The 288,358-nt window shown below is 42.8% G+C and overlaps 2 protein-coding genes across 24 annotated transcripts; one reads left to right on the top strand and one right to left on the bottom strand.

The window, feature by feature from the left end:
* The first annotated feature begins 146,088 nt into the window (after nt 1-146,088).
* Nucleotides 146,089-150,139, top strand: SMLR1 (small leucine rich protein 1). The gene is made up of 2 exons (XM_077353062.1): nt 146,089-146,327; nt 149,578-150,139. Exons 1-2 carry the CDS (start codon nt 146,201-146,203, stop codon nt 149,691-149,693), a joined length of 243 nt encoding a protein of 80 aa, XP_077209177.1. The 5' UTR covers nt 146,089-146,200; the 3' UTR covers nt 149,694-150,139.
* Nucleotides 150,140-152,340: 2,201 nt separating this feature from the next.
* EPB41L2 (erythrocyte membrane protein band 4.1 like 2) lies at nt 152,341-267,003 on the bottom strand. 23 transcript variants are annotated; one of them, XM_077353050.1, is made up of 24 exons: nt 266,842-267,003; nt 234,658-235,106; nt 230,800-231,003; nt 217,083-217,187; nt 204,224-204,266; nt 197,823-197,898; nt 196,828-197,046; nt 194,821-194,908; nt 193,091-193,243; nt 184,674-184,771; nt 182,419-182,591; nt 180,365-180,504; nt 178,402-178,455; nt 177,302-177,334; nt 177,035-177,097; nt 173,839-173,985; nt 167,350-167,517; nt 164,376-164,429; nt 163,634-164,179; nt 162,005-162,127; nt 161,590-161,682; nt 157,455-157,535; nt 155,754-155,859; nt 152,341-153,545 (listed from the first exon to the last, which is right to left on the bottom strand). In XM_077353050.1, exons 2-23 carry the CDS (start codon nt 235,090-235,092, stop codon nt 155,755-155,757), a joined length of 3,201 nt encoding a protein of 1,066 aa, XP_077209165.1. In that variant the 5' UTR covers nt 235,093-235,106; nt 266,842-267,003; the 3' UTR covers nt 152,341-153,545; nt 155,754. The 23 variants fall into 23 exon arrangements, with proteins under 23 accessions (XP_077209165.1, XP_077208993.1, XP_077209002.1 ...); XM_077352878.1 differs by lacking the exon at nt 177,035-177,097; XM_077352887.1 differs by lacking the exons at nt 177,035-177,097; nt 266,842-267,003 and adding an exon at nt 241,173-241,193.
* Nucleotides 267,004-288,358: the final 21,355 nt, after the last annotated feature.

Below are 288,358 nucleotides of genomic sequence, written 5' to 3'. Positions count from 1 at the left end.
ATAAAATATTCAACCATAATATATTATAAAATACACATAAGCATTAAAATAGCACTAACTAAAAATACAATTGTGATAAAAATTCATAAGACATCAATATAACAGCAACACATTCCTAAGAAATAATCCAGTCAACAATTACCCAATATAGGCAGTGGGCAATTCCCCCAAATTAGCCAAAGTCTGACAACACAGAGCAACCTTACACACCCATACACATCAAGCCATGATGACTAGAGCAGTTTTATCATTCTGCGAACTCCAACCTCTGTCTCTGAAATGAGTAAAAGTCCATCTGGCCCTTTATAGTTTATGCAAAAAGCTGAGTGGGCAGAGGGAATGATAAATGTTTATAAAATTATGAATACGGTAGTGTGAACAGAGAGACATTTTTCTCTCTTCCTCATAACATTCATTACATCATCTAATGAAACTTCCTGGCAGCCGATTCAGGACTAATTAGTGAAAGTATTTATTCACTGAAGCCTATGAAATTTACTACTGTATAAGATGTAATGATGGCCTCTAAATCTGATGGTTTTAGGAAAAGATGAGAGATAATGTATGAAAGATAGTAATTAGCTATTAATCATGGTAGTTAAATGACACCTCCATTTTTAGAAGTAGCATTTTTCTGAATATCAGGTGTTGAAGATAGAAAACAGGGTCAACACAGAGCTAAGTTAATGCACAAACTTAAGAGTATAGGTCCTCAGGTTACAAAAGGTTTGATACAAAAAGCACCTTTTTCTCTGGTTTAATATGAAGAACAAACTTTCTTAAAACTGCTAATTTATCACTTGTTTGGTTCTGCTGTAGTGCCTCTTGACATAATATAGATCTTCAATATGCAATAATGTGCCCCCCAATCACCACCTCCATGCCTTCCTTTTGACTGGCTTTGGTTTGCAAGAAAATGCTGGCATAGAATATGTGACTAAGCGTGATGCTAAGGAAGGTGGTTATTATGGTTCATATGCGCTGCTGTTTCATTGCCTTCACAGGGTAGCCAACCTCCATCTGGCATCTGCACAATGTCCCAAATTAAAGCTGTTCTCCAGGCAACAGAGGTCATTTTCATGGAGAAAATAGCTGCTTTGAAGGGTGGTCTCTGTGGCATTAAACCCCAATGAGGTGCCTTTCCTCCTCACACCCCTCCCTCCAAAGGCTCCACCCACAAAATATCCAGGTATTTTTGAACCCAGAGTTGGCAATTGTATTGCTCATGGATCTGCCCAATTGATGGTTATCATTTTTATGGACTGATATTCTTCCCTCAAAATGAGGCCTCTTATTTGTCTGGTGGTCTCTTCCTTTCAGCCAGGAAGCAAGAGATATACTTTCAGCAGGGAGACATGAACATATGCACCAAGGGAAGAAAATAACAGGCTTGCATAGGGCAGAAGCACAAATGTCTTGTCAACAGCCACTTGTCATTCTGTGCATAAACGATGGATGAGCCTCTCTGTCTCATTTCAATACTATTTCATAGTTCTGAATTTGCTAATGACTTGGAAGTGGATAGTTTTTACAACCTCCTGCTTTTACAATCATTCTTATTCGGTCTGGCAACCTTCTTAGTAAAGTTCTGCAGAGAAAGAAAAATTGCATTGACCCAGAGTCACTGATTTTCAATAGAAATGCTTTCTTGCCACTGAATTCTATTATCAGCTTTAACAACTCACTTAAAATGCAAATGCTGATTCAGCATCACAAGAACATGAAGCACATCAAAGGCAGATCATTTCCCAGGTCTGAGATTGACATGAGATAGTGTTTCATGGTAATTTCCCCACAAAGTACCAACTATCTTACCATTCACAAGCCAATGTCAATATTTCAAGGGGGGAGGGGTTACAAGGCCATCTTTTATTCCCTTTTAGCATTTTTTTCTCTTTAAAAAGAGAACCACGCTCACCGAATCATCAAAATAAGCAACGAAAATGTGGTGAGCTGGAATCAGTGACCACATACAAAATAGAAAAGGAGCCCAAATGGTTACATTGGCTTGGACACTGTTCCTTTTTATTTAAAAAGAGAAAAAGGCGGATCCTGCATTGAGCAGGGGGATAGACTAGATGACCTTCCAACTCTATGATTCCATGAAAATCAAAGCATTTTTCAGTGTTATCCTGGTATCCATCACAAATAATTGGCAGAAAACAAAACAATGCTCCTTATTTACTTAATTTATATCCCACTTTTCTCCCTAATGGGGACTCAAACCAGCTTCCAATATCATTCTCCCTCTCTCCATTTTAGCCTCACATTGATACACTGTGTTTTATTATTTTGTTGTAAACCACCATGAGCCAGACTGGCTTCTGGGAGTGGCAGGGATAAATCAAAATATAAATAAATATATAAATAAATAAACATAACAGCCCTATGAGGCAGGTTAGACATGTGTAGGTATGGTTGGCCCAAGATCATCCAGGAAGCTTCCATGGCAGAGTCGGGATACTTAAACACTCTGACCACTGCACCACACTAACTGAATCATCAAGGTAAGCAATGAAAATGTGATGAGCTGAAATCAGTGACCACATACAAAATAGAGAAGGAGCACAAATGGCTAAATTGGCTTGGACAATGTTCCTTTTTCTATTTTTCTAGCAAAGAAAATTCATTTCATGACCCAAATACAGTTTCTCAGTAAAAGGGTAGTGCTAACTTGTCCACAAAGCAACAGCCCATAGCACCGCTGGAACTAATTGGCAGCCTTGTGGAAGCTACAGTGAGAGATCAAAAGCTAAGCTGACAATTGAAACACTTACATGTCCCCAGAGGGGGCTTTCTGCAGGGCAGAAGACACTATTTGTCACAGCAATTGGGGGCTGTTTTCACTTCAGCACAGTGGCTAATTGGGAAATGGGTGAAACCCAGAATAGTTATTCAGGATCCTTCCAAAGATTCTAAGGCCATATTGTTAAAATGCTTAGCAATAGTGAGCCTTCGAACAAACTGGGATGTTGTACATTGCTGGAGTACCATGATTTGAGAGGTCTGCAGCTATATTTTCCAGACATGCAAGAACTAACTTCCTCCAGCCAGTGTGGTTTAGCAATGAAGAGTGGCAGCTTCCAATCTGGCAAGCTGGATTTGATTCCCCACTCATCAAAATGTAACCAGCTGGGTGACTTTGAGTTTGTCACAGTCCTGATAAAGCTGTTTGGACCAAGTAGTAATATCAGGGCTCTCTCAGCCTCACTTCCTTCCCAGGGTGTCTGTTGTGAGGAAAAGAAAGGGAAGGCAATTGAAAGCTGCTTTGAGACTCCTTCAGACAGTGAAAAGCAGGGTACAAAAACTAACTCTTCTTCATTGTTCTAATAGTAATTCTCTCTTGGAATGATTACAGTGTTACTGTTGAAGAAATTTTGTCATTAGCTGTAGGGAGGGAACATGATCTTATTGCCCACGTGAGCACTTCTATAAGTAGGATGGATTTTGGGAAAGTCACAGGAATATCAGAAGGATATCCACATCTGCTTTATTGACTACAAGAAAGCTTTTGATTGTGTGAATCACAACAAATTGTGGGAAGCCCTGCAAAAATTGGGGGTGCCAGTGCATTTGATCTAACTGATGCAGTTGCTGTATGAAAACCAAGAAACCATTATACATACACCATTTGTTGATACTGATGGGTTCAAAGTAGAGAAAGAGTGTGCCAAGGTTGTATTCTTTCTCCCTTCCTGTTTAACTTGCATGCTGAGATCATTATGAGAGAGGTTAAACTCAAAGAATCAAACAAGGGGTATGTTGGTCCTGTTGAGTTACCCCTATTGGGGCATGTGTATCAGTATATTCAAGCCGGGTAAACCTAGTGACCCAAATTTCATAAGTAATGGGATTTAATCTCTTGGAATGTTGGGAATATTTTGGAGTTCAGGGAGGCTAGGAGCACAGAGACTGAAAGGGAAAAAGACAAAGCTATTGGTCCGAGGTGAACAGGTGTTTCTGGTTTGGCAATGAAATAATGAAGTATCATTTGATATCTGAATTCTTCTCTTAACCCACACCCCCCACTATTATCATACCTGTATTCATCTCTGACAATATTGGACCTAAAGACTACACAGTGACTAAGGATAATTGCCTTCCCAAACAGTTACAGATGTCATGTTAAGCAATTACAGCATGAATCCCAATAATCTGAATCTACTGTTAGAATCAAATGTACACTAATGACACAAGACAAAGATACCAATTTCATTTATTTCCAGTTCCTAGTTTTGTTGATTTTTCTCTTCGACAGTACCTGTTGGACATTAATAAACAGCAGAGAAATATAGGTTAATGGCCATACATAAATTGAGAAAGCCATGAATTATTTTAGACATGTATATGAATACCCTCTAGATTGGGGTACCCAACTTTTTTGAGCCTATGGGCATCTCTGGAATTCTGCCACAGGGAAAATGACTGTCACAGGAAAGACTCAACCACAAAATGTCAGGGAGTGAGATCACACGTAACAAATAATAACTCTTTAACATTTCAGAAGTTCTGGTTAACAGAATGCTTTTCAAAATGAATATATTGTCTAAGAGTTTTCTTGTATACACACAGCTTGCCTTTAGGCACATATCCTTGTGCTGTGGTGGCTACTGCTGCCAAAGCAGTATATTAAAATACAAATGTAAAATATTGCATGGTCAATCAGATCTCCAGTTCAGCCATCTATTGATACTATTGACTACAAGTGATCATACATTCCAACTTATTAGAAAATTTATATGTTGGGAGAGGTAGTTCTTAATACGATCTAGAAGAGGCAGAAAATCTTGTACAACTTCTTTGAGTAAAGATCAGAATAAAAGATCGAGAAACCAACTGGAGTAATATTTTTCCCTCACATAGAGTTGTACTTGAATACTTTTTGCCCAAGTCTCTCTTTTTCCATTTCTCCCAGAATAAATTCCTTTGGTTTTCATCCGCGCACTCTCTTCACACAGGCTTTCATGTTGAACCCCCTATGGAGACTAAATGCAGTAGATCCTTCTTTCAGAAGCAGAGATTTATTTGCTAGAACTTTGTTCTTTTCAAAGATCTGTTCCCGCTGAGACTTGGAAGGAAAGCAGACGTTATGTCATGGCTGATGCTGACAGAGATGGAGAAACTCACTTAGTGGAGATGCCATACCAAGTGGTTAGTGTTTCTAAATATTCCAGGAAAGAAAGAGAGTTCACTATGAAGAGTCTGGGTTTGACAACATTACTATTCCTCCTGCATTTAGTCTCGTTACTAGATCCGGTCAGCATATTCAAAGCAAAACAACAACAATATCCCAGTTGAACCTATAAGCCACAGGCCTAAGATAGGAGGTCATATGACTTGTAGTGCTGGCCTAAGAAAAGTAACTTCCTCCTACGCCCACTGAAGTTAATGAGCTTAGAAGAGTGTGACTCTGCTTGGGGCAGTGGCATACCAAGGCTACTTGGCGCCCAGGGAAAATAATTTTTAACACTTCCCCTCTCTCTTTCTCTCTCTCTCTCACTTGCTATTAAGTCAAAGCTAACTTAGGGCAATCCCGTTGGCCTTTCAAGGCAAAAGATATTCAGAGGTGGTTTGTCATCACTTGCCGCCATGTCAGTCCTGCTTAACTTTGGGAGGGGTGGGGAGACACAGAAAAATTAGGTGAAGGAAGACAGAAATGAATGAGAACTGGTGAAACAAGTGAGAGAAATTAAGAGATGGAAAGTTCTTTTATCTTGTTGCAAGACCCTAACTACTACTTTTCAAGATCTGGCTGAGCAGGATGCAAGGAAAGGGAAAAAGAAAGGCTGGACCAGAGGGATTAAACTCCTTTTTTATGTGGGCTGGATCTGAAAGAAATGTCACTTGGTTAGGCCAGGCCATATGTGCCACAACACATGATAAAGGTGATTTCAGATACTAAACAGCAATAGCAGGTGAATGACAATAGGCGACCCAAGTCTCAAATCTGTTCCAGAAGGATTCAGTCCAGGAGGATGCAAAGAATAAATGGATATGATAGTATAATAATTAGAAATCAGAACATTTAGGGGATTTCCGCACCCTTTAAATGTAGCACCATGCCAGTCAGATGCAAGTTGAATATTCTGGCCCCTTCACATGACATCACTTACATCCAGTGTCCAGCCCACTGACTGCTCGCTACATCCTCCATTTAAAAGTGCTTCTCTGGGAACCCCAAAAAGTGGATTCACCACCCTAAAAAGTTCTAGCTTATGGAGAGCAACTAGCAGGCAACCAGCAGAAGGAAGGTATAGAGGCTCAAATGTGCTAAATTCATCTGCAGCAGCCTGCCCTTGTTCCTGCATCACTCTCTCATTTTCCCAGAGACGAGAATTACTTTTTAAAAAATTGTGAACTTCCTGGAGCAACAAATAGGTGGACTTGCATATAGGTGATGCCAGAAATAAAAGAATATTTCATTCAACAAGGCATGCTTCTCAGAAGTTTCCCCCCCCCCACCAATCAGGGACAATATTATCAAAGGAATCAGCTGCTTCGGCTTTGGCGCCCATGGAAGTGAATGGTGCCATAAACTATAATGGGAATGTTGGCATTTCCACTTTTCCCAGGGCCTGGGGGGGTCGGGTTTGAGGTACAGCCTCCAAACTTTCAGGGGAGCTCCAGGTGACTCTTCCTGGACTCCCCTCCAAATTTCAAAATGACTGGTCCAAGGGGTCCATATCTAGGGGCTCTCGAAGAGGGTTCCCCTTCCCTCCATTATATCCAATGGAGAGTTGTCTACCCTGAAAGTTTGGAAGCTGTACCTCAAACCCCCACCCTCCCAGGCTCTAGGAAACACGGCAATGCCAACATCCCCAATAGGGTCTATGTAGCCCTTGACTTTCCTGGGCACTGAAGCCAAGGCAGCCAAATCGGGCCTTCCGTGCACAAGCCTACTCATGATCCCATAAGAGGTGGCATTCAAAAGCACTATGAATGTATGATTGTATGCATAGGCATTGCAATGGAGAAGTATGATTTTTTTAGCAGCCATCATGGGACCTTTACACTGCATCAGAATATGGAGGAAGGGGATTAGTTGTCTGAATTGATTGACAGGTGGAAGTACAACACGTATAAGGTACACTACTCTCTTCCACCTCTTCCAGCAGCAGGGAAGGAGGGTAAGATGTGGAAAAAAAAAGTCAGACAAAAGCGACACAGCAAAAAGGTGAGGAGGGCCAGGGGGGCATGATATAATGTCATGCTTTGCGATTCCATGGGTGTTTACTAGTGTGCGGAAATGCCCTTAAAAACCAGTGGGAAACATTTTAACTTTCCAGGACATTCTGTTGCTGACCTAGGAGTAGCAGTTCTCTTACCCAGGAATCTCAAAGGGAGATTAGAAAGAGAGACTGCTAAATTGAAACTGATAATGAAGCTCAAGACAATACAGCTGAAGAGCTGTACTGAGGGACGAAGCACAGCACTGAACTCTGCTCTACCACCCTTTGCTGCCCTTGCCTGAGCGCCAGTTGCCTTTCCCCCACTGGCCGCAGTGGCAGCCAAGGCAGCAGTCTCCAGGAGGAGACAGTAGAACAAGCTGGCAGGAGGCACATTCCAATACTTGGCCACACTCACCCGGACAGGAGGATATTTGCAGCTCCCACATTTGAGTCTGCCTCCCTGTCCCAGGTGACCCTCCATGAAGTGGGGAGGGAAGGGGGAGATGTTCTCCTTGTTTCCATTGCATTAGGATGTGATTGCATTATTGTGCATGCTCAGAACAAAAAAAGTGGGGGGAGGATGGGAGATGGGATTGCCCACTCTCCTGACAGAAGTGCAAAGCACAAGCTATAAATGGAGTCCTGACCAGTGACAGAGAAAACCACAAATGCAGAATGGCAGGAGCAAATTCAGAGTCTGCATTCAGAATTCAACGCAGTGAGAATGCGCCAACAAATCACAACCGTGGAAACTGTTTGCACTTACACTAATAAAGATTGTAAGCTGTGCCGTTAAGTTTAAACACAAATAATGTGTTAATTTTGGACCAGGCAAAATCCTTTCCATGCTAGTGATGATAAGGAAACAATTAAAAAAACAAAGGGGGGGGGGAGGTTACTATAAGGAAAAGCAGCCAGCAAGCTGAGAGGGGAGAGAAGGAAACATGTTGAATTGAAACATATGGAATCCTAAATGTATTTTAAAACAGTGGTCCCCAACCCCCGGTCCAGGGATCGGGACCGGTCCGTAGATCAGTCGGTACCGGGCCGCAGCTTCTCCTTGTCCTCCTCCCTGGCTGCTGCCTCAGGGGCTGCCTTGCCACTCTGCCACCAGCTCACCTTTGGTGCTCTCTGGCGGCCATCATGGCTGGCGCTCCCCGTCGGCATGGCACTGCGCAGCTGCTGCTGGTGGCGCCCCCCAGCGGGCAGTGGGAAGTCAGGGGCACTGGTGGGAAAGCAAGCGGAGCAGGGGCTCAGGCGGCGGTGATGTCCTTTGGCAAAAGACTAGCCCCCCCCCCGGGCCTCAGTAAAATTGTCCAGCATTGACCAGTCCCCGGTGATAAAAAGGTTGGTGACCACTGTTTTAAAATACTTAGCCATCTACTTCCAGCCATTAAACAATGGAATCCAATCCAAGTGTTGTAATTCCTAATCAGAGTCTTTCAGAAAGAAAATAAAATTCCAGATAGATCTTTTCAGAATAAGACAAAATAATTTCCTTTTAATTCTCCTTTCCTGTACCCCTTTCCTTTTTTTAATATGAGTGTGTGTCTTTGATCGGGTCTCAAAATAAACAGGAGAGCAGGACGATCTCAATGTAAATTATGCTTGTCAGAAGAATTCTTCCTCTCTCTGAAGATATGTGTGTCCGTATAAAAGCTTATACCTTGAATAAAACAATGTTGGTCTTAAAGGTGATAATGGACTTGAACTTTCCCCTCTCTCTGGCAATTACTGTAGCAACTAACAGCACAATCAATTAAGGAAGTCTGCTTGAGTCTTGGAGAAAATGAACCTTAGTTGACCCGAGAGCTTTTTTGTCATACTCAGATTTCCCTGCACCCTAGTGGCTGCAGCCAGAATTGCACCTTTAAAAGGAGATGTTTGGATGAAGACAGCAGGATGACACTGGCCTTAAGGTCCCACTTCAAAGGCCTTCCTTAAGCTGTACCCAGGGTGGACTTCATCATCCCCACACCCCTTGGTACGCCACTGGTTTAGAGTATAGGGTTACCACAATCAAAGTAATTCAGCAGTGGAATAGGCTACCTAAGGGGGTAGGTGAGCTCTCCTTCACTTGCAGTCCTTAAGCATCAGCTGGACAGATACTTATAATGGATGCTTTAGGCCGATCCTGCAGGGGGTTGGACTAAATGGACTGTATGGCCCCTTCCAACTCTATGGGGCTTTTCGCACGCCTTCAAAATCGCACAATGGTTGCCAATTGAAAACGCTATTGATTTGCCGTTATGCACAACGTCGTTGACAATCTGCCACACACCTGAAACCGATCCGCAAAAAGCGCTTCCTTGTAGCGCTTTCAGGGAAATCCCCAAAAGTGGATTCACCCTCCGGAAAGCGATACACTCCTGCAACCAATCTGCAACACTAGCGAAAAAGACCTGTGCGTTAACATTGTTGCGGTTTCTACACAGTCCCTCCCCCTGGCTCTCTCCTCTGATCTTCCGGCGAAGCGATCGCCATTTTTTTTTTCTCCGAGCGAGCGGGGATAAACGCACCAGCGAGCCTCTTTCTGTTTAGAGGCTTCCCCGGCTTCAGTCCCTCCCCAGAGTCACTAAGCACAAACAACACTTTGGACACAAACAACAGAGAAGCCCGTTTGCTGATGTATTTTCCCTTTATTTTTTAAACTGTTTTCGGCCGAAAATCGGGCCCGTGAGAGGGGGGGGGATTTTTTTTTTTCACTCAGAGGGAGCGTGGCAACGATCAAACGACAGCTCAAACACACCGGGCACCTGGATGGGTCTCTCCGTTGCAACGAATCAACACAGATTCGTTGCAATGGGTGTGTTTTTTTTTTTTAAATCTTAAAGGGAAAGGGGCTGTTTGGGAGCATGCTAACGGCTGCCCATTGGCTGCTTGACGGCCAGGGGCGGGACGAGCTCGGCAAGAGCGCTTCCTTTCTAGCGATTTTTGCCGAGACCGGAAGCCTGTGGGAAATGCTACAAAACGCAACTGGATTCCACTACAAAGGCAGGTATGCATAACGACGAATTCCACTATTTTAAATGGCGATTTTTCATTCAGCAACCAATTTGCTACAAAGATCCCAGTGCGGAAAGCCCCTGAGATTCCATGATTCATCATCTAAATGGGGCCTAGAGAACTCCCAGAATTAAAACAAATTCCCACACTACAGAGATCAATTCCCTTGAAGAAGATGGAAGCTTTGGAGGATTAACTCGATGTCAATCTTAATATGTTGTATATTGCCCTGAGCCCCATAGGGAGGGTCAATTTAATCATCTTTGATTATTATTGTGATTACTATTGTTGTTGTTACCTTCCCTGCCCACTTCTTTAGCCTCCAAATCTTCAGGAATATCCCAAGACAAGCTGGGGACCCTGTGAATGAGATGTCACAGGTGGTTTTTTAGGTGCAGCCATGCAGGGACATTTCGTTGCACAAGTGATAGGTATTGCACTAGCTAGATAAATAGGAGACAGTATGTCCTCTCCCCTGGACATTTTCCTTCCTTACCTTAGTGAAAGCTGAGTGTCCAGCACCCAATCTTGTTTCTGTTATCCCCGTTTCCAAAAATGAAAGTCATCCAATACCTTTTCTTAAGACCAACTAAAATAACTATAAATATTCACAAAAATAATACAAACTATTGTACAAACATTCATGCTCTCCAGGATGCAAGTACTTTGGAATCTTTTTAAAAAGTTTTACCTGCAATCGCCCCCTTTTTCCAAGTAAACAAATGACTGTTTTAGTTATCCGAGTCTGGTTTTAATAAGATTTCAAAAGATAGAGCTCTTTAACTTTCACCCACCATCATTCACTGTTTATGAGACAAACTCTGAAGTCTTTGCCTTTTTATGAAGATGTAGGAATTCTCCTTTGTACCAAATGGCTTTCTCGGCCTAGCCACCCCCATGAGAAGAGCAGTCTGGTGGAATCCTCCGCTTGTGCAGATGGATGGGATCTGTGCCCAGAATAAACAAAAATCAGAGTTGCGCATGTATTAGCCAGCACTGAGGTTTCTTAGAAACAAAATCAGCAACAACAGGCTGTTGCAGTCATAAAGCTGAGAAGTGCTATTTTTAACTGGCTAAGGAAAACAGAAGATGGTACCCACCACTTTAACAGTTCCCACACATCAGCTATGCTTCCTACTGTTACACTAAGTGCTCCCTATATCCCCAGTGAGTAGTGCTAAAGGCGTTTGTTCCCTCTGGATACTTATTGTATCTTTGTAATATCTGTTTTATTTACAGACTCCCAGGATGAGCAGCAGTGTTGCTAATCCTGCTTCAGATCTTCCCTCCAAAGCAGCCATATGGGGAACTCCACATTCCCGTTTAAACTCCACCTCAATCATGCCTAGCTCTTAGTCTGATTCTGGATTGCCACTTAATTCAAACTCCTTCCAGCTTGCTCTCTGTTCCTCCTGCTACACTTACTGTGTCTCAGAGTGGATTTGTGTGATTAGAAAAATAAAAACATATTTATTAGGCAGAAGAAAACCCATATAAACTTTGGAGTGAGGTTTAATGGGAGAGGTGTGATCTGAATAGGCAGATGAATGTATCTATGGTGTAAACTTTCATCCAGGGAGCCAGCATTTTCTGTCAGGAAGTATGCAGCTCATCTGGGTATTCAGGGCCGAGCACTAGCCTCGTCCAACAAGGATCCTGGAGGACTGTTTCCCCTTTTATGAACCATATATTCTTAGTTGCTGTTGTTAACTGTTGTCATCTATTTAGCAGGTGTGGAGTGGACATTTTCAGCTATGCTGTGATCCCTTTCTGTCAAGGTTGCGATCCCTTTCTGGAATGGCCTATTGGAGAAGGTCTGGAGAACAGACATTTACAGAATTAGATAATTTGTCTTGTAAATATTATTCAATGGTTTTCTTTCTTTCCCCTTTATTAGCATTCCAAAATATTACAAAATATATATGGCGGAAAGTGAGAGCAGGAGAAAATATGTTGTTGTTGTTATGTGCGAAGTCGTGTCCGACCCATCGCGACCCCATGGACAATGATCCTCCAGGCCTTCCTGTCCTCTACCATTCCCCGGAGTCCATTTAAGTTTGCACCTACTGCTTCAGTGACTCCATCCATCCACCTCATTCTCTGTCGTCCCCTTCTTCTTTTGCCCTCGATCTCTCCCAGCATTAGGCTCTTCTCCAGGGAGTCCTTCCTTCTCATGAGGTGGCCAAAATATTTGAGTTTCATCTTCAGGATCTGGCCTTCTAAGGAGCAGTCAGGGCTGATCTCCTCTAGGACTGACTGGTTTGTTCGCCTTGCAGTCCAAGGGACTCGCAAGAGTCTTCTCCAGCACCAGAGTTCAAAAGCCTCAATTCTTTGACGCTCGGCCTTCCTTATGGTCCAACTTTCGCAGCCATACATTGCAACTGGGAAGACCATAGCCTTGACTAAACGCACTTTTGTTGGCAGGGTGATGTCTCTGCTTTTTAGGATGCTGTCTAGATTTGCCATAGCTTTCCTCCCCAGGAGCAAGCGTCTTTTAATTTCTTTGCTGCAGTCCCCATCTGCAGTGATCTTGGAGCCCAGGAAAATAAAATCTGTCACTATCTCCATTTCTTCCCCTTCTATTTGCCAGGAATTGAGAGGGCCGGATGCCATGATCTTTGTTTTCTTGATTATTCAGATGGTTTTCTTTCTTTCCCCTTTATTAGCATTCCAAAATATTACAAAATATATATGGCGGAAAGTGAGAGCAGGAGAAAATATAGATAGCAGCAAAATATTAAAATAAAGATACGCTAAAAAAAAACCTTTTCTCACTTTAAGTACTTCAACTAAAATGTTAGCGACAGTGTCTATAATCTCAGTATCTCTGTAATAGATACTGAATTGTACTTTCCTTACTAGCAAGTGCTTTAGAATATAATAGAAGGGAAAGAAGTTCTTTATGGGGAACCTCATGAAGCTGGCACCTGTTGAGTTAAATCAAGTGAGTTTACAGAACATAAACATAACCTCTCCTGAAATGAAACCCACTGACATCCCTTGGCTAACACCTTTGACTGGAGAATATTCATCCTGACCATCATAAAAGCACTGTGATGAAAAGGGTTACCCTGATTATGGAAATAGTGAGCCAACCTTCCAGGTTGAATTTATAAACCAGATTTAGTGGGAGAATACCATATATATTCATGTATAAGCCGAGTTTTTCAGCACAGTATCCACACTGAAAAAGTGCTCCTCGGCTTACACACGGGTATATATGGTATAATTTAACAGCCTGCTCCCATCCAGCCAATCGTTACCTTGCTTCTGCAAGTGTCCTGCAAGCTGAAGCTTGCTTGCTATGGCTGCTTGGCAGGTATGAGGCCAGAGCAGCAGAAATAAGATGCGACTCAAACATTCTTTGGATTAAACATAGGCCACATCATTTATTTCAAAACACACACACCCCTTGCTGGAGGGTTGGCGCAGCATTGGAAGGGCCGAAACTAAGCAGCCCGCCAGCTGCCCCATTTATTCCCATAATGAAGGAACACGTCAGGATCCCTAGATCCTAGACTTCCATATTTGACCTCTCAAAAGCCCATCAGCTTTGCAATATCTAGTTACCTATTAGTCCACATCATACTTTAACCTGTCATGTTTCTTTGTATGGTGCTCTCTTTTTCTCAGGAAATTCTGTGAATAATCTAATGAATCAAATTCCAGTACTTGCTTCTTTCTATTATCAGACACCATGTGATTTAGAGAATGAAGAATTATCCTCACCAAGGTCTATATATAAACTTGGAAATGGACTTTGATTCATAGGACTCTGAGATTCAGGAAAGTATGTATTCTGACTACCTATGGAGAACTTTGTGTTAATAGAATCTTTTGTTTTTAGTCATTGAACTGTTGCCTCTGGATTTAAAGCTTCTCCACATACGTTTAGGTGGAGAGCTGTCTTGCTCAGGTCTCTGAAGAGGTAGCATATAAACATTTTAAATAAATAATGTATGTGCACTTAAAACTCTGTTGTGCTACATGGTATTATTAAATAAATTGTTAGAATTTTTTTTATTTGTTTTTCTTGTTATTCTTATGAGGAACACAGCATGAAAGATATGTTGTTGTTGTTGTCAGCCATTCAGTTGTGTCCAACTCTTGGCAACCCCATGGCACAGCTGTCACCATGAACCTCGATCCCACACTGCCTCCCTCAGCAATGCAATGTTCTGGTCAGTGTTCAACCACTGTGTCCTTTGATGGCCTGGTTTCCTTTTTCCACTGGCCAATCCTAGCATAATCGCTTTCTCCATTGAGTTGGATTGCATGATATGGTCAAAGTAAGTGAGCCAGAGTTTCATGATTTTGCCTACCAATGATATATCAGGCTTATTCACCGTAGTCTTTCCTTGTTTGTGACTTTTGCTGTCTATGGAACCTGTAGAAGCCTTCTCCAACACCAGAGCTCAAATTTTTTCATTGTCTAACTTTCACAGCCATTAGTGACTATTGGAAATATGATAGATCTAACTAATCTACATTTGGCAGTCAGGCTTCTGTCCTTGATTTTTGATATTCAGTTCAAGCTCATCATTGCTGAGTGACCCAGAACAATTCAACGTTTTATTTCCATACCACAATCACCACTCACATCAATTTGTGATTCAAGAAAAATGAATTCTTGAAAGCATTAAATCTCTTCACCATCAATTGTTATTGTATCTTCCTACAAATATAGTGTCCTCTTGTTTATTTTCATAAACACCTTCAATTTAGACCAAGGGAGAGTAACTCTGTCCAGTCCTGCTGGGGAGCTTCATGATGGCTGGATATTTGAATGTGGGTTTCTCTGCTCTAAGGACAACACTGTTGCCTGTATACTACCCTGACTGTTGTTTAATTTTATAAAAGACTTGTATTCACCACTGCATTCACCATTGACTATTTGGGGTCCCTGTAGCTATTTTTGTGATTAATTTGAATAGGGAACTAGATGTCTCAGGCTACAAAATGAGGGTATTTTTGACAACACTGCTTGCCCCATAACACCTCATGGGGGTTGGGGCACCTTCTATAAGAAGATCATAAAAAAATGGGGCTAGTAAGACAACCAGGAAGGACTTATGACTGCCACCCTCTATTTTACACCTGGAGATCTCCCATTATTACAGTGGATCTATGGACAACCAAGATCAGTTCCCCTGGAGAAAATGGACTATATAATATTATACCCTGTTGTGGTCCCTCCCCAAACTCTCTCCAATCCACCCCCCCCCCCCATTCTCCAGGGATTTCCCAAAACTGGAAGCCCTAGAAGAACATTATAGACATTTATAAGATTTATAACAGTTTATTCTCTCCATGCTGTTCATTAACTGGAGTTAAGTTATTGCCTCTCAAACCACTGGATACTAGGCTTAATCAATGAATTGCTAAGTGTAGGTTTTATTGAAAAAGCAACTACTTTTTCATGTCAGGCATTCTTAGCTTTTGCCATAAGATAATATGCATTGGCATGGATTATCTGAGCCTCAAATACCATGGTCATCAAATCTTGCCTATGACTTTCTTAGGAGGCTTCATTAGAGATAGAATGCTGAATTAGATGGACATTTGGCACCATCTAACAAAGCCCTCTTAGATTCTAGTCTTTTCAAACAGCAGATGATTTGTTATGCTGGAATCTTTCCATGTACCAAACATGTATGATGATGATAAAATCAATTAGATATTTTATAACTGCCCTTCCTGCCTAATCCTCTTTCCAAGAGCTTTTTGCAGTCTTGCACTAATGGAATATAACCAGTCCCTGCTTTTTTTCCTGTGAGTCATGCATTCCAATAACATATTTGTACTTTAAGGGCTTTTGCCACTGTTACATCTTTAATGGCTCTTTTTGAAAGCTGTCTCCAATCCACTAATTGCATTCCCATGTTTGTGTTCTCTCCTGGGACCGAAAATTTATTTACCAAGGACACTGTTGTAGAAATAATGAACAATAATCCCTCAGATTTTTTTTATAGATTTTAATAGGAACCCAATTATTTGTATATTAAATCCTGAAATGCTGAGTTATATTTAAAATATTATTACTGAATTTTCTTTTGATTAAGCAAATGTTACTGAAAATTAATTTCAGAGCATGATGTTTGGCAATGCAATTGTTATCAATGCCAGCATACAACTAGAAAGGTTATTTGGCAAGATAAGCAGGGTGATTTAGTATAGTACTTTGGATAGTGAAAAATATTGACTTGTCATTCACTACATTAAGTTTCAATGTTTTTTTTAGTATTGAAGAAATTATTTCTTTTCATTTTTATCTTGTTTTAGCCTAACACAAGAATGCTAAAACATAAGGGAAAAATAGTCAGCTCATAATATAAAATTAAAAACTCAGCTGCTTATAAACCAAACATAATTTACTGCAACCAAACAAATAACAGAATAGAAACATGAGCTGAAAGTTTTCTAAAGGTCAAGTGAGGATCAGCCAGGCAATTTTACCTAGACTGTGGGTGCCATGTCTGAGAAACCCCTAGATGTCCCCTCCCCTTCTCCGAGGAGAAGGGGACAAAAACTTAATTGCCCATCAGATTATAAGGGTTGGGGAAGAATACAAGTAAGGAGATATTTCTTCATGTAATTTGGTCCATCCAAAGGTCAGTGCTCAATATCAGTACTTTGAATTGAGCCCAGGTACAAATTAGCAATGATTGTAGTTCCTTTAAGATAATCATTATACAATTCCAATAACCAACCCTGGACAGAAATTGAATTCTGTGCCAGTTGTATTTTCAAAACATTCTTCAGAGTAGCTCTACAGACACCACATTATCATAAGGTCTGTTTCCTAACAAATAATGCAGCTGGCATATAAATCAAAACTGGAAGATAAAAAAATTCAGCAGCAGATGCAGGTCAAAGCATATCCTTCATATGGTAAATCTGTAGAAAGAATGAGAGCCCATCAAGAATACACTGAAAACCAATTTCTAGAAGAATTTGGTGACACACCATCCAATATATCTGGACTTAGTTTCCATTATTACTTTCACCCAGCCCATCATCACGCTAAGACAATTGTTCAGTAATTCTATGATCAGTCCTCTCTAATTCCCTGTCCCAACCTCAGTTTCAGTGAGAAACCAGAGCTCCAGCTAACTTAGTTTACAAATCCTTCAGGCATTCTGAAATCCAGTACTTCCATCAATTTCAGTGCCCTCCTTGGATGTTTGCAGGAGTTCTGAGGTACAGGAATCACCAGTCCTGCCAGCAAATGGTCAATTCACGACAATCATGATAGAGGGACATTTAAGGAAATGATTACAACATTGGTGAACTGGTTCGGAGCGCTGGCAAACTGGGTTGGATTCTGCGCTCCCCCAAATGCAACCAGCTGGGTAACCTTGGGCTTGCCACAGTGCTGATAAAGTTGTTCTGACCGAGCAGTAATATCAGAGCTCTCTTAGCCTCACCTACCTCAAAGGGTGTCTGTTGTGGGGAGAGGAAAGGGAAGGCGACACTAAGCTGCTTTGAGACTCCTTCGGGTAGAGAAAAGTGGCATATAAGAACCAACTTTTCTTATTATTATTATTGATTGAACACCTATGGGAAAAGTATCTATGAGATTGCAGGTTGGATCATTGAAAGGAGGAGAGCCTGTCTCTGCCTGCTATTTCTCACAAATTACTCAGAGGGTTCAGAGATAATGAAGGATGTATATGTTAAGATTGGGTCAAACTAATTTTGCCTCCTCTGCATCAAGGTCCAAGATAAAGGAAAGTACTTTCTGTTCTTTCAATGAGCCTGCTGTCCAGCACTATACCAGCAGAAGCAATAGCTCTTGGGGAGGGCTTGGGGAGGGGTTCCTAGAGATGACTCTCAAAGATTGACATTATGGAATTGCCTTAGACCTCTGGACCAGTCCTACAAGGTAGGCATGATGTGGATGTACGGAGGTTGTGTCTGTCACCATAAAAGAAGACATGCTCAATGGATTCAGGTTGTTTAGCTGAGCAAGTGCACATTTTCTCTAAGGGACTTTTAGATTTATTTGTTTGTTTGTTTATAATTGAACTTTCATACTGCCACTCCTGGTCCAGCCAGATCATGGTGGTTCACAATCTGTAAACCGCTAAGGGAGCGGTATAAATAATTCGCTAAGGGGGGGGCAAGTCTGGGATACGAAACAGGGGCCAATTGGAAGGCGCACATCATGCGCCTTCTGATTGGCCCCTTGGCCCCAGACTGACAACAGAGGGGTCAATTGGAAGCCGCAAAGTGCCTTCCAATTGGCCACTCACCCAGACTGACAAGAATTCTGGCCAGATGGATGAGGGGCCAATCGGAAGGTGCAAAACACCTTCTGGTTGACCCATTACCTGACTGCCTGGAGTTCCCTGCGCCCAGCGACTCGGCAAGTAGGCGGCCGGCCAGGGGAGGCTTGCCTGCGGGCCTCGGAGCAGGCCCGCCGCATCCCCCAATGTGGCGGCCCTGCTCTGAGGCCCACTGGGAACACAGGGAATTGCCGGGGAAGGGGGCACCTGGGGGAGGCTTCCTTGCTGCCTTGGAGCAGGCCCAGCTTATGGAAAGGTTTTGAAGCCTAGTATAATAATAAAACCATAGAAATCCATAAGATGACAAATCCTTTCAGCTTGCCAATGACTAAAAAATACAATACAACAATAACACAGCACAACATAGATGGTAGCAATAACTAGTCTTATAGACCCCACTCCTCAACTTATATATTTCCAGTTGTGCTAATAGATATAAATCAAGGGAGGCAATGGTCAGTCCCTGGGGGTACAGATTTCACAAGGAAGGGGAAGGACCCGTTCTTATTAACCCAGGTATTAGCCCATCCTCAACCAAAAGCCTGGCAGAAGAGCTCCATCTTGCAGGCCCCATGGAACCCAGAGAACTCCAACAGGGCTTACAGAGAAACTTAATATTCAGAAGGGAACGCAGCAAGGTTGCCCACTTTCACCTTTACTTTTTATTATAGCCCTAGCAGTCCTTAATCAAGATATAAGAAAAGACAAAAATATTACAGGTCTGAAAATTAAATTTCTAAATTAAGGACGTATGCAGGTGATTTAGTATTGATTCTGGTGGATCCTTTATATTGCATAAATGTTGCATTGGGAAAGCTGAATGACTTGGAAGAGGTAGCTGTTTTAAAAAATAAATAAAAACAAAAAATAATTGTGAAAAATATGGATAAGGAGAGTCACAAGGGAAAACAGGCTTTCAATTAGTCAAAACATATAAATATTTAGTTATTAAAGTTGCTAGTACAAATGAGTTTATTTCAGGATAATTATGAGAAACTTTGGATAGAGGTTAAAAAGATTTCTAAAAATGGAATTTATCTTTTATGTGTAGAATATCTGCCATAAAGATGAACATATTGCCAAAATTTTTGTATTTGTTTCCAAACATTCCAATTATTAAATCAGATAAGCCATTTAGAAGTTGGCAGAGGAATTTGTCAAATTTTGTTTGGAGAGGGAGAAACATGAAAATTCTTTGTGATGCTCAAAAGAGGAAAGGACAATCACTACCAAATTTCAGGATGCATTTTGATGCAAGTAGTCTGGGTTGGATAAAGGAATGGATAACTTAGAGGGATCAGTGATTATTGACATCAGAAGGTCCAGGTGTGAGGTTTGGCTGTCACACATACTTATGGTATGAAAAGGAAAAAGCAAATAAACAATTTTTACATCATGTTTTAAGATTTGCTTTAAGAAACTATCTTCTAAAATTCCTCTATAGTTATCCCCACAGGAAGCCCTGTTTAGAGGGAAAGCAGCAATATAACATTATTGGTTAAATTATGGGGATATAAGAGACATTCACACAAGAAGGGATAATACAGTTTGAATCGAATTTTATGAGAGTGCAATAATGTAAGTGTTTGGATTGGTGGTTATATAGACAGATTAGATAGATTTGAAATTGATAGGAAGGTATGTGAATTTGAACTGAAAATATCACAGAGAGTTATATTTAGGTAAAGATTACAATAATTTAATCAAGAAGATGTTTGGATTATGTTAATTATTGTATACTGAGGATGAGGTGGTCAAAGATTTTATAATTGTTTGGGCAAGGAATCGTGGATATAACATTTCACTGGAAACCTGGCAAAAAATGTGGAGTAAAGATTTGAAATTTACGAAAAACTATTATATTAAGAAAAACTATTATAAACTGCGTTATTGTTGGCACATGACTCCAAATAAATGATCAAACATTAACAAAGCCTTCTCAGATAGATGTTGGAAATGCAGGGAAGTGAGAGTGACAATGTTTTACATGTGGTGGACCTGCAAACAAGTAAGACAATTCTGCCAGGATATGCATAAAGGAATATCAAAAATCCTTATGGACAATGCAAACAAGTCCAGAGCAAAACGCACGGGTGGATTTTTGGGAGGGAAAGAGCAGGGGCCCTGTCGATGTTGCTAGTTACCTGGTCTCAACAAAATTCCTGATGGAAGAGCTCCCTTTTGCAGACCCTGTGGAGCGGTTTTAGCTCCATCAGGGCCCTGATCTCCTCCGGGAGCTCATTCCACCAGGTGGGGGGGGGGCAGGCCGGAGAAGGCTCTGGCCCTGGTTGAGGCCAGGCACACTTCTTTAAGGCCAGGGATCATTAGCCAGTTGGTGGTGGCATAGTGTAAAGCTTTTTATAGAGAGCCAGTTTGGTTTAGTGGTTAAGAGATTGGACTTCTAATCTGGCATGCCGGGTTCGATTCTGCACTCCCACACATGCAGCCAGCTGGGTGACACTGAAAAAACTGTTCTGACCGAGCAGTGATATCAGGGCTCTCTCAGCCTCATCTACCCCACAGGGTGTCTGTTGTGGGGAGAGGATAGGGAAGGTGATTATAAGCTGCTTTGAGCCTCCTTTGGGTAGAGAAAAGCAGCATATAAGAACCAACTCTTCTTCTTCTTCTTTGAGGGGCATAGGCAGGGAGGTAGCCCCTTAGGCAAGCTGGGTCCTGACCACGTATGGCCTTAAAGGTGATTACCAGAACCTTTAGCCTGATTCCGGAATTCAAATGGCAACCACTGTAGTTAGTGGAGAATGGGCCGAATGTGGGTCCTCCATGGTGTTCCTGTGAGGACCCTGGCTGCTGCATTTTGGACCAGCTGTAGTTATGGTTTATAGTCTATAAGGGGAAATGAGACTGGACTTAGAAATTTTGAGTAGATTTAATAGCCTTTTCCTATATGTTCTTCAACAAATACAGTTTGATGGTGTCGTTTGTGGCCTAGTCCAACTAAGAATTCCAGTCCCAGGAAATGCACTTGTGAGGACCCCAGGACTCCTCCCTGTGCACAAGGTGGAGTTTGCATTTGAACTTCCCTTTTTAATAATATTTCTGGTACACCTTAGCAAAGTATAGCTGGACCAGGAAGCTTACTCAGATGTGTTTGTTTGTTAGAAATAGAACAAGCTTGTTTGAGTGAGTTGCTATATCTGTCTAGAAGGATCTTGGCTATCACACAGTAACCTAATTAATTGCACAAGAGACCCTGGACTGCCTCAACAAAGTAGTCTGCAAACTTGGGCAGTTTGTTAATTCCCTCAGATATCCCTTAGTGCTATCCCAATACTTGGAGTTATTCTTGCCATGCACACACCTTGTGATGAGCTGCCAGTGGGCACTCCAGAGGCTGTAGTCAACCCAGGTGCTTTGCCTGGGCCAAACATACTCCCCATGCCACCTGCAGACCCTGCTGGGGAGGACAGCATTAAGCATCGGGGCCAGCCCAATCCTCGAGATGATGAGCAGCCTGGTCCCAGACAGGCTCCTATCCAGCCCTCCAGCCAGTGCCCACAAGGCCCAGAGGGAAAGGCCCATCTAGCCCAGAGGAGTTGCTAGAGAAGCAGTGAAGGTGATGGCATGCATATCTCACAGCTGTCAGAAGATCAGCTCAGCTGTCAACATGCTGTCAACATAGATGGGGTCCAGCTGCAGCTCTTTCTGCAGATGTAGATTACACCCAGCTGCAAGCCCTCTGGCTAAATCCTACCCCACCCAACCTTGGGGTACTTTAGAAGAACTTTGAGGCAAGGTTCTCTGTGGGTGCAGTAGGTGCATTCTCTGCCCATCTTCCTTGATGCTCAGTGTTCTGGTTTGTTGTGGTGAAGCTCTGCTCAACTGACTCCTTGTCTCTGACTGGTTTTGGCTTTGGCTTTGGTTTCTGACTTCATTCCCAGTTCCTGACTCTGGCTTGTCTTGGACTTCATCCCTGGCTCCTGACCTTGGCTTGCTCCTTCACTCCACTCATGGCTCTTGAATCTGGTCTGGCTTTTGACTCTCTTCCTGGGCAAACAATCCCAGCCTGTCTTTGACTCAGCTCTCCTCCCTGTCCTCCTTGGTGAACTGTCTCCCTTGGCTAGACTTGTTGGACTGGACTTTGACTCTGAGCTTGCCTATCAATTTGTTTTCGGCTTCTTCAGCAAAAGTTGTATTTACCTGGTAACTAGGTTCAGCCTGGCAGGGCAGCACAATTCTTTTCCTAATTTCTTCCCTGATTAAGTTATCTACGCCAGCCATTTCCTCATCTACATTCACCAGATCATCAAGCTTATTTTAGCAACGTGGCTTTGCCATACCCAAACACCTATTCAGATAAATACAAATGCTGCAGAAATTCACTTTTTGAATTACCTCACTCTGGAGGTTTCCCTTTAACTCAATCAAAGTTTCTTCATCATGAAGTTTCTTCATCACAGATTTGCTAGGATCATTATTTTACACCAGTAATTCCACCCAAACCTGGCCTTAGGACATGTTTTGGGGTACTTAAATTCGACATCAAACACAGACTTGTATGCGCTGTTCCTGGATCTACAACATGTACCCGGCTTTCACATTTGTTCATTATGTTGATATTCTTTTCATAGCCTTCTCTGCATTGTGGGAGGTAGCTATTAATCTTTTTCTGACCCCTTTACTTTCTTCTTGTATGCTTGCTTAGTTTAAACACTGTGTAACACTTACACAGTGTGTAGCAACTTTTATTTTATGTTCAATAAAATCCATTTTTGTTAAGTTCAAAGTCTGCCTCTGCCTGAAATTTCTGGTTAGGATACTTCCCTTTTTTACAAAGGTGGAAATATCATTTGTTGCCCCTAAGTCAGCATGTCTCCTGAAATTGCTAATTCCCTCATCATGTATTCAGGAGGCAAGTCTATTTTAGGTAACACCCTGCCCCCAAATGATCTGAACAGAGGTGTAAAAATATCAGAATGGGATGGGGATTTCTCACTTGAGCCAGAATTGCTACCTAACAAGACCTGCAAGTGAACTGAATTATTGCAAACTAGTAAAAGAGCCCATTGCATTCCAAATACAATGGGCCCTAGCAGGGGGGTGGAGAGCGAGGGACTGGCGAGGGCAGGGTGAGGAAAGGTAGCTTACCGGTGAGAGGGCTGTAGCGACGTCGGGCAGCTCCTTCGCGGCGGGCAGCTCCTTGGGTGGCTTCTTCTCGGCGGGCAGCTCCTTCGGCGGGCGGCTCCCTGGCGCGGTCTTCTTGCCGGCGGCCATCTTCGTGTGCCGGCGATGCGTTTTTAGAGGCCGGGGGCTCCCTGGGCGGCGGCGGGCGCGGCCCGCGGGCGCGGCCGGCGGGCGCGGCCCGATCAGCGGGCGCGGCCGGCGGTGCGGCCCGATCAGCGGGCGCGGCCGGCGGGCGCGGCCCGATCCGCGGGCGCGGCTGGCGGGCGCGGCCCGATCCGCGGGCGCGGCTGGCGGGCGCGGCCCAATCCGTGGGCGCGGCAGGCGGGCGCGGCCCGATCCGCGGGCGCGGCCGGCGGGCGCGGCCCGATCCGCGGGCGCGGCCGGCGGGCGCGGCCCGATCCGCGGGCGCGGCCGGCGGGCGCGGCCCGATCCGCGGGCGCGGCCGGCGGGCGCGGCCCGATCCGCGGGCGCGGCCGGCGGGCGCGGCCCGATCCGCGGGCGCGGCCGGCGGGCGCGGCCCGATCCGCGGGCGCGGCCGGCGGGCGCGGCCCGATCCGCGGGCGCGGCCCGATCCGCGGGCGCGGCCCGCGGGCGCGGCCCGATCTGCGGGCGCGGCTCGCGGGCTTAGAGGTTAGAGGTTTAGAGCTTAGAGGTTCTTAGAGGTTCTTAGAGGCCGGCTGGCTTGGAGCAACTGCGAGCTGCGCTACGCGCGGCTCGCAGTTGCTCCGGCAAGGAATCGGAGGGACCAATCGGCAGGCGCTTCGCGCCTGCCGATTGGTCCCTCCGATAGTCTGTCATGAGGAAGGGGCCAATCGGCACCCTTCCTCATCCCGGACACAGCCCGCCTTCCAAGGGCTTACTGTTTTATTTAGTCCGTGGCGCCCGCGGCGCCACGGGCGGTGTAAAGATGGTAATGACTAAAGCAGAGGAAGGTGATGAAATTTGATGGAACTTTGCTCTTATCCATGCACTTTTCTTCTGCTTGGGTTATCTTAAAAAATGTAATATTTACACATTCTCATTTATTTCAGATACATAATAGTTTGTATGGCTTACAGTGTCATCTCATGGACAATATGGTGCTTTCCCCAGTGAGACAAAGTTAGACATTTGTCTGTGTATGGGTCAATTCACACTCAACTTTCTTTTTCTTGACTGTGTTTTAGTAAATAGTGGTGAAAAAAGGAGAGAGAAGTGAGGAAACAGCTTGCTCTAACAGGATCTTAGAGAGCCTCACTTCCTCCCAACTGCAAATAGACGCTTTCCTAGTAATGGAGCACAGGAAGGGAAAAAACATCCTGGAGTTGAAAGACTGATGGTAGGAAGAAACGACAAGAAATAAAGCTCACAGAATCATTTCCTTATCAAAAGCATCAGCTCTGCAGGAACCAGAAAACAGCCTCTAAACTATCATCAAAGACAAGGACATAGTCAGACATTGACAGAGGGATTATTGGAGACTGAGAAAATAAGGGCATGGCAAGAGGGGAGAATGACAAGGAAGGGGAAAAAACAGTGCAGAGAGGAGGCAGCTTCACTAACACAATGGCAAGAATTTAAAAGGGGGGGACACTGAGAGCTCAGGGGAGAAAACTTCAAAGAGACAGAACTGCAGGTAGAAAAGGAATGAGACTGGTGCAAGTTCCTCAGTAATTAAGACTATAAAAGACTAAAAGGGTGTTTTTCTGTGAAGGACCAGGAGACCTTCTAGTAAGAGTGGACTAATGCTTTTGTAGATCTTACATGGGGAGAAAGAGAAGCAAATCATCTGAACCTTACTGAGACCAATCGCAGAGTCATTTCTTCCCAGGATAAACAATAAAGGTTATTGTTAAGGCATTTGGGGGTATTTGTGCCCATATATAACTCTGCTGTACCTAAGAACCCTCACAATGGAGCAACTGCACAAGCAGGATTTCAATTCACTAAAATGAAGTAATAGTCAGCTGAAGTCCCCTAACAGAAAAGAGGAGGCCTATTCACACAGGAACTCAATGTACAAATCACAGCCTACACGCCCACAAGCAATTTCCAGACAGCCTGACCATGTTCACTCTTTATCAAGATGACCTGTGCATCATCTTTAACAACCTACATATCTGGCGACTTTTCATATAGAACACCTGCTGCTAATTTGAATCTAGATTATGGTAGCTGCATTAAAGACAGTTTAGATTTGCATATGAAAGATTTTATCAGCCACGTGTGAACATTCTTGGTTGTTTTTTTTCCAACTATGGATGTGTTAAGGCCAGCATAGAACTTGTTCATTACAACATGAACTTCTAACAAAATTAGAAGATTGAGAAGCAGAGAGTGGGGAAAGGAAACCATCAAATAAATCATACATTCACATTTACAAAGAAAATGGAAGAAAAGCACTCTTTGTGAACTTTATTTTTAGAACAGGATTTCATGCCGTGCCTTTTTTTTTTACTTTATAAAGGTGCTTTACCTTTTTGTTTATGAACAGAGTCAAATGTCAAAGCAAGCCACCAGATTAAAGTTATTTTATTACAAAAATGGTCCTTAATAATTCCATCACTATGAATACTCAGGGCATTTCCGCACATTGAAAAAAATAATGTTACACTTGTGAAATGGCGTAGTGCTAAAAGTTATCGCGCCTCTGGCCATTCCTCACTTTCTGGCTCTCACATTAATCTGCCGCCTTCTTACACTTCTTACACTTTGCAAATGCTATTTGAAATGGCGGAAGAGAGCAACGTGCTTAACACATGATTCTCTTCTGCCTGTCAATCAAACCAAGCAACCAATCCCCTTTCACATTTTTTAAAAGGCCCACGATGCCCATTAATTTTTTAAAAGTAAAATTGAATCCATTGAAATGCCTATGCATCTAATCATAGATGCATAGTGCTTTTTATAATGCCACCCCTTATATATTCACAAGTCTGGAATCTTAAAAAAATTAATCACGTTCCTAATTTTTTTTGGTGGGGGGGAAAGGCAAGACAGACAGACAGACAGACAGACAGACAGACAGACAGAAAGAAAGAAAGAACCTGACCCCAGGAGAAGGGAAAGGGAGGTGGATGCAAGGGCGGGACATTGGGGGCAGAGATAGTGTTTCTTCACCTCCATACATTTCTTTAGCGTGTTGCCAGCTAGTTGCTCTCCTGTATCTCATGCTTTTTAGATTGGAGAATCAACTTTATGCAATTTCCCAACTAGCACTTTAAAATGGTGGATGTTGCTTGAGGTTTGCCGGATGGACAAGGAAGGTTGGCAATGTCATGCAAAATACCCAAAATATGGCATCTTCATAAGGTAAGTATTTCACTATATTTATCAGGTGTGGAACTGCCCTCATTTTAGTACTCCAACTTCCAGGATATTAAATAAAACAAAACATGAACCCATTTGTTGTGATGATGATGATTGAAGAAATCAGAAATGTGTAAACTAGGACATAAGTGGCATGAACAAAAGTGGCATGAACAAAATCTCAGACCAAATAGGTCATGCTCAGTTAACTGGTCTTTGAAATGTAAGGTTGGGGGAATAACCAAATTATTTATCTCCCCTCCATACACACAATAGTTCAAAGGTCTCAGCTTGTTTATAAATGGCATATGCATTGCTTAGGGTTGCCAGACCTAGGTTAGGAAATACCAGGGAACTTGGGGAACTGAGCCGGGAATGGGTAGGAGTTGGGGCAGGGGGAGACCTCAGTGGAGTATAATGCTATGGAGTCCATCCTCCAAAGCAGCCATTATCTCTAGGGGAACTGATCTCTGTCAGCTGGAGATGAGCTATAATTCCAGGGGATCTGTAGGTACCACCGGGGGACTAACATTTATTTGTTTGTTTATTTATTTATTATATTTATATACCTCCCTCCCCGAAGGCTCAGCATTTTACACAGAACTTAGAAACTATACAAGACTTAAAGTCTGAAATAATTGTTTTTAGTTGTTGTTGCTGGTGTTGTTGTTGTTGTTAGGTGCGAAGTCGTGTCAAACCCATCGCGACCCCATGGACAATGATCCTCCAGGCCTTCCTGTCCTCTACCAGTCCCCGAAGTCCATTTAAGTTCACACCGACTGCTTCAGTGACTCCATCCAGGCACCTCATTCTCTGCCGTCCCCTTCTCCTTTTGCCCTCAATCGCTTCCTTCTCATGAGGTGGCCAAAGTATTTAAGTTTCATCTTCAGGATCTGGCCCTCTATGGGGCAGTCAGGGCTGATCTCTAGAGACTGTGTTGAACGCTGCTGAGAGGTCTAGTAGCATCAGCAGCATCGACCCCCCATGGTCCAACCGGTGATGGAGGTCATTCATCAGGGCAACTAGTGCTGTCTCTAACCCATGGCCAGGCTGGAAGCCCAATTGGGATGGGTCTAGGACTGAAGCTTTTTCCAGGAATGCCGTTAATTGTTTTGCGACAACCCTTTCTACCATCTTCCTCAGAAACACTAGATGCGAGACGGTAGTTGTCAGGCTCTTGTGTGTCTAAAGATGGTTTTTTCAGCAACAGACATACCTCTGCCTCTTTCAGTCCCTCCAGGAATTCTCCTGTTGTGAGAGATAAGTTGATTATCTCCTGGAGGGGGCCCTTAGCTGTTTTTAGAAGCCACAATGGGTAGGGGTCTAATGGGCATGTGGTTGGCCTCGCTGCTGCTAGCATCCTGTCCACTTCGGTCAGTGTGAGTCATCTGAAGTTACTCAGTGTTTTCTCCAAAGATGGCCAAGCCTGAGTGGTTCCATCTTGTATCAATGTGTGTCTGTTTTTCTGACTCTGTAAACCCCTGACCTGTTTGTGAAGTGATTTAGTTTTCGCACCAAGAATGTTAGACTGTTATCTCTGAGATGGGTAGCTGTATAACACCCAAGGCCAAGGCAGCCTAGCTATCACCTTTGGCTGTGAGCCCAGGATGGCACTTGCAGGACGGGGCCTGTGCTCTCTGGGAAAATGTATGGGCAGGAAAAGAACTAGTAAAAGTGATTGCATTCTGTGTATTGATCAGATTCGACTATGAAAGTCGAGGTGTCTTGATCTGCTTAGCAATAAAGCTTTCTATTAATCCAGAAGTCTCATTGCTATTCTGTCAGCCCTGACAACAGCTGATATCCAACTGGCTACTGTTTTGTTGCCCCTCTACTAGAGCAGTGAGAGATCGAACTATCCTAAACAACTGAGCCATGTGTGAGTCTGCAGATGCGATGGTAGCCGAGTAAAAAATGCATTTTACTGATGTCACTGACATCTCATACGGCTTCATCTGCATTCTACAAAATGTTCTCGAGGCTTCGTTGTGAATCTCCCTCCAAACTCACTAGCTGACTCAGTTCCTGCTTCTTATTGCGAAGCTCCTTAGTGTACCAGGGGGCTCACTTGAGATCTGGTATTTTCATATGACTGCTCTAAAGCAAACTAGGCTTCAGTGTCCATGTAATACTGTTTATTAGGACTAAACAAAAATTACTCAAAACTACAAAGCTTTTAAAAAACATTTTGCTTAAGTCTTAAAGATTCAAAGAGGGATCAAATGAAACATCCATATCTGGCCACATCTCACCCTCCCCACCACCACCACCACCACCACAAAACCCCCTATTAGAAACTTCCTTCTATCATGAAGTGCAATGTTCCAACTTCCTGCCTCCTGCCACCAGCAACCAGCCATATGGAGAAGGGGTGGAGAAATACAGAATATTGTGACATTGTTAACATAAAAGTTAAGGCAGGGGAGTATGACCTAGAATGTAAGCTGCTGTGTTCAGCAACAGATTTACTGCTGAGTTTATCCTTTAATTTCTGAGTAAATTCTAGAAAGATTTCAGTTTTCATCTTTTAAGCAGGTCCCTGCTTTTTAAAAATGTAATCAAAGCCCAGCATAATGAAATGGCCTGTGAAGTTATTGAATCCATGATTTAAACATCTTAAAAAATCTAATGATTTTGCATGTTCATAATTTCTAATCACAATGCTAAGAATAATATAATATAATATAATATAATATAATATAATATAATATAATATAATATAATATAATATAATATAATATAATATAATATAATATAATATAATATAATATAATATAATATAATATAATATATTTAACCGCTCCTGCGGGTAAATAAAGCCCTAAGGGCTATTGGGGAGGAGTTAGGGTAGGCTCTGTCTGTGATAAAAACTCGGAGGGGCGAATCAGGAGCCACGAAGCGGCTCCTGATTCACCCCTCCAAGTGCCACTCAAGAGCTAAGCAGCCAATGGGGAGGTGCACGGAGCGCCTTCCCATTGGCCCCTCACCAGGACAGACCAAAATTCCATTCACCCAGTCCAGTCTGGCTGCCAGTCTGCTCCTGACCACCGCAGGGAGAGGAGGTCAGTAGGGCTACCAAGGGGGATGAGAACAGAGGCTTGGACAGGCTGTGCCAGCCCTTTTTGTCCCAAGGCTGTCTAACTGTCATGCCCAACTGCAAATTGTCTCAGAACCCTGACAGAGCTGGCAGGAGGCTGGAGAATGTGCTCCCTCCCCCTCCCTCCCTTCAGGCCTGCTGCGAAGGAGCCTCTGACAGGCCCTGACTGAGGGGAGGGAGGCATTTTCCTTCAGAGAGCAACGCAGGGGAGCCTGAGGGCCTTCCTTTTGAGGGGGGGGACTTTCCCCTTCTGCCAAACAGTTGCCTGACAGGGAGGCCACAGAAAAGCCCCTTCTCACTTAAAATACTGCTCTTCCCAGAGGTTAGACACAGCCAAGCCATGTGTCTTTTTTCTTTTCAACTCTCTGCAGATTTGAGGTCACTGCACAGCATTATTCTGCAGAAGAAACTGGCTCTTTTGTCTCCTGTTTCATCTGCACAACAACCCTGTGCAGTAGGCCTCAAGTCTTTCAATTCAACAACAACCTGTGTGGGAGGCCTTAAATGTTTCTTCTCTACCACAACCCTGTCCAAAGGAGCCCTTTCTGCCTGGGGAGCTGATCTGCAGGCGAGCTGTAATTCCAGGAGCTCTCCAGGCCCCACCTGGAGGTTGGCTACCCCTGGGATGGAAATATTCCTGGAGGTTTGGAGGTGGGACTTCAAAATCATGCAATGCCTAAAGAGTCCAGCCTTTAAAGGAGCCATTTTTGCCAGCAGTTGGTAGGGAGTGGTGCAGGGGTGTCCCTCCTGGCCTATGGATTATGGCCAGCCCTTACCAGCAACTGTTTGTATTCTGGGGCGCAGACAGGCAGACAAGCATCAGTCTGAGTCTGGAAAGTGCAGGAAGATCTAAATAAATATTTACAGCCTGAAACTGTAAATAGTGAACAAGTAAATGTCTGGAGACACATATTGGCCTGGCAAATAACCTTGGCCTGGCAAATAAAAAAAAAACAGTATAAAAAACCTTACTAAGGTCAAGATTGCTGTGCACAGAGAGTCTTCCTCTTAGGGTTGCCAACTTCCCTGTGAGGCTCGTTACCCGACCTCCCTCATGTGGAGTCTGCTATGGGGAGAGAAAGGGAAGACGATTGGAAAATGCTTTGAGACACCTGAGGCCTGCTGGGTCATTGCGGCCCATTCCCAGTTCTCTCAGATCTCTCACAACCCCACATACCTCACAGGTTGACTATTGTGGAGAGACAAATGGAAAAGGTGTTTGTAAACCGCTTTGAGACTCCTTTGGGTAGTAAACAATAGGGTACAAAAATCTGTTCTACTAAGGAGCAACCATGAGGGAAGCATGTGGGCACATAACATTTTACCAACAGTGAAAACATGGGAGACAGAAGGAACAGGGTGGACACCTGTGTACTGTGACTACCCTATGTGTATTAGGGCAGAGGGGCATTTCGGTGAATGTGGCCTCATTCACACAAGAAGGGAAATGACGCAGAACTGGGAGGAATTGGTTGCCATGTAATCTTCCCCTAAGAAGAGTCTCCAGTCTGATTTTCCCTTCACATATCTGAGGACATGGCTCTGGAAAGCTCATCTGTAACCACTATGTCAGTCCTCTCCCACACTCAACGAACATTCCACACCACAGGTTCTTGACACCCATATCTCCACACCCATACCCTCATTTGCCACCATGCCACCACAACCTCCCGCACAACACACACATTCAACCCCAGGCCCTTACAGACTGGACAACTCCTCCCCTTCCTCTTCCCACTGCCAAGCTCTAGCGCCCGTTGTATTCTTGGATACAACGGGCTTTGCCCCTAGTATATAATATAATATCGTATCGTATCGTATCGTATCATATCATCATAGAATCATAGAGTTGGAAGGGGCCATACAGGCCATCTAGTCCAACCCCCTGCTCAATGCAGGATCAGCAGGGGGTTTGGACTAGATGGCCTCTATAATCCTAAATCTAAATCTAAATCTTATTTTATCTTATCTTATCTTAATAAATATATAATGTAATAAATATAATAATAAATAAATAAAGGCAAACATTCAAATTATATGCTCATATATGTATGGCTTAAATTATAAACACACCATTTGTGATTTTTTTACCACAAAAGAGTCATGAATTTTCTAACCATGTTCTTGAAATTATAACACAGTAACTATCTGGGGAACATTAACCCATAAGAACTTTGGAATCCCTCATTACTAGTAGCTGTGGCTATATCTGATAGGTAACTGTTATTTTTCTTATATCAGATTAATAACTGGTTATGCCCGAAAGCAAGCAACTATTCTAAATGTTAAAAGTGATGTTAACAGTGCGCAATCTATTTTAATAAGGGCCGAATCCATGTCTTGCAAGCAACAAACAAGATGTGCTGTTGCCATAGAAACAAGGTGGTACTATTAAAAAGGAATAAGCTATCCAGTAGTTGCTTCTCTTTAGGGAGTCTCATTTGCAGCCTGTTTCTGGCAAAGTATGCATGTGCCATCTATTGTTAAAGGTCATTAGCTATACCTGTTTAAAGCATTACTAACTGATGTTTATGATAAAACACAGAAGCTGGGGGGGAGGGGCATGGAGTGTAACAATTACTCTTAAGATACAACCTGGAAATTAAAACCAAATCCTGTTTCAAAGTCATGTATTATCTTTTTAAAATGTAGGGCAACATCTACTCATAAGGCAAATTGCTCCTTTGGATTATTGAACAGGTTTCACCAGATAAAACAACAAAATGCCAGCTCTGTTAACTATTTTCTGTTCTTCTAGTACAGACTGTAAGAGAGATTACACATCAATATTAACAGAATTTGTGGAAGTAAGAAACTGTTTAGTTGTAGATCAAGAAACCGTTTGATCTCATCCTTCTGTTGTGGAAATTACAACATATAGGTGTATGTGTGTCAGATCTTCATATCTGCTATCCAGCAGAAATAACTCATACACAAGAAAAACTAGGTCATATCTCCAGATATTCTATAAACTTGAGTTGAGCTGTGCAGTTTTCCTCATGTTATTTTTATAGTTATATGAAGCCATATGGTAAACCCACTTTAACTTCTATTTCTGTGACTCTGGAGACTCATATTGCTGGCAGAGACTCTATTACGCAGCCGTTATTAATAACGGTTAACACCTTTAAATTGTGCACTAATCCAATTACTCAGTGAACTATGATGCTTCTGCCAAATCCAGTTCTTGTTTCATAAATGTACATGCAGCAATCCTGGCTATTGCTGTGGTAAGAGCCAAAATCTATTAATCTGTTTGTGCAGGACAGTTTTGTTTTTTTAATTGCTTTCCCCTCTTAACTGGCTTTGTGAATTCCCATATAACTGTAAGCCCATTTTCAAAGTCTCTATCACAATTAATATGGTAAACTCAATATGCACAAGGCAGTCTGTACTTAACTAAACCAAAGTTATTTTCTACTACTATGTTCTTGAAGGTTATACATATTGGCATTGTCATATTAGCACACTGGCTTTGTTGGACTAGTTTCCTATTTTCATAAAGCTTCAGAAATGTTTGCCTGGTGTGATGAAATATTGAATGTGAAGCATCTGTTGCCCATGAATATTGTTTTTGATTACTTGTACATCATTACGCTTTTGAAATTCCACCTCATTAAATGTATTGCAACCTACTATAGGTTTGAATAACTTCATTTTCTACTAATGCAGAGCCTGCCAATTGTAAAAGTTACTGATCTGAAATGTGCTTAAAAGACTTATGCATATTAGTTTATGACAATGAAATACTGGGACAAGTTCTAGGCAACATAATTGATTTTACACTTATGTTTTGTGTCTTTAATCCATAGTATCATATGACACCATCTGTTTTAGGGACTATGCCAGTTTTTATATCTTCCCTCATTACAACCATTAGCCAGAAGCCTAAATCTACTTTCATGGCATGTTAGTAAGGATTTAGTTTTTTTGGACTCCACATGATTAAAGGCATCCTGCCTTCTTAGTTTATGCCAGTCCTCCATTGTCTCTAGTCAAAAGGGGGATTCCCACCTTAACGTTTCTTCAGGAACATTACCATCCATCCAGTGGGGACAGGAGATCCCCTACTTCCAGCTCCTATTTCCCTGCACTGCTTGAAGCAGCTGCAGGAGAAAAATAAAAAATGGCTGTCTGGCTGATTGCATGATGTCACTCCCAGGAAAACAGGGAAGTGATGTCAGTACTCTCTAGGAATCACTATGATCTTACTACAGTGTTTCTGGCAATCCCAAGAGAGGCATGATATCACTTCTTGTACACATGTTCCCACCCCTCCCCAGTCTCCCACTGGTTGTCAAACCAGGTTCAGACTGTAAAAGTATCCTGGTTCAGGAACTGACCAAACCTCATATCCTATTCCAATTCAAATGAAAACTCATCCTGCTTTTCCTCTCCCTTCTCCTGAAGACAGCTCTTCATCTTGATCTCCACCCTGTTTACTACTTGTCTCTTATCTCCCTGGCCTTAGATTGTGTCTACTTTTCTTCTCATTCTATCTTTTCCCATGACAGCATGGGACACAGCACTGTCCACTGCTACATCATACTGTCCCCTGGTTCATTGCCTAAGACCTGGCAACCTGCCAGCCTCCATGGGAATGCACATTATGTTCCCTGAGGGATGAACAAGTATGCTCTCTTGGCTTCCCGCAGATGTTTCTAATAATGCCTGCCATCCTGAAGTCTCCTCCAATGTGGGGATATTTAAGGGACTTCAAGAGCAGTGCAGTTAAGGCATTCATCCTTTCAGGCTCCAATCCTGGCTAAAGTACTTAAATTTTTAAATGCCACCACAGTAATGTATTCACACTTAAATATAGTGCTATAATAAATATAAATAAAAAATAGTTAATCCCACTTTTCTCCAAAGCAACACTTTGAAGTGTTCTTGTGGTATAGAAAGGACCCTTTATGAAGCTTCCCTGTTTCAATGAGGAGAGGAAGACTCAAGTTCAAATCGATCTGAATTCAACAGGATTGACAATGGAATAAACAAAGTAAGTGCAGACTCTGCCCTTGTTAGAAAGGATGAATCACTGCCACAAGAAGCTGAAAGTCTCAATCACACATTTTCCCATCAACCATCAAGAATTAACCCATACTTTAAATATGTACTTTTTCAAATGGATAAACATTGGGTATCTGAGGGGCTGTTTTTTTGAGGTAGTGGCACCAAATTTGTCTGTCCTTTACCTCACCCCCTAATTCCAAATAGATTGGACCAGAGGCCCGCATAGAAGGTGCCCCGTCCTCCATTGGTTCAATGGAGGGAAGAAAGGTGTTTAAAGGGATGATAGTCTCTTTAAATGCCTTCTCCAAGCCACAAGTGAATTCCAAAGGTATTTAGTAGGCTTGCAGTCCCCTTACACACCTTCTCCAACTAGTGAGTTCACCCAAAATGTGTTTAAAGGGACTGCAATCTCTTTAGACAGCCTTTAACTTTAGCTATCTAGCAATTCCAAAAATCCTTAATATTTTTGGGATTTTCAGGGCTTGGCTATTTTGGATAGCTGGGAAAAAAAACAAATTATGTCTGGCTGAAAGAATAGCTGGAAAATATCAGTAAGGTTTTTTGGGATATTTTTTCAGCTTAACTGAAAAACTCAAATATAACTGCATGTACACCCTGTGTGTGAGAGAGAGAGTGTGTGAGTGAGTGAATTACTTGGAAATCTTCACTCTCATTTTCCTCATGAAAATGATATATGGAAACAAGATGAAAGGTAAAGTGGCTGCAATCAGAAATGTTGTATATAAATGTAGCTCTGGTTCTTACTACTATTCCCTTTTTTGTTCCATGCCCAACTGTAAGGATCATTAGTAGGGGGTTGCTTGTGGGCTCTTGCACAATAGATGGATGTGTTCAGAACAACATCCATTTACTAACGAAATAGAGGAAAAAGAGCAATTGGTTTCAGGATAAGGGCGTTCATACAATCTACAATTCTAACTAACAGAAGTGAAGAGCAGGGGGTTCCACCCTATGCGACTAAATCAATGCATACAACTGTCAGAGTGGAGAACAGACTGTTCCACTGTATACAAGAAATACACTCCAACTACTGGCTATTAAAATCTTAAATACATTGTTGCAATAGCTATTATTTTGCTAGCAGCCCTAAATCTATGGAGACAAAAAAAATTGATGCTGAATCTGAATACAATAACCATTATTTGGATTGGGGAATATCAGAAAATACCACATTTTTTTCAGGTTCAATATACCCAAACAATACACTTCTGCATTGCTATGAGGAAACACCACAACATCCAAACATTTTTTTTAAATAGCTTACACATCCGCATTGCCATGAGATCATGCCACAACAATGAAACATTCCCTTAGGTATCTTTTTGGGATTCTTATAATGGTCTCTCTTTATTTTTGGGTACATGTGATAAACTCACCATGGTAACTGGACTCTGATGATTGTGTGTTCACAGTAAAGATTTAAAACAGAGCATGGATAACAACCTACTAGAGACAGGGTTGCTTCATCACATGCCCCCCCCTTTCTTCATTAATACTCTACCACCAGGAAACACAAACAGAAATGTGATTTGGGTGCCTGATCCCAAAATTACTGAGCACAATGAGGTGAACATTTTATTTTTATCGAGGGCATGTAGCTTTGCAGTCCCACAGCAACGCAAAGCATGTCATTAAAAAAAAATTCTCAATCCGGAACGGAGAGGGGAGGGCAGGTACGAGGGTGGACAAAAAGCTACCGAGACTGTCACACTTTCCCCCCTCCACACAAGCTTGCCCCTGTTTACACCCCAGATTGCCACACAGCAAGATGAGGAAAATTGGGGGAGGTGGCCGGGCGGATAAATCCACGAGCCAGATTCTTATCCAAAATTCAAAGCGGAGTTCTTTTACCTCAGCATTTCCCACCCAATTCCCTTCTCATGGTAATAACCAAAACAGAAAGTAATGCCAGGTGCTCTCTGGGCCCACATCCAATAATGATAACATGTTCAGCTCTGGCCTTGGCCTTCTTCCAAGATAGCACTAGTTACAAACTACTTCATGGCAGACAGGTCAAGGGTAGAATACAGAAAGGCAAAATGGCTACAGACAGGCTAAGCAATAACTCAGGACAAAAGAAATGGTTACACTGATCAGCAGATTTTGGCAGTAGGGCCCAAGCTGCCTAAAGCTTGAAAGGTCAAAAATAATACCTTGAACCTGATCCAGACAATGAAGCCCCTTGCTTCAGAGCCTCTTCGCTCCATTCACCCACAATGCTCTCCCATATTATAGGTCCAGATGTGATTGGGTCAGTGTCATCATACTGTCATCACATCACATTTATCTCATTTTTATCCTATTTTGTCTCTGAGGATCTCAGGACAACATACAAAGCTTCCTACTCCATTTTAGACTCTGAATACTATGAAGTAGTTTAAGATGAATGATAGTGATTATCCCAAGGTCACCTCCTGAGCTTAATGGCTGAGGTGGAAAGATCTGACCATGGTCCTCCTAATCATTCTCAAGCAAAAGGGCCCAGAAGCAGCAGCAGCTAGAGAAAACAATGGTAGTGAAATCAGAACAGCTTTGGAAAAGATGAGCATTCATATAAATGAGTGGTTTCTCTTGAAATATATCCATCTCCTTGAAACGCTACTTTCCATATGAAAATTGAAATGTGTATTGAAATGTGTATACATCTAGTATAGTTCTGGAAAATATTGTTTGTATATCCTGTTGCAGCCACTGATAGAGATCTGCAGCCTGGAAAAAAACTCACTATTTTCCAGATCCAAATATCAGGGAGCTACAAAATACCAGCATTCCTGGTTTTCCAAGTATTTCCAATACTGGCTTGGTATTCCGTCCCAGGATTTTTGTTGTTACTGTTGTTTTGGACTCTGATATTACTTGGCTGCATTATTTCCCATGGGAAATCTTTGCAGAGAGCTGGAGGTCTGGGTTTTTCACCAAATTGAATAAAAGCTGCAGCAGCGCTACTGATGCTTGTCTTTTAAATACCCCCCCCCCATTTTTGGTCCAGTTCTTGGTCCAGTTTTATAAGCCTCTTAACAAGATACTCCATTGCTTGTGGGTGGTGATGGTGATATCATTCTATGCTTTCTCTGGGGCAAAGTATAGCCTGAGACAATAAGAGCAAGCAAAGCAGCCCCTGGCCAAAAACTTCTCAAAACAGACAAAACCAACAAGCCCAAAGAACCAAAGCAGAACCAGTGAATCCCAACACAACAATGGGACAATGCAGAAAGTTTACTACAACAAATGTACAAATCAAGAATTCAATACAATGTCAAACCAGAGAATCATCCAAGCCAAACCAGATAGGGAAACTGCTGCAAGCCTAACAATTGTAAAATCAGAGAATCTACAACCTGACAATCAAAGGAAATGTTGAACTCAGTAATCCATCATAAACTGCAAACCCAACACAAACCAACTTGGGCAACAAATGCAACATTAAAAGACCAACAAAACCAATTTAAAAGGACAGAATCAAAGCAAAGCCAATACAGCAAGCCAATACCAACCCCAGGAAGACATTAACACATTTTTGGGGAAGGGAAGACATTCCTGAGAGCCAGAAGTATTGACTTCTGATATTCACAGCTAACCTCAAATATTTCTGGGATTTTTATGATATCCTGGACAATCCCAGATATTATCTCGACACCTAAACTTATCTGTAAAATACTGATATGGTATGTCTCTGATACATATTCAGACCCAAGATATTCAAATGCACATCCCGAGTCATTGAATATTTATTTCTGCCTTCCTAAAATGCCTGCTGATTAAAATTTCTGCAATGGTTTGGGAGTCTCAACTGGTTCAAAATGCACAAGCAATCCTGATGACTGGCATCTCCTATAGGAACAATACTGTGATGCCCCTTGTCTATCCTCTGCAACCTCTCTGATTCAGGTTATACATAGGTTACACTTGATACTCCTGTATCTTTACAAATCTACAGAGAGTCACGACCATCCTACACCTCAAGTTCTCTCTCTCATTCACTCCCAAAGACATCCTCAGACAGGGTAGTCCAGCTCCCTTTAATAATTAGCCCTTGCTTACCCAGAGTTATTGGGGTTGGGGCTCAACCAATGTTCCCTTCACTCACTGCCACCAATCAACATTGGTGTATAGAACGAGATGTGTGCGTGCTTATTCCTCTTAGACACAGTGCTACTTAAAATAAGACATTTTTATTCATAAGTACAAAACACTAAGGAAATTCAAGTCTAAGAAACAATGTTCCACCTCCATCAAAATTTAAGTCTGAGGACCTATACCTACAACTGGGAGCGTATAGTTACAGTTTGACTATTGTCATTCCCTTCTGAGCAACTGTTCCATACAGTTCTCTTCATCTCATCCCTTAAGCAGCCAGCTTCTCCACTACTAATCTCTACTGTCATTTTTCCACTGCCGTTTTTCAAGTCCCCTTCTTTGAAGATTCCGTCAGCTCTCGTGGGCTGCTTTTAGAGACAGGCAGAACTCAACCTCTGTCATGCATACCTTTGCCAGTTCTGAGCAAGCTGCATTAAATTGTATTCAGATCTTTTTCAGTTCTATAATGGAGACAGGAAGCCATGAGTAGCTAATTAATAAGCATATAAAGTACACAATCCAGTTGCTGAGCTAAGCAGTCTCAGGAGGGTCTGCAAAATCTGGAGTCTACATAGATCTTGTCCTTCCTCATGAGAAAATAAATCTAATAATCTCTGGTCCTGGAACATCTAATAAATGTTCTGGCTCCTACCCTAAAAACCCATACAGCACATGAGAACTAATGCACCAAAACAAATCAATGATTTTTCAAACCTTTTCATTCTCTTGATTCATCTCATATTTATTTATTCAGATCTTAAGGGAAACAGAAGAGGTAACCTTTTTGTCTGAAATCTATATTACGCCTTTGGAGATTAGACCATAATTTTTTACATGATATGTCAAATGCAGCCTGAAAATTAATGAGGGCCAATTTTATAACACAACTCACAGAATCACAGAATCATAGAGTTGGAAGGGGCCATACAGGCCATCTAGTCCAACCCCCTGCTCAATGCAGGATCAGCCCAAAGCATCCTAAAGCATCCAAGAAAAGTGTGTATCCAATCTTTGCTTGAAGACTGCCAGTGAGGGGGAGCTCACCACCTCCTTAGGCAGCCTATTCCACTGCTGAACTACTCTGACTGTGAAATTCCTGATATCTAGCCTATATCGTTGTACTTATAGTTTAAATCCATTACTGCGTGTCCTTTCCTCTGCAGCCAACGGAAACAGCATCCTGCCCTCCTCCAAGTGACAACCTTTCAAATACTTAAAGAGGGCTATCATGTCCCCTCTCAACCTCCTTTTCTCCAGGCTGAACATTCCCAAGTCAATTCCCAAGGCTTGGTCCCTTGGCCCCAGATCATCCTCGTCGCTCTCCTCTGTACCCTTTCAATCTTATCTACGTCCTTCTTGAAGTGAGGCCTCCAGAACTGCACACAGTACTCCAGGTGTGGTCTGACCAGTGCCGTATACACTGGGACTATGACATCTTGTGATTTTGATGTGATGCCCCTGTTGATACAGCCCAAAATGGCATTTGCCTTTTTTACCGCTGCATCACACTGCCTGCTCATGTTTAGTTTACAATCCACAAGTACCCCAAGGTCTCGTTCACACACAGTGTTACCTAGAAGCGTATCCCCCATCCAAAAGGCATGCTTTTCATTTTTCTGACCCAGATGCAGAACTTTACACTTATCTTTATTAAATTGCATCTTGTTCTCATTTGCCCATTTTTCCATTGTGTTGAACTCCAGATCTCGTTGAACTCTGTCTCTATCTTCTGGAGTATTTGCCAGTCCTCCCAATTTAGTGTCATCTGCAAACTTGATGAGTAGTCCCTCCACCCCCTCATCTAGATCATTAATAAATATGTTAAAAAGTACCGGACCGAGCCCTGAGGTACCCCGCTACTCACCTCCCTCTAGTCTGATGAAACACCATTGACAACAACTCTTTGAGTGTGGTTCTCTAACCAATTCCCTATCCACCTAACTATCTGAAAATCCAGATTGCAGTCCTTCAATTTATCCATCCGAACATCATGAGGAACCTTATCAAAAGCTTTACTAAAATCCAAGTAAACAACATCAACCGAATTTCCACGATCCAGCAAACCTGTTACTTGGTCAAAAAAGGAAACCAGGTTGGTCTGACAGGACCTGTTGGAGACAAATCCATGCTGACTTCCTTGGATCACCAAATTGTCCTCCAGATGTTTGCAGATCGCTCCCTTTAATATCTGCTCCATTATCTTCCCCACAGAGGTCAGACTCACTGGTCTGTAATTTCCCGGGTCATCCTTCCTCCCTTTTTTGAAGATTGGAATAACATTGCTCTCTTCTAGTCCACTTATTATCAACTAGAAGTAAAGCCTGGTGCATTCACGAATGCACTGGGCCCTAGGCAGGGGCTTGAGGGAGAAGGATTTAAAGGGAGCGGGCAAAGAGAGGCATCTCTCTGAAGATGGAAGGGGGTTAAAGAGCCTGGCAGGCCACTCAGCACTGGGAGAGGCAGAGGCCGGCTCCTTGACCCTGGCACCACCCTGCAGGCCAGAGAGAGTCTTCTGTCTGTACCCCAGGGGGGGAGTGGGATTTGAAGACTCAAGCAGTGCCTCTCCCCATCTTCCAGCGCTACCCTGCAGGGTGCAGAGAGCCTTGTCTCTGCACCATGGGGTGGGGTGGGGGATGAAAGAGCCAGATAGCTTCTCTCTCCATTAGGAGAGGTGCTGGCCAGCTCCCTCCCTTGAAACTGCCCACGCCCCTATCTATGCACAGTGAGGTGGGGTAAGGGCTTAAAGAGCCCATTGGCCGGCTCCCTGGCCCCGGTGTCACTGCCATGGAATGCAGGGAGTAGACAACAACAAAAAATCCAGACTGCTTTGTATTAGGAAGAATCTGCTAATTAAAAATTAGACCATTAAAAAGCTGTCTGAAACAGCTGCTGCCTATCTGGCTTCAGCCTAAGTGTTTTGGACATCTCCATCTTCCATTATAAAAAATGAATTTTATGATGGCTCCACTCTCCTTTTTGGTCTTAACTAGGATTGATTCCTAGTTAACTTCCAAAGTAATTTGTTGTGGAAAACAACTTGTTATTTATATAACCTAACTTGGTCAATTTTATATTTTTCTTTCACCTATTTAGTGGTTGACAGTTCCAAAAAAATGATTTTGGCTTTATCAGTATTTATATAGGTATTTCATTTTCAGAATACCTAATAATGCCCACAAGACTCTCCTTAGTTCCATCTTCATTAATGAAATAATGATACGGTCTGTGTACAGCAATGTAGAAATTCTTTCAGTGACCAGTTTAGGAGCATGTACATTCCCTGCCTGAAATATGTTAGTTATGTCACTTAAATGCAAGTTAAATAACAAGGGAGCCAACACACAACCCTGTCACACCCCTTATACCCCAATACATCTGAAGATAACCAAAACACAAAGTACTTGCATTGCTGTAGTACAATGAATGACTTGTCTGAGATCTGTATTATAAATTTTATCCTTTGTATACAATATGAAAAGACAGTACAGCTCTAACTGCCTTCACCTTCCCAACACGCATGTCCATCAGCACTGTATCAAAGGACTAGGCAATTTTTTAAAAAGTTTCCTTTGGAACATTTGTTATACTAGAAGTCCAAGTTGAGTACTAAACTGGCCTACTCAAAATCTTACCAAAGTCTATTCTAAAGAAGAAGAAGAAGAAGAAGAAGAGTTGATTCTTATATGCTGCTTTTATTTACCCGAAGGAGGCTCGAAGCCTTCCCTTTCCTCTCCCCACAACAGACACCCTGTGGGGTAGATGAGGCTGAGAGAGCCCTGATATCACTGCTCGGTCAGAACAGTTTTCTCAGTGCTGTGGTGAGCCCAGGGTCACCCAGCTGGCAGCATGTGGGAAGTGCAGAATCGAACCCACCATGCCAGATTAGAAGTCCGCACTCCTAACCGCTACACCAAACTGGCTCTCTAGAACTTAGAGCATTTCCATAGATCATTAAAAATAGTGTTATGCCAGCTGAATGACATAGCACTAAATATTATAGTACCTCCCAGCTACTCTGCACCTTTTTGCAGTCTCACTCCAGTCTGCCACCTTTTTGCGCTTCTTACCTTCCACAAGTGTTGCTGGAAATGACAGAGGAGAGCAGCACGGTTTATATGCAACTCTCTAACACCTGTCAACCAAGCCAGGCAGCCAGTCCCCATTCTCCATGTTTTAAAGGTCCTGCAATACCCGCTAATTTTTTAAATTTATACTTCTCTGTTTAAATGCCTATGCCTAGTGCTTTCTGAGGCACTATGATGCATAGTGCTTTTTGAACACCACTCCTTATGGAATCACGAGTCTTGAAACTTAAGAGAATTAATCTTGTTCCTAATTTGGGGGGCGGATTTTAGAGAGGCATGCTTTGTGTTACAACTTTGGGAGAAAATTATTTCTGGCATCGCTTGCATGCTTGTCCACCTATTCATTGCATTTCCCGTCGCCTGGAAAAAGGGAGAGCGAGGCAGGTGTGAAGGTGGGACATTGGGGGCGGAGGTAGCGCTTCTTCACCTTTTTTGGCTGGTGGCTTGCTGGTTGCTCTCCCTTAGCTAGTGCTAAATAGGATGGGGAATCCACTTTATGTGATTCCCCAACAAGCACTTTAAAACGCTGGGCTACTGCCGGGCATTACACCAGGGCACCATGTACTCATGGGGGAGGGAATCCCCTGGAGTATTTGGCTGCCCCAGCGTAATGCAGGCATGCAAAACACTGAAGCTGGAAAGCCTGGGACGCTGCCTGGAGGTAGCAGCAGTGGGGGGGCAAGCAGGTGGGGTGGGGGGACTCCCCAGACAGCTCCATGGCTCCACGGAGCTGGCAGAGGTGTGCAGTGTCCCTACAGGGACACTGTAGGTTGGAGAAAAGCCTGGACCAAAAGGCTTTGGTCTCTACTGATTATGCACGGCACTGGCTCGACCTAGTCCCCACTGGCGCCTGTGGCATCCCAGGAAACTTGGAAAATTCCATGTTCCCTTGCCGTGGGTCTTCCGGGGCGCTGTGCCAGACCAGGGCTGGGATGGCGGCAGCGTCATGCACAATCGGTGCTACTCTGCTGCCACCATCCCAGATTTCCTGCCAAGGTGTGACGCTAAATTTATGGTGTGCTGAAATGCCCTTAGTGTTTTTTTTAGTATTGCACAGTGGATATCAGCATTTAAACTAATTGTATTATGAAACCAAGCAAATTGTTTTGCACGGTTTTAGTGGCAAACCTAATTCCATCTATAGTTCTCCCCCCCCCTCCCGCAGCTGAGATTTAACTGTGAGGAGCCATACTTCTCACTCCCGAGATCCTATACCTCTCACTGCCTCACTGCTGTTTCAGTAAGTGTCTCCCAGCATGGCTGGCTTGCAATTTCAGAGATAACTTTTGATAACAGAACACAGTGAGATAAATTGTAAAGGGTAGAACCACAATGTTTCCTTCATGAGAATGCATTAACTTTGTTTTAAAATGGACACATGTACACAAACACACACAGCACTTTACTTGTTGGTCTTTCGTGGCTACAGGGCTTTTTCAATGCCATGAAGGGATCTGAGAAAATCTCAATTCCAGATCAGCTATTTTGTCCCACTGGCACTGGGATTTTCCTTCATTGCTATTCTTTTCATCCCCAACATGCACCCTATCCACTTGTGTTTTTGAATCACTCCCCAGTGCCCTCAGCACCCAATAAATCATACATAGTTGTAGCAAACAAAAATGCATGCAGTTATAATGCAGCACAATTTTCCTTGGGGCTATTAAGAGGTCAATTTATTTTGCTTTCAAGGTAATCAATGTTATTTTTTAAATTTGTTTTTAAAAGCCTTTGAGCGGCATTGCTTGGATCTTTGCACAGCATAGCCTAACTAATCTCTGACAAAAGTCACCCAATATTAACAATAACATGAGAGGCTGGAGGGAAAATCGTGTTGACCTTTTAAAAGCGTTAATCAGCTCTGCTTTGGAACAATGCCTGCTGCTGGAAGATGCTTTTTAAAAAGAAAACTGTGAAATCTGCCAAAGGTTCTTCACAGGAAGGAAACTGTGCAGGATAACATGACTCTTGAGTGAAACTATAGCTGCATTTCTTTGTTCTTCTGGGGATATCCATATTATTTCCAAAACAAAAACGATCATTAGGGGACACTTCAGATATTGCTTAAAAGAAAGAAATATATTGTAATGCTTCATACTTCATTCATTATCTGGTGCTTCATGCTTTAGGATGCCATAAATTAAACTTAACTTCTGCAAATACAAAGTGTTTTTTGGCGTAGCAAGAAAAGTAAAACAAAAATAAGTACAGTCACAAAACAATTACCAATAAACATGGGTGGTTACAAACAGTCATAGCATTCATCCATTCCAAGTTAACAGCTAAAATCTGGACTAAAATCAATGCAATCGCACAAATCTTAACAGGTTCCTTCTCATTCAATAACATCCAAAAACAGTGTTTCCCATCCAGATGGGGTTACATTTGCCTTGCAAAGGGAAACCGACCAAGCTAGATGACAACTCTCAAAATGTGGACAATCTAAGATTAAATTCTCTAGTGTATCTGGAGTAGGGCACCCATGCAGGCACAGGCTTTGGGAAACAGGGATCTTATTATGTTAGATTAGAAGGAAAGATGTTCATTCTGATTAGCAAAAAAGCTCTAAGCACAAGTCCAACACAAAGAGATAGGGATGTATTTCTCTTTAAGCTGTTGATGTTCCCTAATATATTGGAGAATATGAACTAACTGCCTCAGAACGAAAAAATTGAATTTCCATATCCTCCAGTCTTTGAATAACTTGCTACAATATTGACTTCTCATCATGTCTGTCAGGGTCCATCTCAGCCTCCACGCTTCTTTGCTCTATAACCTTGTGTATGATCGGTTGGGGTGAGCACCCAGGGTTGAGAATGGTATTTTCTGAACCTGTGGGGTTTCAGATATGATTATCTGGCTTTCCCGGTGCTCTAGACCCGGGGTACTTCTTTGCACTACTCTCTGGGCCCCGCCTCCTCCTTAATACCTCCTCGCCTCCAAATATAACTTTACCCACACCCAGTGCCCACCCCTGAGCCCAAAGGGCTAGATGCCATCCACTTTTATGACCTATTTCCTGTGCTCTATCCAACTGTTGTTATAAGAGAAAGTTATACCCACATATTAAAATAAGGCAGTGGTCCCCAACCTTTTTATCACCGGGGACCACTCAACGCCGGGGACCACTCACCGGGGACCACTCAACGCCTTTTACTGTGGCCCGGTGAGGGGGGGTAGTTTACTCCTCTACTCTCAGCTACTGCCCTAACGCTCTCTGATCGCTATGGTAATGTTTAAACATCCCTTCAAAATAAGATACAGACACGCCACAACAATGAAGTGTGTTGTAGAGGGCTGGGGGGGGATGAAGTAAAGGGCTGGGGGGGAGAAGGCGTCCTTCGGGGCCCACCTCCAATTAGTCAAAGGTCCGCATGTGGTCCGCAGCCCACAGGTTGGGGATCACTGAAATAAGGGGTTTCTGAATCTCATTTGACCCTATTTTCCACCTACATTTATACCTCCTAGAGGAAAAAAAGAATATTTCAGATTGATCATAACTTATTTGCAGGAAGTTGCTCTGGCAATAGTTAATATAGGAACAAAGAACTCTCATTCTTGATAGGATTACCTATCAGCATAGAGCAGTAGTGTTATTGGCCTTTTCCTTAAAATTGGAGGTTGTCCAATAACCTCAGCTAGACCCTTTGGAAGGTCACTTAGAAAGTGATTGAAAAGCTGTGGGACCAAGATACATCCCTGTTTTGCCCAGGGATGGTAAAACAGGGATTGTTTGTATGCAATCCTTCTGCTGTATATTTGATCTGGCACATGTTTCCTGTATGGAGTGATTTAATCAAAAAGAGGAGTCTGTTTTTAGAGATTCAAGCTTTTCCTACAGACATTCATTGTGAATAAGATCAAAAGCTGATTTTAAATCAATAAATGCTGCAAAATGTTTCCCTTTTGCAGGTCTCATATATTTTTCTCTTAGGAAGGGAAGCACTGAAAAAATGATCTAAAATTGAGTTTCTTTTTCTGAAGCAAATCTGTTCGGGTCTCAGTATGTCAGGTGATCAATTTTTAAGTCAAAAATCGGGCATATAGTTTACCTATTATTGCCAGTGAGCTAGTAGGATGGTAATTCCCCAAAACATCAGGGAAAATAGGGTCAAATGTAGGTAGAAAATAGGATCAAATGAGATTCAGAAAGAGGGGCAATTGTGGCATACAGCCAGGCATCTTGAATTAAATTAGACTCATGTATTATTGAGGTTGGCAAGGGGGCAGCCCACCACTCAGGAAATTGTATTAATAATTATGGAGGGATCCCATTTGAGCCTGGAGATTTTTGTAACTTCAAGGATTTTTTCAGCTCTAAAATTTCATCTAAGATGACCTTCAGCCAATCAGGTATATTAGGAAGTTGGATTGTCAAAAACTTTTTAGTGAGTTAAAAGGGAAATACCAAGCGGTGCAATTAATGATTTTGGGAGATTGCCCCACTGTAGTGTTGAGTGGGACATAAAAGCATTTGTTTTTCTAATTACAAGGTGACTTTTGTAGATAAAGAAACTAATAATGTGAGACCCCTGTTCATGGACCTCTGTGTATGCTTAGATCTAAACATTCTGAATGCTCCCAGATATTTTGTTAAGGCAAGTCAAATACTCACCTATCAGAAAAGGGGAAGGTGTGATCAATTTCATGTGTGCATCATTTGAGCTTCTTAAGGAAATACTGCAGTTTGAAGTGGTAAGGCCAGGTACAGCACTAGTAGCTTAGCTAGACACAAGTGGAAAAATGCTAGCCGAGCTACTCTTGTGACCTGTTGCATCAAGAGGCTCCCAGGGACCTGTCTGAATCTATGCAGACCCTCACATACTCACATCCCTGCCTCTTCTTTCTCAGCCTCCAGTGGGTGTGGCATGTGGGTTGGCACGGGGATGCCCTCAACAGTGTCTGATGGCACAGCGGCCAGTGAGTGGGGGTACCAACATATCTACGTTCTTCTATATCATGGCCCTCAGGGGCCCTGTGTGCTCTGTGGCCCACTCCTCTCTGACTCCTACCAGTGACAGATGCTTGGCTCAGCCCACTCAATCCTGGACTGCCATTGTCCTGTCTGCCCTGCCCTGTCTCAGCAACAACGCCAGGATGGAATGTGGTGGCAGAAATGCCATGGACTCCACCACAGCAGCAACTGGCAACACTGACCAGGCACCTTGTTTTCCATTTGGCTGCTGCATAATTTCCCAGTTAGGGAGGTGATTAATGATGCCACAGTTGCTCTGCAGCTGGCTGCCATAGAACCAGTACAATACAGTTTTGCTCTTTAAAAAATTCTATCAAATGTGCATATGTTACAGAGTATTCTCTCACTTCCCATTTTTTCAGGTATTCAGTACATCATTGTAGATTTTTGCTAAAAGATCTGTCATTTGGTCATATTTGATACGGCTTTGGATTTTACATTCATCAGAATGCCTATTTTCACCATCATTTATTTTAAGGCAAACAGAGGAAAATACTAAATTAGCAATACTGATGCATGCCTAGATGGATTAATATACAGAGCTTTAGTTCATTAAATATACAATGAAGTTAGTGTTGATGTCTTTCTCCGTGGTATTTAATGCTTCTACATATGTTTGGTACATGTTTTATAAGTTTTCTCTATATAAACTTTTATAAGTGTTCATATTCTTCCATCTGGAGGTTTGGATTATGGCTCAACCAATTTAATTTTGAAAAGATACTACGTTCACCATTGTCTCTTGTAATAAAAAAATTAATGCTAGATAAGCCTACTTATATTGAAAATGGTAATACTTGACAATAATAAAGAGGAGGAAAAGGTCAGTTCACATCTCAAGAGTAAGTGCTTGTGGCTACAGCAGACAGCAAAGAAAATATATTTCAGAAACCAGAAATTTGTTCATTCATTTACTCTGAAAGAGTGCTAAAAGTTATTCTGGTCTACTTTTAGCAACAAGGAAAAATAGTACAGAAATATAAAGAAATGTACAAAGAAAACCTGAATGACAACATGTTAGCCATTTGGGGATTTGGGGTCTATTGACCCCATTTTGAGGACTTGAGCATTAGCCTTCCTATTTACACTTCTTTGGTGTAATACATAGTTAACAGTGATCAAATCTACAATTTAAATTAACCTGTATACTTTTAAGATCCCTGTATACTTTTAAGAAAATACAGATGCCTCATCTAGTTCTCCTGATAGCCCTTTAATAGTTTCTCCTGTTTTATGAGGTTGCCACCATATTTGCTGCCTCACCTTCTGTATCTTTACATGTAAATTTAGTGGGTGAAATTCTTCCTGATGTAAAAGATGAGTACTAGAAGAGCCTTCATCTGCTTAACCATCTTATATCATCTGGCTGCTAAAGGCATAAGAGCTGAGCTGGTATTAAAGCCTAACAGTCCTATGTAGGAATCTACTACAAGTGTAGTTTTGTGTTGGGTAAGGTCTCACCTTTAAGCACATTTTCTCCACGGCAGACTAACATGTCAGCAGAAGTAATCAAAGAAGAAGACAGGGATAAAAGAAGAAAATAAGATAAGAATGAAAATTCTGGCTTAAAATGCCATGATCAATCACACCCACCAAAACATTACACAAGAAACACAGTTATTCATTGTCAGTCCTTGCAAACATCTTGAAGAAATGTGTTCAGGATAAATGAGAGTGCCAATCAATAGCGAAACAATCACAGAGACGCCTTAAAGGTTGGGAGTGAACGAGCAGAGAGAAAACAAACATTTCAGGCTGGGTCGAATCAGATAGAGGGCAAGATCTGACCTTCAAGAAAGGTTTCCCTGCTGTACCAGGGAAAGCAAATTAAACTTTCTTGGCTTTCCTGTATAGTAGAACAAGAGGAGACAGTGGTGAATGCACCCAAACTTGCAGCTTTGGAACTTCCCAATCACAGTTGCCTTGGTTCTCAACATTAGCAGGAAGACCTGAGAACTGAGATTCCTCAGACTAACAAGATGACTCAGGAGATGTTAGGTTTGGAAAAAAATTAACATAAAATCATATATCTAAGGAGACACTTGCTTATATCAAAAATAGTTTTGAAGAATATGTTTCCACAGGATGAAACCAAAATGTATTAGTAAAGGGGGGGCATAAGAATAGAAAAGTAACAATGCTGGATCACACCACTGGTCCATCTAGGCCAGCATCCTGTTTCATACAGGGGGCAATCAGATGCTCCCCCCAAAAAAGCCTAAAAGCAGGGCATGCTTCAGCTGTCGCTTTCAAAAGGGTTCTGCTTCTGAAGACAGATCTTCCATTTACATCATCAAGGCTACTAACTATTGATGGGAGAATCCTCCATGAATTTGTCTTCTCCCTTCTAAAATGGCCATCGCTACATGCTTGGCAATGAACACCAGCATTTTCTTTGAGTGAAGAGTGCCCCCCCTTCCCTATTCTGAATCTACTGTGCCTCAACATCATTGGGTGCCTGCCTCACAGGAGGGGGTGGGAGGGGGGTAGTTCTCTCAAACTACTTTCTGCACTCCATAAATAATTCTATAATGGTCACTGTGGCATCTTTTTATATCTAAAAATCCTCTTAGGCTTTCCTCATATGATCATTTTGGTTGACTCTCCCTGTACCTTTTACAAAGCAACAATATGCTTTTTGAGAGTCAGCAACCAGATCTGTACACTGTCTTCCAAATGCAGTGGCATGATGATCCTATTTTGTTTTCATTCTCTTTCCTAATAATTGCTAGCATAAGGTTTTCCTTTTTGTTGCGAATGCATACTAAGTAGACATTTTCATCAAGCTATCTACGACCCTCTTTCCTAGGCAGTCATTGGCTGACAGTTCAAACCTCATTAGCATACATTTAATGTTAGGAATTTCTGTGCCAGTGCTCATCACTTACACTGAACCTAATTTGCCACTTTGACACCTACTCATTCATTTTGGAGATCCTTTTAAAACTCTTCGCAATCTGCTTTCATTCCCAGCATTATGAATAAACTGCTGTCATCTGCAAAGTTATAACCTAACATTATAATGATGTTTATAGTTTTCATGATTCAGCTATGAAGGAATGGAATTCCACGGCTCTTAATTAAAAATCTGCCGGTTCTGGTTATCTACCAATTCATGAACTATTATGGTTCTAGATGTTTTATGCATGCATGATTTCTTTGTGGTTGCACAGCATAATGGATTTTGTAATTCTAGACAGATAGGTCAAATATATTATCTAAATATTTATATGTAAATATTTATATCCCATAATTCAACTTTGTAAAAGCTCCCTGACATCTAAAAACAATAAATTAAAGTAAGCAATCCTCATGATCCTTGCTCCTGCACTGCCTCCCTCAGCCATGCAATGTTCTGTCTGGTGTCCATTCCAATCATGTCCAACTACCCTGCCCTTTGTCGGCCTGGTTTCCTTTTTCCACTGACCAATCCTAGCATAATTGTGTTCTCCATTGAGTTACATTGCATGATATAGCCAAAGTAAGTGATTTTATTTTATTTATTTTATTTTTGAATTTATACCCCGCCTCTCTTGACAAAGTTGCCTCAAGGCGACTTACAAAATAAAACCATAAAACAACATCAAAACATAATACATTTTGCCTACCAATGATATATCAGACTTTGTGCACTATAGTATTTCCTTGTTTGCGACTTTTGCTGTCCATGGAACCTGCAGAAGCCTTCTCCAACACCAGAATTCAAATGAATGGAGTCTTCTCTTGTCCAATTTTTCATTATCCAGCTTTCACAGCCATAAGTGATCACTGGAAATATGATAGATCTAACGAATCTATGCTTGGTAGTCAGGCTTATGTCCTTGCTTTTCCATGTTTGGTTCAAGCTCATCATTGCTGAGTGACCCAGAGAAATTAGACATTTTATTTCCATACTGCAGTCGTCATTCACATCAATTTGTGATCCAAGAAAAACAAATTATTGAATGCATTTGATCTCTTCACCATCAATTGTTTTTGTGACATGTCTGTTTTTTGCAGTGGTCATTGTTTTTGTCTTTTTAGTCATAATGATCTCAGGATGCAAGTTAAACAGGAAGGGAGAAAGAATTCAACCTTGGTGCACTCCTTTCTCTATCTTGAGCCAGTCAGTCTACCGTCCATCAAGTATTACTGCATGGTAATTCATCCTTTAGGCACTGCCTGTCATGTTGTTAATGCTGTGCAATGCATTGGATCTGGCGATTCATCAGTGGAAGGTTATGGAGTCACATTCTCTTTCCCCCAACAGTTCTTTTTGACCCTAGAAAAACTTATTCCTAGGGTTGTGCAAGAGCTAATGGCTATGTTGGTCAATGGTATGAGTAGTAAGGGGGAAGGGAACAACATTGACCTTCAGTAGAGCTGAGCTCATGGAAAAAGGAAACTGTTTCAACCCCTTCCTTCCAGTCTACCTATAAACATGATTATTACTCCATGACGGTTCCAGAAATAGAATTTCCCAGAATTGGGACAGTTTTCTGAAGCAGAGTAGAATGTGGGAAAGACCTAGGGCCATTGTGGACTTAAAAAAAATTGTGTTAAGCCAGTGCAATTGCTTAACGCTATTAAAAATCATGCCCCCTGCCATTTCTCACCTCCTCGCTCTCTCATGTTCTTCTCCTGCTTTCCCACACTTCCAGGCACTCCGCACGGCTGATTAAGATGGCTGCAGAGAGGGACTCGCAATACCAGTGAATCTCCCCCTGCTTGTCAATCATGGCAGGCAGCCAGCCAATCAGCTTTTTCCTGGCTTTAAAGGGAAAGTGATCTTTTTAAAAAAATTAGAAATTCTCTGTTCCTACACCTATGCATCTAATCATAGATGCATAGGCATAGCAACAGAGAATTTCTAATTTTAAAAAATCACTTTCCCTTTAAAGCCAGGAGAAAGCTGATTGGCTGGCTGCCTGCCATGATTGACAGGCATCTGTCATAGATCATAGATGCATAGTTCATATTTTAATGCCACCCCGTTTTAGAATCAGGAGGTTTGAAGAAACACAAAATTAATTTTTCCCGATTCTTTTGTTTTTTTTGGGGGGGGGGAGTTGAGAGGCATACTTTGTGCACCAACTGGTGGGTGGATTTTTTTTTACTCTGCCTGACTTAAGCAACGCATATTCATTGCTCCAGGAAGCTTGCAACAAAAACAAAGCCCCGTTCCAGGGAGAAGGGAAAGGGTGGTGGGCACGAGGGTGGGCACTGGAGATAGAGATCATGCTACTTCTAGCCACTTTGTTTACACACAAACACACAGGCTTCTGGTTGCTGGTTGCTCTCCTCCCACTTGCGCTACAAGCCTGGGGTAATCCAGTTTTGTGAATTCCCCAGCTAGCGCTTTAAAATGGAGGACATAGCTGCCAGTTTGCTGCTGGAACACTGGATGGTGACAACATGTAAAATGGCCCAAAAAAAAGTATCTGCAAGAGGTAACCCTTCCACTACATTGTGGAATGGCCCCTATTGTTACATAAGAAGAGCTGGTTTTTTATACCCCACTTTTCTCTACCTTAATGACTCTCAAAGTGACTTCCAATCACCTTCTTTTCCCCTCCCATTCTTTTATCCAGGCCACAAGTACTTCTTTAAACTGGCACAAGATTTCACCTTGTGATCCATCCAACTCTAGCTGCAAATGCGACTTTAGTCTTCAGGTCCAACTCATAATAGTGTTCTTTGTTGATGAAAACCACTAGTAGTTAATTTTTCTTACAACCAGTGCCTTACTTAAAACAAGCCAGATATAGCACACAAATACATGTAATTCTTCTCTTCTTTTACAATAAATTAAATGGCCAGGCAGTTCCATTTGTCAGGCAGCAGTAATTTAGAGATACCATTTGATCATATTGCCAGATATGGTTTTAAGTCAGTGAAATAGAAGTGAAAGTGTTCTGCAGAAAGATACCAGGAAAAAAATCAAACTTTATCAGATTTTGATCACAGGCTTTTGCAAAACAGTTCTGGGACATAATGCTCTCTTAATGTTCTTCCTGCAATCATCTCCAAATAGCATTTGATGTGACCAGCAAATGTAGTCAAACAATACAGCTTTTTGTTCTTTGGATAAAAACAGAAAATATGGCTTAGAAGTTTATTAAGAATCTGTAGCAATCAAGAAGGAATAAAATGATTAAATGCATGATTCCTTTGTGGATAAATAGCATTATGGATTAATACAGGAAGGTCTGTTTGTATATTTTCCATTAGTAGCTATGGGTACAGCCATAAGATAGCTACTAATGGAAAATATACAAACAGACCTTCCTGTATTAAGCCATAAGATAGCTATAAGAAGCCCTTAGTATATTATTGTTATTGTTATTGTTATTGTTATTGTTATTGTTATTGTTATTGTTATTGTTATTGTTATTGTTATTGTTTTTGTTTTTGTTTTTGTTTTTGTTTTTGTTTTTGTTTTTGTTTTTGTTTTTGTTATTGTTATATCCCACCACTCCCACAAAGGCTTGTGGCGGCTAACAATAAAACTTATTTCTATGTCCAGGTGTCTACATAGGCACTTTTGACCATGCAAAAAGATATCCCTAAAGGGTAGTCTAGAACAGGGGTAGTCAAACTGCGGCCCTCCAGATGTCCATGGACTACAATTCCCATGAGCCCCTGCCAGCGAATGCGAATGCTGGCAGGGGCTCATGGGAATTGTAGTCCATGGACATCTGGAGGGCCGCAGTTTGACTACCCCTGGTCTAGAAGGTAAAAACAGTCGTGAAAAAGGGCCACATCACCTCCTGATACCATGACAGAGGGTCACAGAGTCAGCTGAAGAAAAAGAGGTGCCATCATGCTCCTGTTAATTGACCAAACTATACTAAGGCCAGCATGGGGTGAAGCTTAGATATTGCTGTACCTGTACTTCTTCTGGGCATGAGGAGGATCGCAAGGAAGAGTACAGGTACTGCCATGTTCTTCCTCACCAGCAACATCATGCATAGGCTGGTAGGGAAAAGCAAGACGTCATTGTGCCCATGTTCCTCTTTGCTGGCTTGAGCATGGGGGGTGGGGATAAATATGGACACTGCTGTGCCTATACCACTGTGGGGCAGGGTAAGGGCTCTGGCTTATGGCCTCGCAGGACTTTTTCAAGGTGAAATACATGATCAATCCATCTTTCCCCTTGATTTCCTGTGCCAATTTCAGCATGTTGTGTTTTGAGATAACGTGCCAAAGAAAATCTGCTAAATGGCTGGCCTAGTGTTTCAGGAGTTTGCAATCAGAAGAATCTGAAGTTTGGCTTGGCTTTGCATGTGCAACATCTCTGCATAGATATGAGTTGTCAAGATAGTGAGGTACCATAAAATTAATGCTATACTGTACAATCCTAAGAACAATTTCCTGGGAGTAAGTTCCATTGAGATAACTTCAGTAGGATTCTCAGGAGACCTGCATATGATTGCACTTTTAGTGTACAATCATTTAGATGAAAAAATCTAAATAACCACAATAGAATGAATCCAGAAAAAAATTGCTGGTGGGTTCCTTTCCTGCATCCTGTCTCCCCGGCAGTCTATTCCAACCCTGATAGAATGATCAGTCAACTTTCGTTTCTCAAAACTATTCTTATTTGTCAATTATATAATAGCCAGGAGATCCTAAGATTGCTTGGTTGCCAGGCAAGAGATTTTCTGAGGTAGTTCTGTCATGTTGTGGGGAGAGGAAAGGGAAGGTGATTGTAAGCTGTCATTGCCTGCCCCCATGTCACGACCCTGATATTCCTTGGAGGCCACCCTTCTAAGTGCTAGCAGGGCCAACCCTGCTTACTTTCTGAGATCTAACAGGATCAAGCTTGTCTGAGCTATCCAGGCCAGTTTTCACAAGACTGTAAAGGAGGGCTACTCACTTAACCCATCATATTTCCATTTTTCTAACCAACAGACTCTGTATTATAATTTCAAACAACATTATTTACTATTTATTCCAAATGTCACTATATCAAATTTGGAACAAGATTATAGAGTGTGGATTAAAAGTGGAGCAAAATGGCACATATTGTACACTTAAAATATTTGAAATGTTCACTGCCTTGGAGACTTTGGGTTTGGTGGAAAGGTTTATACGCTCTTAAAATTAAAAAAAAATCCCCTCCGGTGCAATTTCTGACCGAAATTACGGGCAGTGTCGAACAGGGGGTTGTACTGTGTACTGTGCTTGGAAACTTTATTTGTGGAGGGATTTCAGCCGAACTAACATCGCTTATTCGTTGCTTTTGCCAGTTTAAGGGGGGGAAATGGCAATCGCGACACTGGAAGCTCGGGTACTAGAGCTTAGGGAGGGACATGCTTGCCACCGCCATATTGAGAATGCACATGTCTTTTTCAGATGTGTTGTTCTCAAGAGTCTAGCAGTTTTTTTAGGGGATTCCCCGAAAAGTGCTACAACGAAGCGATTTTTGCAGGAGTGCTGCAGATTGTGTACAATGTCATGCGTAATGTTAAAACATAGTGTTACACAATGGTAAGACTTCAGCAACATTAACGCTGTGCGGAATGGCCCCAGGACTGTCTCCGCCTCACCCACCTCATGGGGTGTCTGTTGTGGGGAAAGGAAAGGGAAGGCAACTGTAAACCGCTTTGAGACTCCTTTGAGTAGAGAAAAGTAGCACATAAGAACAAACTCTTCCTCTAAAACAAAGATATGTCTCCTAATGCAGAAACAATCATGGTGATTAGCTGACAGAGATTTATAACCACAATACATCTGTTGCTCTAGGGTACCACAAGATGCCCTTTTATTTTTACATACCTGCCAGTTAAACAAAAGGAAAGAATGTAGAGGGGGGAAAAAGAAAAGACTATGGGGGCAGAAAGGAGTGTTATTTTTTGTGATACTTGTGCCTTCCCCCTTTCTGTCTTTCCATACATGAAATCTTACACAATTCCTCACAGTAGTCTTCTTTCATTGTTCCATACTGAATCTCAACCAGAAATAATTGCCCCAGAGTCCTGCAAGTGAGAAAATGCAATGGAGTTTGCACTTATAAGGGTTGTAGAACCATGACACACTGCTTGAAGATGACCTAAGGACTGTGGAGGAAAAGAGGAGCCAAGACAGTATATGGGATGCTGAGCAAACAGTACAAGGTGGGTCTAGAATGTGTGAACATGCCTAAGGTAACTAGTAGAGTTCATGTGCAACAGTGCTTCTTGATTTCAGGTTGTTGAGAGTAAGTTTTTGATGAGGATCTATTTGACAAAATGAAACACCTTAGATGGATGTTTAGGGAATTTGTGGTACTAAAGGAAAAATATTAATAATATCCTTTTTGTTGAACTTTAACAAACAGTCTTTCAAGCCTCCAAGGGTTTCTTGCTTTCAGGGGGATTTTCATGTTCTTTTTCTAACAGGAGGCAGACTCTCCTAGGATCAAGAAATGTGTTTCGGCTAGAATTTGTAAAAAAAAAAAGAAGAAGAAGAAGAAGTCTTGTAAACCTACACCTCAACTGTACTTTCAGTTCTACAAGCCTCCCTTTTGTTTTCCAGTAAATATCAGACACTGGTGTTCCTAGTTTGCATTAACAATCATGATGACTCATAAAATACCAATGAGTCAGAATCCAGGAGCTGCAATTTTATGGGCCATGATGATAAACAGATTATATCTTAGTAACTCATGCTTAAAATTGAACCATTAATGTCAGGATGAGTGGGTCCTAAAGGTCAGGTCCAGTCCCAGTTTGTTAACACAGACCCACTAGTACGGCCATATTTAAAAGAATGTGTTTATGACTGTAGTTATTGTGCTACACAAGTAGAAGCTGAAAGGCACTAAAGAAAACGCACCATATCAAAAGGTCTGCTGCTGCTTCAGGAATTCAGGAACAATAGTGCATCTGGCCTTCAGATGGATCCAGAGGAAATTCCTTATGTTCTTAATATTGTTAAAGGCTTTGCTGCTGAAAAAAACCTCCTGTGGATTGAGAGAATACCATAGCCTTGTCCAGCTCTGCTTGAGTGATATATTTGTGCAGCATTGCTTGTTGGAAACATTTTGCTGAATAATTTCCTTTGGATTATTCTCATTCCATATCAAGATTTAAACAGGAAATGAACAAGACTTTGTATTACTTATTCTTCAGGAATTTAGCAGCTGTGCCTAACTTAGGTTTTCTAACTCCAGGCAGGAAATTCTTTGTGATTTGGCGAGGTAACATCTGGGGAGGTTTGGGGGAGGACAGGGACCCCAGTGGAGTATAATAGAAGCAGCCATTTTCTCCAGGGGAATTGACCTCTGTTGTCTAGAGATCAGTTGTGATTCTGGGAGATCCTACCTAACTCAAGGCTAAAAGCAAATAAGTCATGTAATATAAGAGAAGGATATGTTGGAAAGAAAATGTCCACTTCCCTACTCGTGTGATATGAAGAAAATATCTTTGCAAATTCAAGACATTTCTGTTTTTACATTTTCTGGTAGGGAGCTTGCCTCCAGCAAAAGGAAATCTCTCTCCATAAGTCTCTATCTACCAGTTACAGTATTCCAGTTGCTGTGGTGGTTGTCCCTCCACATAAGGTGCCTATTAAGCCAGTTTGGTGTAGTGATTAAGAGTGCAGACTTCTAATCTGGCATGCCAGGTTCAATTCTGCACTGCCCCACATGCAGCCAGGTGGATGACCTCCGGCTCACCATGGTATTGATAAAACTGTTCTGACCGAGCAGTGAAAGCAGGGCTCTCTCAGCTTCACCCACCTCACAGGGTGTATGTTGTGGGGAGAGGAAAGGGAAGGTGATTGTAATCTGCTTTGAGCCTCTTTCGGGTAGAGAAAAGTGGCATAAGAACCAACTCTTCTTCTTCTTCTTCTTCTTCTTCTATTAGACTGTGTTGATTTTCAGCAGTGGCTCCCTCTATATAAAATGGACTCTTTGTGGAGGTGATGCGGGCATCGCCCTGGTAGAGTTTTAAAAGGCATTGCAAGGCCATTTGATTTGCTTAGGCTTTTAATGGGGTTTGAACTGTAAGCATCTACTATGGTTCAAACTGTTTTTTATTCAATTATGTTGTCTAATTATAAACAATATATATGTTCCCTTTGGTGACAAAAGGAAGGATATGACATACATATTTAAATAAATAACTAAGTTTCAATTATAGACAAATTGCCCAGCCTAGTAAAGGGCAATTACTGCTCCTGCTTATAACGGTTTCACACCTCCTAGTTATCAAGAGATGATTGCAATGACAGATATAAATAAGCTTCAATTGCCACTAACTCAATACCTGTTTTGCACTTGCCAGAAAGGAGCACTGATTCTTACCGAACATTTGGTTGGGAAGTGTTCATCCAATAATTCTTCACCTGATACATGAAATTACCCAGTGAGGGGGCGGGAAGATATTTATAAACACCTCAGATTTATAACCACATTTTGTCTGCACTATACTTTATCTGTCATTCTGGTTTTCTATGGAAAGGCTGTGCAAAGAGACTGAACACCAACAAAACCCCAACCTATTTGGTGCTCATTTAAGGGAAGCCACAAATGCTAATTACCTTGAACAGGCTCTATTGAAATACATTGAAACATCTGAAAAAGTACAAATATAACAAGGTACAGATCAAGACAAGCAATAGAATGGGACAAGTATGGTCTCTGAAAGTAGAATAAAGCTGAAATATTTGCTCCTGTGATTAGAAGAGGACAGCTGAGAAAAGCTGCTTAGGACTGCAAAGTTCTTGACCTGGGCACACCCCATCACTTTAGATACCTTCAAACTACTAAAAAGTTATGAAGATAAAAAGTCAACAGGGGAGCAGGAGCTTATCCACTGTTTCGCAATGAATGCCACATCTACTCACCGTGTGGAAATCATGGGCTTTGCTTGCTGCATGGAGCTCATGGCTCTTGGGGAGCAGGTTAATTTCCTTGAGGCTAGTGTTGCTGACCTGGAGAAGCTGAGGCAAAGAGAGAAATTTGTGGAAGAGATCCTCAGGGACTTACCAGAACAGTCCTACTCCTGTACTGACAGCTCTTCTGCTGTTGTTGTGGAGAGTGAGAGTCTTGAGGAGGAGGAATATGATCCCTTATAAAGGGTATTATCTAATACTGTGGAAACCCCTGTGGGGCTGGGGGGATGGTGGACTTCTGGTAGTGGGTGATTCAGTCATTAGGAATATAGAGAGTTGATTCTGTGATGGCTTCCCAGCTACTGTCAGCTTCCCCCCTGGGATTAGTTTAAAAGTTGCTCTGATATCTTTTTGATATTAGTCACCAACAGCCTGGTTTCCTTCAAGTGAAGCCTGTCTTTTTTGTACGGGTTTGTACAGGAAGTTCCCCAGGGCCTAAAAAAACCTAAACCCTTCCTCCTGGCACCATTTTCTCATCCACACATTGAAACCCCTGATCTGCACCCATCTAGCTGACCCTGGGCATGTAAACACCAGCACTTCTGAGACTGCTACCTTGGCAGTCCTGGCCTTTAACATTCTGGCTAAAAGGTAAAGGTAAAGGTATCCCCTGTGCAAGCACCGAGTCATGTCTGACCCTTGGGGTGACGCCCTCTAGCGTTTTCATGGCAGACTCAATACGGGGTGGTTTGCCAGTGCCTTCCCCAGTCATTACTGTTTACCCCCCAGCAAGCTGGGTACTCATTTTACCGACCTCGGAAGGATGGAAGGCTGAGTCAACCTTGAGCCGGCTGCTGGGATTGAACTCCCAACCTCATGGGCAGACAGCTTCAGACAGCATATTGCTGCCTTACCACTCTGCGCCACAAGAGGCTCTTAACATTCTGGCTAGTAACCTATATTTTCCCTCCAGGACCACATGACTACATTTCCTAATGTCACTCATGCAAACCTATACTATGACTGCCAACGCCTCCCCAGCATTATCTGTCAACCTAGACAATGCATGATGTTGGCAACCTTCACGCCAGGCAGGCAAGTCACCATATGGTCAAAAACCCATCACAGATCCCACTTTCTATAGTCCTAATGGTCAAACCATCCACTCCCAGAATTCCACTTCCTTAAACCCTGTCCTCTCACAAAGCCTCCTCCATTAATGCCCCCCTCCCCAGTAATTTGGCAGTTTACGGAAGACCAAAAGCAAATTCTCCTTCCCAGCAGCTGTCTCCTGGGTTCTGCCTCCCAGCTGGCTCAGTTCTGTCTCTCAAACAAATACCGTTTAGCAATTGTTGCTTGGTGTTCTATGCACTTTTCAATAACTTTTTTTCATTTAAGCTTTAATCTTAGTGTTGCAGTTTTAAAACTGGAGAGATCAGAGTTCAAAATTTCACACCTGGTACAGTATCACTTAATATCTGCACCATTTGAATATATTCCCTTTAAGTAGTGCTTATGTTAATGGATACCAATTAAGCAGCAATCATTGCCATTCACTGTTGTAGATCCAGCTTCCAAGGAGATGTTATTCTTAAGTGGCCTGTTGATTCCGCCGCTTCCAAAATCATCCATAGACTCTGACGTCTGCTTATGCTTTGTTTTGTCAGAGCATCGAAGTCTCTAGCAGCACTGAAAATCATGTGTGTGTCTTTGTAGCATAGACCATTGATTCTTTGCATTGTCAATTTCTTTAGGTTCTCAGCAGGATTTAAATATAAATTGTGTATATATATATAGGCTACCAAGTGGCCTGCCACGGATGCAGCAGGCAGCCCTGTTGACGCTAAGAGACGGAGAAATGTACATGTATCACACTGTCAAGTTGCATCTTTTCAAACCATTGGTGAATATGTAATGGGCATTTAAGAAAGGGTGTTTAATTCCTTGGAGTGGACAGCCACCTTTCTTTCCCCACATTAATTGTCATGCGGATTGAATGAGTGCCTGAAATCAATTGTACCATTCATGCAAATTATCAGCATTCAGACACTCAGTGTTGTGAGCCAGGAGAAATTAGCAAGCTGCCTAACATTCAGCCTGCTCAATGAATTTTGTAGCCCCTTTGCCAATTGCAATTATACTTATCAAGGATAGACACCCGAGGAAGACGAATGAAGGTCACTATAGGGAAATGGACATGGTCTGAAATCACAAGATGGCTCTTACTCAACAAAACATTATGCATATTGATGACCATGGTTTTCAAATAAAAGTTCAGCTTAATACCTGTTAAATCTACACTTTCAAAAGAAAGTATTAGTGTGGGGGCGATCTCCACTTGCCATTAAGAGTCAGACATTCATGAACAGGAAAAGAAAGACTTCATCGGTAGCAGTTATCATGTGTTTCAGGATGCTACAGATGTCAGAGGTTGCACAGCTGAAAAAAGGTCTGACAAAACACCTTTTTGGAGAGAACCTATATATGAAACCCTGGCACTCTCTGCAAGATTTGCATATGAGTATATTCAAAATGTATGAGCCTCTTGTGGGGCAGGGTGTTAAGGCAGCCGACATGCTATCTGAAGCTCTGCCTATGAGGCTGGGAGTTCGATCCCAGCAGTTGGCTCAAGGTTGACTCAGCCTTCCCTCCTTCCGAGGTCGGTAAAATGAGTACCCAGCTTGCTGGGGGTAAACAGTAATGACTGGGGAAGGCACTGGCAAGGCCACCCTGTATTGAGTCTGCCAAGAAAACGCTAGAGGGCGTCACCCTAGAGGGCATCAGACATGACTCGGTGCTTGCACAGGGGATACCTTTACCTTTATATTCAAAATAGAGTATATTCAAAATAGAAAAAAGGAGTGTGCCAAGGAGTGTGCCATCTTTCCCCCTTCCTGTTTAACTTGTATGCTGAGATCATTATGAGAGAGATTGAACTCAAAGAATCAAACACTGGAATTAAGACTGGAGGAAGGAATATAAATAATCTTCAGTATGCTGATGACACTAACCTCCTGCCAGAAACTAAGGAAACCCTAGAGCAGCTGATTACAAAGGTCAATGAAGTAAGTAAGAAATGTAACCATTTCTTAAACACTAACTAAAAGGATAAAAACAATGACCACTGCAAAAAGCAGACATGCCACAATAACAATTGATAATGAAGAGATCAAATGCATTCAAGAACTTGAATTGAACATCAAAAAGCAAGGACAGAAGCCTGACTACCAAATGTAGGTTAGTTAGATCTATCATATTTTCAGTAGCAAGTTGGATGATAAAAAAATCAGACAAGAGAAGAATCAATTCATCTGAACTCTGGTATTAGAGAAGGCTTTTGTGGGTTCCATGGACAGCAAAAGTCACAAACAAGGAAATTCTGCAGTGCATAAAGTCTGATATATCATTGGTAGGCAAAATCACAAAACTCCGGCTCACTTACTTTGGCCATATCATGCAATCCAACTCAATGGAGAAAGCAATTATGCTAGGATTGGTTAGTGGAAAATGGAAACCAGGCTAACAGTGAGTGTGGTAGTTGGATGTAATGGGGATGGACACTGGCCAGAACATTTTACAGCTGAGGGAGGCAGTTTTTGGATCAAGAATCATGGTGGTAGCTGTGTCATGGGATCACCAACTGAATGGCTGACAACAACAACAAAATATCACAAACATGCACAGAGGGCCTCCCTGAAGGAATGGGATACTAAGGGGTTAGTGTTGTTCATAAATCCAAATCATTGCCTAATAAAAGTGGATCACCTAGTTTCCCCCAAAGTCTCACTGTCTACTTTCCTGTTAACCTTCCGTATGTGAACTCCAAAGCCAGCACCACATGAAATCCCAGGCCACTTATACCTTTTATTTCATGGGACCTTCATGACAAATACTATTTTTTATTTATCAGGCCAGGTTTGAGCAAAGTCACTTCAGCCCCTGTGTCTCTCCAGCTAGTAACTTGTTTACCACTTACAGTGGCTAAATAGACCTTATTTAGATCTTCCTGCATTTTTCAGACTCACAGGACCTTTGCTATTCTGTCTGTCTGTTTGCACAAAAATAAAAATAAAAACTCTTGCTGGTAAGGGCTAGCCAGAGCCCACACCTGCGCCACTCCACCCCAATATCAGCCTGCAAGCCTCTACTATCATTGTTTATCTCTAGACTTTAAAGATCAGCTCTGCAAGCAAAAATTGTTCCTTTGGGGAATGGACTCTGAGACATTGTAGTGTTTTGAGATCCCACCTCCAAAATTCAAGGAATACTTCCAAACCAGGGATAGCCAACCTCCGGGTGTGGCCTGGAGAACTCATGGAAATACACTTGAAGCTTATGAGATGGGGTTTTCCCCACTCAAAAGGAAAGCACACCCATGCCCACAGACTCACTTGCATCTCTGGCCTCAGTTAGGGGCTATTAGAGGCTTCCTTCACAGCAGGCCTGAAGGGAAGGGGGTACGGAATCCTGAGCAAGAGCAGCAATTGGCCCTGAAGGGGAGAGATTCCACCAATAGGAGCTTCAGAACCTTCAGCATTTTGTCACAGTGTACAGTCATGATTTTATGTATATACACTAGGTGCAAAGCCTGTTTATTTGTTTGTTTGTTTGTTTGTTTGTTTGTTTGTTTATTGCAGAGAGCTGCAAAGAAGCAATACACATGGCTTGGCTGTTTCTTTCCTCCAGCAGCAAGGTCGGCTACAGCAGTATTTTAAGTGTGAATGGGCTTTTCTGTGGCCTCCCTGTCAGCCAACCATTAGGCAGAATGGGAAATCTTCCCCCCCCCCAAAAGGAAAGCACAAGTACCCCCCACAGATTCCCCTGCATCGCTCTCAGAAATGCCTCCCTCGCCTCAGTCAGGAGCTGCGAGTGGTTTCCTTCACAGTATGCCTGAAGGGAGGGAGGAGGGAGAACACTTACCAGCCACATCCCAGCTCTGTTGATGGTCTGAGGCAAAGTGAGAGAAGTTGTTGGACATGACAGTTAGGACAGCCCTGGGGCGGAAAGGGCTGGCACAGCCTGTCCAAGCCTCCATTCCTCCTCCCCCCTGGCAGCCCTCCTCTCCTGGCAGTGGTCAGGGGCAAACTGGCTACAAGTCACCTGATTGCCCCTGGCAGGCCTGGGGGGGCAGGGCCTATCCAGCCCACTCTCCGCTCACCTACCCCTTACCCTTTTATTTATACAGCACAAGCTGTTACAGATGAGAGGAGGGGAATTAGAAGATGCCAACAACTGATATCAGAGGGAGAAATGGTATAATAGGGCCAGCAGAAGTCTTGCTAACATTATGCTAATACTGAGCTACCATTCTTTGATATGTTATACTTCATCATGTTTCACTGTAACATATACAATTATTTTATGCTACTGCTTGGATTTTATGCCGCAAGAAGATTTGCCGCCTAATACTCAGGTGTTCAGTGTTGGCTTCTTTGTTTTCTTATTATTAAACTGCTGAGCATGTACTGCAGTGAATTCTTTTAACCATTTAATAAACTAATAAATAAACCATTTAATAAACTAATAAACTAATAAATAATATTTTTGAAAGGCCTGATTTACTTGTGTGCATCCAATCTTGGGGACTTATGGGCCTGGGAAATTGTTCAGAGTTTCCACGCAAGGGATCAGTAATAATAACTCAGGGGGACTCAGGCTCAGGCTCTGACACAGATCTTCAAGTGGAGATTTCAATTAGTAATCTCTATTATGGAGTCTACATTGTGAAATGCTTTCTGAATTAGAATTTTGTTCTGCCTTGATATGGTGAGAGAACAGAAGCATTATCTGGAAATATCCTTGAGCTGATATTAGCTGAGGACTTCTTAAAGTTGTGATTTGGAAGGTATTCAAATGCTGGCTAATTACATTAGCATAGTGTGGCAGCCCCTGTCTGGGAACTCAAACTTGCTTTCACTTCTGTAAAATGTAACAGTGCGAATATTAAGCCATGTAAGAATTAGTTTAGCAAAATGATGGCATTATCCCTCTGTGAGAGGTTCTCATGCCAGAGTAATCATATGTGTTTGGAGACCATGGTGTCTAAACTGTGGTTCTCCGCATGCCCAGCCCTGTACTAGGAAGTCCTGAGAGATTGGGGTTCAAATCCTTACTTAGTCATAAAGCTCACTGTGTGATCTTGGGCCAGATTTTCCCTCAGCATAGCCTACTTCATGGGATGATTCAAATGGTTCAAATGGAGGCTAGGTACACTACCCTCAACTTCTTAGAAGAATGCTGGGATAAACCTTTCAAAAACTGGAGCTGGTGTATCAACCAGAATGCTGGACCCTGACCAGTGAGATGGGTTCAAATACCTTTTCAGCCATGAAACTCACTAGTTGTACTTGGCTAGTCTAGTCACATTGCCTTAGTACAGCCTCCTTCAGGATGATTGTGGTGGTCAAATAGTGGAGAAAAAAAATCCTCTGTATGCCATCTTGAGCTTCTTGGAGGGAGATTATGAAAGGCAGATCCTAGGAATGTGCTGGTCAAAACCCTTCCCCAGGTTTTTTCTTTTTAAAATCCAGATATCAAGGAACCAAAATACTGGTATTCCCAGTTTCTCAGGTCCCAAATTTGGTATTCAGTCTGCCCCCCCCCCCAAGGATTCCAATATTATTTGGCTCTGTGTTCCCTATGGGGGACAGGGTTTTTCAAGCTACTGGCACCAAAATTGCAGCAGGACTGGTGCCTGTCCTTTAAAAAAAAACAACCCAAATTTCAAGTGAATTGGACCTCTATGGGCCCCTGAATGAGAAGCCTCATCCATTCCCCATTGATTCCAACAGGAAAAATATGTGTAAAACCAAGAATCCACACCAATATTCAACCACAAGTCAAATAGAGCAGGAAGCTATTGCAAGCTTATAAAATGTAAAACCAGAGACTCTACAATCTAAGAATCAACCACCTGAGAATCCTCTGCAAAAAATAAACCTGATCATAAGCAACTCCAGCACAACTTTGCAAATCAACAAAAACAATTTTAAATGGCATAATCCAGGACATATCAATCGGGCAAGCTGATATCAATATTTGGACACTCTGAAGAAGAAAGGGGCCCATTTAGACCCATTATGCACGGGGGGAATAGCGGACATTCGGGGTGGAATGCCGGCGACTAAAATCACCGATAACGCACGGTGCCAGCTGCAACCGGCTGCAGCTTCGGTGCATGCCGCCAAAAAAGCCGCGTTAGCGGAGCGCGGAAGAAAGCGCAGCTTCCAGGTGACCGGGGCGCAACCAGAAGCGGCACCGGGATCGCCGTGTGCATAATCGATTACTCTGGGGTTTCCCGACGTCGCATTCCATCCCATGCATAACCGGTGTGCTTCGCGTCTTCCCCCTCCGCGTTTTCCATGTGACCCGAAATCGCTGTTTCAGCGGCCGTGCATAATGGGCCTTACTGGCAACCCAGAAAATCCTGCATACCATTAGGAGAACCAAATGTATCATTATGTAAGTTATTATATTTATATCCCAAAATATGCAGGTACTGAAATATTTTAAGAAAAGTTAGCAACAAAACGAGGATCTTGAAAGCTCCAGTTTCTATTACTTCATGTGTTGCATAAATTTTCAGCTGTGAAAAAGACCTATAAGGTATTTTTTTAAAAACATACATTCAGCTTGGCTGTATCTGAAAGTAGCTCCCTAGCAGATACTTATTTGTATCTGAAAGTCAGATTCTAACCTCTGCCCTCAAACTGCTTGCTACACAAAAAGCAGGGGATTTCCTGGTATAATCGTGTGTGCAGAATTTTATCAAATGTATCCCCATACTCCTAAATTAGAGGTGAATACTGGGGTTTGTGATTGCAAATTAACATTTGGAGGCATCTGCATTCAATTACCCAACAGCAAAACAATCATTAGTGGCCCAGTGAATTAATTCACTAGAAAATGTTGTTTGGGTAGCTGACAAAGTGCACAATGAAAATCTTCCCTTTGTTGGAGAACAAAATTTCCTCTCTGTCTAGAAAAAAATCTAAGAGAATATTTCAATCTTGTTTCCAATCAAAGCTTTGGTTTTGCTATTTAAAGTTAATGGCAAAAGTCCCATTGAGTTGGATAGTCTCTCTTGGCATCATCTCAGTAGCATATAGTGGTGCCTGATCTGACTGGTAAAATTTTAAAATGCCAGGGAGGATTTGAATGTTATAAATGTTCTCTGAGCCCATTCTATATCAGAACCGTGTTGCTAAGGAAGCTGCAGCAAGCTGTGTATGAAGGCTATTGCTGCTAGACATTTCCCTCTGATCTATGTGATTCTCATGGCTGCAGACTGATATGAGAATTATTATTTAAAACTGTCAGAGTGACACAGTTCCAAAGTGCCTTGGAAGTATGAAAAAGGCTAGAACTCTATTAACACCTCCATGGTTTTCTCTAACAGGAAAGTTCTGAGTAGTACTTGATCAGAAGATATTAATGAGATCCAGGTGGGGGCATGACTAATAAAATGCTAATTAGATGAGCACCACCTAAATATTACTTTCTGAGGAGTATTTGATAGCTGCTAATTTCTAGAAATGAATTTTCCATATTATAAGGTGCATCGTTACAGCTTCCGGGCAACTAATGGCGATGGTGAGATATTCCGCAAAGTCCAAAACCCACCCTTATATTCACATTGTGAAAGAACATTTTTTATTTTTTATATTTTTTATTTTCTTATTTATTATTTGATTTATTACCCACTACTCTTGGCATGCCAACTCATGGTGGGTTACATAGTGATCCACTACAATAAAATCCCCAATAAAATCCCATTAAAACCCAACTCCTTAAGAAAAAAAGATACACTACAATACAAATGGCAGTAAAAAAACTAAAACACTTCTAGCACAGGGAGGCAGTAAGCCGGGGCGGCAGGTGAGTATGACAACTGGGCACACCAATAGTAGAACTAGTATGGCATCGTATCTTCCTGTCTTTCTAGGGGGGGCCCTTCTGATCCTCCTCGGCGCTGGCCTAATCCGTAAACCTAGCAGAAAGCAGAAAGTTCTCCTAGGACCTGCAGCTTGTTCCATCAGGTAGGCGCCAGGACAGAAAAGGCACTGGCCTTTGCTGAGGCCAGGCATACTTCTCTGGGGCTGGGAACGACTAGCAAGTTGGTATCCACAGAGCACAAGGCACTGCGGGAGGCATAGGGCAACAGGCAGTCCCTCAGATACATGGGTCCAAGACTGTGAAGGGTCTTAAAGATCAAAACCAAAACCTTGAACCTGACCTGGGCCACAATTGGCAACCAATGCAGCTGCCTCAGCACAGGCTGGATATGGGCCTTCCAAGGTATTTATAATCTGCATTTCGTTGGCCCATTATACACAGGGTGGAAGATCTGCATTCAGGGTGGAATGGCAGTAGATAAATCACCAATTATGCACGCTGCAGGCGGCAACTGGGCGCAGAGTCAATGTATGCTGCCGAAAAAGCCGCGTTAGCGAGATGCGGAAGAAAGTGGAGCTTCCCGGGACCAGGGCACAACCAGAAGCAGCTCTGGAGTAGCCGTGTGCATAATCGGATACTCTGGGTTTTGCCACCATTGCGTTCCATCCCGTGCGTAAGCGGTTTGCTTTGCTTCTTCCTCCTCCGCGTTCTTCATGCCGCCATTTCAGCGGCTGTGCATAATAGGCCTTATTGAGGCTTAAGGTGGATTACACAATATAAATCAATGCTACTAATAGAATGATATATGTGTGTTGACTGCCCATTTCTGAAAATCTTCCCAGAACAAGTAGTCCTTAGGCCAAGTTATAAGTTTTTAACTAAGATTGTTGAATTTTCATATAGTCCTGGATACTGTTTTGTTTATTTTTCCCTCTGACTTGCCCTCATCAGCAAAATGCAGTCTGTGTACCCTCAATGTGAGACAGGCTTTGTTATTCTCCTTAAAGAAAACATGACCACTCAGTAAGTTTGTTTCCCCAGGGCCTGCAAAATGGAGCTCTTCCACCAGGTCTATGTTTGAGGCCAGACCAGTAAGAGTGATGGCCCCCCCTAAGGCTCTGCTATACAACCTTTAGCACACCCCTTGTTAGATGACTGTGGGAGGTAGGAGGGACCTGGCCATCTTTGGGGTTAGGGGGTTAGGGGGTTTTGTGGGATTTTATGGAATTTAAATTTTAATATAACCCACCTTAAGTCTTCAGAGTAAGGTGGGGTATAAGTATTATTAATAATAATAATTTGTGAATCTTTTTATTTCATATATGGGTCTCAACAAAGGGAAGTCATTTTCCTCTCAGTCCTTGTCTAGATAAATTGTGACAGCAATAAAGCTGTGTTATGAGAAATAAAGTGTGCCCTTCCTTCTTCATATCTGTACCCAATATCCCCACAGAGATAAGCTGTTCATTCATATCAGCAAGTCAGCTACATGGTCATCTGCAGACACATTTGTGAAACCTACACCCTTGACTGGCAAGTAATGGAGGAAGGTTGCCAGCATTAACTAGTCAGCTTTCACCTCTGGAACCTGCAACCAAGGAAGTAGAAAGAGGAGGGGGTGGGTGGTCAGGGGTGGGGGACAGAAGGAGATTGGCTGGCCACTGGACATACAGGCTGGAAGGGGAGGCACTCAGGGTGGGACAGCCACCTCCTCCTAGGCCTTACCAGAAATATTAAGTGAAACAGATTCTTAACATAGCCAAACTGTGGATACTTAAATCAACATACTGGAGTTATGAATAGACAAGCTGTATCTTTCTAGCAGCCTGACAGAAAAATCTCCTTTAAAAATACATTTGGGGGGGGTTAAAACCCCTCAAAATAATAGAATAGCTTTAAGAAATGAATACCCTCAGTGACCATTGCTAGGAAACTACAACATTGCTAGGAAACTACAACCTCGCACCTTGGTATCTGTCAGTAAAAGACAGGGAAGGGGACAAGACCCTTTCAAGAGCTGTTTTGGCAGCAACCACTGGGCAACTTGTATGTTTTACCCAGATTTAGCTGTTTGCTCAGCCACCCCATAAAAGCCAGTGTTGTGTAGAGGTTAGAGTTTTGGATTAGGATCTGGGAGACCCAGATTCAAATCCCCACTCTGCCAAGGAAGCTTGGTAATTAAATGGAGGACAGGAGACTATTGTAAATTGCTTTGGGCCCCCATTATAGAGAAAAAGAGAGTATACCTGAAACAAATAAATACTAAATATAATAAAGCTGGGGGACAAAAAATAGGAAGATGAATCAGTGGAAAGCAAGGAAGGGAGCAGGGTTATCAGGAATTCCAGGAGGAGAAAGAGAGAAAATAGAGTGAGGAGGGGGATCGAGAAGAAAGTAAAGTATCTCCCCTAAGTCCTTGAAGTTTCCGCAATAGACAACCGAGCCTGGCCTGCTGTCTGGCACCATATAACTGGGTACAATCCAGTCTTGTGGCCAGAACCACAAAGAGTTTTCCCATTAAGGGGCTGCCATAGGACAGAAGGAGGGTGGCAAATAAATACGGGTTGGCTGGTGGGTGAAAACATCAGAAGGAAGCAGGACAAGGAGAGAGATGTGTGAGCTTTCAGGGAAAAGAAATTGTTGGGGAGAAGAAAACAAGATGTTTCCTTGTACGAGATGTTCCCTTGTGCATATTGTTAAGAATAAGTTCTGATCATGAAGGAGGAAGCACTATGCAGTAACCAGGAAGAGAACAATCACCAGCCATATTGCTTTTATTTTTACTTGTCCTTCAATGTTCCAGTTGCAAGTTTTGTTCTATTCCTATTGGTGTGTGCTTATTTTCTCCGAGAATTGCAGGTCTGAGGATTTAAGATACTGTATGTGCAAAATTGCATATATATGCTACTACCCAATTAGATGAAGTGTGCCAAACTATACGAAAATAGAGATGCTTTGAGATGGATCATTAAGAAACTAAATTGTGTTCCACATTCAACCAATAGCCCTTGTGACTTATATGAAAAGACTTTAGCAGAATAATGGTGCCACTACATCCATTCATCAAGGAGAATGGGTGTGATGGTGCAAATTCATCCCAAAGCATTTTAAAGGCTGTGATAATAAACGAAGGGAAGAAAATGGGACAATGCAATGCTACAATCCCATTTAATTATGATAAAGGTGGATCCCATCTAAAATATCAACAGGTAGATTTCCATTCACCAAATCTCAGTTTCTTCACCTCTCCAATTCTGCTGTAAACAAAAATGTTCCCCCTCAAAATACTGCCCCTTGAACAAGGTCACCACCTGGGAATATCTCAGGAGGATCTGGAGAAAACAGATCATCAGACAGATTTTGGAACAATCCTCCTAACACATGGGGGGAAAGCCCTATTGATGTAAGTACATCCTAATGGAAGGAAAGTTAGCATTTGTGTTTGGTGTCCAGAACACACTGTTCATTTTCTGTAGCTGATTACTGTATTCTCAGTCAGTCCATAAAACTCATGCCCAAAAATTGAAGCAAGGAATGCACTCCCCCTGTCTGCCTCATAATGACCCAAGGGTAATGTGTTTGAAATTTCTGCAGAACTGGAAACTCAACCACTCTAACTGAGCTGCCAGGATTTTATAAGAGCCCAGATATAGACGCTCTATAATCCTCAAAGAATACTTGCAGGTAGTTGCAAGATTAGTTAAAAGAAGAAAGAAAGGGCGCTGGAACAGGTATTCCTTCCGTTGATTGTGCTGGACATATGTGTCGTGTGATATGGAATTTAAATTAAACTATATTTCTATGATTAATTTCTAAACAAGGAATAATAATATTTACCTGGCTGCTGTGGCTAATGATAAACATCCTGAAATGGAATCCTGGCAAGATAGAGGAGATGCTGACTGGGAAAACTGGGGTCTTGAAGACAGTGTGTCCCCCAGTATTGATGGGGTCCAGATGACTTGGTAAAGAGCCTTGGTAAAGGTCTTATACTAGATCCACCATTATTGCTGGAGAAGCAAGCTAATGCAGCAGCAGAAAAAGCTCAGTTCCATCTTCATTTAGCCAGGAAGATGGCTCCCTACTTTGACTTGGCCAGCCAGGCCACATGAATCCATGCCACATGAATCCATGCTCACTCTGTATGAGTTTATTCTTGGTCAGTCTGAAAACTCCAGTTGGTACAGAATAGGTAAAGGTAAAGGTATCCCCTGTGCAAGCACCGAGTCATGTCTGACCCTTGGGGTGACGCCCTCTAGCGTTTTCTTGGCAGACTCAATACGGGGTGGTTTGCCAGTGCCTTCCCCAGTCATTACCGTTTACCCCCCAGCAAGCTGGGTACTCATTTTACCGACCTCGGAAGGATGGAAGGCTGAGTCAACCTTGAGCCGGCTGCTGGGATTGAACTCCCAGCCTTATGGGCAAAGCTGTCAGACGGCTGCCTTACCACTCTGCGCCACAAGAGGCTCATTGGTACAGAATACCATAGCTCAATTACTATCAGGAGCCAAGAGGAGCATAGATATCATTCCCATTCTGCAGTCCCATTGATTACTCACCAGTTTCCATTGATTACTCACTGGTCATTTACAAAGTCCTTCAGGTCCTTGGGCTCACATACCTCCAGGACCATTTCTCCTACTGTGCTCTGGCTGTGTGAGCTTCATTCATCTGACCAAAGCTGCTGATGGTGCCACCCTACAAATTAATAAGGTAAACAACAGACTGTAAATATACATCCTCTGCTGGGACTCCCCTTTGTAGAACAGCCTCCCTGAGAAGATCACAAAAGCCCAGGGCTGGTTTATCCATGTAGCATATGTAGCACATGTTACAGGCCTCCACTTCCAAGGGCACCATGTGGTGCCTTCCCCCCATGGATCAGGAATATAGCCTTTCTCCTCCCTCCTTTGCCCTCTTTAAGGACACTGTCCACTGTGGGGGACCCCTCTGCCCCCAGTCTGGCTCCTCCCATCACAATTGTACTCTGCAAGGGCCCCGTGAATCCTTAAGACACTCCAGCAAAAGCCCTACACACTTCTGCATTTTTGCAGGATGTGTAAACCAGAAATATTCATGAAAGCATTTTTATAAATGGATGCAGCACAATAGAACAGCTTAGGAGGACACTATTATAAGGCAAAAGGATCGTAGTCTAGTGCAATACTTACTGCATGTTTCATCTTGCTTTTGCTGCACTGTCTTTGTAATCCACCCTGAGTCTCAGTAAAAGTTGGGCTATCATCAACGTAAATGAATAATTAAAGCCTATCCTAGTCAGTGTGTTCTGGGTGTCCTTTGCCTCCCCCTCGCCTTTCTCTGGGCTTCATAAAATATATATTTACACACTAGATGGTTTGTTATAGATACATTCTCTTCCCAACACTATTACACAAACTCGATGACTCCAGTGTGTCTCTATAACTATGCCATGTTTTGACATTTTCAGTGCTTTCTGTGCTATTGTGCATATTATCTGATCCTCCAGGTTACTGCCTGTCAGCTGTGATGGGCCACATAATTAAAAACCCAGAAGAAACTAACTGACAAGCTTGTTTTGGCTGTGTTGTTTCATTCTTTTGCTTATATTAAATCTGGATTTTGCTATGAAATTATGCAGAAATGAGACTTCAAAAGGAATTTGGCTGATGTAGAGAAAATGGTGAGTGATAAGAGTATGTTGCTTGATCCTCCAATACCACCAGAATACTGACATGAAAGCCTTCGTATTTTACATGGTAATCTATAAAGTGGATGATGCGGCTATCTCATGTTCCGCTATGACTCTGGAAACCTTTCATTTTCAACCTTAATGACTCTGATCCACAGATACCTGAGACGTATTGTTCATGCTCCTACCCACAAATCAAATAGTTGGTATGGCCATCTTAGGTAGAAAGGGGCATGGGTTCTGTTCTCCCCTCCTTTGACATGTGATCAGTACAATGTGGCCAGTCTTGATTCAGCAGCTGAAACAACATAAAAAGCCAGGTGCTATTGTAGAGATTCAGCCATCAAAACCACACATATGTTTAATTTATGTTATATTTACTTATTTCTATCATGCCCACCAGGGACTCATAGAATCATAGAGTTAGAATAGACCTCATGGGTCATCTAGTCCAACCCCCTGCACTATGCAGGACACTCACATACCTATCACTCATCTACTGTAACCTGCCACCCCCTTAAGCCTTCACAGAATCAGCCTCTCTGTCAGATGGCTATCCAGCCTCTGTTTAAAAATTTCCAGATGGAGAATCCACCACCTCCCAAGGAAGCCTGTTCCACATAAGTACGATTTAAACAAACAAAGGAAAAATACAACTCTAGGTCCACCATCCTAACTCACTCAGGGCCACAGGCAGCAAGCCTATGCTTGATAACCTGCAACAGAAGCCTAGTTCAGATCTCATCCCACTAGCAATGAAATGTCCCCAACCCTCCACCCCTGCCAGGAATATAGATGTACATCAGCAATGTGGTCAGGAAATGCAAAACATCAGCAATGTGGTCAGGAGATGCAAAACAGAGCTCTTCCACTAGGCTTTCAGATGTGGCCAATGACAGGGAATTTCCCACAACTGGTCCCTCTATCAGGCAAGCTGACATCCAGTTGTCCCTGACTGTTGTCCCTGACTCCTTGCAGCCCTCCAGGACAGTGTGGTGCATTGGGAATTTCTCTAATGGCCAATCTGTTCCTGCATGTTGCACTTTGGACATTATTTTCAGCACGGAGTCCTGGGTGTAAACTGCACAGAGCTTTTATTCCAATCCCAGGTCGATTCAGTCCCTGCCCTCTATACAGAATGCGATTTCCATTTGGATTTTGGGCAATTTAAATTTTCCTTCTGCAGCAAGAAGGATTGATCCGGAGTGACCCTACCTTTATTGTGCGATATCTTAGAGTAAACTCTAATTTAAATTCCATTGCAAACTTAAATGGACTCCGGGGAATGGTAGAGGACAGGAAGGCCTGGAGGATCATTGTCCATGGGGTCGCGATGGGTCGGACACGACTTCGCACATAACAACAACAACAATCTTAGAGTGCGTTTAATGCTCAATATTTTTCAAATCCGGATTGGGAAACCAAGCTCCATGGTAGAGAACCTCTGATAGGCCACACCTGGTCATGTGACAAGCTTGCCTTAAAGAAGAAGCCCCTAATTTCTCTCAACTACTGTTGGTCCAGGATTTTTCCTCCCTCTTCTGCCTTTTTCGATCCTCTCCACCACCCCCCCTCCAAGAAAAGAAAAAGGCTCCCTGCCTGGCTCCTCTCCCCCACCTTCAAGAAAAGAAAGAAAGAGGCTTGGCTCCCCCCCCCCTTCTGAACTACCCTAACCACGTGCAGAAGACTTTCCTGTTTCAATTGGGGGGGGGGGGAAGACCCGAGTTCAAAGCGATCTGAATTCAACAGGTTTGACAATGGAATAAAGAAAGTGCAGACTCTGCCCTGGGTAACAATGAAAACTGTTTCCATTCAGCATATTGGTTTGTAGAGTTTGTTTTATTTATTCTATAAGCTGAAAACTGATAGCAGCACTTCCTCGTGTTGCCTTATGGGCATCCCACAATTAGAAACGGGATGCTGAATTAGATTGACCCTTGATTAGATTGCACAGAACTTGTTTATTCTCCTCAGCATTGTGGCAGTGAAGCACATATGTCACATACTTGAACTATAGCAACTAGTTTACGCCTCAGCTCGTCACACTTTGACAGAGGTCCCACCTCTAATACACCCATAGCTACTCTTCTTGCAGTCCACAAAAATGGCAATTCTTTCTTCATTCTTTGTCAGCACTTCCAAAATGTGGGATGCAAACCTTCAGGTGGGGCCTGCGGTTCCCCTGGAATTACAGTTCATCTCCAGGCTATAGAGTTCAATTCTCTTGGAGAAAATGGATGCTTTAACATTGTACCCCCTGAGGTCTCCGTTCTCCCCAGGCTCTATCCTCAAATTTCTAGAAGTTTCCTAACCTGTATCTGGCAATTCCAACCCCCATCCCCGCAGGTAGCCAGAGAGGACCTGACAACTCTATCACATAGTGACAAAATCAGTCTTATTTTTCCTTTCCTCCAAGACTTTTCTCATGAGCTGTCACCATATTTTTTCTGTTTTTATAATCCTAAACTATCTTTGTCAGCCAAAGTAGTCATGGGGTAAGGGGTCCTGAGAAACTAGAACTAAATAAATCAAAGGCCCTGAGCTTTGTTTTCCTTGCTTTCCCAGTTTTAGGGGCCCCGGTAAAGCTGCAGTTGATTAGCAAACAGTAAATAGTTGTCTGATGTAAAGTTTCCAGTTCCTCTCTAGCCGCTGGCAGGGGAGATCCAGGTTAGGAGACTCTTGGAGATTTGGGGTTGGAGCCTGGAGAAGACAGGGACATCAATGGGGGTACAATGCCACAGAGTTAATATTTCAAAGTGTCCATTATCCCCAGGTGAACTGACCTCTTCAAGTCCTACTTGGAGGCTGGCATATCTAAATATATAGGGGTCATTGTGGTATCTGAAGTCCACATCAGCAAATCTGTTTTACTGATGTCACAGTTCACAAGGCATCCATCTTGGACATCCATTTATAAGCCAAAGATTATACATTATTTACTTTGTTTTGGAACTGCCTGCAGAAATTGACTCATACACACCTCCCCCAAGGTTATTTTAGATCAGGAAAATGGCATGGGAGGGGGTAGGACCCATTAGGCATGGGCTGGAAGGCCCACAGTGTCAGTGCATCGGGGAAAATCCCCGATTATACACACCAACGCCGCCAGCACAGGCGTGTCCCGGCCCAGGCCCACAGAAGTCCCGCGTTATGGGAACGCAGGAACTTTTGCGGTCCCTGAGATACTGTGGGTGCCGGTGGGGGCTGGGGCGGGCTGGTGCTGTGTGTAATCAACAGCACTGGGCCTTTCAGCCCGGCCCTGCCCAAACCTACAGGTGTCCCTACAGCAGGGGTAGTCAACCTGTGGTCCTCCTGCTGTTCATGGACTACAACTACCACGAGCCCCTGCTAGCGTTTGCTGGCAGGGGCTCATGGGAATTGTAGTTCATGAACATCTGGAGGACCACAGGTTGACTACCCCTGCCCTACTGGGACACCATATGACCCTGCAAGCTCCGTGGAGCCGCGGAGCTGGCCGGGGCATTCCCCTGCCCCCATGTTGGTGGGTGGGCAGCATGCAGCTCTCCACCAGCATGTGGTGAGGGCCCAGCCCCTCCCCATTCCCCCCAGGCTGCTGCCACTACCGGGCGTCCCATGCTTTCTGCCCCGGCTCAAAGCACGTTTGTGCATGCTACACCAGGGCAACTGCATACGCCAGGGGAGCCCTGCCCCCGGGCATAAATGGGAAACAGCGGCCGCCATGCATAATGGGTCTAGGAGTCTCTTCTCTCTCTCTCTCTCTCTCTCTCTCTCTCTCACACACACACACACACACAAACACACATTCCCACTCTAAATCATGCCCCCGTGGGCTTTTAAGACACCATTCTCCACTGCTGCTGTACAAGTGCAGGGAAAGCAAGTAAGGCCTGTGGAATCCAGACATGACATGTTAGAAACCATTATGTGTAATTTGGCCCTAAAACAGAATACTTTCAAGAAAGCACATCAAGAAGGCCCAGAGCCTCCGGGCAGGGCGGTATATAAATATAATAAATAAATAATAAACCAAGGCAATCTGGTATCTAAAAAGGAATTTGTTTTTTGTTGACTGAGAAGTTTGGAGCTGGTGATCAAGTTTCCTCATTAAAACAATATACTATGGATAGATTTGAATAGACTATGAATAGATTTCAATTTGATGCTGTAATAATCCTAAAATTAGGACTGCTGAGCAGGGGGGAAACAAGGGATGGGAATCCCTCACTACGAGGTGTGGGGGGGAAGGTAGCAGTGGAAACCAATCCCTAGAAAATTTTTAAAACCCTGTGGCATGTAGGAAAAAGTGGTTTTAATTCAGCATGGGGAGAGGGGTTGCTGTTTGCTGCTGACTATCAATTTATATCAAACTGATTTTGAAACTTTCCTTGATTTCCAAGACTTGTTGGCATATTGTGTGTTCATACTTGCATGCAATTCTAAACAAAACAAAAAAAATCAAAATCTCCCTTGGTCTTATAGAACTAATTGCACAGTTCTTAATCTGCAACAGGCCAAGAACAAATTAGGAATACTTGAACTAAAATAATCATGCAGTCAGCTCTGTTAATGAAGAATTTATCAGTCCACTTTATGGGGTTCTAAAATAGAGCAACCCCTAAAAAGAGAAAAATAACCAACATTAGAGAGAGAGTTGGACATTCTTAAATCCATTCATATCAATACTATAAACTCAATGATGGATTTGGATCCATAAATTTAATTGGTATAAATATATAGAACAACAATGATTATTGAATGAAAAAGTCCAGGTCCATCATTAATTAGGTGAAATATTAATAACATTAATGTTCAATGAACTTGTGATGAAAAACTCAGACCACCCCATGGGATAAAGAATGCTTTATTTTAATATATAAAATCATAACTTTGTGTATCTTAATAATACTTTTCTTACTAGGACTGAAAAGTCACTTTATAATTACATGAACAATGAATTACATTTATAGGGAGAAATGAATTATTCAGAATCAGAACTGTGAGCAAAGCATTATCACAGAAACCATAATTATTATAGCTACTGGGCTGCATTATGTGCTGCATTATGATTCTTCAGTGCTATTAATCTGGCAAGCAAAATAAAGCCTAGAAGTTTAAACGGATACAACAAAAATATGAATAATGAATAGGAAGATACAAAGCACTGAGGTGGTGGGGGGGAACATGGTGTTCTTTGCTTTAATTAACAGAGATGATTAAGTGCAAACTCCTTGCAAAATGTGTTCATATTGGGAGGAAGGGTGTTCCAGGCACACAGGAAAAGGAGAAACTGAACTGTTACCTGATGTAATACTTTTAGGAACAAGTTCTGCAAGGGAAAAATACATCAGAAAATATTTTAAGTTTTTTTCATTACTGCTTAATAACTAGAACTAAACTCAGTGCATCCTCCTGCACTGGAACTAACTGGGAACTAAACCCACCTTGGACCAAGCATTAGAGATATAAATCTGAAGAGAGATATAAATCTTCTTCTCTGATGCCAGCTGGAAGTGTGCAGGGTTTTGCCATTCTCATTTGATTGTGGTAACCGCTTGGGTCACTTGGGCAGTGAACTAGTCCTGCTATTAACCCATGAGTTGATGGTAGCAGTTTTTTTCACACAGTTGGAACCTTGCCAGGCCAGAAGATGTCATCCCTGTGGGAAAGAGCCATACCATCCTGCCTTCCTACATAGTCATCATAGGCCTTTAAATGTTATGCTAGCATTGTGGGATAAACTCATAAAATAACACATGATACAACATTCATGTGATGGTCTCGTGCCTTGAAAACCCAACAGAGGTTCAGCATAGCAGCCCTGGAATTCTTTGGTAGCCTCCCATTCAAGGACTAAACAGGAATAACTTTGCTTAGCTCCTGAGGCTAGCCTGGGCCATCCGGATCAAGGCATACCAATATACCCCATTTAAACTTGGTTTGCTCTGTTTCATTCCCATGTTGCTAGGTAACTGAGGATGGTCACAAAATAAAACATTTTCAATATATAGATATATTTGCAGACTATCCTATCCATTTAGCCACATTTTAGAATTCGGTGGGTTTTAACTTTTCTCCAGATGACTGCTCTACGTTTAGGACAAAAACAGCAGTAGAACCACAGCTGCCATGGAAAATATTGTATCAGATCTCATTTGTCGGGGCAAATAATCTGGTTTACTTTCATAGCAGATAATGACTCAGTATTTCTGAGATCTAAGAATTCCAAATGTAACTGTTGTGCATGTATTAATGTTTCCCTGTATATGTGTAGGGAAAGAGAATCAAGAACCAAGTCACAATTTTGCAAATTGACTATTGTTGAAGACTGAGCTTTTTTCAGAGACTGCTTAAGCAGAATCCACTATAATTTATTCATTGTTGGAATTCACATTTCATAAAGATGGAATCTATTCTAGGCTGCATTCTTCAACTTAGCAAAATGCCTTGAGAAGAATATTCCTTTCTCATGCTATCTCTGAAATGAAAAGTGTATCTGAAAACAGAATTCTAGATTGAGTAATTTATACAATAAAGCTTCAGATGAGAAGTGGAAAGTTCTTAGGCAACCAAATGATTATTTTTCCTATCCAGATTTTGAAAAATATTGTTACATTTTCCTAGTATTGAAATGCCAATGTGCTTAATCTAAATAAAAATAAAAGAGCTTCTCATCCCACAGTGCCTTTATATTATTGTTGATTTAGTGTCATTTTTAGCTCGCAATTTCCATAATTACTCGGCTTTTAAAAATTGCACTTGTAGCCTCTTGGCACAGTGCCATGGGCATTCAGATTTTTTGAAGAAATATGATCACATAATATCCTTCAGTGTAAATGTACACTTTATATCAGCACATTATCAGGTCTAGAAATTCTGTTCAAAAGAGATGTCTTTCTGCAGGATATGAATTTGGACTATCCTTCCCAAGCAATTCAAATACTGGTCACAGGAACAGTAAATAAACCAACCATTACTGTTGGGTACGATCACTGGTTTGGAGCCTAAGGTTGTTATCTAAAATATGGTATTGTGTAACATATGTCATTGTAGTCAGCTTATCTTGGTAAGGATGAAACAGAACTCAAAAATGGACAGGAAAAAAACAACTTCTGATGCTTGATTCAGCCTCAAAAAGACTAGAAGCTATGACATGGAGGAATTATCGAATGAAAAAAGCAGTATGTTTAAAAAATAGAATTCACAATTCTCTTACATAAGTTATTGGAAGTATACCAATGGTTATTGAAATGTAACTGCCATATGTAGCAGCATATGCCTTATAGTGCAAGTGATGGAAATGGCTATCATCTTCACACCCAGTTGTGCGGGTTCAGGTGACTACCAAAGGTCATTGCTGAAGACAAAATTGTGGACTGGATATACTTTTGGTCTTTGGATACCTTAGTTACTTCTGTTAAATAATTTTCAAAGCGTATACCCCGATTTGTCAAAGGATGAGATCCCCAACCTGCCAGCACCATGAACAAAACAGTCTCAGCTTAATTTACAGCACTTCTCATAATGAATCTGAGACTGTTCTGTAAAAACTTGACTGTTTTTTTACAAAGAGAAAATAATGGAGAAAAACTAAAACTTGTTTAAAAAATTGAAAAAGCCTTGTAGCTGAGTTATTTGTATTGTTCCTGTTTGATGTAAACTGCCCTGAGCCTTCGGTGAAGGTGGTATATAAATCTAATAAATAAACAAACAAACAAATAAATAATAGTAAATATAAACTGGGGTATTTTCAAAAGAAGTATGGTTGGTCCTTGAAAGTATAGTAAAATAGGTACCTGGCCCAAAGTGGGAGGCAATCGGAACTTTTCATTTGTAAACCAGAGAAGCAGTACCTAGCTTTGCTTGCTCCAAGAATGGCTCCATTCTTATTTATTCTACTAAGTATTTCGGGATGTTATTGTTTATTTCTCCTAAGTCCATCAAAGTTCCATGAACCAATTTATTCTTTTTGACTAAAGCACTAGTAAAATGCCTGTTGCACATTAAAAATCTGAAGAATTATCTCAAACCTGTCAATTTGTTTCCAATAATTAATTACCAAATAGTAATTGCGTGCATTTTTAAAAATCACAACAATATTCTAAACCAAAGCATAGCTGCACAGAACACATGAACTCAAATCTATCATGGTACGTCACTCTTTAGAGTCCTATTCACACAGGCAAGAGAGTGGGCTAGCAATGTTGTGGTGAGACTTCAAGCATTAGACTGGATTTCACTGCAGAAGACGACTATGGAAATTTACATTGAAAATTTTCTTCTATGTAAAATGCTCCCTGCAAATAGAAACTCAGCTTAGCAAATAAAGTGGGGATCTACCTGCCATGTTAGTTCTCAAGCTGCATGGAGTTTTTACATGAATGGACAAATGTTTAGGTTTGCTCAAACTTCTGCTGATTATCTCACACCCTGTTCATTACTGCTGATTAAGAAGCTGATGAATCAATGTAATAGTGAGGACCTATGCAGCTGCATTTTGTACCAGCTGCAGTTTCCAAGTAGATCTGAACTCTACCTGAGTTCCAGCAATCTAATCTAATCTAGAAGTGACAGTTTGTGAATAGCTGTGGCTAGGTTTTCTGGGGTCAGATAGAACACTAGTAGTCTGTTGTTGAAATCAATGAGCCTTATTTTCACCTTCCTAATGTAATGTAATAAGTCAAAATTGATGTGAGATATACACAGTAATATAGCAGCATGTCCTTCATGGTATTTACATCTCGGAGTGAGCTGTGGTTTCGCGTATAAAATAGGACTGGGAAATGTCAAGTGTTAAAAATATTTCCAGTGGAAAATATTTCCATGTGGAGGTTGCCATGAAATATCTGTTTATCTAAATAACCTCCTCTGTTTAATTTATGCCTGCTGTTTCACTAATTTTGATTAATGTGCACAGTTTCGACTGCACAGTGCTTGAAGCATACTATCTGGAGGTAGATTCAGGTGTGTAGCCATGTTGGTCTGAAGCAGCACAAAAAAGGTTGTGTGTTAAGGGTGCCACTGGCCTCGAGCTATCTGAAGGCATATGCCTTAGCACAAAAAAGAGTTATAATTGTCTCATCCTTGATCTCATTCTCTCTGATGCATATATTCCAATGCTCTCATAAATTTAAATATGGGAAAGGAACAAATTGTTGTACCCACTGCCAGTGATAGACCTTGAACATCTCAAAGTTTGAAAACCTTTTTCTTTAAACAGTTGGCTTGTTTAAACATGCCGATTATTGCTGACTGTAATGTAAAGTGATAGTGCTTGAAAATCTGATCCCCCTTAAATATTTCAAGACCAGCCATGGTGACACTGAAATTCAAAAGTTCAGGTTTAGCTTCTATCTATCCCCCTCATTCCATTCCATTCCATCCAGCACTCAGTCCCACTCATTGCACTGCCTCTGCCACCCATCTTCCACTGCCAGCCTTGCACTCCAGCAGCACCACCAATCTTCTGAAGCCGCAGGAGGAAACTGTGTGGCAGGGGCGATGGCGGCATAGTGAGTGAGGCTCAGTGCCAGGCCAACTACCATCTATTGGTGAACTCTCTGGGGTGGGATAATGGATATCACATCCGTAGTCATATTCATTTCAGGGGGCATGCCAGTAGATGTGTTTCCACATATATAACCAATGCTTTTAGTAGGGAGAATGTTAAAAAAGCTAAAGGTCAGTATTAACTTAGGCTAGTGAGAAATTCTAAACACACAGAGAAAAATTCTTGTTATAATCAAAGTAAAAAAAAAAAGAATACGGACATGGTAGGACCATTGCAAGGATAAGAAAGTGATAATGTAACAGATGATGAAGAAGGGTCTGAAATGCTCAATTCCTACTTCTCCTCAGTCTTTCCTTGCAGGGGAAATTGTCCTCAATGTGTCAAAATCATATCAGGTGATGAAGCCTGGGAGTTGAAGCCTATGATCACTGTAGGGGTAGTCCATAAACACCTAATTTTTAAAAATGAAACCAAATTCCCTGGGTCAGATGAATTGCATCCAAGTTACCAAAAGAACTTGCAGAATGCAGATGTAATTTCTGAATCTCTGTCCATTATTTTGGCAATTCTTGGAGAACAGGTAAAGTGCCAAAAGATTGGAGATGGGCAAGAAGGGGGGAAAGGAAGATCCAGGTAACTACTGACCTGTTTGACATCTATAGCTGGCAAAATTTTATAACAATCAAACAGATGGTCCTTGAACAGCTAGAGCAGATGGCTGTGAACAGCTAGAGTCAGCATGGCTTTCTTAAGAACAAGTCATGTTAGGCTAACCTTATCTCTTTTTTGAGAAAGTTACTACCTTGCTGCATCAGGAGAATATTGTGGATATCATTTATCTCAATTTCAGTAAAGTTTTTGATAAGGCTTCACATAATATTCTGGTTGACAAGTTGGTAAAATGTGGTATGGATCCTATTACTGTAAGGTGGATCATTAACTGGTTGACAGATCACACCCAAAGGCTGCTTGTAAACAGTTTGTTATCCTCTTGGAGACGAGTGACAACTGAAGTGCCTCAGGGATCTGTCCTGGGCCCTGTGTTGTTCAACATATTCATAAATGATTTGGACAAAGGAATAAAGTGGGTGCTCATTAAATTTGCAGATGATACAATACTGGGAGGTGTAGCAAAATACAGAAAAAGACAGAATCAGGATACAGGATGATCTTGACAAGATGGAAAACTGGGCCATAATGAATAAAATGAATTTAAATTGTGATAACTGTAAAGTTCTGTATTGAGGTAAAAAAATCAAATGTATCATTATATGTTGAGGGAGACCTGTCTTGGCCATAGTATGTATGAAAAGGATCTAGGGTTCTTAGTAGATCATACACTGAACTGAGTCAGCAGTGTGACTCGGTGACTAAAAAGGCAAATTTTGGACTGTATCAAAAGTATTGATTGTACTGTTTTACTCTGCTCTACTCTTCTCTGGTTAGACCTCACTTAGAATACTGTGTTAAGTTTTAGGCACGACAACTGAAGAAGGATGTAGACAAACTGAAGTGTATCTAGAGAAGGGCAACAAAAATAGTGAGGGGTTTGGAGATGCATGTATGAGGAAAGGTTGAGAAAGCTTGGTCTGTTTAGCTTGGAGAGATGACTAAGATGACTAAGAGGTGATATGATAGCCATCTTCAAGTAGGATGGAGCAGAGTTGTTTTCTGTTGCCCCAGAAGGTTGGACCAGAACCAGTAGGATGAAATTAATTCAAAAGAATTTTCAGCTTAACATCTGGAAGAAGTTCCTCAGTTAAAGCGGTTCCTTAGTGGAACAGGCTTCCTCGGAAGGTGGTCAGTTCTCCTTCACTGCAAGTTTTAAAGCAAAGGCTAGATAGCCATCTCACAGAAATGCTGAGTCTGTGAATTTAGGCAGTTTTTAAGTGGATGGGCAGAAGGGATTGTGACAGTGCTTGAGTCTCATGGCCGCTTCTTGCATGACCAGGGAAATGCCAATCACCACTTTGGAGGCAGGAAGCAAATTTCTTCCAGGCCAGACTGGCCAGGGATTCTGGGATTTTTTTTAATGGGGAGGCATCAGCTGGGATTGGGGTTACTCTGGCTGTGCAGGTAGTTGTGAATTTCCTGCATTCTTCAGGGGATTGGACTAGATGACTCTGGATGTCCCTTCCAACTCTATGATTCTATTGCACTAATCTACACTAATGTGCAATATCATTATTTATTTTGTTGAACATTTATTTTATAGGACAGTGAAAGTGACATTTACCATGAGACAACTTGAACACTCTCCAATTAATACAGTCATGAGCAAGAGAGACTGCAAACTGCAAGGTTAAACAGAGTCTGGGATTAAAACACTTCAGACTGCTAAAATAATGCTTATTCTCTGTCATTCTGGGCTCAAACAAACTCTACCATATTTAACTGGATTGAAATCCAGCCCTGTTTATAACAATCCTAGCAGCAGTACAATAGCCATACTGCTGAGTTCATTCCTTTTATTAATGTTTATTATCTCATGGATGTAGCCTGCAGCAGGGAAGACGGAAATGTCTTCCAGACTTTCAGGAAATTAGGAGACATAACTTCCTGCTGGTATTCTCTGCTTATTTTATTAAAAGTTTAGGTCTCACAGTAGAGTGATACAGCAGGTAGTAAGGATAAAATAATTAAACCTCTAAAATACTTTCTGGGCCAGAGATGGGCTTTGCCACTAGGATAATCAGGGGTTTAGATCCAACAGAGCAATGTCCTCATCTCCCACCTCCTGTTGCTGCCCCAGATGCTCCCCAATGTTTTTGGGATCCTGCTGCAGAAGTAAAGTGAGAAAGTCATGGCCCATTAAATCCAACCCATGGACTTAATGACATAAGTGCATGCAAACCCTTCACAAACAGATTCCTTAAATCCAAATCCATGGCAAGATGCTAAAAGTAAGCCAGGACAGTGGGAGGAGGACCAGCTCAAGTCCCCACACATCTCCCTGATGGTAGTGCCACGAGTGGAGGGCTGGCCCCAATGGCTCTGCTTGGTGGCTGGGCCACTCTAGTCCCAATACTGGGGAGCAGGGGGAGCAGGGGAAGGAGGGCCAGCCATGTGGGCTAGTGCCTAGTGCCTTCCTGGGTGCAACAGGCTTTGCTTCTAGTTAGAATATAAAATAAATCATTGGCAGCAGATCAAATTGATGAACGGTAATGGGGTCATTTTACTCCTGTGTAAATGCACCTGGAAGATGCACTAGTAATAAAGTACAGAAAATCTCTTACTAGTTTAAGAGTAAAAAAGACGTAACACTCCAACAGTTGCCAGAACAAATTTTCCAGTCTCTATGGTAAGGCTGATTTCAGTACAGATTTGCAACTTGCCTTCCATACATATATACAGGGAGTCAAATGCTGAATCATCTAGCCTACCCCCACACACACACACTCACACACACACACAGCTGTTTCAAGCAAGTTGCATTTGAGGAGCAGTGTGCTGCAAAATCATAGGTCCTAGCCCAATACTCTCCAGCATTTGCCCATTCAAACTGAGACACCTGGGGGAAATTGCTGAATACCTTATTTCTTTCTTTTGGAGATTGTCTTGGGACAGGCAAAGGTTTACTGGACAGAGTGTAGTGATGACAATGCCAGCTGGCCCACTGTTCAAATACTGTTCTAATTATGTGACATACTTGCATTTCCAGAGTGCTTCAAGCACTCTTGGTGTGAAATGAACCTTTGCTTGCACACCTGCTTTGTACAGGTTTTGGTGTAGTAGTCCAAACATAAATCACTTGCACATTTACTTATCACTTGTTGTAAGAGAGGTACTGCAGTTCCTGGCTGCCTGCTTGGTGGCAATACCCGGACAATGAACTGTGAGCAGCACTTTGAAGAGTGCCTTGTGTCGAAGGGATCCTAGCAGGAGGAAGTGGCTTGGATTTTATATAATTTTTCTGCTAATGATGGAATTTTCCTACAATGCACGAAGCGCTCTATGTACAAGAGGCTCCTTCTTGGACCAGATTAAAATACCACCAATGGTTCATAGAAATGTTTTGTAAAATCCCAGTGCATTGTTTTCTAACCTTGTCTGGATATTGTTTTCTTAATTTGGACAAAAATGATTGTGCATATAAACAATGGGAAGATTCATGATAATACTTTTCTTGGTTGTAATAACAGTCAATATAGGATATATTTGCTTTAAGAACAAAAAGGGATTGCAAGCTATATGGAAGTAAAGAAAAATATATGCTCAGATCCATTTTTTGCCACTTGCTAAGTGAGATGGAATCTTCATTTGAAGGAAATTTCCTTTCCAACTGCAGAAAGAGTCTCTAAGTAGAAGACTACTTACTTAGTGGAAGTTATATATTTAAACTGCTGTGTTGTGCAAACGTCTACAGGAACAGCTCATTTATAGACAGAGGCAAGACTACGGCCATAGACTGGCTGTCTGAACTATAATTTTGTTTCTCAAAGCGACTATCAAATTAATGTTATTGGTGGTTTGTTCTGTCTGTCTCATGGCTTAGTAGTGTTACTCTTAGTGCCATCAAGTGGCAAACAGGAGCAATCACCCATCACTCCAAGTACTCCTAAATATTAAGATAGCCATAACAATAGGAGATATTAAAACCTGGGTATAGAATGTTCCCATGAATATGTTTTACTAAACCTAAAGCACATATTTCACAAAGCCTTCTGTCATAAATTGTCAGTAAGCACCTTTGAAATCATCATATATAAATAGCGAAGTTGTACAAATCTGAGGATATTTAAATCTGGAGTTTGGACGCACAAAGGGCCAAGACAGATCTTTTGACAAGCCTGAAAAGCAGCCCAGGTATGCAGAAAAATCTGAAATCTTTTTTTTTTTTTTAACCTCTACAAGGAGATTATAAAACCCCAAAATGTACAAATGTCTGTAGTTTTAAATGACAGTTTTAATAGTTTTAAATGACAGTTTTAATAGTTTTAAATGACAGTAGCAGGCAGAGGAAGGGGACAGGGACCTTTTCAGGTCTGTTTTGACCTTTCAGTCAGAACTCACTGACTCGACTCAGCTGCTTGCTAATATCTGACAGCAGTCATCCACAAAAGCCAGGATGGTATAGTGGTTGGCATTCCTGATTGGGATCTCAAATAGCTATTCAGCCCTGGAAACTCCCTGGACAACCCTTGCCACTTACACATTCTCAGCCTGACTTACCTCACAGAGGCAGAGTAAAGACTGACCCGGGCACTTCTGGGTAGATGCAAGGTGAGGGAGATGATGGCATCCAGCCTGTTCCCCACAAAAGGTAAATCAAGTGATTGTGACCAGCCAGAAAGTCAAGTGAGGGGAGGCAAGACAACTTGGACACCAAGCCCAAGCACTGCACAAGGCAGATGGTGACAAGCCCCACATGAGGTAGAAGACAGCACTCAGCCAAGCCCCACATGAGGACAAGCAGTGAGGGGGCCCAGCTGAGCCCCTCATGAATTGAGTCAAAGGAAGGTGCCCACTCCATCCAAGTCACATGCAAAGTGATGTTGAGAGCAGCACCTGGCTGCGCCTTGTGCAAGGTGAGGCAAGACAGATGGTGGTATCTGACCAAGCCCTGCTTGGGGAAGATTCTTGCCAGCATGGCCGAGATGAGGGAGGCAGTGCCTAGCTTATTCAAGATGAGAGAATAGGTGTCTGGATCACCCAAGGTCTGCCTGAGATGAGGAAAGCAAAACTCAGCCAATTGGTCAGGCAGTGTCCCTCCTTTGTGATAAGAAAGAAGGCACATATCACTGCAAACTCTACATGACATGAGAACATTTTGTCAGGTTATAAAACCCGAGATTTCACTGAATTTTCCAACACTGAATTGCCTGGAATTTTACCTCATGATCATTCTTGTTAATATTAGAGACACCCATTGCTAATAACAGTAGGTAGAATTTTATGGACACAGATCCCTGAGACTAACCCAAGACAAAGAAGTGTTTAGGATTACTGTTACAGATCCTGGAATATTGATTTCCTGAGCTTTCTACCAACGCAAGTAATTTTTCCTGTTCTCCTTTCTTAGTGTTTACTCATGCCCAAAAGACCAGGGTTAAAAGTAAAACTCGCTGAGACTATAACAAGCCAGGCGTCACTAAATGACATGACAGCTTGGCTCTCACTAGGCTCTTATACTGAAGTATGTGCTACTTGGTTTAATTGGCTTTGGAACCAATCAATCACTTGAGACCAAGGAAGTGTCCTTTGAAAGTTCAGAGCATGAATTCAGTACTTGACGACTATAATTGAGAAAAAGTTAGTCAGTAACTTTAACATTCAAATTCAGAGCTCATTGATGCCATTTTCAGTACTCAAGAGGATTTTTATTAATTTTTACCCAACCTATTATCTAAGTAGCTTAGGGTTACATACATGACCTCCTCCATACATTAGCCTCAATAATCTAATTTGTTGTATTGTTATATCAGATGAAACAGAAGAGCCAGGAGAATAGTAATCTTCCTATATGCCATACTTCACTGTGACATCACAGAAGTTCAACCTATTCACAATAGGATGGCACATATGGCTCCAGGACTTCGGCCAGGACTTCGACAATATGGTAACAGGATCAGATATTGAGAATATTGGGTATTATGGAGAATCTCCAGGGTTTCAGTTTCCTCAGACATCCATATCTGAAAGGATGAAATTGAAACAGGGCAAGATTAGTGGCACATTCCAAGCATCCAATATGTATTTTAACATGCTGTCCATTATGTAATATTCTTTCTTTCTTAATTCCTATGACTCAATCTTTATGAGCCCTACAACTTTGGGAAATTATGCCTTTCTGTTACATTCATTTTCTATATTTTTCATTTGTTGAATGGTAACACACAATAATAACATTAAAATGTGTAACACTAATAAAGCACTCAATGGTACTTATCTGCCTTACATTATCCTGTTGTACAGTAGCTCAATAGGGATGATCTCTCAAAACTGTTTTTACAGTCTGCTTCTAGACTGAGAACTGCTTTCTTTTCGGTTACAGTTAATGCCTTTTTCTTTCAATGCTCTTGAATGTTATAGTTAATGTTTTTTAAAAAAAATTACTTTGTAACCTGCCTTTAGCACATTTTCTGAATAGGTGTCACAGAAATCATCATCTAAATAAATATTATACTCAAATTACTGCAAGGATAAGAGGCTGAAAAAAGTTTGCCACACACTCAGTTCTTGCAAGGTAATCATCACTCAAGTTTGTAACCAGTGAAAGGCCTTGTTGGAAGGCCTTTCCTTTAATACAGATAGAATCATAGAATCATAGAGTTGGAAGGTACCTCCAGGGTCATTTAGTCCAACCCCTTGCGCAATGCAGGAACTCACAACTACCTGCCTATCCACAGTGACCCCAATTTCATGCCAAAATAATCCCCACTACCACCACCAAAAATCTCCAGAATCCAGCCTGGCCAGGAGGAAATTCACCTACCATCCCACAGTGGTGATCAGAATTTCCTGAGTATGCAAGGAAGGGCCATAAGAGACAAACACAGGCACATCCCTTCCTGCCCACCGACTCACAATCTGCATAGGTTAATAAAATCTGCATTTCTGTCAGATGACTATCTAAAGGTAAAGGTAAAGGTATCCCCTGTGAAGCACTGAGTCATGTCTGACCCTTGGGGTGACGCCCTCTAGCGTTTTCTTGGCAGACTCAATACGGGGTGGTTTGCCAGTGCCTTCCCCAGTCATTACCGTTTACCCCCCCCCCCCCGCAAGCTGGGTACTCATTTTACCGACCTCAGAAGGATGGAAGGCTGAGTCAACCTTGAGCCGGCTGCTGGGATCGAACTCCCAACCTCATGGACAGACAGCTTCAGACAGCATTTCTGCTGCCTTACCACCCTGCGCCACAAGAGGCTCTTGCGGTGACTATCTAGCCTCTGCTTAAAAACATCCAAAAAAGGAGAACTCACTACCTCCCGAGGAAGACTGTTCCACTGAGGAACTGCTCTGTCAGGAACTTCTTCCAGATGTTTAGCCAAAAATTCTTTTGAATTAATTTCAACCCATTGGTTCTGGTCCGCCTCTCTGGGGCAACAGAAAACAACTCTACTCCATCTTCTATATGACCATTTACACACTGGAGGTTTCATGCTGGGCTGCAGGCTGGAGTTTTAGTCATGGCAGGTTGCCCCACCTCTTTTTGCACCCACATGGAGGATCATTTGGCATGTTGCACCTCATCCACCCCCCGATTTGTGCTCCTGCATGGGAGCTGGGGCAGTGAAGCTCCCAGTGCGTAAATAATCTATGACAGTCCTTCAAGTATCTAAAGATGGTGATTATATCACCTCTTAGTTGTCTTCTCTCCAGGCTAAACAGACCAAGTTCCCTCAACCTTTCCTCATACGTCTTGGTCTCCAAACTAACCAGAGCAGGGTGGTAATGTCACCTTGCATTATCTGGACTTCTTTTAATACAGCCCAAATTCCTTTTTGCCTTTTAGCTACCAAGTCACACTCTATTGACTCATGTTCAGTGTGTGGTCTATTAAGGCCCCCAGATCTTTTTCACATGTACTGTTGCCAGGACAAGTCTCACCCATCCTATAGTGATGCATTTTATTTTTCCTACCTTAATGCAGAACTTTATATTTTTCTCTATTGAAATTCATTTTATAGCATTCTACCCTGCCAATAACAGTGGGCTACCTATCCAGAGACACAAATATAAGAACCAAATCCTGCTACAATCCAGGGACTTGAGATTTCTAAATTTTAATTTTACATAATTGAACTTCAGGAAGGATGTACTTCCTGCATCTCATGGCTGTTTGACCCTCCTATTTTTTGTTCCTACCCCTACATAATTACCTACATTGTGAGGACCCATCTATTGCAGATAAAAAGATGGACTCTAGTTTGGATTGCCAGGTTACCAGCACTGAGGGCTACCTCCCATACTCTGGCACCCACTGCCACTTGATGGAGTAGCAGGAGCAAATACTGAGAGGGGGAGAAACAACAGCATTGTATGACACAATGAAAAGCTCCATGAATTTTCCAAATCATTATGTTAACAACCCATAGAGATAGTGGAAATTCCTAGGGCCTTTTCGCACAGGGATCTTTGTTGCAAATTGTTTGCGGAATGAAAAATCGCCATTTAAAATAGTGGAATTCGTCGTTATGCATACCTGCCTTTGTAGTGGAATCAGTTGCGTTTTTTAGCGTTTCCCACAGGCTTCCGGTCTCGGCAGAAATCGCTAGAAAGGAAGCGCTATTGCCAAGCTCGTCCCGCCCCTGGCCGTCAAGCAGCCAATGGGCAGCCGTTAGCATGCTCCCAAACAGCCCCTTTCCCTTTAAGAAAGGTTTTTTTAAAAAAAACGACCCATAGCAACGAAACTAGGTAGATTCGTTGCTACGGAGAGACCCATCCAGCTGCCTAATGTGAGCTGTCGTTCGATTGTATGATCGTTTGCACGCTGCCTCGAGTGATAAAAAAAAAATCCCCCCCCCCTCTCACGGGCCCGATTTTCGGCTGAATTTATTTGTAAAAAATAAAGGGACTTTATTTCAGCAAACGGGCTTTTCAGTGGTTTGTGCTTAGTGACTAAAGGTGAAGGACTGAAGCCAGGGAAGCCTCTAAACAGAAAGAGGCTCGCCGGTGCGTTTATCCCCGCTCGCTCGGAGAAAAAAAAGTGGCGATCGCTTCGCCGGAAGTTTGGAGGAGAGAGCCAGGGGGAGGGACTTTGAAGAACCAGCAACAATGGTAACGCACAGGTCTTTAGCGCTACTGTTGCAGATTGGTTGCAGGAGTGTATCGCTATCCGGAGGGTGAATCCACTTTTCTGGATTCCCCTGAAAGCGCCACAACGAAGCGCTTTTTGCTGATTGGTTTCAGGATTGTTGCAGATTGTCTACGACGTCGTGGGTTATGGCAAATTAGTAGCGTTTCCAAATAGCAACCATTGTGCTACTTTGAAGCCGTGCGAAATGGCCCCTAGAGTGTTATGCAACCCATGACATCATTCCCAGGTACACAACTGGAAGCAAAGTCATGCTACAACCATTTGCAGGATCTGTGCTCCCCAATACTCTCAGGGGCTACCAGCCAAGTTCTTACTTTAGTCCACAAAAGACTGAGCTAGATTAAAACTTAAGGACACTCAAGAATTCTGTTTATCAGGATTGAGGCTAAGGCCCAAATTACGTGATATATTTAACATGTCCCAGTGGGAAATTTCAGCAGGGATCCAGCTGCAAGTTTCCTGTGACAACTCAATTTAGAAACCCCCAGGGGCCCATTTCTGGTTAGGACCATAATACCAGGGGAAGAGGGGCTCCTGCCTTCTCTCTGAGCCATTTTCATGACCTGAAACAACCTGTAGAGATTATTTGCCTCATTGGTGGGCTGCATGTACAAGCATTCAGTACATGTGCAGCCCCCTCAGGGCCTTTTCAGAACAGGAAACAGCAGGAGCTCCTCCTTCTCTCTCCCCCCCCCCCCCCATGGTTCTGATACAAATTGGGTCCCTACAGTGCTTCTAAATTGAGTTGTCATGGGAAACTTGTAGCAGCTGTATAGCTGCAAGTCCCTGTGGAGAGCACATGTAAAACATAATGTATAGTTGGGACCTAAAATAAACCTCACGTAGGTTTCAATTCTTTCTTTTCTGCTAAGGTTCTCCCAACTAGCAAACTGACAGTGTGTTGCTTGTCTAAACAATGTACAAGCATAGCAGCAGACCTGAACAAACTTGCATTTGAAAGACCTCCTGAGAAATCACTAGACAATTGTGTCTCACAAAGCGCCGTTTCCCGTAGGACTCGTGCTTTAAAAAAGCAAGAACAAGAGGAAGCAAGCTTCCCTTTTCAATCAATAGCTCCTACTTCCCCACAGTTAATCAAAACAGATATAATCATTCCTTAGAATAGATAATCATTCTTTTTTAGCCACAAAGTTTCTGGATGAGATTCACATTCTCTTTGGGTGTCTGATAGAGGGGAAAGCTGCTCTATAGGGGGGGGGGGGGGAAACCATGTATTGTTTCTATGGAAACAGCTCAACCTTTTACTATCTGTTGCATCGCTATATTCACCTCAGAGCTGGAACTACTGAATATTTCTGATATTTTGATGAATCCTGCAGCAGAGAAGCACTTAAAATTTATGTTGACTTTTACAAATATGACTGTCGCTGATACCCCAATGAATCCTAGGAACTGCATTTTCATGAGGGTGGTAAGAAATTTCTGTTAGATCCCGATAATCCAGAATAACAGTCTCTTGATTTCCTTCTGAAAAAGAATATTAAAACAACTAAAGCTCATAGAGAACAGTAACTTGGCAGACTCAGACATTGGCTTGCCTTTTGCCTGCCAATAGCAGGTAAAACCACATCTTTGGCTCTAAATCCCCACACGAATAACTTAATGACTAAATTGACCAGATTGCCCCACTTTTGGAGGGCCATATGGGGGTACCTGGCAAATTGTACTTATGTTGAAATTAAATATATATATATTACAATATTATTTTTGCGTTCTATGCATTCTATGAAACTTTTTGTTGCTCCATATAGACCAAATTTTTAATCAAGAACCCTCCTGGTCAATGGTGTCCCGCTTTACCAATGTTAAAATCTGGTCACCTTATTAATGACTGAGAAAAAATGGGGAAGGGGGATGAGACTGACAATCTTAAGAACTTTCCCAATCTCTATGGAACACACTAAAGTGATTCTAGAGATCTCTATATCACCTGGAAGTGGCATATTTGCCAAATCTTTACCTGAAAGTGACATCAGGCCTTTGTGATGCTCTAATAATTTCTCCAGTCATAGAGATTGGCAGGATTCCTAGACCATTACAAAGGATGTGATATCACATATTGTCACACTCCACTATTCCCAGGCATTACCCCCAATATTTCCCAGCATTTGCTGGTTTAGGGCTGGCAACTCTACTCAGATGGTCAGTTTGTGCATTACAAAGTCTTTGGGTTGAGTTGAACTCTACTATTACAACTTTCAGGGGCTTTACGCACCGGGATCTTTGTTGCAAATAGGTCACTGAATGAAAAATCGCCATTTAAAATAGTGGAATTCGTCGTTATGCATACCTGCCTTTGTAGTGGAATCCAGTTGCGTTTTGTAGCGTTTCCCACAGCTTCCGGTCTCGGCAGAAATCGCTAGAAAGGAAGCGCTATTGCCAAGCTCGTCCCGCCCCTGGCCGTCAAGCAGCCAATGGGCAGCCGTTAGCATGCTCCCAAACAGCCCCTTTCCCTTTAAGAAAGGTTTTTTTTAAAAAAAAAAAAACAGACCCATTGTAACGAATCTATGTAGATTCGTTGCAACGGAGAGACCCATCCAGCTGCCTTATGTGTTTGAGCTGTCGTTTGATCGTATGATCGTTGCCACGCTGCCTCGAGTGAAAAAAAAAAATCCCCCCCCCTCTCACGGGCCCGATTTTTGGCTGAATGAATGTGTAAAAATTAATGGGAGAATACATCAGCAAACGGGCTTTTCTGTGGTTTGTGCTTAGTGACTAAAGGTGAAGGACTGAAGCCAGGGAAGCCTCTAAACAGAAAGAGGCTCGCTGGTGCGTTTATCCCCGCTCGCTCGGAGAAAAAAAATGGCGATCGCTTCGCCGGAAGTTTGGAGGACAGGCTCAGGAGGAGGGACTTTGAAGAAACCGCAACAATGTTAACGCACAGGTCTTTTTCGCTAGTGTTGCAGATTGGTTGCAAGAGTGTAGCGCTTTCCGGAGGGTGAATCCACTTTTTGGGATTCCCCTGAAAGCGCTACAAGGAAGCGCTTTTTGCAGATTGGTTTCAGGTGTGTGGCAGATTGTCTACGACGTCGTGCGTTATGGCAAATCAATAGCGTTTCCAATTGGCAACCATTGTGCGATTTTGAAGGCATGCAAAAAGCCCCTCGGTGAGACAAATATTGGAAGTTTTTTCTGGAAGTCAGTTCCCAGGAGTTCAAGAGCCTAATTCAGATTGGGGGCATGGCACTTGACTGCTTATGCTTTCCCCCAAAGGCATTTTCCCAACTTGAAAAGGCTCAGGGGACCACTGTTTCCCTTTTGAGGAACTGCATATACTGTAGACTTTTCCACTGGAACAAAGTGCCTACTCCCTAGAGCAGTTTCTGTCTAAGAAAACAGAACAGGGGAGGCAAGAGTATGTTGCCCCCAAGTGGCACAGTTTGGGACTGGGCCAACACAACTTATTGGTAGTCTTTAAAATTGATCCAAACATGACTTTTAAAGTTACTGTTGGACCTTTAGGTTATAGACATGACTGCATTTGGACCATTATTGCTATGACATATCAGCTTAAATAGCCCTAATTAGTCAAGTCTCATCTGAACTTGGAAGCTAAGCAGGTTTGGTCATGGCTACTACTGGGATGGGAGACTACTGAGGAAGATCAGGGTTGCTGCATAAAGGAAAACAATGGCACATCACCTGTACTCATCTCTGGTTTTGAAAGCTCATGGTCCTAGGGTCACTATGAGTCTGTTGCCACTTGACAGCACACAATTATTATTTTAATATGAAGTGCTCCTCGACATGGGTATAGTGAAAATCTTAGGCATTCTGTTTTAAAAAGTCTATCCATGAGTACATAATAGTGTGTCCAAAATAGCTCACCTCAAATCAAAAATATGGATTTGTGTTTTAAAGCATCTTTTCAGACAGTACTCTAGTCAATCGAGAAACATCAAACCAAGGTGCTATTTTCATAACAGGAGGTAGTAACAATATGAATTCCCCTTTCTTGACCTCCAGAGCACAGTAAAGAATTCAACTCTCCATTATGGCATTATTTTTAATGGACTGAAGAGGTCATCCTGATACCTCTTTGAGTATAACCTTGGAAGAACAAGATTTCAAAAAGGGAAAGTTATTTATCAGTTCATAGTAGCCATATGTGTGCACCCAGGGGCTGCACAAAATGGGCCTATTAAATCATTTCTGAATTTTGATTCTCCTAGCTGTCCTGTACCCATGATCTATGAAATGAACACCTCAGGTACAGGAATAATGAACACATGGATCTAAAACAACAAGTATCAAACTGCACACAATCCAGAATGACTGCCTCACTTCTCTTTTTTAACACCAAAAGCAGTGGCAGGAAGTTGAAATCTTAATGAGAAGTTTGTGCAGGAGGAAGGAAATGCTTTCTCTGGGTTCTTGTTCTCATCAAAATTGAGTGGCCTTTTTACACCACAAGGTAAAAAAATCCCTGGGTGCTTGTATTGCTTCTCCTACAAAATAAAAAGAAGCTTGGAGGGGGTGTTTGTTATAAGCAAAGCAATCTATAAGAACAAGATAAGCACCCCATCTAGTGCCAGCTTCTATATAAAATTCCAATCTGAACAAAGCAGTTTTTCCCTTTCCACATAAGACCAACAACTCCGTTTCTATACAAAAAGAATAAACATCTGCAAAACTGGAATATTCAGAAACATTTCAGTCTCCCAGGACTTTCTATCACTGATGCGAAAGTCACCATGCTTCAACAAAAGAGCCTCAAAAGGAAATTCCAACATGAAACTGCTGAATGGGGATGCATTAAGAAGTTTCACACTCTCTCTATCCCCTCCCTGGTTGAATCAGAATTTGGGATTACTCTGTGAAGGCTAACTGTCTTAGCAAAACTTGGTGTTCCCTATCCTTATATATGTAGTTTGGAATAACTACGTGTCTGTATTTTTTCCATTGTTATATTTAAATTTTATATAATTATATTTCACCCAGTACATTCTGCATTTCATGAACCTCTGACCCTGTTCTTTTTATACCTTCTGCATAAAATGAAAACATAGAAAGGATCCACTCACTTGCATCAGAAAAAAGGAGGCACAAGTCTGACAAAGTCTACCTTTGTTAGTCCTTCACTCATGTTTTGTTTTTAAACCAAAGAACAAAAAAACCTCAGATGACAGTGGTAGATGAAAGCATTACATAATTTAACTTTTAAAAAGACCATTTTATGTACAGGTAGATTTCCCTGGAGGAACACAGTACACCAATTTCTGTCTTTTTAGTAGAACAGATCTCTGCAGATTTAGGTTGATAGGTTTAACATTAATTGCAGTCAAATCAAAGGGAATATTTATCATAAAACTTCCGCCCAATCAAAATTTATGAGCCACCTGAAATCTCTTGTAAAGCTAACTGTAGTCCTCTAGTCCATTTAATTGTATGAGAATAATCTTACTTGATCCTAACTATGTGAGGGTTGAAAGATATGCTATGTGAACAAATCCCAAGGGCTTGATTTCAGAAATTTTAATTAAGTTGGGGGGGGGGTTGCATTGTGTTTTAAAAACCAAGTTAGAAGTTCTGAAGCTTATATAGACTGGTAATGGGAAATCTGTTACAGCCTTCTATAGACACCCCATAGTGACGTAGAATATCCCTTGTCAAAAACCGACACAGGACTATTGGTCACTGATAACCTGAAAAGGTTTATTAATTTTCAGCCTCCTACAACTGCTTCTGTACCACCTGAGCTTATTGTGCAACATGCCAGGAGTATGTTATAACAGAAACAACAGAACAACACCTCAGTGTGCGATCCCCAGTGACCAGATATTATCTGAGTGCCAGAAGAAAGGCCAAGTTTAGGAATGGTGATGAGATCTGTTGTGCCTGAATTGTTTTGCTTCTGCAACAACATTGTGAGATCTGGCTAGTGTCATGGTTTCCTTTTCTTTGTATCATCATGCATGGTTTCTGGTCCCTTTTGCTGCTAAAGAACTGAGTTGGAATTCTGAAGATCAGTGCCGGGGGGGGGGGATTGCTTACATGTTTTGGATATCAGAAGTTGTTCCTCGTAGAAAATTCAGTTCCTGACATTGTTTCAGCCTCTGATAAATTGAGTAATATGCTTTGGGATGATATGTGCTTATATGGTAGCATTTGCTTTATGAAGGGACATGAAGTTCCTTCACAAGAAGTAAATTCAAGAGCTTTTGGAACTCATCTACATTATCTCAACTGGAGATAACTTTGGTTTACATCATGTTATGAAGGAACACAAGATTCCTAGCTAAAGACAATTAACAGATGTGGGGAGTGAGAAAGAGAACAAAAAACAGTGATGTTGTAAATTATGGATTCAGAGAGAAACAACTGAAGGAACAAAGTTGATTATATTAGCCTCCCTGCCCTTTTAAACCCATCAAGAAAGCTGCTACAGTCATGACATTTATATAGATAACTAGGGGCAAAGCCCGTTGTATCCAAGAATACAACGGGTGCTAGAGCTTCGCAATGGGAAAAGGAAGAGGAGGAGTTGTCCAGTGTGTAAGGGCATGAGGTTAAATGTGTGTTGTGTGGGAGGTTGTGGTGGCATGGTGGCATGGTGGCAAATGAGGCCATGGGTGTGGAGATATGGGTGTCAAGAACCTGTGGTTTGGAATGTTCGTTGAGTGTGGGAGAGGACTGACCTTTGGAAATTGTGGCATAGTGGTTACAGATGAGCTTTCCAGAGCCATGTCCTCAGATATGTGAAGGGAAAATCAGACTGGAGACTCTTCTTAGTGGAAGATTACAAGGCAACCAATTCCTCTAAGTTCTGTGTCATTTCCCTTCTTGTGTGAATTAGGCCACAGACACTGAAATGCCCCTCTGCCCTAATACACATGGGGTAGTCACAGTACACAGGTGTCCACCCTGTTCCCTCTTCTCCATTTTTTCACTGTTGATAAAATGTTATGTGCCCACATGCTTCTTTCATGGTTGCTCCTTAGAAGAAGAACGGATTTTTGTACCCTGTTTACTACCCAAAGAAGTCTCAAAGCAGTTTACAAACATCTTTTCCCTTCGTCTCCCCACAATAGTCAACCTGTGAGGGATGTGGGGCCATGAGAGGTCTAAGAGAACTGGGAATGGGCCGCAGTGAGCCAGCAGGCCTCAGGTGTCTCAAAGCATTTTCCAATTGTCTTCCCTTCCTCTCCCCATAGCAGACTCCCCATGAGGGAGGTGGGATAGAGAGCCTCACATGGATGCTGGCAACCCTAAGAGGAAGACTGTGCACAGCAGTCTTGACCCTAGTAAGGTTTTTTATACTTTTTTTTTTTATTTGCCAGGCCAAGGTTGGAAAAAGTCAAGTCAGTTCCCATGTATCTCCAGCCATTTACTTGTTCACTATTTACAGTTTCAGGCTGTAAATATTTATTTAGATCTTCCTGCACTTTCCAGACTCACAGGATTGATGCTGGTCTGTCTGTCTGTCTGTCTGGTCTATCCTGGTGAGGACTAAACTCTGGTCTATCCTGGTGAGGGGCCAATCGGAAGGTGCTTCGCACCTTCCAGTTGGCCCCTCCGCTTGTCAGTCTGGAGCCAAGGGGGCCAATCCTGGAGTTTTGATCCCGGACTCAGCCCACGCCAACCCTTCTTACTGTTTTATTAAGAGGGACAGACTAGTTGCAAAGCCTGCTGAAATGCAGCAGACGCTAGCAGAAGGCAGGTTGTGGGGAGGCAGGCCTGGGGAGGTGCCAGCTGCTAAGGCAGTGGCCACTCCCCAGGCTGCAGGTCGACAGCATGCAGGACGTGCCATTGGCAGGCACTGGGCCAGCTGTGGGTGACCAGGCCTCCACCTCTGTTGGCTGTAGCGGTCAGTCATTGGCTCAGGCTGCTCTCTGGACCCTGCACTGCTGGCCCATGTCACCTTCTAGCCACACAGCAGCACCTTCTGAATGTGGGGGTGTCTCTGCAATGGCGGGCTCACTCTTGCCACTGCTGGCTTCTTTGTGCCACCACCTGTTGGCGGTGGGCTCCTCGGCACTGGCACAGGCTTATCTGGGCTGCCGTTGCAGGCTCCCTTTCAGCAGTGCACCAGCACAGGCTGGCTCTCACCGCCAGTGCAAGCTCCCTTGCTGTGCCAGCAGCTTCTTCAGTAGCAGCCTCTCACCCGCGCTCGGACAGTGTTTTGGGGCCGGACACACTCCTCCCTCTAGGCAGTTTCACAAATCTGTGGATGGATGGATATGGATATGCAAACACTTTAGTTATGTTTTTTTTTTAAAGAAGAAGCAGGATTGGAAACTTTATCACTACAGTGTATGGATTTTCAATTAGCTTGTCATATAATTATAATTATAATTATCATATAATTATCTGCCATTGAAATAGAGATCCAAATATCAAGCACAAACTTGCCAAATCTAAGTTATTACCTGTCCTGTGTATAGTCAAATTAGTCAATCTCTTTGATGTTTGCAAGCCTTACCTTTGCAATATGGAGAGAGCAAATATATCAGTGTAGTTTTTGGAAATTAAGAAGCTCAGTCATTGACAAATAAATGATTTGCTATTTAAAGAGGTTTTATTCTCTACTTGCAACCATAGATACTTTTCACGCCCAGCACAGTCTCACTTCAATAAAGGATACCCTTCTCATACTCCTTACAATCATCTCAAGTAAATGCATAGTACTTTAAGAATCTCATATGAAATGACACAAACTCTCTCTCTCTCTCTCTCTCTCTCTCTCTCTCTTTGTCAGACCAACCTGAGGATAAACTTAAATTCACCTCACTTTTCAAATAGCCCACACATCTGCCTTTGCAGCAAGTGATTTCTTCTTCAGTTTCCCCATCCAAACACCTGCCCTGGCTTCTAATGGATGGACCACCTTTTTGTTTGATAACGTAGGTATTAGCAAGGTGAACACCAACACAAAGACTCAATACTAACCATTGAGGAGAGCTGATCTAATAATACAGATTACGTTTAATCCACCAACATTAATAGGAACTACATTTGCATATGCTTTGAAAGGCAAATTGCACTATCAAAACCAGGAGAAAAGATTGTTAAAATATGTATTTGAATTTATCGTATTTGCCGGCGTATAAGACGACTGGGATCGAACTCCCAGCCTCATGTGTATCAGCAATCCAGAAAAATGGATTTAACACCCTAAACCATGCGAACCACCAGTGAGCAATCAGGGATAAGACCATATTGAGGGGGAAACACACGATAGCCTCTACAGCGTTGTCCCGCCCTCGCACTTGCCCTCCCCCCTCCATTTCCTGCTTTGAGTAATTGGTTTTTTAAATGGTGCAGTCTGTGTTGCAATGCAAATTCAAGCCTACATCATCCAAGATGAAATAAAATCTTCTTTAAAGTCTCCATCATCTACTTGGGATTGGACAGGCAAAACACAGCCCTATTTCTGTTTTCTGGCAGTAGGGAATGGGCTGGGAAAGGGGGGGGTGATTGAGCTGCCTCCTCCCAATCATACAGGGGTCTGAGCAGCTTGATTTAAAGCTAACCATTAGCACACAATGTCTTCTTATGCTCCAGGGACAATGTTCAGCATCTCAGAAATCCATCCAGACAGAAATAAACTACAAAAACACTAGACTTCCAAAAAGGGGTGGGGAGATGCTGTATCATTCTGGCATTTCTCCATAGCAATAAGGCAGTGTTCATTTTATTAAAGATACATCTGTGTTGTGGTATTACCGCATAGCAATGCAGAAGTGACTTTAAAAAAAATATTTTCGGGGCTGGAGGGAGGAAGAAAGTTTCAGTCCACGAGAGAACTGTTGTGCTGTGATTGGCTGCTTGCTGTGATTGACAAGCCAAAGAGCAGAGGGAGAAGTTTGGCCTGTTTTCCCTTGCAGCCTTGTCAGGAGGCAAAAAGCCTCGATGGGGCAGAGGGGAAAAACTCAGGAGGGTTCTTCTTGTGAGGAGCGCTGCAAATGCGAGATTTATCATCCCGCTTTTGCCAGCAGGAAGCCACATGCATTTTACCCTTCTGTGCAGAAATAGCCTATCTGAAGAAGTGTGCATACACACAAAAGCATGCACTCCTTGAATAAAACTTTGTTAGATTTTTACCCTACCGATCCCAGCAAGCTGGCTTGTGGCGGCTCACAAGAAGTTAAAACAGTACACAATATTAAAACCAACATAAAAATTTAAAAGCCCAATACAATCCAGTAGGCAGCATCATTTACTTCATAGATGCATCCAAGTTTCTGGTAACAGAAACTGAATTAATAATAGATACGTGCTCACTCAAATGTCTTTGAGTGCAACCTCCTGATGTTTGTAACTTGCCCTCTGAAATTTCCTCCATGTCCACAGCTGCAGGAAGGTACACATTATAATATAAAGCAAATTGCCTACAAATCCTCAAACAATCACATCCTGCAGAGACTTAATTTTCTGTACTCTCTTCATTTCTGTAAAGGACTGTACCAGGGCTGGTACCAGCATATCTTGAAGCAGGGCAGCTGCCTTCTGCTGACCAGCCCCACCCACTCATTTGCTAGTGCTCGGCCACCTGTGCTTTCAGCTGCATGAACTGCTCAGTATCGTAAAGGAAAGGTTAATGGGAATTACAGGCAGTTATGATCATAGGTGGTAAGAGGGCTCAGGATCAAACAGGGAAGGGGCACATAGGCAGCAAGCAAGGCACAAGTGAGGACCTGATGGAGGGCAGAGGAAGGCCATGAGGATTATCTGCCAAGGGCTCCCAAAAAAGCTGGAACCAGCCTTGGATTATATAGCCTTGGATTATATAGCTGTAGGGTTTTTTCCCTACATGACAATTAGGGTGCATACTGTACAATCCCATAATGCATAATGTAGATTTTCTGCTCCATTCCTGCTTTCTGAAGTCCTTCAGAGCAGTGGTCTCCAACCTTTTTATCACTGGGGACCGGTCAATGCTTGACAATTTTACTGAGGCCCGGGGGGCGGGGTAGTATTTTGCTGAGGAATGTTCCCGCCACCTGAGCCCCTGCTCCACTTGCTTTCCCACTGGTGCCCCTGACTTCCTGCTGCCCACTGGGGGGCGCTGCCAGCAACAGCTGTGCAGTGCCACGCCAAGGGGGAGCCCCAACCATAATGGCTGCTAGAGAGCACCAAATGTGAGCCGGCGGCAGAGTGGCAGGGCAGCCCCCAAGGCAGCAGCCAGGGAGGAGGACGAGGAGGAGCCGCGGCCCGGTTCCATCTGATCCACAGACCAGTACTAGTCCCCGGACCGGGAGTTGGGGACCACTGCTTCAGAGCTATTCTATTGCCTCCCTCTGGCTGGCCAAGCAAACTCTGTTATGATTTGAAGGGGGACTCTGTCTGGCCAGTTCACAGACTCAGATCCAAATCGCCTTCAGAGAAAGGAATACTTTATTTATGTAAACAGGAGGAGGTTTCTGCTCTCTTTGATAGGGACAGGAAACTCACTTCAAACTCAAGCAAGATTTTTATACTTTTAGTTAACATTTGCTGTATCCCTGTCCCGAGGCTGGTCCCTGTGTGGGCTCACATTCTGTTTCCCCATACTCCCAAAACACAGCTTCATACAATCACAAGTATATTCAAATGAGCTCTAAGTCCGCCCAGGGATGCTGATTCTACTATGCTAATAAGCCAAACCATACTTCTGCACAAGCATCAGTAATTTTTTACTTTTGTCCCAATAAGCTGGTTTTTACAATAGGGGTCTTATCTGTCAAGCAGGACACCAGGATTGTTAGATTTTATCTAACCTGTTGTTTCTCTAACCCAATTCATTACCAGGGTGAAATGCTTATGATATGCTGCTAAACAAGAAATTGAGCTCTGACTGGGATGGCACACTTTGGCCGCCAAAGCAGCCATTTGAGCCCAAAGCAGCCAGTGCCATGGCATTGGGGGGGAGAGGCATCACCGGTGTGCCAGTCGGCACATATCCCTCCCCCCCCCACGCTGTGGTGCTGGCTGCTTTGGGCTCGAAAAGCCGCTTTGGTGGCTGAAGCACACAAGCCTAGCTCTGGCCCTTCAATTGGAAAATCTAAGTTTTGATTGGCTCTTATCAAAGGTTGTTGAAAGGGTCAATAGGATTACTGTATTCTCCCAGCTATCAAACGGGTTTCTCCCTAATCAATATGACAGCTCTCCCCTCCTTCTTCTCTATTCGGTTAGTTTTACGAACCCTGAATTTGCATAAATTATTCAACTTCCTAATACATAAAAGGTAAAGGTATCCCCTGTGCAAGCACTGAGTCATGTCTGACCCTTGGGGTGACGCCCTCTAGCGTTTTCATGGCAGGCTCAATTTGGGGTGGTTTGCCATTCCCTTCCCCAGTCATTACCATTTACCCCCCAGCAACAAGCTGGGTACTCATTTTACCGACCTCGGAAGGATGGAAGGCTGAGTCAACCTTGAGCCGGCTGCTGGAATCGAACTCCCAGCCTCATGGGCAGAGCTTTCAGACTGCATGTCTGCTGCCTTATCACTCTGTGCCACAAGAGGCTCTTCTAATACATATATAGACCTTAAATCCATACAGTTGGCAGTTCAGGTTTGGGAAATACCTGGAGGTTTGGGAGGTGGAGTCTGAGGAGGGCAGGGTTTGAGGAGGGGAAGGAACATTAATAGCATATAATACCCATAGAGTACAACTTCCAAAGATGAATGGTTATCTGTCCCAGGAGATCACATGAGATGAGCTATTACCTGGAGACTGGCAATCCCGTAAAATCATTGTAATACATATACTTTTCTATTTACAACTTCTATTTTCTATTTACAATTCTATTTACTTTTCTATTTACAAATATATACATGGGTTTTTTAATTTTCTTTACAAACTTTGATAGTACATTGGAAATCTATCAAAGCAGCAATATTTGTTGTCAAAAGTTTCCAGCAATACTCTTACATCCGAAGAGAAGAAGGAAATTGCCAAGGCTAATCTGAGCTGTGACATTTATATGTTGAAAAATACTAACCCACACCCACATCAGTGCACTTAAATTACATATTATTTGTGGATGGGGGGGCGATGATATGGCTGTGAAAATTTTTTATTGAAAATGATAGTATTTCAACCAGGTAGTGAAGAAAATGTAAGGGTTACCTTATAGACCGTTTATGCACTGGGAACTTCACTGCCCCAGCTCTCTTGCAGGAGCACAAATTGGAGGTGGATGAGGTACACTGGGCCAAATGCTCCCCTGTGTGCATGCAGCAAGAGGCGGGGTAACCCTCCATGACTAAAACTCCAACCTGCAGCCCAGCATGAAACCTCCAGTGCATAAACGGTCATAGGGAAACATAAGTAGGAACATTGTTACAGAGGTGATATTAGCAGTATTATTTTTGATATTTGTGTTCTGTTGTCCTAAGAATTGTTTTAAATATTTTTGGAGCAACATATATGATTCAAAGTCTGCAGTTGAGGAGATTCAAAATAAAAGGTGTAGCACTCTAAAATCCTTCTAAGTAGTTTGTAACATGAATGTGTTTCTTAAGTGGGGGAAGCAAGGCAACCTTGAGTTCATCTTGCCACTAATGGCTTCTGCAGTGAAAAATAATTCAGAACACAGAAGATTGTCCTGAAATACACCATTTGAAATGGGCACTTCAAATGGTGAAAGCTAACAAGGGAGCCATCAAAACATACCTGTAAGGCTAAAGTCTCTCAAAAATAAAGCATGCATCTTTCCCAAAGGACTTGCAAAGGGGAAATTATGTGGTTCATTTCAGACAGATCTGTTTGAAAAAAAGGACAGACATCTCTATTTTTAAATACTCCATTTGTCCCTAATATTTGAGAAGTTGGACAGTTATTTTCTGTTTCCCACTGAGAATGCTACTGACATTTCATTTTGAGGAAACTGTGTGCCTACCTGCACACTGAGGAGACAAAATAGTTAAAAACAGAAAGGAACCCAAGTTATAATGGAAAGCATCAAATACAACCCAAGACTTGCTGTACCAGCAAATAAATTTTATATTAATTATTGCTAGTTCTTCTGTTTTTGATGTAGGATGAGCCGTGAAGATTTTGTAGGAAAGGTATGTAATCTTGCCATCTCAGGCCCATGCATATATATATTTTTGTCTGATACCAGGGATTTAGTTAACACATAGATATATGTAAGCAATGTATGTGGATGTATCAGTGATATAAGCCTAGCTACAATTCTTTACCACAAGTGGCAATGCTGATCCAATAATCTTTTTCCTTTCGGGTGATCCCTGTCCAAGATCTTAGGAATTGAATGTGCGGGTCTCATGTGGGGCATAGTAGAGAGTTTGGTGATCTGCTTGGTGTATCAACCTCCTAATGTACCAGCAGATGCCTTGCTGAATTTTCAGGAGTTGGCAGATTATTGATTCTGGGAGACTTCAATGCCAACACAGAGAAAACCAACTCCTCACAGAGCTGAGACCTGGTGTCAACTATGGCAACACTAGGACTCATCCAATTTTTTGCTGATTCCACACATCAAGCAGCCACAACCTAGACTTGATCTTTGGAGTGCCATGATGCTCTGAAGGCAGCTTGAACTGATATGCCACTCCCTCCTTGTTCAGGCAGAAAGCGGATTTACACTCCCCCAAGGATGCTTATGGATCCAATTAGATTCCAGAATGCTGTGTGGAATCCAACCTTCTCCACCCCCCAGCAACTCTCCTGATGAGCTGGTGGAGGATTGGCATGGCCAGATCTCTGAATCCATCTACAAGATTACTCCCTGATGCCCACCCATCTCTGGTTCGAAGTTTGACCCCAGGTATACCCCGGAGATGTGCCAGTGGAAACAGGAGCTGAGATGGCTAGAGCAAATATGGGGGGAAACCTGTGATGAAGCATCAAGAACATCTTATAAAATGCTTATGAGATCGCAGTGAAAGCCACAAAGAAGGAATTCTATGTAGCTGCCTTTGCCTCAATGGACTCTCCACAATTGTTTAAAACAATTAGAATGTTGACATTAGAATGTAGGACCATCCCAAAACAAATTGGATATTAGCTGTGAGGCCTTTAATGAGCTATTTTGCAGAGAAAATTTTGTCAATCCACCAGGACTTTCCCACCAGGAATATTGCAGAATGTGAACTAGAGGCCCCTCAGCCATCCCAGAGTCCTACCTTGGATCATGTCAGTCCACTCTCCTTGGCAGAAGTAGACAAGGCTCTAATAGCAGTCCAGCCAACCACTTGCCCTCTTGACCCATGTGCTTCATAGCTGGTTAAGGCTGGTAGCAAGAAGATTCGGGGGGCCCTCCAGGATATTATCAAAATTTCCCTGACCTCAGGGACATTCCAGAGAGGCTGAAAGAGGCAGTGGTGCAGCCTTTATTGAAAAAACAAGAGCTGGATCCCACCAACCTGGCCAATTACCACCCACACACTTAGCATTTCTAGGTAAGGTGATTAAACGGGTGGTGGCAGGACAGCTCCAGGGATTCTTGGATAAAACTTCGGCACTTGATCCTTTTCAGTCTGGCTTCTGGAGACAGCTCTGATCACCCTGACAGACAAATCTCCAGAGGAAGCTGGATATAGATGGCTTAGTGCTGCTGCTCTTGCTAGACCTGGCAGCTGCTTTCAACACATTGCAGTGACAAGTTGCTAACCCCACTACCTAGCTGAGATAGGAGTTACAGCCTTGAAATGGCTGGATTTTTTCCTCCAAGATCAGGGACAGAGGGTGGCAGTAGGGTAAGTGTAGGGCCCTAAATTGGGTAAGTGTAGGGCCCTAAATTCTGGGGTCCCACAGGGAGCTGTCCTTTCCCATATGCTATTGTTGGCCTCAACCAGGGCCAGGGCCTTTTTCACCCTGGCCCCAGCCTAGTGGAATGAGCTCCAAGAAGAGATCAGGGCCCTGCAGAACCTAAATCAGTTCAGCAGGGCCTGTAAAGTGGAGCTATTCCACCAGGCCCATGGTCAAGGCCAAAAATAACACCCACCAAGAAAGGCTGGCCTCAACACAGGAGAGGAAGATTGGCTCCTGCCCCCCCCAAAAAAAAAGTCTGTGAATTTTGCCGTGGGTCTTAGTCATAGTTATATTATGAATGTTTTAACCTTTTAATCTTTGGATCTTGTTTTAATGCTGTTATTTGCCCTGAGCATTGTGAAAGGGCAGGATACAAATAAAATATTATTATTATTAATGTTATTATTATTACTAGTTTCAAAGCCCCTTTATAAAAAGGGGTTTTGAAAGGGGAGAAGGCGCGTGAGTCCAGCAGGGAGGGAACCCCCAGCAGCCACGCTTCGCGCGACTGCTGGGGGTTCCCTCGGCCGGCGGTCTGACGCGGGGAGAGGCGCTTCGCGCCTCTCCCCGCATCAGACCGGCAGGGAGGGAACAATGGCCACAGGATTGGAAAAGGTCAGTTTACATTCCAATCCCAAAGAAGGGCAATGCCAAAGAATGTTCAAACTACCGCACCATTGCACTAATTTCTCATGCTAGCAAAGTTATGCTCAAAATCCTACAAGCTAGGCTCCAGCAATATGTGGTCCGAGAACTTCCAGAAGTACAGGCAGGATTTCGAAGAGGCAGAGGAACTAGAGATCAAATTGCCAACATACGCTGGATCATGGAAAAAGCTAGGGAGTACCAGAAGAACGTATACTTCTGCTTCATTGACTATGCTAAAGCCTTTGATTGTGTGGAGCACAACAAATTGTGGCAAGTTCTTAAAGAGATGGGAATACCAGAGCATCTTATTTGTCTCTTGAGAAATTTATATGCAGGTCAAGAAGCAACAGTGAGAACTGAACATGGGATCACTGACTGGTTCAAAATTGAGAAAGGAGTTCGGCAAGGCTGTATACTGTCGCCTTGCCTATTTAACTTGTATGCAGAGCACATCATGAGAAATGCGGGATTAGAGGAGTCACAAATTGGGATCAAGATTGCAGGGAGAAATATCAACAACCTCAGATACGCAGATGATACCATTCTAATGGCAGAAAGTGAAGAGGAACTAAAGAGTCTGTTGATGCGGGTGAAGGAGGAGAGTGCAAAAGTTGGCTTGAAACTCAACATCAAGAAAACAAAGATCATGGCATCCGGCCCTCTCAATTCCTGGCAAATAGATGGGGAAGAAATGGAGATAGTGACAGATTTTATTTTCCTGGGCTCCAAGATCACTGCAGATGGGGACTGCAGCAAAGAAATTAAAAGACGCTTGCTCCTGGGGAGGAAAGCTATGGCAAATCTAGACAGCATCCTAAAAAGCAGAGACATCACCCTGCCAACAAAAGTGCGTTTAGTCAAGGCTATGGTATTCCCAGTTGCAATGTATGGCTGTGAAAGTTGGACCATAAGGAAGGCCGAGCGTCAAAGAATTGAGGCTTTTGAACTCTGGTGCTGGAGAAGACTCTTGCGAGTCCCTTGGACTGCAAGGCGAACAAACCGGTCAGTCCTAGAGGAGATCAACCCTGACTGCTCTTTAGAAGGCCAGATCCTGAAGATGAAACTCAAATACTTTGGCCACCTCATGAGAAGGAAGGACTCCCTGGAGAAGAGCCTAATGCTGGGAGCGATCGAGGGCAAAAGAAGAAGGGGACGACAGAGAATGAGGTGGCTGTATGGAGTCACTGAAGCAGTAGGTGCAAACTTAAAAGGACTCCAGGGAATGGTAGAGGACAGGAAGGCCTGGAGGATCATTGTCCATGGGGTCGCGATGGGTCGGACACGACTTCGCACATAACAACAACAACAACCCCTTTTTGGAACTAAGCATCTATACCAGTATTAATGGTGACTATGATTAACCTTTTTTTAAAAGTTTGTATCAGTTTTCTATGGTTAAAGCTAAACATGGCTTTGAAATTGGTGCAGACATTTACTGCACCATAGTTAGCTTTGTAAAGGGAACCAATGAGTATTTTTAATACAATAGAAAGGAAGGGGAAAGGCCTTCGGTGCACCCACTGCACATTCCCAGTCTCCTAACTACTCTCTCTTAACATCTGCCAAGGGCCAGGGCCATTCCGCACCGGGATCCATATTGCAAATTGTTTGCGGAACGAAAAATCGCCATTTTAAATAGTGGAATTTGTCGTTATGCATACCTGCCTTTGTAGTGGAATCCAGTTGCGTTTCTATCGTTTCCCACAGGGTTCTGGTCTCGGCAAAAATCGCTAGCCAGGAAGCGCTATTGCCGAGCTCGTCCCACCCCTGGCCGTCAAGCAGCCAATGGGCGGCCGTTATCATGCTCCCAAACAGCCCCTTTCCCTTTAAGGAAGGTTTTTTTAAAAAAAAAAAACACTCGTTTCAACTAATCTGCGTTGATTCGTTGCAACGGAGAGACCCATCCAGCTGGCAGGTGGTGTTTGAGCTGCTGTTTCATCGTTGCCACACTCCCCCCGAGTGAAAAAAATCCCCCCCCTCACGGGTGCGATTTTCGGTCAAAAACAGTGTGTAAAATAAAGGGAAAATAAACCAGCAAACGGGCTTCTGTGTTGCTTGTGTTTGGTGACTTTAAACAGAGGGACTACAGCCGGGGAAGCCTCACTGTGTAAACGAAGGCTTGCCAGTGCGTTGATCTCCACTCGCTCAGAGAAAAAAAAATGGCGATCACTTCGCCGGAAGGTCAGAGGAGAGAGCCAGGGGGAGGGACTTTGTAGAAACCGCAACAATGGTAACGCACAGAACTTTCCCGCTAGTGTTGTAGATTGGTTGCAGGAGTGTAGCACTTTCCGGAGAGTGAATCCACTTTTGGGGATTTCCCTGGAAGCGCTACAACGAAGCGCTTTTTGCGGATCGGTTTCAGGAGTGTTGCAGATTGTCAACGACGTTGTGCATAACGGCAAAACTGTAGCGATTTCAATTAGTAACCATTGTGCTATTTTGGATGAATGCGGAACGGCCCCCAGTGTTGGCCTTCAATTTAGTTTCTCCAACAAAGTGGTACACTGATTATTCCTATCATGCCACACTAGAACTCCCCTGTTAAGTGACCTTCAGCCATACTAAAAGAACCCCAGGAGAGATGGGTTCAAATGCACATTCAGCCATACCACTCGTTGAATGTCCTGAGCTAGTCTCTCCCTAAGCCTAGTACACCTCACAAAGTTGTAAAGATAAATGGAAGCAGGGAGAACCATGTACAAAGTCCTTGTGAAAGCATGAATATAGAGTTGTCAGTCCTCTGGTAGAGACAGGGAGCACCTCGTCCCAGCTCTGGCCTATCAAGAAGTGAAGGGAATTACCCCCTTAAACTGGCAAGAAGTCAGAAATGAATGTGACATGCCTACATCACCCAGGAGTGATGAAGGCACATCAGTGATATTGGGGCAACACTCTGGGTTCTGGACAAAACTCTGTGGTAGAAGGCTAATTCTATGATAGAGGTTTTGCCCACAAACCAAAGCATCACCTCCTGATGTTCCCACTTCTGCATGATGTAGCCACATCATATTTATTTCCGGCTTTTTCACTTTCTGCTCCCAGTAATTTCCCACCCCAATCCCCTGCCAGCTGGCCCGAAGGACCTCACAACCCTAAACTGAAAGATAAATTGTTGTTTCTTTCGATCATTTCTTTCACAAGCTGTTTACAAAATGTATGAGCAACATAAAAATGCACCAAATGCAAAATATTAAAGGTCTACCGCATTAGAAAACTTCTGCTACTTTCCGTGCACTCTGTTCATCTAAACAAAAATGGCAAACTAAGGCCAGACTGAGAGTTTAAGCGCAGCACATTGTGTGCTTTGGTGACATTTGCATTTAATTAAGGGCAGCCATATGTGCTACCAGAAGCATTGTCTGTCAGGCAGTGACTTTCTCAGCAGATGGGATTACAGAGACAGAATAAATATTATTATGAGGAGAGTCATAATGACTGCACAGCCCATTAAGAATGGAAGGCGGGGGGAGGGGGGACACACAACAGTGTGAGAAAGTAAATAGCTGCAGTTCACTTCTGCCATCTCCCATCTTCCACTTCTGAGATCTGTGCTACCACTGCAGTAGAACTAAACATTTGTTATTCCTCTCTACAAGGGACCTGCGTTTCTTGTAGCGGTCAAGGGAACACATGGAAATCTTGCAGGAAAAGTCTAGAGGGCATATTTACTTGTTAGCTTAAAAAAACATCAAGGTGTTCATTTGTTAGGCTTCAATGAACTACAGAACAAGTAGACAAATGCATAATGAGGCTGATGGAGTGCTTCTCTCAGAAGACTGTCTGACCCCAGCCACATTGGGAAGCATCAAGAGTTTGCTTGCTCCTGAAAAACTCCACCATGGTTTTATCCTTCCTGCAAAGATTATTCCAGATATAATCAAAAGAGAACTAAAACAAGATGTAGTCACTAGTCCGTAGAAACTGATTCAATTGTTCTAGTCATAGTTTAGGTAGAAGAGATTAAATGAAAACAATCTGAGGATTTTTATGCCTGTTTTAAGGGGTTTATGGGGGGTTTAATAAAACTTTGTAACCCACCTTGAAGCCTCGGGGAGAGGCGGGCAATACATTTAAGTAGTAATAATAATAATAATATACTGACTGAAACCTCCATGTGCAATCTTCTATCCACACATTTCAAAGAATCATGTGTTAAGGTACTCCTGTCTATATTCTTTTTACTGCAATTGCATCTCTGGCACAACAGTCACGAAAGTAGTAACTTCGAGGGCCATTTCGCACGGCTTCAAAGTAGCACAATGGTTGCTATTTGGAAACGCTACTAATTTGCCATAACCCACGACGTCGTAGACAATCTGCAACAATCCTGAAACCAATCAGCAAAAAGCGCTTCGTTGTAGCGCTTTCAGGGGAATCCAGAAAAGTGGATTCACCCTCCGGATAGCGATACACTCCTGCAACCAATCTGCAACAGTAGCGCTAAAGACCTGTGCGTTACCATTGTTGCTGGTTCTTCAAAGTCCCTCCCCCTGGCTCTCTCCTCCAAACTTCCGGCGAAGCGATCGCCATTTTTTTTTCTCCGAGCGAGCGGGGATAAACGCACCGGCGAGCCTCTTTCTGTTTAGAGGCTTCCCTGGCTTCAGTCCTTCACCTTTAGTCACTAAGCACAAACCACTGAAAAGCCCGTTTGCTGAAATAAAGTCCCTTTATTTTTTACAAATAAATTCAGCTGAAAATCGGGCCCGTGAGAGGGGGAGGGGATTTTTTTTTATCACTCGAGGCAGCGTGCAAACGATCATACAATCAAACGACAGCTCACATTAGGCAGCTGGATGGGTCTCTCCGTAGCAACGAATCTACCTAGATTCGTTGCTATGGGTCGTTTTTTTTTTAAAAAACCTTTCTTAAAGGGAAAGGGGCTGTTTGGGAGCATGCTAACGGCTGCCCATTGGCTGCTTGACGGCCAGGGGCGGGACGAGCTTGGCAATAGCGCTTCCTTTCTAGCGATTTCTGCCGAGACCGGAAGCCTGTGGGAAACGCTAAAAAACGCAACTGATTCCACTACAAAGGCAGGTATGCATAACGACGAATTCCACTATTTTAAATGGCGATTTTTCATTCCGCAAACAATTTGCAACAAAGATCCCTGTGCGAAAAGGCCCCAAGTGTCTTTCTCACATTGTTTTTCCCCACTTTTGAATCTTTATATAGTGATATTTAATTTGGCATAATTCTAAAACACTAGCAAAAGATTGTATGGCAATACACTTATAATAGCCTGCACACAGAAAATGTGTACATCGTTATGGATGAGAGCCAGTGGGGCAGAGTTTGATCGTTATGAATATGACCTAGCAATATTGAGCTCCAAAGTCTACATTTCACTGGATAGGATTGGTTTTATATCCCCAAGAAAAAAAACATGCCATCTCTTTGACCAGGCAGCCAACTTCCATGTTCCTTCATATGCTCTGGGTATAAATGGTAGGGGGAGGCAAAAAGGAACCGTTTCTGTGAGCATTGATGGATGGTGTTGTTTGGTTCTTGCTTGGTGCATGCCTGTCTTTGCATGTGTACATGTGTGACAACTATCCATCAGGCAGCCTCTAGAAGAGGCTTAGCCAAATGCTCAAAAACTGTAGGCCTCACTTTGCTAGTAAGCTTTTCTATGTTCCTTTCTGTTTATAATCTGCATGCTGAAATTGTCCTGTATCAGTAAGCATTATACAACTCAAACTGACTCCTCATGCACTACCTGACTGGTCCTCCCTGGGGCGTGCCAACAATAGAGAAAGAGCACTCTGCCAATGAGGGCCAATCAGTTCAAATTACACTCTGCCAATGTGGGCCAATAAGGTCAAATTGTGTGCTGACAACTCAATTCCCATCTGATTGGACCTCCCTAGGGGTGTGCTGCTAATAGGGAGAGAGCACTCTGCCAATGAGGGTTAATCTGTTCAAATTGCACTCTGTCAATGAAGGCCAATCAGTTCAAATTGCACTCTGCCTATGAGGGCCAATCAGCTCAAATTGCATGCAGACAATTTACTCCCTACCTGATTGACCCCTTGTAAATATTCCCCCAATAGGAGATGACTCTCAGCCAGGAATGGCCTGCCCTTGTAGTTTAGCCCCATTCAGGAGGGAGCCCTTAGCTCTCCAGCTCCCTAACTCCAACTTCCTGCTAGTTTAAGACATTTGTTGGGTGGAGATGGAGGCAGCCCCAGAGCATGTCCTGTTGCCAGTAAGTTGCCCTGGCCTCTTTCAACTCAAAAGAAAGTGGGGAGAGTGAGCTGCCTTCTGGGGGCAGCCTCAGTATGCTTTCTGGGCTGCGGGAAGGCCAGAAATGGCTCCCTGCTGGCTCTCTGGGACCCAGGGCAGCCAGGAAAAGCTTCTGCCCTGGGAATGTTTACTCATGAGTAAGTCATGTGAGATTTGCTGCAATCCAGCAATCACAACAAAGCAAATTTGAGACCACTGGCATGGAAGATGGGGAAACTGTAGATGGGTCAAGAAACACTATGAGGCAATGGAGACAGGTGGAGGGAGGAAACACTATTTCCCAGTAGCACCTACCCAGTAGAGGAACAGTTGGTTTTATGCCTTGCTTTTCATTGCCCAAAGGAGTCTCAGAGTAGCTTATAATAGCCTTCCCTTCCTCTCCCAACAACAGACACCATGTGAGGCGAAGAAAGCTCTGAGAGAAACTGTTCCATGAGAACAGTTTCTAACAGGACTGTGACTAGCCCTAGGTCACCCAGCATATGGAAGAGCAGGGAATCAAATCCAATTTGCCACATTAGAAACCCCTGCTCTTAACCACCACACCAAGCTGTTCAAATTGCCATTGCTTTAAAGAGATATAGCTGGAGCACAGGCAGAAGAAGCTGTATGAGGGATCCTCCAGCTGGGACCTGGAGATCCTACTTCTGGGGTTTCTCGAAGCCTGAAGAATATTTCAGGGGTTTCTCAATGGTAAAAATGTTGAGAAAAGCTCATAAAGGCAGTAACTGAGAAACCCTCTGTAAGTTCTTTGTCAGCCAATATTTTCACGTGTGATTGCAACATACAACTGTTTTTATTTATTTTGATATTGAATTGAACTAAATAATGTACAGACTGAAAGATCGCCATTTTTTTTTCTCGGAGCAAGCGGAGAGCAACGAACCGGCGAGCCTTCATTCACCCAGTGGCTTTCCCGGCTGCAATCCCTCCACAGAGCTGTTTTAAGTCACCAAGCACCACACAGCCCCGTTTGCTGGTTCCCTTTATTTTCGGCCGAAAATCGCATCCATGCACGGGGGGGGGGGGATTTTTTTTCCACTCGGGGGAGCATGGCAACAATGAAACGCCAGCTCATACACCGCCTGCCAGCTAGATGGGTCTCTCCGTTGCAATGAATCAATGTAGATTCGTTGCAATGTGTTTTTTTTTAACCTGCCTTAAAGGGAAAGGGGCTTTTCGGGAGCATGATAACGGCCGCCCATTGGCTGCTCGTTTGATTGATGGCCAGGGGCAGGACAAAGCTCGGCAAATATCGCTTCCTGGATAGCGATTTTTGCCGAGACCAGAAACCTGTGGGAAATGATTGAAACACAACTGGATTCCACTACAAAGGCAGGTATGCATAACGATGAATTCCACTATTTTGAGTTGCGTTTTTTCTTTCTGTGATCAATTTGCCACATTGATCCTGGTGCGGAATGGGCCACAGTTTCAGCTGAAAATAACTGCACTATTTGGGCCCTTGTGCATAGGCCTCATGCTATTGTCAGATCCATATTAGTCCTTTAATTCTTTGTTTTGCTTTTTCTCTTAGAGACTGTAGTGGCAGAAAATTAAAAGCTTCTCCACGCACTGAAACAGAAATCTGTGCCAAGTATATCGCAGTGGAAGTACTTATTTCCTAAAGAAGCCATAAACTTTTAGAGTTTATTCTACAATTGAATCATTGCTGAATCCCTTTCTTTTCATGAAGGTGAAAATGAGCAATGACAAAAAGATTAGATGCTCAGGAGCAAATGAAAGGAGATCCACCTTCCTTTTAAAATCAAAGATTTTTTAAAAAAATCAAAACTGTCTCAGATTAAGTTGTGAGAGAATGCAAGATTTTGGGAGCACACAAGCACAAAGGTAACATTTCTGATGCATCTCTAATTATCTCTTTTGGCTCTTTTAATTCATGTCTTTCTTTAAACCATTCCCATTCTGATTTTTCAGTACCCCATTGCACTGTATCAACATGCAGCTTGTGTACTATCATCACATTGTATATGATACAGGAAGAATTCAATGTTAACATATCAATGTTATGGTTTTCTGACCTGGCTAGCCTGATCTTGTCAGATATTTGGATGGGAGACCACCAAGGAACTCCAGAGTCACTGTGCAGAGGCAGCCAATGGCAATCCATCTCTGATTGTCTGCTGCCTTGAAAACAGGATTGCCATACATTAGCTGCAACTGCCACAGATTCTTGGTAAGTGCCCTAAAGCAGGTCAAGGCACACTGCTCATCTTCAGACTTCAGCCCACAGTGGCAAATAGCATCACTAACCTGGCTGCTGTTCAGTTATTCTTTCCAGCTGATATCTCATCTATCTAGGTTATAGAAACTAAACCATTTCTTGCAGGGAAAAATAGCAAAAACAAAAAGATCAATGAAAAAGCAATTATAATAAAGAATGAGCAATTTCCCTCAAGCTCTCATTAAGCCCTACCATATGCACACAACACCTTACAGTGCTCCTTGGTGCCACTCAGAATAGGGAATAAAGCAGCAGCTCAAAAGCATTACCTTTCTTTCATTCAGCTCTTTAACCAGCTACGTTCAGAGCGCGTTACAGATAACACAGCTGCAAATTCACAATCATTAATTAGCCAAGCAAATAAGAGTTAATAGTTTTGAGTGATAAAAATTCAGAAATTCCAGAAAGGATGAATTGTGGCAGGAAGAAAAGGGCTTTTTCCCCTCTTGAGTTGAATTAGCTGTTCACTCTGACACAGAAAAATGCTTCTTAACAGTTTTAAGCAATCGGTAGCCAAGAAACATTCAACATTCCAGTTACAGGCAGTGGGAGAAATTCTGTTCACTTCAGTGGGGCATGGTGATGGTCCTTAGTGCTCCAGTTCATTGCTTAGGATAACCAGTAGATACATCATACAACAAGCGCTACTACAAACCAATATGCTTGCAGGCAACCAGTTCCAATAAAATAACCAGCCTGGTGTACTGGTCAGGAGTGTGGACTTCTAATCTGGCATGCTGGGTTCGATTCTGCACTCCCCCACATGCAGCCAGCTGGGTGACCCTGGGCTTGCCACAGCACTGATAAAACTATTCTGACTGAGCAGTGATATCAGGGCTCTCTCAGCCTCACCAAACCTAACAGGGTGTCTGTTGTGGGGAGAGGAAAGGGAAAGCGACTGTAAGCCACTTTGAGCCTCCTTCGGGTAGGGAAAAGCGGCATATAAGAACCAATTCTTTTTTTTCTTCTTCTTCTAATGACACCCAGGCTCTCACAGGTATGTGGGACACATACCTGCTCCAGAGCTCTTTAATCCATCCCCCTCCCCCCTCTCACAATCACACATGCGGAAACCCTTGCTCTCCCCACTTCTCTGACCTACTCCCCCCCAGACATGCACACACACACAGAGCCCTCCCTCCTTACCTCTTCTCCCAGGAGGGCCCTGGCCTCCCACGGCCTGGAGGGTGGTGCCTGGGCCTGCTCTGGCATCACATCCTGCACCCCAGCCTCCAGAGGCCTCCCTACCACCCAGACTCCCTGATCTCTCCCCCCTCTCTTCACTTTCATGGTGGCACTGGCCCACCTAGCCTCCACAACACCTCACAATGTCCCCTGGCCTCAGGCTGGATAGTGATGGCCCACCCAGCTGCTGTGCTGTCCCACAACTGCCCAGGCCTCCTGAGGCAGTGCAGCGGTGCCCCAGCTTCCTCCTGCAGTAGTCCATGCTGCCCTAATCGGCTGCCTGCTGCAGTGCTCCACAGCTGCCCCAGCCTCTTCTGGCGTGCTCCCTGGGCCGGGGCTATGGACATCACATCTGTACCTATTTCCATCCCAGGGTCCACATCAGAAGATGTGTCTCACATCAACAATCCTCCAGTGCCAGTACTATGATTCTAGCTATTCTCTCTTGTTTCATTTTATAATATCTTCATTTTGTCATGCTGACAAGCACCAAAAATTTCTCAGACTTGTGATAAGCAAAATGAAAATTAACTTGAGTTACTGGCAATGGAAACCAAGGCTGCCTCCTCACATGGTTGGATATTGCATACTGTGGGCCTTTGCATTATCCTTGTGCTATTGCCATCATTTGCAACTGGAGTGGCTTGTCTGCACAGAAGAAGAAGAAGAAGAAGAGTTGGTTCTTATATGCCGCTTTTCCCTACCCGAAGGAGGCTCAAAGCGGCTTACAGTTGCCTTCCCATTCCTCTCCCCACAACAGACACCCTGTGAGGTGGGTGAGGCTGAGAGAGCCCTGATATCACTGCTCGGTCAGAACAGTTTTATCAGTGCCGTGGCGAGCCCAAGGTCACCCAGCTGGTTGCATGTGGGGGAGGACAGAATCGAACCCGGCATGCCAGATTAGAAGTCCGCACTCCTAACCACTACACCAAACTAGGAAAACCTAGTTGTGAATAATTGCTGTAGTCCCCCCAAAATGCAATATGTAGATACGTGCACTATGACGATAGTACAATGTCTAGTAATATGTAAAAACAGATTCGGTAGGCTGAAATTTGGATTGTAATGTTCTAACATGGACCTATTTTGCAGCACATGAACTGTAAGCCCCAGGGTGATGAGGGATTGTTCTTTCAAAACAAGCTAACCTGCACAGCATGCATCAACATGCTTGAAGATGGTCCCAGAAGCTGTATACATATCCTGACAGCTGCAGTTTACAGGATAGAGCTTTAATGTACTTTATGAAAATATCCTGTGACCTGTGATATGTGAAAATGTCCACGCTGACAGAACATTTGAATATACATATGCTCATAGGAGTTTTTTTGGAGACCCTCCCTATCTGAGCAAAATTGTTCATTGGCTCTGACCCTGAGCTCTTCCTCCATGAAAGACCCATGATCATCCCTCAAGTGATGGGTAATAGTCTTTTCAGAAGGCTTTTGTGCCAGTATGGATTTTTAATGTAATACCATTGTTGAGGTATATTTTTTTAATGCAGGTTTCAACTACTTCAAGGAAAAAGTTTTCCATTAAAAAAATTAAAAACAAGAGGAAATTTATACTTTTCTTTAGAAACTAGCATGCTGAAGGTCATCCAAGCCATATTTATTTCTTTTATTTATCATAAATAGATATGATCGGGGTGGGTCAGCAGTACTCATGTTACTCGATCTGTCAGCCGCATTTGATGGGTCAACCCACTGCCTTGCCAGGGTTGAGATTGGGCAACAATCCTTCAATGGCTGTGTTCCTTTTTCCAGGACCAGACATAGAGGGTAGCAGTAGGGAGATGTTATCGTGCCCTTATAGTACCACAGGGTGCAGTACTATCCTCCACGTTATTTAACATCATCATGTGCTCTCCAGGACAGCTGGTATGGAGTTACAGACTGGGTTGTCATCAATATGCAGATGACGCCCAACTCTATGTCCTCATGGATGGCCACCCAGATTTTCCCCCGGATACATTTGCCAGATGTTTGGAAGCCATGGCTGGATCATTAGAGCAGAGCCATCTGAAACTCAATCCCTCCAAGATGGAGGTCCTGTGGCTGATCAGGAAAGGTGCAGGTCAGAAAGCACACCTCTCTACCTTTGTGGGGGCACAACTTAACATCTCACCCACAGCAAGAAATTTGGGGATGATCCTAGATGCCTCCATTACGATGAAAGGATAATATACAAACCACAAAGAACCTCAAATTCACAAAGTTGTATAAATTGAAAAAGTATACATACAATTTATAATTAGGTGTATATTGTATTTGAGAATAGTTTTGTAGGGTTTATAGATTGTTATTAAAATTGTATGTATACTTTTTCAATTTGTATAACTTTATGAATTTGAGGTTCTTTGTGGTTTGTATATTATCCTTTCTGAATTTTTTCCACAAGGTTCCCTTTTTTTATTATTATTATTTCCCTTACAATGGAGGCACAAGTCACAGGGGTAGCACACACGGTGTTTTACCATCTTTGCCAAGCAAGACTACTAGCGCCCTACCTGCCCCTGGGCTGTCTGGCTACAGTGATCCATGTGACAGTCACCTCTAAACTGGACTTTTGTGACACACTCTACACTGGCCTGTCCTTGTCCTTGACCCAGAAACTCCAGCTGCGGCAGAACGCAGAAGGCTGGGGTTCTCACTGGTTCAACTTGGAGGACCCATGTCCAGCCAGTGCTGAGGCAGCTGCACTAGTTACCAGTTCTGCCCCAGATCATGTTCAAATTTTTGGTTTTGACCTTTAAGGCCATCTGCGGCTTGGGCCCAGCTTGTCTAAGGGACCACTTGTCTGCTTATGCCCACCACAGAGCACTTGGCTTTGCAGATACTAATCTGTTAGTGGTCTTGAACTACAGTTTGGGGTCTTGAACTACAAGGAGGAGATTGAACCCAGGATCATTTGGCAGCCATAGCACATGACTGCGACTCGGCAAGCCATTTTTATACTACTTCAGGGCCCTACCCAGACAAGTCTCAACTCCTGCCACGTGTGTCACTTGTGGCATGTGTGCTGGAGGCTGGCCATCTATGAACGATGTAGATATTACTGCCATTAGGACAAGCTGCAAAGTTCCAGGACTTACTTCTGAACACTTAACTGTGCAGTGTTTCACACATTAGAAGAAGAAAAGTTGGTTCTTATATGCTGCTTTTCTCTACCCAAAGGAGGCTCAAAGCGGCTTACAGTCGCTTTCCCTTTCCTCTCCCCACAACAGACACCCTGTGAGGTGGGTGAGGCTGAGAGAGCCCTGATATCACTGCTCAGTCAGAACAGCTTTATCAGTGCTGTGGCAAGCCCAAGGTCACTCAGCTGGTTGCATGTGGGGGAGTGCAGAATCGAACCTGGCATGCCAGTTTAGAAGTCCGCACTCCTAACCACTACACCAAACATTAAAGTGAATGTTGATGATGCTCTGGCATGCTTATCAGTCACCCCTCCCTCCTCCCTGGTTATTATCCAGTACTGAGAAATGCCTCAAGAGCAGGGTTGTTTTTAAAGTCAGGAAAAGACTGGGAGGAAAAGGGAGAAAGCAGCACAACCGTCAGCGAAACCATCTTACAGAATCTTGAACTCCTCATTAGCAAAGTGAAACGTACCTCTCAGGGGTGTTGCAAACTTAATTAGCTCAGAAAAGGGGCAACGCTGCTAGGCTTAATTTAGAAATGCTCTTTGTAAAGCGCACAGAGACCTCACAAATGCATGCTATAGCTATTATGCAGTACTTTGCTTTTGAAATCACAAGCAACACCATCAAAATGTTGCCGAACGTGGCTCTCTTGTGATCATAGCTTATTACGCAGGAACCTGTGAGCATGGCCTCCCTTTGATGATCCACTGCCAGCATCTCTACAGCTGAAGGTCATCGGTGGCACAAAAATTAGCAAGTTTCCTCTGGGGGGGAAATCAGAGTTATGAGACAAAAAAGAAACTGAATGAGGAAAAACTCTTACAAACCACCGATAGCTTAGTCCTCTAAGCCAGGGGTAGTCAACCTGTGGTCCTCCAGATGTCCATGGACTACAATTCCCAAATGCTGGCAGGGGCTCATGGGAATTGTAGTCCATGGACATCTGGAGGACCACAGGTTGACTACCCCTGCCCTAAGCCACGCCACCATCAAGAAGCTAAGTTTCTAAGAAGAGGGCCAAGGCCAAGGCAAAGTCTCTCTTGGAGACCCTGCAGATTCATAAAGCCCTGCCCAAATGAAATGACTAAATACAAGAACCGTGCATGTCTCAATAGGAAAGCTGAAAAGCACAAACAGGAATCACCAAGGCTATGTTGTGCAGTAATGTCCACTTACATGTTTAATATTAGCACACATTCAAGAGTCAACCAGAACGAGGTCCTAGTTTAAGTTACCCACTTTCTGCCTGTCTTTTTCAGTAGTTCCTCTATAATGCAAATATAAATGAGTACATAAATCCAGATTTAAACATCATATCTCAAAAAGCATTATCAACAAATATTTCTAAGCTACAATGCAACATACCTTCAATATTGTAAATCATTAATTTTGCACATCACAAAATTTCTCCCCCCTTGTATGTACAGGAAGTGAGGGATGCCCCTTGGGGCTGAAATTGCAAGGGTGGGTTGGGGGTGCTTGGTACGAGCAGGCACCAACCACTAAGGCAAAGCCACCCACTGTCAAGATTGAATTACCTCCCCACCCCCCAATAGATTTAAGTCTTCTCCTGGCAAATCAATGAGGAGGTGTATTCCTCCACGGTAACGTGGATATGCCTTTCAAGGGGCACAGTGGCAGTCTCCCTTCAAGGAAGGGCTATTCGGACCTGTGGGAGTGTGTGTGTATGTGTGGGGGGGAGTGATTTGAAAGGGTGACTGAACACTTGACAAGTAGAGGGGGACATTGGGAGCACAGCAGCTATCTCCCATCAAGGAAGGGCTATTCATACCTGTGGGAGAGTAAGAGGTGGGTGGGGGTGGGCTATTTTAAAGGATGCTTGAACACTGAGCCATGTAAGGGGGGACATTGGCAGCACTCACAAAGGTGTCTTCGGTCCTCCCATCAAGGGTGTCCCGCTGCCTCCCATATTTTCATGAGCTGATCATGGAATGCAGTGCACCCACTCTCCCTTGGGACACCGTGCCAGGCCTCCAGACAGTTCAGGAGGTCAAGTTTGAGCCATTTAAACTTGGTCCTGCATTGCTTCCAGGTCTGGTGGAAACCCCTCTGTGCCAGCTTCCTCAACACAACCACATATGCCCTCTTGGTCTGCAAATGTGTGCTGGCCATAACCTTGGGCGGCTCCTAGAATAGCGGACCATGTTTAACAGTGCCTCAATTTATGCCCACTGCAAAAAGGCACCTCTACGTGGCCCTGGCATGCTGGTGAATGGCAGTTTTTTGGAGATCAACACATAGACCATTTATGCACTGGAGGTTTCATGCCTGGCTGCAGGCTGGAGCTTTAGTCATGGCAGGTTGCCCCACTTCTTCCTGCACCCACACGAGGGAGCATTTGGCCTGGTGCACCTCATCCACCCCCGATTTGTACTCCTGCATGGCAGCTGGGGCAGTGAAGTCCCCAGTGCATAAACAGTCATAATCACACTTTTAAAAAATGCATTCAGCGATTGTGCCAATTGCAGCTGTTGTCCAATTAAGCATGTCAGCCCTCTTGCCCAAGAGCCTCTACAGGGGGCAAGAAGGATCATTGGCACTGTCCGTGACCGCCTTCTCCAACCTTCCTTCCTCCTCCTTTTCCCGCCACTCAAGCTATGTAAAACAAAAGAATCACGTGGTTCACATAGGCAACATCAAGTTTATTTTAATTTTTTTGCAAGACATATAGGTCAGCTGCCTATAATCTAGCAATGGCATCTCTAACCTTCTGTCCCTCCCTATAAATCCTCTTTTATTGTTTGGGCTGTGGTTGGCTGCTCCTCATCCACAACGATTGCGTCCCACTCCTCATTGTGCGCTGGTATCTCATGCCTCTTCTCCTCACAGATGTTGTGGACGATCACACATGCAATGGCCACTGGGGTGATATTGTCCAGGAGCACATGAAGTCATGCAAGAAGACACCTCCAGCATGCCTTAAAAAAAAACAAAAGGCATGCTCCACCACATTCCTTGCACGGAAATGCCTCATGTAGTAGCTCTGCTGGTCAGTGCATGGCTGCTTGTAGGGGGTCATGATCCACTTCCTCCATCAGCCAAGATCAGGGCCAGCACATGAACTCCCTCTATCAGGTTCCTTGGGACAACCCCCCCCCCCACATCCATGGCAGTGCACACATGGGAATCCTGAAAAATGAAGGTGTTTCCAGTCCACTTCTACATCTATGAACTGTCCAGTGTGGTCCACAGTCCCTTGCAGGAAGATGGAGCAGAAGGACTTTCTGTTGCCATACTCTCTTATGCTCCTGTTTGGGGCAGACATAGGGATGTGGCAACCTTCCACAATGCCCATGCAGTGGGGGAATCCAAATCCATCCATGTTCTGCGAGAGACAAAGACACAAAACATACCTTTGAGCCAAAAGTAGCCTTGCACCGCAAACCCCACCGGTGTTTCCTACAGACACATTGCAGTACGCTTGCATTGCTGCATAGCTTTTGGTTTTTTTTAAAAAGGAAATTTACAAGCATGCCAGGACCACAGCCTGCCTACTTTCCCAATCTCCTCTCCCAGGCAGACAACCTTGATGTAGAGTTCTGCTTCCATGGCGAAGCAGACCATCAGCATGATCTCTCTCACAGTAGACATGCCCAGCTCAAACTGCTGATGGACCAATCTGCAGCAGGTGGTGTTGTCCAGGTACCATAGAGCCATGGCCACCCTCTTCTACACTGTGATGGGCAGGCATATGTCGGTGGGCTAGTGCTGCAGCCTTCCCCTGAGCATGGAGACAAGCTTCCCCAAAGGTGCCTCTGGTTATCCTGAAGTGAAGGATCCATTCCCCATCACTCCATGTGGCCAGGAGGAAGTTCTCTCACCACTCATTGGTTCTCCTTTCCACCCACACCTGTTTGGAGAAGCTCACCTCTGTGAGAATGAACCACCTGCACCTGATGACTCTCCTTGGCTTTAGAGAGATGCTTATGTACTGGCAGTGCCAGGCACACCTGGAGATAGGCGGCGCCAGGTCCACAGGCATCTTCGAAGGGTCATCCATACAGAGAAGTGAACTGGGTTCTCCCTGATGCGAGCAAGGATGGCAGAGATGAGTTGGATGAGGGCTGCCATCCTTGTCAGCATAGCAATCAAGAGATTCTTCATTCTCAATAGACTCCCTAAATGACCATTCTCAAAGATCAAGGGGAAATGGTGGAAAGGTGTGCTGTTTAGTATTGGGGTGTGTTCGGGGCATGGATGTGCACTCGCCCAAACACTGAGAACGAAAATGCAGCGAGAAAGTGAATCCCCATGATAAAACAAATCAATACTTCACTGTTCTTATGTTAACGCATAGCAATGTGTAAGTGTCCTTTTTAAAGAAAAAAATTAATTTTGGTACTTGGGGGAACTTTGGAGTCCCCCAAACTACCACTGAGAGGGGACTGGTTACTTCAGATGATTGACAAGCAGAGGAGTGGGAAGTAAAATTTGCATTGCTCTCTCTTCTGTCTTAGCTACTGCCTCATACATCGCAGCAGAGAAACGCGGGAGAGGTCTCCCGTATGGTTTACCATCCCGCATTTGAAAGCAGGAGGCCACACACGTTCTACCCCTCTGTGTAGGTACGGTCTAAATACAACCAATCTATTTGTTTGCAGTGCATGCTATGCAACCTACCCAGAAACCAAATTTAGGAGAAGAGCTGGAGATGGCGTATGAAAGAGCCACATGTGACTCTCCAGGCAGAGCAGGAATAACACTGGCAGTGAGCCAGTGGCATTGGAAGCAGCCAGCTACAGTTCCATTCAGCTCCATTAAATATGCTACTCTAGGCTGCTGTAAACCTTTCAGAAATGAGCTCACCTTAAGATCTACAGAACTTGTAAGCACTATCGCAATTAAAACAGCAAGGCTTGAGGAAAAATCTACTTTCTCCTGCAAACTTTGGGCCTGATTTCAGTTAGCAATGACAGACATCTTTCCCCCTCAAATTAATATGCACTAGTCGTTTGAGACCAGAACCCCAGCAGATGCTTAATACACCCATTCAGAAACCTCTACCTAGATTAACTGACCATTACCTCAGGTGTCAATATATTGTGGAAAAGGGAGCTCCTAACAAGATGTCCACTTTCTGAGGCAGATTTTCAAAGGAATGGGGAAATAATGAGAAGTGAGTACTGTTGTTCCAAAGAGAAAACGCAAAACAAAATAATCAGTCAGGATTCTCCATAGTCTATCCACAGACTACCACAGGGCGATTTGATTCAAGCGTGACAGGCAATGTATGAAAACTAAATAGACACTTTAAGGATTTAGTCTGAAACCTGCTCTCAGTGTGTGTATGCCAAGAGAAGTCTATTAGTATTAAAACAAGTCACAGTGGTGTTTTAGAGAAATTATGGAAGACAGTCTGAGTCATGGATTCATTTTAGAAGCACCTGAAGTTCCACAGGCTGTTCTAAAACGCTTTGTAGAGATGAACAACATGACTGACCTGCATAGTAACATACCACTGAGTTTCCTATCGGGAAACTTCTGCCCTTGAACAGGTTTAATTTTGATCCTTTATTTTGTGGTCTATTGGCATTTGTGTTTCCATTCAAAGCCTTGAACAGTTTTAATTTTGATCCTTTATTTTGTGGTCTATTGGCATTTGTGTTTCCATTCAAAGCCATAACCACACATGTGTATATTTCACAGTGATTCATACCTGATTAAAATGCATCTAGTTTCCAAGCTGCTTACTAGCGTGTCCACTTTTAATTAAATTTTGATTACATTTGCTTGAATACTTAAAGCCTTTCAGAGTGCATGCATCCACCCCATCCCCCAATCTCACATACACATCACATTTAAAACTATTCACACACCATTGAAGGAATACTTCCTATGCAATTTAATGAGGCAACGTCAACTAGAATTTGTAGTATATTGGTCCTCACACCTTGACATATTAGGAAGTGCAAGAATTTGGCCTCTTTCCAGTTCAGCTCTCAGTGCCCACCAATTCAGTTCAACCATTTCCTCTTGATGTATCTTGGTAGTTGCAATAAAATTGCAATTTGGTTACATGTCTTCTATGTGGTCTCCTGTGTGGCTTCCTCTTCTTCTTACTCAGCTGTGGTAATGAGGATGGGATCCTTCTGAAGCACGCAGAAAGAAATCTTGTTGACTGGAGAAAACATGAGTTCCAGGAGCCTGGGCTTTGTAGAAATCACTTCAGAGCACTTCAGGACAGTGGACCAAAATGAGGAGATACGGTTTCCCAGCAGCATACTGAGTAACATAACCCTTCATGGCACTGCGAGAGGGCAAACTATGCAGCTTGACTGGAATTGTACTTAGTAGATAATGAAGGGCACTGCAGACACAGACACGAAGTGTGTTGTGTTACCCATGGACTGTGGGTACCTTTCATTTAGCACAGGCTCCCTTATCACTGGCTCATCTCCTTACAGAGGTATCCTAACATCTTCTAGACTTTATCTGGATTTTCCTCACCTCTGGTACACCTCCAGTGATAGCATGAATGGGCCACTCTTTCCATAGTAACTGTTTATATCTGGTACTTTCCTGTGTGTGTGTTGTAGTTTTGCTTATAGACTTCATTTTTCAGAGTTTGGGATAGGAAGGGTTTTTTTTGGGGGGGGGTTGCAATTTCTCTGTTGTGCTGGAACAAAAGGGCAATTTAACACCTCCATAGGTCCCCATTGGATTATCTAGTTACAGTTCCAAAGCCCACCAGCAAATTGTACCTTGCCTATGTGTCTGTCCTTTTGATTGGTTGGTTGCTTTCCCATATTAGACTGTCTGTTTTGATTTGCTGTGCTGCCCTTCCCTTTTTGAATTATGGACAGTATCTACAAAATTCAACATACTTATAATTATGCCAAATAACAGAGCTGAGGAAATATTATTATTGTTATGTATTGCATTTCTATGCCACCCCTCCCCATAGCCTCCAAACCAAATATTGGCATAATTGGCGAGGCCGCTCCCGGGGCCGAGAAAACGCTGTTTTTTGCTTCAGGGAGGGTGGGGGGTGGGAGTCGGCCTTCTCTCGGCCCCGGGAACAGCCTCGCTGCGGTGAGGCCGCTCCCGGAGCCGAGAGAAGACCGGCTCCTAGCGCCCATTTTATTCAAAAAGAAAATGGGCTTTATTTCTAGTTCTATAATATGATTGTTGTTGGTTTTTTTTAAAGAATCTCCATACACACCCTGCACTAAATGGGGAAGTGGATGAAGCACTGCAAAATAGCACAGGCATTTCAGACTACCGAAAAATAGAAATCAAGCGGTTTCATTTTAAAAAAAAGGTTGGGTGATAACAAATTTTGGAAATTTTGGAAATAATAGAGGGGGTGTAGAAAAACTGGGGAAACAAGGGATTGATAACAAAGCTTTGTGGAAATGAGGATAAATGGGAAGAAAAGGAAATGAACCTGGAATACTGAGGCAGTACTGAAGCTGCACCTATTTTAAGAAAGCATCTCTCACCTCAACCCTCTGAGACAGTACAACATAATGCCTTCCACAGACAGAACCAGGACCCAACAAAAAGTGTCCCTACATATTATTGTTGATTAGCACAGCATTGCATTTCCCGCACCTTCAGCCAGAAATCTGACTTGGGATTCATTAAGGGAATTCACATTATCTCTTCCTTCCAGAGCCAGCATGGCGTAGTGGTTAAGAGCGATTCTTCTCTGATCCTGAGAATCAGGTTTGATTCATCCACATGCAGCCAGATGGGTGACCCTGGGCTAATCAGTTCTCTTAGAGTTGTTCTTATAGCAGTTCTGTCAGAGCTCTCTTAGCCCCACATACCTCTCAGGGTGTATGTTGTGGGGAGAGGAAGGAAAGGCAATTATAAGCTGATTTGAGACTACTTTGGGTAGTGAAAAGCGAGGGATAAAAACAACTCTTCTTCAAAGGCTTTTGGGTTTCTTTAAATTATGATAGGTGTTAACTACTTTGCAAACTTTCTGTTCCTGCCCATAACACACATTAACAAACTTGGTATAACTTGTGATTGGTGTCTGCGTTTTTCACCATTAGGTCTGAATTTTGCATAATCATATTTTTCCCGGTATTTTCTGCATTGTATTGGATCTTTGATGCCATTGTTTACTTTATTTATGCTTCCAATAAAACTTGGAAAGGTACAGGATTTGGGAAACTTGGAAAGGTACAGGATTTGGGTCAACATTTTTGAGGGGGTGGTGTCATAGGAGGAAAGGCAGGAAAGTCATACTTCACAGCAAAGGGCTTGAAGTGTGTGGAAATGATTTAGTTCCTCAAAACAACCTCTTTGAAACATACTTGCCATAGCTCTTTCCAGAACTCCTCCACGCCCCTCCCCTACATAGTTATGAACATGAAGACAATACTGACAGGAGATTGTTCAGATATAGTCTGGCCTAGCAGAACACCTCTTCATCTATATCAAGATTTTACTCTTTATCAAGTTTCCCCCCCAAAATGAATATTCCATAAAAATCACAGATAGCAGCCATAGCTCTGTACCACTCCAGAAGTGTCACTCCAGAAGAAGCAAATGATAGTTTGGATTCCCTTTGTGCCTGAGGTCCAGATTTCTCTGTTTACATTATTGAGTAATGTAATTTCCCCCCAAAGCAAAAGTGAAAAAATGTTTCTTAGGAAATTCAGAAATATATGTTTCTGAAAAATGTTTCAGGTTAATGACATTACTCCTACAATATAAGTAGAGAAATCTGGATTACAGGTACAAAAGGAATCTAAACTATCATTTGTCATTCGTTAAGACCGATGTTGCTGTGGAAAGCTATGAATAAATCCCCTTAACAGGGGTAATCTCTCCTGTCAGGGAAAAAAAGGGAAGAATTACATTGAGCAGGCAGATGGCAGAACCTCATTATCATGCAGAATTGTAGCACTGAGGGGTGAAATTGTGACAAATTAATTAGTATTCACATTAAATGACTGGCAAGCTATGATGCATGCTAAATGTCATTTTTATTTCATGTCACATTACACCTGCAATGCATATGCGACAAAAGGGATTTCACTCACTGCAGCCAAGATAAGCCAGGACTTGGACATAACTCATAAACAGTTTACCACTCTCACACAGGAATGAGGGTTTGAGAGTTACAGACTGAGGAGGCATGAAGACAGCCTCTTGCATATTAATATTCAATCCACATTTGGACAGCATACCCAGAAACCACCCAAGACATTTTTATGCCTGGGGCAGAAAGTCCTTATGCTGTCCTCCTTGGTAATAAAATATTGCAAATTAATTGACAACCTGCAACCCTTTAATGGTATTCCAAAATCTTCTGCCTGAGATGAATCATCTCATCATACATAAAGGTAATGCTTTTCCTTAAGCAGATGAACACACATATTTTTGGAGTAAATATAAAGCCAAGCTACTTTCCTAATATGTCGTCCCCCCACCCCGCATTGTTGTATTGGAAGTCAGAAACAAATACAAATTGGTTGGGAATCTACCCCCCAAAACAAAGGATATTCTTAGCAAGCCATGCTAGATATTACAACCATAGAGAATGCAAATGAGAGGTGGTCTGAAAACAGCCTCCCAACATATAAAATAACTGACAATTAGATCCTCAGTCATGCTTCATCAGGGCAAGTCAATCAACTTGTTTCTTGCCTAGTAATCCATGATGACTATCAGGGGAATCGTCGGGCAAGAATATCCACTGAAGACATCCAATGAAGCTGATGGGCAGTAGATTCAGAACAGACAAAAAGAAATACTACTGTACACAGAGACCATTTCCTCATGAGGAATTTGCCTCTATCCAGCCTCTCATTGTTTGTGAGTTAAAATGCTGCTTCCTCATGATGTCAGCAGCAACCCATAGCTCTCCGTGGTTGGCACGAGTTTTCGTCCACTTCGCCCCATGATGAGGAAAAGTGGTAGAATGTGCTTCCTTTTTCTTGTCACAATGCATGAGGCGCAAACAGGGGCAAGCCTGTCTGAAAGAATAAATGTATGATAGTCTCACTAATGGTTTGCCAGCCCTTGCCTCTCTATTTCCAGATTGTTAATTTTTTTTTAATGGCATGGTCCACATTGCTATGGGACCACAAGCAACATGTCTGTGTATCAGTGGAAATAAAATGTACTGTCATGTTCTCTTCAGTGTGCACAGTAATATTGGCAGTGTGCCGCAACCCTATCTAAAACACATTCATGTTTTTAATTACTGGAGGTAGGGCATGAATGGGGAAAGAGGGTGCGTGTATGATGAAGAAGACCTCTGACTACTAGCATGGCAACCATGTTCTGTATTTTTAATCTTTATTGTGAACACACAATCATCAGGGTCCAGTTACCATGGGCAGCCTATCAGAAATCTACCCAAACATAAATTGGAGTGGGGAGGAAGTTTGAGTCCCCAAAACCACTACTATGAGGGGGACTTGTGGCTTGTGTTGATTGACAACCCAAGAAACAGAGGGGAAACCTGCAGGTTGTCCATGATTCTGTCTTTTTTGTCACCTCATCCGGAAGTGAAAAGCATGACTAGATGGTGGGATAATGCAGGAGGGTTCTCCTGTAAAAACGTGGTTTATAATTGCACACTTGCAAGCAGGAGGCAGTGCGCATTGTCCATCTCTGTGTGGAAATGGTCTTAGAGTGATTAAAATATGGAATTTCCTGCCAGAGGATGTAATAATGGTCACAGGAATAAATAGGGAATTAGGCAGATTCATGGTGGATGTCTATCAAAAGCTACCAGCCATGGTGACTGAGGAAAACCACCACATTCAGAGGCACTAAGCCACTGAATCCAGGAGTCAGGAGGCAAAATCAGGAGAAGGCTTCAGACTCTATGCTCTGTTGTTGGCCATTCAGAGGAACTGGTTGACCCTGCATGAAACTGGATACTAGATGTGACAAACCATCCCGGCTCTTTTTATGTTCTTATGTTAGCCAAACAGTAGGAAAATATTACACCAGATCGCTAGCTACCTTTATACAGGGTACAACATCCTGCACTCACAGATGTGTACCAAGTTACCCAGTTAGGACTGGGAATGACCTAAATGCACATAAGACCTCCAGAAAACAGTAGAGGCTTTATTCAGCAGCATATGTGTTTTAAGATTAATCTAGACTCAAAACAAATCCTGCTTCCTTAATGACTCCCTCATTTATTTTAGCCACTGCCAATTCTATATCACATATGAAAGGATTGAACTGTCTAGTTATCAGTCCATGAAGCTGCCACAGTTTCTACCATCCCCCACCCCCCAGACTGAAATAAATATTACTGTTAAGGCAGAAGTTAAACTAAAGAGGGCAAATCTGAGGTCCATTCCGCACGACTTAAATATAGCAGAAGTCTTACCTTTGGTAAACACTACAAATTCAAGGTTCCGCATGATATCATACACAATCTGCAACACTCCTGCAAAAATCGCTTTGTTGTACTGCTTTATGGGAAATCGGGAAAATTGGGGTCCATTCCGCACAACTTAAATATAGCAGAAGTCTTACCTTTGGTAAACGCTACAAATTCAAGGTTCTGCATGATGTCACACACTATCTGCAACACTCCTGCAACACTCCCGCAAAAATCGTTTCGTTGTAGCGCTTTACGGGAAATCGGGAAAAGTGGATTCCACCTGAAAAAATCACTACACTTCTGAGCACAAGCTGCAACACATCAGTGAAAGACATGTGCATTCTCATTGTAGCGGTAGAAAGAAAGTCCCTCCCCCGCTCTCACCCCCGAACTTCCGGATAAGCGATCACCATTTTTTCCCCCTTAGAGTGGGGAAAGCAATGAATGAGCGAGGCTTCTCAGAGGCTTCTCCGTATAAAGTCCCTCCCCAGAAGTGAAGCGAACGTCCAGAGAAGTGAGCAGCTGAGAGTTAGCACTTATGCCTCAGCAGCAGAAAGACCCGTGGTCAGAACGGCTCTGACTGAGCTCCTGTGGAGTGGCGCTGCCCGGCAGGTGAGACGATAGGTGAGAAGGAGCCCTAGAGCGTGGCTGGGCAGCGGCAGCAGTGGCGGCAGGGGGCGGTCCCTGAAGACAGCATCAGCTCCCAAGGAAGAAGATGGGTGCCCCACCCCCTTCGCAGCCCCCCCAATTACTGGAGTGTCAATCATCTAGAAACCGCCCCCTCCCTCACTTTTCAGCATGTCAGCAGCCCACAGTTTGCAAGGGGATCTTTCCCAGTCAGCGCCCTTGTCACTCTCGCCATTTTTTCCCTTAGACCGGCAAAAGCAACGAACGAGCGAGGCTTCTCCAGCTAAAGTCCCTCTACAGAAGTGATTAACACAGTAAAACAAAGCTCCCTACTGCAAGTGTCTTTAAAGTTTCCAAGCATAACACAGCCCCCTGTTCAGCACTGCTTGTAATTTTGGCCACAAATCGCGCCCATGGGGGGGGGGTTCTACTTGAGGAGCGTGTAAATGATTAATCGCCAGCTCCTATGCCAGCAAAAAAGGTCTTTCCTAAACGATTGAACACAGATTTGGTGCAACAGGTGTGTTTGGTTTTTTAAAAAACAGTTATTAAAGGGAAAGGGGCTTTTCGGGAGCAGGAACACAACAGCCCATTGGCTGTTCTGTTTGATTGATGGCCAGGGGCGGGAAGAAGTGCAGGAAAAAATTGCTTCCTTTATTGCGATTCCAGCGAGACCAGAAACCTGTGGGGAATGAATGAAACGCTACTGGGACTTCTATATTCCACTAAAAAAAAAGTATGCAGAATGATGAAATTCCACTTTTTAATATAGCATTTCTGCATTCTGTGAACATTTGGCAACATTGGTCCTGGTGCGGAATGGCCCTAAGTTTGGATAGTGCAGACAGACAGTGCATCAAACACCGCAGCGTGTCAGCTCATCTGTCACTTGGCTGACCCACAGGCTAACCTGTCAGTGTCACACTACTGGGGTGGTATATTTTGGTTATAATCGCAATACCTTCCTAACACCTGGTATCATTCTCTCTTGTTTACTTTCACTCAGCACCATGAGGCCAATAATACATCACTCTACACTCTTGTAGATCAAACAGCAAATCTCTCCCTCCACTAGTTTTGCCATAAAATCTAAAATCACTCTTAGGACTGTCACACCATTTACACAGGCATTTCCTGTTTTCTGCCTCTTGGAATCCACTGGCTTGACACTAGAATATGAGGTATGTTCCCTACCTGAACTATTTAAGAAAATAATACAAAGGGGATTGAAACAGGGAACTAAGTGTATTAAATGAAGAGCATATCCCTCCTTTTTTTGTAATGACAATGTAGATTGCATGTATCTCACTGTCTTTAACTCTGGAAAATAAAAATAAAAATTTTCATTAAAAAAAAAAAAGAATATGAGGCATGTTAAAGCAAGGCCAAAAACCATTTGCCACAGATCTTTGGTTTATGTCTCAAAGAAGAAGTGCCCAAGTTTGCTTGGATGTCTCATCTGGTTGAATTCCGGATCAGGCTTAAGGTTTTGGATATCACCTTTAAGGCCATATGCGGTCTGGGCCCGGTATACCTGAGGGATCGCTTCTCCACCTACACCCCTCAAAGAGCCTTGTGCTCCAGTACCTCCAACCTCCTGGTGGTCCCTGGGCCCAAGGAAGCCCGCTTGACCTCAACCAGGACCAGAGCTTTCTCCATTCTGGCCCCCACCTGGTGGAACAAGCTCCCAGAGGAGATCAGAGCCGTGACAGAACCTAAACAGTTCCACAGGGCCTGCAAAGGGGAGCTCTTCCACCAGGCATTCGGTTGAGGTCGACCCAAACCATCGCTTCTAAATGGCCCCCAAACCCTCCTCCTACAATTGCTACCAAACTACCTAATCCACTGGGCCCCAGTAAGAGTTGAGCTGAGGCTCTTTTACAGTTCCATCATACTCTAATGTTGTTGTTATCATGTTAAGGTTATTGTTTTTATAATGTTATTGCTGTTATCACCTATTATCCTTATCCATTGTTGTTCCTCTATATATTTATGAGCCTAGGGGGTGGGATGTGTCTGGCTGTCCAAGTTAGAATAGGGCCAATCAGGGTGCAGCCACCTTTGTCCTGATTGGCCATGTACCTGCCGCTTCCACCCTCCTTCCCTGGACTCTAGCCTCTTTGCTCTCAGACGCCTCAGTGCCTGGAGCCATCAGCAGGTAAGGGGAGAGGGCCCTGGGCAAAGGGTCGTGGTGGAGGACTTGCTAACGAGGGCCTCTTGGCCTGCTAGGCTGGGCCTGCTGACTACCTGCTAAGGAGCTCTGTTCAGGCCCTGCTAACGAGCTGCCCAGACCCCCGCCCACCCCACTTGATCCGGCTGCAGCTGCAACCCAAAGCCACCTTAAGCTGCCAGGCCGAGGGCCAGGGAAGGGGGCCCTTTCAAGGCCCGTTCTTAGGAATAGGCTTTGAAGCTAGGTATCATATATTATCTGTATCTTTTTCCTGTTTCCTGTAAACTGCACTGAGCCTTCAGGGAAGGCCATATATGAATACTAGTAGTAGAGCCCGCTGAAACCAAAATTCAGCAGGCGCGAGGGGCCTGGGGAGCTTTTTTCCGCCCCCCCCCCATCTGGAAAAAAGCTATCCAGGCCCCTTTTTTCCTCCCCCCCCCCCGATCTTGAAAAAAGCTCTCCAGGCCCCGGGGAAGGCGATGCGCGGCTCACGGAGCCGCAGTTCACCTTCCCTGGGGCCTGGGAAGCTTTTTTCCTCCCCCCCCCCCGATCTGGAAGAAAGCTCTCCAGGCCCCGGGGAAGGTGATCCGCGGCTCACGGAGCCGCGGATCACCCTCCCCGGGGCCTGGAGAGCTTTTTTCCTTCCCCCCGATCTTCAAAACGGTCCCCAGAACCCAGGGAAGGCGCTGGGCAGCTCAGCGAGCCGGCCAGCAGCCTCCCCGGGGTCTGGGGAGCCGTTGTCGGGTAGAAGGCGGGGGACAGAGAGCATACCTTCGATCTCGGCGGCCAGCAGAGCAATGGCCGCTGGAGCGAAGGTAAGCTCTGGTGGGGGGTAGGGCGGGTTGGGAGGCGCTTCGCGCCTCCCAATTGGTTGTAGTCCAGGAAAACAGCCAACCAGTAGCCGCGCTGTGCACGGCTGCTGATTGGCAGTTTGGGGCTGGACTGACAAGCAGAGGGCCCAATCGGGAGGCGCTTCGTGCCTCCCGATTGGGCCCTCTGCTTGTCAGTCCAGGGGAAGGGGCCTATCGGCACCCTTCCTCATCCCGGACAGGGCCTGCCCTCGGGGCCCTTACTGTTTTATTTCTTCCGCTCCGCCAGGAGCGGTTAAAGATTAAATAAATAAATAAGTAAGTAAGTAAGTAAGTAAGTAAGTAAGTCTTCTGATGCAATATTTCCACCAAACAGGTCAGTGCTCAGTGTGTGATGTACTCCGCACACATTTATATACTATATGTTTTACAAACCTTGCTGCTGGTTCCGAGAACAGCTGAGTCTTCTTAGGAATGTATGCTCATGCACACAATGTAAACAGGGCTCATATTTCCCCCAATTCTGACTGCTTAATTTGCAGATTATGCAAATTGATTGCTCGTTATGCAGAGCTAGCACAATCATTGTAGCATAGATGCTTTTGTATACTTCTGAGAACTACCAGGATCAGAAGTAGCAACTTTTAACCTGATGATTTGCTTAGGCAAGGATTTGATTCAAACAACAGGAAAGCATTTTACGGAGAGATGTTGCAAGTCAATCATAATAGTGACACCCCCTATAGCTAGGACAATGGAAGGTGAGAGTGGGTACCTTTGACTTCTCCATTGCTTTGAAAGCCAGCATGGTGCAGTGGTTAAGAGTGTCAGTCTTAACCTGGAGAACTGGGTTTGAGTCCCACTCTTCCACATGCAGCTAGCTGGATGACCTTGGCCCACTCACAGTTCTTTCAGAGCTCTCTCAACCTTGCCAATCTCACAGTGTTTCTGTTGTGGGAAGAGAAAGGGCAAGTGATTTTAAGAAGCTTTGAGACTCCTTTGGGTAGTAAAAAGTGAGATACAAAATAAACAGCTCTTCTTCTTTGCTGGGAGTCAGCTAGCTTCTTCTCTTGTTAGTCCCCAAAGAGGGACACCAATCCTGCAAGATAGGACAAGTACATGGACATTTAGAGAAAAAATGTGGAATGAAGAGTCAAAGCTCCCTTCAGCAGACATGACTTCCAAAATATTTTCTGTTACTATGCAGCCCACCAGTAGTTATTTCAGCATATATTTTCTAGTCTGCTCCTTGGTTTTGTATCTTCTGCTTGATACAGCCATTTTAATCCTCTGAACATTAAAAAATCTGGTCTCCTATGGCTTGTAAAACACTACAATCCTTGCAACCTCCTTTTTGTAATATTAGCTTACGTGCACTCCCCGTCCTCTGTTCAAGAGGCAAATTCCAGCACCGTCAGCATGAAACTTTGAATTACTTAAGCAAATGTCATAGGGACCTAGATCAGTGTTAGGGATCAAAAATTGTTACATGTGATGCACATTAGGTTGAGGGACCTGAAAACTGACTCCAAACTCTTGTTCCCAAGAACGACGGAGTTGGCTTCTGCTTATGATGAGCATGGCGCAGGAGTAGAGTTTCCCTCCTGCACTGTTTTCTCAAGTCAAGACCGCCACAAGGGGGAAGCTTTTTGGCCACACTCTGGGGTTTCCAGGTATTGCAATCAACATTTGCTTCAGCTTGAGAAAGCAGCGAGAGACAGAAGGCTGAAGCCCCTCCTTCTCCTGCATCTTGTTCATGAGAAGAAACCAGCCACGCAGTGCTCGGAAATGAGAGCCTCCGGTTGTTTCCCGGATCCAGTTCTGGTCATAGATAATGTTTAGTTGACCCTGTAAGAACACATTTCCCTTGTTGTTCCAATTTTTAAAAGATGGCATGGAGCAGGGCTGCAGGTCCTCCGGCCTGATACTTTTAGGCAACCAATGCCAATTACAGCTGACAGTACTGGACTATTTATATCATACTAGCAAGAAAGCCCATTGCAACCAGGAAGAAATGGGAGCTAGGACCCAGGGGACACCGGCAGGCACAGATCTCTCTCTCTTTCTCTCTGTTGCAGCAGGACCCATAGGAAGTGATGAGGGCTGTTTGTAGCAGGGAATGAGTGCTCGTTTGGGTGTCTCTCTCCCTCCCTCCCTCCCTCCCTCCCTCACAGCAGGACCCATAGCAGGCAATGAGGGCTGGTTTGCAGTTTGGCAGGGCTCTCTGTGTCTCTGTCTCATATGCTGGCTCTTGCAGCATTTGAGAGGAACGTGGCTAACATCCAGGGAGGGAAGACAGGAGCTATAGGTGCAGGTCCAATCAGGGTGTGGCCAGCTTTGCTGGCTGCACCCTGATTGGCCCTATTCCAACTTGGACACCCCAGACCGTTCCACCCCACAGGCTGTTTCACAAATATTAAGAGCAGGAACAATGGATAAGGATAAGCTGGAAAGGGAAGGCATTGTAAGGTGCCTGGATCCTCCCCTTCCCCCAATTGGGGAGAAAAGTACACAAACACACACCCTAACCATATATTCAAAATTCAAGTATTCTCCAAAGCAGCTTACAATTTAAATTTAGAAAGCTGAGGGTTAGCTTGGGAACAGCAAGAAGGGAAGAGGTAATAAGAAGACCAAATGCCTTTAATGCTTCATTTTTATTTAAATTACTGATTGGGAATTAGGGCATATCAAGGCTTTTGACAAAAGGCAGAGGAAGAACAACAGAGGATTTCTGGGAGTCAGCTTCAAGAAAGAGCAGCCTGCCATTCAAATTCACACACATGAATCCAGATCAAATATGGCCATTTCATTACTTGAAAGTGAAATTAACTTCTACCTTTGTGCTCTGGTGAGCAGAAAAGATCATTTATTTCTGACACAGCATGCCAGCTTGGTGTTTCACTATTTACTGACAATGAAAGGTTTAAAAGACTTTGCTGGAGTTACATGTAAGAGTATTGATTTTAACATAATTTTTTTAAATTGTTGCTCAGTAGAACAAATGCAGCTGACAAAATTTTTGAACCACTCAAATGGCAATAAAGCGTATCATGCCACTATACTCATCTTGTTCAAATCTCTCCTTGGAACACAGCTTGGGTGAGAAGCCTTTGAGAATCCCTTAGTTTCTCTCCTCATTCAAGCTGATGTGGAATTGGCACAAGTAAGCAGGGAACCCACAGGAATTTACAGGCATCTCATCTTCCCCAGTATTCCCTTCCACACATAATTTCCTCTTTCACACCTCCTAACTGCTCCTTTTATCTTTCCTCTTTCCCGGTTTCTTCCTCTCCTTCCAATTCAGCTACTGTTTATCTATGCCCCAGGTCTTTGTCTTTTCTTCTCTCTCCTCACCCTGACAACCTCTCTCTCTCTGATGGCCAAGCAAATGGTGAAAGACACCCAAGTAAATTGTGTGATGGCTGCTGTTGTGCTGGTCCATGTCACTTAAATTGTGTGGTACCAAGTTGCCAGGTCAGTCATGTGGAGGCTGCCACTGGGCCCAGCCAAGTTGGGTAAGTTGCATGGTAGCAACTCGTCTGGGTGAGGGGCTGCTGCCAGGACTGGGAAATCATATAAGTGGTGTAGTCATGAGGTGCTTGGGGAGACTGCATCAAACAAATTACAAAAGGAACACAGAGCAAACACAAACTGGTCAATGTAAAACCCAATGTAGAAGAAGAAGAAGAGTTGGTTCTTATATGCCGCTTTTCCCTACCCGAAGGAGGCTCAAAGCGGCTTACAGTCACCTTCACATTCCTCTCCCCACAACAGACACCCTGTGGGGTGGGTGAGGCTGAGAGAGCCCTGATATCACTGCTCGGTCAGAACAATTTTATCAGTGCCGTGGCGAGCCCAAGGTCACCCAGCTGGATGCATGTGGGGGAGCGCAGAATCGAACCCGGCTCGCCAGATTAGAAGTCCGCACTCCTAACCACTACACCAAACTGGCTCTCTTTTTACCAAACTGTAAAAGCCTAACTTAATGATGTAAAACATACAATGTGTTTCCCCCACCCCCGTGTTTTTTTCAGCAAGAATAAAGAACAATACAATTAATACATAGATAAATATGAACCATAAGCATGGTTCTAACAAGTCAATGAAAATATATTCAATAGATAAAAAAGTAATAATCCAGAGAAGGATAACATGTCAGCAAAGTTTGCCAATCAAATACAAAGGGAGGCTGTTTTATCTTCTTAAAAGAAAATAGGTATTCCAAGACCATCAGGTATACTACTGTGGGCAAGAATCTCTCAGAAGAAATGGAATAGCCATAATCAATAAAAGATTAGGAAAAGCAGTCTTGGGATACAATCCGCAAAATGACAGAATTATCTCAGTTCTAATTCAAGACAAACCATTCAACATCACAGTAATCCATGTCTATGCTCTAACCACTGTTGCTGAAGAGAATGAAGTTGACCAGTTCTATGAAGCCCTACAACACCTTCTAGAAGCAACACCAAAAAATGATGTCCCCCATCATGGGGGATTGGAATGCTAAAGTAGGAAGCCAAAAGATTACCGGGATAACAGGCAAGTTTGGCCTTGGAGTACAAAATGAAGCAGGGCACAGGCTGCTAGAATTTTGTCACGAGAATACAATGGTCATAGCAAACACTCTTTTCCAACAACCCAAAAGACGACTCTACACATGGGCAACACCAGACAGTCAACACAGAAATCAGATTGACTATGTGCTCTGCAGCCAATGATGGAGAAGTTCTATACAGTCAGTAAAAACAAGACCAGGAGTCAATTGTGGTTCAGATCATCAGCTTCTTGTTGCAAAATTCAGGCTCAAATTGAAGAAAGTAGGGGAAAGCACTAGGCCACTCAGGTATGAACTAAATCATATCCCTAATGAATATACAGTAGAGGTGACAAATCGATTTAAGGAATTAGATCTGATAGACAGAGTGCCTGAAGAACGATGGACAGAGGTTTGCAACACTGTACAAGAAGTAGCTACTAAAACCATCCCAAAGAAAAAGAAATGCAAGAAATTAAAATGGCTGTCTGAGGAAGCTTTACAAATAGCTGAGGAGAGAAGGGAAGTGAAAGGCAAAGGAGAAAGCGAAAGATACACCCAATTGAATGCTGAATTCCAGAGAATAGCTAGAAGAGATAAGAATGCCTTCTTAAATGAACAGTGCAAACAAATAGAAAACAAACAATAGAATAGAGAGGGCCAAATTGGAGATATGAAGAGAGAATGTTTCATGCAAAGATGGTCTTTCCAGTTGCAATGTAAGGCTGTGAAAGTTGGACCATAAGGAAGGCCGAGCATCAAAGAATTAAGGCTTTTGAACTCTGGTGCTGGAGAAGACTCTTGCGAGTCCCTTGGACTGCAAGGCAAACAAACCGGTCAGTCCTAGGGGAGATCAGCCCTGACTGCTCCTTAGAAAGCCAGATCCTGAAGATGAAACTCAAATACTTTGGCCACCTCATGAGAAGGAAGGACTCCCTGGAGAAGAGCCTAATGCTGGGAGTGATTGAGGGCAAAAGAAGAAGGGGACGACAGAGAATGAGGTGGCTGGATGGAATCCTGAAGCAGTCGGTGCAAACTTAAATGGACTTCAAGGACTGGTCGAGGACAGGAAGGCCTGGAGGTCGTGATGGGACGGACATGATTTCGCATCTAACAACAACAACAACAATTCCAAGAACATCAGACTTCTTCAAGGGGCAAACCAGTACTGTAAATCTATATGTCTATGAATTAAATGAGGCTTCTAATGTAGTGACATACCACTAATAAATCCTGAAGAGCACAATAGTTTTTCAAAGTCAAGCAGGGAAAATGGCCTTTTTCTGGGAAAGAAATTGCAGCATGCCAAAGATATAGGTGGAATTCTGTGTGTGAGAGAGGATCCAAATTAGTGGCTATGCTTGAAAGTAACAGACAATTGAAACTATTCTCTAAATTGACATTCCTCAGCTAGGTTTCTTGTTTGTCTATCTGTGCTGCTTGAAACCTACTTGCAAATTATTAAATCTACTTTGTTGTTAATATATAATTCCTGCCTCAGTGACCTCCATATTTCACAGCAGAATATTCAACGTCTAGACACAGATCTTTAGAATACTTGGTAACTAAAGGGAAGGTTTATAGTTTAATAAACCTGGATTTCCCAAAATAATAGGAGGCTGCATGGGTCCCACCAGCTGATAGAAACAACATGTCACAAAGTACCCACGAGTGAGAATCTCATTTTTCCCTTCCCCACTATTTCCTCTTTCCCTTCACTGAAACTCCCATAGCTTCTTTCCTTCTTCTACTTCCTTCTTCCCATACTAAGCTAACTTTCCTTTATCTTCAGTTTTCCCTCCATCCTAACTGCTAACAACAGTTACACAATTTAACACACAATCAGATGAAAAAAAAGATGTGGTTGGGTGCAATAGAGGATTAAGATTTTGTTCGGACTTTTGGACTTGCTGGGTCCTGCGTTCCTCCAGAGAAATAGAGCTGCAGAGTAATAGAGAGTTCTGAAAGTATGCAGTTAAGGGCAAAGGGTACTTCTTGGGGCATACAAATATCAAGTCACCTGGTAGTTACTGACAGACCAGGCACCAATGAGCCCTTTCTCAAACAACTCTGAAATGGGTCCGGCCCCCTCCCCTACCTTTTACTGACTGATGCAAAGGCTTCAACTGGCAATATTCTCAAGGCTGCCTAACAATGTCCACAGAGGACATTCATTTCTTAAAGCTAGTTTCTGCTTCTATGATTTAAAAAAAAGATTTCTGCAAATCTGGGGCTTTCTCATATTTATAAAAAGATTTGTCCTTCTACGTGGCTCCAAGCTGCAGATAAGAATCTACTGATGAGGCCATGTTGAGAAATAGATGAAGCCTATTCTTTCCTTGTTCATTCCCCATCCTTTTTTGTCTTCTTAGTCTGAAATTTTAATTGTAATCCCTCAGGAAGCTATATTCTTGCATTGTGTAAGAACATTATTCCCATTGACAGGGTAAAATAATGTTTATAATCATTTGGAAGACATCCTAGGGTAACAGCAAACAGAGGTGAGGTAAATATTTGAGGGGGGAGCACTAGATTTTTTTTTAAATCCTCTAGTTCACAATTCATCCTCATTTTCCACCCTTAGAGCCGATAGACTCTGAAGATTACAAAATAGATACCTTTTTCATGTTCTAGATACGATCAAAAGTAAACAACTGTTTTATAAGCAATAGCTATCTGTGGATTTGTTGGCATAGTTCTTGTCCTGCAGTCCTCAACAGTTGGCCATATTTATAGCAGATTACAGGTTTCAGACAACTTGATAACAGTTCACTTGCACAATAAGATGATTATGTAGGTGGTGTTCTTAGGAAACAAAGTGTCTATTTTGGTGGTGAGTCACAATGTGATAAGTGGCCCAAAATGACCAGGCTGATGGATAACATTTTGGAACCACCATGGGACATCTGACGACATGCTGTGTTTGGACATACCATTTCCCCCCTATACATTACATAGTGCCAATTAAAATGCACTCTAAGTGTATAGCTCAATTACTGTGGAGCCGAAATGTTCAGGAGAGCTTCACTTCTCAGATTGGGCTGTTTGCTCTCAAATGTAATTGATATTGATAAAAGACACAAACTCTGTCTCAACAACATAATTTCTCTGATTATCCCCCTGCTTTCCTGCGTTTGCACCTAACAGGGTTTTTTTTTTTATTTTAAAAAGAAACCTTTTAATTTCCAGAACAGTTCCAGAGATTCCAGTTCTAGAATTAACCTTTAGTGTTTTTTTTAAGTAGATATTTCAAAATGAAACAGGTTTCATACCAGTGGCTTCTTCCACTATCAAATCTTAAACACCTAATACACATCAGTCTCCAAGGCTAATAATGCAAAAACTGACCTCCAATTTTTGAAACCAGGAAAGCATTCTGCAGCAATGGCTTCCTTCATTTCTTGTGCATTCTGCCTTCTTAAGGCAGGAGGGGAAAGTTTAAAGTATCTGGTTTAACACATCACAACAATGTTGGAGATAGCACCCAAATTCATTTCTGATGGTGAAAAAATACTACCCACAATAAACTACAGTCAGGGCAAGTCCTGGTGACTCAAACAAGCATTTTTCAGCTTTGTAGCTATGTAACTCTGTAACTCACAGCCCCTCTTATTAGAAATCACAGACTTGTATAAACAAGGCAAAGTCCAAGAGGAAAGAAGTTAATATGAGCTGAACAAAGGCCATGCTACAGGAGCAAGGGAAGCTAAAAGGAAAACAAGCCGCTTGATTCTTAGAGGCCTCTGCACAGACTGCATCCTAACATGGGTTACATTTTGGCAGTGTTTGTGAATATACTGCCTGGATGGTTTCTTCTCATGGGAATTTTCCTGCCAGTGAGTTTGCTCCTGCTGCTGTTGCTGGCCTACCTCAGGATCAAGCTAAGAGAGGGTGAGTGAAAAATGACACGGGAAATGTGAAAGAGTGGGCAGGGAGGCCAAACCAGCGGTAACAGACTTGCTTTCAACTTACTGAAAAATTAAAACTGTACAGCAGTCTGGGCAGCAAAGGAGGAGTGCAATCAATTAAAGCTTCCCCCAGCTACTTTGAAACGTCACTTCATCGCACACACCCTTGATGCCAATTGAGAGAATTCTAAACACATATCCTTCAACAGAGCCCAGCCAATAGACAGGTTAGCCTTCGTACTTGTGTCATGCTTGATAATATATGCCATTGGTGCTAGTGCAGTCATAATATACAGAGTGCTGGTGGATGAGATATATAATATTGCTACAGGATCAATTTTATTCATTTCCTTAACTCCAACAGCTTTAAAGCCAATATAAAGTTGTATAGGTTTGCTTTTGAATAGCTAGCTGTATTGCCACAAAATCATAGCTGTGGACTGGAACATAGATTTTTTTTTTACTAGTGGAGACTACCTCTTTCCCTTTGATGCAAAGCTATCTTGGGCAGTGATATATTTTAAAAGATCAATAGGCTTGTTACGTGTACAGCAGTTTCTTCATAGGAAAACAAAGCATTGAATTCTACAGATTCTACAACTTTTGCAAGATAGAAGAGGAATTATCTTGTCCGATTCCCCCCCCCCAATACCAGCCCAATGTGCCTTTTTTTCTACGTGACTTTTTGTCTCCTGACAATACCTTGCCAGAGGTCACACAAGACAGCTGGAAGAAGGGGAAGGTAGGAAAGATTGCTTCCACCAGAGGAAAGGCTATAGGATTCTAAATATTGCTTGTAAAAATATTTATACGCTGAAATAAATGGATTAGTATACCATATGTGCACTGAAAGAATCACCACTGAACACCAGGGCCACAGTTCAGAAGAGAGGCTGGTAAGATTACCTTTCCTCCTTTACACTAATGGAAAGCTGGTCAAATCCAACTCAGTTTCACTTGTAAGTTTACCTTCAAACAGCAAGGCAACTTATGTGTTCTTGTGTTTATGAGCATTTCTAGTTTGAGTGGCTTGAACTTCATTCTAGGCAGGCAATGTGCATCCCTTCCTCCTGATAGGTTTTTTACACTTCACATGAAAATTAGCGGCAATCTCATTTCACAATATAAGCCTTCTTTGAATAGACTGAAAACCTTTTACCTTTTTTACATGGATCATATGTAGAAATACCTGTAGGATATTTATTATTATTATTATTATTATTATTATTATTATTATTATTATTATTATTATTATTATTATTATTATTATTATTATTATTATTGGATTTCTAACATGTAACAACATGTAAAAAACCTGTAAAACTCCTAATATATATAAACACTTAAAAGCAATCCCCAACCCCCTCACCACCACCACCACCTGATGGCGGCGGAACTATCCGGGAAACCAGGGGTCACTGCTGATGTAGAGGGAGGCGGTGATCTAAAAAGGGGAGGCGCCAGCCTCAGCTTTAAGCCTGGCGGAAGAGCTCCGTTTTGTAGGCCCTGCAGAAGGATGGCAAATCCTGCAGGGCCCAAAGCTCCTCCGGGAGTTCATTCCACCAGGCGGGGGCCAGGACCGAAAAGGTCCTGGCCCTGGTCGAGGCCAGATGTGCCTTCCAGGGACTAGGAACCACCAGTAAATTAGTCCCCGCCAAGTGTAACGCCGTGTGGGAGGCATTTATGAAATAGGCTTTAAGCAGATTTTCCTGGTTTCTCAGAATGTAATACATTACGTTTTTAGAATTTACAATTGAAGTTATTGGTTGCTTTAAATCACTCATCCCATGCAGTAATAACATTATACAATGTTGCATCAAGGATATTCTGTATGAATGTCTTGCATGATTTTTTCATTTACAGAGGTGATAGAACATGATTCTTCAGGTGTCTTATCATTAAATATTTTTTGCCTCGTGCTTGTGTCTCAATTATATAACTATTGATTCAACATTTCCCTCATGGTAATGCCAAGACTGTTGCAACTCCAATAACATATGCTCTAAGTGTGCAGCATAAAATGTACAGTTAGTCATTTTCATTGTTTTAAGCTACTCACACTCGATCAGATCCCATGTATTTTTAAAATATACAAATTTAAAACAGAGAGCTGTTTTTGAATGTTACCATCAATTACTATACCAATAGCTGCTGCTGGTTAGGTTGGGATCAGCCTCTCACTTCAGATAAGTATGTAACACTAGGACTGATCATGCATGGGGAGAAAAGGCAGGGCTGGCGCGCACATGGCAACAGATCTAATCCCCCTTACACATGACGTCACTGCTAGCCAGGCTCTCTCCCAGGCCTGGCTCAGATTAGGGCTTACAGTACCTCACATTAAGGGAACACGTTTAGTTTCCACCTCCCCTTTTTCTCTGTGGGTACCATCGGACCCAGCTCCTCCCCCGCCTATGTTGACCAAAGAGGGACAGAAGATGCCCTGTTCAGCTGTGGAGCTTCGCAGTGCTGTGGAGCTGAATGGGATGTTTTTGTCATTTCCATGGATGTGAGATTGAGTTGTGATGCAATCCCACCCTTGTGAAAGTAAACCCCCCCCACACACACGCACATCACTGTGGTGAAGCGCGGTGGAACCTTTCCACCCGGCTGCATATGAACGTGCAGATCTCAGGGGGGGACTGTGTCCGTTGGGGGAAATCTTCCCCCATTTGTAAGGAAGCGGTAGGGCAAGAAATCGGCAGTGGCCCAGCACAGGCACTGCTATATATAATAAGTCTAGGTGAGAGGAACTGACAGGAGGGAAAACAGAACTATTAGCAAAGGGCAACTGGCTCATCTTGAAGCAAGTCTAGAACCTCTCATATTTAGAATTGATGTCTCATTTTCTGCTCTCCTTGGAAGCCACTTAGTGGGTATCTAGTAAATGGGTGCTCCTTTAAAAAGGAATTTGGACCACTCTATCATTCACTTTTCTTGAATGCCTCAACTCCTTGGAAAGGACTGGCCCTCTTTACCCATATACTATTTCCATTCATCCCATCCCTCAAGATGAACACTTCTGTTTTACGATGTTGCACATCATGTACATATTGGAACGCTTATTTTATGGTTATGTGGCAACAACATAGTATAAACTCACAAATTTCTCATTAAGAGTTGTACAAAAAAGTGAACCATTCCAGTGAGCATCTCAAAGCCAGTCTACCTCAGAATGCTGTTCTTAGTCCTACAGTTGTAAATTAACACTCTGCTTGCATCCTTTTTTTCAGTGAACAAGGAACTTGCCCAGGCCTGTAATCCTGCAGATGTGGTTATCGATTACTACACCCAATGCAAAAGATTCAGGAACTTTGAATGGAAACAGAGATCAACAAAAAGAATGTGATTTTTAAAGAGTACTTCACAGGTTCAACACCAACCAAGAATGATCAATTTCACAAGTTTACAACCAGTTTGGTTTATACGAAAATAAGGAAAAGACATATTAGCCTTTTTGATCAACAACTCTGTAATGAATTGGATGATGTTGTTTAGAACAGCTCAAAGCAATTGTTTTCTAGAACTGATTGAGTTCTTTGGCTTCAAGCAATGCACCTAACTACTTGTAAAATATCATAAGGAAATGGAGACAAATAATACGGGCTTGGCTTTGCATCATCCATTTCCACCCATTCTGGAATCCTTTGCAAGTATTGTAATGCTGCTCTTTTATAAAAAGAATATCAAGGAGATGACAACTGGAAATATGTATACCTGACTCAGATGGCAAAGTATTGTTTTACATGTCCCAAGAAATTCAAATTGCAGTTTATAATAAATGACATATCTTTATTTACAAGTCCCAGAGAAGTTTTCCCTTCATATATTTTCCTTGTTGGGAACCTTGTACTCATACTGGACTGGAAGTTACTGGTGCTAAACATACCACTTACTACTCAGGTCATGCATGCCATGTGCCTGTCTAATCCCAAGGGGATCTATTTTGTACTACTACTATTCCTCCCCCACCAGATCTTCCTCAATTTATGACCTTGATTTGTTTTAAATGGTTTGAAGGGAAAACATGGCTAACCTGTGCCTTGCAAGCAGCATCCTATTAGAATTATTTCCCCTGAAAATGAGACGTGTGTTGTTCTCACTCCAGAACACACATCTGTTTGTATTTGTTCATTTAAAAAGCAGACTTTTCCCAAGTAGAAATGGAATACAAATAGGGTAAAAGAAAAGTTATGGGAGGGAGATATTTATTTTTATTTATTTATAGGTGGATTTATATACCGCCGTTTGCCAAAAGGTCTCACGCCGGTTCACAATAAAATATAAAATCAAAGTAAAATCACATAAAATCCCATAAATACCCCATCATTACAATAAAAAGATGGCATTCTATTCTATACTCTCCCCACTTCCCCCCCTTTTTCAGACAGAGGTTGGACGTTAATTCTGTAAGAGAGAGAGGAGAGAAAAACTGGCTGATGGATTAGGGATCTTGGATGGAACCCGGGCTCTGTCCTGGCCTCAACCAAAGGCCTGGCAGAAGAGCTCCGTCTTACAGGCCCTGCGGAAAGATGGTAGTTCCGACAGGGCTCTTAGCTCCTCCGGGAGCTCATTCCACCAGGTTGGGGCCAGGATCGAAAAGGCCCTGGCCCTGGTTGAGGCCAGGCGAACGTCCTGGGGGCCCGGGAAAGTCAGTAGATTCATACCTGCAGAGCAGAGAGCCCTGCAAGGGGCATAAGCAACCAAATGGTCCCACAGGTAAGTAGGACCCAAGCCGCGTATGGCCTTAAAGGTGAATACCAACACCTTAAACATGACCCGGAAACAGATTGGTAACCAATGGAGATGACGGAGTACCGACTGAATATGGGCCCTCCAAGGTGTCCTAGTGAGGACCCTAGCTGCCGCATTTTGTACCAGCTGTAACTTCCGGATCAGAGTCAAGGGTAGGCCTGCATCGAGCGAGTTACAGTAGTCTAGTCTGGAAGTGACCGTTGCATGGATCACGGTGGCTAGGTGTTCCGAAGACAGGTAGGGCACTAGTTGCCAGGCCTGGCGAAGATGGAAAAAAGCCATCTTGGCTACTTTTGTGACTTGAGCCTCCATAGACAGGGAGGCATCAAAAGTCACTCCCAAGTTCTTGACCACTGGTGTAAATGTTAATTGTACACCATTCAGGCATGGGAGGCGCGCTTCCTGGTCCTACCCTCTTATGGCCATCCACAGGACCTCCGTCTTGAGTTTCAGGCGACTCTGCCAAAGCCATCCAGCCCCTGCTTCCAAATAACTGGCGAATGTATCGGGGGGGGGGGGGAGTCCAGCCAGCCTACCATTAGGAGATAGAGCTGGGTGTCATCCGCATATTGGTGGCACCCTAGCCCATAACCCCAAACCAACTTGGCCAGAGGGCGCATGTAGATGTTGAACAACGTGGGGGAGAGTACCGCTCCCTGTGGAACCCCACAGGGGAGCTCATAGGGATCCGATAGTTCATCCCCCACTGCCACCCTCTGCGTCCGGTTCCGGAGGAAGGAGGCCAGCCACTGCAGCGCAGTCCCTCTAATTCCGGTCCCGGTGAGGTGGTGAACCAATAGCTCGTGGTCGACCACATCAAATGCGGCCGACAGATCTAATAGCACGAGAATGGTGGACTTGCCTCGATCCAGCTGCTGTCGGATATCATCCGTCAGAGCGACCAGCGCGGTCTCCACCCCATGGCCAGGATGGAAACCAGACTGGTATGCGTCGAGGGTCGAAGTTTCCTCCAAGAAAACTAGGAGCTGATCTACTGATCAAATATTTATATTTATAACATTCTTTAAGATATATTCTGAACACAGCAGACATTTTCTCTGGAGAGATCTGGATTCTGATTTATAAAACTATGTTATGGTATTTATAGACTATAATTCTAAAAACTACATAGAGAGCTAAAATAAGTTAGGATTTCAACCACAGTTACTAAGAACATTTGCCTGGGAGTCAGTCCTATTGAATAATATTGGACATACCTGGTGTGAAGGACGCAATGAAACTTTTAGAGAATAAACAAACTTTATTTTATAATAGTATTACAGAAAGCAAAATATCAATACAACCAGAAACTGCTTCAAATTTAATATGGCATCAACTATACACATTGTGAACAGCAAGGGAGGAGGGAAAGAATTAACAGGTTTTCATACAGACTTCCTCACTGGCAGCCTCATCACATAAGAGATGGTTCTCATACTGCTTATTAAGAATGGTCCCAAATATGAACCTCTGGTTCTACGTCTTTAAAACCTGTACAGATCATCAGGAAAATTATTCCCATCATGTATAACTGCTTTAACAGAAGCGTTAGTTGTAACATGTAGACAATGAGTTTTAATAGAATGCAAGCACTCTGCATGTGTATTATATAATGGAAGTGTTTGACATTTAACATGTTAAAGAGAAAAGCACTAAGGTTTTAAAGCTGCCTACTATCTCTGTTGGAAGGGAAGAGAACAGCCCCCTCCAACTTTATCTGGAATGTTGCAGACGACAAAGTGTCCACTGAAGGAAGAGTTGAACAACAGCACGGCAGTGCAGAAAAAAGGTAACTAGAACAGTGAGAACTCAGTAGAAATGCCTTTGTAACTCCCTCTCTTCTATAATATATCAGCACCAGTTTTCCCACTGAAAGCGGGAGTTACAAGTTTATATAAAAATTCATTTAAGTCCAGGTGAAATTCCTATAACTTCCCTAAGTTATAGGAAAGTTTATTTTTTAATAAAAAACAAGGTACTTTTTATATTATTTGACATATTTTATTTACCTGAATAATCTGGGGAAAGAAAACCTCTGTATATCATTCCAGTAAGAGGCTCTATTTGAAACATCCTGAAAAGGTTATATCTAAATTAGTCAAAGATTCTGTCTTTCCTGCATTTTACACTTGCTCAAGTGAACAGTGCTTACTAAATACTTTGTTCACTTTCATGCAAACAAGAGATCAGTTATATAAAAATGGCAGGGAGTTGTGCAAAAAATAATAAATCTCTAACCCTCATAAAAAAGCCAAGAATGTTAAGAAGTGATTATAAAAATAAAGTCATAAATGATAAAGGACCATAGAAGATACAGTTTGGTGTTGGTAGTTCGTTACAGAGATGTCTATTCATTGTTGCCAGCCTTCATGAATTTAGTGAAACAGTGACGAAGATACCAACTTGGAATGTTCAAAGTTCTTCTTATTCACAAATCTTCATAACTCTAGGAGAGGAAAGAAGTATGACATTAGTTTTTTTTAAAAACCCCGTTAACCTCTTAAGAAAGAACCACCACCTTTTTTTTCAGATTGTGCCCACAATACTACCTTCCACATTCCTTTAGAAACACATCAGGCTTCTAGTTCCAGAAAAATCTCTTTGTTATACTATTTTCCAAGAGACTATATTCAGTAACTGAACTGGACCTTCTTTAAACTGTGGTTGGAGGGGAAGGAGGAAGAGGAGTGGCCGGTATGTGATGTTTCCACTCTGAAAATTACTTTGTAAAATGATTAGTTTTCTGATTAAGTTTGACTACTGTGAACTCCAAATTAATTGGAAATACCCAGTATACTGTCAATTATAAACAGGGATGCTGGGGCATACAGACTTTCAAACAAGGCCTGGAGACATGGGAAGCAGTTTTTCATGGTAATACACACCCAGAGCACACGATTTCCCAACCCTCCTGGTTATCCAGGAGAAGATTGATACAGCCCTAACTAGAGATGCACAAATCCTGGAAATTTTGAACCCATAAGAAAAATGAAAACTTTTGGGAATATACGATAATTTGTTATCAAACCTAAATTTATTTTGTTGCTTTACTAACAGTAAACCATAATTTAATTCAATACCATGAATATGACAAATACATGCTCAATACATAAATGCCTTAATTTTCTACAATAATCACATGTACAAAGCAAATAACAAAGCAAGACAGAACTGTGAACAACCACACTTATGCCATGTTTTCACATTAAAGGGTTAAAAATGGTTGGGGTAGAAGGAGAGGAGATGTTTCTGCCCCTTCCTTAAGCCTTAGCAAGCCTTATTATTTAGGAACTACAATTTGTATGAAGCTGCATGGCTCTTGTACTTTGGTCTTTTCATAAGTTATGTTTTGAAGGTGGTGTACCAAATCCTACTCACTGCCCACTTTCCACCCAAGAGTAGGAAAAGGTGTTACAGGGAGCCCCTTACAACTGGACTGCAGTCTTTTGTAATGCCTGTTGTTCAGAGAAAACTGAAAACTAAATGGGAAGTTCTCTGCCATTGCTTCAAAGTCACACAAGAAAGATGGTGCAACAGACAGAGTCTAATGAGAAGTACAAAGGTCAGTGACTTGCACCAGGACTTAAATGGTATTCATTATGATACATGGTCTCTAAAGCAAGCTCACAAATTTTCCTAACTCCACTTAGGACCTTGTGGTCATCAAGTCATCAAGTCATCAAGAGGGTATCATGATAAAAAACGGAGGGACCCCTAATCCTCAATTTGGAATGGTAATGCAGAAATCTGAGATTTCAGCACCATACTTACTTTACACCTGGAAACAACATAAAGAGCTTAGTTGGGGACAAGTGTTGAGCCTGCTTTCCAAATGGAATTTCAAACAACTCCTTGAACAGTGCTCCATCTCAATGTACCATATAGTCTTTGAGGCCTCGGTGGCAGCCATGTTGGTCTGAAGCAGTTTGAGTCCAGTGACATCTTTAAGACCAACAAAGTTTTATCCTTATCCATGGTTCCTCTATATATTTGTGAAACAGCCTGGGGGGTGGGACGTGTCCAGCTGTCCAAGTTGGAATATGGCCAAGTTGGCCCCGCCCCTGCAGCTCCCGTCCTCTGTCCTTGGACTCTAGCCTCTTTGCTCTGAGATGCACTTCAGTGCCTGGAGCCAGCAGCAGGTAAGGGAGAGAGCCCTGGCTGCAGCCCAAAGCCACCTTAAGCTGCCTGGCTGGGGGGGCAGGGGAGGGGGCCCTTTCAAGGCCTGTTCTTAGGGATGGGCTTTGAAGCTAGTTCTACATAAAAACTTTTGTGTGTATGCACTCTTCAGAACCTGTAACTGGAAAAGTACAGTTGTAAGGGCCCATCCATATTTGCTTCTCTATATCCACTTTATTTGATCCAATCTTATGAACCTATTAATGCTTACAGCTTGCATTTCTACCTAGTCCCAGATATTTCCTTTCTGCATTTGATAGGTCATTGTTTCTTGTGCTGTTTCTGCTTTTCTTTCAAATGCTCAAACTGCCCCAAATCAGAGACATTCAAAAATCAGAAATTACATGCAGAGTCATGAAAGATTGACAACCCAGACCATTAAGTAAATTTAATCTTCAGAGTCAAGCTCCAGTGTCTCAGAGTATATGTGCAGAAAGATGAATCCGTTAGAGCTATTATGCATACTTGAGGCTCTTACCTTAGTCTCCTTCTTCTGCCACCTCTGTTTCCTTGTGCACCACTACTCTGGTTACAGACATATCAGGGTGCTGCTCTTTGACTTCTTTAATGGCCTGTGCCAATGCCTGCATAAATATTGAAAGAATTGGTAAAATAACTGTGGATATTAACATCAAATTGGTTTGTCAATGTGATGGCAACTTGGACTACAATTCAACTGGAAAGTGCTTTACTTACTGAGCCATTTTATTTTTTGGAAGAAAAACTAGACAAATGGAAGTTGATGTTCCTCACTTACTAAAAACAGAGTGGTGAAGCAGTTAGACTGTCACATTAGGATCTGGGAGACCAAGGCTCAGATCCCCACCCTGCCATGGAAGCTCACTGGGTGGCCATGTGCCAGTCATGCACTCTCAGCCTAACTTGCCTGACAGGCTTGCTACTGTGAGGATAAAAGGAAGAGGGGAAAATGATGTAGGCTACCAGGGTTTCCCCAGGGGAGAAAGAAGAGTATAAACATTTAAACAAATAAGTAAAAACAATCAGCAATCTCTAAGTTTAGAAGCATAAACCAAGTTTGATCATCATTTACATACCAGAAGCAGTATGTGGACTTAGATATTCAGGACCAGAAGTACAAAAGTTTTATTCTAAAAAAATTTAAAAACTGAAACTTCAGATTAAAGGATTTCTTTTCATGTTACATTCTGTAACACATGAGATTATTACTTGTCTGTATACATGTTAAAATCCCATGTCTGAAAGTATGAGCTCCAATTCTTTGACACATATTCTAGACAGATTTTCCAGATTTATGAAAGATTTTCCATTTCATGTGCCCTAGTAGACATTTTATGTTTCTAAAAATGGTGTATACTTTGTTCATCCATATGACTGAACTGGGTTGTGTCTTCAGTTTAAGTATATTGAAAAAAACAGGAGAAATGGTCTTAGTCTTATGTTGCCTTCATAGGTAGCAAGAACAAGTTCCACCTGCCACACTGATGCTTCTTTAAATTCTTCTGTTTAATTTTTTAATGCATCATTGTAAGCTGAGTGTTGCATTGGTGCAATGACTAGATGCTCCCCTGTGTGATTGAAAATCTATTCTTGTGTGTGCTAGCTCTCAGTTTCAACTCTGCTGTGTATAGGAGATATTGTAAGGTGCCAATTTACCAAAATGTCTAAGACAGCTTGTTCACAAGAGGTAGCCCAGAACACGGCCATATTTTGAAGCAAAACAGATAGCACACTCACACTGTTTGTATATAAAATAAGCTATTAAGCAGTCAAGGATATCATCTGGGCACCCAGACTTGACAGCACATGAATTTCTCTAGAAAAAAATAGAGTTCTGAGCCAAAAGATACTCAAAGTCTATCCCTAAGAAAGCCTGGTTCAGTTCAGGGTCGTGGGAGCAGCCGGGCAGAGCGCGGTGGCTGGGGCTGTGGCAGGCGAAATGGAAGGGAAGGGCCAGGGATATACCATTCCGTTGATTTGTGTATCTACCATTAATTTAGAATCAGAATGGCACCACAAAATAAAAGGGCAGGCAATAATTAAAATAACTGAGTGACTTAATTATTCTGAAGGATTTTTCTAGTCTGAGGAAATTATTATTTATAAAGAAACATTATATAAATTAACCATGGACATCAAAGACACCGCTCATTTTCTTAGATTTTTATAGCCTGAAAAGAACTAGCATTCATTCTTTTACCTGATCATGATCAAGGTCTGCATCTCCAGTGATAACAATCCGTTTTTCAATTCTGGTTTCTGACATACCACCTTTCACTGTCTATAGAGTTTTTAACAAGAAAAAAAGTAAGTTTTTATAGTGGATCTACTGCATTAGAATTTTGCTGCAAGAAGACTGTAGAGGCACAGAAGTGTCACATTCAACCTCTACTTTAATAATGGTAATCAATAAAGAATGTTCAACCAATCAGTGCCGCATCAGATTGATCAAGAATATACCTGAACAGCAAAAGCTAAAGGTCTCTGGAAAGGTGGCAAACAAATATTTTAGATAAACACAAGTCATATACTGTTTCATATCCCAAGTTTAGTGTATCCACCACCCCGATTTTCCTGACACTCTTTGAATGTTGCTTCTGCTACAGGCACATCACTCACTTTGCTCGTCTATAACAGATCCTCAACAAGGCTCCACTTTCTCTGAAGCTGCACACCAGGGAAAAAGATGATCAGAGGCTCAGTGCGGGTATTGGTTCTGATGACAGTTTCTTGCAGTGCTGCTTCAACATTACTGAAGCAGCTCCCTCACCCATGAATGCACAGAGAGATGAACAGCTTTGCTATTTCCCCATCCTATCACTTGAAATAGTGGGGATGCTAACTGCAGTCTCTGAATGGCTTCCGTGTATTAGGTGAGCTCAAGACAGCATATTCAACTGAGCGGTCTGAGGTCAAGTATAAAATAGTGTTAAACAAAAAGGTGAAGAAGCGGAGTGGCCTTAACCTTCTGATCTATCTTCTCAATCAGGAAATGGCAGTGGTTAAAGTCAGATTCTGTTTTCCTAGCTTAGATCTAACAGCTCTTCAGCACAAAGGTAATTTTTTCCGTTGTATATTTCCTTTCACAGCTGGTAGCAGAAAGCCAGCACATCAAAATGTTATCCAACACAAAAAGGGATTTCAAACAAGCTGTAAATATGCTCAAATTATTCTAATATTCTGTGGGGTTAACAGCCAGCATGGTGTAGTGGTTAAAAGCAGCGGGTTCTACTCTGGCAAACTGGCTTTGATTCCCCACTCCTCCACATGCAATCAGCTGGGTGACCTTGGACTTGTCAAAGCCCTGAGAGTGCTGTTCTAACTGAGCAGTCTTGTCAGAAGCTCTCTCAGCCTCACCTACCTCACAGAGCGTCAGTTGTGGGGCAAGGAAGGGAAGGCAATTGTAAGCCAATTTGAGACTCTTTCAGGAAATGAAAAGTGGGGTATAAAACCCGACTCTTCTTCTTCAAACTAAGGGAAGCACATAGAAAAAATTCTAACACAGTAGTTCACCACCAAATATTTGCAATCAGTGTCAACAAAAACTTAGTGTTGATGAAGTGATATGCCTATAACATGGGGAAAGTACAAAACTCTCCCACCACCTCTGCAGTTCCTAGTGCTTACAGTTCAGAAAGACTAACAATTAAATCATTTGTTACAAAGGAAAAAATATACCTGCAACATAGGCATTCTTTTAAATATAAAAGGAGTAGGAAAAGAGAATGGTATTATTGTGTCTGTTATAGACCACCAAGCCAGTCAGAGGACTTGGATGAGATACTCCTAGACCAAATTACACAATTCTCAAAGAGGGGGGAAACAGTGGTTATGGGAGACTACAATTACCTGGATATCTGCTAAAAATACAAACTCCATTGACTTCTTAACTTGTTTTGCCAACAGCTTCATTTCCCAGAAAGTAGAAAGGGGAACCTATTTTACACTTTCTCATCAATAGGGAAGAATTGGTAGATGAGGTAAAAGTAGTGGGCACACTTGGCCATGTGATTTTGGAATTTTCAATTGTGGGAAAGAGAAAACCTTTATGCAATTGGATATATAGACTGGACTTCAGGAAAGCAGATTTTAACAGACTTAAAAGTATGTTGGGTAGAGTTCCGTAGACAGAAAGAAAGAGATGAGAGTCCAAGAGGGCTGGGAGTTTCTTATAAGTGAAATACTAAAGGCTCAATCACAAACAATTCCCTTGAGAAAAGAAGATGGAAGGAGCCTAAGGAGGCCAAAGTAGCTCCATAAGCAGCTGTAAAATGATTTGAGGAATAAAAAAAGTCCTTTAGGAAATGGAAGGAAGGCCTTATTACCAAGGATGAGTATAAACAAATAACCAATTATTGTAGGGAGAGTGTTAGAAAAGCTAAAGCTCAATATAAGCTTAAGCTAACAAGAAGTGCTAAACATAGAAAAAAAGGCTTCTTCAGTTATATTTCAAGTAAGAATAAGAGTAGGACCACTCTGTAGGACCACTGTGAGGAAAAGGGAGTGAAATTATAACAGATTATGAAGAGAGGGCTGAACCACTTAACTCCTATTTCTCCTCAGTCTTCTCTTGTGAGGGAAATAGTGCTCAATGTGGCAGAAACGTATCACAACAGGGGGTATGGGAATGGTGGCCTAGGATCATTGTGGGGGCAGTCTATAAATACCTAGTTTAATTAAATGAAACAAAGTATTCTGGGCCAGATGAACTGCATCCAAGGGTTCTAAAAGAACTTGCAGATATCATCTCTGAACCTCTCTGACACTTCTTGGAGAATAGGTAAAGTGCCAGACAATTGGAGGCGGGCAAATGTTGTCCCCATCTTCAAGAAAGGGAAAAAGGAGGAGCTGAACCATCAGCTTGACATCTGTGGCTGGCAAAATTTTGGAACAAATCATCAAACAGTCGGTCCTTGAGCAGCTGGAACTGAACAAGTCATGTCAGTCCAGCCTTATCTCTTTTTTTCGAGAAAGTGACTACCTTGCTGGATCAGAGGAATACTGTGGACATAGTTTATCTGGATTTCAGTAAAGCTTTTGATAACGTACCACATTATATTCTTGTTGACAAGTTGGTAAAATGCAGTATGGATCCTAATTCTGTCAGGTAGATCAATAAATTGGTTGACAAATCGTATCCAAAGGGTGTCAATGGTTCAGTGGAGTGCCCCAGAGATCTTTCTTTGGGCCTGGGTTGTTCAACATATTTATAAATGATGTGGATGAGGGATTAGAGAGGGTCCTTATTAAATTTGCAAACAATACTAAACTGGGAGGGGTAGCAAACACAACAGAATCAGAATACTGAATGATCTTGATAGGCTTGAGAAGTGGGCTAAACTAAATAAAATGAAATTCTATAGGGGCAAATGTAAAATTCTGCACTTAGGTAGGAAAAACCAAATACATCAAGTTTGGATGGAGGAGACTTGTCTTGGCAGTAGTATGTGCGAAAAGGATCTAAGAGTCTTAGTAGACCATACACTGAACATGAGTCAGCAGTATGACTCGGTGGCTAAAAAGGCAAATGATATTTTGGGCTATATCAAATGGAGTATCATGTCCAGATCACGGGAGGTGATGGTACCATTTATTCTGCTCTGGTTCGGTCTCACTTGGAGTACTATGTTCAGTTGTGGGCACCACAGTTGAAGAGGGATGTAGACTAACTGGTGTGTGTCCAGAGGAGGGTAACAAAGATGGTGAGGAGTTTGGAGACCAAGACTTATGAAGAAAGGCTGGGGGAGCTTGGTCTGTTTAGCCTGGAGAGGAGATAACTGAGAGGGGATCTGATAACCATCTTCAAGTATTTAAAAGGCTGCCATGTAGAGGATGGAGCAGAGTTGTTCTCTCTTATTTATTTATTTATTTATTTATTTATTTATTTATTTATTTATTTACTGTTTATTTATTTATTGTCTTTATATACCACCATCCCCATACCTTTTAAAAACAAACATATTATTTTATAATATTGTCCTGCATTAACTTTGCTGATGCAGTGAAGATCCCAGTGCTGTGGTGCCAATTGCTGTGAAAGCATTTTTTTAATTTGTAAAGCCAAACAGATTTCCAGTGGTCAATCAGAATCCCTTCTGGGCAAAATCTCCACCATTTTCTAGAAATACTTGGTGGCTATCAGCACAGAATTCCTTTCCACTATACACTGAGGCTGAGATTACCACACAAACAGCATTATGTGGGGGTGAAAAGGCAACATACAGTATTAATTAAAGACTAAGGAACTTGGAGAAGTATACAACTGCAAAATCATGAGCTTCAACATTTCTAATCAATGTATGAGGTAAGAGAGGAAAATTGCAAATGTTATTTACCTTAGTGATGTGTGTGGTTGTGGTGGTAGAAAGAGATTCCGCTGTGATCGTCTGTGCACTCAGCAACATACCAGCATCACTTCCACCATCAAACTGGATAATTGACAAAGACAAGGTTCAATGGTGAGTAAAAGAATAAATCAAGGCAACAATCCCGAAGTTCTTTTGTAAGTACAACTTGCCAGTTTTATAACTAAACTATATTGATGATGACAACTTAAATTCACAATAGATTCAATGTGATTTAAGTTACTCATTTGAGATAGCTGAGAGCAATATGGGAGCTCAATAAGATTCACAAAAGTAAAGGTAATTCTGTAATTTTGTAGACTCAACACTGTGACTGGCATCTTGAACTAAGCATAGCTCAAGATGTAAGCAAAAAATGGTATTCTAAATTGTACAACATCTGTACCTGGGGAGACTCATACGTGATCGTTTTAGTTTCTGTTTGAACAATTGGTACTTCCTTAGTGGAGATTTCAGTTCTTTGTGAAGCATCTGAAATGGTCACCATCTCAGTTTTTACCACTGGAGGCTAGTGTTCAGAAAGATATGAATTTAAAGGTCATAAAGGTAAAACATATGGCATCTAGCAGGATATCAAAAACACAAGCTTTTCAGCATTCCAACAAAAAACATTAAATCACCATGTTAGATTTTTCAAGATGCCTATGAATTTTAGTTCCATCAGCAGAATACAAGAATGATTAATTAATCTCAGCATGAAATGAACTTTGTAGCATCTGAAGCATTAATCTGCTTCTTTTTAAACCACTACATACAGATGTGGTAGAGAGCCATGTGCTTTTTAATGTATGTATACATTCACACCAATGTGGGCAGAGGTAACAGTCAATAACAGCTCTTTGTTATCTGAATCCAAGGTTGAGTGTTTTTAAAAGCTGTTCAATGCTGTGCCTATTTATAATGATATATATATCCACAGGGGGGAGCCACAGCTCACCATCACTTGTATCTGTAACAAACATTAAGAAATTACAGCTGCTCAAACTTTTATGGTTTGAGTAACTGTATAATACCTTAACCACCACTAGAACCTTAATGACCACTAGAAATGTCACATGGAAAACGTTTCTTCAGAAAACCAATATTACTTAAAGGTTTTTCAATATATCGTCACATTTGGCATTTCTCAAATTATAGCAGTCAAGAAAAACCTGTTCCTATGTATCTAAAAAATACAAAAGCAATGTTTGGAAGAACCCCAAATACTTTAAATGTTGATCTTTAAATAATGATCATTTTGTTTGAAAGAGGAAAACAGAACAAACACATCCTGAATAACAAAGATTAAGGTAGAAGAAGTTGCCTAATGATAAAATTCCTCTAGGTTCAAAGTTTACACATCTGTGAGTAAAACTATACCATTGTGCCTCAATGTAGTTAGACGTTTCTATGTACATAATGATGAGAAACATAATATGTTGTATCAGGATCTAGGTAGCAATTTCATAAAGTTTTAAGAAAAACATAATGAAGATGATTGGGATCCTATGCACCACAGGTGGAAGGCACTACTGGAGGTAAATCTTTGATGACATATCCAGTAGCCACTAATGAACACTGAAAAGGCAAGATGGTTGGGTTGGGGAACCTGAATAGACTAAAAGCCTCACTAGTAGCAGACTTCTTAAAGAAGGAAGGAGACAAAGGACTTAAACTGATGCATCTTGACTACTTATCACCTCATGTTTACGATATATATTACTTCATAATTGCAACTGCAAATTACTTTTGAATAAATACTAGACAGGACAGGACAAACACATTAACACAAGCAAATGGAAGCAAAACATAAAATAGTAAGTAAGATGGTGGCATAATCCCAGGAGTTGAGTTCATTAGATTTACCAAAAAATTCAGAAAACAAGATGGAAAGTAGAATTTTACTGTACTTCAATTCCCCCCATCTTCAGTTCTGAATTTTTGTTAAAACCAAGATAGAGAAGAAGAAAGGCAGAGATATCCAACTCTGGGACAAAATGTCTTCTCTAGTGTTCCCTCCTCTTCTACCATTTACCTCAGAGCAACAAATTATTTGTGATGACACATCAATGTCAATATGTGATGCCTCTCCATTTAGTTTGAGTTGTTCTTCCTCCCTCTCTTCTTCCGGGCCTTGTTCATTTAATTTTATTGAATTTCTCTCCCCCGATGTCTTTGTGGGTATATCATTTATCTGGACCAAAGCTTCTGTTGCTTGTGGGTGCTCAATTTTTGCTTTAACCTGGCTGACTCCTTGTGATATGCCTGGACACTCTATTGCTTGTGTCTTCTGTTCTTCTTCCTCTTTGATATCTTCAGTCTCTTCTAGCTCTTCTTTTATGACTTCCTGGATCATTCGATGATGTGGCTGATACTCTACTTCATCTTCACTTTCATCACTGCTGCTGTCTGATGACAAGGATGAAGAATCCTTTTTGGAGAGACGCTCCATCTTCTGAGATTCGACACCATCAGAGATAACTTGTATTTTGGCCCTTTGAGTATCATCTGTGACTACTGTCGCTTCTATCCCAAACTCTGCCTGCTTCTTCTCCACTACATTCAGAGTCTCATGTGAACTCTGCACAAAACAAATGGATGAGGGAACACAAGAAGTAGAACATATGAATAAATAAAATTATGAACATAAAATTATGTAATGGAAAGCTCAAGTCACATGAAGAACAAAGATGACTGAAATGGTTAAATGAAAAAAGAAAGAAGAATGAAAATTCTGAAATGTGAAAGCTCAATGGGCTATGGCAAAATAGTAGAACCTTAATAGTCCTGCTGGTTCCAGTGAGAGGCCCTTCTGTTTTGGAAGCAAATTTCTGTGAAATGAAAAGTAACCAGAAGACATATATGAATAACAGTCTATACTTATTGGGACATTTGAATTTATCATTTTACAAATAGCACAGTGGGACGGACTGCATGCTCACAAATTCATGGAACAATATGTTAAAGCAGCACAAGTAAAATGCACAAAGAGGCACACTGAAAATAACAGACCAAGATTTTGGGGGGCAGAGATCTGCAAACTCACTACTTCTTAGGGTTCACCAAAACACATTAAATTTTCACAATCTTTTTACTTAGGTTGGTATTCTGTGGCCATGTTAAGTTTTAAAATTCTAATATGCATTCTCTTGTTTGAATTTTATCTGTACCTGTCTCCACTCTCCCTTAGTTTTTGGTATAGTATAGAGTAGATACCAAAACAAATATTCTATTTTTCTTAAAAGCAAGTTGCTATTTGTTTTATCAGTATTTTATTCAAAATACTGAAAAAGACTACTCAACTAGGGCAGTACATCCAAAGAGTGAAGTCAAAGTTACTGTCCCTTGAGTTAGTTCTGTCCCTTGAGTTATTTCTGCTTATTCTCTCCTTGAATTGCATCCTCTTATGTTGTACCCCATGCAGTTGTCAAGGATTAGGAAGAGGCTATAGCTTAGTGGTAGAGTACATACTTTGCACACAGACAGCCCAGGCTCAAAAGCTCATGTCTCCATTTTAATGATTAGGTGACAGCTGATACAGAAGGCCTCTACATGAGACTCTGGAAAGCCACTGCCAGTTACGAAAAAAATGTTGGCCTTGACAGACAAAAAGTCTGCCAGTTTAAGGCAGCTTCATGCATGTTTTCATGGGACTCTGCAGGGCATTGCAGCAGGGGCACAAGGAAGAAACACACTGCAGGCAAAACTCTATTTACAGTTGATTGGAATGAATTTGTATATAAGCAAAAATGTCATTATTTACATTTGCCCATTAGGTGATCATAAGATTTGATTCTAATAAAATACTTATGTTTGAATTCTATGGAAGAAATAGTGGAAACACATCTTCAGCTTTCAAACAAAATACACTGTAACATGGGGGAAGATGGGGAGGATTTAATTAAGACAAAATTGCCCCCCTCCTACTAGGTTAAGGTGACCAGATTGTCCCACTTTTGGAGGGACATCTGGGGGTACCTGGAAAATTGTACTTATGTTGAAATTTTAAATATTGCTTAAGATTGGGGGGCTATCAGTGTGCAAGAAAAGATGTGTTTCTCTAGTACTTGTGAAAGAGAACCATCATTATCCAGTAGAGGTTGTGAATGAAACCTCCAAGTAGCTGTTTTATTGCAAAGGAATTTCAGAAACAGGAGATTCCTGACTCAGGATAATGGCACCCCCAGGGCTTAACATAGATATTGGGTTCTTATCTTGTTACACACATTACATCACTTAGTTCTTGCTTATATCCAGAATTAAACTTTGTTGGTCTTAAAGGGGCCAGTGAACTCAAAATTAGTTCTCAAATATCAGAAACCTTTACTGGCATAACAAACCACAATCCAGAGAGAGAGAGAAAATGCCAAAGAGAACCTATACAAAGCCGTGTTTCTGCCTCAATAAACACTGGCTATTTATTTTCAGGATATTCCCAAGAGTAACTGCAATCCTGGCAAGTTTGGAAGGATCTTGTTCAGATAACAATGATTTTATAATGAAGGATTTGGCATTGTATTTGGAGTATAGATCTGCCAAATATCAATGAATAGCAGCTCATTGGGCTGAAAGAGCTGGACAATATAATATGTATTAGAGTGTCTGGGACTTCACAGTCATATAAGCAGTATCTTTCAGATGCAGATATTGGGTGAAACCTTCCCCAAGTCACATAAGAGGTGAAGAAATTTACACTTGCAAGTAGGAGGGCCCTCCTAGATAAGTGGGAGTCCAGCGAAAATAGAGGTTTCGTATTTTGGAAAAATATCCCAGAACTGGGGTGAGCAAGTGTTGTATGGAGAGAAGTTAGTTCTCACATCTGTTTTATAATTCTTTTATTATCTGTATGCTAATTTGCTATTCATGTCTCATTAACTGCTTTAATCCAAATTTAGCTATACTTTTCACTTAAGCATCTTGGCTATAATTAACTCATCCTGGCAACTAGGCCCCCCCCCCCCACTACATAGGAAGTCTTGTTTCAATGTATCTGAAGAAGTGTGCATGCACATGAAAGCTTACATCCAGAATTAAACCTCACTGGTCTTAAAGGTGCCACTGGATTTTGTTCTATAGATATTTCTGTTGACACATAGAACCCCTATGAGGATTTAATGTGTTGCCAGATTCTCATACTATATTTTAAAGACTTTTACAGCCTATGAAGAAAAGAAAAGAAAACACACTTATGCAAAGCTGACACTATGAAGAAGCCTACTGTATCTTTAAACCCAGCACAGCATCTGTGACTTAATTTTGATTTCACCAATTGAAGAGTAAGATTTAGTTTAGCTTTGGATGATAGATCCAAGTTCACAACTGCATTTTTTAAAAATCTGGAACTAAAAAGCATATACACTCATGGGGAGATGGATTTCTATCTTGCTTTTCACTTTCCAAATATCTAACTATGTTTTATATCTAACCTTTCCATGTTCTTTCAAGAATACTGAACAGTACAATTAATAGCACCATTGTTTAAAGTCTAGTTGTCCATCCCCACTGCATATGTAGCACTGCTTCTAACACTGTCCAGAAGAAGACAGAAGACTCTGTCAGGAGCTTCATACAAGGATCAGAATTATCCTGAAACTAAATCCGGTTCGCACATGTTTTTTTTATTTTTCTTTGTCCTAATTTCAGTCTGTATGCTTTAATGATCAGACAAAATATACATATTATCTGACAGTTTATGAACGCCCCCGCTCTCTCCATGGCTTGATGCTGGACAAAGTAAATACGAAAAAGCACCTCAGGCAGCTGAGAGAAGGGTGAGGCAGAAAACTTTTCAGAAGGTACGTTATCTTTCACAACAGTGCCCTCTGCTGTCCACGAGGTAGCTGAAGTGAAGGCAGTTTTCATGCTAGTGGAAATACTTTCTTTACTAAATAAAATTGACGCTATCTCCTCTTCTAGGCTCTAGACAAGTTAGAAAATGGAAGCAACAAATTAACAGCAGAAGACAAACAGCAGTGACCTACAAAAGAAAGGAAATATCAGGCAAGAAAGGAAACAACAAACATGAAAGTGAGGAAAAACATAAAAGAGTACATGCATATGTGTTTCTCTACAGCTCACATTTTACTTATGTATTCACAAATATATGAGATTACAATTCATGGTCATTTTGCTGCTTTTATGTCAGATTTTAAACTAAAGCTACATTAAAACTCAAAATGTATTCCATATACAGTTATTAGAACTAGGTTAATTATTGCTTCTTAATGATATTCCACACACATAATTATGTTCTGAAAAAGAAAGGGCACCTAGACAGCATATTTAATCTTAATTCTACTTAACACCATTAGTTCAGGGTACTTACTACACGTAAATGTGTACATTAGTCTATCATCTCTTTCTCCATGGTTCTTAACTAAAATGTGGTACAGTGAATAAGCTAACATTTTAAACTGCGTTGTGGTGATAGAAAATAATTTGGGGCAGATGTGGATTACCCTGCCCCCACCACCAGCCTCTAATACTGCTTTTCTTAAGCAATAACATTAGCATGCCTCTAATATATACATGATACAAACTCCTATTCTAAATTTAAAAACAATCACTAATACCTCAACCTTACCCTTGGTTACAAACCCTTTTTAAAAGGGGTGCTGTATGCATACAGTTATTCTCATCTAAGGATACCTTATTCAATTTTTAAATTTCTGAAGATGACAATTTTTAAATGTTGAGATAATCTTATTTTCCAAAGCAACAGAAGTTCTAAAACCAAATTGCTGCCATCAAAATAACATTAAATAACTCCCCCCTGAGAAAAAACAGTCCAATTCAAACACTAATATACTAGCTCTAATAAAGTTTTATAATGCTCCTTTCTGACGACTTTCTTCCAAGTTAATTTTGCCTCACTTTAGGAGTATTCTATGTATTTTTATGAGTCTATCACACAACAATGAAGAGGATGAAGTGTTTAAGACTACTCAAATGTTGACACAACTAATGACATTAAGAATTTGTGTGTATGCATATGTATGCATGGATATGCAAAAAAGGGGAAAAAGAAGAAAAAGTGAGACAGATAGCTTCTTATCTTGTAGCAGAATTCTACAGACAAGATGATCTAAGTCAATATAGGAGTAACTGAGCCTGTTCTAATACTACTGCCACCAAGAACCTTCCTTTCCCATTACCTACCATTATAAACACACAAGTTTCTCAACAACTTGTAACCAATCTGTTCATTTTTTATTTTAAACCTTTCCAGCTCAAAATAATACAATCACATTCTTGTGTCAGATTGTTTAAAATTCTTTAAAATGTAAGGAAAAGAAAATAAACATTCTAGGCATTCAGGTCAGAGTCTTATTTGTTAAGAGGCACAACTATTCGCAGCAATACTGTTTTCATTAGTGTAGATTCTAAACTTTCTGCATAATAATACAGCATATTTAAAAATTAATTTCTACTTACAAATGGAATCCTAACCATACTACATTAATATTACTTAACCCGCATAACTACTTATTGCACAATTCTTGGACAATTAAACTTATTAGAAGGAAATCCTTTCTCCCCAATTTAAACAAAGTTTTTCATAATTATTAAGTCACATATGCTGTGCTTAGTGATACTAATTTGAAAGTTTTACTTAAGATCTTTTGAAGAAACAATTTTACAATGGCTTATTAATTTTTTATCTGAACAATATGTTTAGAAATGGTCAAATTTCATTATTTCTTCCAAGAAATAACAAAATTCAGTTACCAGATTTCCGTGAACATTGAACTACACTAAAGATCATTCACCAGTAAGATGGTTCCAGCGAAGAAGGGCACAAAGATCACAACTTTCTCCTGCATTCTCTTCCCCCCTCCCTACCCATTCTTCCTCACTCTGGGAAAATAGATTCTTGAGGTCGCTGTACCTGCCTAGGTCAGAGAGGCTGGTGTGAAGAGGAAGAAGATGGAAGATTTTTTTCCCCAAGTCAGTTGGTAGCCCCACTGACTTTATTTCTTACATTTATTCACTTCATTTATCACCTGCCTTTATTGCTGGATTATGTAATATGAAAAAATTGATCAAACAGTGTAAATCATCTATTAAACAATGCATTAGGACTAGGATTATAGAACTGGAAAATAACGCAAACTAACAAACTGCTAACCAACAATGTCTAACATAAGGAGAAACAAGAGTGGATAACAAGTTTTTTTCTATAAGACCAGTAGAAGGAAATCAAACGTACAGCTAGAAAAGCAATAATTAGGCCTTTTCATAAGATGTTTGAAAAACAGTTACTTCACTGGTGGCCATCAGTTACAGAGCTCAATTTAAGTTATTGGCTATCACATACAAAGCCAGTTAGGGCCTTGATCCCTTTTATTTGTGGGACTATCTCACCCCCCATCTTCTGCCATAAGACCTTTGTTCAACCCTGCATGATCTAAACCCTGCCCGCGGCACCGCGGGCCCCGCGGACTAAATAAAGCCGTAAGGGCTTAGGGGGAGGAGTTAGGGCGGGCTCTGTCCAGGATGAGGAAGGGTGCCGATTGGCCCCTTCCTCCGGACAGACCATCGGCGGGGCCAATCGGCAGGCGCTTTGCGCCTGCCGATTGGCCTCGCCGATAGCCGCCCTGCGCACAGCGCGCCTGGCGGCCTGATGCAGCGAAAGGCGCAAAGCGCCTCCGCTGCATCAGGCCGCCATCTCCTGCCTGCCGGCGGCCTGCCAACTTGCCGGCCGCAGCAGCGCCGACGCCAATCCAGCAGAAGACGCCACTCCGACAGAAGAATTCCACTCGCTCGCCGGCGGGGGGGGCAGCCCGCCGCCTTCTCCCGCCTGCTGCGGCGGCCTTGCTGCATCCCAGACGCGCCCAGGCTGCTCCAGCAGCCAGGACAAGGCTTCAGCTTCCTCGGAGTGAGGGGGGGCCCCACCGCCTTCTCCCGGCCTGAAGATCGCTGACAGTGGCTGCAGAGACTGCCGCAGCGGCGGCCTCACCGCCTCCCGCCGCGCCTGGCCTGCCGCCACTGCGCCGACCATGGATCACCGCCATCACCCCGACGCCCGACCAGCCTCCTGGACTGCCCCGCCGACTAAAAGGTACCTCTCCCACAACCCTACCTTTCCCCCCGCTAGCGCCCATTTTATTTGAACATAAAATGGGCTTTAAATCTAGTCTAAGTCTACTGTTTTTAATGTTAAAAAGTTTAACCAGATAGCCAAATATACTGCCAGACCCACTATACAAAATGGTCTGTTCAAGCACTGTTCTTATTTACCTCTGTGTTTGTTACTTCAACTTTTACCTTATTCTGCTGCTAAGATGCAAAAAAATTAAAATACGTGGTAAGATGGCATAGGGTGCCAGCAGTATGTAGCCTGCAGCAGTATGTAGCTTGCTCACTCTGTTTGTCTTTCTTTAACAATGGGTGTATAAAGAATTTTGCTTATATATATTAGTCCACTGTTTTTAATGTTAAAAAGTTTAACCAGATAGCCAAATATGCTGCTAGCCCCACTATACAAAATGGTCTGTTCAAACACTATTCTTGCATTACGCAAGAATTATGCATTATATTGTTAAAACAGTAAGCAAGTACTGTATATATTTCAATTTCCCCCAGATTTTTAAATTTCCCCTAAACCAGTGGTTCTGCTCTGCTGCTTCAGGCCAACACAGCAACCCAATTGAATCTAACATAAAGTGCAGCATTTATATTTAACAATATTTGGCATATTTATAGAATTTAAAAGTTATAAATACCTTAGTTTTCTATAAGTAAAACTGAAAATGTACCAAATATCTGAGAGAAGATTGCGAGCTGATGCACCCCATGGTATCTTAGGGCAATAAACGACTTGTATTAACCTGTGGTTGTATGCAGTGTAGTAGTTTGAAAGAGAAGTGAAAAGGTCAGCCCCAAGGCAAGGGAAGGGTCAGGTCAAAAGGATAATAGGTGATGAAACCCCTGTATGTTCTACTAATGAAGGTCAAGTATCTTTCTTAGTAAAGAAATGCATCTTAGATTTGGATTTAAGATCTGTGTATGTCTAAAGCAGCCTTTCCCAACTTTTTTAACACTGAGGAACCCCTGGAACATTTTTCAGGCTTTGAGAAACCCCCAAACTGAGACCCCTCCCCTTCCCCTGTAGGCCCATCATTGGCCATTTAGGGGCACAGGTTGACATGACCTAATATTATCATATCACCTGTTAAACATTTAACCAATTTTAAAATTATATAAAAAATTAATTAACTCCCACCCATTCAGGAAACACTTTCAGGGCCAGCAAGAAATGCCAGGGTTTCATGAAACCCTGGTTGAGAAAGCACACCTTATGCACACCTTATCTTTAAAAACATTTCACTCAAATACTTCAAAGTTTTTTTCAGCACTCTTCAACATTTCCCATTTCTCCATTGGAATTTTTCCCCCCCAATTGGAACCCCCCCCCCCTGATTTTTTCCATTTCCCACTCTCCCAGGCTATCTCTATTCACTAATATAAGAAAAGGCTGGAAGGATAAAAACTAGTTTAGATACAATATTAAAGTTTCAAAGCTACTTATATCTTGGAATAACCTCTATAGAACATAGCTATTATTCAGAGCAGCATTTCTTCTATCACACTGGTAACATAAGATTCTCTCTTACTAGAAAATCAAGAGAACTGACAATTGGCTGTTGAGAAAAGGATCTTTGACCTCACAGCTTCCATACAGAAGAAAGAAGAGCTGAAGGCATTAAAGTTTTTACTGGGCTGTCTAATGAGATTTAAACATATCCGAATAAACATTGGATAACCTTAACCTGTGAAGATTCAAAGCAAATCTATCTGTCTTAAGGGTCTAAAATGGGGGGGGGGGGGGGGAGAACCAAGCAAACAAGTACCCTGAGTAAATCTTCAATTGTCACATCTGACCTGACAACATTGCTGACATTTTATGTACCAGACAGTACCCTTTTAAGTTTAACATCTCCACATCAGATGGAAGGAGTGAAACATCAGTAGTTGGAGACCCTCTGCAATCAAACAATTAGAAATATCCTGTTTTTTTCAACATTATGGAAAAGGGTTTCAACAAATTTCCCTACTCATTTAAGGTAAAGTAAAGTTTTAGCTCAAGTATCAGTTTTGTTATTTTATCATCTGTCAAATAGTTTGACAAATAGTTTGAGTGTGACATAAATACTCTAAGAGATACGGTGAAAAACAGAAGCTTGGCAGCATTAATCAAAATAAAGACACAGAGCAAAAACATTAAGTGCATAACCAAAAGAAGACTTCAGGTGGACTCCTTTCATTTGTGTTCCACTGGTAAACCCATGATTCCTGATATCATTCTGGATTACCTTTTATGTATCTTTTTTAAAGCGGCATTTTGTAATTTTTTTCAAATAAGAATTTAGTAGGGAACAAAACAAGCAAAGAGATTAGCAAGAAACATGACAGCAGACTATCCAACCCTTTTGTGAAATTGTTATGAAAGTATGTGTCCTGAAAGTCCACATCACTACCACACATACACAATGTTATACGATTAATGTATCATCCAGTGATTTCTATATAAATGAGGGATAGCTGCTCAATTTGCAGAAATATGCCATATACGTTTTGAACAGATAACTATACAAAATATATTGTATATGGTCATAGGTTAAGCACCACTATGCAGTTATTTTTTCTGAGTATGCATGATGGTAAGCACATTCTCAGTACTGAATATAATTCAATGGCACATATTTTAAAGTTCTAAAAGGCCAAGTCCATATTGGCCATCCTTTATACCAGATAATCTTAATCTACTATATATAATATATATGATATCACTGAATGGCTTGTCAATAGTACTGAACACTTAAAAATATGCTAATACTTAAAGCAAATCTCAGAAATACCATTAGGAAAATACTGCAGGTTATGTGGCAATGCATAGTTCATTCAGGATTTCTACATGTCATCTATGAATAGTTTGACACCCATTTACTGTTGACTGTGAGAAAATAAACTTCTACTCCTTACCTAGAATCTAAGCCTCTACAATGGTTAGCTTCCTTCAGTGTTGCTTTCTTACTCTAAAAAGTAAAGTTACTCTGAAGCACAGTATTTGTAAACAGAAAGCCACTCACAATGTTAATGAGTATTAAGCACAAGATTCATATTAGCAGCAAAGTAATATCCAATATTTTCCTTATTAATACTGGAATACAACACATATTTTATCTTTTTCTCAACATTACTAGCTATGCATGCTAACAAGGGTTTCCAGTGACATACCCCTTGTGTCTGTAGAGACAGAGGTGTGATACGACGCTTTTCCCATTCATTGGGGCGTGGCTCAGGTGTGGATTCCATAAAATTGCGCTTGAGTTCACTAATGCTAGCCTGATGCTTCAGTAATTCATCCTGGCTCTTATCCAAGTCCTAGCAATATGTAACGTAAAAAGAGTAGTACAAAACATGACAAACACAAACCAACTCATTTTTTTTCTATTAAAAGCCATGAAAGGTGCCTGGCATTTCCAGAGTCAATTTCAAGTTACTGTTTGGAGTGATAAAATATACTTGTTTCTCAATAAAAGGATTATCTGCTTTTGTCCTTACCGTGTGGATAAAATTTGAAAAATATATCTGTAATGCTTAAATGACAGGATGATATAAGGTAAGAAGTGACTCTTACCTACAAACAAATAAAATTAGTACCTCGTGATTTATCAGCATGGAAATTATATATATGAACATCTATTTTAAGATTTTTTACATTACAAGCAGCATGGTGAGTGGCAAGAACTAAAGCAAGTTTCTGATACCTATAATAAAACATATGAGAATCAGAATGATGCTTTCAACAACCACAAGAAGGCACTGTGCCACATTTTACATTACTTATACAGCTCTCCTACTTTCTGCATGTACCTTGATATAAAGATGAAACAACTGAACAGATCTTTCACTGCTCCTGAGCTGCAGCTTTCAGTGAAGCTAAAAAGTGAAACACAAGCACTTGCAGTAAGGCAATGCAGTAATACTTCAAAGCCTTAAGGAGATGCAGGGTGTAGAGATTAGTTATTTTTATTTATTTATTTGTTTATTATTTAAACTTGTATACCACCGTTCGCCAGGAGGTCTCACGGGCCCATTATGCACGGCTGCCGAAATGGCGATTTTGGGTCACAGGGAAAATGCGGAGGGGGAAGAAGCGAAGCAAACCGCTTATGCACGGGACGGGACGCAACGGCGGCAAAATCCAGAGTAACCGATTATGCACGCGGTGACCTCAGCGCCGCTTCTGGTTGTGCCCCGGTCACCCGGAAACTGCGCTTTCTTCCGCGTTTCGCTAACGTGGCTTTTCCGGCGGCATGCACCGAATCTGTGGCCGGTTGCAGCCGGCACCGTGTGTTATCAGTGATTTTAGTCGCCGCCAATCCACCCCGAATGTGTGCCATTCCCCCCGTGCATAATGGGCCTCGGTGGTTCACAATAAAATATTAAAATCACAATAAAACCCCATAAGTGTCCATTATATGTTACAAAATAACAACAATGCTGGCATTCTAATCCTATAACCTCCGCCTGTTCAGTCAGAAGTCATAACATTGGTCTCACGAGAGAGGGAGCTGGCCGATGGATCTAAGGGATCCAAGATGGAATCCGGGTTCTGCCCTGGCCTCAACCATACACCTGGCGGAAGAGCTCCGTCTTGCAGGCCCTGTGGAAAGCTGGTAATTCTGACAGGGCCCTTAGCTCCTCCGGGATCTCATTCCACCAGGTTGGGGCCAGGACTGAAAAGGCCCTGGCTCGGGTCGAGTCCAGGTGAACATCCCGGGGGCCCGGGACAACCAGTAGATTCATACCCACAGAGCGAAGGGCCCTGCCGGGGGCATAAGCAACCAAGCGGTCCCACAGGTAAACAGGACCCAGGCCGCATATGGGCCAGAGGGTGTATATAGATGTTAAAAAGCTATTTAGATTATTTATGTGCCACCTGTTCATAGTCCTTGTTCAGTCAGCAAGTCAGAGTGAATGCTAATTTTTACAACTATACTAGCAAAACAACTATCATTATTATACTAGAAGAAGGGCATGCAAAGCTTAGGTTATCTTTCAGTGAAAGTCACGTCACCTTGTGCCAGTGGCACAAGTCAGGCTTTGCTTTTTACTCCAGCAATGCCCTCAATTACTGGACCATTTTATTTTCCTCAGCATCTCAGCAATTGGCACTTAATCTGAATACACATTAACTAAACAAACATTTGAAATTAGATACATGCTACCTTAGATGTGTACTGCAGTCAGCAGCTATCCTGAGACAATTATATCTAAGCTAATTTATTCATGTTGAAAACTGTTTTCAGTATAACCCTTCTATAGTATTATCCTGAGGACAAGCTGAAAGACAGATAGTGGGGAGAAGAGGAGAGAAACAGTGGGATCGTATGTTGTGTGCTGAGTTATTTATCAAACAAAACTTTATCTAAAGGCCTTTAGTCATACATTTCTGCACACGTGTATATGCAAAAGCTTTAAAAGGCAATTGTGATTTTAGTGGAAGTCTATGATAGAAATTTAACCAGTTGGAAGACATACATCAGTGCTTGAATCCACATAGTATTTTCATTAAAAGCATTGGGTTGACACCAGGCACATTTCTTGGATTTGTCCAAAGCAGTATTATGCTTTTGTAAAGTTATGCAAAATAAACACTGGGTTACCAGAAGCTGCCAAAAAGCAACAGAAATATTAGTAAAGTTACTGAAAAATCTGTAGATCTTCATATACAATTAAGTATGGAACAGGTAAAAGGAATAGCCCAATTTGGATGACAAAACTCATCTTTTGGATAACAAGTCTTGTTAGTTTTCTCATAGTTACGTTGCAATGGTTAAATTATATTTACTGAGTTGGCAAGGGAATCTTGGGTTACACCTTGTTTAAAAAGCTGCATTTTTCATCAAAATCACTGCTCAAACCATGCTTCTTGAATCTTACGGATTAACAAAAAAGTAGTAGCTACGTGAAAAGATAATTATTTCAATAATGAATTAGATTTAGCTCCTTAGGAAGGCAGAATATATTTTTACAAGTATTGCCCAAAACGTTCTCAGGAAGAGAACCAAGAACTTCACTGTATCACATTTCCAGACACATGTCAGAAATGTAAAGGAGATACATATATCAAATATATTTTCTTGATTGCATATTCACAAAATTACAAGTAAACGCCCAAATTGATGGATATGTTAGCATCTAAACAGGGCTATAATTCCCGCTCACTCCTGCAAAACGTTCTCACAACAGCATACTTAAAAACGATTCATTCATAAAGTAACTAAGATCTTCATCATGCATGTTCAAGATGAACATCCCCCATGCATTTCATGCACCGTGCCTAGAACAGCCTGCAAGTGACCTCCCAATCTCATGCAGCCTGGCAGCCCATGAGACAAGAAAGTACTCCTTTTATTATACAAACCTCCAACATTAAATTGCTATGTCTGACATAAATATTTTCCCCATTTACTTTCAAGGGATATGTCTGTGAAATTCAGCACACACATAAAAGACATAAACAAACAAACAAATAAACAAAAAGACCATGATCAGCAACTAACCAAAGGTTTAAAACTAATGTAATGCTTTCAAAATAAATAGGGCTGACCACTATGCAAGCAAGCTACAGAAGCTTCACATACTGATGAAGGCAGGCAACAACTAGATATAAACTGAAAATATCATCCACCTTCTTCTGAATGTCTTCCTCTTCTGTCTCCATCTATTTAATGGCACCACCCAAAGGTCAGCAAGTTACATCAAAGATATCGGTATAAGACTCATGTTATGAACTATAAACAGCTGCATCATAATACAGTTTCCACACATAACAGGCTTTTCAGCTTTAAATTTTGACTTTCTTTAATGGCAAAATCGTTTATACTGAATTGGGAGAGGCACAATGTGACCACCCAGAATTTACAACAACAAAATCAAAATGGTTTAATAAAATAACACTATAATGGTCTTTAAAAATCCAGAAATCGTTCATACCAAGATAAACTTGCCTATTCTTTAAAACTTTCTATGTAACAGTTGAGAACATGCTACAGAAACTCTATTTTGCCCATGTGTACATAAAAGAGGACTGACCAAATTTCCATGGCCTCTTTGAAAGCATAGAAAAATCACAATTATCTTTATCTGCAGACAAAAAAACTCATATCCGAATCAGAATTTAAGAATGACATATTGAATGGTTATGTCAATGCTACACTGATTTTGTATTAAAGAAAGAAGGACCAGACAAATAATTAAGACACAGGAATGCTATGTTGAGTACTGGGTATCAAAAAAAGGCCAATATATCGGGCAGCCCATGTTAATCACCTTCAAGATTAAACCCATACCAGTGGGTTTACAAAGAGAAAGATTGCTAAGAAAACCACCTACATGCAGAGGCTACAGCCAATAATCTGAGATATTGTTGCAGCCTTTTAAGGTACTGTCATGATGGCAGTGTTTATGATTCAATATAGAGCTGTCATATGAAAATGCCAGTTCCCACGAGCAGGGCTTAGTCTGGACACCTTCTGGTGGCTTTGTACAGCACAGGAAATGATGGGGAAAACTTACAAAGCCCTAACACGGCATTCATATGTTCTATAATTCCTTTGAGAACAGTATCTAGTAGATATATTCTTTTTAAATACACTTATGTTTATCAAATGCAATTTAAAAACAGGATATCAATGGACTTGAACAAAAAGTCTATAACACGGAATGCACTTCTTAGTAATGAAAAGTAAATTGATATGCAAGTGGCATTTAGGTAACAAAATTACACACCTCCTGTTCCTCAGCTTTGCCCTTAGTGTCATTAGAGGCATCCAGTGGAGTTGCCTTAGGTTCCAGGTAGCAAAGAGACAGAGTGACAGGAAGGGACAATATGAGTGAGAAAGGAATAGACTGGAAAGCAGATAGAAGCAATAAAAAGATGACAAGAAATGAAGGGATAAATGCGGGAGAAGTAATTGGGACATAATGCTAAAGACCTGGTGGAAGGAATGAGATGCAAATCTCAGGAAGGCTAGGAAAACTAATGTAACCATCCTTATCAAGCATTGAAGGGAAGCGAAAAGAAAAACCTTTGCCCAAACTAAATGGAGAGCCATACACAGGAACTAGTTCTTTGTATCCATTGTTTTAGGAGTTCCTGTCTCCATTGCAAGAGGAAGAAGAGGGTCAGTCACCAAGAGATTAATGGATTTCAAGGTAGTACAGGGCATTCCTTTGTTCTTGCCATAGACTAGGATTTCTTTCATGGGACTGCAGTACATGCTATCTGAGGGAGAATGCACATGTCTACCAAGACAGCCATTCCCAGAAATGTCAGAAAGCATTGCCATTTCATGTACAGTGGATAGGTTTGGGAGACAAGATGAAATAGAGTAAGTGGAAGGTGACTGTGAATGTGTATATGCAGGCTGGAGGAAGGGAAAACAGTCTAACCACAAATGCAGATGAGACCATGACATAAGTGTACGTTTGTGGGCAGAAGGAATGCACAAAATAGGGAAAGGGGGGGGGGTTAGAGAAACTGTTAGTGAGTACAGTTACTCAAAAGCAGGGATAGCACTACTGTTGCGGTAAAGACACCACAAGCATTCAAACGCCTCAAGTATTTTCAGAATCAACCAACATAAAATACAAATATTTGGCAAAGTGCTCTTTGGTTTTGGACTGTAGCAGTGGAATCACAACAGATGGAAACAGACAGACTTCCAAGCTTTTGCAGAAGTTGGGCAGAAGAGATAGTAGCACATGAGGCCAAACAATCTGGTTATATGTTTCAATACTTATTTCTGTCACCCCTCCTTGGGTGTTAAGACCCCCATCCCCATGCCCACCCCAAAGGTAACTGTTTACAAAAGCTGCAGGGGGGGGAGTCATAATCTCAGGTTAATTAGGCATTTTCTAATAATCAAATAATAAGTGATATCAAATGGGGAAAACGTGAGTGTTCAATATATAGATGATTCTATTCAGAACAGTAGACTAGACAACAACTTAAATTTAATTAAATTCTATTCTTATATAACTCACTCATTGATCAAGTCAGCTTAAAATAAAAACAGTTTAAGCCAGCAGCAATTTATTAAAAAAAAAAATTTACAAGTGGCTGCATGCGCTTTGTGACAATGCTAAAATGAATATATTAGTACTCTAATCTAACAGAAAACCAATGTGAATGTCCAGATTTCAAGTTGATTCTGTTCTATATATCTGCCTTATCCTAATGTTTAAAGTATTTTAACTCTGAACTAATAAACATGTCGCACCTAATTTTGTGCTTTGAATTATTATCCTTAGCAGAATGTATGTAGTGGTATAAAGGTAATCAAACATAGTAATTACTTAAGCATGGATTGCTTATTTGATCTCTTTTACATTGGCAAAGGCTTTCTAAGCTTTCTTAGATTAAAGTCAGCAACATGGTTCATGCTCTCTGTTCAGCCAGTGTGTCCAGATTCCATGCTAAGGAAATGCATTTCCAGATAACATACTCTGTAGCAAAGGTTCAGACCTCTGCAACATACCTCCCTTCCCCAGTTTCTTTCTGTTAGTTCATTCCAAGCCTATACATAGGCACATTACTACATAAAGTAACCACCACAAAAATATAAATTAAAGCCATAATACAGCTTTCCTACAGCTCATGCATAACTCTAGTTTGCATAAATCTTGAATATATTTTAAAATTTTACTATTTACCATGGCAAAAAAGTACAGTTGGTGTCATCTGACGTACCTTTCCATCTTCAAACTGCAGCATTTTAGCCATGCCTCCATCCTCATCTCTACCTTCTCCAACTTTTAATTTAGCAGCTTCAAAACTTCTATCACCAGAGAAATCGTTGAGTAGACTCTGATCTGTGATACCTACTGGAGCTATTAAAAAGAGATTTCTTTTACTCAGCTATGTATAGACCAATATTTGATAGGGTCTTGCTTTTTAGGATGTAGAAACAATCATATTAGAAGGTTCTACTGGATTCTGGTTTCAGCTGCAATAGCAACAAAAAAAAAAGACTTTGATATGCCAGATAAATTTTTTTTTGGGGGGGGGGGGGGAAGGGGTTAAGGAAGGCAAAGTTATATGTTTAAAGAACATGTCTGAAAGAAAAGTGCCTTGCTTATCCAATTTGGTTTCCTATGTACTACCAACTAAATAATGAATTCATATTGTAGCATTTAGAAGATTTAAGTATTCGGAATACATTGTTCACATATAGGGATGAGGAACATGCATGATACTATCCTTAATTCTGTAGTTCTACATACGTTTAATGGTCTTCCAGCTGCTTAATTAATCTCTATAGGTTAACTCAGTCCCCTGGATGGTCCTGACATTTTAAGGGGGCCACAGACAAAAATGTGATAAGGGAAAACCAAAGGGTTTATGGGGGGTCCTGATGAAATACCCTTTTCCATGTATATCATTAATTGCTAGAAAGTTTGACCTTTATCAAAGGAAAGAAAAAGAAATCATGTAGTCCATTCCTTTGTATGTGCTTGTATTAATGCATTCAAGAAGAAAAGAATAATGCACATGCTTCTCTTGGCTGAATATTCTAGAAATCTGTCTCACATATGTTGATATAGTTGGTTTACTCTTAGCTTAGGCCTTTAGCCTACTACAGGGGGCCTGAATCCTAAAACGGCTGTGGCCAAAAAAAGCTTGAGAATGGCTGGGTTAACTACCTGTATTATTTATAAATATGTTCATGCAGTGAAGTTTTAGAAGCCTAACATTTACTGTCACTGAAAAGCTTATGTCAATTCAAGATGGCTCGACGGCTTGATTGTAGGTGCCAAGGAATTGAGACGTTGGGGAGGAGATTTGTATTTTAACCGCCATCGATCTTGGAATTTTCAGGGTATTATGTAATTGGGTTTGGTGTTTTTAGGGTGTTTTATCAATGTTTTATGATGTTTTATGGGTTGTAAACCACCACGAGCCAGCATTGCTAGGAGTGGCAGCATAAAAATGCAATAAATAAATAATAAATACATAAAACAACACATTAAGCCTTCTTAAAAAGGATGCACAACTTAGTTCTATGTAAGCATGGAAAAGAGAAAACACTAGCATTTCTGATCCAGATGCAACAAGCTTCGGGATTTTGTTACCTGCCATTTTATATATTTAGGACATCATTGTTCTCATTCAAGAAGATAAATATAGAGCCTAACAACAAGAAATATAAACACTGTAAAAACGTTTTACTACTGCAATTCCAGAATGCTGAGGCCTGACTGCTAAGATGAATCTGAATATTACTCCCACTCTGCAGATATTTCATTGGTTACCAACCAGTTACCAAGCTAAATTCAAGGTTCTAACTGTCACCTACACAGCTATCAATGGCACTGTGAGACTACCTTTCCTGCTGTGCTTGGCTGTGAAAGCTGCATTCTTCAGAATAAAGCCTTCTGAAGGTGTCTCCTGCAAATGGGTAAAATTGGCAACTGCCAAATTATACATATTCCCTGTGGTTGCTCCCACATTACTGACTGGTATGCCTGAAGCCATTAGGAAGTCCCCCACACTTCTATCATTTCGCAAAGTGTGTAAAAAAGAGTTGTAGGCCATTCCCGTAGAGCCCTGGAGTAATGCTATTTGCTTACTGAAACAGTAAGGTCTACTGTAACCTGCCTTGAGTCCCAGTGAGAAAGGAATATAAATGAAAATACAATTAAAATAACCAGAACTAAGAGACAGATTAAATGTCCTACCTAACTTAAGTACTATAAGGTCAATATTTCAAGTAGCAAACAACAAGGAAATTGGTTTTGTCTTACCACCATCAAGACTCCTAGAGACACGTTTGCTTGAGGTGCGTTCAAAGTAGGGAGCTGGTCTGTCTATAAGGTTGCTAGCCTGGCGTGTCTGTGCCTGAGTACGCCCACTGTAGCGGAACTTTGAACCCAATGTCAAGAACTTGGCCTTCGGAGGCTGCTCTGGTGATAACAGTCTTGAATCACAAGAAGAACAAAGTTACCATATTCTGTTCTTTCAATACTATAAAAAGATACACTACATTAGGCAGGATTTAGAATGTTTTCAGAACCAACAATATGTGCTACAACATAATCAGAGTATGGTATTCAAAATGCATTTGAGTATTGGTTTACTAACATTACTAGTTACAGCACACAGTTAAATGGTGGCCTGGTCATTCAACTACACCCTTATTCTAAGCATATACTTGAGACATGCTTTCTTTTGAGGGAATGCCAGCAAAAATCAATCAGTCATTGCAGGATCTGACCAACTGCTCATGAGTAAATGAACCGGCTCAGCTGATGGAGAGGAACGTGATGGGCAACCAGCCTCACTTGCAGGGAAGTGCAGTATATAAGCCTGCAGTGAGAGCCAATGTGGGATCAATATGTCTGTCGCCTTGCTGATTGCCTGACCAGCTTGAGACTAATTTGTGAAACCTCATTACCTAACACTTAGATTGCATTTGGATCCTGTCTTTGGAGCATGTGCTTTGACCCTAGACTGCCTTCTGACCTTGCATTTTGACTGAGTTTTTGGACCCTGGCTTTTGACAATGGACTATGACCTGAGAATCTGTCCTGTGGTTGCTGGGACTTGCCTCCCACTTGGTAGTCAGGACACTGTACTGCTAAAATTACAGCATAAGCCAACCTGTCATCACTGATGCATATGTCCTGCTAGGAACTTCCAACTCTTGCTGCCATTACATTTTACAACTCATTATTTGTTTGTTTGTTTGTTTATTAGATTTATTACCCGCCACACTCTGACGGCTCATGGTGGGTTACATACATTTTCATAAAAATCCCATAAAACCCCAATTAAAACCCCTGACATAAAATCACAATCATTAATCAAATTGAGAAAAGAAGGTACGGTGGAAAAACAAAAGCCCTCACTATTCTCAGTACCCCCAAAACAACTCATAGCAGAATGGGAGGGAGGAGGGAGCAGATGTCACTTGCAAACCGTCACAGAACTACCATTTAAAAAGCATCTATAGAAGATAGATTCAAATGAGTAGCCGTGTTCGTCAGAAGTAGCACAATAAAATCAGAGTCCAGTAGCACCTTTAAGACCAACAAAGATTTATTAAAGGTGTGAGCTTTCGAGTGCAAGCACCCCATCCGACGAAGGGTACTTGCACTCGAAAGCTCACGCCTTGATTAAATCTTTGTTGGTCTTGAAGGTGCTACTGGACTCTGATCTATAGAAGATAGTTACACACCTCCTGTTCCTCAGGTCATGGCCTGCACAAGGCACTTGTTTCCTAAAAACTGGGATGCTGAGGAAAGAATATCACTCCCAGACCCCAAAAGATACAAAAAAACAGTCTGAACTACTGCTCCTTAAAACTTGCAACACATGTTTTGCAAAAGCCTATATTTTCAGTGCTGGCATTTTCTTTCATAGATGCACATTAACAGTGCCCATGAAGATTCTATGAAATCACCCCAAGTAGTCAACTGGTGGACAGTTTAAGCTCTCATTTCATGCCTTGTCTATTCATCCCCAGGTGGAAATGAAGCAAACAACACCAAGGTTTTGTGCATCCAAGCAGCACTGCTACAACATTTTCCAGATTATTTTGTGAGAGCTGGACCAGTGAGGAAAGTAAAATCTATGAAGCCTTAACTTGTCTTCAAAATTCAGAGTTTTGTATTGTCCTGACTCCCCACTGGGCAGAGTTAAAATTATAGTCTTGTACAGTAATAGCTCTTCTGCCAATCCTAGTTCTGTCAATGTTTAATGGTAGCACATTGTGAGATTAATTTAAAATACAAAGGTACAGGACCTAGATGCTTAGAAACGCCAAACATTTGTTTAGGTACACAGATTCATTTTTTTAAGGCCAAACTAGGCAATCATAGAACACACATGAGGAGATGTAGGGAGTTTTAAAACATTTTAACATATTGCAATGCACAGGAGACAAATCTGTTCAATCCAACAGGAGGGCTGAGAAAGTAAAGCTCTGGCCAGAATTTCCTCCCTAAAGCTACTTGCCTCCCTGCAAAGTAAAGATATGGAGAGCTTGTAGACAATTTACCTATAAAATGTATGATGCTCCACACACACCTTCCATAATCTCTTTGCAGACCGATGATTTGGCAGCTTGAACCCAATAGTACTCTCAAATTGTTCCAGCTGGAAAGATTTGATACATCAAAAGTTAACAAATTTTAGAAAAGTAATGCTATTGGCCTTCCAACTGAGATATACATCTCAAGCTTTGTTCTCACCATTAGAAGTGAGGTCGGCGGCAACCAGAGACAGGACATTTTTATTAGTGGCACATTGATTAAGTAATGCCTTGCCCTTGAAGCTCACCTAGCCCCTCTGTTGCTCTCTTTTGGGTGACAGGCCAAAATACATGCACTTCTAATGAAGTTGTTTATTTTTCTATCAGTTCACCACCATACAGAATGTCTTAAGAAAAAATCAAACGTTTCTGTCTTTCTATCACAATGGGACCACTTGAATTATACATTGTAACCGTCACTCTTCCTGGACAACAATGACATGTACCAATAACCATTTAATATTTGAAGCTTTTTAAAAATGTTACCAGATAAAGTACCAGACACATACATACATGAAACAGTTTTACTGATAGAACCTTCATACAGTTTCAAAGATTATCAAAATCCAGTGTAATATTGCAAAAAAAACATTCATTTTAAACATAAGAACCTTCCTTACTCTCACACTGAGTCAGCATTTTTTGCTGTAACTTGCAGCAACTCTCCAGGGTCTCAGGTAGGTCTTTCACATCACCTATTACTTGATCTTTATTTCACTAGAAATGCTGGATACTGAAAATGGGACCATTTGCTCACATACAAAAATGGGATTGCACTTACTTGTAACTGTTGTTCAGTGAATTATCTTCTCTGCAGGTACACACTGGGCCTGCCATGGAGAGATTAATTTCAAAGCTTAAAAAGTCATCTAGAGGGCGTCCCTCCCTCTCAAGAGCCAGTTTGGTGTAGTGGTTAGGAGTGCGGACTTCTAATCTGGCATGCCAGGTTCGATTCTGCGTTCCCCCACATGCTGCCAGCTGGGTGACCTTGGGCTCACCACGGCTCTGATAAAACTGTTCTGACCGAGCAGTGATATCAGGGCTCTCTCAGCCTCACCCACCTCACAGGGTGCCTGTTGTGCGGAGAGGAATGGGAAGGCGACTGTAAGCCAGTTTGAGACTCCTTTGGGTAGGGAAAAGCGGCATATAAGAACCAACTCTTCTTCCTCTCTTCTTCAAACCATTGCTAACCACCCTTCCCACTGAAATGGACAAATGGGTGATGGCAAGGAACATCTCCTCCCTTTACTTGCTGATTGTTGCAAGCAGACAAAAGAAAACATTATAAGAACTCATAGCAGGGCAGATGGGTAGGAGGAAAATGGGTGCCTGCACAGAAGACAACTTGATGAACAACAGTTACAGGGAAATATAACCCAGTTTTCATCTTCGTTTCTGTGCAGTCCCCCACTTGGATGTAACCAAGCTACTACTTAAGAGATGGGGTCATGTTTCACTGGATTTCACTGGACATGGTTCACAAATTTCACTGGAATAAGGATTGCAGGACAGCCTTGCCCACTTCCAGTTCCTTCCTTGCTTGTACATCCAGCATGTAATCCCTTGCAAATGTGTCTGAGGAGGACCAGGTGGCAGACCTGCAGACCTCAGAGTAGTGCAACTGAAGATACCTGTGCTCTGGTTGAATGAGCACAAACATGTAAAGGAGATGGCACACTGTTGACACTAAAAAGGCAAGTCCTCTATCTTATTACTGGTTTCTACAGGAAGTACAGTAGAGAGCAGCCATGCATGGGCAACACAATGGTTCTGATCACCAAGTCAGCTGAATGTCAGGCAGCACTGCTGTGTTGTTTAGACAACCTCATGGCCAAGGCTTGAAGAACCCTCGCGAAATCTTTCTTGTCCTCAGGTAAGAGCTCCAGATAAGAAGGCAACTTTTGCTAAATAAATGCTTCCATAATAGCTTTGAAATTATAAATCCCAAAAGCTAAAGCCAATGATGAATATGTTTTGCAAACTATGGTGTCCAATTTCTGCCCCTCTTTATCTGGTGGGGCAGGATAAATTATTCTGCAGCTCTTCAGTTGTCAAGGAGGATGGTGGTGGATACACAGACAAAAACATGGAATGAAAGAGAGAGCCTCTGATTCAGAGGAACTCTGAAAAGAAACGGCAGCTGAGATGGCTAGAGTCAGTTTGGAGGAAAACTCAAGACAAAGCATCAAGAACACCTTATACGATGCTTATAAAAGCCTATGAGATGGCAGTGAAATCAGTAAAATGTGACTTTTACTCGATTTCCATCATGTTCGTAAACTCACACCCAGCACAATTGTTTGGGGTAGTTTGGTCACTTACTACCATGGAAGAAGGGCACCAAAATAACAGTCAATTGGAAATCAGCCAAGGCAACTGTGAGCTATTTAATGGATAATATCTCCACCATGACCTTCCACCAACTTTGGATAAAGAAAGGGAACTAGACACCCCTTGGACGCCTTTGAAAGGAGCACTAGATGGCTTCAGACGACTCATGCAGACTGAAATAGAAGGATCCTAAACACAGATAGGTTGACCTAGACCCTCACTAGACCCTCATGGCTACTTAAATGCTCACTAGACCCTCATGGCTACTTAAAATGGTTGATGAGAGGATAGAGGCCCATGCAGGAGATAATCATTCTCTCCCTCTCAACTGAATTCCTGGGGGGGGGGGGGTTGAAGGAAGCAATGGTACGGCAATTACTGAAGAAACCATCCTTGGATCTGCAGGAGCCCGCCAACTACTGACCATTTCGCATCTGGCATTTCTAGGGAAGTTGATGGAAAAGGCTGACGCAGATCAAATATCAGCATTCCTGGAAGAAGTTTCAGTCTTGGATCCAGCCCAGTCAGGCTTCTGGCCAGGACATGGGGTAGAAACAGTGCTGGTCACCCTGATGGACAAACTCAGTCACCAGCTGGATTAAGGTGGATCAGCGCTGCCCGTGTTGCTCGATCTCATGATCATGGCAGCATTTGACCCAGTCGACCATGAGCTTCTAGCTCACTGCCTTGCTGACATCAGGATACAGGGGACAGCCATTCAATGGCTGATCTCTTTTTTCTGGCATCGCAGACAAAGTGTAGCTCCCAACTCCCATGTAGAGAGCTATGGGGACAGGTTCTCTCCCCAATTCTATTCAACATCTTTATGCACCCTCTTGCCCAGCTGGTACAGACTTGGGTGCCATCGAAATGCAGATGACACCCAGCTCTTCCTCCTCATGAATGGCAACCCTGACTCAACTCCGTGTCCTTAGCCAGCTGTCTGGAAGCAGTGACAGGATGGCTGAAGCAGAGTTGTCTGAAACTTAGCCCTTCCAATACAGAGGTTCTGTGACTGGGTAGGAAAGTTCCCAATAGGGAAGCATGATTACCCTGCCTGGGCAGGGTACAGCTATCAGTGGCACACTCCATTTGGAACCTGGGCATGATCTTTGACACTTCCCTCTCTATGGAAGTGCATGTCACAATAGTGCGGTTGGCATTTGTCCATCTTTGCCAAACTAATCTACTAGTGCCCTACTTGGCCCTGGAACACCTAACCAGTGATCCATGCAATGGTCATCTCTGGATTGGAGATGCAAATCACTCTAAGCGGGCCTACCCTTATCCTTGCTCCAGAAACTACAACTGGTACAGAATGCAGCAGCTAGGGTCTTCCCAGAAACACCTTGGAGATCCCACATTCAGCCTCTGCTCCAACAGGTGCAGTGGTGACCAATTGGTTACCTGGATCAAATTTAAAGTCTTGGACCTTTTAAGGCTATACAGTCTGGGCCCAGTGTACCTGAGGGGCTGCCTCTCTGCCTATAACCCTCAGAGAGCACTATGCTCAACCAACTCGAACCAGCTGGTGTTCGCTGGCCCCAAGGAAGCAAGTCTGGTCTCAATCAGGGTCAGGTCATTCTCTGTCCTGCCACCCACATGGTGGAACGAGCGCCCAAAGGAGATCTGGGCCCTGCCGGAGCTAGAATAGTTCTGCATGGTCTGCAAAACAGAGCTCTTCCACCAAGCTTCTTGTTGAGGCCAATGAGCTGATAACATCTACTGGGCCTTCCAGAACCACCCTCCTATAAGACATGCCCACTGGATACATTGTGGGGCAGTCTGACAGCCTCTTAAGTTAGGGTTAAACATTCAAATGGTTAAATATTTTTAAATGTTGTAGCAATTTACTGAATCTAATTCGTGGAGCTGGTTGTATCTTATTGTACACTGGAGTGTGTATATATGTTCTGATGGATAAGTTGAAGGACTGCAATCTGGATTTTCAGATAGTTAAGTGGATAGGGAATTGGTTAGAGAACCGCACTCAAAGAGTTGTTGTCAATGGTGTTTCATCAGACTGGAGGGAGGTGAGTAGCGGGGTACCTCAGGGGTTGGTGCTCGGCCCGGTACTTTTTAACATATTTATTAATGATCTAGATGAGGGGGTGGAGGGACTACTCATCAAGTTTGCAGATGACACCAAATTGGGAGGACTGGCAAATACTCCGGAAGATAAAGACAGAGTTCAACGGGATCTGAACACAATGGAAAAATGGGCAAATGAGAACAAGATGCAATTTAATAAAGATAAGTGTAAAGTTCTGCATCTGGGTCAAAAAAATGAAAAGCATGCCTACTGGATGGGGGATACGCTTCTAGGTAACACTGTGTGTGAACGAGACCTTGGGGTACTTGTGGATTGTAAACTAAACATGAGCAGGCAGTGTGATGCAGCGGTAAAAAAGGCAAATGCCATTTTGGGCTGTATCAACAGGGGCATCACATCAAAATCACAAGATGTCATAGTCCCATTGTATATGGCACTGGTCAGACCACACCTGGAGTACTGTGTGCAATTCTGGAGGCCTCACTTCAAGAAGGACGTAGATAAAATTGAAAGGGTACAGAGGAGAGCGACGAGGATGATCTGGGGCCAAGGGACCAAGCCCTATGAAGATAGGTTGAGGGACTTGGGAATGTTCAGCCTGGAGAAAAGGAGGTTGAGAGGGGACATGATAGCCCTCTTTAAGTATTTGAAAGGTTGTCACTTGGAGGAGGGCAGGATGCTGTTTCTGTTGGCTGCAGAGGAGAGGACACGCAGTAATGGGTTTAAACTTCAAGTACAATGATATAGGCAAGATATCAAGAAAAAAATTTTCACAGTCAGTAGTTCAGCAGTGGAATAGGCTGCCTAAGGAGGTGGTGAGCTCCCCCTCACTGGCAGTCTTCAAGCAAAGGTTGGATACACACTTTTCTTGGATGCCATAGGATGCTTAGGGCTGATGCTGCGTTGAGCAGGGGGTTGGACTAGATGGCCTGTATGGCCCCTTCCAACTCTATGATTCTATGATTCTATATTGAGATATACTGTAAATTGCCCTGAGCCACAAGGTAGGGAGGTATAAAAATGTAATCCTTACCCATTGTTCCTCTTACATATTTGTGAAACAGGCCTGGGGGTGGAGACTGTCCTCCCTGTCCAAGATGGAATAGGGCCAATGAGAGTGCGGCCAGCGAAGCTCTCCGCACCGATTGGCCCTACCTCTCCACCGACCATCCTCCCTCCTTGCCAGCTCCCAGGGGGGAAGATTCTCTCCCCTGTGACCCGCAAAGCACTCTCACCACCTCAGGCCGCGCCAACAGTGTGGGGGGGAAGTTTCCTTCCCTAGGGCCCGGCAAGCGTTCTCACTGTCTCTACATGGTGGTGAAAGTGTTTGCTGGGCCCCAGGGAAGTGGCCGTAGCACCAGTGGGGAGGGGGGGAAGGTTCCCTTCTCTAGGGCCCGGCAGGCACTCTCACCGCCTGAGTGCTTGGCAGGCCCCAGGGATGCAGCCGTGGTGCCAGCAGCCCACAGGGGCCTGGGAGGGGGCCTTTCAAAGCCCATTCTTATTAATGGGCTTTACAGCTAGTAATAAATAAAAAGTATCAAATCCCTGGGAATGGACTTGGGATGATCAATAGAAGCAAGTCGATACGATAGCATTTATTGTGTTTAGCCAAAGGCCATTACAAAACATAATTAAAAACAATATGGTACAAATATGGATAAAACAATATTTCTCCAATATTGCGTACATAAAATTGTAGATGAGGGCTACTGAGTTACTATTTAAAAGAAACACTGTGTATCCAGGTGGGGACATCTGTAAGACAGCTTTGGCTCGGATCTTCCTGGTGGCCAGAGCGAAAAGTGCCACCCTATATGAAATATAGGGGTCAACATCTAATAACAGGCGACTTTATCAAAATCAGAAGTGGGGTGTGAGTTTGGTAGTAATAGAAGCAAGTCACAGATTTGGTCTTTTCTCTGTGTTTGGATTTAGAGTGACTCTTCTTTGACTAATAAAACAAAATCAGACTCCAGTGACACCTTCAAGACCAACAAAGATTTATTCAAGGCATGAGCGTTCGAGTGCAAGCACTCTTCCTCAGACTATGTACTTCTTGGAACTGATGGAACTGGGAACGATTGGTGCAGAGTTGGTCAAGAGTGGATGGACCTGGACGTATCAAGAAAGATCCCTGCGATTTTGAGGTAGATGGCTGGACAGGTATGAGAGGCTTATAAGATGAGGACAATGTGCTTTCCCACAGAGCAGCCTTTAAACAGAAAGCTGTAGCACTCTGGGTTCAGACACCTGGCAGTTTTCCACATCGTACTTTTCATTGAGACACCAAAGGCACAGATCATGTTTGTCAGAATGAGACATTTTAGTGCGGTATCTGGTACATTTTTAAAATAGAGCTTTCTCTGCCATTCTGCCCTGAGAGAAGGAATTTTCAGAGAAATCAAGGCAGTGTGCTGAGACAGCCTTTGGCCCTAAAGACAAAGGAGCGTGCAGCTTCCAGTCTGTTCAGTTCATCAGTTATTTTCTTCTTGCCTGAAATTCCAGTAAACTAATACCTTTCTTCTCTAGGGTATCAAAACCAGAACAAAAGAGCTTTTTCACACATGGAGAACTGAAAAGAGGCTTCAACAACAGTGAAAAAGGAACTAAGGGGAGGAGGTGCCCCACTCCCATATGACTGTTTTGGCGGGAAGGACAGCTCACAATGGCTTGAGGGGAAGGTGAGCCCTCTAGATGACTTTTTAAACTTTGAAATTAAGTTTGCTTGGATGTAGTCCCAATGAGGAACTGCACAGTAGACCAAAGATGAACTGATGCTCTAATATTGATCTTTACATAAATATAAGAGATTCTAAATACGTCCTATTAGACATTTTTAACATATTATTTCAATTTCTAGTCTCCCTATATTTTGAAAAATAGCGAAATAGGACAATTAATCAGTTATGGCTGCAATTTTCTCTGAGGTCTGGTTGAGATGTTATGGCAACCACAGCTGCTATGTAAATGAGCACTGAAAGAACTTCAGACATGTTTGTGAAGTCACTGCTCCATTATCTCCTGGAGAAATAGGTACTGCCCTACTTGGCCCAGTTTTTCCACCACATCTAAACTGGGAAACTATGGTTTGCACTTGCTCTTTAAACTACAAATAAGCCACCATATGTTAACTAGAGCCTCTTGTGGTGCAGAGTGGTAAGAGGCGGAAATGCTGTCTGAAGCTGTCTGTCCATGAGGCTGGGAGTTCAATCCCAGCTGCCGGCTCAAGGTTGACTCAGCCTTCCATCCTTCCGAGGTCGGTAAAATGAGTACCCAGCTTGCTGGGGGGTAAACGGTAATGACTGGGGAAGGCACTGGCAAACCACCCCATATTGAGTCTGCCAAGAAAATGCTGGAGGGCCTCACCCCAAGGGTCAGACATGACTCGGTGCTTGCACAGGGGATACCTTTACCTTTATGTTAACTTGGAAATTAATAATTATAACATATATAAGGAGAAAGGGGATTATGGAAACAAATCTGAAGATCCTTCAAAGTTCCTTGACAGATACTAAACCTGAACCAAGCTAATATGTATACATTTTTAGTGGACTCTAAATTTCCTCTTTGCTTGCCTTTACATTTCATTCCAACATTTTCTTTTAAAATCTGAAGCAGCCTGAGAGTGTTTTTCATTTTCAGAAACTGAAATGTGCATGAAAAAAACACTATCACATAACTCTGATTTGTGGAAAGTTGCATTACTCTAAGCTGTCCTGACTGTTAAAGAAAAATCTAGACCTTCCCAGCAGTAACTGTGACTCCAATCATGTAAACCAGAAGCTTCAGACCAGCTGTTTTAAGAACAGGGCATTCTAGGACTTTGGGTAGCAAGTCAATGCTGTTTATTTTTCCTATTTATCATGTATGGAAGTACACCACTGGCACTCTGAAAAGTTAACTATCTAAGCCATTTGTGCTGAGGTAGTATGAAGAAACAAAACCGACAGCTATCTGAAGATGGCCATATTTACAGTGAGTTCAGATGCCTAATGCTTACCTCAGTTGGCCTAACTTTAATATAGAAATTGCTGCGCTTATAAGAGATCTTCAAAATTTTGGGCCAGGCAAAACGGTTTATTCGGAGTCTGTCCTTGTAAATAAGCAACCCATTGGCACACACACCAAGCATGATATCCACACCTTCAGAATCCTATAAAGAAATTGTAAAATTAATTTGCTACAGGAATTCACTAACATTTTATTCTAATTTATTAAAAATATTTATACGTTTACCTATGCATTCATGGAAAATTGACAGGTCAACAAAATAAAAGGGAGTAGAAGAAAAGATACCAGCAAAAAGGATACTAAAATAACAAACATGTGAAATAGAATAACAAGTTAAATTTAGTCCAACCAAGTTGATGATAAAGTCTGAAATTACAAAGAGGTTAAAACAAGGCTTTATGAAACATTCAATAAAAATTACAATCAGACAAAATAATGATCTAACACGCTGAAATGGTTAGCTGCCAACTGGAGAAAACTGGTAGAAAAAATCAGCAAATAGGCAGGAGAGGAATGCACAGTATTAATAAGAGACCCAAAACCTCTGACAGGCAAGAAGAATATAAAGGGAAAATACAAATAGTTAGTTTTGAGAAACACTGAACCAGTAACAAAAAGCAGCTATGATAATCTTTTAGAGAGGCGACACAGAGAGAAGGCAGAATGAATACAAAAGAGTAGTGATAGAAAAACACAACAAAGAGGAGACAAAGTTGTGATCAATAGTAACTGTGGAAACAGAAGATTCAGATTTAGCACACTATGACCAATTATGCACGGGGTGGGAAAGCCGGGCTGGCGGCGGCATGGCAGCAGGGCTAATCCTTGTCTGCGCATGACGTTGCTGCCATCCCAGCTGCCTGCCAGGCCTGTCTGAAATCAGGGCCTTGGATGGCCCACAGTAAGGGAATTCAGATGCTTCCGTGTCTGTGTGATGCTGCAGCCGCCATCAGAGGATCTTCTGGGACAGCTCCGTGCTCAAGGGGCTGCAGGGACACCAAACATCTCGGTCGGCTTCACGGAACTGCGGAGCCGAACAGGGCATGTTCCCACCCCCATGATGGTGGGATAGTGGCATGCTGCTATCCTGCCAGTGTGCAGTGAGGCCCCCATTTCCTCCTGCTGCCGCCGCTGCATTGTGTGGCAGACCTTTCCAGCTCCGGCAGTGCATATGCGCAAGCACAACATCATGGCAGTCCATGTGTGCTGGGGGATTCCTACCACCGTGTGTTCCCGAGATGCGGCAGGGCATGCTGCCCTGCCAATAGGAAGTGAAGAATATTGCAAGATGAATTTTAGAGCAGTGGTCCCCAACCCCTGGTCCGGAGACCGGTACCGGTCCGCGGACCAGTTGGTACCTGGCCGCAGCTCCTCCTTGTCCTCCTCCCTGGATGCTGCCTCAGGAGCTGCCCTGCCACTGGCTCACCATTGGTGGTCTCCGGCAGCCGCCATGGCTGGGGCTCCCCCTCGATGTGGCACTGCGCAGCTACTGCTGGCAGCGCCCCCCAGCAGGCGGTGAGAAGTCAGGGGCACCGGTGGGAAAGCAAGTGGAGCAGGGGCTCAGGCGGCGGTGACGTCCCTCGGCAAAAGACTACCCACCCCCGGGCCTCAGTAAAATTGTCAAGCGTTGACCAGTCCCCAGTGACAAAAAGGTTGGGGACCACTGTTTTAGAGTACTTGCGCCTGCTGCATATCTTATATAGAAGCAAAGGCCAATACCTTGGCATGATGTAAATCCACTCCATACATAGAAAGCCTTTTTGCATTTTCTAAGAATTGGGAATCTGCTTGTGCTGGTGTCAAACCTCTGGAAGTATTGAAAGAAGAAATAAGGCAAAAGAGAAAATCATAAGAAATTGCTCTTCTGAATCAAAGCAAATTCCATACAGTCAAGGATTCTGTTTCTAACAGAAACAAGTCAGGTATCTCTGAAAGGTAGAATAGTAATGGCCAAGCGTTGAGAACATGGTAACATGCAGTTTTAATGTCAAATTGTGCCTAAGAGCTATTAATACTGTGGGAAAGTTCTTGACTGGCTAAATTTATGCTTACAATTAATTTTTCAGGATTTAATTTGATACAAATCTTAATAGTAACCCAGCATACCCACAAACAAAAACAAAAAACCCAGAAATAGTTTAAAGATCAAAGTCATTTACATCTAACATTTCTATACAAATAAAGACAAATAAATGTCTGGGACTAGAGTAACAAAATTACTTGTTCTTTCTATTAAATGCTCTGATCTGAATTGTAGACCTTGCTATATATACTGCAATTTCTGGATATCAGGTGGGTACTGTAAGTCAAAGGACCTTTTTCATGGTCACACCTTACCTGCAAAACATTAGCTTTAAAGCTATCCTGAAATCTCATGAGCCTTATTAATGTATGTTTTATTATAAATTTATTACATTTATATTCCAAAATATGCAGGTATTGAAATAATTTAAGAAAAACCAGCAATAAAATAAGGATTTTGAAAGCTCCAGTTTCTATTACTTCATGTGTTGGCAAACATCCCAGAAGTTGGCAAACAACTAACTTTATTTATATAATAATATACCTTACCTAGTATCTATCCTCTCAATTCCAAAGGATATATAGGTTTTATAATAGTATGTTCTCTGACATAATGCTTTGCTAGAAATTGCCTCTGGAGTTTATCCAGAAAGCCCTTGATGTAGAAACATGAGTAAGGTTCACATCTTGTTATAGAGCAAAAGAGTCATCTTAGGCAGACTTAGACAGCTGTAAGATTATTGAGATATATACACATAAAGCTGACACAAAATTTGCAGGATATAGTTTGATACAAATCTTGTCAAAATCAGAAGTTGTTTTTTTTTTTTTACGAAGGCAGAGTTTTTGTAAAAAAAAAAAAAACTTCTGATTTTGACAAGAATGTACTCGTCCATAATGTTTTATTGCAGTACATAAAACCCACTGGCTATTACTTCCAATTTAAATAAAAAACATCCTAAGAAAATGCTGTACAGTGCAATCCTAAAGAGAATTACAATCCACTGACTTCAACAGACTTAGAAGGGTGTAACTCTGCTTAGAACTGCACTGACAGATGCCTTGCCAGAGAGAGAGAGAGAGAGCCAGTTTGGTGTAGTGGTTAGGAGTGTGGACTTCTAATCTGGCATGCCAGGTTCGATTCTGCGCTCCCCCACATGCAACCAGCTGGGTGACCTTGGGCTCGCCACGGCACTGATAAAACTGTTCTGACCGGGCAGTGATATCAGGGCTCTCTCAGCCTCACCCACCCCACAGGGTGTCTGTTGTGGGGAGAGGAATGGGAAGGCGACTGTAAGCCGCTTTGAGCCTCCTTCGGGTAGGGAAAAGCGGCATATAAGAACCAACTCTTCTTCTTCTTCTTCTTCTTGCAACCAGTTACAAAAGTTCATCTTGACAACAAATAATCACTCACTTGTAACGTCTGTTTTTCTACCTAAACCTCTTCCTCCAGTGTTTGTTATTTTTATTGGCTAAAGAAATGGGCCCACTTTTGGCTGACTTTTAAAAATAAAAGTCTACTGAGTCCTTAACAATGAACAAATTCTTTCAGCTTGAGCTTTCCCAAGGTTTTTTGGTTTCTTTTTTTTTAATTAAGGGTATAAAAAAAATAGACAAGGCATTCTAGCTCTTAGGATTCCCACTCATTATCCACTACTAGATGCTTCTAAGGATGGGAACATAAGACTTTAAGAAGTGACATACCTGTGTGATTTGTGCAACTCTATTACTTTCTCCTCCATCTCTTTTGTCTGGTTGGGTGCAAATTGGAATTCCCCAATATAATCACTGTTGTGTTCCTCTGTATCATAGTCACCTAGTTCAGCTTGCAGAGTATATGAACCAAGAAGAGCATGAGTCACAAAAGAACATGGTAGGCGGCCAGAAGCAATGTCCTGACGAAGTTGTAAGCACAGAAAATACCTAGAAGAAAAAAGGGGAATTTATGAGACATATTGTGTTTTTGACTTGTCAGGAAAGCCAAGTTTTAGTTGATTACTGAAGGCATACTTTACAAAAAAAATAAAATACCTTGGAACAAACAGTTTGAATTAAATGTTAATACACATTTTATGAAGTATCCTAGCTCTAGCATGCTTATTTTTAGGACAAAAATTAAAAGGCACAAACATATAGGTCATTTTCATATTTTATCTTACATTATTACATACTATTCAAGCCATGATATAGGAAGTGAAGTTTAAAGTGTTTTAAAATTTGTACAGTAGAACAGATTCCTTATTTACTTCAGTTAATTCTCCAGATACTTCAGAACAGTGTCACAGAATTAAAAAAACCAGATTATTAAAACAAACAAGCTAATTAAAGAGAAATACAGCTGTCTAAAGTAATATTCATAGAATATTTATGGTCTACGTTTAGACCATAAAGCACCCCCCAACCCTTCCTCCCCCATAAGAACATAACAGAACATAACAGCAGCCCTGCTGGATCAGACAAGTGGTCCATCTAGTCCAGGGGTAGTCAACCTGTGGTCCTCCAGATGTCCATGGACAACAATTCCCATGAGCCTCTGCCAGTGTTTGCTGGCAGGGGCTCATGGGAATTGTAGTCCATGAACATCTGGAGGACCATAGGTTGACTACCCCTGATCTAGTCCATCTAGATATAAAGCTTCAGAGATTTTTCCATTATGATGACAATATATAATTCAAAATAAAGTAAATATGATAACATACCGGGTAATGTCTTCTATTAAAAGTGAAGGATCAGGTGGATAAAATTTCACATTAAACGTGAATACCCAGGGTAAATCTGCAATTGGAAAGTTTAATGAGAAAAACAAGAGCAACTATATCTAATTAAAGTTGTATGGAAAGTACCATACAATGGGTTAGAACCAGCACAAGAACTCGGAAAGGTTCTTTGGTCCTACTGATACTCCCCCCGCCCCTCCATCATCCATTTCTAACCTCTGGAAAACGGGTCACAGGAATTGTGTGGAGTAATAGATCAGGAAGCTGCTATGGGGAGGGGGAAGGAATAAAGTCATTCCTTCTGCCTCTGTGCTGCCCACACAAGAGGCAGGAGGGAATGATTTTGCCCTCTTCCTCATCCCCAAGGTAATTCTCATAACCTATGGCTTTTGCTCCTTGTAGATCCTGTGAACCTAGCAATAAAGTTTCCTGGGGATGAAAATGGATGTTGGGAGAAGGAGAGAGCCAGGAAGATCCACAACTGCCAGCATGTTCAGCTGTCAGATTGTGGGATCAAAACAATGAGATACTGTACCTATTTTAATACTGCACAAATGCAATCACTACCTAAGCAATTAAAAAATTATATCCCATTCTTTCTTCAAGGCACTCAGGGTGGTATACTTCCTCTTTATCCTCACACCCACTATAAATGGCTTATGCTGAGAGAGGCTAGCCTAAGGACTCCCAATTATCTCCATGTTTGAGGAAGAGTTATCCTGTTATCACTATATTATTTTGACTGATATATTTTTCTGCACTTTATTATATCTGCACTTTGAATCATATCTAATAGTCTGTTTATACAGATTTTGGTAATCCTCCTTCATTGCTTTCTCATCATATGATACTGTCTTATCATGACTGCATCAATTTAGTTTACATAATCTACTCTGAATGTCAGTGAGAAGGGCGAACTATAAATGTACCAAATAAATATGTATTTAAGCTAGCACTACAACCAAGGCTTTGTACAGTTCACAGTTCTAGCAAGTTAACCAATATATCTAATTCTCAGCATAGCCCTGTCTATGGATACTTACCTCTAGAGACTGGAATCATGCAGATAAAACAGATATATCTTTTTTTTTTTACCCTGAATAAGCCTCCAAATTACAGAAAAAATCTGAAACCTAAATTAAAATTATACTGGGGGGGGGGGGGTTCAAGCCCTATGAAGTACATCTGTACCTTTAAGAAATAAATGTCCTCTGAGATCTCAGCACTAAGGGTATTGCTAAGCAACAACATCATCAGCCTTCAAAACATAGTTTTTTGTCAGTGAAAGGCTCTTTCTAGGACTATTTTGGTCTCTCAGTTCATCTCTGCTTCACTTCCTCCTGCCTGGGAGTGAAGACTAATTGTGGTCAGTCTCAGCAGAATCTACCAGACTGCTTACTATGCAATTTCCACCACTCACCCATGTAGAGCAAAGAATTTGATGTCACATAAGTCACCCAGACTCATCAACTTGCATAATTCAGCCCAGCCTGGCAGTAGCCACCACATTTATTTGCCACCAAATTTTATTTATTTATTTATTTATTTATTGCTTTAATGCCGCCCTTCCATACGGCTCTGGGCTGTTTACATAGAATGTCAAAGGGTAATTACATAGAACACTGTAACCATATAACAAATATAACAATCATAATGTAACCAGAACAATATTTTAATAGGAACAGTAACAGTAATAGACCTTGGGTAGGTCGGACTGTTCAGTCATGGAGGAGGTGTCCAGGAGGGGACCAGCAGATGTTTGCATCTTGGCCAGATTTCCCCCAGGATGCCAGGGGAACAGAAGAAAAGAAACTTGACAGCCAGTGTATTGTAGTAGTTAGAGTGCTGGACCAGGATCTGGAAAACCCAGGCTAAATTCCTGACTATCATGGACTCTTGCTGGGTAATCTTGTGGTAGTCACTCTCACAGCCTAATCTACTACCTAACACGGATGGTATGAGGAAAAAATGGAGAATGATGCAAGCTGCTTTGGGGTTTAAATGCAGTATCAAATATTAAATAATGCAATAATATAAATAAAGTTGAAGTCTGGGAGGGGCAAGTAAAAGAAAGATTGGTTGATAAGTGAGAAGCAAGGAATGGGGAGAAGATATGGTGGCTGTCACAAGAAAAGAGGAAATAGACTAGGGCATGGAATATATATGAAAATAAAGATACCCCTGCAAGTCCCTGAGGATCCCCTGCCTAGAAATCTTATACTTACACATCTTTGCTAAATAGACATCTTGATCTTGTTTGATTCAGAAGCCAGAGGTAACTAAGTAATATTTTCATAAAACAGAATACTTCATGGCTCTTCTACTTTCATTCTGATTTATACTTGCACATAATAATTTGGGGAAATTTGCATAATTTGCACAAAGACTTAAGAATGTTATTTTTCCTCTAGTTTCTTATGTTAACCAGGAGAACATCTCCTCTAAATCTGTTTCAGGGACAATGAAAAAAACTTTATAGATCTGCTTGTGAACAGCAATTTGGCATTGTGGACTGTAAAGCAAACGTAACCTACATACTTCATTGTATGTGTATGCTGAAAGTCTGAACTTTGAAAATTGTAGCATTTTTTCCAAATGAGTCATAGTTTCTAATGCCAAGTTCTGCAGAACTGCACTTCTGATTAAAAATATAGACAATATTTCCAAGAAATGATCTGGCTACCATCATCCTTAACCGCTCCTGCGAAGCAGATAAAATAAAACAGTAAGAGCCCCGAGGGCGGGCCCTCTCCAGTATGAGGAAGGGTGCCGATTGGCCCCTACCCACAGACTGACAAAGTACCTGCCAATTGGGCCCTCTGATTGTCAGTCCGGCGCCAAGGAACCAATCGCGAGCCACGCAGAGTACGGCTCACGATTGGTCCCTTGGCGCTGGACTGATGAATTGGGAGGCGCCCCCCTCCAACGTTGGCCAAATTCGGCCGACCGCTGCCATTTGCTGTCTCGCCGCCGAGAAGTTAGGTAGGTGGCGGGGAGGGAGGAGGTGGCAGTGAGGGGGGGAAGCGCCGGCCCCAACTCTGTTCCGGCCCCGAAGCCGCCTCCGCAGGTGGAAGAGCCCACCAAAGATGTGAGGCTTCGGGGCTGGGAAACAGCCAGGGACGTGCCCGCCCTGCCTCTTTCCCGGCCCAAAAGCCGCCTCCTGGAGCCGCAGGGCCCGCCCTCCAGGCTTCGGGGATGGGAAAGAGCCAGGGCCGGCGCATCAGGGACGTCCTGCCTCTTTCCAGGCCCCGAAGCCAGGAGGCCCGCAGCGAGCGTGCTGCGGGAAGCCTCCCAGGCCAGGAGACAGCCGGCCTTGGGTGCGGGGGGCTGAGAGGTGCCCCAGCCCTGATAGAAGGGCCGTTAGCGCCCACTGTATTTAAAGTACAGCGGGCTTAATTTCTAGTGGTACATAAAATTCTTACAAAGATCACATTTAAGGATGCCTGAATAATAGATGGTAATTTTAAAAGACCAGTTGTTTCAAAACGAAATCTAATTATTTCCCAACACAGTAAAAAAATCACTTACTTATAAAAGATCACACCACAATTGTTTACAGAGTATATTTCAGGGGTAGTCAAACTGCGGCCCTCCAGATGTCCATGGACTACAATTCCCAGAAGCCCCTGCCAGCGAATGCTGGCAGGGGCTTCTGGGAATTGTAGTCCATGGACATCTGGAGGGCCGCAGTTTGACTACCCCTGGTATATTTCATCAATATGTTTTATAAGAGCATATCAAGATTGCAAAAATAGAATGGAAGGATAAAAAATAATTCTCTTTCCCGCTCCAACATCAGGCTCTTGAAACTCTGTTTTAAACGTCATCAGATGCTTCATGAGTGATTGTAGGAGTATGGTCAAACTACTGATGGATTTTGGAGGCATTACCTTGTCACATTTGTGCAGGCTACAAAACTTAATACAGAATTTTAATGAAAACTATACTGTATATTAGATCAAGCATTGAACCCACAGTATAAACATACTGAATGTCCTGTGAGATGGAACAACTCAAGAGGGGGAAATAATTTATTTATTAAATGTTTTATTAATATTATACTAAATAAGAGGATTTCATAAAAGCAAGTACTGAGCCTGAGAAAAGACAGGCTACTACTTCAGATGCTCAGTCAGACATGGCTCATCCAAAGGGATGTGTTACCTTTTGTCATCCATAGTATAATGCACCACATATCGATCCTACAACAAGAATACTCAAGTTGTTTGTGCAAAGGATATATTCCCTAAGTTTAGGAGGAGGAGATTGTGTTTACAGACAATGTATTTTTCTTTTTACATCTTTGAAGCACAGATAAAACGGCACTAATTCTTGCCAAGATTTTATTGTGTAGGAGTGTAAAAAAAATAATAAGCATCTCTAGTGAAGGCCACAAGTATCTTTTCTTCTTCATAAAACTATTCTTCATTTTTGTCATACCTGACATTTTGCTTTAACAATATGGATTTAAATATCCATGGTTCCTCTATATATTTGTGAATTCCTGGAGGATGGAACGTGTCCGGCTGCCCAAGTTGGACTGCCCAAGTCCCTGCAGCTCCCGCCCTCCGTCGCTGGACTCTAGCCTCTTTGCTCTCAGACGCACCTCAGTGCCTGCAGCTAGCAGCAGGTAAGGGAAGAGGGCCCTGGGCAAAGGGTTGTGGTGGAGGGCCTGCTAACGAGGGCCTCCCAGCCTGCTCACTGCCTGCAAAGGAGCTTGATCCGGCTGCGAACTGCGGCCCAAAGCCACCTTAAGCTGCCTGGCTGGGGGCCAGGGGAGGGGACCCTTTCAAGGCCCGTTCTTAGGAATGGGCTTTGAAGCTAGTTAATATATATAAGATGAGTGACATACCAATGTTGTTAATTTTGTAAGAAATACTGTAGGATTTTTCCACACTAACGTAACTTTCACTATTGTTACAACAATCTTATATTGGAGGTATGTGTATTTGCGATAATTCATTGTTTCATTTGGACTTATTAATATGTCATGGACATTAATTTGTACATTTTGAATTTAGGACTCAACCACTGAAGAAAGAATACTGAAAATGGAAATTATCTAGAAACTATTATGGTTAATTCTTAATGTATACAAAAATTGTCTTAAAATTGAATATATATTGTTAGAACAAGAATATTGCTTTGAATAGGTTTCTTGTTTTTCTGTTGGCATTTTCCTTTACAACATAGCAGAAGATTAAGCAGACCATCACAAAATCCAATGGTCAAATGTTGTCTACTCTTACTGCTAGCATCACTCCAGAGTTTCAGGTACTGGTCTTTCACACTGTCGGCTGCCTGACTCTTTTATCCAGGGTGTGATCCTGGGATTTTCTTCATACGAAACACATGCTGTACCATTGAGCCATACCCCCACATACATTTTGTGAAATCAGATTGTACTCTAGTAAATTTTAGGATTATAACTAATTCAGAGAAGATGTGAAAGGTAGTTATAATTTCCTGTCTCTTTAGGGGCAGAATGGATGCAGGGGGACTGTTTAGGAAATACTATAATTAAAGGAATACAAAAATTGTTTCAAATGAACTTCTTAAAAAAATTAAGTCTAATAAACTCCTATTTCCAGAAATATATTTCCAAAAGCTATCAGGTATCAGGTAGCCATTCTCCTGTGACCTCACTATCTCACAAGTACAATTACAAGCACAATACTTTGTATAAATATCCATATATACAAAAACAAGATTATGTTGATCATAAATTAATCACACACTTTTAAAAATTCACAATATATTCTGAAGGGAGCCATTATAAATCTACCATCTTGATTTAAATTGCTGGCAAGTAACCCTTTTCAGATATTAGTTGAGATCCACATTCCTTCTGCTGACAGCTCCACTTGATATTAGCCACATTCTCCACTCAGTGGTTCCTTTCAATGTTTGAATGGCTGTTTCCTTCTGAATAGCTGATTCCTTGGGTTGCATGACCCACATGAACTGGCAGCCATGTGGGCTGCAGTGAGGGGGAAGGGGTCCAAATCACTTCCCTTGTTGGAGAGCAAAGTGTTGCCTGTCAGGAGATGATTATGTTCCTTTGTCCCTCCCCACCAACTCAAATACCTGTTAGTCCACTCAGTTCCCTAAAAATCAACCTTTTGGTGGGTGAGATGGAACTAATGGTTGGGAGAGGAATGCCACAGACATTTTGTCACTGATTCATATCCAACAGATATCTATTATGCCACCAGTACTTCCATCTATAAAAAATAAATGTGATCAATACAGTTTCTAAATCAATAACTATCCTTATGAATGGAGCAGGAGTGTACTACCATTCATGAGTCAGCAAGATTAGTTTTCTTCAACTTTCCACTTGAGGAATGATTTAAATTACTCTCAGATGCAGAACTACTTACTTCGAATTTGCCTCTTGATTTCTTTTAAAGGATCAAGCCAATTCTTTTAAAGAAAGAAAGAAATAGATTAGTTGTGGGGAGGGGGAAGTATGCAGAACACTTAATAAAGTCTATACAATAAAATATTAAATACTGTATTACACATTTCTTTCCATTGCACACATTTTTCACTAGAATATCAAATTTCATGTTTTCTTAGAATAATCTTTGTAAGCTTTGAAATGAGTACAAAATATCAACATTTTCAAAGAAATAATCCCGGGCAATACAGGATACAATTTTTACACACTCAGCTCCCTTTAAATAAGCAATTAATCACCATGCTTATGTCTTCCTACATATTTGTCTAAAATCTGTGAGAGGTAACTGGGCATACAAGATAAATTTCTTATTCCACATAAAGGCAAGACTGCCCCCTTCTTTATATGACATATTTATATAACAATAGTAATGTTGCCAAATATATCGTGCAACTTCCCTTCAATGTAATTTTGGGGCAACATTATCTAGAACTTGTCACATTGAGTGTATGTTGTAAGGCTTGAACTTCACCTTATGAAGACAAATACGTAATTATTTAAATCATGGGCAGTGTGTTTGGTTTGGAACTTTGCAGAGGAAAAGATGTGGGAAGAACTGGTACACTTAAACCATCCTCCCATTTGGAATTCTAATCCCATGTTTATGACCAAGATACAGTCAGGTGCCCTGGTGGGGTAAAGTAACAGTAAGGGAATAGAGGCAGACAGGGAAGGATTAACTACTCCATTTATCCACAATTTATACCCTGTAAATAGTTCCTTTCTGGGAACTGATGAATGAAATGAAACATTGGAGCTTAGTGCATTAGGAAAACCAACTTCTAATCTGGTGATATGGGTTTGATTCCCCAGTCCTCCACATGCAGCTAGCTGGGTGACCTCGGGCTTGCCACAGCACTGATAAAGCTGTTCTGACAGAGCAGTAATATCAGGGCTCTCTCAGCCTCACCTACCTCACAGGGTGTCTGTTGTGAGGAGAGGATAAGGAAGGAGACTGTAAGCTGCTTTGAGACTCCTGGTATAGAAAAGCAGCATATAAGAACCAACTCTTCTTCTACTACTACCTGAAGGTTTCTTCTCCTCAGTGGGGCAGTCACTCAGGCTGGTTAGTCACACTTCCTCTTGCTCCAGACAGGGCTCTACAAATTTTTGTAGTCTGTATTGGCTCAGAGTGAGGCTGACCCTCCAGTCTTAGTACAGCCCAACTCCATAATAGAATTTGCATCCAACTAGGTTTTTGTGGTTTTTTTGCAGTGGGACATGATGACGCCCAACTAAAATGAATAAACCTTAAGGTAAGTTCCAATGTTTCTTTTTCCTTCAATGGAAGTCATACAATATAATAGATGAACAGGCCCCAAGAAAGGTTACATAACTAAAAATATTTGTTTTTACTAACATTACAATGCCTGCCTCGTTTCTTCCCTGAACGGCACTTTCAGCCATTAGGTAGAAAGTAACATAGCCTGACAAAAATGGCTGATCAAATGTAAACCGCCCTGAGCCTTCGGAGAGGGCGGTATATACATCTAAATAAATAAAATAAATAAAATGATTCTTGCAGGAAAACCAAATCATATTTTTGCAAAATATGGTAAAATTCTGAGTTACCATTTTTATAATTCCAGCCTGCAATATTCCAAGAAATTTAATTCAAGGTTGTGTTGAAATATCCTAGACTTTGGTTGCATGAATTATCCAGGGCTGATTCTGCACTTACTTTGTTTTTTTCGGTGTGGATCCTGCTGAATTCAGATCGATTTGAACTCAGGTCTTCCTCTCCCCCCCCCCCCCCGCATTGAAACAGAAAAGTGTTCTGCACTTGATTGGGAAAACTCAGAAGGGAATGGGGGAGCCAAGCCCAGACAGAGCCTATTTCTTTCTTTTCTTGAATGGGGGGGGGGGGCTTGAAGACAACAGAGAAGGGAGAGAGAAAAAAACACGAGGCAAATCTCTATCCACAGAAGTAAGGGCTTCTGCAGTTTCTACAGAAAGTAAATTAGGGCTTCCTCTTTAAGAGAAGCTAACAGCCTTGGCTGGCTTCGCAGGTTTGGCCAATCAGAGCTTCTGTATCACGGAGTCAGCTGACCAATCGGAACTGCTCTACCACGGAGTCAGCTGGCTAATCAGAACTGCTCTACCACAGAGGGAGTGCTTTCTCATGCTTTCTGAGCCGCAATATTCCAATATAGAGGATTAAAAGGACTCCTGGATATGGCGAAGAAATGGTAGGGTGACTCCGGATCAATCCTCCTTGGTGCAGAGGGAAAATTAAAATTGCCCAAAATCAAAACAGAAATCGCATTCTGTGTAGAGGGCAGGGGTCCTGAATCGACCAGGGGTTGGAATAAAAGCTCCGTGCAGTTTAAACCCTGGTGACAGGTGGTCAAGGATTCTGAGTGGGGGAGGGGGAGTTCTTCTAAGAAAGTTGCCAAGATACCACAGTAGGAAGTTATAAATTAGTTATTTCTTGTGAAACAAGGCCCTGAATTCCACTTTCCTGCATTTCCTGAACCAGGTGTTTTAGATTGACTGAGGTTTGTAAGTACCTCTCTAAAAATAGTCTATACACAGCAGCAGAATCCAATTCAATGTCCTCTTATAGCAGTGTGCATTGAGGTCTAATTTCTGATGGATCCTTGTTCACATTAACTGGGTAATCAGGAGCAATGGGTACATGCTGAGAGGTGGCTATGTTGTTGTTGTTATTATTTGGATTTTTATTTCCCAGCATTCCCGGGAACTGGCTCATGGTGGGTTACAATGGTAGTCCATCAACTCTATAACCCCAATAAAACCCTGTTAAAAATATTAGAGGACAAAGATACAAAAAAAGAAGAAATAAACATGGCGGTGTAACTTGTCTGCCCTTTCCCCTAATACAATACCCAACAGGGGAGGTGAGAGGGAACCATAGCCATATGCCATAGATGTTCGATGGGTGTAACTGCTACTTAGCAAGGAGGGCCCAACTGATTTTCGCTCCACCCTGGCCTCAACCATAAACCTGGCTGAAGAGCTCCGTCTTGCAGGCCCTGCACAACACTGAAAGCTCATGTCTTGAGCTAAATCAATTGGAGGAACAAGATTCTCCACATTTCCTTCCAAAGATGAGTCTAAGGATGGCATGAATTCAAAAGAATTTGGACATTAAGTTAAAATCTACATATCTTGTAGTTCTTCAGCAACTAGGTTAATAACTGTCCCTTTAGAATTTTTTCCTTTGTTATTATTTTACGCAACTTGTCACTAAATCTATTGTTGGTTTGATGTTCCAATGCCAATTCAGCCTCCCTAAGAGTTTGATGGTTTGTTAGTATGTTCGATGGTTTCTTCATAAGGAGCATTTCTTTTACCTTAAATTCTGCTAATCTTGGTGGCGTGCCCAATACCAGTTTGTTTGTACTTTCTTTTCCTTTTCAAAACATCAGAGTCCAGTGCCTTAGTCCTCCTAGGCTGCTGCTTGGCTTTCACTTTGCATATTGGAAGGCAAGCTCTTTAAATACTCTTGACAAAAAGATTTGATTTTTAGCAAAAAAAATTCCTTTAACCCATAAGCAAGGCTGTGTTGCCGAAAAGTAATGTGTTGCCGAAAAGTAATTACTAATCTTTTATAGAAGTTCTTATTCAGCAGCCAATAAAAACTTTCGATAACTACCACTGAAGTTCACTGAAGCATTGAAGGATTTGCCTAAGAGTTTTTTACCGCTGTTTTACCATTCCACTTATTTTGGTTTACTCCATTTTTTTCTACAAGGAATGCCAGCTAATTTTGTTGCAGCATATGGGTGTTTTTATCATTTCCACAGGTAGACCATATCTGACACATACATTTCAATTTTAGATTGCTTTTTGATTTAGGATTTGGGCTGGATACAATGTTCTGCATGCTTATCACATGTTTCAGGGTAATCTCTTGCCCGTGTGCCTCTGCACCTTTAAGAATTACTTTTTAAGAATATTTTGGGCTTCCTTTAAATCAACTAATTTTATGCTTATCTCATCAAATTTTGTGTACAGATTTAGTACTGTCTCGGTTACCAGGGAAGACTGCTTAATAATTTCCAAGTCACTTGCCTATTCTGACTGTGGTTTCCATAGGTCCATAATATCTTCTCCAGCTGTAAAAAATCCCATGGAGCTTATGTAAGCATATAAGAACCAACTCTTCATCATTATTTGGGGAGAAGGAATCTCATTCCAATATAGGTTATTTATTACTGAGAAGGACAGATTGACATTAAAGATTTGTGCTGCTGCAAGAATATGTTGGTGTCCATGGTGGGAATAAAATCTGGCTAGATTTAGGACTTGTGATTTGTGCTGGGTCCATTTCAAATGGTGGCTGAAGGTTAGGTTGAGATATTTAAAGCATTTGAACTGTTCAAATTCTATGCTGCCAAATTTCCAGTTAAGCTTTCACCAGGATTTAGCGAATATCATGATTTTGTATTTGTCTGCATTGATGGTGAGGCTATTTTGTTGACAGTAGTTGATAAAAGCCGGGAGATATCTTTCAAGGCCAGTTGGTGTTCTGGTCAGACTTACAGTATCATCAGCATACATTAATAGGGGGATTGAGTGGTTGTTCAACTTGGGCAGATGGCCATCGATCTTTTCAAGAGCAGTTGCTTCTTGGCCTTTTGGCTAAGATCAAGTAACTATGTTGCACACCCTTCAACCAAATAAATCTTCTGCAGTTTTTAACTGATCCAACCGATAGCCTCTCACACAGGTATAAAAGGCGGATGACATTGCAGTTCTACAGATTTCATCCACTGGAGGCCAATGGAAAAGGCTGCTGATGTTACTGCAGATCTAATGCCCCTAAAGCACAAAGGAAGGATCCATTCTGAGTGCTACCAAGTTCTTGTGAAATACACGCAATTCATTCTTAGTCAATAATTCTCTTAATTCAAATATCCTTCTTGCAGAAGTCATCTCTGCAAGAAAAAAGGTGTCTTCCAAGATGGAAACTTTTGATTCTGACAACTGGAAAGGCTCAAATGAGGCTAAGTCTTTATAACACTTTATAAAGGTTCCCAGTAGGAAACCTTTGTATAATGGGAGGTGCCAACCGCATGGTTGCTTTGAAAAAATGGCTGTGCTTTAAGAAGAATTTAGTAATCTTTTGCAGTCCAACATAAAGGCCAGTGCTGCAACCTATCTTTTAAGGCATCCAGTCTCAGACCCTGAAAAGGAATGATGTCTTTATAAACAGATTTCAGTGAATCCAGCTTTTTGGTACTGGCCCACTTTTGAATGATAGATATATATGATTATAGGAACAAGTGGAAGCAGGTATGCTGGACTGCACCATGATATCAACTACTTAACTTGGAAGGTCCAATCTTTCTAAATGTACACGTTCAATCTCTACGTTTCAGCTGGAGTCAAATAGGATCTGGGTGGTGAATTGATTCTTGTGACAAGACAGCCCAACTGTTTGTCAATTTCCATAGTGACATCTTCACTAGCTGTGCCAGAAGCGAGTTTTTCATAACTCACCCTCTGCCCTGGGATCGCAGAAACTGTCAGAAACCTGGCAACTTGATTATTCTTCAATGTTGTAAAAGGATCCCAGAATAAAATTTTGCCAGAAGATCTTTTTGTTTAGACTCCATTGTCCCAGATCTAAATCCTTCCTGCCTAGCCGGTTGACTTAGAGATTTGTTAGACCTTACCAGTCAACCAGACCGACCAATTTTTTTTCTATTCAATCAAACAGGATTTTGGACTCCTGGAAGGGTACCTTCAGTCTGGTGTCTTCTTAAAGACTTAAGTGCACCTTGGCTGCAATACTGACTGTACGCACTAGCACATACTTGCTCCTCAATAGGTTCTGCAAGGCAATCAGTGCTAAATTGACTGTTTTTAATTCCAGCCAGTTCATTTCTTCCAATGGGCTCCTTCTACCTTGGACATAGTTCTTGCATTGTGCTCACCAATCCCTTCTTCTGGTAGTCATAATTACTATCAGGTAAAGAGGCTGGAGAAAATTGACTCCCTTGTCAGATTGGGCTACAAAGTCCACTATCTTAATGACTTCTTCTCTCTCTTTTTTGGGAGGGAGGGATTAACTTGACTTATTTGTTCTCCTGTATGTGTGTGTTCTGATAAGGAAAAAGAGTTCATTGTAAAGACTTGGCATGGAAACAGGCCCGAGGAATCAGATTTATGGCCAAGATCATCAGCCAATACTGCTGACAAGTGCATGAAGTCTACTGATCTCTGCTGAATTTCTTTCACTGCCTCCATCAATTTTACCTGATTCTTGGCAGGCAGAAAATTTGGCATCCTTATCTGAATCCTGGCCCCTAACTGGACTATATCCCTGGAGAGTGAGAGATGAATTGTTTTGTTTTGTTTTAAAAGCAGTGATCAGGTAGCCATATGCCTGAAGAGACTGCATAATGGATTTGGAGGGAGAATGGAATCTTCTCTTTTGACTAGCTCTCAAATGCTCCTGAAGTCCCCAGTTGCTAGTGTCCTCATTGGAGAGATCACCTACAGCCACCACATGGCCACGTCCAACATGATTCTCAGTTGCATTTGCATGGAGTTGGGGGAGGTTCAGACTGGACTAAAGACCTGTGTCTTCCAATTTGCAGAGGAAGGCTGAACAAACACAGGGTCTCATCTTTAGTTCCATTCTTCTTGCTCCATATAGGACTGGAAGCTCTGAGGTCTGTATGGGATAAGCCCTCTGTTGTGATTTCATAACTGTTTGGACCTGGTAGAGCTCTGATTAATTTAGCAGCAAAGTTGGAGAGCAGTCTATGGAATGACCCAAAGCCTTGATTTTACCAGCACCCACAGTAGCCAATCTCTGATGCTGGAAGCTTCAGGCAGGAAAGGTCTGTCTCAATGGTCTCCCTTTTCTTTCTAAGACTGGCAATGAGGTCCTTCCTTAATCTATCTACCATAGTACTGAGGTAAGAGACAGTGGGGCAAGGCTAGAATCCAATCTTTTCCTGTGCAGTTAGGCAGTAGGCTAGCTGTGGAGTGACCCAAAGCCTTGGGTCTGCCAGGACTGAAAGTGGTTGTGCTGCTATAGATGTATCTATTCTTGGCCAGTCTCCAATGCCTGAAACCTCAATGGTGTCTTTTTTTCTTTTTTAAGGCTTTTCCATCTTCTATCTTCCATACTAATAAGGTAAAAATCTCCCAAAAAGTGACGCTAGGCTCACACGTCCACTGCAGCAGTAGGGCTAGTGAAACAGAAACAAATCTGGGTATTTAAGGCTGGAACTTCTTGGTGTGTGTGTGTTTCTTCTGGATACACAAATGAACACAAACAGTGATGGTTACTTTCACTGTTTCTTCTACTGAACTTCTACTCGTTGGAAGATAGCTATAATTTTTCTTTTGCCCCCAAATTATATCACACCTTCTCAGCTTTGTTTGAGTGTGTTTAACTTAAATTGTGTGAGTGTTTTAATTCTGATTTTGGGTTTTCAATAATAATCACTTTATTTACAACTAGATTTTAAGCTCGCTGTAGCCAAAATACAGCGGGCCCTAGCATGGTGGGTGGGTGGAGGGATGGGGCGAAGGAAGGAGGAAAAGGAGAGAGACAGAAAGACAGAAAGAAAGGGAGGAAGATAGAGACAGAAGAAGAGGGAGAGAAACAGGTAGCCAGAAAGAGGCAGATGGAAGAGAGGGAGGAAGGAAGAAAGGGAAGGACAAAGGGAATGCTGGGAGGAAGGGAAGGATAAAGGGAATGCTGGGAGGAAGGGTGGAACAGAGTAAGGTAGGTGGCCTTGGGACCTTCTGCTGGGCCCAGGGGCAGGCTCGGCTGCCCCAGGGCCCGGCAGAAGGATCGGGACGGCGGCGGCAGGCTTTGCGGCCTACTGCCGGGTGCAGGGCCTGGCAGAAGGCTCGGGACGGTGGGAGTGGGCTTTGTGGCCTTCTGCCAGGCCCAAGGGCAGGCGAGCCTGCCCCAGGGCCCGGCAGAAGGCTCCCTGAGCGAGGGGAAGCCGGCTGGAGGACTTACCGCTAGGGAAGGCTTCTTCCTCTGAGCAGCGACTCTCCAGCTGGCCCAGGCGAGGCGGGGCCAACCAGCCAATGGGGAGCCGCGCTTTGCGCGGCTCCCCATTGGCTGCTTGGCCCTCGAGTGACACTCGGAGGGCACAATCAGGAGCCACTTTGCGGCTCCTGATTGGGCCCTCCAAGTTTTTATCCCAGACAGGGCCCGCCCTAACTCATCCCCACTTGCCCTTACTCCTTTATTCCTCCCGCTCCTCTGGAGGGGGGGGGGGAGGGTTTAAAGATTTGGGTTCTGTGAGAGAGTTCCGAAATGGATGGACCCTGGTATACATTAAGTGGAGTTTCCCATTATTACCCCTTTCATTGTATCTCTGGGAATACCAGAGCATCTTATCTGTCTCTTGAGAAACCTATATGCAGGTCAAGAAGCAACAGTGAGAACCGGGCATGGAATCACTGATTGGTTCAAAATTGAGAAAGGAGTTCGGCAAGGCTGTATAGTGTTGCCTTGCTTATTTAACTTGTATGTGGAGCACATCATGTGAAAGGCGGGACTAGAGGAGTCACAAATTGGGATCAAGATTGCAGGGATAAATATCAACAACCTCAGATATGCAGATAATACCACTCTAATGGCAGAAAGCGAAGAGGAACTAAAGAGCCTGTTGATGCGGGTAAAGCAGGAGAGTGCAAAAGTTGGCTTGAAACTGAACATCAAGAAAACAAAGATCATGGCATCCGGCCCTCTCAATTCCTGGCAAATAGATGGGGAAGAAATGGAGATAGTGACAGATTTTATTTTCCTGGGCTCCAAGATCACTGCAGATGGGGACATTAAAAGACGTTTGCTCCTGGGGAGGAAAGCTATGGCAAATCTAGACAGCATCCTAAAAAGCAGAGACATCACCCTGCTAACAAAAGTGCGTTTAGTCAAGGCTATGGTATTCCCAGTTGCAATGTATGGCTGTGAAAGTTGGACTATAAAGAGGCCGAGCATCAAAGAATTGAGGCTTTTGAACTTTGATGCTGGAGAAGACTCTTGCGAGTCCCTTGGACTGCAAGGCGAACAAACCGGTCAGTCCTAGAAGAGATCAGCCCTGACTGCTCCTTAGAAGGCCAGATCCTGAAGATGAAACTCAAATACTTTGGCCACCTCATGAGAAGGAAGGACTCCCTGGAGAAGAGCCTAATGCTGGGAGCAATTTAGGGCAAAAGAAGAAGGGGACAACAAAGAATGAGGTGGCTGGATGGAGTCACTGAAGCAGTGGGTGTGAACTTAAATGGACTCCAGGGAATGGTAGAGAACAGGAAGGCCTGGAGGATCATTGTCCATGGGCTCGCGATGGGTCGGACACCTAACAACAACAAAGAATTTGCTAATTCTCCCAATCTAAATTCAGGGGGCAGTCTATTTTAGGTAACAACAGGGATCACACACAACCCTCATTACTAGGATCTATTTTTCTCAAGCTTCAATGGGGATCCTTCTTGATCCACTCATTCTCTTAATCTTCTTTTCCAGTCAACTGTCAGTTCTTCACTGCCACTCTTGTTTGTAGAATTCTGTTGGAATACCCTGGCACTCAAGCTTTGCAGACTAGGTACCACATTCACAGAGTATTAGAAATTTTTTCCTCATACAATATCAAAGTTTCATTGTCAGAATGCAGAAAGCACTCTTTGACTCAATTAGAAATTAAATAATTCTTTAATGATGCAGCTAGATTATTGTAAGTACAATTATAATCTCGTTTTAAAAAATGTAAATATTAATAATTAACATCATTATCACTGCTAACACCAACAATTCAAAAACATACTTCTTTTACTTATGATAAAATGATGCATACAAAACTAGTAAATAAATAAATGTAAACTTAATCCAAAGCCCACCATCCTGGTCTTTTATATGGAATGGTCAGTTCACTCTCTACGTCACAGGATCCCCAGTGCTTAATCACAGAGTCAAAGAAAACATAGCATTCAGTTTCTACACCCTGCAGCTGCAGAGGAGCATAACAGCTGGCTCATAAATGGGTGGCTGTGATGAGTTGTACAAGAATAAAAAAACACATCATTCAGCAGTTACTGGGCTATAGGTCAGTTTTGTGGCATTTTAATCTGAGGAGGCAATGGCGACAAGAGGAAAAATTAATCATAGCATGCTGCTTCCAAGATGAGAAAAATAACTATATTAAGTTTTTTTTAATATTGGGGAGGAGGAATAATAGTAACAATGATAGTAAAAATCTGCTCATCAACATCAAATTACAAAATCAGTATAAGCACTATCATGAGGAAGCAGGAAAATAAATCGAAAGGGGATAAATTTAAAATAGTTCATAAAATCTCATATGGACAGAAAGATTTAAAATTTCTAGGCTTTAAATGTACAATTAGAAGTGTGCAAAAAGAGAAACCCACTGTATTTTTTTGAATTTGGGTATACTGAACCCAAAAAATATTGGAATTTCCTGATATTCCCAAATCCCACTGCTGGTTCTCGGAGGCTATAATTGAGGACTGATCCGGGGGTAACTGGGGTCTATGTTTATCCTATCTATTTAAACAAACAGCACTCTACCACCAAACTTCAGTTTCAACATTTCCACCCACCCCAAAACAAACATGTTTATTTATTCAGAATAGTTATATACCCGTCTTTCTTCCAGGATTCAAGGTGGGTTAACAAACTCAAATTGTTTTTTGTTTAAAAGAGAAATGGGATTTTGCACTGGTCGACTGTAAAGTTGTGTGTGTGTGTGTGTGTGTGGGCGGGGGGGGGGAGTAGGTATTTTCTAGATATAGCTAAGGCAGAATGAGAAGGCAGAGGTAAAACCTGAACAGAAACCCAGCAGCCTAACGCACACATGGCATGTTCTATTCAGGCCCATCTGGACATCACATGAAACAGTATTTTAAATATATAAGCATCAGCTTGCAAAATCTCATCTCACAATTTATAATGGATAATATGCTGATGACACCCAGCTCCTCCTCCTGATGGAAGACCGCCCTGATTCTCCCCCAGAAGCCTTACCTAGCTGCTTGGAAGCAGTGACAAGGTAACTCAAGCAAAGTTGTTTGAAGCTCAACCCATCAAAGTTGGAGGTCCTGTGACTGGGCAAGAAGGGTCCAAGTGAGGAAGTGCGCCTCCCCAACCTGGATGGAGTACATCTATCAGTGGCACGCTTCACCTCCCTCTCAATGGAGGCTCAGGACATGAAAGTAGATCGGCTGGCATTCTACCACTTTCACCAAGCCAAACTACTAGCGCCCTACTTGGCCCCAGAAAACCTAGCCACAGTGATCCACATGACGGTCACCTCTAGACTAGACTTCTGTAATTCACTTTACGCAGGCCTGCCCTTAACCTTGATCTGGAAACTACAGCTGGTCCAGAATGCAGTGGACAAGATCCTCACAGCAACACCTCAGAGGTCCTACATTTGGCCTACATTCTCCAATAACTGTGCTGGCTTCCAGTTGAATTCCAGACCATTGTACCTGAGGGATCATCTCTCTGCCCACACCCCTCAAAGAGCTTTATGCTCTACCACCTCCAACTGCCTGGCGATCCCTGGCCCCAAGGAAACTCACTTGACCTCAACCAAGCCAGAGCTTTCTCTGTGCTGGCCCCCACTTGGTGGAATGAGCTCCCCTAACCGATTTAGAACAATTCCACAGGGCCTGCAAATGGGAGCCCTTCTGCCAGGCATTCAGTTGAGGTCCATTTGTTCCAACATCTGGGCCCCCGTGCCTCCCACCCATGCAACTAATGCCTGTACTGACAATTCATGTTCCAGTTACAAATTTATTGTTTTTAATGTTCACTATTTATTGTTCCACTGCTTCATGATTAATTAGTTCCTTTTTCTGTATCTCATGTGAACCTCCCTGAGCCTCTGGGGAGGGCAGTATATAAATGTAATAAGTAAAATAATCTGTGATTGTGTTAAACATCACAGCCGACAAGTTACAATACTGAAATGGTCACATTTTCCTTTGAAGTACAAAAAGACTTCCTGAGAAACAGGCAAGACACTTTTGTGTAGATACTCTCAAAATAATTTTGCTTATCTAGTCTAATTTAAATTTGTATTTGTCCTTGTCTAGTGACGCCTAACCTTAAACTCCATGGTGGAATAATGTCAGAGGCCTTCAACAGACTTTGGGAATATTCTACATAACATACGGTGTTTGTCAGTAAAATACTTCATCTTTGCCTTCACTGTTCTCAGTGCAGAAACTCTTGCCTCCTAATCTCTTTCTGATCCTGTTTGTCTACTCATGGCCCGTAGGTCTAGATCATGTAATTATTCTCCAGTACAGGGTAGCCAATGCAAGAAATGAAAGGACTAAGGATAGGCAAAATCAGTTAAGACATTAGATCAGCAGTTTTCAGAACAATATTTGAAGTATTTGAATAATCTATTTATTGTAGATGAGAAACAAATATTTCCCATTTGCATTATCCTTTAATTTTAGTATTCAAATGTATGAATTAAGACACTGGCAAACAGAACCTAACAGCTACAGTTTGCTAAAGCTTCTGTAACATGAAAAACAACTGGCCCAGGAGTTCTTTGCCTGGGCTTTGTAGCCAAAATGATTACTGGGAGAATCCAATATTGTTGCTCCTTAGTCCCTTGCTCATTTCAAAGTATGACTGACATTCAAGATTATCCTCCAAATAGGCCATGTACAAGAGGTTAAGCTAAACTAGAATCAAAACTGTATATAAAACGGAATACACATGTGCCATCCATTTCAGAGCAAAAATTACAAATAAATTTAAATGGAAAATCACATAGAAATGTAATACTTACCTTCTGATCAGAGTAGTCTCGAAATAACAAACCAAAATAGTCCTTTTCCAGTAAATTGAGTTGCTCGCACACTTTGTCAAAAAGCACTTGGCCTTTAGCTTTTTTCTAGAAATTAAACCCATGCACAAAAATAAAAATCAATCACAGAGTAGTTTACTGAAGTTTTTCTATTAAACCAGCAATAAAATTTGTCACACTTAATTAGAAAATCTCATCTTTTACACATGCTCACACCTAATAAAATTATTTAGCATATTTTCCTTTTTCAGTATTCGAGGAGACCAAGTATGTGATCATCTGCCACTAGCATACAGGGAAGTTTTGACAGAAAAATAATTTTTATACTCTCTTACGTACACGGATACAGTGAATTCAAGAATACTTCTAAATAGGACAAAATTACTCAATAATAATAATGTTGCACATAATTGTGATGTTTGTATTCATATTGAAGCACAGACGGGTTATATGCCAATAAAATCAACAATCAGTGACCAGTTACATTTTCAGTAAGCAGCAATCTGTAACCATAGTGCCTCTATATAACTTGAAAATAGCAGTAGGGGCAATCCGCTGTCCAGAACAGTGTCCAGGACAAATCCGTTGTCCAGACTCTGTTTTCGGCATGGTGGGCCGACCCTCGCAGCCCCTGCCCCAAAACCTGCCTACAAGGCGCACACCGCCTCACTCCAACACACTCTCTGCCAGCTGCTGAGACCTGTTCAGGCTGCTGCTTCACCTGGCTGGTAGTGGCAAAATGCGCCACCGGCCCAGAGGATGCAGAAGCCCTGAGGACACAGCAGCAGCCCCAAAGACGTGGAGGTGGCTGCAAGGAGGTGGCATCGGCAGCCCCGAGGAGTCAGCAACCACGGCCACGAGGAGCTGGCAGCCGTGGCCACCAGGATGACCCGGCTGCAGCCTAAATGACATGGCCCCGTTACCAGAGGGTGCCACTGCACCAATGCCAGAGCCTGTTCTTCCAGATACCTCGGAGGAGGAAGATGAGGAGCTGGGGCAAAGCAGCAGGATGCCGGTTACAGAGGCAAGCCCTGATAGGGACACACAACCAGGTCCCAGCCGGGCAGTCTTCATGCCCTCTGCACCAGCAGCACCTCAGCCTGCAGCAACACCCCTTCACAGTCCAGACTCCTTTCCAGAGCACAGGAGGGAGTGCAGACAAACGGCATTGGCAGCACACAATCAAAGTACTCAGCTGAGAGCAAGGGAGGAAGCTAGATGGGACCCAGACAGACGAGTACAGGTGCAACCACTTGGCCTGACGGCTCAGCCTGCATTTAAGCACAGCAACAGTGCTTCTCAGTGTGAGTGCAACTTTTGCACAAGCCCACCCGTTACCTTGACCCAGTTCCGGTTTACCTACACCTCAGCAAAGCTCTGCCTGTCTGATTCCTGGCTTGACAAACCTTGGTACGACGACTGATTACGAATCTGGCTTTCGACCTTGGTGTGCTTAAGGACGCTCCCTTCGGTATTCCTTTGAACAGTGGCTGGCAAGGCTTCGGATAAGACCCCAACTGGACTTTTGACTACTCTCTGGTATGCACTCTAAACTTGGGTAACTCGGAAAGCATGCATTCCTCTGGACTAACCCTGTGTGTGCCCAGCCAGGGCAGCACACTAAACAAGGAGGGGTGCTTGCTGCATGAAGGAGGTGGCCCGAGACAGCAGCAGAAACTGATAGGAGCCAACGACCCCTAGGGGGTGGCGCTGGCCCCAGGGAGGAGCAGGCTTCCACAGCACCAAACCACCTGCCGCGGCCATTCCTAGGAACGACCATTCCTAGGACCATTCCTAGGAACGACCTATGAGAAGTAGTTGGCAAGGGCTTTGACCATAAAGTGGTGAAAGTTAACTAAGAATTGCTTGATATCATTTAACAGCAACTAATGCTGCTTTTTCATTTTTTCATAAAAGGTGGCTCAAATGGCCTTATTTTAGGTCATTCATTTTCTTCTATCACGAATGGATGGCATGTTAAGTTACACTGACAGTTGTCAGTGATGCAGCATGAGTTAAAAGAGTATCTTAAGGTTAATCATGAGGAATACTGAATTGCCTATGACTGTTACTTCTATTCAGCAATATGGGGAGCATTCTTGAATGATGTATGATTTCTCCTGCCAGGAAGAAGGTAGGGACAAAGCACAGCGTCCTGTGATTGCTGGTTGGAGGCAGCACACTCCTTCTCTGGCAATTCCAATACTTCCAAAGCAGCAGCTAGGGATGGGCATGAACCAGTTCATAACCAAACATTTGTCACAAATCTGGCTGGTTCATGTCCCTACCCCAGGTTCAAAAGAGCCCCTCCCTAAACATTTCCCAAACCTTTTGTCTGATTTGGTTTGGGCCATTTAAATCTAACAGCAGAGCACGGCAGTCCACCCTTCAACTATTCATTTTAAATGGCTCTGAGCCATTTAAACTGCCCATTTTGCTTCCACCATATCCGGCAGGGAGAGCAAAACCAAGTGCTAAAATGGCTGCCAAGCCTGCCAACCATCTCAGGCTGAGGGCAGACAGATTTCTAATAGGAGAGATTATTATTATTATTATTATTTAATTTTTAGACAGCCCTTCTCCCAATAGGTCTCAGGGCGGTTTACAACATAAATAGTTAAAACACAATAAAATCCCCATAAGAAACCCAATTAAAAGTTACATATAACATATAGCGGCGGTGGTCACAATTCTGATCTTAGTTCAGCCTGGTGGAGAGAATAATGTTCAGAAGAGGGTGGCATCTCTTCTGTAATAGTGTCATTGGAAATGTATGTAATAGTGTAATAGTGTCACTGGAAAGGAAAAAACAGAATTGCTTGGATATTTAACAACACATATAATACTCTTAAAAGAGTCTCTTGTGGCGCAGAGTGGTAAGGCAGCCGTCTGAAAGCTTTGCCCATGAGGCTGGGAGTTCAATACCAGCAGCCGGCTCAAGGTTGACTCAGCCTTCCATCCTTCCGAGGCCGGTAAAATGAGTACCCAGCTTGCTGGGGGGTAAACGGTAATGACTGGGGAAGGCACTGGCAAACCACCCCGTGTTGAGTCTGCCATGAAAACGCCAGAGGGCGTCACCCCAAGGGTCAGACATGACCTGGTGCTTGCACAGGGGATACCTTTACATTTACCTTTTTATAATACTCTTGAATCCCATAATCTATTAAGTGATATTTGTATTTTTATTTATAACTAGCAAGAAAGCCCATTGCAGGCAGGAATGCAATGGGCACGAGGACCCGGGGGACACTGGGAGGTGCAGATCTCTCTGTGTCTCCCTCTCTCTGCTTCTCTCGGTGTGCCTCGCAGCAGGAGGAAAAGCAGGTAATCAGGGCTTGTTTGTAGGAGGGAAGGAGGACTGGTGTGCAGTTTGGGGCATACTGCACAGGGTTGTTTTGCAGATGAAACAGGAGGCAAAAAAACCCTCAACAACACCATTCGTTGGGCCGGGAAGCCCTCATGCCACCACCACCCCCAGCCCACGTACTGTGTCTCTGTCAGCAGCCAGGGGCAAACTGGCTGTGAACTTGCCAGATTGCCCCTGGCCGGGCTGTGGTGGGTGGGCTGTGTTGCCTCCCTATTGGTCCAAAGTCCAGGGAGGTGGGCACCTTCCAATTGGTCCAAAGATAGGATTTACCCCGCCCACTCTGCGCCAACCTAGGCCTTAGCTTTTTATATTATACAGCAAAGCTATTTATAGGACTACCCAGTTGTCACAGTCCTGTTGTTTCAGGGCAGTGTACAACAGCTATTAACAGCTTCAGATTATCTGTTTTATAACAATAATAATACAGATGAAAGCAACCTATTGGGAATATTTGTTTTTCACTTAAACCATTCAACTTGCTTCTTTTTATGCTTCCAGAAACTACATATATAGCAATCTCCAGGTACAGCACTTTTTTTAGCATAGCGTTGTGGTAATACGAATGCAGATGGGGACTGTAGCAAAGAAATTAAAAGACGCTTGCCCCTGGGGAGGAAAGCTATGGCAAATCTAGACAGCATCCTAAAAAGCAGAGACATCACCCTGCCAACAAAAGTGCGTTTAGTCAAGGCTATGGTATTCCCAGTTGCAATGTATGGCTCTGAAAGTTGGACCATAAGGAAGGCCGAGTGTCAAAGAATTGAGGCTTTTGAACTCTGGTGCTAGAGAAGACTCTTGCGAGTCCCTTGGACCAGTGGTCCCCAACCTGTGGGCTGCGGCCCGGTGCCGGGCCGCGAAGGCCATGGCACCGGGCCGCGGCTCCCTCTCCCCGCCCCCGCAGTAAAAAACTTCCCAGGCCGCAAGCTTGCTGCCCGGGAAGCTTCTTACTGCGGGAGAGCGGGGAGAGGGAATTAGGGCTGGGCCGCGCCTGTGCGGGCCGCGGCTCGATCCACGGGCGCGGCACGCGAGTGCGGCCCGATGCGTGGGCGCGGCCCGATGCGTGGGCACGGCCCGATGCCTTGCCGGTCCCCAACCACAGAAAGGTTGGGGACCACTGCCTTGGACTGCAAGGCAAACAAACCGGTCAGTCCTAGAGGAGATCAGCTCCTTAGAAGGCCAGATCCTGAAGATGAAACTCAAATACTTTGGCCACCTCATGAGAAGGAAGAAGAGCCTAATGCTGGGAGTGATCGAGGGCAAAAGAAGAAGGGGATGACAGAGAATGAGGTGGCTGGATGGAGTCACTGAAGCAGTAGGTGCAAACTTAGATGGACTCCGGGGAATGGTGGAGGACAGGAAGGCCTGGAGGATCATTGTCCATGGGGTTGCGATGGGTCGGACATGACTTCGCACCTAACAACAACAAATACGAATTATGAAGTAGGCAGGTTGCTACAATTATTTTAATCACTTTATTCTTTCATCTGCATAACAGATTTGTTATTTCCATGTAATTTCACTGATAGTAATGAAAAGCAGATAAATATTCCACTTTCAGTGTCCCAGATATTTAGCACAGTATTTGCTGTTCCAAAAAATAAAAATAAAAAACCATACAAAACATAAAAGTAACAAACAGCTTGCTCTCAATATACAACCAAGAAAAGGGAGAGCAGCCTTTCCAGTTTTTTATAATGCTTTCAAACACTGCAATACGGTCCATTATTGACAGTTAAACACAAGTAGCATGTTACTCTATACAGCCAGGCAAATCCTACATCCCTATTCAGCTCTTCATGGCATTTAGTAAACCAGCCAAAACATGACATTTTAAAAACCTGGTAGCTGAAAAGAATTTTTGAAATTGTTCATCATGCAGATTTCTGAAGACGCCACTGCAATTCCACAGAAACCGCTTAAACTGCCTATGTGTAGGCTCTTGCGACACTAAAGTTATTGTGTCTAGCAGACATTGACAGCAAGCTCATAACTGAACAAGTCTGCTAAGCTCTGTGAGTTATGTACTATACAGTATACAGTATTTGTGAGTAACACTGTAAAAATACAAAGGACAAGAATTGGGGGAAAGGTATGCAATGCTACTACTCAACACAATAAGCACATTGTTTATTCCTTCAAAAGAATCAAAGTACATTCATGCAAGGCTGAACTGCTCGATTTATATCCAAGTATTTACAGTTTGAATGAGATCCTTTTTATCAGTTGAAGCAGAAACAACAGTATGTGTTTAACTAGCAGCCAGAAAACAAGTACAATTTATACTAATAACCAATACTCCTGCTTTTCCAAAAGGGTTAAGAACAACTCATTTAAGGAGGAGGGGATGGGAGAGACTGGAACACAGCAAAAAACAGAATAACAACCAGCTGAGTACTAATCCTGAGTTCCTCCTGAGTCTTGCTAAACCTTGTGAACAGGGTGTTGTGAATACAGAAATATATGAGGGGAGATCAAAATCTGAGTGCCCACTGGACCCAAATACAATAAAAACTGAAGCACCCAAATGCAATAAGGACTGAAACAAGATCAGTAGCAGCAGTGACCAGTTGCCATCCAGCTGTTTCTCTGTGAAGCTGCCAATTCTCACGTCCTAGTGCAGTTCCCAAGCACTGAAATCTCCTTGACAGACAATTATATAACAGTTGAGCCTGGCATGGATCTTCAGTAATGGGGAACATTTCAATTGTTACTTGGTTTGTAACACAGCTTTCAAAACAATGGGGTCAGATACCTCCAAAAAAAGACAGAGGCTCAAGTTCTGTCTCCCTGGGATCAGACTAAAAACCTCACCTCCCATGATATTTGAATGTTTAATTATTTCTAGGGTAGTATGTGCTCTCATATTCACAAATGGCATGAAATCATTAAACTCTCATTTCACCTCCAATACACTTCAGCTGTTCAGACGTGCATAAAATATGGTTGTGCTGTCATCTTTGAAAATGCCTTTTGTTATAAACATTTAATTAGAACTGTGCCTCTGTGCAGAAAAATGGCTTCAGTGCAATACTCATTTACAGCACTAGTATTGAGATAGCACTTTAGGTCACATGATATTCTTTAGTGAATACATCCTCACCAAACAATTAAAGCCCTTAAAGTAAGCCAAAGCTTTTCTCATTTTCTACACCATGACAATTACATTATCCCGAATACGTACACAGACATCTTAAATGAATAAGTAGAGTGCATAGTTTTATCAGGATTCAGTTTAGTTCCACAATATCTCACAAAACATTTTCTATGATTATTTACTCTACCAAATGGCTCTTAGGTTTTACAGCTCTAAAAAATCATTAGTTCCCTTAACATGGCCATTAAGTACCTTTACTCAAGATTGATGGAAGTACAGCCACAAGGACCACTGCCTGCATGAAATAAAAAGCCATGGGCAGGAGATAGGTATAGGACATTAGCGGCTGTTAGCTTGGCAGAGAAAGCAGTCCAGTTCTCAAATCAAGACTTGTTAATACTGCCAGAAGCAGGAATGCCCAAGGCCTAACCAAGTGGTAAGAAGTTCTGAACATGCCTACCCAGTATTTGTACCAGAGATCAGGGTGATTTTACCTTCTTTGATTTATTCAGACATTCTAATATCATATACACACTCTTCCTGGGATTGTCCACTTTGAAACTGTGTATAAAATATACTTTGTAAATTAAAAAATATAGAGGGGGAAAATTAAATCTCATATGTATATAAACTATTGTTACGAATAAACATAAAAAGTATTTTCCGATATACTTTCCAATACAAATCCAGCTGTGAAGTGTTATACCCTTTCTGTATAGGAGTAAGTCTAATTAAAACACCTGTCCCTTCCTGCATTTCCCATCCACTCCTATTTCTGCAGGACAGTCCACTTTTTCCAGTATCTGTTAAAAAACAGACAGCTATTTTTGTGTTAATAACAATATCTTGATATTGCCTTAATAAATTAACCCATAATTTAAAGTAAAAAAATTCAGGAAGCTAAGGCAAAACAATATATATATATATTTTAAATAAAATTTTTATTTTATTTTCCAGGATTAAAGATAGTGAAATACAGGCAATCTACATTGTTAGTACAAAAAAAAGAAAAAAGGTTACGCTCTTCATTTAATACATTTAGTTCCCCGTTTCAATCCCCTTTTATAATATTTAAAGATAATACAATGCAAGTAGTCTACATTATTGCTGCAGAAAAAAAAAGATTATACTCTTCGTTTAATACACTTGATACCCCGTTTCAATCCCCTTTTAACTTATTTTCTTAGGTAAGTCAGATAAGGGCCCCATTGTTCTTGAAAACCCTCTTTTCTTCATTTAAGATTATAAGACTGGCTACAATATTATGGACTTTTACCCAAAGCTTATAGACTTTTTCACGTTTGCACCACATTTAAAAAGAGGTCTACTTTGTTACCATCATTTCAACATTTGTTTACATAGTTTTTAACAATTTTAACAATCATAACGTGGTCTTAAAGCCCTCCACATTTCCACTAGGGAAAAGAAAAAGGGAAAAAATACAAGCCTACTTAGTTGTACGGAAAGAAAAGAAACAAATATATATATATGGGTTGTTAAGGTTATTAAGTTATATAAGTGTACATTATTAATACCAAAAATGATAAAATGGAGTCTTCATTAGTTAGTAGAATAAATTCTTCGTTAGTTACATTTCCACCTCCTCAGTTAGGTACCTCCTTTTAATTATGCTTTAAGTTTAGGCTGAAAGTCACTACAGAGATATATTAGATAATTCAAATTCAGCTAACGTAGGACATCTAAAACCCCACACTTACATGATAATATAAACCCATTCCATTAAGTGTCTCCTTTTAGTTAGGCTTTAATTTTGGGCTGGTAGACACTACGAAATTAAATTTAATAATACAAATTCAGCTTACTTAGAAGATCTTAGACCCCAGATTAACTTCTTAACTAGTTATATTGCCTATATAACTACGGAAAGGAGGGAAGAGAGGAAAAGAATTTCAACCACTGTGTCACATTTCCGTTCCCCAAGCTTCTTAAGGGAGTCTTATATCGAGGCTTGTTGCGTCTTGTTGCTCCCATTGACTTATGTTCTGTCCAGTTGGCCTTTGGCTGAGAAAATGCAGTTGTAGTTTTTCCTTTGGAGTATACATCGGTAAATCTTGAAACAGTTGTACCTCCTGGACTCCAATATCAGTACAGATTTTTTTCCAAGAAGCTCCTTTCAATCGATTGCTTTCACCGCAGATCCATATATCTTTTGATTGGTTCTTGTGTACTGTTGCTTTGGAGTGGCTGTATATCTTCTTAGGTAGGGTGTCCTTATCTGGGCTACAAGGCTCCGACATCCCCTTTTCCATCTCCATAGTTTCAGATTTCTCTTCTGCTGGTAATTTTCCATCTTGTTTAGAGCTATCATCAGCCACTATTATTAGTTCATCATTCCTGTTAGAGACTTCTCCCTTAATGCCTTTAAACTCCATGAGCATATTTTTAAGCAAGCCATCTGTAAATTCTTTCAGGTCTTGGGTTTGTATCTCTAATAGATGAGCAAATTTTTTTAGCATAGACATATTCCAGGCTTAGAATTTTGTTAGTCTTAGGCCAGTGGTCCCCAACCTTTCTGAGGCTGGGGACCGGCAGGGCATCGGGCCGCGCCCGCACATCGGGCCGCACATCGGGCCGTGCCCGCACATCGGGCCACGCCCGCACGGGCCGCGCCTGCGTGATGCGCGGCCCGGCCCTGATTCCCTCTCCCCGCCCTCCCTCAGTAAGAAGCTTCCCGGGCCGCAAGGTTGCGGCCTGGGAAGTTTTTTACTGTGGGGGGGCGGGGAGAGGGAGCCGCGGCCCGGCGCCATGGCCTTCGCGGCCCGGCACCAGGCCGCAGCCCACAGGTTGGGGACCACTGTCTTAGGCAATTTTGCATATGTTGTCTCCGAAATATATTTGCAATTTTGCAAATAACCAGTAGAGGTCCTACAGAGTCCTAACGAAAGCAACAGTCTGTTTTGATATTAAAGCAATGTCTCGTACTGGAACAGAGTTCTCGCGAGATCTTTCCACCCACGGCTCTTATCTCTTATCTCTGAAAACCAAAACAAATGCAATAATAGCTGTTACTTATTAGTTTGAGTTAATCTAAATCCTTCTTCCTCCTTCTGGCAGAGCCAGAAACGGGGGGAAAAGTAGAGACGAAGAAGCGGAAAAGAAGCGGAAAAATCTGTGCGTTGATTGATGTCTTGGAATCTAGCAGATGTCCTCCCCTCAGTTAAATCATAGTAGAGGATCAAAGTAGATTAGCTTATCTTCCAGTCACTCTAGCTTGCTTAAATTAAAGAAAACAGCTTTCCATGCCGGGAGTTTATTCCAGGAGAGAAGGTGCCAGGGGAAACCCCACTCACTGTTTATAGGCTCGATCTGATGTCTGCCAGATGTTTTCACTCCAGAGTTGTGATGAGTCGAAAGTCTTGCAGGGAAGTATCCAATTAGCTTTGTAGATTGAAATAAGAGCTTTGTAGATTGCAGAGTTGAAAGAAGAAAAAAAGATTTTAAAATGGCGGATGGCACTTTCTGGACCCTGTGCACACCAGTGGGATATTAATTTCCCTGCGGAACAGAGGCCCCAGACATTCACAAGGAATTCCTGAGAAGATTGTGGGTGGGTTAGCGTACCCAAAACCCGATTTTGTCAATCACAGCAGCGATTGACCCTCAGTGGAACAGGTGCTTGAAGTATTCGAGCTATCCAAGTGCCATGTCTCCGCCTCCTCCAAAACAATATATTTTTGTGCAACCTATTTCCACCACTGTTATGACCTGTGGCAATGTCACCACAGATATATAATAGCAGCATTATCGACTCACAAAGCCTGTATCTACTAGAAATTGCAGTGTATATCCTCATGATTTTCAAAGAGAAGATCCACCTCTGTATCAACATGTTTTTAACATTTTCTGAGTAGTAAACTGAGAATAAAGCAACTCAGCATAAATTTGTTCATTCTGCTCACAAACTTGTATGATTTATATTCTAGTTGTAATATCAGTTTTTATATTATACCTCGCTGTGTCAATTTTTTGAAAATGGTACTTTCTAAAGCACCATTCCAATCGTGTTCTCTCATGCCTTTTTCTAGAACTAACATATATGATAGTGACAATAATGAAGGATGTCAAAATAATGCATTATAACTTCCTGTTTCTCATGCTCATAATTGTATACATACTACCTGTTACTGTTTTTTTTTTTTTTAAGAGTCGGGTCCTGATGCTCTGGACTCAACTAGTGTTTCCTACAACAGGTGGGTGGGTGGGTGGGTGGGTGGGGAGGGAGGGAGGGAGGGAGGAAGGAAGGAAGGAAGGAAGATCCAAGGAAGCTTGAAATAGCACTGCAGGGGTCCAAGCAACATACCCTCCAGCTATTTTTTGCACTGAGCAGGGAGCTGGACTAGATGACCCTTCCAATTCTATGATTTTATTTTTATTTTTAAAAAACTGCACTGGGGGAAGAAGTTATTTTAACCAATTTTGCCACTCCACATGGAATATCTGTGGATACAAAGCAGCAAAATCAAAGAAATGACTCCCTCTCAGAGTGGTTGGCAGCCCTTCAACCCACACACACCCACTCCTGCAGTGCCATTCTCAACTCATTTGGGCTCTCTTTCTTTCTCTTTAAAGAAGTCATTTAGCAACAATAAATACAAGTTAAGTCCAACTCTTTAAAAATAGAAACATGTAGTCTGATCCTAAAACAGATAATAGTCTTGAGAACAATGACAGAAACCAGCACAGAAACTGTCATATATTTTCCACGTTGCCCCAACCACAATAATCCAATACTAGATTGGTAGCCCATAGTACAATTCTAAATTTGGGACTAGGAAACCTCCCTTTGTCCATTTTTCGAATGTAATAGTCACACTTATTCTTGGCATTTTCTTTTCCCCAAATTCACAAAGATGTTTGAGCATAAGAAAATGGTAGAAAGAGACAAGGTTTTGTTTTTATTTAACAACTGAAAGTGACAATAACATTTTAGACACCTTATTTATTACAGAAAACAGTGACAAGAGGGTCATAACTATATAACTATATAAAAAAGAAATTTTAACATTACTGTCAGTAAAAACATACTATTTATGGTTTTTTATCTATTGTATTCTCTGCCTTTGGGCATTCAAAGCTGCTCATACCAGTCATTACTTTTCTTTAAAGAAATATTAATATGTATAATTTGATAAATTGAAATCTCTCTGCCTAGGTAAATTATATATGCACCGAATAATAATAAACTAGTCTATTTTTAAGTATATTGCATTTTAAGAACAGTCTTAACAATTCTAAGATTAGGTAATGTCCATAATATAAATTACATTAATATAATTTAAAGGGAAGGAAGTAGTAGGATGAATATATTTGCTGAGGACTGGCTTTTCCCTTCCTGTTTCAGGTATTCTATAAGGCTTGGGTGTGACTAGTGGTACAAGATGATATTTACGACAGAAAGGAATGGCTATTTTTATATGTAAATTACCTTTCAGATAGCATCAACTTATATATTCAGACCTGCAACTTTAAATAAATATAGCCTTTAGTTAATGCCAGGTAAAATTATTGTCTGTATCATGGATGACCACTGAATCATGTAGAAATAGTAATAAAAAAACATACTTGAGAGGACACTGTAGCCCTTTCAGTACAGTAGCCAGGAGTGAGGTCTGGGAAAGAAATGCAGAGGTCCTAGATGCAGTTGACCCCGCTGAAGGGTTCCTGTATTGGCTACTAGTACCCCATGAGTTTGATGAAGCTTTTGCTCTTGATGTCCACCAATATCATGTGTTTAGTTTTCTTCACCTTCTTCTCCAACATTACAAAGGGGTTCCTTGGAGTGTCTATCAAGACACCCAAGGTGCTTAAAATACTGTGTTGAAACCAGGGAACTCTTTAATAAGTTCACTATTGGGCTGAATTTGTAGAGTCACTATCATCTGAGACATGTGGGCTACAGACTCCTCCCTGGATGATGCCCTTAACAGAATGTCATCAAAGAAGGGTGTAGCTGTACTCCCCATTGATGCAGGTGAACCTCTGGAATGACCATCAACTTTATGAAGACACAAGGAGTTGTGGTCAGCCCAAATGGTAGAGCTCTAAACTGAAAATGGGCACCCTCCATGCAAAACTGGAGGTACCTGCAGTGAAAGGAGAAAATGGAAACAAACAAGTATGCTTCCTTCAGATCCAAGGAAGTGAAAGACTCCCCAGAACTCAGGGCTTCTATTAACCGTAAGGTGAGGCAGATGAAACAATTTACAAACTTAAGGTCCAGAATAGGGCTTCTATTTTGGGACCATGAGCAGAATGGAATATACACATGATCCCTACTCTGTAATGGAAACAGGTTACATAGCTTGAATCCGAGTTAGGTGGATAATGGCCTGAAAACTAATAGCCCTCTTTGTTGGATTTGAACTTGTGGGAGAAAAAATGAATTGATTGGGAGGGAAGGCAGCAAATGCTGTAACTTTAACAAAGATCTAATAACTGAAAGCAGTTAAAGCCAGTTTTGACCTTGAACCTGAAGTCAGATTGAACCTGATCAAGGGCACATGTGTCACCCAGGTAGAGCTGCACCATTACATGCTCTATCAGCCACCACCACCTCATAAGCCTGCAGATGGACTCTATGGTATGGCTTGATTCAAGCCAAATATCCCACCAATGACTACTGCATAGTAAACCATGGACATAGGCTCTGCCAGAGACTGGGGGAGAATGTCAAGGAGTAACCCTTTTTGTATGCTCAGCAAGTCTATAATTTCACATGGTTTTAGGGACTTCCAAAGAACTATCATGGAGGCTCTCAAAATTCCCCAAAGCTGGCTGGGAATCACAACAGTCATCAATGTCTGAGAGTGTGCCATCCTTATTAATTCAATGTCCTTGCATGTAGGAGGCAGCAAGCTCAGTTTTTTGTCTTCAGAAGAGAGTGATCTCCAATTTGTCCATGTGATGCGGAACATCTAGCCTTGAAAGCAATTACCCAGGATTAAGCTAAAAAACTAGATGATACACTTGCAGGATACAGTTCTGCTGACAATATTTATGGTTATATTGCTGTTCAGAGTACATTCAAATGGCTTAATATCTTATAACAAGACTATGACTTAAAAATAACATCCTTCACGAATCATCATAAATCATAGTATTATGAATGCTGTATTATTGAATTAAAAATATATTAACTAGATCCTATCCCAATAAAAACATATATTACTCATTGTTTTCTTTTCAGAAAATGGATCCTGACAGGCTCACCCACTTACCTCAAGTTCATAGCTGTATTCTGTGCCATCCAATAGTACCACCTTACACTGGACAGTTCGGATCTTCTTAGGAGTTTTCTGAACAGCACTCTCAATTACAGCTTCAGCTGTCTGCACTTCTTTGGTCTCCATTTTGCCTTCCTCAATCCCTTGTTTATCTTCCTTTTCTTCAGAAACAATATCTTTACGGTCTTCTTTTGCAGGCTGTATAAGACAGTATGTAGATTATAATAATATATAATAATAAGGCTGTGTTCACAGCATGATTAATTGGGATCATTGGTATTAATTCTGATTATTTTGCTTTTAAATTCAAATTTAAGTAGTCTAGTAGGAAACAGCATAATCATTGCCTATCAAACCATTTTTAGCGAGAGTGAAACCGAAGAAGCCATTCCATATAGCGATGTACAAATCTGCTTATTGTTGGCTGTGGATGATGAGACAACCATATGCAAAGGTGGGAGGAAAGTAATTGATGACACTATCTTCAGAATAGCCTTTATGGAAAAATTCCAAAATCTTGTTTTTCAAAAATAAATATCTTTTTAAGTGGATCAAGCAGAGTTGTCGGAAGCTCGACCCTGCAAAGATGGAGGTCCTGTGGTTAAGTAGGAAGGGACCATGGGAGGAAGCGTGCCAGGAATCCGGGTGTGATTCTGGATGCTTCCCTTACAACGGAAGCCCAGATCACAAAGGTAGCATGGCTGGCATTTTACCACCTCCGCCAAGCCAAACTACTAGCGCTGTACCTGGAACCAGAGCACCTAGCCACAGTGATCCATGCGATGGTCACTTCTAGACTGGAGACATCCAGTCTAGACATCATGGAGATCTCATATCTGGCCGGTACTCCAAGAACTCGGCTGGCTCCCAGTTGAATTCCAGATGAAGCTTAAGGTTTTGGTAATCACCTTTAAGGCCATACGCGGCCTGGGCCCAGTGTATGTGACAGACCACCTAACTGCCTATACCCCCAGAAGAGCTCTACGCTCCGCCACTCCCAACTGGTTGTGGATCCCTGGCCCTAAAGAGGCACGTCAGACCTCAATAAGGGCCAGAGCCTTTTCAGTCCTGGCCCTCACCTGGTGGAATGAGCTCCCCAAAGAAATCAGGGCCCTGCTGGAACTTCCACAATTCTGCAGGGCCTGCAAAAAGGAGCTCTTCCACCAGGCATTTGCTTGAGGCCGACTGACCCCTAACACCTACAGGTCCCCGTCCCCCCCCCAGACTGAGAGGTCGAACCTACTAAGGGAGTATCAAAATTATTGTTGTTGAAATACTGTTCTAGTTCTAGTTGGTATGTTATTGTTGTTATATTGTTATACTGATACTGATACTATTCCATGTAAATGTTCCTAAATGTTTTCTGTAAACTGCCCAGAGCTATAGGGAAGGGTGGTGTAAAAATCTAAATTAACAAACAAACAAATAAATAAATAATAAAGGAAATAACAAGGGTATGTTTTATGTGCATAGATAATGATGTATTAAAATACATAAAGCTACACTAATTTCATGTTTACAAATGTAAAGATAGGGTGTTTAAAAAAGCAACTTAGCATCTCAAATTAATGCTGGTAGGGGTTTTTTTTGTAAAAAAACATGAATTTAACAATAGCTGTTAACTGGCTTCCTTAACTGCTATCTTTCAATATCCCCACACACAAATGCTAAAATCTTCGTTTCCAGAATTTTTGCTAACCCATACAAAACAATAAGCTTACTAAATTAAAAATTAAATAATTGTCTTGATAGTCAGTAGAGTCCACATGAGCTATTTAACAAGCCAATCCTTCATTTGTTTAAAGAAACCCAAGTATTTGTCAGTATTGCCTGCAATAAGTGGTACCTAATAGCCAGTGGGTTGGATCCAGCCACCCAATTCTCCTCTTTACTATAGCCATTTTCCCTCGTGGCTTTTGTACAAAAATGCCCTATGAGCCCCAACATAATCTTCTGAGTTGGTCAAAAGATAACCTTCTCTTCCTTTTTCTTCAGCATAAATACTGATTGCATCAAACCCATGGACAAGCGTATCCTCCAAAAAGTTGTCTAATGTTTTCTATAAAAGAAATCAAAGCTAGATATCAATACATTTAAGGTTGAATGAATAAGAATGGCTACAATTAGGAATATCACCTTTAAAAGTTTAATTCCCTACTGTAGCTCCATTGGAAAAGTGGTTTTAAATTGGAGTTGTGTGAAACTAGCAAGAGAAACCTCTATTTTTCACTTTCCTTGTTCAACTGAGCAATGCAAATTCACTATAAAAATTTCTATGGGGAATTACATCAAAGCTATTTGGGAACCATAACAAAGACTGTCCCCACTTTCCCTGTAGCAATACTTTTCACAGTACAGGAACCAACCTGAAAAGAAAAGCGTTTTTAAAGAACTTACATGGGCAGAGATCAAATTTGAAAAAATAGTATATTCAAAATAATCAATAAACTGAAAATTAAAATAAAACTATTGCCTTTAACATAACCCCACTAAGATTCAAACTTTACTAGCCTATTAGCCCATATTTACCTTGGTTATAGATCTGTGGCAGCGGTCCCCAACCCCTGGTCCAGGCTCCTCCTCGTTCTCCTCCCCGGCTACTGCCCTCAGGGGCTGCCCAGCCACTCTGCCGCTGGCTCACCTTTGGTGCTCTCCAGCGGCCACCATGGCTGGGGCTCCCCCTCGGCGTAGCACTGCGCAGCTGCTGCTGGCAGCACACCCCAGCAGGCGGCGGGACGTCAGGGTACCGGTGGGAAAGCAAGTGGAGCAGGGGCAAAAGACTAACACCCCCGGGACTCAGTAAAATTGTCAAGCATTAACAAGTCCCTGGTGATAAAAAGTTTGGGGACCACTGATCTATGGCATACTAATATAGTGAAGGGAAAAGTTCTAATCTGTATCATAAAGCTGGACAGGCATGGTGGGAGGAGTTGGGACTCATCGACTACTTAACTCTCCCCAGAGCACCAATCAGGCAGGGGATGCTCTATCCCTGTCTCTAACCCCGACTGGCCCTTGGGGAGGGCACTCAACCACCCAGAGGACCAATCACAGGTAGGGGATGTCCCATTCCTGACTGACTCCCCCTCCATCTTCCAGCTGCATGAAGAGGTGGTAGTCAGGTAAAGTGGCCACTGGACCAAGCATCCCCGCTGACGTTTCACCAGGAATTGGGGGAGCTGCCCAGGTGTGGGAGGGGGGAGGCAGGGAGCCCCTGGCAGAGCTTGCATCCACCCAAGTTGGATCCTGCCCTGAGCTGCCCTGCCTGGCCTCGGCAGAGCTTCCTTCGTGGGAGTGAAGGGAAGGAGGCAGCCCCCTCCTGATCTCGTGCCCACCCTGAGCAGCCCCACCAGGCCTCAGCAGAGCTGCCTGGGGGAGGGGGTTGAGGCAGGAAGCCTCCACCAGAGCTCACACGCACCCCAAGCAGCCCTGCCGAAGTCTCACCAGGCCTTGGCGGAGCTGCCCGGATGAGTGGGGAGGCTAGAGCCCGTTATGTTTTTGGTACAACCGGCTTTTATGCTAGTTTAAATTGGTTCTGGTTTAGGAGAACGTCCCTGCTAGCTTTCTTTAAGGCAAGAGAACAGATTGTTAGAAGGCTAATGATTCCCCAACTTGTCCCACTTGTTTTCATTTCTTGTTCACTTTTAAGGGACAAATTATAATCGTTAATATTTAAAAGAAAATTGACATCTTAATACTAAGCATGTCTCTCCATCATAACCCTCTCAGCCACTAAATTTTACACAGGTCCAGTTACGTGCAAACAGAATATATCAATTAGCAGACACTTAAACCTATTAAAAATCCTCTATAGGCAAGCTTTCATTAATGGTTTTTCTTTCCAATACATACCTGTGTCTCAGCACTACTAACAGAATCTTTTTCATCTTCTTTGTCATTCATTTTAGCTTCTTGCTGATTCTCAGTAAAGTCTTCCTGTTTTTCCTTAAGCTGAGCTGCTTCTTCTGGAACAGGACATTCATCCTCCTCCACTACTACCAACTGCTTCTTCTTATCTTCATCTTTGGGTTCTGTCAAGCTGTATGACTTTTGTTTCTTAAGCCAGGGTGGGATGAAGCGAGAAATACCCTTGCTTTCAGATGAATCCTTTTCCTTCTTTGAACTTCTAGGGCTACTTCGGCTAGGTGGATTCTGGGGAGAACCTGCTATTTCAGACTCCTGCTCCTTTTGACTTTCTGGTGCATCCCCAGCATCTTCCTTTGCTGCATTTGTTTCCAGCTTCTCTGACTCCTTTACTTTGGTTTCTGGACCAACTTCAGTTGTCATGGTTACTGGAGGTGCTATTAAAACAATATAAACATACATATATTATTTCTGAAGCAATTTTAGACTATTAAGATATCCAAACCGTGGCCCACAACTCCAGGATAAAGTGCAAATATATACAGAAAGAGTGTGCAAAGATTAGTAATGAGAATTGCTGACAAGACTGAAATTAAATGTGACAAGACTGCTGGATCGTAATTAATCAACTGCTGATTAAACAACCAGTCTAAGTTGTTTTTTGAACATAAAACACACACCAGGATAACCTAGTAAACCACTCTAAGTCCCACTGGGGAGAAAATCAAGGCATAAATTAATTAATTAACTATTATTTTTGAAAAAATAAAGAATAATTTCTTCTAGATCAATCAAAGTTACCATAGAGTGTTAAACTAGGACATGGAAGACCTGGGTTAAAATCCCCGGATCTTCTGGATCAATCAAAGTTACCATAGAGTGTTAAACTAGGACATGGAAGACCTGGGTTAAAATCGCTTATCTCCCATGAAGCTTGCTGGGTGACTGTGGACAAGACACTAACTCAATCTAAGCTAAACTCGACAGGTTCTATGTGAAAATACAGAGAGGGGGCGTGGTCTGGAGAGAAGACAGAAGTGATATGACAACCATCTTCAAGTACTTGAAATGAAGTCATATAAAGCAGTGGTCCCCAATCCCCAGTCCGAGGACTGGTCCCAGTCCGTGGATCAGTCGGTACTGGACCGTGGCTCCTCCTCCCCAGCTGCTGCCTTGGGGGCTGCCCCGTCACTCTGCCACTGGCTCACCTTTGGTGCTCTCTGGCGGCTGCCATGGCTGGGGCTCACCTCGGTCTGGCACTGCGCAGCTGCTGCTGGCAGCACCCCCCAGTGGGCAGCGGGAAATCAGGGGCGCCGGCGGAAAAGCAAGTGGAGCAGGGGCTCAGGCGGCAGCGATATCCCTCAGTAAAATTGTCAAGTGTTGACCGGTTCCCGGTGATAAAAAGGTTAGGGACCACTGATATAGAGGATGGAGCAGATTTGTTTTCTGTTGCCACAAAGGGTCAGATCAGAACTAATGGGTTGAAATTAATTCAAAAGAATTTTTGACTAAACATCTGGAAGAAGTTCCCAACAGAGCAGTTCTTCAGTGGAACAGGCTTCCTCAGGAGGTGGTGGGTTCTCCTTTGGAAGTTTTTAAGCAGTAGCCAGATAGCTATCTGACAGAAATGTTGATTCTGTGAACTTAGGCAGATTGTGAATGGGCAGGCAAAAAGGATTGTGTCAGTGCTTGGCTCCTGTAGCCCTTTCTTGTAGGCAAAGGGAAATGCCAATCACCACTTTGGAGTCAGGAGCAAATTTCTTCCAGGCCTGACTGACCCGGGATTCTGGGTTTTTTGGGAGTGGAGGCACCATCTGGACATGGAATTTGGGGTCACTGTAGGTGTCCAGGTAGTTGTGAGTTTTCTGCATTGTGCAGGGGGTTAGACTAGATGACCCTGGAGGCTCCCTCATAATTCTATGAAATGGTTGAACAATTTATACCACACTGAGACCCAAAGAAAGACTGGAATAAATATTAACTAAATTCTAGCACATCTCATTCATTCAAGCGTCACACAACTGAAACAGGAGTGAGATTATAGCAAACATGGGATTTTTTTGAAAATAATGAGTGATAGGGTTATGAGTGTCCTGCATAGTGCAGGGCGTTGGACTAGATGTCCCAGGAGTTCCCTTCCAACTCTATGGTTCTATAATTCTATGAAGGCTCCTGAGATTTTGCACAGAGAACAGGCATTACTAGTTCAAGGTGCTTCCATTTGGGTAGACCACAGCACCCCAGGAGTTCATGAAGCTCATGGTTATACTGATAATAGACTTAAGGCAGAAGGGCATGTGCGTGCAACCTAACTCAACAACATCCTTGTGTGAGCACCATCCAGAAAGGAGTCACTAAATCAGTGGTCCCCAGCCCTTTCCCGGTTGAGGACCGCTTCCAAGGGTGGAGGAGAGCCGGCGGCCCGGGGCTCCATACACGCGCGCCGCTAACACGCATGCACCTGCCGGTAGGGCACTGATGTGCACGTGCGGAAGCACTACACAAACACGCATGCACTGTGCTAATGCACATGTGCCCCGCCGGCGGGTGCAAATGCGCATGCATGGCAGGTCCACTCAAACGTGCATGCGCATTTGTGTCTTCCGGAGGCGCAAAAATTCATGCACAGCAGCACCGCGCAGGCGTGTTTGCGTCCGCCTGCATGCTGGTGGCCACGCCTGCCTCTTCCCCCCCCCCCGCTGCGAGCTCTCCAGGCCATGCGCAAAGCGGCCGCTTTGCCGGCCATTTGCTCGCGGCCCGGCAAGCTTCTCGCTGCGGGGGGGGAGGCAGGCACAGACGCCGGCGGCCCAGTACCGGGTCGCTGACCAGGGGTTGACGTCCCCCCGCAGTAAAACACACACAGCAGACCACAGATACTTTGACAAATTTTAGGTGCCTGGTCATCTGCAGAAAAGTTCCTAGCCAGAATCTGGAACCTCTAGGGGTCCTTACAAATATTCAAAAGAACTAGTTACTCCTGAACAGCAAAAGAACAGCCAAAACCTGGGACCTGGTGATAACAGTCATAAAGAACAAATGTTCACCTCTTTCCCCATTAGCCATATTAATTGGTCTCTTAGTGGCAAACACGGAGACTATAGTGGAGAAGATTATACCTTTGACAACAGCAAAGGTTTGTCAGACCCTTCCAAGAGCAGATTACTCAGTAAACGAGCATGGTTCCATTACAAGTAAAATAAAGGCTGGTATGGTAGACAAAGCACAGCAATCTGTCACAGGGGAAGTTCCTCTCTTTGGGGGAAGAACTAGAAATTTGTACCTTACTTGCCTGAGAAATATCTGCTGGTGAGAACAGGCAATGTTTCAGCCAAGAGTTACTTAAACAAACAGGGGGATCACTGTAGCAGGCCATGCACAGAGGAGCTACTCAAATAATATTGTGGGCACAGAACAATCTGTTGTTGTTATAAACCAAAAGGGAGGGAGGCATACAGACAGAGACACAGAGAGAAAAGCAAAGCACATTCAGGAGGAGCTGAATATTCAAGCAGATTGGCTCAGTTAAGAGACCGTCTTGGAATCAGAATGGGCCTTAGCCCTGGAGATATTCAAGAAAATTTGTCTACATTTTGAGCAGCTGATTGTATATCTATTTGCCAGTTCAAAGAATCATCAACTTTCCAGGTTCAACAGATTTTTCCATCCAAACGTGGAACAGGTAGATGCATTAATGTCTCCTTGGCTAAAGGGATTGTTTTATGCATTCCCTCCACTACCAATATTACTAAGGATACTCAAATAAGGTCCCATCAGGTGAAGGCTATCCTGGTGGCTCCATTCTGGCCTGGAAGGCCATGGCTCACAGCCATCCTGGGTTGACGGTGGGCCATCCTTTGAAGTTACAGGTTAAGCCAGTGACAGGGTCCAGGGTGGCTGTGCTTGACCACATGGCTACAGAGCGGGAAGTGTTAATCAGTGAAGGTTTTAGTCCCCAAGTAGTAGGTACCCTTTTGGCAACCAGGCATGCCTCAATTATGAGAATATATAATTCCTCGTGGAAGTCATTTGTAAGGTATTGTAGGAGAAAAGGCTTAATTACTTACGTCTTCAACTCAAGGTCATCCTAGACTTTTTGCAAGAAGGGATTTAAAGCTTTCCACCTTACATAGACAAATCAAAGCACTGGTGACCTTACGTCTTTCTATACAGGGAGTTCCTCTCTCTCAACATCCTCATGTTAGATGGTTCCTGAAAGGGGCAGTAGTTATTTCTTCTCCAGTAGTTCATAGGTTTCCCACTTGGACTCTTCAGGTGGTACTGCTGACATTAATGAGGAGTCCTTTTGAACCAATAGGAACAATTCCCCTATGGATTATGTGGCTTAAAGCCATTTTTCTGGTAGTCATAACATTGGCCAAAAGAATTTCTGAATTGGGAGCTTTGTCTGTTAGAAAAGAATTATGAATTTTTCATAAAGACAAAGAACAGACCTAACATTTTTGCCAAAAATTAATTCATCCTTTCATAAATCACAGGAGATTCAGTTGCCATCATTTTGTCCTTTTCCCAAACATCCAAAGGAGGTACTTCAAAGTTAGATATATGCAGGGCAATTAAGGCTAGAACTGCTGAATTTAGAAAGTTAGCAGAGAAAATTTAAAGATATAAGTAGGAAAGGCTAAGATGAAAATCTAACATAATAAGAAATAAGGAATAATAAGTAATAGGTAGAAGCCTCTTGTGGCGCAGGGTGATAAGGCAGCCGACATGCTGTCTGAAGCTCTGCCCATGAGGCTGGGAGTTCGATCCCAGCAGCCGGCTCAAGGTTGACTCAGCCTTCCATTCTTCCGAGGTCGGTAAAATGAGTACCCAGCTTGCTGGGGGGTAAAACGGTAATGACTGGGAAAGGGAATGGCAAACCACCCTGTATTGAGTCTGCCAAGAAAATGCTAGCGGGTGTCACCCCAAGGGTCAGACATGATTCGGTGCTTGCACAGGAGATACCTTTACCTTTACTTTAAGTAATAAGTGAGTAGAATGGAACAGAGAAGTAAGACAGCAACTGAAATAAACAGCTCTTCCAGTTGATGCAGGAAAAGAACTGAAGAGAGGGTGACTCCCGCCAAGGAAACAGGAAGAAAAAAGTAGTTTCTGCCTCCCTGAGTGGATGGTGGCAATCAACCACCAAGATTTTCCACCTCAGGAGAGAAATCATGCCTTTACATCAGGCTTTCTCAACCAAGGTTTCGTGAAACTCTGATGTTTCTTGACAGCCCTGGAAGGATTTTGAGAATGGGTGGGAGTTAATTTTTAATACATTTTTTTAATTTGTTAAACTTTTATCAAGTAATATGACCATATATGGTCATGACAACCTACCCATCCCAAAAATGGCCCATGATGGGCCTTGGAGGGTGGGAATAAGAGGGGCCCCAGAAGGGTGTGTAGGCAGCTATGCTTCCTAGCCATATTCTGCACAATTGCACAACTTCTGGGGTTTCTCAAAGCCCAAATAATGTTTCAGGGGTTTCTCAATGATAAAAAAAACCTGAGAAAGCCTGCTCTAATGGTTTAAGACACATTTTATCAATCACAACAAACCCATTGGTTAAGTAGTTATATATATATATAGTATATCTGTATAAATAAATATATAACTTCTTGCATTATTTACATGCTATCAGACAAACATAAATTCTATTTGCCAATATATCTCTGTTGGTTTAGAATGCCACAATTTTTTTTCTGCATGAGATTCAAATATAGTTGCAGTGTGAAAAGCATGAAAAGAAACATTGTGGGCACAGAACAATCTGTGTTTGGTATGTAGAAACACAAACAAGTGCCTCTGTTTCTTTAAACAGTAGGCAGGTCAAATCATTGAAATAAAAATAAGATAATACTTTATTATTATTAAAGAAATTTAGATAACCCCCACAAAGCATTAAAATCATTACAAGCTGTTAGCGTTTTGCACGTTTGAGGCTACATTTTGCATTTTGAACTCCATTAGCTATTTCTTATATTATACCATCTCTTATTGAGACTAATTTTTCAACCTTTTAAAATTATTTTATTAAATTTCTGTACCACCCTTCCAATATGACTCAGGCTCTTGACCTTTAGCCTAGTAAGTGGTTTGTAGCTGCTCAAGACAACTGTGACAAAAAGTAATGTAGGTACACTTTCATAGCTGAATATACAACCTTTCATACTCGTTAAAAATAGTGCATATTAGTTTCCATATTTCAGAACACAGCTGCAAACTAAACCGCTTCAGAGTTAAGATCAACATAAAGTCACAAAGCTCTTTCTTTTCATCAAGTGATCATTTTCAAGCTACGTGATTCAATATTCATCCACAACACAAGTAACATCTAGTTAATGCTTGGTTGCATACACATATATGCCCTGATACCCTATGCAATAAAAAAATAACCAACTAAAAGCAATCCTTTCCCCCATTTTGTCTAAAGCTAGTTCAACCCCAGTTGTTTTGCACTTTGCTCCTCAACAACCTTAAAAGATAAATGTGAACTTACGTAAATGTAATTGTTATACATATCAAACTAGTTCTATAGAATTCCTCTTCATCAGAAAATAGACATCCAGCTGATAAAAATCCCAGTCTCTTTGTACAGCTTAATGAACAAGAGTGGCCCCACCCAAGCCCTGACTCTGCTAGAGAAACATATACCCAATAGAAAACCAAAGCTTAGTTCCACCTCATTTCATTTCAGCAGCCAGAAAATGCACTTGGGTCAAAAATACAACTGTTTTTCTGCTATCTATTCTACAAAACAAAAGGAAAAGAAAACACTAGAGAGATTAACTTCAGGAGAAATATGTCTCAGGAGAGGTTTGTTTCAGTAGGGGGCTATAGTTAAGCTCTTACACTATCCAATTTTAAGGCACAATCACTTGATCCCAGAAACTAAAAACAAGTAATCACATAATGGTGTTAATATTATATGTCTTGCCTTGCTAAACAGACTAAAGCTACATTCAGATGGCTAGCTGTCAAGCTCACACAGATGTGTGGTGCAGATGCGCAGTTAAAAGCCAACCCCTAAAGAGAATTCTCAAGTGTAAAAAAAAATCCTTATTCCCAGAATCCAAAATTGCTTTTAAAAGTTTTTGTTCAAAGTCAGGACTTTCTTCCCTAATGTCTGCCATTATTTCCTAATGGGAGCTTTGATATCGGGGACCATTGGATTCATTCCTGTACCTAACCCTGACAACACGTGGCATGCAAATGCAGATGTTTAGGTTAGCCAGAATCGTTTCCCCATCCCCACTAACTTTAGGATCATGGTTAGTCAGAAGAAAAGAGAAAAATGATTCCCTTGTTGAAACAACACCCAGCCCCAGACAGGCTGCTCCTGGTTCTTGGCTTTAAAGATTAAAGAGATTGAACAAGGAAGTCCAAAACAGCTAAATGAGGGGGAGTGCTCCCAGTTGTCAACGGTTTTTGCCCTTTGAATCCCTGCTTTCTGCCCCTCCCTTTTAAGAAAAGAAAGAGGCTCCTGCTGCACTTGACTCCCCTCCCCCCTTCTAATGCTTCCCTAATCACGTGTAGCAAACTTTGTTTCAATGGGGAGGTGGGGGGATAGAGGAAGAACCGAGTTCAAATCTATTTCAATGCAGCAGGAAGTGCAGAATCAGCCCTGGTGTAGAATTTTACTTAGCTCTGCTTCAGTATATGGACGAACCCATATGTTAACAGTTATGTCCAGAAAGGTCATTTTTACTTTAACAGTATTTTAGATAATGAAACATGCTAGCATTTTAACAGAGGAAAGGAGTTTCACCAGCCAACCTCTGGAAACATGAAAACAGCTGTAAAAACACAGCTGAAACGTGCATCAACTCTATAGGAAGAGAAAACTCTTCTTGTCTGTTTTGAATAAACACTCCTGTTCAAGGGAAAGTGCCTTTAAAAATTTGGAAGGCAGTGCTCAAAGCACCTCTTCTAAAGGTGTTTTTGAATAAAACATATCTGCTTCATTTGTAGTCCATGCTTCTCACAGCCTCAATGCAAATTAATAATTAAGTGCTGTCAAATTGCAACTAACTCATGGTGACCCCTCAAGGTTTTTGAGGCAAGAGGTGAATAGAGATGATTTGCCATTGCGTTGCTCTGCATAGCAATCCAGATCTTCCTTGGTTACAAAACTGAAAGCCAATAACTATACAATAAAAACCATTTACATGGGGCAAAGGCAAGGTATAAATTAAGTAAATAAATAATATAAACATTAAAAATTGCAACACTATACTTTTCAGTAAAATGCTCTCCTGAAAGGTTCCTTTTTGTACATTCTACAGAAGGAGCCCAGTGAGAGCCTTCTGATCTCATCAGGTGGCCCACATCTCCAGGTGGCAGCCACAAAAGAGAACTCCTGGGCATGGTAACCACCAATTACACCCATTTTCAGAGCAACAAACACTGCCAGAAAGAAATTGTCAAACGGTTCCCTCCCCCCTCCCCTGTCAAAAATGGTGACTGAATGCAAACAAATTGAAGGCCTAGAATGTTGCAGAACAAACTAAAAGGGGAGGTCAAAATGTTTGAGACTTACTGTAACCGGAGGGCAGGGGGGTCGCACTAGGAGCGAAGAATCAACCATTCTCCAAAGAGAATACAGAAAATGACCTCCACTAGGAGCACTAAAGGAAACTAGTATAGAGCTAAGAAGTAATAGAAGTAAGAATAGAAGCAATTTAGAATTAAATATATTTAGGCTGTTAACAGTGAAAAGCTGCTCCCCCTGTAACACAGGAAGAGGATCACTGGCACATCCACACAGGAAACAGGAAGGAGAAAAAAGTCCTGCCTCCATGAGATTAGGGGTAAGAAACACCCAAGATGTCTTCTGCCTCTGAGGGAGAAGAGAGAATGCTCACCCTATGAACATTTCTATCATTTCATCAGATAGACCTTTCCAGTTGCCTACATGAGCTCAATTAAGAAGTAGTTGAGTGTTATATATTATCTGTCACCATCAACAGAGGTTCCCCCCAGCTGTTGGTCAGTCTTTGTAACACAGATTAACCGAGACCACAAAATGTTGACTTTCCCATGCCCTCCAGTAAGCTCAGAAAGCACACATCTCCAAATTTTTCTTTATTTTCTTTATTATTTAGACTTTTATCCCCCCACTCTCAGTAGACTTGTAGCGGGTTATACAAAAAACAGATTGAAACCCCATTAAAACAGTCATAAATCCCCAATACCATAAAAATCCAAAATAACTGGTAAAATGGCAGCATAATCCCCAATCTACACTCAACCATCCCAGTGGTAGGATCGCAAAGAGGTATACCATTGGCCAGAGGAGAGGCCCCAGTTGCCCCAGAAACCCAGCCTCAACCAAATACCTGGCAGAAGAGCTCCATTCTTCAGACCTTGTGAACTGAGAAAACTCCGTCAGGGCCCTCAGCTCTTCTGGGAACCCATTCCACCAGTTCAGGGCCAGGACCAAAAGAGCCCTGGCCTGGGTCAAGTCCAAGCGTCCTTCTCTGGAGCCAGGGACCACAAGCAGATTCACACCCACACAGCAAGGAACCCTGAGGGGGGCATAAGCAATCCCTAAGATAGGCAGGGCTCAAGCCCTGGATAGCCTTAAAGATTAATACAAATCTGATCCGGTCCACAACTGGCAACCAATGCAGCTGTCTCAGGACAGGCTGAATATGGGCCTCCCAAGGTAAAGGCCCAGGTAGAGCAAGTTACAGAAATCTAATCTGGAGGTGACCGTTGCATGGATCACTGTAGCCAGACGGTCAGAGGGCAGGTAAGGCACTAGTGGCCTCGCTTGGTGAAGATGGTAGAATGTCGTGTGGGCTACACCTGTGACCCAGGCCTCCACTGAAAGGGAGGTATCTAGAATCACTCCCAAATTTCTGGCCAAGGGCATAATGTTAAGATGCACCCCAGCCAGGGTGGGTAAATACACTTCCTGTCCTGCCTCCTTTCTGCCCAGCCACAGACCTCCATCTTGGAGGGGCTAAGTTTCAGATGACTCTGCTCTATCAATCCAACGACTGCTTCCAAGCAACTAGCAAATGTAGCCAGCAGCAGGGGCAGTCCAGGCAGCCCTCCATGAGGAGATAGAGCTTGGTATCATCCACATATTGGTTACAACCAAGCCCACACCTCCAAATGAGCTGGGCCAGAGGGCGCATAAAGATGTTAAATAATGTGGTGGAAAATACTAGCCCCTGTGGGACCCCACAATGGAGTCAATAGGGGTGCGATAACTCTTCCTCAACAGCCACCCTCTATTTCTGGTTCCGGAGAAAGGAGCACAGCCACTGAAGGGTTGTCCCTCAAATCCCGGCCCCAGTGAGGTGGTGGGCTAACTCATGGTCGACTATGTCGAATGCAGCCGACAGATGAAGTAATACGAGTAAGACCGAACTGCCCCGATCGAGCTGGCGCTGGAGATCATTCATCAAAGCAACCAGCACTGTCTTTAACCCGTGGCCAGGATGGAGCCCCGAAGTTTCAACCAAGTAGGCCAAGAGCTGGTCCACCATGGCTTTCTCAACCACCTTGCCCAGGAACATCAAATGCAACACTGGGCAATAACTGGCCAGATCCCCCAAGTCCAGCAATATTTCTTTCAGTAAGGGATAGACCACCATCTCCTTTACCTCCTCCGGGGACTCCCCAATAGACAGAGAGAGATTGATAATATCTCCCAGAAGGCCTCCTATCTGCTGGGCCCTCGTTTTGAGCAACCAAGACAGGGATCAAGGGGGCAGATGGTTGCCCTCACTGACCCCCAGCAACTTGTCCACTTTGGGTTCTGAGAGCCACCTGAAGCCATCAAACTTATCCGGACTACAGTGGCTCATCATGTTGTTCAGATGTTTTCCAGAGTTTCAATATTCGCCAGAGTTTCAATATTTCCATTGACTCTTTTCACTTTGAAAGCCTTTGCAATGTTTTCTTCCAGGGATTATAACTATTGTCCCAAACAAACAAAAAGATCCCACTCTCCTGATATTTTTCAGATTCAGCAACGTGAGGTCAAACACTATCAGAAAGATAATGGTAAGCAATAAAATTATCTCTAATCCATATCTACAAGGAGAAATGCTGGGCTTTGAATGCTTTATATAAGGGGCTGGACTAGAATGTAGTCATTCTGCTGTAAAGGGAATTTCTATATTCTGGGGAAAAGATTATTTGAAAGAAAACACATAAAGGAAGGTCGTACACATAAGATACTATCATAACTACTGGCAAGTTTCTATAAAAAGCAAATTCTACAGAGACAAGTGCATCATCAAATTCTGCTTTGGGCAGAATTTACAAGGTATCACATTTCAATGGGGAGGAAAGGAATAACAGCATGTGGAAATCTGGGATACTTTTAAGGAAGTTAAGTGGTTTTAATGGAGTACTATTTTTGGCTTTTTTCTACTGCATACTCATCTAGTACATATCATTTGGTACAAGTATCTATTTTCTCATTGCTTTTTTACCTCAAAACTTTCCAGTGGTCAGGCCTAATTTTGGTTACCAAAGTTGCAAATAAAGTTTCATCTTTCCTTGCTCTATACCACACTGACTTTTACTTCCACTGTGGTCATTATTTTATTTTTATTCAGTTTTAATTAAGATAGCTTAAATCACTAGTCACCAAAGCACCAGACAGCAAAGTCTTTCCTTATATGCATAGATTCCCACACGACACTATCTCCCTGCAACACAATCATTCCGAGTAAAAACATTTCAGACAAAAGGTTGGAAGTCCTTGACATATTTGATACAGCCATGCAACCCACCTTTAAAAAAATTATTATATTGAGGTGTACAGCATATTTTATGCAGGATACCTTTAATCTAGCAAAGGCCAAAAGAAAATTATAGCACCAGTTATAGGTACACACAGAGTAGAAAGCGCTCTTTTGAATTAAAGCTAGCTCACGCTATATTAAAAGGCATTAACAATATACAGACTCATGAGTTTGAAATATTTTATGTACAGTACTATGCTCAGTGCTAATTTTGTCTCAGGTGATATCTCCTGTTCAATTGTTCAATTGCCTCTTCAGGCATACAAAAAAACAAGGATTAAGTAGCCATGTGTGAGCTTTATCTTTGAGAAACAAAGCCATCCTGTAAACAAAAAAATTCCCAGAACTCTAACAGCTATAGTTCAGTTTTAAAGTTTATTCTCTCGAGAAAATGATTTAACATTTTCCTGAAGAATAAGCCAAGTTTAATAGATACTCGCATTACATCAGCCAACATAAGGTCAAATTCAATTCCAAAAGGGACACAAACTGCTATCCAACCATTCAAGCTTGCCAAAAATATGCACTGGTGAACTGAAATCCTATTCAAATGAGGTCAAGAAGGAACTTGTTGTTATGTTTATCACATGATGAGCAGAACTGTCTGCTATTCACTGTTGTTGCATTACAATGACCCATGTATTGAATGATGTCCATTTACAATAAGTCAAAGACAGGAAGAACATTGAAGAAATTAATACTTTTCAGATTTGGGTGTCCTCTGTGCATATATAATTGTTGACAGCAGCCACCTAGTCTCCAGTTAAAAGACTATAATAATCCAAAACGGCATATGTACTTGATGTTACAGAAATGCCCCATCGCATTAGTATTAACTCGAGGACTCTAGCCACCCAGCATGAGAGTATTACAAGCACCATCATTCAGTCTTCCTGCCATTCTCATAGGGCAGTATAAAAGCTTCTACCTACGGTAAAGAGCAATGATAACCCTATGCTATCGAAATTCTTTTCATCATATTATCTGTCCTTTGCATTCTCCCAATGAGATATATATATATATATATACACACACACACACACACACACACTTCTACCCTTCTTGGGGACTGTAGCAAAGAAATTAAAAGACGCTTGCTCCTGGGGAGCATCCTAAAAAGCAGACACATCACCCTGCCAACAAAAGTGCATCTAGTCAAGGCTATGGTCTTCCCAGTTGCAATGTATGGCTGTGAAAGTTGGACCATAAGAAAGGCCGAGCGTCAAAGAATTGAGGCTTTTCAACTCTGGTGCTGGAGAAGACTCTTGCGAGTCCCTTGGACTTCAAGGTGAACAAACTGGTCAGTCCTAGAGGAGATCAGCCCTGACTGCTCCTTAGAAGGCCAGATCCTGAAGATGAAACTCAAATACTTTGGCCACCTCATGAGAAGGAAGGACTCCCTGGAGAAGAGCCTAATGCTGGGAGCAATTGAGGGCAAAAGAAGAAGGGAACGACAGAGAATGAGGTGGCTGGATGGAGTGACTGAAGCAGTGGGTGTGAACTTAAACGGACTCCAGGGAATGGTAGAGGACAGGAAGGCCTGGAGGATCATTGTCCATGGGCTCGCGATGGGTCGGACACGACTTCGCACCTAACAACAACAACAACCCTTCTTGTTGACTACAGGCCTTAAAAGCAGCAAAAGAACAGCAAACTAAAATATATTTGAAGTCACCAGTATAGCACGCAAAGCCCAAAGCTAAAAGAATAAACTCCCTACAAAATAACAGTCAGCAGAAATATAAAGTATCACATACTATTTTTAAATAATCAACAGTATAATTGAAACCCAAAGGTCATCGTAACATCTTAGATTATCACCCTTTATTTATTTAATATACAAATATAGAAAGTCCTCTCAACTTCTTTTTATGGTGTTTACTGTATATACAGATCACCTGTTGGTCTAAGTACATTCATTCTGTAAGCTCTGTTCACAGCTATAAAGCTGTAACGCCAAACTGTGTCAAAACCTCGACTTATGTCCAGGCATATTAGTTCAACATCTTGCTTGTGAACAAAGAGTGATTTCATATGAATGTTGACCACTGAAGTACTGAAAAAATCAACAGCTAAATGATGTCAAGCTGTTGGGAAATTTATTTTGCTACTTCATAACAATCAATTAAAGAAATTTAATGTACATGCATTGAACAACTGCTGATCCCCTTATAAATGTCCAGCATGTACTCAAACCATGTTGGGATCATGACCAAAGCATACAGCTATTTCAGAACTATAGCTTTAGAAGGTCGATACATTTCATCATGCCAAATAATAGACCAATTACAAATATTTATATAACTACATTCTCAAACTAGTCTGAAGTTCTTCATATGCATTATATACAGTACTGAGAAGTAGATAAGAATCACTCTCATTTAGCAGATAGGCGCAGAGTTAAGGGAGGCTTATCTAAGCCCACTATTTTATTTACCACCACAATGAAATCTGAACTGGAACCTTCAAGACACACAATCCCATCCTCAGGTATTGTGCTATGCTGGTTCCTTAATTCTAGTTCTACAGTTATGTAATTCTGGTTCCATGCTGTCAGTTTCTGAATTAATGCAAAACACAACAATATTGATTTCTTAAGATTTTTTTATTCCATCCTTCCCTGCTGACAGACAGTCCCTGTTCACCAACCTAGGTGATCAAGAAAGGCTAAAGAAGTGGAAAAAGAGTATCACTACTGTATATGTAAAGAATTGGAAGTTTAGGAGGGGGGGGGGAGCATGCCAGCAGCTTTTTGGACCTGACAGCAGTTCCTGGAAGGTTGGCATAAGGGCTGTAGGGTGTTCCTGGGAGATGGAGTGGGGAGGTAGAGACCCCAGGCTATTGGCTCACCCTGCAAGGCATCATCTTTTAACGCCTCCTAGGACTGTACTTCAAAAAAGATACTGCAGCATTGGAGAAAGTACAGAATGACCATCAATTACTTGCCAAGAATGTTCCTTCTCTTCTGAGGTCTGGAGGACATCTAGATGGGTTTTCCCCCCAATCACTGAGGTAGGCAGGAACTAGTTTATTCTACCTCCTGTCTCCTTGTGTGAGACAGCCCCCAAGACGGTTCTAAGAGAAGTGAAATTGCCATTCACTAACCACGAAATATAAGTTCAAGGAGGAAAGACAAACAGAGATAAACCTTACATCAGTGGTCCCCAACCTTTTTATCACCGGGGACCGGTCATCGCTTGCCAATTTTATTGAGGCCCGGGGGGGGGTAGTCTTTTGCTGAGGGACGTCGCCGCCGCCTGAGCCCCTACTCCACGCCGAGGGGGAGCCCCAGCCATGGCAGCCGCCAGAGAGCACCAAAAGTGAGCTGGCGGCAGAGTGGCAGGGCAGCCCCCGAGGCAGCAGCCGGGGAGGAGAAGGAGGATCCGCGGCCCGGTACCAACTGATCCACGGACCGGGACTGGTCTCCGGAGGGGGTTGGAGACCACTGCCTTACATGATTGAAAAAAAGTATGTTGGAAGCAGAAAGATAGATAACCTGAAGAAAAAAAATATTTTTCTGTCTCTATACCCTGTGGTTGGCCACTCTGTGAGATAGGATGCTGGACTAGATGAACCACTGGTCTGATCAGCAGGATTGTTCTTTTATTTATTTACCACCCCTGCATGGCCGGCTCAGGGCGGTTTACAACAATTCAGGAAAAACAATAAAACAACATTTCGTATTGCTATAACATTAAAAACCTGATAAACAATGCAACTCAATAGATGGTGCATGTTATTCTTTGCTGTTGTTGAAATAAAGGTAAAGGTAAAGGTATCCCCTGTGCAAGCACCAGGTCATGTCTGACCCTTGGGGTGACGCCCTCTAGCGTTTTCATGGCAGACTCAATATGGGGTGGTTTGCCAGTGCCTTCCCCAGTCATTACCGTTTACCCCCCAGCAAGCTGGGTACTCATTTTACCGACCCTGGAAGGATGGAAGGCTGAGTCAACCTTGAGCCGGCTGCTGGGATTGAACTCCCAGCCTCATGGGCAGAGCTTTCAGACTGCATGTCTGCTGCCTTACCACTCTGCGCCACAAGAGGCTCATGTTGTTGAAATAGTTCTGGTTTAATTCCAGATCTAAGTTCCGAATTTTGGTTTCCGGGAGAGGCATCCTTGTGGAGGAGGGGTCCAGTAATGTTCTGAACACCTTTCTAACCATAACTATAGAATAGGTTCATAAGAGAATTTAAAATGTAAGGTAAAAGAAACTTATGAGATTCAATGTTATTACTAAATAGAAGTTACTCTTTTTGTTAGCAAAATCAGAAAGCAAGATCCAATTGCTATGAATGTTACATGGATCAAATTACACAGAATGGAGAAAGGGTGGAACAGTTTGGCTGTCATTACACCATCCTAAAACAATTCTATTGGCAGAAGTAACATGAAATGAGGATGAGTAATGCAAGTACATCGGACAATAGCAAGAGGAACATACAAATCTGTTGCCGGGATAACAAAATGCTTTATATTTTAACAAAGTGCTTCTACCATCCCAAAATGCTTTATTTTTATGTACAGCTTAAGAGGATATTTTCTTTTGTATCTACTGGAAGAATGAGATTTGAAAGCTCTAATCATCTTAACAGCTGATTATCAAAACTTAATTTGTTACATTTATTCAGGGCACTTATACAAAATATCAAAGCAACATAGTGTCACATCCTCCTCACAAGAGACACAAGCTGCAGTCTTGCTGTAAGGGCATAAGAACAGAAGAGGCAACTAATATGAGCAGCTTTCCTATGAGGAAAGCCTGGAATTTAGAAAAGAGATCACAGAAGGGTCACATGATGACTAAAGGGCTTATAAGAAACAAGTTACTTCTTAGGTATCTCTGATGGATACTTAGGCGCACAGCTGCCTTGAATTTGGGGTAAACCAGCAACAGAGATGGGAAGGTCTAGGGAAAAATGGAAACACTGGGAGGAAACTGTTCCCACCCCTCTTTTTCTTAAGGTGTTTTATTTTTCTTCAGAAAAACTGGAAAAGTGGATTCTGGAATATTTTTATTTTATAATAATAAAGAACATATTTATGACAAGTTATTCATACATTGAATCCTTTAACATTATTTCTAAAGATTACATAACACAAAGAATTTTACATAAGACTATGTAAAGTATAAAATTATATTGCAATTCCCGTACAATGAAGAAGGATTGGTTTTTATACCCTGATTTCATTACCAGGAGGAGTCTCAAAGCAGCTTACAATTGCTTTCCTTCCTCTCTCCACAACAGACACTCTGATAGGTAGGTGAGGTTGTGAGAGCTCTGACAGGACTGCTCTGTGGGAACAGCACTATCAGATCCGTGACTAGCCCAAGTCCCCCGGCTGGCTGTATGTGAAGGAGTGAGGAATCAAACCCAGCTCTCCAGCCTTAACCACTACACCAAGCTAAGGATAAGCAAATGCTAGAATACAATCCAAATACTGAGGATACAGTTCTCAAATGCAAGGGAACAACCATTGGGAACTTACTGATAAGGGTCCTTCTCTGAAATAAAGAGAACATCTGAGAACATCTCATTGGCTTCTCAGAAAGGCAGGAGTCAAAAAAACGGCCACCTTCCTTTTCCTGTCATGCACACTGCAAATTTTTCTCCAATCTTTCTCCTGTCTTAGACAGGGAGAGCAATATCGAGAGGTCTTCTGCACTTCTTTGCAATGACAAAGATTTATATCATATTTTCCCCTCTTTTTATCTTGATTTTATGTGATTTGTTTCCCCTCCTTTCACTCTCCCCCCCCCCTTGCCTGTTCTTTCTGAGAGTAACAGTATGTGCCGTGACTCATGGCAGCAGCCATTTTTTCCCCATATATTTTACCCTTGCTTTTTTCCTATCATGGCATATGACCCTAGAAATGACGAACGTCTCTTGAAGGAGGACCTGGAAACCCCAGTGTTGGTTCCAGGTTGAGACAACAGGCCTGTTTAGTGTTGCCCAACTGGGGCCACTCCAACAGAGGCTAAGACTGTCCAATCAATCACAGCTAGGCCATCGGCTGCACCTGCATGGCAGCAGTGTCTCAGACCACTAGGGGCTGTGGAGATAACATGTTGGTGCAACAAGCATGTAGGATGTAATTAGAACGACCCCTGATTACTCACCGAGAGGGGTCCTTCTCCTCAGGGGTCAGGAGGACAGCTTGATGGGTGTTTCCCAGCTCTCTTTGAGGGAGGCAGGTAATTTAAATATTCCGTCTTCCTGTGGGAAACGCCCCTCTCAGCCAGTCAGTATCCCCAGAGAGTCCCTCATATCCTGTGCCATCACTGCTATAACGTAAGCTTGTTAACACCAGACACAGACACTACACCGAGGAAGGAGGGCAAGGAAGACTAGACACAGAACAAACCTATGCCAACAATCTAACCGTCAAGTGTCTATTTTCAATGCTCTTATTCCATTTTTTTTTTAAACATTAAACCTCCAGCCTGGAGACCTCAACAGAACACGTCTGAAATAAAACCCAAGCATGATGGACCTCCGTACTGGGCGAGACAAGCTGTCCTCCTGACCCCTGAGGAGAAGGACCCCTTTCGGTGAGTAATCAGGGGTCGTTCTCCCTCTGGGTCAGGAGGACAGCTTGATGGGACCTTAAAGAGCAGTCCCAAACCCAGGGCGGGTCCGTTAAACTAGGTCCATCACGTGAGACAGAACTCTACGCCCAAAGGCAGCCTGTTCCATCTCCCCTTGCTGAATCTTATAATGCTTGACAAATGTGGAGGGCGTGGCCCAGGTAGCGGCCTTGCATACCTCCTCCACTGAAGCTCACTTGGCAAAGGCTGCTGAGGCGGCAGCACTCCGCAGCGAATGAGCGATGATGCCCTCGGGCACCGTCTTACCCGCAGCCCTGTAGGCCTCTACTATGCACGCCCGCACTGTCCTGCTGATAGCAGCCTTGGTTAAGGGCTATCCCCTCTTGTTCCCTGAGATCCCTACAAACAAGGCCTCGGACTGTCTGAAATCACTAGTCCTGGCAATGTACACCTTAAGGCAGTGGTCCCCAACCTGCGGGCCACGGCCCGGTGCCGGGCCGTGAAGGCCATGGCACCGGGCCGCGGCTCCCTCTCCCCGCCCCCCCCCCGCAGTAAAAAACTTTCCAGGCCGCAAGATTGCGGCCCGGGAAGCTTCTTACTAAGGGAGGGCGGGGAGAGGGAATCAGGGCCGGGCCGCGCATCGTGCATGTGTGGGCGCAGCCCGCAGGCGCGGCCCGATGCCCTGCCGGTCCCCAGCCTCAGAAAGGGGACCACTGCCTTAAGGGCTTTCTTGACGTCCAGCTTATGCCAGACCCGCTCCTGATCCGAGCTAGGATGAGCAAAAAATGCGGGCAAACTGATTTCCTGCGAAAGGTGAAACCTAGAATCCACCTTGGGCCTGAATAAGGGATTCACCTGCAGCACCACCCTGGAGTCCTGGAAGGTACAGAGATTCTTGTCTATGGGCAGTGCCCCCAATTCTGACACTCTCCTAGCGGACGTGATAGCCACGAGGAAAAGCGTTTTCAGACTAAGCTTGGAAAGGGACACTGACCTAATCGGCTCAAATGGCTCCCGGGTCAACGCCATGAGTACTAACCCCAAGTTCCAGGTGGGAAAAAGATGTTTAGGTGGCGGCTCCAGTTTAGCAGCCCCTTTTAAAAATCTGACAATATGTGGAAGCTTGGACAGTGAAAGCCCCCCTTGCAATCCTAGCACAATGGACAATGCAGTCCCGCCTGACAGCTGCTATAGATGAGATCGCCCCTAAACGTCCTCTCTGCCCTCGACTCAAACGGGCTCCCTGGTACACCGGGGAGGTACGGGAGAAGAAAAGGGAAGTGAGACGACTGGAGCGAGTGTGGCGGAAGACTCGCGACGAAGCTACGAGAATATCTTATTGCACGCTTATGAGGGCGTATGAGATGGCGGTGAATTTTTTGCCACGGAAATCGCGTCCGCAAGCTCTCGCCCGGCCCAATTATTTAGGGTAGTTAGATCTCTTACCGCCCTTGAGGGGCGCCAAAATAATAGCAAATTGGAACTCGGACGTGAGGCATTTGCGAGCTATTTTGCGGACAAAATCTCGTCTCTCCGCCACGATCTTCCCGCCACAGTTAATACAGTAAATGAACTGGAGGCCTGTTGGCCGCCTTTGGAGGTGACGTTTGATGGCTTCAGACGGCTCTCTTTATCCGAAGTGGACAAGCTGCTAGGCTCAGTTAGGGCGACCACTTGCCCCCTTGACCCCTGTCCATCATGGCTCCTCAAAGGAGGCGGCCAGAAGATAGGAGGCCAGCTCAGGGACATTATCAACCTCTCCCTGGAGTCCGGGGAGTTCCCTGAGCAGCTGAAGGGGGCAGTGGTTCACCCTCTCCTGAAGAAATCTACGCTGGATCCGCGGGACCCCGCCAGCTATCGCCCAGTGTCGCACTTGGCGTTCCTGGGCAAGATGGTTGAAAGGGCCGCGGCAGACCAGCTCCTGGCATTCTTGGAAGAAACTTCGGCATTCGATCCATATCAGTCTGCCTTTCGACCTGGCCACGGGGTGGAGACGGTGCTGGTCGCCCTGTTGGATGACCTCCGTCGCCAGCTGGATAAGGGCGGGTCAGCAGTGCTGGTTCTTCTGGACCTGTCGGCCGCTTTTGACATCGTGGACCACGAGCTGTTGGTCCACCATCTTGCCGGCACGAGGATACGGGGCACAGCGTTACGCTGGATACGCTCCTTTCTCCAGGACCGGACCCAGAGGGTTGCAGTGGGAGATGAGTTCTCGCGTCCCTCAGGGTGCGGTCCTCTCCCCCACATTATTCAACATCTTTATGCGCCCTCTGGCCCAGCTGGTACGGAGTTTTGGACTGGGTTGCCACCAGTACGCTGATGACACCCAGCTCTATCTCCTCATGGACGGCCGCCCGGACTCCCCCCCGGAACCATTCGCCAGATGTTTGGAAGCAGTGACAGAATGGTTCGAGCAGAGTCGCCTGAAACTCAACCCCTCCAAGACAGAGGTCCTGTGGCTGGGACGTAGGGGGCAGGACCAGGAAGCGCGCTTACCCACCCTGGCAGGGACGCAACTCACCATCACGTCCCAGGCCAGGAACTTGGGTGTGGCCATTGATGCCTCCCTGACTTTGGAGGCGCAGGTCAAAAAAGTAGCGGGCCAGGCGTTTTTCCACCTTCGCCAGGCCCGACTATTAGCGCCCTATCTGTCCCCCGAACACTTAGCCACAGTGATCCATGCAACGGTCACCTCCAGAATAGATTTCTGTAACTCGCTCTACGCGGGCCTTCCCTTGTCCTTGATCCGGAAACTTCAGCTAGTGCAAAACGCAGCTGCTAGGGTCCTTACTGGCACATCTTGGAGGGCCCACATCCAGCCAGTGCTGAGGCAGCTGCACTGGTTGCCAATTGCTGCCCGGATCTGGTTCAAGGTTCTGGTTCTAACCTTCAAGGCTTTACGCGAGTTGGGACCCACATACCTGAGGGACCGCCTATCGCCCTATGCCCCTCGCAGGGCCTTGCGCTCTGCGGGTGAAAACCTGTTGGTCGTTCCCGGCCCTAGGGAAGCACGCCTGGCCTCGACCAGGGCCAGAGCCTTTTCGGTCCGGGCCCCGACCTGGTGGAATGAGCTCCCGGGAGAGCTGCGGGCCCTGCGGGATCTTTCAACATTCCGCAGGGCCTGCAAGACGGAGCTCTTCCGCCAGGTTTATGGTTGAGGCCGGGGCTGATAATAGATCTATGCCTCCCCCGGGGACTCGGGTTCTGGACCCGAAGCAAAACATCATCAGGACCTCCTCTCCACCCGCTAGTAGTGGGAGGGGGGGGGGGAGTTGAGCTGCCATTCTTGCCATGCCGGCAATATTGGCAATGTTATTATTGTTTTATGGGGTTTTAATGGGGAATTGCGATATTGTTACCCGCCACGAGCCGCAAGGGAGTGGCGGGCTATAAATCTAATAATAATAATAATAATAATAATAATAATAATAATAATAATAATAATAATAATGCGGCTACCTGCCTGCGCAGTTTTCCTGAACGTAAACCTGACTAGAGACCATCCTGCAAAAACTCCAGGATGCTGCTAATTTTAGGAGAGGAGGCTGACATGGCCTTCCTCCGACACCACCTCACGAAAGCCTTCCAGGACCAGTTATAGATTCTAACGGTGGAGGCCCGTCTGGAGGCCATAATAGTGTCTGTAACAGCTAAGCTGTATCCCTTTCTTCTCAGGGCTGCCCTCTCAGTAGCCAGGCCATCAAATTCCACCATCCTGGATGAGGGTGTCGAAGAGGACCCTGAGACAGCAGGTCCTCCATCACTGGAAGTGTGAGGTGCGGCCCCAAAACCACCATCACCTGGGCCACTATGGAGCCACGAGGATGACCTTTGCCCGCAGGAGATGAATTTGTCTGAGAAGCTTTGGTAACACCGGAACTGGTGGAAACGTGTACATGAGTCCGTCTGGCCAGGCCGCCGTCAGCGCGTCCATCATCTCCGCATTCGGATGGTAATATCGGCTGCAGAACCGGTCCACCTAGTGGTTCTGGCTGGAAGCAAACAAATCCATTACGGGACGACCAAAATGGACTGTGATGAAGTGGAACGCTTCTCTGCTTAGAGACCATTCCGCTTCTACTACCCGCTGCCGACTGAGCCAGTCTGCTTGAGTGTTCAGAGTCCCTTGAATATGTTCTGCTCGCAGCGATGCCAGATGCTGTTCTGACCACAACATCAGCCTTTCGGCCTCCTTTTGTAACTTTCTGGACCTGGAACCGTCCTGGTGGTTCACATAAGCCTTGCCGGTCACGTTGTCTGTCCAGACTAGAACATGCTTCCCTTCTAGTTCCTGCTGGAAAAACTGTAGGGTAGAACTATCGCTCTCAACTCCAACAGGTTGATCTGCTGCTTCTTCTCGGAAGGTGACCAAAGTCCCTGAGTGGGTGAATCGTTCAGCGTCGCTCCCCAGCCGGAGAGACTTGCATCCGTGTACACCTGCTGGAACTGATTGAATAGGAACGGCTTCCCCTTGATCAGATTCGATTTAACTGTCCATCACATCAAACAGCCCTTGGTGTGCAGGTCCAATGCTACTAAAAGGTCTTTCTTCTTGGCAATGCTGTTCTGAAAGGGCCGTAGAGCTTTCTGCAGAGGTCTGGCTCTTGCCCGCCCCCACTGTACTGCTTCTGCATTTGCGACTAACATTCCCAGTACACTGGCCAACTGGAGTGGTGAGGACCATTTTGCCCGAATGACCTGAGAGACCAGATAAATGGTTTTCAACACTTTGGCCTGGGGAAGAAACAGGGCACACCTGACCGTGTCTATCACCACCCCCAAGTGCTCTAGGTGCTGTGTGGGTACCAAGGAACTCTTTTCCCGATTCACTAGAAACCCGAACCGCTCCAGTACCTCTATGGACCTCTTGGTGAACTCTTCCGCCAACCTGAGTGTGGGGGCGCGGATCAGGAGGTCGTCTAAATACAGGTGAATATGGATGCCCTCCTGTCTCAAGATGGCCACCAGATTTACCACTAATTTGGTGAAAACCCGCGGAGCTGAAGACAGCCCGAAAGGGAGGGCCCAATATTGATAATGCCGCCCCTCTGCGCAGAAACGCAGATAACGCCTGTGTTCTACTGCGATGGGCATGTGTAGATATGCCTCCTGAAGATCTAGGGACGTGAGGAACTCCACCTGCTGAATGGCCTCTGTTATGGATCTTAAGGTCTCCATCCTGAATTTCCTGAGAGGAATGAAAGTGTTCAGGAAACGGAGGTTTAGAATGGCTCTCCAGTCCCCATTTTTCTTTGGAACTGTGAACAGGAGGGAGTAAACTCCCTGACCCCTTTTCGATTCCGGTACCGGTTCTATTGCTCTTATTGTTACAAGATGCTCGATTGCCTTTAGCATGCAAGCCCTCTTTTCTGGGATGCAGGAGACTGGAGAGGGGAAAAATGATCTGGTGGACGTCGGCCCAGCTCTATTCTGTAGCCCCTCCGGACCAACTCCTGAGCCCAGGAGTCTATCCGAGGATCCAGCCATTGTTCGTGAAAGGCAAGTAGTCGCCCCCCCCCCCACCGGAAGGGACGGTAAGTCACGCCTGTGAGTTCTTGTTATCTCCCTCTGAGCGGTCAGCTCTGTTTCTGAACCGACTGAACCTGGCATTGAATCCCCCCTTGCGTGAGGATTGTCTGGACTGACCCCAGGAACCTCTCCTGCCTTCTGGACGATATCTGGGGCCTGAACCCTGGTTCCAGATGGCTGAGGGAAAGGGCTTGCCATCTCTGCGGATGCGCCGCGCGCGAAGGCCTTCTTCTTGTCCCTAGTTTCAATAAGAATCCTGTCTAAGGAATCCCCAATTAGCTTGTCCCCTTGGAACGGCTAAGCCACCACCGTGGTCTTAGAGTGTGGGTCAGCCTGCCAAGCCTTGAGCCACAGCAATCTCCTGGCCACTGACGCAGAAGCCATTGCACGTGCTGCAAACACTACTATGTCAAGAGATGCGTCTGCATTGTACGCAGAAGCTTTCAATATTCTGTTGGTCCCCTCCTGAAGTCTTCCCTCAGTATCAGGGATGAGGGAAAGCAACTTTTTGCACCACGCCATGGAAGCCATGGCCATCACTGAGGCGGTCGTGGCTGCCCGAATAGACATTGCCATGGCTTTATGTGCCTTATGTAGCGCAGACTCACTGGCAGTCTTCAAGCAAAGATTGGATACACACTTTTCTTGGATGCTTTAGGATGCTTAGGGCTAATCCTGCGTTGAGCAGGGGGTTGGACTAGATGGCCTGTATGGCCCCTTCCAACTCTATGATTCTATGATTCTATGACTCTGCCTTTCTGTCCATAACATCTTTCAGGTAGCCCTCTCCGTCCTCAGACACCAAGCCCGGCGTCTGGAGTGCTGCAACTGGACGATCAATAACTGGCACCTGTAAGAAAGATTACAGGTCTGGAGTCTGGGGAGGACAAGCGGGAACGAGACATGGAGATTCCGGAACCCTGGGGCAGAAGCTGCTGGCACACCTTTGCAATTTCAGCTTGTACAGTGCTCTGCATGAGTCTTACAAAATCCAAAGGTAAATTAAATTGGCCTTGAGTGGCCTCTACATCAGTGATCCCCAACCTTTCTGAGGCCGGGTACCGGCAGGGCATCGGGCCGCGCCCGCACGGACCACACCCGCGCAGCGGGCCGCGCCTGCACGGGCCGCGGCCCTGATTCCCTCTCCCCGCCCTCCCGCAGTAAGAAGCTTCCCGGGCCGCAAGCTTGCGGCCCGGGAAGTTTTTTACTGCGGGGGGGGGAGGGAGCCGCGGTCCGGCGCCATGGCCTTCACGGCCCGGCACCGGGCCGCGGCCCGCAGGTTGGGGACCACTGCTCTACATTACCCTCCTCCAGGCGCTCTGCGGTGTTCTTCTGCCCAGCTGAGGGCCCTTCTGGATCTCTCCTCCTGTGGCTCGCGCCTGGATCCTGCCCTTCGCCCGTAGCCGCTGTGTCAGTCGGCTTGGGGGGCGTTTAGGCTGCTTAGCGGCCCTCGTGACTTTTGAGCGCTGTCCTTGCTCTGCCGCGGGCGTTGCAGCTGTTGCGGGGTCGGACGCAGTTGTTCCGACTGCCTCTGACATCAATCCGACCCCGGCGCTCCCGATCCGCGGCTCGGTGTCCTCCTCTGAGGAAAAGCCGCTGTCTCTCCGCTCCGCCGCCATTTCCCGCCGGAAAAAAAATGACCGCCGCTGAGCACGCGGCCGATGCCGGCCTTCCCCTGCTGCCCGATCCGGCGCAGCCGAGGGGGTATCAAGCCACAAAAGGACCACTAGCCGGGAGGAACAAGGAAAGTGGAGGGAGGGAGGCAAGTGGGAGGAATCGGGAGGAACAAACAGGGAATCTTATTCAAAAAGCTTAGAGACGCCTAGACTCTAGCTGCTCCCTCTAACGAGGCAGGAAGAAGACTGGCTGAGAGGGGTGTTTCCCACAGGAAGACGGAATATTTAAATTACCTGCCTCCCTCAAAGAGAGCTGGGAAACACCCATCAAGCTGTCCTCCACTTCCCTGCCATACACATTTATCAGATCTGTGATTCAGAATTTTATGATGCATCCTCCATTTTTATTTTGTCCTATTCAAACACAACCACCAGTACATATCTTAAGGCATACACACATATCAATGCTATTGATGCCTTTGCATATAGTTTCAACTGCTGAAGTTGAAAAACATCATAATGTTTCTCAAGTTTCTGAAACAAGTACTATTTATGCAAGTAACAGGAAACAAAACTGTCGACAGGAAACTGGAGTACAACTTACTGATCACAAAACACGATGCTGACAAATATCTGATGCAGCACTTTAGACAGAACATTAAAAGTCAAAGGTTGGAGTGCAAGCATACTATTTTGCTTCCTGCAGGGACCTGTTTTATCCTCCATATTGAGAGATGGTATGCTTCAAAACCATAGGAAAACATTCTGTTGTTATATCTTTCATGCATCATAACAATATGTAGCGAAGTCTATAAAATATGCCAGACTTAGAAAGCATGGGTTTAAATCCTCAAAGCAATCATGAAGCTGAACAGGGAACCATAAACTGATAATTTACTACCCAACACATATAGCCTTCAAAGGGTTGTTATATAGTGTCCCAAGTGTCCTGGAGAAAGAATGAGAAGTTAATTTTATAGAGTATTAGCAGGTGCCATGATGCCCAAGGGTTCTCCACAGGAGACCTTGGCATTAGACCATTGTGCAAAAAAAAAAGAAAAAAAAAAGTTACTGTTCCTTAGTTTCATTAATTTCAGCATTTTCTAAAGAGCTTGATGAGCTTCAGGTTCCAGGATAAAAGCTCATGAGAACCTGTTCAACAAATTGCTTGTTTTCAGAAACCTTATTTCTTATTAAATTATAACAATCCATCCAATGACGATTTCACTGCTTCTTAGTAAACAGTGGGTCCCTCCCCCTTCCCAAAGGTGAACAACAAGAAAAGGAACAATTTTTTTTGTCCTCTTGAGGCTCTTGGAAGCTCCATGGCCATCCCACTCCCTAACTCCCTGTGATCCCTAATCATTCAGTATTTCCATTGACACTACCACCCAGTTGTCACCCACGCTCTCTCTCTCTGGAGATCTGGGATTCCATCACTTTCCTTCACACACTCAGGGATAGAAAGATTTACCCAACCCTCCCCTTCCTTTTCCTTTGGCAAACATGACTAAGGCATGATATGACTGCAGAAATCATACTTAGGTTTAATAAACATAATTTATGCACACAATTTCTTTATGCGAAAAAAGTGAGTAAAGATTTAAGCTAAATAAACACAATTGTCCTAATCCTATTCTAAATTTGCCCCTAAATAAGGCCTAGTAATTTCCTATTGGAGGTACAAGAGCTGCAAAATGTTCCATTACCCTAATTCTGAGAGTAGGGACTTCTCCCATGATCCCTAAAACAGTTAAGATAGAGTCCCTAGGTCAGGGATTCTCAACCAGGGTTCTAGGGAACCCTGAAGTTACGGGTTATGCAGCCTTTTCTCAGAAGTTCGGATGGCTGCTGACATCACTAGACATCACTGGAGCCCACTTCCCATGTCACTCTACAGGCCTAGTTTCTTTCTCCACAACAGAAACAACAAATGATTGATTGACTGACAGGTCCTCACATCTTCCACACTCATTCCTCTTCCACACTCGTTCCATCTGTTGTTTCTCGAAGTCTGAAAAATATTTCAGGAGTTGCTCCATGATCAAAAAGTTGGAAAAGGCTGCCCTAGAGAAAGGCTTACCCCTTCATGGCTTGAGATTAAAAAAAAAAAAACTAACAACAACCAATTGCTTCTTCCTTGTGGCCAGGGGCTCTGTCCCTTTCCCAACCCCTTGTGAGTCATCCTTCTCTTTCTGCTCAAAGGGCAGGGCAACTCTTCACCCTCTGGGCATTTAAACTCTGTAGTTTAAATGTGGTCCCTAGGTAGGGTGTTATTATCCTCACCTTGTATCATTTGCATTTGTAAGAAACCAAACTGCTCCAAGCCTGCAAGACTGAGTCAAGCCTCAGATGTTTTTGCCTGGTGTATCAACTGAGAGATGACCACTGCTTCCTCACAACAACCCATCAGTGCACAGTTACAGTGAGATTTGAGAGAAAATTCTGAAGTGCATGTTAAAAATTTTTACTAATATTTGACAATAGTTAACTGGTCTATCAGCCAACTTTACACTAGATCGCTTTAATATTATCATATTGAAGACCCATGTCTTCAATAAATGATTGATAAGGAATGTTATGATTAATCTAACTCTTAACAGCTGTACAATTTTATGATAAAATATCTTTCTTCATGGTACATGTTACCAAGAGGATGCAATTGAATTTTAAGATTAAGATGGCCCCCACCTGGTGGAATGAGCTCCCGGAGATCAGGGCCCCTGATGGAGCTAAAACAGTTCTGTATGGCCTGCAAAAGGGAGCTTTCTGCCAGGCATTTGGTTGAGACCGAGTGAAACCAGTAATATCTACAGGGCCCCTGCTCCCTCCTTCCCAGAAATCCATTAATGCATTTTGCTCCTGGTCATGGTTGCACTATTATAGTCTGTTACCTCTGTTATGGTTATTAATGTTAATATTACAACTGTTGTTTTTATATGTTATGGAAAAACCTAAGCTCCATGTATTATTTTTAATGTAAACTACTCTGAGCCTCAGGGGTGGGCAATATATAAATACAATCACTCTATAAAGAACTTGATGCCTCAAGCTTGATGCAAGAAATATGGAAACCATATATAAGTAGTCAAAATATGCAGAATCTGCTTCTTAGTTAAAAATAATAATGATACAATCCAGCAAACCAGATGTGTTTGTCTCAATTGCATATTAAACTGGGTGCTACTTACACTATAATTTGCAAAAAGGCATATGATTAAAACTTCAAAAAACATGAGTGTAATGGGTAAACCGCAGCCTCAGACTAGAAACTGGCCTTCACCTGTTGCTATACTCCCTGCCCATTCAATACCACCTGGAGCTTCCAGATTATCTTCAAAGGCAGACTCATGTGGAGTGCATTACAACAGTCTATCTTTGAGAGTACAGTGGAATGAGTCCATATGACCAGATCAAGAAAAGGAACAATCTACTTAGCTAAATGAAGAAATAATTTTAAGATGAATTTGCTTCAGCAATAACGCTGGATAAAGTCCTACTCTTTATTGATTCAATGATGGTCTGCTGAACCTCATCTGTGGGAAACATAATGCCCTTTAGCTAGGATTCAGTTTATTCCCCTCTAGCCACCTAACCAGTGCAGCCAGGCACCTAACCAGTGCAGCTCAGAACTTCCCCAGCAGCACTGGATGGTTTAGACAAAGAGATACAGAGCTGGGTATCATTGGCGTACAGATGACACCAACTCCAAAATATGAATGATATCCTAAGGCTTTACAAAGAGATTGAAAATATTGAGGATATCTGACTGAGTCTTGGGAAACGCTTAGAATGAAAACTGGTCTCCAGCAGCAAGCCTCCAGGTCCAGTGCATAAGGAAACATTTAAACCAGACCAAAACACAGCTCCCTGAAATGTACGTCTGCCTTTTAATGTCTCAACAAAACAGTATGATACATCACTGTAAGGTCTACTGCGTAGGTCATCCAGGAAGGCCTAGAGACTTTTCTTCAACTAGTTTTTCAGTCCCCTTATCCGGAAAGCCAAATTCAGGTATCTTAAAAGAAACAGGAACTCCAATATTTGTGAAGGGTAATTTGAAAGTACTTCTAGAACTTATCTAATATCACAACATACATATGTGCCTTTGGTATCCATGCAAAGTAATATAATATCCCATCATTAACACACACCATGTCCAGAAAAAGACAGCAAGGATAAAGAAGGCAAAAAAAGCTCTAGTTATAACTTTTAAGTAGGTTAAGCACAATGAAATAACGGTGAAAAAAATCTTCTGCTACCTAAAAACACATGTCATCTAATAATTAACACTGCTAGATAACACAGAGAAACAATGATGACACCGGGCAGCTAGGATTACAACTAATTCCCTCTACAATCTTAGATCTTTTGTAAATTCAGTTTTAAATTCAATTTAGTACAGTCAGCTGTCTGTAGTTATTTGCAACACATTTTCAGGATCAGAATGTAACTGCACATTCCATTTATATTGAAGAGATGGGTACCTCTATTCTTCTGACATCCTAAACCAACATGGCTGAAAATTGTTGGACACCGAGCAAGAGCTGAATTTGGGGGAAATACTAGGAAAGGGGAGAAAAACTGGTTCTAGCCATAGTTCTCAGAGACCCATCCTCATCTCTTGAGATAACAACCATGCATCCCTGGACAAAACCCTACTTCTTAACTAAATGGTAATTCAGCCACAAAAATCCTTGTAAAGGATTGTAAAAGCTACTGCCATACATGGTCTTCTCTCAGAGCTCCTAATTGTCCTCAGACCTCAATATCAGAAATATACCATCCATCAATCTTGCAACCAATCTCTCCAGTGCTTCTCCTGACTTTCATGATCCATCTTCTTCTATGAATAAAGCCTCTTTTACTCATAAGACACACAGCATGTACCTCCCTGGCCAACTACATGATGAGGAAAATATATACACAGTTCTTGGCTCAGAAAGTAGCTCTTTATTCACAAACATAAACTCTGTACAATGAAGGTTCCATTCCAACAGCACCCTCTTCAACAAAACACAAGACCATATAAACGTTTATTATGTTATGATTATTAGAAGATTTGTAAAGGTCATGGGTGGAAGTGATTATGCCAATCATATTCACTACTTCCTATTCTAAGAGAGACACTGATCCCCAAAGTAGATTACACTATGGTTTACAGCCAGTTTAGGACCACCCTTACCCCACACTTTAAACACCTATAGTAGGGGCTAGAGACTTAAAATGATCGCCCTTCTGAAACAGTTAAATGATTCCCTCCATATAAGTAACAGATCCAGGCTGTAGGGAGCTGTTCTTAAATCACTGTCTTCAGTCTCTATTAGCAGCATTCAGCCACGACTCCCAGGCGAGGTGAGTGACTGTTTTCCTTTACTTTAATGTATGACAAAGGTGGCTTGGGACAACCTTTAGGATAAACTGGAGACTATAAGCTTTGGCAACGAGTGCTGATGTCACAATATTTGATTTGTATTAACAACTTTTGTCAATGGCCACAAACATCACCTTTAAGGATTCTCCAGTCCTCTCCTTTGACAGCTTCAATAATTATGAGCCAGGCCAGGAAGCATCTTAGGTGCTTATCATTTAAAGATGGTAGCTAGGTTGCTCTTCAGCTAGATTCAAGTCCAGGGGGTACCTGACATACAAACAGGATTTTCTGGATCTAAGCTTTCCAGAGGCAAAGATCCCAAGAGAGCTTTGTCTCTCGATACCTTAGACCCCGGAAAATGTGTTGGTTTCTACTGGACTCGAAACTAGCGATTTGTCTGACATCCTCTCGCACTAATCCAGCATGTGCATGCGAGAAAACGAGGGAAATTTGAACAACAACGAGCCAACTCCTCCTGAACCCAGCGAAGACGCCTCAGCAACCGAGACAACTCACTGCCAGGGTTGAAGCCTCCCATCCTCAACGCGAAGGGCAGAGGCTTGCTAACTCCCACTGGGCGAAATATTAGCAGAGCAACAGCTCAGCCGGGGCTGGATCCTGCGGTGCATCATGTGCCCGTCTCCTTCACACACTCTCCACGGGGGACCTTCCCCGCGTATTAGGGAAGGAAGCGGATTTCCCGAGGTCAGCAGCAGCCCAGCGGGCACGCATCGTGCTCGGTGAACTGCCGCCGCCGCCGCCGTTTCCCCCTACAGGCTGCACGAGGGGATCGACACCCCTCCCTCCCTCCCTCTCTCTTAGAGTGGCGGCGGCGGCGACAGGAGCTCCAACCACATCACAAGCCAGGCCCAGAGGAGGCGGCGAGCAGGAAAGGGGGGGGGGCGCAGAGGAGGACTCTCCCCTCCCTCCGGCTCCTGGGAGTTTGAGAGCAACGCCCCCCCCCGCCCCACCGAGGACGAAACACAAACAGGAGCCGATCGAAGGGCGGCGACGCTCAGCTCCACTGGGGGGGCACCATCCAAGCCCCCCCTGCACCCGCTCCGGATGCTTAAAGGGGGATTCAGATGCGCCTCAAGACCCCCACTGGCGAAGCCTGGCTTGCACTTCGCCCCCCCCCTCGCGCCCCTTTCCCACTTCCTCACACTCCCTTCGCGGTTACGTGTCCCTCTCACTACTCCTTACAGCGCTGGGGGGGGGGGGAGGACCGCTCCAAGGCTCGGTTTGAACGCCAGCCGCCCCCTCGCCCAGCACCGCGAAGCCCGCCAAAAGAGGAGCCCCGCTAACTTTGCCCTGCAGAGCTCGTTGCCTCACCGGACACTTTCCTCCGTTGTCGTCGTTACGGGCTTCTGCTGCTTCTTCCCCTTCCTCCGCGCCGCCGCCGCCGCCGCCTCCCTCGCTCGCTCGCATTCGAAATTCCCTGGCCACGTCCCTCCGCACAAGCCCAGCGCCAAGGCTCCGGCCGCCGGCCCTCCCCGCCTCAGCCCCAGCCCCAGCCCCAGCCCCAGCCCCTCGCCAGGCAGCCAATCCTGCGCGCCCGCCAGCCCCGAGCCCCGCCCTCTCCTCTCGGCGTTGCTCTCTATCGATCAATCACGACGACGACGCCCCCCCCCCCCCCCCCCAGCCATGCCTACGGTTGCTTTTAGCTCGGCATTTCAAACTGCCCCGCCTTGACGCCCAGGCGATCTCACTTGCCTCAGGACTCGGAAAAACAAAAACGACAAACAGGAACACGTTTGAAAATGCTCTGCCCTGATTTAGGCAGGGACTTGTTAGTTTTGTAGGGAATGATCGTTATAGATGGACCGTAAATAAAGGGAAATGTTTGGGTCTGTTATCAGGATGGGCAAACTACAGGTGGCAACTGCAGTTCCCCCGGATTACAACTGATCTACAGACTACAGAGATCCGTTCCCTTCGAGAAAATGGCAGTTTTGGAGGTGGATGATGGCGTATGCCTGAAGAGCTCTATATTTGCCCCAATTCCTCCACCAAATATCCAGGAAGTGCCCATCCTGGAGTTAGCTACCCAGATTTTTGTAAGATAATGCACCGGTACATGATCCATTATGTTCCATTTATGATTTATATCATTATTATTATTATATTGAATTGTCAAGAGTCAGTTGACTAATAGATGTTCTGCATTTCAAGATCTAGCCAAGTTCTTTGGAATTGCAGATGTATAATTGCAGGATTCTTGCGGTTCCAAGTAACACTGCCTTCTGAAGCTGAGCTGGTGTTATTTGCTCAATGCCCAGGTGTTCTTGAGACTTCTAGGCACTGCCCCAGATACTCCAATAGACTGGCATGATGGTCACGTTCTTCTCCCAAAAACTCTCAAACTCTATTTGTAGCTTGTTCATGATACTCTCCTGTTCTTTCTTTTCTATTCTGCTGTTTTATGGGATTGCAGTGTCAATGATTCCATCCCTGTTTCTCTTCCTCTCCCTACAATTATGATATAAGGAATGTTATGCTCCCATTGTTCTGTGTGTAGTCATCAAATAGGTACAGTTATACAAACAGATTGTGCAATACTTATCTAAGTTTTCAGTCCACTCAATTGCAGCTGTGGAGAATACAAAGCTCTATCACATCTCCCTGGAAAGCATGATGCTCACATTTCCTGTGACAGAAAATAGTTGGGCAGGCTGCACCACAATCACATTCAGGACCTGGTATTTTGCTTCATTAAAGCATCAGACCTGTACAACTGCCAATGCCTGTTCAGTTCATATTCTGTTAGCCATCTTTCATACCTTAAATGACAAGTCAAATAAAATAAATCCTGCAGGTCTCTTGTTGGTGTTTATTAGATTATGGATATTGGGTGGAATTGATTTCATCCTTGTTTGCAACCATTCATTCCCTAGTTTGAAATTTTGTGATTGCAGGGTTGGTGCGGATCTTCTTGCTGTAGGACTTGAGTCTGGATAGGCCCGAATCAGCCATTTCTTTGTGGATGGGTAGCTTTCTGTTTTCAGTTATGTTTCTATATTCACAAAGAAGAGCATCTTGCCTTCAAAGATGCGGGGGAGCAACGCGGCACAATGTAGGTAGCCAATAGGTCAGAATGGGGTTAATACATCTACTGATAGTTCTTGAGGCATTTTCGCACAGAGGTCAAAATAGCGAGATGGCTACAACAATATTAAATCGCACTACCTCTCCCCTCCACACTTTAAAGCCTTCCTGCCACGTCGTCTCACATTTTCCCCTTCTCACATGCTGCACAAAAAAGCAAAAGAGAGCAAAGCGCTCTTTCACTCTCTGCTTCTCAGTCTGTCAATCAATGGAGCCAACCAATCGGGTGGCATACAGGTGGCGTGGGTGGTATGGAGGCAGTGCGGCCAGCATGGAGGCAGCACTCTGCTTAAGAGGTGCTCGAGGAAGGAGGGAAGGCGTCCAGGAGGATTGTGGCATGGAATGGAATGGCTGAGCAGCATACGGGCAGACCGGGGAAGAGAGGAGAAGAGGGGAAGGGGTCTGAGCACTGAGGAGAAAGGGAAGGAGGCACTAAGTTGAAAGCCACTAAAGAGAGACTTAATGGTGTTTGAACTGATGGGGAGGGAATCTACCTCATTCGCTGGGCAGGAAATGGAGGAGGGGGGAGAGCTGGACAAAGTTGAGCAGACTGTCGCACATTTCACCCTCGATACCTTCTTTTAACTGGTTGCCTACTGGTTGTTTGCTGGTGCCTCACACGTTTTAGGGTGGTGAATCCACTTTTCTGGATTCCCAAAATCGCACATTAAAAAAAGTGAAATCACAAGCCAGCTGCTGGCCAACCTCTGGATATAGGCGACATCAAGTGGAGGGGCCAGAATATGCCGCCTACATTTAGAGGCTGTATGGCTACATATCTCATGTGTAGAAAGGCCCTTGTTGTTGGACATCAAGTTTGTGGATGTGGGGGGCTCTTGATCCACATTGAGGTGTCATATTCCACAATACTATACAACCCCGAAGCTGAGCATCTAAGTGTTGTAGCAGATGCACTCCAAGTTGTACCACATAATTCTTGGAGGATGTTTTTGCTGATACGTTGGTAAGATGGTGTTTATAGCTGAAGGTCCTGTACAGGTTAATTAATGCCAAAGTACTTAGGTGTATGGTTGTGTGTAAGTCACGTGCCATTAAGGTAGACATTCAGTTTATGGTTGGCAAGATTGTTACTGAGATGGAAACAGGGGCATTCTGTTTTTCTGTACATGGGATGAGGCATCATTTAAGGTAGTAGTCAGCCAAAATTTCAAGATTCCTATTATCTCAGTCCTTTCAGTCAATTTGTGCCTTACTGCAGTGGTCATGTCAGCAGCATAAGCAAACTTCCTGGATATCGTCTGAGGAACATTAGAGGTATGTAGATTGAAAAGAACTTGGACCAAGAACCAAGCCCTGAGGTAGACTATTATTCAGTTTCTTCTGTTTGCTAATTGACTGACCCAAAATAACTTGGACAGTCCTATTGCTCAGCATGTTATTTAGGAGTCAAAATAATGTTCTGAAGATGAGACCTTATAAAAACACAACGTACAGCAGACCATCCCTCCAGACTGTGTCATAAACAGCAGTTAGATCAATAAAACCTGCTAATTACTCAAGACTGTTGTTGAGAACCTGGTCATCACAACTACAATGGAGTCTAAATCCTGCTTGCTCTATAAGGACATTGTCATCAATTCTATCACTGACTGTTCAAGAGGTTTGTTACTTTCCGTCAGATGTTTGGGCTCTCCTGGTTTCAGAATAGCAACTATCTTTGCTTTCTTGACTTATCTGGGTGCCTTACTGTTTTCACAATGTCAGAGCAAGCAACCTTAAAAGGCACAAAAAGAATGGTTGCCAAACAGGTAAATTTGGATTTTTGATTCACCTTGCCAAAAAAGTTGGGAACCACTGACCTAGCAAATAACAATCCATTAAGATACTATACTTGATCTTAGCCAAAAGGCTGAGAAATGATCCATTAAGACTCCAAGGATAGGACTGTTTTTTTGGTTTGTTTTCCTTCTGACAGTTAGAAACCAGGGGAGGGAGTGCAGTCTTTTTCATTTTGTTATTAACAAAGCCATGTTTTTTTTCCTGCATACTTGGTGAGTCCACTGGTGATGTAGAGGCCCTTATCTGTGGGTGGCCTATTTTTGCCATTTTTAATAACGCCAGCCACTTTACTGTCAGACATGCTGATTTATACGTGTAGGCTGAGGTGAATATTATATAACTGTAGGTGCTTAAACTGGCATTGAAGCATGGAATTTGTAGTGGTGTCTTATTATGTGAAAACAGTAATTTGCATATGCATTTGTTGCCTATTTAGTATACATAGCCTTGGTTATGAATTATCTTTATTCAGTTCAAACCCCATTACTTGTAACTTTCTGCACCAAAATTCTGCAGAATGTCATAGGAGACTGAAGAAAACTGTTTGAAAGCATATCTTGGACACATCTTTACACAAAATTGCCCACACATTATATACACACATACACACATCTATCTTTATATATATACCTTGAGGAAAATACACACACCCTTCAAATCATATTGATCAAGACTTGAATAATAAAAATGGTTAAAATATTTCTTTATTGGCCTAGCTTTTTCTTTTGGATCTGGTGTTCAGAGCACAAATTGTATATCATACACATTATATGTCTGTTATATAAATTATCAAAAAGTGACATGTTTTAGAAGCATGGCGACTTAGTAATCCCAGTGATCCACACAGCCCTGGCTTTTAGAATCCTTGACAAAAAATATATGTCGGTTTTACAGAGAGTCCTTAAGCAAACAAATAAATCAAAATTATAATTTTAATTTCATTAAAATGGAGATTAATTGACAATACACACCAGCCAGAGGTATTTTATCCTAACTGATGGCATAGTGGGATATGATGATGTACCCTCCAGAATAACATGGCATCTTTCACAGTTGGCCTCAAAACTAAATTAAGTGACTTTTCCTGCTGTGTTTAGCACATTAATTTCCAGTTAAACTGGAGGATAATTGTATGTTTGAAATGTGCAGGAGTAAAGCAATTACTCTTGAATAGACCACCTGTGGAAACACTTGGAATATAGTTGTCTCAGCTCAGCAAGATACCCTAAGTGATTTGTTTCCACTTTTCTGTATATTTCAGGGCTTAAAGAATGACAGAAACGTTCTTCAGTTCTGACTCTGCATTTGTTAATATCTGAAGATAAATAGGAAGCACCAGAATGACTGTTGCTGGGTTCTCCCGACTGCTTCTTGGAGGGTAGGGTTGCTAGCTCTATGCTGGAGAACTCCTGTAGATTTGGGGTAGAGCCAGGGAAGGACAAGGACTCCTGTAGGGTACAATGTCACAGAGTCCACCCAAAGCATCCATTTTCTCCAGGACAACTGATTTCTGTAGTCTGGGGATAAGATGTCATTCTAGCAGTTCCCCCAGGACCCACCTGGAGGCAAGGCATTTGTATGAAGCATTCTTATAGCAGCTTTGCTGTGATATATTTCAGCAGCAGGCAGTATTTATAACACCACTAGTGTGATCAGGTTTGCAATACAATCCTAAAAACAGTTATACCCCATAAATCCCATTGTCTACAATGCATTCCAAAGGGTCCCACTGTCTTTGGGACTGCATTGTTACTTGGCACAGAGGTATAAACAGCTGGAGCAAGGGATAGCCTAATCTCTCATAGGCCTCCCAAGGATACAGGCACCATCATGATGTTGTTTTTATTTTGTTTTTTTTCCCTTGGTCATACTAGGTTATAAAGGTCGGGAAGTATTTTAAACAATAGTTCTTTTCCCTGATCACTACCAGTTGTCTTCAACAGCCACAGAATTTTAGGCTGCAAGATTTCTTCTGCGTCCAAAAGCAGATTTAGGCCTTCCAGCCTAAAATTAAAGCTTAACTAAAAGGAGACGCCTAATGGAGTGGGTTTAAGTATAACAGATGAAGACTATATTTTACTGCTCATTGTAAGTTTATACTATTATGTAGTTAGTGTGGAGTCTTAGATTTCCTATGCAAGCTGAATCTGTATTATTGAATATATCTCCACAGTGACTCCCAGTCTAAACTTAAGGCATGACTAAAGGGAGGTACCTAATCGAGGAGGTGTAAATGTGGCCAACGAAGACTTTATTTTACCATTTTTTGTATTATCAGCTTATGCTTATACTAGATTTAAAGCCCATTTTTTACTGCCATAAAATGGGCGCTAGACAGCTCCCCCCCCCCTAGAATGCGAAGGGCACCAGCGATGTGAAGGATGGTGTCAGGTCAGTGAGGCTTTTGCGGAGCGGGCCTTGGATGGGAAGAAGGAGGCCTACCTGCGGGCATGTAGCGTGGCTCCTGAGCGGCCAAGTGGTCCGAGGGCACTGGGTCGCGACCGGCCATGAGGCGGGCGACCATGTGCAGGGGCGCGGCAGCGGCGGGGGAGCTGCGGCGGTGGCGGCAGCAGGCCAGGCGCGTTGCTGGCAGTGCAGGCGCGGCACTGGCGGCCGTGGGTTAGTCGCGTCGCTGGCAGCGGCCAGGAGAAGGCAGAGTTGGGCGGGTGTGCGGCCGGGAGGTCCGAGGGTGCTGGGTCGCGACCGGCCATGAGGCGGACGACCATGTGCAGGGGCGCAGCGGCGCCGGGGCAACTGCGGCGGTGGTAGCAGCAGGCTAGGCGCATTACTGGCGGTGCAGGCGCAGCGGTGGCAGCTGCGGGTCAGTCGCATCGCCGGCAGCGGCCGGGAGAAGGCAGAATTGGGCGGGTGTGCAGGTGAAAAGGAGCAGGGCTGGCGCGTCTTCGACGCAGCAGCCCTGCTCCTTTCCCCGCATCAAGGCGGAGGCAATGGCGGCCAAGGAGGCGCCTCCCCATTGCCTCCTTGGTCCAGGATTGACACTCAGAGGAGCACTCAGAGGAGCTTTGCGGCTCCTGATTCGCTCCTCCGAGTTTTTATCCCGGACATAGCCCGCCCTAACTGCTCCCCACCAGCCCTTACGGCTTTATTTAATCCACGGTGCCGTGGCCGATTTAAATATAACTTATACTTATATAACAACTTATATATTTTTCTTCTGTACAATTAAATAGGCCTCTTTTCCTAAATGTGATGGAAATGTGGATGGCTCTAAGATTGTGTTAAGTATAAATTGTTTTATAGGTGTTATGGGACACCAGAAATGACCGTTAAAATTGTTAAGAACTATGTAAACAAGTGTTGGAGGGGTGGTAACAGAGTGGGCTTCTCTTCTTAAACGTGGTGGAAACGTGAAAAAGTTTATAGCTTTGGGCAAAAGTTCATACCATTGTGTAGTTAATGTGGGGTCTTATATTTTCAAGCGAAGACTATTTTTTACTATTCTCTGTATTAATAACTTACATTGTCTCTATTCTACATTTCTATCTTTATGAAAATAAAAAATATATAATAATAATAATTTTAAAAAAGCAGATTTTTCCTCTCAAGTGTTTTAGGCTGTCTTTGCAGGGACTGCTACCCTATGACACAAGTTTATGTAAAGTGAAAAGGGAACCCCAGCAACAAAGTAAACAGTCTAGCTGTCAGCTTTGTTGTTTTACATGACAATGCTATCTCCTTGATCTTCCATGGCTCTCAATTAATCTTCCAACAATGAAGAATTTATGAGCAGTCAAACCTCTGTTGGTCGATACTTCTTCATAACCCTCACTATAATCATTTGACTTTATAAACAATTACATGAGTACAGTCCCATTGATTCTCCTGATTTACCCGATGAAGTAGGTCCACAAAAGAGTACTCTTTGTGTGTGTGTGTGTGTGTGTGTGTGTGTACGCTAGTTTTTAAGGTGGCACAAGCCTCCTTCTTAAATTCCTGGGTTTTCAGGTTTGGAGCCTTCTAATGTAATCTATTAAAACACAAACCAAGAAAAGTAATCTTGGATGTCTTTTAGCTACAACATTTAATTAAATACTTTTTTGTTGCTGATACACTGAGCAACAACAGCATCCATGCTGTTTCATAAGATAAATCATGGTATAGCACTGCCTTGCAAAGGACTTGGAAGAGTGGTAGGGACTACTGATAATGCCTTAAAGTCAGTAACAGGAATGTTGGAGGAGGGCAGGATTAATTGAGAGAGATGTCCTTCTTCACCTTTTGGATAGGATATTGTTACATAACCCATAGCAGCTCAAACTTCTTACAACACAGAGGCTAAGGATATGATTGGATCAACAAGCTTAAATTCAGATAAGCTTAACTGGTTTGTGGCTCAAGCTGGATGGTGGTAGCAATGTGGACTAAAAATGCTTCTTAGCTTTTGAATGGAAAAAAGATAACTTTCTAATGAAAATATTTAATCACTTCAGTATAAATCACACTACTTCAAATTTAAAATACATTATGTTATAACAACAGCCCTCTTGGCCAATCTAGTCCACAGCTGTACCTCATGTGTTATTTACCTCCGGTAGCACCCTGTGTCATTATTTCAAAGTGGAGCAGGTTTTTTGTGAGGACCCGTATAGTTTGAAAAGAACAATGACACAAATGCTGCTATTTGTGTACATCAAATTACTGGTGGGGGCCTTAAGTTGCCACGTCCCCCCTCCATCTCTGCACTTTTTATTGCAACATTCTTTACATTTTTAACTCCCTTTATTAATCATGGTTTGTAATGCCTTAGACTGGTTTTCATTTGCATTGTTTTTCCTGTGGAGCTTAATCTTACAGCATTAGTTATTGGTGTTCTTTACTTTCTAACTGAATTGCTTTTCATCCCCGTCCCCCAAATCTTCCTTGATACTCAATGAGAAAGGTCTTCTATAAATGAAGATGATGATCATGTTGATAATGATATCTCTGCCAACTTACACGTCTCACACAGTGGAACATTTTTTTTTTTAAGAGAGGGAGAATAATCCCAGCCTTGCTCACACAGTAAAAGTTGTATTTCCGCTTTTTTGTATTAGATTCTCATTTTGATTTCTTAAAATAGTATACCAGCCGATGTGACCTCTGTCTGAGCTGGGATGAATGCTGACTCCAGGGAGACCATAGCTATTTAGATTAATCAGGAAAACCAGAGACAGAGTGATCAGGTAATTATCTTTTTTCTTTGTCCAGACCTTTTCCGGTGGAAGTCCGACACTCCATTGCTAGTTCTAGCAGAATGTCTGTTGCCTTCTACCCTTTTGTCAAAGGTGACTAACTGGGGACTTGGGAAAGATTCCATTATTTTCTTTCCTGGGAAGAATCTCCACCTTCACCAGCTTCTCACCTCTACCCCAATTCTTTTAGTAAGGTTTAATTTTGTCTATCACCTTCCTGCTTGGATTTGTGTTGAGCCTGTCCCTGCCACTCGTGTGGGGCTCATAAAATGCAATTTTGGGCTATTTGCAGAATAATAAGAGGCAATGGCAGGATAACACACAAGAGCAGGCATCCACCATGATCTAGCCATAAAAGCATAATGGCGTACTAGAGAAGGATGTACACCAGAACTGTGATAAGAAAGAGATGGTGATACAAAAGAAACTCAGAGAGAAATTGAATCACTTAGACATTGATAACGTCAAGACCTTTGTTCTTTGTTTTAATTTGGTGCACTCAAATTAGATTTGAGTCCTGTAGTACCTTAGAGACTGATGAGGTGTCTGATGAAGCGAGCATTGCAAGCTCCTATGGAGGCTACAGGCAGGACTACATGCCCACACATTAGCAGAGAGCTTAATGGAGAACACCTTCCGCCTTGTAAGCAGGAATCCTTCTCTTCCTGAAGAAAAAGACTGGTGGCTCCAGTTAACCAAAGAAGTCTCCCAGGCCAAAGGAAAACCCGGGAGTGGATTTTTCCTAGCACACAGCTTCAGGTCCCTGCAACCTCACTAGTGACTTTTGGTGTCACTGGTGAGCACATGTGTGAAGTTCAGCAGCTTAGCAGTATAACAACAACCCTAGGGTTGACTTCACCAAATTACTTGATGATTGCAATTGTGTAACTTCAGCACCCTTCTCATAATTCAAGGAATTCCAGTTAACATAGGCCTGAGCTCTGCTTGAATTGTCAGCCACCCAGACACTTGACTTTCCCATGCAGAACTAAATATCCTATCACTATTTTTTATAGTGCCCTCTAATTCTTTCTCCTTTTTGAGTTTGCATATTGTGCAGTGTATGGGGGCATTTAGAGTATGTACACTGACTGTATGCATTCTTGTATCTGTTGGAATTTAACTGCTAAATATTACTCTAGTTGAATGTGTCTTAGTCTGTCCGAATAGATAGGTTCAGTAGGAAGTCATGTTGGCCTGCAGAAGAACAGTTGGATATGACTCCAAAAATGTTTGTATTTAATATTTAAATATCTGACCCTAGAAATTCCTTCCAACTCTATGATTCTAAGAATATCTGATGCAGGGAGTTTTGACTGTCAAATGTTTTTACACAAAAAGTCTTGTTGGTTTCTAAGGTTTCTAAGGTACAACCAGACTCATATCTTGTTTTTCTGCTATATCCAAATTTAAATTCTCCTTCTGCAACTTAAGAACTCTGTTACTTTATCATCGATTCCTAAAATAGAGTGCTGTGGTGTGAGTCCAGATTTGGATGCATTTCTCAAACCAACTTTTAGAACCCAAGTTCTAGCACAGGAGTGAAAGATAGGGGATCTAACATACAAACGTCTGGACTACACTGGACAACTAAAGGTTGTATCCTGCCAGGTCTTGACCTCTTCTAATTCTCTGCCTCATTGCAGCCACTGTGCCACATGGCTTTTGGTCATATGGATCTATAATCCCCAGCATAGTATTTCTGGGTGGTCAAAAGGTATCCAACCCTTCTGTTTTTACCAATGGAAATAAGTTGATAGGGATACAGCCCCAAATGTGTGAGATGGTATCCATTTCCTGCAGCCTACCAGTTCTCCTGTCTGTTCCCTCATACTCTCCTTTTGAGCATCTGTCTTTCTTTGTCTACATCTGTCCTTCCTCCAAATCCTGCAGATTTGTTTTCCCAAAGAATACTGGAGAATACTACTATTGCTGGAGGCAATGGCCCAGTAGTTCTCTGTCATATTTTCTTTAAAGAAATAAAGGTTCCTTTTTTCTGATTGAGATCATTAGTTCAAAAGAGCTTGAAGGAAAGAAAGAAAAATGGCTATTGCTGGGTGTCATCAGTCACAGTGAAACTTGATGAGTGTTCATTAACATAGAATTAAACTTCAGCAGCCCTGCAGTTCCTGTTTACAGATCATTTGTGAAAATGTATACGGCATCCTTATTTTCATCCATAAATTATATTCGAGTCATGATGCCCACACTTGGGTTGTTCTTGTTCAGGCCTCAAGCAACATCTGGACGTAGGTTCTTCCATTTAAGGTTGCCACATAACTTTAATAATATCTATAATTAGATTCAGATAATAAGTTAGCATTTGTAATCTAACTGCTCATGTTAGATCCTTGTAAATGTTGAGGAAGAATTCAGTGTTTGTATTATTATTATTATTATTATTATTATTATTATTATTATTATTATTATTCGATTTATTTCCCGCCACTCCCTACAGGCTCGTGGCGGGTAACAGTAGTCTTAAAATCCCCCATTAAAACCCCCACTAAAAGACTATAAAAATACCCAACAGGACGGTAAATACCACTCTCCCTTGCCTGAACAAGGGCATTGGAGGATGGAGGATAATGATAAATACTTCAAACCCCCAGGGGGGCAATGTTCTTCCTCGCCAATCCCAGCCTCAACCATAGACCTGGCGGAAGAGCTCCGTTTTACAGGTCCTGCAGAACTCTGACAGCTCCCGCAGAGCCCGCAGCTCACCCGGGAGCTCATTCCACCAGGTAGGGGCCAGGACAGAGAAAGCCCTGGCCCTGGTTGAGGCTAGGTGCACTTCTCTGGGGCCGGGAATGACCAGTAGGTTTCCCCCCACAGAGCGTAAAGCCCTGTGGGGCACATAGGGTAATAGGTGGTCCCTCAGGTATGTGGGTCCCAACCCACGTAAAGCCTTAAAGGTTAAAACCAAAACCTTGAACCGGATCCGGACAGCAATTGGCAACCAGTGCAGCTGCCTCAGCACCAGCTGGATGTGGGCCCTCCAAGGTGTGCCAGTGAGAACCCTTGCAACTGCATTTTGCACTAGCTGAAGTTTCCAGATCAAGGACAAGGGTAGGCCCGTGTAGAGCAAGTTACAGAAATCTAATCTGGAGGTGACTGTCACATGGATCACTGTGGCCAAGTGGTCAGGGGACAGGTAGGGCGCTAGTAACCGGGCCTGGCGAAGATGGAAAAATGCCTGGCCCGCTACTCTCATGACCTGCGCCTCCATAGTCAGGGAGGCATCAGTGGTCACCCCCAAATTCCTGTCTTGGGGCACGATGGTGAGTTGCACTCCTGCCAAGGTGGGTAAACGTGCTTCCTGTTCCTACCCCCTTCTTCCCAGCTACAGGACCTCCGTCTTGGAGGGGTTGAGTTTCAGGCGACTCTGCTCGAACCATTCTGTCACTGCTTCCAAACATCTGGCAAATGGTTCCGGGGGGAGTTCGGGTGGCCGTCCATTAGGAGATATATCTGGGTGTCATGAGCATACTGATGGCAACCCAGCCCGAAGCTCCGCACCAGCTGGGCCAGAGGGCTCATAAAGATGTTGAACAAGGTAGGGGAGAGAATCACGCCCTGAGGGACCCCGTAAGGGAGTCTACAAGGACATGAGAACTCTTTCCCCACAGCGACCCTCTGGGTCCGGTCTTGGAGGAAAGAGCATATCCAGCACAAGGCTGTGACCTCCTATTCCCGTGCCGGCAAGGCGGTGGACCAAGATCTCATGGTCCACGATGTCAAAGGCCGCTGACAGGTCTAAGAGGACCAGCACAGCCGACCCGCCTCTATCCAGCTGGCGACGGAGGTCATCCAGTAGGGCGACCAACACCATCTCCACCCCGTGGCCAGGACGGAAGCCAGACTGATATGGACTGAGTGCCAAAGTTTCATCCAAGAAAGCCAGGAGCAGGTCCGCTGTGGCCCTTTCCACCAGCTTACGCAGGAACATTAAGTGCGATACTGGGTGGTAGTTGGCAGGGTCCCGTGGGTCCAGCATTGGTTTTTTCAGGAGAGGGCGAACCACCGCCTCCTTCAGCTTCTCAGGGAACTCCCCGGAACTCAGGGAACAGTTGATAATGTCCTTGAGTTGGCCTCCTATCCCCTGGCCACCTCCTTTGAGGAGCCAAGAGGGACAGGACAGGCAAAATACCCTTGTTTCGCCATTTTCACCGCCATCTCATATGTCCTCATAAGCGTGCAATGAGATGATCTTGTAGCCTCATCGCGGGTCTTCCGCCACACTCGCTCTAGTCATCTCAATTCCCTCTTCTTCTCCTGAAGCACCCCCGTGTACCAGAGGGCCCGTTTGAGTCGAGGGCAGAGAGGACGTTTAGGGGCGATCTCATCTATGGCGGCCGTTAGACGGGACAGCCAGTCCTCCACTAGGGCCGCTAATGAGTTGCCAGGAGGCATCGGGTCCTGCAGAGCATTCTGGAAACCAGTTGGATCCATGAGTCTCCACGGGTGGGCAAAAATACGCCCGCTGCCCAACTGGGGAGGGGGTGGTATCCTGAGCCAGGCCCGCAGGGCATAGTGGTCTGACCACGGCACAGCCAAAGCTGTATCCAGATCCACCTCTACCCCGGCACCAAAAATCAAGTCGAGTGTGTGGCCGGCTTGATGGGTGGGCCCAGCATCAAATTGTGAAAGCCCTAGTGTCGCCATGGATTACACCAAGTCCCCACCTAAACCTGAAGAGGGCACGTCCGCATGGACACTGAAGTCACCCAGGACACTGAAGTCATGGACACTGAAGTCACCCAGGATTAAAAGCCAGGTGGCCGCCACCTCCAGAAGGCGGGGCAGGGCGTCTGGTGGCGCATTGGGCAGACAGTATACCAACCAGACAGCCAATCTCTCAACTGAGTCCCACCCAATACCAACACACTCCACTCCACTAATTTCCGGCACCGGGAGAGCCCTGTAGGAGAGAGTCTCCTGGACCAGAATTGCCACCCCCCTCCCCTCTTGTGGGTCCGGGATTGATGGAGGATGGAATAACCTGCTGGGACCAGGTCTCTCAAGGCCACCTCCTCTCCATCTCTCAGCCAGGTCTCTGTCACGCAAGCAAGGTCAGCCTTCGACTCGGCATAGAAATGCTTCAGGGTCACGGCCTTGTTCTTAATGTACCTTGTGTTGCACATTACCATTGTCTGACCCTTTCCCTTAGCTTCCACCCTCACATCCCTGTTGTGGCTTTAAAACTAGTTCTATGAGACTGTTATTTCCTTCATGACTGATTGGACCAGCAGACCTTAGAAGAATAATTTACAAGGAGAGAAACATGTGCTAAATCCTCTTCCTTATGTATGACAGTTTGCCTTCACAGTATTGGAAGGGGACATAAGAATAGATGAGATTTGATTGTTAATTTTCCATTTTTACCTTGTATTCATATGTTTCTTCTTTTTTTTAGTCTATCTGTACTTATCATTTTGACAATGAAACAGAACTGCTGCCATACAAGACTAGGTTTTTTACATACTCAGAATTCCCCAGGTACATGGTGAAATAGTTTGCACCTGGTGAGATCCTCTCAACAATTATTGTCCATAGTTCCACCACAATACCAGACTAGGTCCTCTGTTGTTACGTCACACTGTTTTCTATTGGTGCTACTGCTCACCCAAAGCCATTTTTTAATGGCAAGGGAATTATTTTATTTTTAGATGAGATATAATTGGCAGTGCTGTTTCTTTGATTATTTGATGATTGCTTGCTAAGACTGAACATTTTATATTGTACTAGCTTCAAAGCCCATTCCTAAGAGCGGCCCTGAAGGGTTCCCTCCTCTGGCCCCTGGCCAGGCAGTTTAAGGTGGCTTTGGGCTGCAGGTTGCAGCCAAATCGAGTGGGGCGGGTGGGGGCTGGGCAGCTCCTTAGCAGGGCCGAGACAGAGCTCCTTAGCAGGCAGTCAGCAGGCCGGGAGGCCCTCGTCAGCAGGCCCAGCCTAGCAGGCCAGGAGCCCCTTGTTAGCAAGCCCTCCACCACGACCCTTTGCCCAGGGCCTCTCCCTTACCTGCTGCTGGCTCCAGGCACTGAGGTGTCTGAGAGCAAAAAGGCTAGAGTCCAGGGACGGAGGGCGGGAGCCACATGGTCAGGGCCAATCAGGACAAAGCTGGGTGCACCCTGAATGGCCCTATTCCAACTTGGACAGCCGGACACTTATCAGGGAAGCAGCTGTCAATTTCCCACTAACCTATGAGCTTCTGTTTTTTTACACTCCCTTGCAAGCATAGGTTCCACTCCCACACATTTACAATACTGGACGTCCACTACTACCAGAAACAGGATAGTGAGAGATAAGGACATGAACTCAAATGAACCATTTCAGTATGCAGCAGTTTGTGCAGAGCCATAATTCTATCTATCTGATCATCATGTGGCCTTACTAATAAGATTAATAAATGGCTTTTAAAAGCTTGTATACCTAGAAATAATTAATGGGGAAATGGTAAGTAAAAAGAAACGAATCTTCTAGTTTCCTAAAGGTGGATCGAGGAATTCCTGATTATAATCGTATTCTGATGCCTTGTTTTCACTGATTTGTTTTACTGTTCTTTTCAAGAAATCATAGCTTTCTTTGTCCAGTGATTCATTATACATTCTTATGCTACTGGCAAAATTGTTCTGTTTCTCTTTGATGCTTCTAATGCAGCCCCTAAAATATTTAATATGCAAGCACCACCAGTTTTGTTAATTTAACTTTAGCACTAACCTCATACTTTGAAGTGAGCAACACTGAATTGCATTAAAGATGTTCCTATTGATCCACAGCAAATCACTTTGATCCTGAGCCTACGCTTGCTTGACCCATGTGGTCTTTGGCTTTCACTTAGAGCTCTCTGAATTTCCATAATCTAGTCAGAGCAGATGTGCTTCATTGTCTTTAGCATGAAACAGAAATGGTATTGTGTAAAGATAACACTGAATTCATTTAAGAAATCATGGCGTATGAATGGTTACCATGCTGTTTCATACGACATACAGTAAAGCTAGGAGTCTGGCTTTTTGTAAAAATGTTGTAGAACGTTTACTGAGACAGTAAAACAACAACTTTATTAAGACCAATCAATATTATAACAACAGGAAATTTGTTTGTGTCTTACTCTTCCACCCCCTATTTATAACACCTAGGTACAGGAAGAAAAACTTGCGTCTACTACTTAGCATTATTTTTATGCACATCAATTAGTTGATTTTGTTGCAGTATTAGGCACTGGGGAGAACAGGAATTCATCCATTTTCTGGCACATGAAGGAAGTAGGCCTAGGAAGAGCACTAACGTCCTATCCCTTCTCTGTTTTTCTGTTGGTCTGCATAAAATCTGCCTGGACATTTGTGCATGCAGTAGAGCTGCAGTAGAAATACATTGGAACAGCAATGCAATTATAAGTATGGAAATACCTTAATTTGATTGTCCAGAAGTGAACTATCAGAACATTAAAATTGGTACTATAGTTACAAGTGTGCAGAAAATAACTGTCCCTCATTTGTATATTTGATGGTGAGAAAGTAAGTTAATACACACAGTTTTGCTGTGTGGATGATCAGCTTATATAGTTCACATTTTTACATTATATAGAAGTAATTTACTGCACCCCTGTAATTAAGCAAACATGTCCAAATCAATTGTTTGGCCATCTGTTCAAATGGAAGCAGTACAATAGTTTAATTAAAGATGATCAGTGTATTCAAGGCCACACTCATTGGGTTCATTAGCATGTTGAGTCTACTCAACATATTTGAATGCCGATAAGTGCTGTATTAGTATTTTGGTTATGTTACTAGCTGGAATGGGATGCAGGAAGTCTTTCATTGGAGGGATAAAAAATACTTCACTGAATGATGTGCAATGGTTACAACAGCAACAACAGGGGTCAGATCTGCCCAGCGGCCTCCACATGTGATCTAATAGCATTGGCCCTAGCTTGAGATTTGCAGGATGTATATTCCATTGAAGGAATGACATTTAGTACTTGAAATACTGAGCCCTAACATTGGGGGCAGCATGAACCTGGATGACCCACGCTAGCCTGACATTATTAGATCTTGAAAGCTAGGTATGATCAGCCCTAGTTAGGCCTTGCATGGGACACCACCAAAGAAGACCAGGGTTCTTATGCAGAAGCCAAAGTATCACTATCTGTCTCTTGCCTTGAAAAATTTATGGCAGTCATTCTCAACCCGGGTTACTTGTTACCCCAGAGCCCTGGAGGAGTTATTCCAGTTGGAGGTGATTTTTTTTTAACCTGCAATTTATTTTATTAGTAACGCTATGCATGCTGTAAACATGTGACTTCCAGGGGTGTGGCAGGGAGGTGTGGCCAACTGATATCACTTTCAGTGTTACTCGAAGCCTAAAGAGCATTTCAGGGGTTACTTCATGGTCAAAACGTTGAAAAAGGCTGTCTTACAGGGTCACGATAAGTCAGCTGTGACTTGAGGGCACTTTATACACACACACACACACCACTGACATTTGGAGATAAACCAAGTTTATTTTATCATATTCACTTTCTGATTAAATCTGTTCAGTGGGATGGGATTTCCACCTATGGAGAAGTCAAACTATTAACATGTGAACATCAATATTATCTGTAATGTGTTCTAGGACAGTGATCCCCAACCCCTGGTCCGGGGACTGCTACCGGTCCATGGATCAGTTGGTACCGGGCCACAGCTCCTCCTCGTCCTCCTCCCTAGTTGCTGCCTCGGGGGCTGCCCTGCCACTCTGCCTCCGGCTCACCTTTGGTGCTCTCCAGTGGCCGCCATGGCTGGGGCTCCCACGCAGTATGGCACTGTGCAGCTGCTGCTGGCAGCACCACCCAGCACGCGGTGGGAAGTCAGGGGTGCCGGCGGGACAGCAAGTAGAGCAAGGGCTCAGGCAGCAACGACGTCCCTCAACAAAAGACTATCCCCCCCCCATCGGGCCTCAGTAAAATTGTCAAGCGTTGACCGGTCTCTGGTGATAAAAAGGTTGGGACCACTGTTCTAGGAGATCAAGTGGTGTCAGGGTTTGAGCCCAAAGCAGTTCTGGGATCTGATGTATATCAGGTGTCCATTTGACCTGCCAACCACTATCTAACTGCAATTTTTTAAAAAGGCAGCTCTCTTGATAACAATTGGTCTGATCAGGTCACATGGTACTATCTGATCCCTACTCAACCTACTCAACCTTCTCACTCCTTTGAGCAGAAAAAGCATTTTGCTTCTGTATGTCCTGTGGCAGAATGTTCTTCTACTGTATTCATCCAGCTTTTAGGATCTGGATCAGGCATAGTCCCATTGTATACGCCACTGGTCAGACTACACATGGAGTACTGTGTGCAGTTCTGGAGGCCTCACTTCAAGAAGGACATAGATAAAATTGAAAGGGTACAGAGGAGAGCGACGAGGATGATCTGGGGCCAAGGGACCAAGCCCTATGAAGATAGGTTGAGGGACTTGGGAATGTTCAGCCTGGAGAAAAGGAGGTTGAGAGGGGACCTGATAGCCCTCTTTAAGTATTTGAAAGGTTGTCACTTGGAGGAGGGCAGGATGCTGTTTCCGTTGGCTGCAGAGGAAAGGACACGCAGTTTTGGGTTTAAACTCCAAGTACAACGATATAGGCTAGATATCAGGAAAAAAATTTCACAGTCAGAGTAGTTCAGCAGTGGAATAGGCTGCCTAAGGAGGTGGTGAGCTCCCCCTCACTGGCAGTCTTCAAGCAAAGGGTGGATACACACTTTCCTTGGATGCTTTAGGATGCTTTGGGCTGATCCTGCGTTGAGCAGGGGGTTGGACTAGATGGCCTGTATGGCCCCTTCCAACTCTATGATTCTATGATTCTATATACAAATGCTGAGCTTCCATGTCCTGAGGTACATTCTAACTTATTTTAATGGAATGTGTAACTTCTTCCATTGAATCCACTTCTTGAGCTGATTCCACTTCTTCCGCTGAAATTTGTTGGGAGTGAGACAGTGCTCCACTACACACAGGAAATCTGTGCAAACTGGGAATTCAGAACTGGGATGAAGGAGTACAGCTCATCAAGCACAACTTCAGCTGAGCAGTAATTCTTTTCAACAAAGCAAGTGCATATATTCTCACAGGACACAAACTCCCAGTAGCATATCTGACTAATCTGATTAAGTGGAGAAAGTGCTGAAAAGACACAGGAAAGCATCAATAACGAATTAAAAATCAGCCACCTGACAAAACATCAAGACAATAATTCTGCTTCAGAGCCCTTAATACTTCTGTTTTGGCTATGCAAAACTTTCTCCAGGCGTGTTCTTTGTAAACCTGTCAACTTGTTTGTCACACTTTAAAATATGCTTGAAAACAGTGCTATGATTGCATCATGGCCATCAGTGCCTATGTGCTTAGGCTTCTTTGGCTTCCTGGTCAAAACAAACAAGGTGCAGAGGGGGGACCTTTTAGTTGGTATATATATACATGATCCATTTTAGGAGACTAAATAAACTAAATATGAACAAACAAGCTTATTAAAAACATTCCAATGGCATTACTCCATTGCTATATTATTGGCATGTGTGTATTGAAATATCAGAGCACTATTCTATCAAGTTTCAAAGTGAGTAGAACATTATTGCTGCCCACCATCTGGCTGTCTGACATGGAAACAGCATTAAAGAGATAAAATGAACAATAGAGATTGCTACATTTGTAGACACAGCACCCTGTTGTACAGTCATAAAATGAAATAAAATGAAAGCTAAACCTAGACCGCTCCACAATAAGAAACATTTTAAAGTGCAACTTGTGGCTGTGGTACAAGTATTCTTTATGTCTACTTTAATCCTTAAATATTTGTTGCCTCCTTACATGTATATCACTATTAATAGCTCATTGAGAGCCTGCATATTCAGAATGCCAGGAGACTAAAGCATTAACTCTGCTTTGTAAAAAAATAAGCTTCATTTTTTCAACTTTGATATAGTTAGTTCGTATCTCTAGCGGATTTCTAAATGTGGGACTATCTGAATTTTAAAGACTTTATTTTTGTTTTGAAAGTGAAATAAAAAAACCACCACAAGCATAAAATATTATAGCTTTGCATTTCAATCCTCCATTCCTCTTGCAAATCAACATACTGTATATTCTTGTGAATAAAATATCCTTTTATAAGGAAGAACAAAAGATATGCTTCTCTACTCTAGTAATGTTACCCAGTATAAAGAGCCTCAGAAAACCTCCAGACCACAGGGTGTTGGCAGGGGAGAGTGAAAAACTATCCACCACACACACACACCATGCCTAGTGTGGATGGTGTGTCAGGGAAGGCAATCAGGAGGTGTATATAAAAGTTTGCACTAGAAAAAAATGAAATAGCACTGAAGATACTAAAGGTGTAGTCACTTCTGGCCAAATTTGGCTTAGACCAATTGTGGATGTTCCAAGGGGAGACGCCAGGATATGAGGTAGACCTTTTGTCACAATATGGCGGTGCTCACTTTTTAGCTAGATATAAATAACGGCTCCCCCATAAAAACTGGACAAGATGTTGAGAATCAACATCTCTGTGAATTGTCGTATGCTGTCATTCATTTAGGGCTGTCAAGATAGTTGCTACTGTCTTAGCAGTACAGAATGTGAAGCACAAATTAGTAAAATGATACTTCTAAATGGACCAGACCCGGCTTTATGCTTTCACGTGTCACAGGGCACCCTTTTATGGAGAACAAGAATTTTACAATTCTTGTTGTAAAACTATATAAATATAAAGGTTAGAAAATAATGTAATGACACTATAATTTTCAGATAGTTACCTTTACATTTTATAAAAGTTGGGCCATAAATATGTTGAAGACAAAAGACAAACTGCTCAGTTCACATAGCTCTGTCTCATCCTATACAAGAAGTAACAGCAAAGAAAATGGAAGCAAGACAAAGAATAGTAAAATTTATTTATAGACTAGCTTCAAAGCCCATTCCTAAGAACAGGTCTTGAAAGGGTCCCCTCCCCTGGTCCCCAGCCAGGCAGCTTAAAGTGGCTTTCGGCTGCAGCTCGCAGCTGGATCAAGTGGGGAGGGCGGGGGCTGGCCAGCTTGTTAGCAGGCCCAGGACACAGCTCCTTAGCAGGCAGTTAGCAGGCCCAGCCTAGCAGGCCAAGAGGCCCTCATTAGCAGGCCCAGCCTAGCAGGGCAAGAGGCCCTTGTTAGCAGTCCAAGAAGCCCTCGTTAGCAGGGCCTCCACTACCACCCTTTGCCCAAGGCCCTCTCCCCTTACCTGTTGTTGGCTCCAGGCACTGAGGTGCGTCTGAGAGCAAAGAGGCTAGAATCCAGGGACAGAGGGCAGGAGCTGCAGCGGCAGGACCAATCAGGGTGCAGGCAGCTTTGGCCCTATTCCAAGTTGGACAGCCGGACACATTCCACCCCCCAGGCTAGTTTACAGAGATATAGAAGAACCATGGATAAGGATTAAGAGATCAATTAAAATGATCATAATACAAGAAAGGAATCATATAATTAGAGATTGACTTTAGAGATATTGGTTAGCATGTTGGAATTCATTAAGCCTTCCAAATTTTCTGCTCATGTCTCCAGTAGAAGCTTATCATGACAAGAATATAAGAAACAAAAGTAATTTCTTAATGTAAAGCAATATGATAAATGCTCAAGGAAAAATCAAGTCCTGCCAGCATGCTAGAAATCAAGGAACCACCGTTCAGTGGTTGCTATATTATCAATCAATTCAACATCATCATCATCATCATTATTACTAGTATTCAAGCCCGCTGTATTC

The sequence above is a fragment of the Paroedura picta genome, chromosome 1 (genome assembly GCF_049243985.1).
Source record: "Paroedura picta isolate Pp20150507F chromosome 1, Ppicta_v3.0, whole genome shotgun sequence".
NCBI classification, from domain to species: Eukaryota; Metazoa; Chordata; class Lepidosauria; order Squamata; family Gekkonidae; genus Paroedura; species Paroedura picta.
This window is presented reverse-complemented; position numbering and strand designations above follow the sequence as displayed.

Coding starts and splice junctions, on each gene's coding strand:
- SMLR1 (XM_077353062.1), top strand. CDS start 146,201: ATGGGTTACATTTTGGCAGTGTTTGTGAATATACTGCCTGGATGGTTT. Junction 146,328..149,577: donor CAGGATCAAGCTAAGAGAGG/GTGAGTGAAAAA, acceptor CCTTTTTTTCAG/TGAACAAGGAACTTGCCCAG.
- EPB41L2 (XM_077353050.1), bottom strand. CDS start 235,092: ATGACAACTGAAGTTGGTCCAGAAACCAAAGTAAAGGAGTCAGAGAAG. Junction 194,909..196,827: donor GAGTTGCACAAATCACACAG/GTATGTCACTTC, acceptor CAATACTTCCAG/AGGTTTGACACCAGCACAAG. Junction 164,180..164,375: donor GAACCAGCAGGACTATTAAG/GTTCTACTATTT, acceptor TGTTTTGTGCAG/AGTTCACATGAGACTCTGAA.